This window comes from Acipenser ruthenus, chromosome 4 (assembly GCF_902713425.1).
Source record: "Acipenser ruthenus chromosome 4, fAciRut3.2 maternal haplotype, whole genome shotgun sequence".
In the NCBI taxonomy this organism is placed as follows: domain Eukaryota; kingdom Metazoa; phylum Chordata; class Actinopteri; order Acipenseriformes; family Acipenseridae; genus Acipenser; species Acipenser ruthenus.
Genome location: NC_081192.1, coordinates 42,235,682 through 42,523,167, shown reverse-complemented (window position 1 = coordinate 42,523,167; position 287,486 = coordinate 42,235,682). Strand labels below are relative to the sequence as shown.

Sequence of the window (287,486 nt, the reverse complement as noted above, 5' to 3'; positions counted from 1 at the left end):
TCCTGTCAACGCTGTCAGGATCTCTCTGATACGGACAACATGCCCCACATGTCGACCCGTTCCTATCCAGTTTTAAATAACTTTAGCATAACAGAGGCAGAAGTTTTAAAGGGACTAGGAGCTCTTAAAATAAACAAATCCCCTATACCGGATGAGATCCTCCCAATAGTACTCAAAGAAATGAAAGAAGTTATTTACAAACCGCAAACCAAGATCATGCAAGTGTCTCTTGACACAGGGGTTTTACCGACAGACTGGAGAATTGCAAATGTAATACAAATCCACAAAAAGGGAGACAGAAGTGAACAGGTAACTACAGACCAAGCCTGACTTCTATTATATGTAAACTTATGGAAACTATAATAAGATCCAAAATGGAAAATTACCTATATGGTAACAGTATCCTGGGAGACAGTCAGCATGGTTTTAGGAAAGGGAGATCGTGTCTAACTAACCTGCTTGATTTTTTCTTTTGAGGATGCAACATCGACAATGGATAATTGCAAAACATATGACATGGTTTATTTAGATTTCCAGAAAGCTTTTGACAAAGTCCCGCATAAAAGATTAATTCTCAAACTGATTCAGTAGGGATTCAAGGAAATGCATGCACATGGATTAGGGAGTGGTTAACATGTAGAAAACAGAAAGTACTGATTGCAGGAGAAACCTCAAAATAGAGCGAGGTAACCAGTGGTGTACCACAGGGATCAGTATTAGGTCCTTTCCTATTCCTAATCTACATTAATGATTTAGATTCTGGTATAGTAAGCAAACTTGTTAAATTTGCAGACAACACAAAAATAGGAGGAATGGCAAACACTGTTGCAGCAGCAAATGTCATTCAAAATGATCTAGACAGCATTCAGAACTCGGCAGACACATGGCAAATGACAGTTAATAAAGAAAAGTGTAAGATACTGCACGCAGGCAATACAAATCTGCATTATAAATATCATATGGGAGATGCTGAAATTGAAGAAGGAATCTATGAAAAAGACCTAGGAGTTTATGTTGACTCTGTTGAAATGTCTTCATCTAGACAATGTGGGGAAGCTATAAAAAAGGCCAACAAGACGGATATACTGTGAAATGTGTTGAATTTAAATCAAGGGAAGTAATGTTAAAACTTTACAATGCATTAGTAAGACCTCACCTAGAATGTTGTGTTCAGTTATGGTCACCTTGTTACAAAAAGGATATTGCTGCTCTAGAACGAGTGCAAAGAGTTACCAGAATTATCCCGGGTTTAAAAGGCATGTCGTATGCAGACAGGCTAAAATAATTGAATCTATTCAGTCTTGAACAAAGAAGACTACGCAGTGATCTAATTCAAGCATTCAAAATTCTAAAAGGTATTGACAAAGTCGACCCAGGGGACTTTTTTAACCTGAAAAAAGAAACAAGGATCAGGGGTCACAAATGGAGATTAGATAAATGGGCATTCAGAACAGAAAATAGGAGGCACTTTTTTACACAGAGAATTGTGAGGGTCTGGAACCAACTCCCCAGTAATGTTGTTGAAGCTGCTTGATGAGATTCTGGGATCAATAAGCTACTAACAACCAAACGAGCAAGATGGACCGAATGGTCTCCTCTAGTTTGTAAACTTTCTTATGTTCTTATGATTACCTACTAACCACACCTCTATGCAAGGATTGGCATTCTGGGCAGCCTGTAATTTTTGCTGATTAAGATTAGGCAACTGGTTTGTATCCAGGGCAGTAAGTTGACAGTGTTCTCTGGGTATTGCAGACATAGGAGCTCCTAATTGTTCAAGCACACGAGCAGATAGTATTTTGCTGGTTCTTCTATCTGTAGATGCTGTCTGACAAAGAGCTTGGACCCCGGGTGCTGAGATCTCTTGCCATTCATCATCAGGTGTTGGTCTAGAATGAGGACGCCGTGACAGAGCAGCTTCATCTATATTTCTCTTCCTAGGTCTGTACTTCAAGCTGAAATTGTAAAGCAGCTAGCCATCTATACCCTGTGGCATCTAGCTTGGTGAGGTCAAAATATGTAAGGGGGTTGTTGTCTGTTCTAACCTCAAACCGTGCCCCGTACAGGTAATCATGCAATTTGTCAACAATGGCCTGGGTAATTCTTCTCAGATGGTGACAGACTCCAGCCAATAAATGCAACAGGGCACAGTCCCTCCAACTGTTCTTGATACAAGACACCACCCAACCCATCTAGGCTGGCATCTACATGCAGTACATAGGGTTTTTGAGGATACGCAAAGGCTAAGACTGGCGCCTCTGTTAAGCAGATCTTGAGTTTTTGAAAACCCTCCTCACACTTCACATCTCATCTGGGCCCAAAAGGTTCAGAGGGTTTATAGTAGGTCTGATTAGACAGAGACACGGTAGGTTTTGTCCCATTCTTCCTAAGGTGAGGTGGTTAACCTTGCAGTAGTTGGTTCAAAGGTCGGCTTAAGCGAGCATAATCCTTCATAAACTGGCGATAGCAACCGCTGAAACCTAGAAAGGATCGAAGAGCAGATAGTGTCTGAGGTCGAGGCCAGGTGGCCACAGCTTCGATTTTGGAGGGATCAGTAGCTACACCATGCTGTGATACAATATGGCCGACAAGTGACTGATGCTCTACAAAACTGGCATTTGTCCAGAGACAATTTCAAACCTTCCTCCTGTAGTCGATCCAGAACCTTGAGCAACCTCTCTTTGTGCTCTTCTAGAGTTTTGCCAAAAATGATAAAGTCATCCAAGTACACCAAAACTTCATGTCCCCAACCGTTCTCTTCATTACTCTTTGAAACGTGGCAGGGGCTCCACATATGCCCTGCGGCATACGCTGAAATTGGTAGAACCCCAGGGGGCTTATGAATGAGGTTTTCTCTAAGTCTGCTGGACTCATGGGTATTTGGTAGTAACCACTTCTGAGATCTAGGACATTAAACCAGTTACTACCACTGAAGCAGTTGAGAGCATCCTCAATCCGAGCCATGATATACTGATCCGGAATTGTGCACCTGCTAAGGGTTCTGTAATCTATACACATCCTCACCACTCCAGACTTTTTTCGTACTACCAGTATTGGAGAGGAGTAGAGACTTCTAGATTCAGAAATGATGCCAGCAGTTTTGAGATCTTGTAAATGTTGCCGTACATCCTGTACGTCTGCAGGAGCCAGTCGACAGGACCTTTCTTGGAATGGCCTGGAGTCATTGAGCCTTATTTCATGCTGAGTGCTTTCAGAGCAGCCCATGTCCCACTCATGAAAATACTTCTCTCCTTTCCATCAATTTCTCACACAGACGTTGTTTCCATTGCTCTGGCACAGGGGAATCTCCAAAGTTGGAGGATGAGGGAGTGAACTTTGCACATGACTCTTCAGTGGTAGACACTGGAAATAGGTGGGCTATTGAAGTCCCAGATTTTAAGGTCACTTCTTTAGTAGAGATATTCCTAACAGTAATAATGATTCATCTGGCAGACACTACAGTGACAGATTGAACTTCAGGCCTCACGATCAAGCCTTCAGGAAAACATGTCTCTTCAGGCTAGTCTACCAACAATATCTGATCTGTAGGCTTCCCAGGGAACTTAGGTGTGCCAGTGATATAGCAGACCCTGATGTAAGGTGAGGGTCTTTCGCTGTGTGAACCATACGGTTCCCTGGCGATCATACTCTTCTCTGGCAGCTTTTTGAATGGTCTCATAAGCTTGTTTGATCACTGGATGTATGGTCAAAGTGCTCAGAAAATGTTCACTGGCCTCTTCTTGAAAGGATTCGAAGCGCCGCTTCACCATGCTGGTGTTAGTTCCGACTAAGATAGAGGCATTACTCTTTTACACAGGGTCTGGGCACACCAACGTTAAATTTCGATTTAAACGTCGATTTTCCTGGGTACTCCCACTATGTACAGGTACCACAGATGAGGGTCCCACTAAACCTGGGGGTAGTTGAGTCTTCTGTTTATAATTCTGGGTGTTACACTTGAGCACCAGTATGCTCCTTCACCGGGCTCCGGAGGCATTTCCCGACAGCCGCCGAGACTGGATAAGCTTCCGATTAACCTTCCTCTAACCTTCCACCTTGGCATACTCTCTTGATATGGCCATCCTCCCCAAATTTGTATAAGAAAATCCATCTGTGGGTTGCAGTAGCTGAAGGAATTTCAGGTGTGGAAGGTGCAATGTTAGCAAGGGTGTCAAACACATGGACGGCAGACACTCTATTCCTAGTAGACGAAGGCGTTTCTGGTTTTGGAGTCACAGTAGCCACAGTCAAAAGGCAGGCGACATCACTAGCCAAATTCTTCACTTCTCTCTTAAGGTTTTCAAGCTCAGAGGCAGCAGCAGCTGGTTGAATCACTGTAGTAGCTACTGAGGCCTTGTGACAGAGAGTGAATAAATCCAAGTCAACAATCTCCCTCCGGATCTGTGAGGGCACTGTATAACCGGTGCAGAGTGCCCTGTAATGGATGGTTTGGCAGTACATTCCAGGGTCAGTCGGAAGCCAGCCATTCAGGAAGGGGCGGGGCCACAATACCAGAAGTCATCGCCTAGGCGATGTGTCAGTCACGGATTGGAGGAGACGTGATTGGCCACGCCACAGAAAGAGGGTGTGACGGAGGGTATTTAGGAGAAGTGGCCCAGCAATCTGTTCCTTTTGATGTGGTTACTCTAGGGCCAAAAAAGGAATTAGTACTCATGAGTGAAGTGTTTTTTTTGTTTGTAACTGTCTGTATTTGTCTTTGCCAGATGGCTAATACGAACCCGGGAGCTGCCGCTTCAAGCCAGCGCTAAAGCTGGACTGCACTGCACCTGTATTTAATACCACTACTGTTAAATCACCGCACCTGCACCTGACTGCTCATTGTCTGGAGACGTGTCTGTATCTGTTTTGTGTGTCTGTGTTTTGTAGTATTATTTCGGGACTGAAACCCCTTGGTTTACACGCTGGCAATACCCATTGTTGGGCAGAGCCAGCATTATTATTTCAGCGGTCAAGCTGACCAAAATGAAAATAAAAAGAATAGTTTGAACCGTGAACTTTGTGTTTGACGTTGTTTGGAGCCTCAGGGCAACTGTAGTGAAAAAATTAAGCTGACAAATGGTTTTTGATTCAAAAACACTTCATAAACTAGAAAGGTATACCTCCAATACAATCATATGAGCACAATTTTCAAACTGACTTCGGACAAGGCCTCAGTGCACCACAGTGCATATGTTTGTAACAAAAAGCACGGATATCCATGGAGTCAATTCGAAAGAGATGAAAAGACTAACAAACTTTTACAAGATGTGATATTTATACCTTTGTAAACAATTGTTGACTCCTCTTCAACAACAGGTGTTATCCAACCATTCTTTTGGTGGCTGGCATTATCCCTCCTCATATGTTCCTTCATACTGTTCTGACCATACTGTACTGTACCTCTAACACCAAACATTGTCATGTATACTGTTTAGTGTCATTGTTTACAACTGTGGAGGCACAGTCTCCGTGATCAGAGTTCATGCTTGATTCATTTAGCGTAAGGTGGCTCTTCTTATTCTCTTGTTCTCCATTGAAAGATGTGCTCAGGTTTTCATGTGGGTCTCCACGACTCCAGCCGCAGGATGTTAGTTCAAAGCCTTTTGGCCATGCCTGTGGTCCCAGTGCACGTTTGAACTGCAATTGTACATATTGTCCTTGTTTAACGCACTGTGTCTTCTTCACCATGGTCGTAGGAGGGTCCCATCTGGCTTCTGTTATTCTGTGGAGAGAGAGAGAGAGAGAGAGAGAGAGAGATAGAGAGAGAGAGAGAGAGAGAGAGAGAGAGAGAGAGATCGAGTGTAGTGACTCCCACACACACATTGACCTTGTCGGTTACCGTGTATGTACCGTGCCATTTTGGGGTGACGGGTCTCTTCGGTATAAATACCCTAACCATTATGCTATTTCCTACATTAACCCTTTGCGGTCCATTGTCGGACTGGGTCCGACATTGCAATTATTCCTCACAGGTCCTTTGTCGGACTGGGTCCGACATCATTATAGCAACGCAATAAACGGGTGTCTAGTCGTTTTTTCTCCGGAAAAAGCTGAGAAAACCATTCAATTGCCGAGTGGGAGCGACAGGAGCCGAGACAAGTCGAAAAAAAAAAAAAAAAAAGGCGTATCTCATGAATAGTCATACATGGTATCAGGTATCAGATAACGGGGGCGGTCGTAAGTAAACAAGTTGGCTGACTGAATCAGCGCACAGAAAACACGGACATTTGCAGAGCTTTTTTGAGATGTTATAGTAATAAAATAATGACTTGGATCGCATTATTGAGGAGTTTGGTGATAAAACGAGTTATCCGGAGATGATCGATCAGTATGTACGACTATTATTATTATTATTATTTATTTCTTACATAGGTGAACGCTATAGCAAACGAAAGGGTGGGGCGGGGCTGGAGATGCCTAGTGAGTGCTTTGTTGATATGCAGGGCCATTTAAACCCGTTTGACTGTGAAAAAAAATACTTTTAAACAGCGCGTCTAAAATTAACTGCGCGTGTGAAAATTAATTAGACCTGGCGTGCCTGACGCACAATTAATAAATGGACCGCAAAGGGTTAATTTCAGATTCCTTAATTGTAGCATATTTGCAGTCATTTTCAGCTTGTATCATTTTTTGTTGAATACCAGCTTCAATTTTGAGCTGTGCTAACCTGTTCTGCACCTGTGTCAAGTATTTATTAAATTTGATTTTTTTTTTTATTTGAGCGCCTACCAGGTCAATTGGATTAGGATCTATTGGTAGCCTCATTATTCTCCCTGCCATCATTTCATGTGGGCTGGTCCCTGTTGATCTGGAGGGTGTGGCCCGTATTTTGGCCAAAATTAGTGGAAAGGTTTTTTAATGCAATCTTAAAAGTCCATGCAGCTTGTTCTGTCACTCCTAAGTGATAGTCTTATTTGAAGTTGATGTTGGATTTACAGTAGTTAATTTCTGATATATTCTTATAAAAATGACAACCAGAAAAAAAAACACAACATCCAGTATGATCAACACACACCCATCACTTTCTTTGAGCATACTGGCAAGAACCTTGCATAATTAATCTATATTAATGCAGAGGCAGTCTGCAAAACACACCACTCACAATTTAGCTTTGTTTCACAGGATAGGGGTTAATTTAAGTACATATTCATTATTACAGTAATTACCCTATCACTGCCCATTTGAATCAATTTCATTTTTATTTACAATATGTATATTACCCTTTAATTGTGAACCTGATATAAAACATCATTCCGCAGCCCGCCTCTCTCTCCATGTTAAAACTTATCTGCCTATAGCAAATATAATGTTCTCCTTTTTAAATCAAGTTCTAAAACCTTTTTAAAAATGTGTTAGTATGATTAATACTACCCCATGCATTTTCAAAGGTTTACCAGTTAATTTTTTTAAAAATAGAAAGTTTCTAAAACTTTCCAAAATTAGTACTGCTTCATTTATTTCATTCACATAAAAGAAAAATAGTTTGGGGTTTAAATTTAAATTGAACCATGATGGAATTTAACCATCAAAATAATAAAATTCATAAAATACGAGCTTTAATTAATGTTAATAATGTCCCGAATGCAATGCAAACTCATTTAAACTTTTTCCTTTTGTTTTATATAGCACTTAGTATAACTTGTTGGGGCCAATACTTTCATTGTATTATTTATTTTCCGTTGGTGCACATTTAAATTTCTTATTAATTAGACAGTTGCTTTCACCCGCCTCGTTGTTTTTTTTTTCAGTCTGGAGGGGGACTTTTTAAACTTCTAAAGTTGAATATAAATACACAAAATAAACTCTTGCTCTTTCTTTTTGGCCTACTACTCACGACTTTCCATTGGAGATGTTGTGGACAGGAGCAGACAACGACAGGCCATTCTGTCAGAAAGGATTCACAGGCCGGTTACAGAAAAACGTAAATCCGACGTCTTGCAGCACACCACGCTTCTTCGGAGTATACGTATGCACACTCTGGAATTATCCTAGTCAGGCCTTCACGCAAGCTCATGGACTTGAACTCGCTTCAGTCTCAGCTGGTAATTGATTCTAGTTAAACGAGAAACAATTTTAGCTGAAATATAATTGACTGGTGTTTGCAGTTCTAACTGGTAATGCTATACTATGCTGAAGTGCAAACGTCCTTTTTTTCTTTCAACTCACTGTGTCATCTTCATAAAACCAGGGGCCAGCTGCGATGAATCTCCCTTGTTTTTCTCCTTAACAGCAAGCACCAACCAAGCACTGAGCAAAGCAAAAAGAAAAAGCCGAGCTCTGGACGGAGACAAGAAGAGAAGAGAGCCTTCTGGGCGGAGATTATCCGTATAACGCCATCAGCCAGGCGATTCTTATCCCTGATTGGTGCTCTGCATTGATTGACACACCACAGTGCAAAGTTCAATCCACTGTGGGCACGAAATTGCATTGTGGGGCTTGTAGTTTTGTTAATGCAGTCAATGATAATGATAACAATGTCCAAAGCACCCCATTTTTAAAAAGGGTATACAATTGTAAGAAAAGAAAAAAAATACAGGCATTGACTTTGCTTTAGAATGTACTGTATGTTTACTTATATTGCATGCTTGTTTTACCCTGCTGTCACTATTCCTTTCTGGAATTTGGTGTGACTTTACCATGGTCTCCTGTTGTCTCTGCAGCCTGTAATGCCTGGCATGGGTTATTGTGTGTTTCTGCACTTTGGAGAATTGGAACATGCATCAAATATTTTATGACCCCAAATTGAAGGAAACGTTAAGTAAGAAACTTTTTTTTAATATATGATTAACCCTTTGTGGTGCATTTATTCAGCGCGTCTCAGGCACGTCAGTTCCAATTTATTTTCACACGCGCAGTTTATTTTAGACGTGCTGTTTAAAAGCATTTTTTTCACAGTAAAACAGGTTTAAAAGGCACTGCATATCAACAGGACACTCAGTACTGCATCTCCAGCCCCACCCCACCCCTTATTCGCTATATTTTTCACATACCTCTTCATAGTCGTGCATACGGATAAATCATCTGATCACTCGTTTTATCACCAAACTCCTCAATAATGCGATCCAAGTCATTATTTTATTACTATATCATCTAAAAAAAGCTCTGCAAATGTCTGTGATATTCTTTGAGCGCTGGATGTAGAAGCAGCTATCTTATTTGTTTATGTATGTATTATCTATGTGGTGCCAGGGGCTATCTGTATTCATGAGATTCACCACTTTTTTCAGCTTTTCTCGGCTCCTATCGGCCATTGAATGGTTTTCTCTGCTTTTTCCGGAGAAAAAACGACTAGAGACCTGTTTTTTACGTCTTTTTGATGATGTCGGACAGGGTCCGACATAGGACCGCAAAAGGTTAATAAGTGCTATGTGTAAATAAGCTTTTACAATAACTTTTTTAGAGCTAATGTATACTGTTTATTTTGGCCGTGTAACAGGACCTTGACTTTGATCCAGATCCAACTACTTATTTTTTCACCAACAGGTTAAAGCAGAATAATTAAAACCATTTTTCTATATACAGTATGTCAACTTCCTGGAATCATAATTACAATAAAAATTAAAAAAACATAGTTTTAAAGGGGGCAATACTTAGATTGACATATGTAGTTTATTAAGAAGTAGTTTATTTTGAATTTCTCATGGGTTCTGGTTTGTGGTACTAAAGAGAAACAATATGTGTTGTAACATATTCCTGGGTTACTGGAACAAATGCTAAATGACAATAAGCCCCAAGCTACACACTTTCTGGTCCAATAAAAGTTTGCAATTCTAGACAGCCTATATGTATCCTTTCCTCCACAAAATTTAAAATCCTTCCAGTATATTAGATCAAGCAAAAAAGGACAGAGGTCAATTGATCTTATTTCATAGCCAGGTAAAGGCAGATTTAGAGCAAAATTATAAATCAATTTATACAAAATAGGACCTGGGACTAATGCCACCACTACCTGGAATAAAACTCATTAACTATCTATCTGTCGATCTATCTATCTATCAGAGACCAGAGAAACGCTCACAGTGAGAGGAAACCTCTGAAAAACCAAAGGCCACAAGTTGCTCTTCCTCAATGCCAATGTATACAGATACAGAATCCAAATAGAGTATCTATTTTTTCCTGACAATACCATTTTCTTCATAGAAATGGTCTTGAATGTATGCTTTGAGTTTGAACCTCCGTGGATAATTTATTACACATTAGTTCAAAGTAGTGACTTTGTATCGTTTTAGTTTGAGGTGTACACTTTTTAAAACACAGGACTCGTCGTAGACCTTCATATTTATAGGGTGCTGGTCATTTTACCTTCTTGCTGGTTGATCATCTACTATAGGCTTAATTACAGTTTGTGTTACGTTTTTTTTGTAGAGTACTTTTAGGAACATTTTTATACAGCCTCTTATTTAGTACATAAAAAAAATTCAGTACCCTCAGCCAATCAGCTTCTAGCTGTAGCCAGCTTCGATCAGATAGTAGCATCAACTGTGAATCAAATTTAAAATCAATCTGCACAAGTACCGGCTTTTTCATTTTGACTTGCTGTATTGAAAGCTCAGTTTACATCTATTGGACAGCAAATACTAAACACATATACAATTGGTGCAAATCAAGCCAATCAATACTTTGCACTAGCAAAATCAACCAGTCCTGTACCTGCAAACTACCAAGTCAGCCAATCACAGCCTGTCAGCTTGACATGAGCTCTGCATCTTTCAACAACAACAAACCAAGACATGGACACTTAAGTAATATTTCTCCATTCCAATATGGCACTGTGCAGATAAACTATAAGTAACTTTAAAGTTATTTGTTTAATAGCACCGTGTAACAAATTATTATTATTTTTTTTTGTTCCTGGGTAGTAAGTGTTATTTCGTAATTGCTTATGCCTCAAAAGTATAGAAAATGGCTATTATTCCCCACAAAACTTTGCTTTTGTGACCAGGACAGTGATATTTTGAAATGTACCTATTTTCCAGAACATTCCAGATAGATTCAGTGCTGAGTAAACTTGGAGTAACTTCTAGAACTTTCTAGAACTTTCCAGTAATATAAATAGTAGTATAAATACAGGGGCCTTAAGCCCACCAGTTCAGTTTAGTTCCAGCTGCCTAAGTGGATACATATCTGCATTTTTCTGAGATGGCATCAAGAGGCTGCAAGCATCCGGCAGACGCATTTTGCTATGTCTGCGGCCAATTTATCAAGACAAGAGCGAAAAAGTACTCCGTGGAAGCATCTGCTAAGATGTGTGAGGCCTACAAGGCATATTTCGGCATGCCTGTCGGGGATCAAGACAAACCCTGGGCACCTCATTTCACCTGCGAGCACTGCAAAAAAACTCTGGAAATTAAGATGGACAATTGTTGCTCAGAATTTTATGTTATAAAATGTGTTAAAATTTTTAAAATTGTAAAAGTTTTTAATTTTAAAATGTTTTACAATTTTCAAAGTTATTGAAAAAATATATCATATATGAAAAATGTTGCGAGAATCTCTTACACATTAGTCATGGGTGAAATAAATGTATTTTTGTAGGATGGTACAGAGGGGAAAAGAGAGCCATGAAGTTCGCTATCCCAAGAATTTGGCGGGAACCCACTGACCACTCAAGCAACTGCTACTTCTGCATGGTGGACCCTTCCAAACGTCGGACTGGCAAGAATGCACCTGCTATCACGTATCCGGACCTTCCTTCATCCATCGCCCCGGTGCCACACTGCCATGAGCTCCCCGTACCCACTCCTCTGGAGAGAGAGCAGCAGTCTTTAGAAGAGAGCAGCAAGTCAGAGAGCGAGGAAGACGTTGTAGATCCAGATGACAATTTAAGAGGTGGAGCTGAGGAGAGAAACCCATACTACCCCAACCAAAAAGACTACTCACTTCTAAATCTTTTGTAGTCATTTTTGTATTACTTTAGTATAAATACATGTTAATATGGATTCATATGTTGTTTTTTTCTGACTTTATGTGAACGAAAAGACACAAATTCGCCCGTTTTCTCATTGGAAATAGGTAAATTTCAAAATATCACTGTCCTGGTCACAAAAGCAAAGTTTGTGGGGAATAATAGCCATTTTCTATACTTTTGAGGCATAAGCAATTAGGAAATAACACTTACTACCCAGGAACAAAAATTGTGTTACATAGTGTAGTTATTGTGTGATGCTTTATGACTATTTTCCTGAAATTTCTCAGTGGAACGGTACCCGATGAATGATTACACATTGAAGGTAAATATAGGGTTTAAAGCATTGTTTAAAGAAAATAATGAGGAAAATAATTATCTAATAGCTTTAGTGCCCTCTCGATGAAGGTTCTACCATGTGGCAGTTGACCTTAACTTTCATTAGCGCAATCGTCTTTGGGACACAGAACTCCAGTCACGGACAGCAACCACAGAGCAGAGCCTTCATCGAGAGGCCAATATCGCTGAAATAACAGTAACTCATCCCGTTTCTATGAGTATGAAGAATCGATTGACATCAGAGCAGAACTCCAAACCATGCGCAGCTCAGCTACACACCAACAAACTGTGCAATAGTGTTTCATAAAGAGAACATCTAGCAATGTCCATATATGATTGCTAATTGACCCGTTATCAATTACTGATATCTGTTACACTGCCAAGAAGGACAACTTTGCCATTAAAAAAAAAAGAGACTGTGTCTTTGTTTCTGTCTAAATAGCTTTGTTTTACTTTACATGGACTGCTGTTCTCTTTCAGGGCTTCCTAAAACTTAATGTACTGCACTTGGTTAGTACTCTAAATTAAGTTCTGTATCCATCTCACCCTAAAATCTAATTTGAAACTATGGGCACTTATTTAAACATCTTTCTTACATTTCTGTCAGACTTCCAGACTAAGGCTTGTCTAATTGTCTACCTCAGAACCTCACATTTCTAAGATACTGTATTACTCTTATCTGGGAGATTTGTGATAGGGTTATTGGGCTATTTTTGGTTCTGTGGTAATATAATACTAGAAAGCTTGCTGAAAAAACACCAAGAGGCCAAAGCAAATCCTGATGCATGCTGTTTACACAATCCTACTTTTTTAAAATTATTAGTACAACACAAAATAATAGACAAACATCTCTACATTTTTTGCAAGGCAAATCTGTGACACCACATCATTATTATTAAACCTTTATTTTACTAGGAAGTCACACTGAGATTAAAATCTCTTTTACAAGTGAGACCTAGCCAAGAAAGGTAGCAATACAAAAAACATTACAAAACAAAATACAAATAGAGAAATAAAACACTTTCAAAACACAGACAAGTCATACTCAAATACAATAAACAATCAGTTAGTGACACTCAATACAGGTGTAATCAACTACTTAAAACAAGCACAACTCTCAATTAAATAATCATGCAGCTTACTCTTGAATTGTACTAAAGTTATTTCGGACTGCAACTTAAGGTAAGACTGTAACCATGGAGCAAAATAGGCAAATTATCTTTTAACAGCCTCAGTACAAACTTTAGGAACCATAAAATAGAAAAATTAGTGCAATCTAAGACTGTAGTTACTACAAGCGACTGTAAAGTATTCATTTATATATGGAGGTAGCTTACATAGAATAGCCTTGTATAAAAAACATACACCAGTGCTTCAACCTTCGCAATGTCAAAGAGGTACAGCCAACCAAACCATATAACACACAATAATGAGTACTATAACTTGAATTTGTAATACATCCCAAGTCTGCATGATATGTGGGATCCAATTTGCTTAATGTTAAGGGTGATGCAAACCTATAGACTGTCCCCATAATCAATTTGTGGTAGAAATATACAAGCAATTAGCCTTTTTTTGTAACTACAGAAAAACAAGATTTGAGTCTATACAGAAAACCTATTATGAATTGCAATTTTTTTGCAAGATGGTTAATATGGGCCTTGAAATTGAGATTACTATCCAGCCAAATACCCAGATACTTATAGTTGTCAACTAACTCAATGACTTTGTTATCTAACGTAACTAAAGTTAAATCAGCAGTAGCATTTGTACTTGTAGCAGAGAATACCATAGCTTTTGTCTCACTAGAGTTTAAAAGAAGCTTTAAATTTAATTAAAGCTCGTTGAATGGAGTCAAAATCAGATTGCAAATTTTCAATTGCCATAGAGGGGGAGGGATTACATGAATATAAAATGGTATCATCTGCATAGAGATGGTGCTTACAGTATTTAATGTTGTCCCCGATATTATTTATATAGAATAAATAATAGCGGACCAATAATTGATCCTTGAGGAACACCCTTAAACAAAACAGGATTTGACATCAGATTTGCATGTTTAACAATCTGTGATCCATTAGTAAGGTCATTTTGAAACCATCCAGACGCTTGCAATCCAATACCAGCGCTTAATAATCTTTTGTTGAGTAGTGCATGATCAACCGTCTGATTTGACATCAGACCCATTAACAAAAAGAAAAAAAAACATGTAACATCAGGATGAAGATAGTATAGTGTTAACCATCATAATGCAATTAAGTGCCATGATACACCAGTTGTATTTTGCTGCGATTACCCTTACTTCCTGAGAAAGGCCTACAAAAGCTGGTTGAAAGAAAAACATTTGAGAATCCATGCGAGAGAAAACAACGGACTGCTGTGTTGAACCAGCAGGCTTGTAACTAATGGTGCATGCAGAAAAGCAAGAATGACATGTCATTTATCAGGGAAGAGGTTTTCTTCAGTTGTATTGATGGAAATGCTGAACAACTGCGGTCCATTAGACCCCCCCCATCAGCCTACATCGCTTGCCGATTGTAGGCTGATTTCTAACCTGCAGCATCTGCTGTTGTTTTTTCCTCTGCTCTTGCAGCTGGGCATACCATTGCCCTCCCACTCGGTGTGTGCGGCCTAAAAAATAAAAAAAAAATGTTTACCCTAGCTCTGCTGTGTGTGTGTGTCATTTTTTGTTAAAAAAGGCGTACCTCTCTTTTTTCTTTCTTTCTCCTTGTGTATAGGCTGGTAGCCGTGGTCCACCGCCGCTATAAGTTTCGTGAAGCCCCATTGTGTGGCTATTCACGGGGTACATTCGGTGCTTTAGTGCTTCAGAGCCTCAGTGCATCAGTGCTTCGGCACTTCAGTGCTCCAGAGCCTCGGCGCTTATATTTTGGCGACCCGTTTTCTAAAGGGTGCAATGCTGGTTACATCCTCCTAGAAACGACGCAATTCCCCGAGTGGTATGGGCATTGAGAAGCTATGTGGACAGGACGAGAGCACTGCGTCAGTTTGATCAGCGCTTCGTCTGTCATGGTGAAAGTACCCTGGGTTACTCTCTTGAAGCAGCGGCTGTCCCACTGGATTGTGGACACAGTTTCGACTGCATATACTGCTGCCGGCCTACCCCCACCTGGGAGAGTGGCTGTGCATTCGAAGTGCCTCATTGACAGATATTTGTACTGCGGCTAGCTAGGCTACTCCGCATACATTCACCAGGTTCTACTGACTTAATGTGGTAGATCCCTCTATGCCTTTATTAGGCCCAAGGGTCCTTGAGGTTGCACACTCATATCCCTCATATGCTGTCCGTTCACACTCCCTCACGACGGCTTTAGTATACTTTTCTGAAAGTATTGGTTGGTGGTCGTCTTCGAATTGGAAGGGAATGATAGGTTGTGGATGTAGCCCCGGTTCCCTGAAAGAGAAGATGACCACCAAAACTTGTGAGGTCACATCACTCGTCTTCGTGGGTTCTATGCAAAAGAGAATGAGTTGTCCGTGTAATGACTATTTATTACCTCGGTGAGTTGGGACCAAGGACGTCACTCCACACGGGGCCTATCGGCAGCTTTGATATAAAATTTTCAGTGAATACCTAACCTGTGGCAGGCATATCCCAAAAGTATTGGTTGGTGGTCGTCTTCTCTTTCATGGAATGGGGGTTACAACCGTTGAATGACTATAGGCCCGATTCACAGAGTGTTTTTGTGGCATTAGTACCAATTCTGTCTTACTAGCAGCACTAACACCCTTCTTCAGCAAATTATCTTACCCACAAAGGTCAGTCTGTGTACTTGAATTTGTCCTATTAATTTTCTTTCTTATAGCGCTTTGTGAACTAATTTGGGGGCATTCCCATGTTAATTATATAATCTGTGCAATCCACGAAGGTGTAGGACACTTGTTTGTACTAAATGTAACATTATTAAAACCAGAAAAAGCCTGTTCTAAAAAATAAAATGTATTAACTCCGTTCTTATACATGGGAGTAGTAGTCGTGGTTATATAGAAGACATCAAAGAGCAAGAATTAGGCAAGGGAAATCCTGTCTGCCCCATATCTGATCCCGAACAAATTTAGACAGATTTACAAATTACACATTTGTTAAAATGTTTCGCCTCACACAGCAGGCAATATCAGAATTATGCAAGGAGCTTAAACCCGAATTGAAATCTACTATCCGCCGAGCAGATGCAGTATCTGCTGAGGCTAAAGTTTAAGTAGCAGTTACAGTGCTGCATTTTTTGTCATTTTTATGGCATTTTAACAATGTATGTTATTTCCTATTTTAATTATTAAAAGTATTAAGAGTCATACACCAACATACTACACATTCCTACGTAAGAATATCCTATAGGAATCTTGCAGAAGGTTCATAAGCCTGTAGGCACCAGAATAAAAATAGTTTCAATTTGTATAACAGGAAGGGTTGCTTGACATCACAACATAGGGTTACTGTATTATAATCCTATTACATTCCCATATTGCAAATATGCACCCACTCAATATATAAATATGAATTTAGGTTATACACAATGAATAAATAAAAGCAAAAGTGTGTTTCTTTTACGAAGCGTATTAGTGATTCTTCAAGGAGTGAATGCCATATTGGCTCCCCCAATTCCTTCAGTGCTTTCCATGTTCATAGTTGATTGGACTTTTATTTCCAGAGGGGTTAATTATCCAGAGGACCACTTATGCAGGTTTTTTGCCAATGATGTATATTTAAGTCCATAATTTTTTGTTTGTTTGTCTGATAGCACATATTGTTTTAATACTGATTTACAAATGCTGCTTCTCCTCGACTGGCCGTGTTTTGTTCCTTGCCTATCATTTTATATGTCTTAATAATCTCTTCAACTAAAATCAAGTCAGCTGTAACAGCACATACGTTTTCATGTGAGTGCCTGAAAGCCGGACCAATATAAAAATGCGCATGTCATGAGAAACGTTTTGAAAACTATAGCACATGATTACTCTAGTCTATGTATTAAAAATAATTATTATATGAGTTTTTATAGAGCCCCATCCAGGCAGTTTTGTCTTGGCTAGGAAGCATTTTAATTTGTTTTAAAAATATGAAAACTCATAATTATAATTATTTTTAATATGTCCACTATAGAGACGGAGTAATCGTGTGGTATAGTTTTCAAAACCCATCCAGGCAGTTGTCTTGGTTCGCCTTTCACCCACTCCGTTTTAATATATAGATAGTACGACCAAAATATATATATATTGTGAGATAGTGTAGTCCAGAGGGAAAAACCTTTAGTTTGGTTAATTGTTTTATTTAATTGGTTTATTGTTAATGATCCCCTGCACCTGGTAGTGATTGTAAATTAGGACCAGGTGCAGGGTATATAAGAGGTGCAGTCAGTCTGCACAGGGCTGCTGTCTAGAAGGAGACAGGTAGAGTGTTCTGTGTCCAAGCAGCCACTGGAAAAAGTAAGGGTTTTGTAAAAATACTGTGTGTTTTTGCTTTGTGTTGTGGGGAAACGGCTTAGCCGTCCCACTGTATAGTCAGGGTGTTCCTGAGGTTTAGTTAGCGCTCCGAAGGAGCTAGGTGTTGTTTTGTGTTTGTTTATTTTTGTTGTGTGAATTAAAAATAGCGCGTCAGCGCATAAAAACCCCATTTCTTGTGTGCTGGGTCAATTTGTAAAGGGGCTAGAACCGAGTGAGTTGCAGCTTTATTACAATATATATTAATTGTAGTGTGAAATTGTAATCACTAACTAAATCAGGGATGTTTTGAATGCTTTTATCTCAGACCTACATTTTCTAAAGATTATTGTAATCTCTAATTTGTAATCTTCCTAAACAAATGATTAGTTACAGAAAATCATATGAGTTTCAAGTGGGATCTCAGCTGACTCACAACACGAAGAGAATGTATAGTGTGGTGGATACATTTACTTCACTTAGTCAAGCTGAAAATAGTATAGAACACATCATCAGGACCTATGTTTACTGTTGCTAGTGAGAAGTAAAAACAATTATTTGTATTATACTGTACCAGGGACAAACAGAAACAATTGTATCTTGAACCTGATTGAAATACAAACAGAGCTTTATACATGTTGGGTAAATGGGTTAAGAAGTCATAATAAGAACCCTATGATCAAATGGGGAAGCGGATCAGGTTTCCAGAGGCAAATGAGATCACATCCTGAGCAATGACAAATGTTGCACTTTGAACTTTAACATAAATATTGAGATCTAAAGCTTGGGAAATGGATTACCTTGAACAGAACACCCACCAGACAAGAAAATGAATCCTTTATTTGCCATGCTGCAAACATCTCAGCCAAGCATGTCATAGCATTTCCATCTTGTACCTGAGTCCATGTGTTTTTATTTCTTATGTCACATCACAATATGTCCTATTAATCATTTTAAGGCACATCATACTTTTGCAGAATATAAGTATAACTTGCATTACAATACAAAATATAACATAGTATTAAAACACATTGTTATACCAAACTGTAATGCAGCAAACATTAATTTAATACTTATTAGTACTGATATTTTGTAAAATGAAAAACATCTTACCATCCATAGTAAAAGCATAAAAAGTCTAAATATAGCCTCAATAAAGCATAGTTAAAGCATATAAGCATTGTAAAGAATAGCAAGGTATGGTGAAGCATATTAATACACATGGCTAACCAGGATAAACAGTATAACCACGGGAAAAGCTTGGTAAAACTGCAAAAATTCTGTACACAAATACTGTGGTCAACTTTTATAAGGGATGTGGTGCAAATGTTACCAATTTTCAAAGAAGGATGCAATAAAGCTCTTATATTGAAATCAGATGTAGAAGGAGGATTAAATGGTTGCATGCATAGTTTAATTTCTTTGTGCTAATATGCACAATATACGAGATTCAAATAGTGGAATTCTTATGAACTTGTCAGCAATAAAATGTTTATGGTTGTCATTACCTAAATCTAACATACATTTACCAGTTATCTATTTAATGTTACCATCAAAAACATATTACCCAGAAATATGTCTGTAATGCTGGCATTAGGTTACATTATTAAATACTAGCTTTTACCAAAGAATAATTTTCATTTCCATAAAATACTTGTTTGTATATAATTTGATAAAATGGAATGGAATTGACACAAAAAATGTATTATGTCTGTTATCAGAGGCATATAACTAGGCTTGCTCCATTTCAGGGTCTCACAAAATACCATAATAAACGCCTTACCTTTTAGAGTACATATTTGACTGGGATTTTTCATTTGAACACGATGAAACCTAATTACATAAGTTTCTGACCAGCTGAGCTGACGACACACCATGATTGAGTGGGGTGGAGATGCCAGTACCCAAGTCAAGAATAGGAAAGCGCCAGGTATGAGGAGACCCGTTTCATTTGCTGTGACTTTCCTTAGCTTGGATAATCAATTTTAGAGAACATAACAGACATCAGAGTATATTTTAAACAGTAGCAGATCTTAGGCTTTTCACCCCGAAGGCTGATTTATTGACACACTTACTAACATTATACATTAAAATAATTTAAATAGACTTCACAGAATTATATTATTTAGGTGTTTGTTTGATTCAAGTTTTGTAAAATAATGTACAGGTGTTTTTTTTTCTTGACAAATAGGAGTTTATTAAATGCTTGAGTAAATGCCGTGAAATGTCCTTTTTTAAATCTTATTATTGTAAAACTCCAGAAAGGGGCAGAATAAACTTTGGAATTACCCACAGGGAACAAAAAACAATGAACCAGAAGACGATTCATTCCATCGAAATGGCATTCTGTGTGCTTAATTTGGTCTTCATTTAAATCAAAGAGGGTAATGTGAGTTCGAAATACCTTTTCTCTTCTCATCCTACAAATCACTCGTTCTTGCTGAAGACAATGTCTCCTTCTTGCTGCAATCACAGTGGCCATGGTTAGGGGATAGTGTTTGCTAATTGCGACTGTTTAAAACATGCTTTCAAAAGTTCTTAAGAAATTGATGCAATTGTAAGTGTCGCAATTGCTGGCAGCTTTAGTATATCTCATTATAATATTTAAGAACACTGATTTACAATCCCCACCCCCTTTTTGCGAATGTATGCAGGAATGCCCATATTGACATATTCATCTAAGGTTGAACTGCAAAGAAAAACTGCAAATCCCTAAAAAGTCGCTAATAACATTGTGCTTGTTTAGTACATTTCACCCTAGACTTCTGACTTGTTTGCAACTGGTTTTGCGACTATTGCAACAGACGCAACACTTTAGTTCATCTACCCCTTAGTGAGGTTCAATAGCATATCTTACTTAATGAGCGGTAAGATTTGATTTTATAACTTCATGGTCGCTTGAATCAACAGCTGTTTGTCTGTGTGGTTTCTGTGCATGAAAAATGAGGATGAGAAGTTGTGTCAAGTTAATGGAAAAACTTTTTTAAAAACGCCTTTCAAATTCCACTATCCTCCATTGCTATCCCTGCACTGTGGATAATAAAATAAACATTGACAAAAAAAAATGATGTATAATTGCAGTCCACTGTGGTTTATGTGTTGTATGAACAGTGCACATGTAAGTATCATTTAAATTGATGCTCTGTGCAGCAATATAAATGTACAGTACATGTAGTTCATGTATACTGTGGCAGAGACAACAGAGGAAGTAGAAAAGTTGTAGTCCAAGAGGGGCTACAGGACTACATTTCCCAGAAAGCCATGGGACTACAGGACAAGTGGAAGCACCTGAGGCTGATTAAGGCCATGGATAAAAGCAGGGGAAATCCTGTAGTCAGGGCTGCTGTAAGAGGCTGATGAAGGACAAGCCCTGGGCAGCCAGGCTGACGGAGGAACTGGCTGTTGAAGAAGCGTTACTGTGTAAAAAAGTGTTTGTTTTTGGCTGGTAAACAGCTTAGCAGTCCAGCCATAGTTAGGGACGGAAAATTTTTTAGTTAGCTCCAAAGTGGAGTTAGGTTAGCTAAAGAAAGAGAAACCTGTGGAAAAGTTTCCTAGAAGAAAGGAAACTATTGATTTGGACCTTGCAGAAGGGATATTAGGGTTTTTTTGTTAATATAATTGTTTTGTCTGCTTTATCCACAATTATTTTTCTAAAGGACTTTATTATTATTATTTGTGTTTATTCCACAAGCAGTATAATAAACATCACCCTTTATTTTATAAACATGGTCCAGGTAAAGTAGTGTGTGATAAATCTACGTTTACTGCCCCATTTACTAACAGAGAACGCATTAAAATATGTGCACAGTGTTTGGCTAATTTACATACCATACCATGCACACCACATGTATTGAGTGTGATAATTTAATATGCATGATAATGTCAGAGACTTACCCGTGACTACCGTGATATCAAAAGCACCAGCAGTCCTGGCGTATCTTTTGGTCAGTAGCTTATTGTGAAGGTGGAGGTAGCTTACATTGACCGAAAATGAGCGATGGTGTACTGTGTTTTGAAAATTTTCTTTAAAATAACCCGCCTCTAATATAACACTCGTATTCAACATGTGCAGTCTGCATTGTATGAGTGACAGTCCCATTAAGCCAATCACAGCTCACAGAGGTAGTAAAAATAGCCAATCAAACAGCACACAGGATCCGTTTCCTCGCACATAGGTGTAACAGCACAGAACACAGAACAAGCAAAGGCTTGTTTAAACTTTTTATTTTACTTTCTGTCAAATTTAAAATCAGTAGCCAAAAAGTAGCTGGAGATGTCATGGAAGCGAAAGGAGGAGGCGGGACACAGAAGATTCCAAAATCGTTAGCCAGATGATTATTTGTTCAATGAATAATTTTGACAGCAAGGCAATATGTCTAATTTGTAGTGCAACGGTTCCAGTTATGAAAGATTATAACATACAACGTCACAATGACACGCTGCACAAAGCAACATATTTTTTGTTTATTGGAAATGAAAGAAGCTATGGAGTCTCAACTAAAGGTTTTTCTGAAAAAAAAAAACACAAACACAGGAAAGGACTTTTTTAAACTTCAAGAAGCCATGAAAAGTGCAGAAATACCTTGGAAGAAACGAACTGGGATTACAACAGAGGGTGCACTATATATGACTGGACAAGAGAGGACTGGCCAGGAGAGTGCTGGAAAAAATTAAAGTGAGAATTGCAGAAATACCAATTTTCTTATAATGAGTAAGGCCCTATGAAAATTGCAGAAATGTGCTTTAAAATTCACGGCATAAAGTATCGTATTTCGCAGAATGTGCACGGAAATATGAAATCAATTACGTATACAGATTATTATATTTTTTTAAAAACAGCAAATATACAGATAAATGCACTGACATCAAAATTAACATAAAAGTTACTCAAGCACTTTACAATAGCTTCTGAAACGGTGTTGTAATTCACAGCCTGTAGGTAAAGTGTATCTGCAGGACAGCTTTCAGTTCTAGTATGTCAGGTGCATGTTCACCATTTAGATCTTGCAAAACAAATAAAATGTGTAACCTACTGATCTTGTGCATCAGTCGACTCGTCAGTGTGACCACTGACAAGCCAGACTGTTTTACCTATTCTATAATCTCCTGCTTGTGATACTCGGCAACTTTAGGTAAGTATTCATGTCTCAGCTGGGCTGATGAAGGAATCGCTCCACCATTTGCTACACTCTGTCTGAAGAATTTCCGTAACTTTCGGTTGTCCAATTTTTCAGAAGGGATATTTGCGCAAACAAACGCCTCTGTCAGGTCAACATTTAATAAGTGAACTTTTGGAATATGGAAGTCACCGTTTTTTGTTTCTTTGCAAGTAAAGCAGTTGCAGTACTGCTGTGGATCTCTTTTCGTGAATCAAAATGCCTGTCAACAGATGAGTTTCGGTAGTGATCTAAAGTAATGTTGCAGGACATACAGAGAGCTTACCTCCATCACTGTGTAAAACTCCTGCTGAATACTGCTTTACGTGATCTGCTGCAGACACATTTTTAGCCTTTTTAGAGACATCCATTTTCTTCTTTACAGTGTGTAGTATTTTAATTTCCCGCTTAGACTGCATATAGTGACATGACTGCTAAGAAATAAATAAATGACATAATCACTGCACAGCACTGTGTGCATGGCAAAATAGTACACGCAGGCACATAGCAGAGCGGTACAGTTTCATTAGTGTGATTTTTTTATTTTTTTGTATGAAATACATATAATTATGAAATTATTTTTATTTCTTAAGAATATTGTAAAAATCGCAGGATAATTTCATAATTTCTGCGCAGCCTGTGAAATCGCGATTTTCACAAGGCCTTAGTAATGAGCATTATTATCACGTGTGTCAGAAAAGAAGTGCCAGGTGTCCGGACAGAAGTCATAAAAAGTTACATTACATAGTGTTACTGTTTACCAATTCGCATTTTCACAGCTTGTCAGTATCTTTTTTTCAGTGCTGTTAAAAATGTTAGATTTTGGAATGCAAGTTAAATATTGAGACTTAGCGTGATATACTCAGACACTTTTTTTTTTACTGTTTGAGATTTCCATTGAAATAAAATACTCTTATATTTCCTCCATTATTACATTTGTGATATTGAGTTTTTGTCAGTGTTGTAGGAAAGCTGCTTCTATATCTATATATTCTTTATGGTGCGGCCCATTAAGTGAACAGTCTTAACTAAATGGCCCTTGCTGCCAGAATTTTCTGCTCAAACACATTTTCATAACCATGTCATTTCAGCAAGATGTATTTATTTCGCATTAGTGAATCAAACAAACAAATCTGTTGAATTGATTCACTAAACTGAATGACTTCAACTAATCATCATAAGGAAGTTTACAAACGAGAGGAGGCCATTAGGCCCATCTTGCTCGTTTGGTTGTTAGTAGCTTATTGATCCCAGAATCTCATCAAGCAGCTGTTTGGAGGATCCCAGGGTGTCAGCTTCAACAACATTACAACATTACTTCAACAACATCACAATTCTCTGTGTAAAAAAAGTGCCTCCTATTTTCTATCACCCCATAATATGTCAAGTATCGCACGCGATAATTAATAAAATTGTAGTAGTAAATATGGAAATCATGAACGTGCACACTAATTGCAATTATCGCGCACCATGTAGTTTAGCGCCCGTTCGTAAATGAGGACCATAGCGTACTATGGTGTTACTTTGTAGTTACATCCATTTGAGGTCTGTTTCTTTGGGGCAGCAGTGTGGCGTAGTGGTTAGGGCTCTGGACTCTTGACCACTGAAACCTCATGAGGTTTCAGCAGTCAAGATCCAGTTCTTCTGACTTAATATCACGTAACCACCAGCAGAAAGGCCGTACAAAACATAGACCCCCCCCCCAACACACACACACACACACACACACACACACACACACACACACACACACACACACACACACACACACACACACAGTACATTTATGGACTACTTCAACACTAGAACCGCTGGCGGTTAATGGCTGCCAGGTCAATTAGAGATAACAGGCTTGTATATAGATATAATGAATATTGTAGGTTATATTCAAAATAAAAACATGCATTGTAAAAGGCGGTTCACATGAAGCTCTCCTTACGATATTCAGAGTCATTCTTTTCCTACTTAGGAGTTAGAGTGATGACATTCTGTACCGGTGGGCTCAGATAATTATTATTATTATTATTTATTTCTTAGCAGACCCCCTTATCCATGGCGACTTACAATTGTTACAAGATATCACATTATTTTTACATATAATTACCCATTTATACAGTTGGGTTTTTACTGGAGCAATCTAGGTAAAGTACCTTGCTCAAGGGTACAGTAGCAGTATCCCCCACCGGGGACTGAACCAACAACCCTCCGGACAAGAGTCCAGAGCCCTAACCACTACTCCACACTGCTGCCCTACTACTCCACACTGCTGCTTTGTAATGTATGGAAAGTCTTAAATCCTGTATGACCAAAAGATACATGGTTATGTCATGTTTTGACCTTTCACCCTAATTTACTGTGGTTACACATTATGAAAGGATTAAGTTCTTAACCACTTCTCGAAGATTGTATACTGTTTATAACATGTACGTCTCAATTATACAATGGAGTCTGTAGTATCTACTTGGCTGATATCCTCTGACCTACTGTACAGAGTTATCTTGCCACTGCAGACATTATAAATTATGGAGGTTCTTCACATGCACTTCTAACAGTGAAACTGCATGTTAAGCATTGCAAACATTATTTAAATTGTTCTGTGTTTTTTCAGGGATTAGGGAAACTGAACTAAAAGTAATGGCATTTAATAACTAAAAAGCAAGGGATTTATCAAGCTAGTTGTCTCTAGCTAACACGAACCAGTTGGGACTGTACCCTGTTCAGGTTATTTGTGTGGAGTACTGATTATACCACAGTGGTACCATACTTAATCTGTCTTTGTAGTATTTGCTTCATGTTTTCAATACTCTCCTGAAATTAGTAATCAAAAATCAGCAGTAAACTTTTGGCAAACAATTACAGAGGCAGTTGTGAAGTACAGTAATATATAAATGCACTGGAGTGGAAATTCAGTTTCTACAGTGGCTAGCAGCATGCATTTTATTATTGTAGTATACTTTTGAGAATGTCATTTCAGACCACAGGATTTAGCAAGAGTCTGCTGCAGGTTTTCTCAACCTTTCAAAACAAGCACCCTAAGGATCAGCTGAACTTTCATGTCTTACGACTCTGAACACCCACCTCACTCAACCAGAGCTGCTTGCTTTTATATTGTGGCCGAGGGATTAGCTGGCTATCAATTACCTAGTTTATCCCTCGACCACATTCGGCACGGGGTTTCTCATGTGTGGTCAACAGCCAGTTTGTCAATAATCACTCACTGTTGACCATGCATTCTTACGATTTTATCTGGATGGGGCATTTTAACCCCATCCAGGCTGTAAACAATAATAACAAAACAGTGTGTTTTTAACTAAACACAACACAGTACATTTAAATAATAATAATAATAATAATAATAATAATAATAATAATAATAATAATAATAATAATACAACAACAAATACAAGTACAAAATAACACAAAACATGAAATATGCACAGGGGTAGGGGGTACCCTGTCACAGTAGTTAATCAACATTTTGAAATAAAAGTTTCCTTAAAATTTAAAATAAACACAACACCCACCCCAACACACACTTTTTTAAAAAAAATTTTTACCTAAAACATTCCCCTCCTGCCCTCCCTCATTTGGCTTCAGAATACCCCTTGGGGGGTGGCATCACCCCCATTGAGAAACACTGGTCTACGTACAATGTCTTGCTTATGAGTCTGTTCCTAAATTTTATTTTGTTTTAATGATGAGTAGTGGACAGTATTTGTAAGGTTTTTATACAACAAGTGTGGGGAGTTTCAGCACTGAATACAACTATTCTACAATACAGAGTGAATCTGTTTAATTAAATAAGTACCTTGCATTCATTCAAATCCAGTGACAGAATGACCAGCGAATCGCACTGTTCAAAATGATGCTGCGTTGCTAAACAGATACAAAGCTTCATCTAACCAAAGTAATTCTCCAAAGTCAGCTGTTTAATTTAGGATTACAAACACTTAACAGCATACACCATAAATAATCAGGGAGAGCTTACAATGTTGTGATATTTTATTTTACATTGTCACTGCACTTCATTTTATTTTTATTGTTTTGTAATCATTTTTAAATGTTCTTTATAAAATGTTACTAGCAATACCATATAATCATATTCCATTGTATAATATCTGTCTTTTGGCAAATTTTAGTTTTTTTTACAAAATACTACATGTCACACTCTTGCTTATGTGGAATCCACCTCCTGATTCAGAACAATAAAGTAGATTAAAAAACAATCACAAATATGTATATTTTTAAAAAGAGTTTAGCTGTGATGTTCTTAAGCTCTACACCAATGAAGCAGAAATCTGTTCGGAAATATCTATAGTATGTGGTAGAAAATTCACAAAACAAGGTATTCTAGACAATGTTAAGAGCACATATTTAATGTAATAACTTGTATTGTTCTACTTTGTAACTGTTTGTACTTTTCTACTCTGTATCTTATGTTTGCAACAAATATAAGAAAGCCTTTCTAAAAAAGAAAGTTTTAAGACTTGATTTAAAAACACTCAAAGTAGCAGAGTCTCTAATCTCTATAGGAAGGGAGTTCCACAATTTTGGGGCATAGCAACTAAATGCCCTGTCGCCCCCTAGTGCGTGGTGAGCACGAGGGACACTAAACAATCTAAGATCCTGTGAGCGGAGGTTGCGGGTAGGAGTATAAAAAGATAAAAGATCAGATAAATAAAGTGGGGCCAGCCCATGAAGAGCCTTATAGGTAAGCAGTAGAATTTTAAAATCGACTCGGAACCTAACAGGCAGCCAATGCAAGGCCTCTAAAACAGGAGTAATATGTTTTAGAGGCTACTACTAATAAAGCATTGTATACAGCTCCTCCCATTGAAGAGTAATGTATTACTATGCTTTCCAGTGGCACAGTCTCAAAAATGCTTTTTTCCAAAAATAAGCTGCCGATTAAAGTCAGCATTGCTTATAGTCTAAGTCTATGAAATCCTGTGCAGCACGTCCATCATTTCTGCCTGCTCTGCAACACAGCTGTAAACACCTGTGGTCTGATGGATCAATACCAACAGCCTTAAAATGTGTTAACTTGATTTTTGCTTGGACCTCATTCCACTGTATTTTTTATAGTATGCAGTAATGTTAATATGTGTAGCAATGAGTCACTTGTGGTGGAACCGCCAGCAGGATTAATATATTGTTAAAGAGTGGTGGAATTTAAATCAGCTGCTATTTAGTTCATTCAGATTCTGTCTTTGTTCACACCATTAATCCAAGGTCCTTATCCAGTTATCAATAGCCTTGTATAAAAATAGCCTCATATGAAAGTGTTGCCGACTTACTATCAACTTATTTATATTTTAATAGTATTTTCTTTACCCCTCCTTTCCCATTTGATTTAAATTACATTTGAAGGTTAATTGAATTGTGGTCATGCAAGTTAATACACAGGTCATTTCTTGTGTCATCTTTGTTCAGCCCTGCCCTGTGTGAACTACAGCCCACCATTGACACACTCCTGTACACACGAGGGGTCCAGTGCAATTTCTGTAATATAAATAGAAAAGGCTCAGCATCGAGCCGGGACACTCCCATTAATTATTGTGGATAATGGATCTCAGAAGGCTTTCTTGGATTTATTCATACCTCATCTGAATGACCAGGTGATCTGTTCCTTAGTAATGGTTAACGCTAACCGGAAGGAGTACTGTGTTGTGAAACATGAGTGTTTTGTTTGTCGTGTCTAAATTGTACTTGTTTGTTATTTAGACAGATACCACGATCTGGAGCTGTCGATAAAGGCCAGCACTAAACCCGGACAACATTGCTCTATTTCACGGAGAACTGTAATTACACCACAAGCACTTTAGCACTCACTGTGGCCTTGTGTTTGTGTTTTGTGTTTCGTGTGGGTGTTTAAAGAACAGGACTGTTTATTATTTTGGGACCAAACCCATGGATTACAATGAAGCAATACACAACGCTGTATTGCTTATCATTTTCATTGTTTATTCTTTACTGCTGTTTGTTATCAGTCAATTGGATTTAAAAATAAACCACCATTGCACCTTTATTGGTCACCTGCACATGCACACTGTTAACCACTTTGTCACAAGTAGAAACAGAACCACATGTTAAAGCTGTCAGTAGTCTATTTGCACAGAAGTAAGAATAACACACAAAAAATAACATGTTGCTTTGGGCCTCACAACACACCTGAGGCGTGGGCTATATCACTACAATGTTGGAATGTCAGCACTTACTGTAGCCCACTACTAATACTGCGAAGTGGCTGACTGGCTTTGCAACAACCCTGTATTTGTAATCATGTTCATAAGTACTTGAGGAAGGTTGAGGAATGGGGTTCATCCTTTTGAAGGTGTTACTGTCCTGATTAATTTATATACAAATTCAGAAGGCTTAGGCCTGCTAGCGTTATCAGCCTGATGTAAATATTAGAGAGGAAAGTCTTTACCAGGGTTTTCATAGCAGTTCCTGATTGCATTCATGTGTAACAAATCTGTTCATTCTCATTAAACTGAGCACTAGAGATTGGGTAAAGCCAACAGAATTGCAGACTGTAAATTTACAAAGACTACAGTTACAAAAATGTAACATCTGTGTCCAAGATTTTGGAAAGTTGTAAATCAAAAACATCTCCGCTTGGAATAATGCCAACATGGTCTATATTAAATGTATTTTTCTTAACTACTCTAGATGGTATAACAAAAGGAAATGTGACTAGAGCAAAATACATGTCTCCCTGGATTAGAATTTGAAATGTGATTTCCATATTGATATTATCCATGGTGGAAACATTACGTTGGATTTCCTGCAAAAGAAAGAAAATAAGATTTTCGTACATTGACAGAATTTGTGTGCAGTATCTTCTCAAATAATTTAACAAAGTTTAATCTATAGTTTAATAGGATATAGTTTTTATAATGGATACACTATCATTTTAGCAGTTTTTAAATAGTACATAACAAAACAACTGCGATAATGATAACTGGTGTTTTTGGCATTTAATACAGCATTATTACTAAATAATGGATTTTTTGTTTACTTGGTTCTTTTTGAAAGAAGTGCCAAAAATACAATTGTATCTTAGGGTAAGTTTCAAATGGAAGATTTTAAAAATACATTTTGAAAATGCCAAAATGTGATTCCAGTGTTTTCCAGTGTGTGGTTTATGTAAACCTTTTTCATAATATTTTCATTCATCAAACTGAGTCATCTACATAACCCCTTCTCATTACCATGATGGGAAATTCTCATCATAAATTTTAAAATACTTTTCAAATGATTTTATCATGTAATGGGTAAACCAAAACCTAGCACTACAAAACGTCATGACTGTAGTATGAGAAATTCTCACTCTACATGCTGTGACCTGTTAGGTCTGATTGTTTGGATCTCTGACCTTACTCGTGCAAATGAGAGACCAGAAGACAGTAGTTCAAATGAAGAAAACAGGGCAGGTTTATTTACAGGGATTAAATAAACAGAAATGTTGAAGGAAATCAAAAACCAAACCCCGTTTTTGGGGACTAGCTCACTTCTTGAACCCTCTCGAAATAGTATTGCTTGGCTACTACAATAAAACAAAACAAAATATGGATGGACTTTTCCTCTCCAGGACTCTTCACTTTGTCAGGCAGGTTAGTACAGGATCTCTCTCGAAGGTACGTGTAAGAGATAAAAGTCCATCTTTTTATTTCTCTTCCTTAATGCAACATATAATTAATTTATTCTTGGGTTTTCCACAGGTCCTTTTCTGTCCCTCTGGCGGCTCCTAGTTCCACCCTCCGAGGACCTCTGCTGGCAAAGCCTGGAATGGCACTTGTTGGTTGGCAGAATTAAAAAAAAACCTTCCCAACTAGTCTACAATGTTGCAGTCATTATTGTTTTATTTTAATATTCTTTGTTTATTAACAGTAAGATCACCTTTTTAATTACATTTTTCTTTGTTTTTCAATGCAAAAAAGAAGCAATACAATGAGAGAGGGAAAAAAAAGACAAATACAAAACAAAAACCCCTTCCTACCCGACACCCCCTTGGCGTTCCCCTCCTCCCCCCTCCCTTTTGGGTCTCAAGATTAACTATATGTGTTGTGTTAGCAAGACATTCATTTTTTTGATATTCACAGCTGTTTCCCTCCAGAGCTCCATAGTGGACATTTTTTATTTGTTTACCCTGGCAGTCGAAGTTCCCAGGAGAACTATATCAAGAACTTATCTAAACCATTTATTCCAGAGGAGTGTATGAGGAGGGAGCCAGCACTGAACAATCAATTTTTTGGCTGCCGTTAAGCCAGTGAGCCAAATTCTACATTGCTTTACAGATTTTCAAATGCCAGAGTCATCATTGAGCAAACACAATATTGGGTCTAAAGGAAGCTCTACCCCGATCAGAGAAGATAGTGTCCAGAAAGCATATACTTCAGGACATTTCCATACCATGTGGAGCAGGGTGCCTGGGACACACAGTGTGTTGAGTTCACAATATCGATCGGGGGCTAGCTTCATCAGGAATATTATACGTGAGGAGTATTATACGTGAGGTCATGTATAATCTATGGCATAATTTGTAATGTATTAATTGATGGTTGGGGTTCTTTGATGCAATGAATTTATCATTCCATACAGTCTCCCTATCAACAGGTCCCCAAGAGACCGATCTTTTTCCCACAATTTAGTAATAGTCAGAGGTTTATAAGACTTATTAAGTCATGTTGAGTAAATAGATGCAACCATGCCCCCTGTATTAGCACCCAAGACCCAGTCAATGATCAATCAATCTTTACTTTATATAGAGCCTTTCATAGTGGACCACCATCACAGAGCACTTTACAAGATGCAGTAACAACAAGAAAATCCATAATACTTTAAATACAGAGAAATGCATAATACGTGTTATACAGTAAAAAAAAAAAAAAAAAAAAAAAACCATAATACATTAAATACAGTAGAAAGTGCATAATACATGCTAGTAACATAATACATGAAATAGTAGCAGCAACATAGCAGCTATGGCAGATATCAGGCTCAAAGAGCATGGAAAGCAAGAGAGAACAGGTGGGTCTTGAGAGTTGATTTAAAGCGAGCGATGGTGGGAGCATCACACACCAAAGCTGGGAGAGAGTTCCAAAGAGTCAGAGCCATGAAGCTAAACGAGCATTCTCCAAGTGTGGTGCACTTTTGCTTGGGGATAACAAGCAGGCCAGAGTCGGAGGACCTTAGCTTGCGGGCAGGGACATAGGAGGTCAGCAGGTTGAGGAGGTACTCGGGACCTGTGTGATGGGCATTGTAGGTGAGCAGGAGAGTTTTTTCAGGTACCATGATTACCGAGTTCACGGTATCGGCGTGTTTTTGTATTTACTGTTTGTCTAGCGGTGAGCCGCACTGGAATTTTGGAGTTTTGTTTGTTTATTTCCTGATAATTTTAGTTTATGAATGAGCAAGTGTTCAGCCAATGGTGCTGGCATTTAGGAGTTCAACCAATTGGCACAAAGCAATACTATGCAAGGGCGGGCGTTCATGGTTTCAACCTATTGCTGATCGTATCAGCACCTGCTGCGAGAGAAGACATTTACTGTATTATGCTTTCGCTAACTGTGATGTCTGATCAAACCTTAAAAATAAATCTGTAACTTATAGAACGCCACATTTAAAACAATCGAGAATAAAAAATATTGTACCATGTTGTCGTAGCAGTAGTAGCTGAGAGACTCTGGGGCATCGGCAGTATTTGCATAAACTCGAGGATTACAGTACAGCATAAACTCTGGGTGACATGTTGTGCAAACAGAAGATCCCTCCAAGAAAATAGTTTGAACACTAATTTGAAGAAAGTATAGTAATGCATGTTTTTATTCATTCCGCACCTCATTAATGCAGTGGTTTCATTTGCATGGTAGTTTCTATAATGTCATTTATAAATTCTGTGACGAGAATACGTTTTAATTCATGCTGCGTAATTTGTCCGAGTGCTAAACAAAACAATTGTGTTGCATGTTCGGTTTTGCCAAGATCGTAATATTGCTACTGCATCATAAAGGATGTACAGCTGCATAAGGATTATACCTTTCTACCACAGAATATATTCTTTAAAAATCGCGTGAGAGAAGTGGCTTATGAACAGTAAGTACACAACTTTATTATTATGTATATTATTTAAGTAAGCTGCCAAATGTCCTGGGAAAATATTAATCAAATTCTGTTTTTATGTAGCATGTACTGTATTACCGTAGATACTCTACTCCCCTTTGCAACCTAGTTTTTATATGTTAGTGTGATAAAGAGAGAAAGGATCAATGCTGTAAATCTCCCTCCCAACTAGAAAGGGTGCTGTGTAAAGGTGAGGGTGTGCTGCCTCCTAGATTTGCCACCTCGGTGGTAGGTGGAAACCAGAAGGTGACCATATTAGGAGGGGCGCGTAGCTGCAAGTACTCCAGACGATTCCATTGCAGTCAGCTGCGGGGCAGCCCTCTAGTGGAGAAACCATGGCGACGCGTTGACTGCAGGGAGGAGTTTGCTGGGTACAAAGGGGAAGCAGCTACGTCAGTACCAGGGCTTTTTGTGCTGAGAGAGATGAGCCACCAGCCGGAGCTGTTCTCGTTTTGTTTTGTGTTACGTGCTGTCTGTGTTGGTCTTTACAGCGGAGGAGTAGGAGTGAGGGGCTGCAGCCACTGAGCCAGCACAATCCCTGGAGCACTTCCCTAACAGCACGGCACCAACCACTCACCACAATCCCTGGAATTACAGAGCACAGTTTTCGTGCACGGAGGATCGTGGGATAAGAGTGTTTTTCTTTTTGTTATTTTATTTCATAAACTTTATTAAATAAATCACGGACATTTTGGGAGAATCTGGTTTGGACATTGTATTTATTGCACCACGTCACTCGCATCCTGTCACAGTTAACTTGTGTGGTTCAGGGGGCGTGGAACTGGGGGGACTTCTAATTTTCTAATTTCCTGTTAATTAGTATCTATTTTCTATTTAAGCCCTGATCACCTGCACATTTTCTGTCTAGTGTTTCGTTTTTGTAGCAAACGATCAGACGCCGTCGTTTCGTGCTCCACCGACTTCGTTATCTCGCTCACTGCAGGTCATTTATCTGCACAGCGCTGCCAAGATATTATTAATCATTTTCCTACCTGCTCAGGTGATCCTTCTTTCATTCAGCTTCTCTTTTCGGCTTCAAGAGCTCCAACGTTAGTCTTTCCTGTTCCATCCAGTCTCCACCTCAGCAACAGCGCCGTCCAAAGCGCAGCTTCATTACTCAACTTGTCTGCAACTTTATCAGAAAGACTGGTCCTCCGCTAAACTTCCAAGCTCCTTCGACAAGACATCGACATTCCTGTTGTCAGTGATTGCCTTACCTCAGCTCTATTTAAATCCACCACAAAACTTTGTCTGCGGAATCTCTCTTTACTCCTCGCCCGCAATCAGACGCCCCTCCCCCGCTCCCACAGAGCCAGCACTCCCGATCCCACAGAGCCAGCACTCCCGATCCCACAGAGCCAGCACTCCCGATCCCACAGAGCCAGCACAATTCCGTTCCATCAGAAGATTCTGCTCTGGACCTCCATCAGCTACGTTCAACCTTTTAAAGTATCCAGCCCATTACAAACTCAATTTCAACCAGTGGCGGCTTGTGATTTGTCTGGTTACAACATGCTCCAACGACAGTGCTGTACTGCAACTTTTCCACCGGTGCCTTACAGACCATGGTTACCATGGCCACGCCCTCACTGAATGACTGCAGGGAGTGGTAAGTTGCCATGGTGACCAGGCAGCTTCATCAGGCTCTGTGTGCTCTGTGCCTCAGTACTGCTATCTTCTAGCTTGCTGTTGCTGCGCTTTCACAACTGCTGGAGACAAATTCAACGCGCCGAATCATGACATCTAAATACTGCGTTAACTTATTTATATACATGACTAACTGTCCTAACATGTCTAGAATATTTATTATTCAAATCTAAGGGAATAAGCAAATGTTGTTCTACATAGACAAGGATCTTAATTGTAATAACCTATCCTGCTTCACTCAAGTCAATGGTTAATTCCAATCGTAACCTCTGGATGGCAGTATAATACCACAAGTTCTGTCTCTATTTTAAGCCGGTTTGCTATCGCTGCCAAGCTCGGACACTACAGCTTTTCTATCCATTCTTGCAGTTTGTTCTCACTCTGATGGATTCTCGGGAGTTCCCCTCCTGCCTCGACCTTTTTGTCTACCTATATCAACTTATATTCTTCAATTTCTACTCACTATTATAGCATGCAAAAGTTGCTTTAGTTTACAGTCTGAATCTGTAACTGCACTACTCCAGAGCTTCCAATGCTCCCGCTTTCCTCCAATATGCAGATCGTGGCAGCATTCCACAATCAAGGCTAATGCTAATCCCCATCTAATCAAAATATGAGGTGCTTGACTTTCTCAGCAATCTATTCATATGTCCCCACATCCTCTCAAATATTACAGCATTAATACATGGTGAGGGACGCGGTATGAGACTGGAAATCTGTCTTGATTATGAGTTAAGGAGTTCCACTACTAGGAGAATGACTGGAGTTGTGAAACCCAGTCTCTGAATGTGAGTTCACCTTTTCCATTTCAAGCAGACATGATAGTAGCAAACCGCTGATCGATCCCGTATGAACTAACACATAGGATGGTCGACATCTCATCTCTGCCCTCGTTTCCAGAAAATGGAGCACAAAGGGTGCTGAGCTTCCCCAGCAGTCGATTTACACATGTTCGTTCAGTATCAGCTGCTACCTCAACTGTCAGTTCCAGCTCCCCTTCTGCCTCTACTTTCAGTATTCAAGTTCCGTCAGCTGGTCCCATCTGCTGCCCCCCCCCCCCCCCTCCAGACTCCCCAGCTTCACCAGCTGCTATTTGACTGAATCCTACTCTCAGTAACCTCCTTCAATCTACTCAGCATTTCATGTCTGCAGCCCTCGCCCTTCTTCGAGAGCTTCATATTCTACAGCTTGGTCAGTGTTTTCAACGTTCTGTGCCAGAATCAGATTCATCCTATTCCTTCAATCAAACCAGATCCTGGCTTTCATCGTCCATGCTAGGGATTCTCTCTCTTCCCCCATTTTCTCCATACCAGCAGTTCACCTGACCCTCCGTGGGATTCTTAAGAGCTTTCCGTTCTGCCTCACCTTCCTGCCCGTCTACATCAATGAACATTCTCAGTTTGCTCATTCTACTCTTCGGAAATGCCACTTCTCCCCATACAAGGATCTACTTATGGAGATCATCTACATCTTAGCCTTCTTCGGTCTACTCAGAAGCTCAGAATCCACAGTTTCTTCTGTTGCTAATTTACTTCATCATTCGGTTGTGTACCTCCAAGACGGATCAATTTCAGCGTGGTCAGTTCATTCAGCTGTCAAGCAGAGTCCCCTATCTGCCCCTTCTTTTCAACGTCAAGGTACCTCCCCAGCAAGAACCCCCCCCCCCCCCGGACCCTCAGTTCATTGATTCCTCGCTCCTATAATCACTCGTCACTGGTTCTCAACCCACCTCTCTACCCTCCATAGCAAGCCTCCCTCCTTGACACTCTACCCCCCCCCCCCTGACCTCTCCAACCTCCAGAGCAAGCCTCCCTCCTATACCCCCCCGGCCCCTCTGTTCATTGATTTCTCTCACTCCTAGGATCACTCGTCACTGGTTCTCAACCCACCTCTTCACCCTCCAAAGCAGGCCTCCCTCCACGACTCCCCCCACCCCCCCCCCACCCCCTGTACCCTCAGTTCATTCATTCCTCTTGCTCCTATTATCACTCATCACTGGATCTCAACCCATCTCCCCACCCTCGTCTCCGGAGCATGGCCTCCCTTCTCGAGCGCCCCTTACAGAAGTCTCAGATGCTGGGTACCTCTCTCTCTCCTCTCTTCTCGTGTCCTGGCCCCCGGGACTGACTTCCTCTCAGCAGAAATTTAACTACAACAATTTAACATTAAGATTTGTTTTAAAACTTTAAAGTTATTTTTTTGTTAAAAAATGACTTGACCACAGTGTATTTCTTTAACCCTTTGCAGTCAATTTATTAAGTGCACGTCAGGCGTGTCAGGTCCAATTTATTTTCACACACGCAGTTAATTTTAGACACGCTGTTTAAAAGTATTTTTTTTCCACAGTTAAACGGGTTTAAAAGGCCCTGCATATCAACAAAGCACTCACTAGGCATCTCCAGCCCCGCCCACCCTTTCGTTCGCTATAGCTTTCACATATGCTAAGAAATAAATAATAATAATAATAATAATAGTCGTACATACCGATCAATCATCTCCTGATCACTCGTTTTATCACCAAACACCTCAATAATGCCAGCTTGTTTCCTTATGGCCTCCATTATCAGATGCCAGGGGCAAGTATGACTATTCATGAGATACACTTTTTTTTCGGCTTGTCTCGGCTCCTGTCGCTCCCACTCGGCCATTGAATGGTTTTCTCGGCTTTTTCCGGAGAAAAAACGACTAGAAACCCGTTTTTTGTGTCTTTTTGATGATGTCGGACAGGGTCCGACATTGGACCGGATAGGAATAATTGCAATGTCGGACCTGGTCCGACATAGGACCGCAAAGGGTTAAAAAGCCATTTAAAAACGGATTACAAAAAAATGACATTATACCGCAGTACAACGATAACCGTGGTATATTTTTTGACGGTTACCATACTGTCAATTTTACACTGTGACATCCCTAGTCCAGATCTCTCTGTGAACTGTTAGTCCAGATGACCTCCACTTGCGCTCAATCTTGCGGCAGGCAGAACTTCGAGGGTGAACCATGGGCAGGTTCGATCTTGTAAGAGGTTCTGGATGTAAGAGGGGCAACAGTGTCAATGATATGAGTAAGGGTGGCGTTGTTATAGGGGATGCAGAGACACATTCTGAGAGTTTCAGAGGATTCATTGGGACGGAAGGAGACAACAGTATCAGTAGCGGATGATGGAGCAGGGAGATTAATATTAGCTTAAGATTAAGAAATGGTCAGAGAGAGACATCTGAGATGGAGAGATTGGAGACATCAAGGCCCCTAGTGATGAGCAGATCCAGAGTGTGTCCTCGGGTGCGAGTGGGGACTTTGACAGATTGAGAAAGTCCAAGACAGTCCAGGAGCGTGTTGAAGTCGGTCACTAGGGGGGAGGAAGGCAAGTCAGCATGAATGTTGAAGTCACCTAGGAGTAGGATTTTGTCAGTTGAAGTGCAGACGAGGGAGAGGAATTCTGAAAACTCAGCAATAAAAGCAGAGTTGTTCATAGGTGGACGGTAGATAACAGCAACATTAAGGAACATGGGAGAAGGGAGCTTGATGGCGAATGAAGAAAAGGCAGGCAAAGAAAGAACTGAGGAAGGGAGCACAGAATTTGCAATAACAGCAGTGCCCCCGCCTCGGCCAGTGAGGCAAGGTTTGTCAAAGAGGAAATAGCCCTTTGGGGTGGCTAGATGTAGCGAGTGCATGTCGTTTACAGAGTGTCAGGTTTCAGCTAGACAGAATATCAAGATTGGTATCAGTTATAAGTTCGCTGAGAAGCAGAGATTTGTTAGTCAGAGAGTGACAATTGAAAAAGGAGACTTTCAAGTTTGTAGCAGGCAGCGTAGGGGGAGAAGGAGTTAGTAAGGGTATGTGCAGCAGGTACTTACCAGTTCATTCTGGGAGTGGAGGAGAATGAGTGAGCCGGCTTTGTCCAGGGGATCCAGACGCTAGGTGTCAAGGTAAGAATGAGGCCTCTAGTAGCCATTGGGAGGGATTTGGGAAAGATCCTCACTCCACCTGCCCTCGCTGTGACTGCCACAGCTCAGACTGCCCTTGGACTTCTGGCCCTTAGACTGGCTGGCGCTTAGAACGGCTGGTGTTCTAAGACACTGATTGCCAATTTATACTATCCTGTCGGCCTGGTGCCGTATACTTAACACTAAATGTGCATCAACCTCACAATTCAACACACCCCAACACAGTTTGGATAACTTAATTCCATTTTCTTAATTTTTAAATTTAAAATTTAAAAGCAGTCCCAGGCAAATTAAATTGTGCAACTAAGTCTTGAAAAGTGAGAAAGTTACCATTGTCAGACATGTCAGAAAGAGTTGAGGTTGACCACCAGATAAGAGCTTTGTTATGCCAAAGGGCAACATGTTTTTCTACCATACAGAAATTTGTAATTGTGTTTGTTACAATAGGTCCAAAATGAAAAGTGGATTTTTTGTTAGTAACTCCAGCAAAAATAACGTCTTGTAGCCTATTAGGAAATTAGGATCTTCTTCAGCTGCACTCCAGTGTATTCATCCAGAGTCTTAGTGCTCGGAGTTGAAAGGCTAAATGATAAAGTTTGAAGTTGGGGAAGAGTTAAGCCACCTTCTGCTTTGCTACGTTGTAATGTAAGTAACTTAATTTTGGGGTGTTTAGCCCCCACCCCCCCAATATGTATTTCTGCACCATAGAGAGTCAATTTGCACCCCAAAACCAGAAGGTGGAGGCAATGGTATATTGGAACTGAGAAACTTAATTCTAGAAGCAGGGAGCACAGTCCATGTAATGAGATCATCTGCTATCTTTTATTGAATTTTGTATTTCAATGCTCAAATATGCTCATATAGTTTTTTAATTGGAATAACAGCAGGGAGAGTGACTCTACCCGCCACAGGGACATCAGAGCAGATTTTGCCCAATTTATTTTGTATCCTGATATATTGCACTAAAGTCATCAAAAGCAGTCAAAAGTTTTTGGAGAGTATTTTGCAAGTCAGAAATGTATAAAAGCATATCACCTGCGTAGAGAGAAACTGCCTGTTTGGAGTTAGTAATTTAAATGGGAGTTATTTTATCTTGTCAGAGTAATTGGGCTAAAGGTTCCAGTGAGAGAGCAAACAGCAGCGGAGAGAGTGGGCAGCCCTGGCATGGGCCCCGGAGAATTTGAAATAAATCAGATTGCATGTTGCCCGCTGTCACTCGTCACTGCTGTGGGATTAGCAGAAAGAACTCAGATCATGTTTATGAATTTAGACCTGTAACCGGGGTGTACCGTTACTAGGTGGGTATCCACTGAGAAACATGAGACACAAAGCGTTTGACTTTGAAACGTTGCTCAGGCGTCCAGGTTTTATTTATGTTACAAGCAGTTGCAGTGCTGGTGGCCTCCACTATGGTACCAGCAATGACAGCTCTAGTGTGGGAGGACATTCACAATGCAGTACATAAATAACAAAAAGGCAAAACACTGTGCAAAAACAACTAGGAAATAAAAGGTGGCCAAGCTTGGGCCAAGCACTACTCCCACTATAAGGTAGGTACTGCTTCAGGAACCTTCTCCCAACATGAACGAAAATAAACTTGGGTAGGATTAATAAATCCCCTAAATTAATCCCTACCTCTGGTCCTAAGGATCACAGTTAAACCTGCAGTCATGAGGGTTCATCCCCTCCACCTCCAGGTTTGCAAAGCACAAACCCCAACATCAAACAAACACAAAACAAAAGAGGAACCAAGAAACTGGCTTTTCAGCCTTTTTTTAAAGGCAGGTGACCAGGGTTAATTGATTGTCAATTGTTCAATTCACCCCTGGTCACCTGCCTCCCAGCCATGCCATCCAATTAAACAAATTAAACATATTATCATTTACAAACCAAACTATATTTTATTTACAAACCCAAATCAATGCATACTATTTACAGGGGCAGGCCTCTGTCCTGCCACAAGACCCAAAGGCACATTTTTCAAGGATGCACCACAGATACTCCCAGTCTAAATGGTCGAAAGCCTTTTCAGCATCTAAAGATAAAATTGTGCAAAATTGTATTGGCTTGTTCAATTACATGCAATAGTCTGTGGATATTATCTGCTGCCAGGCGTCCTTTCATGAAACCGGTTTGATCTGGGTGTATCAATTTATCTGTATAATTTTCCAGATGGAGTGCAAGAACACGAACAGTTTCTTACCAGCATTGATTCATAAAACTGGATGATAATTAGCACATTTGTTGGTATCCTTCCCCTTTTTTGGAATTAGAGCGATCAAGGCAGTGTTCAAAATCACAGTGAAAGCACCCTTTTCAATTGCCGAGTTCACAGTATCTAGCCACAGTGGGCCGAGTACGTCCCTTTGTGATAACAGCAGCTCAGTTGGAATGCCACCTAAACCTGGAGTTTGCCCTTTTTTGAGTCTAGCAGTGAAGATTTTAATTCCTCTAGAGTAATAGGGGAGTCCAAAGCAGCAGCTTCAGTTTGTGTCAGACTTGGAAGGTCCAACTTTTATAGAAAAGCCTTACATTTTGCTGGGTTCGTGGCAATGTCAGGAGTATACAATTGAGAGAAAAAAGAGCAGAATGCAGTGTTCATTGGTGTATACCAATCCCTTAGAGGGGGAATCTATGCATAACACATGCGAACGGGCTTCTTGACGTTTGAGCTGTAGTGCCAGAAGGTGGCTGGGCTTACTACCTTGTGAGTAGTATTTACATTTAGTTCTGTGCATGATAAATTCAGCTCTGTGCCTCAGTAGAGTTCCAATTTCACAAGATGGAGTCTGTTCCATTTCTAAATATTTGAGTTCTAAATCTTTAATTTGTTTGAGTCTGGATTTGTTAAGATCACCTTCTTTAAACTGTATCAAGTTCTTGTTTGGTTGATTTGCAACTGCGTCCAAATCGCTATCGTTTGTCTCTTCTTTAAAACAGACCTATACACTGTACCAGAAATAAATAATAATAATAAAATAAATGGTAAGATTGTTTGATCAGTGTAAAAATTTCCACATGAAATAAACACAAGTAGTGTGTACTCACAGTCCCGTTCTGTAGACCTCAGTTTTCTCTTCTTGTCACCTGCCAGTTTTCAGGCTATCCGATTCTTTGTTTAACTTTCTCTGTTTACCAGTCACAATGACCGTTTTCCTATTACCAGCCACCAGGGCTACACTGCTCTCTCTGTGGTTTCATTTCCTGGTTTATATATTCTAGAATTCCCGTTGTTTCTGTCAGGTAACTCTGGGAGTTCTGGGTCTTATAGTTTTCTTTATTATACTACAAAAAAGGATCTCACACTCTACATACAGGCATTTAAAAACAACTGTGACTATTATTATTCTGTAGCAAAACAGGAATAAACCATTAAAACCCCACTGTTTTAATGACTTAATTCCTGAATACCTACATCATCTGTCACTGTAAACCTTGCCAATGTTAACACTACTATAGCTACTTTTTATCTGATTTCGACTGGTGGCCTGCTTAAGTGAAACTGGTTTCCAGCCAAGTTGTCCACTCCACAGGAGCACACTCTTGTGAGATTTCTGAACCATAACATATCAGTCAAAAATGCTTTACACCCAGAAGTATATATGAGCTGCTGAGGTGTGGGCTTTGATTCAAACCATACTTTACCAAACGACGACTACTTGAGAAGCGTGGATGCTTGATTAGAGTTTTATGATATATTGCTACTTTAGTTTTTTAATTCAAGATAAAATGGTTGATGGATTATGTAAGGTCTGTCTGGTTAATATTTTCAAGTCTGGGCTTGAATTAACTACTAATATATAACAAAAAGACACATGTCTCTTAAGAAAGCACCTCTGTTACTAAAAATAATTCAGATAAACACATGTTGTACCAATGATTTAAAACTCTTTTTCTTCACTATATTATATTATTATGTCAGCATATCACAAACAGTCATTTACAGAACATCTTTTGTTTACCAGAATGTACTGTATTTTTTTTGTTTTGTTTTGTTTTGATTTTTATCTTTCCCGAACTTCTCACCTATGCTCTATGCCTCACCCATGAACTGACACAAATTTCTCTGCACGTTGTGGCTTATCAAGCTATAGTATAAAACACCTGTAGAAATGTGTGAAAAGCACAGACCGTGAGTTTTAAGAGCCCTGTATTACATTAGCTGAAATGCAGGGAGACGGTGGTTCTACTGGATAATACATTCCTCCATTACCCAAAAAGTATAATAAACAGGATAATCTCTAAATGACAAGTGGACTTGAGACTGTTAATGATATGTTAATGAATGGCAAGACAACAAGTTTTAAACTGTTAAATACCTAAAAATTAATTGACTACAGTGCATTACAGTTGTTTCTTATACAGGTAATGGACAAAAAAATGGAAACACTAATGTAAAGTCACTTAATAGGGTGTTGGGCCACTATGGTATCCCGCTCTGTGGAGTTCTCTGAGGACCGTTTTTGATGAAACTGGCTGCTCGCGCCCCAGGTTGAAATTTGCAGTTAATTGATCTGCAGTTGCTCGCCTGTTTTGCCTTGCACTTCAAATTAATGCACAGATACCATGATCCTGGAATATGCGCTTCTGCCCACTGTTGCCCTTTGCTGATGATGTCTTTCCCTCGGAGTTCCATGCCGACATCACCTTAAACACTGTTGCTCGTGAAACATCAGCAAGTTGAGCTGTCTTGGTCACTGAAGCTCCTGTCTCCTCTTGCAGCTATGCTAGCCATAATTATAGGCAACCAGGCCTGTTCAGCATTTTTATACATGACCCTAAGCATGCTGGGATTTTATATGCTTAATTAACACATGAGCCACACCTGTGTGGAAGACCTTGCTTTCAATATACTTGGTGTCCCTCATTCACCCAGGTGTTTCCATTTTTTTTGTCCACTACCTGTACATTTAAGTAGAACAAATAGTTCAAATTTAGGTAGAACAAATAGTACAAAATTATTTTTGGGGTCTGATATTGATGCTGCAAAATACACTTGAAGCATAACTAGAAGCATGTTTAGTAGATAACATATTGCTATGAACTACTTTGTGTTCAAATGTTATAAAAATGATTTCCAAGCACGCAGTGAAGTCTTGGTTAATGGCTCTTCTCTGTAGAGGGCCAGAAAGTCACAGATGATACATATTAATTGAAGGACTATTACTGAAAAGTTCCATTTAAGAGTTTTTTTTCTTCCTTAATCATTTTTACAATGAATGAGTAAAATTGGATGTAAAAGAGTGTCCTTGTTATATGTCCGATTACAGTTTGTATTGAGGGCAAGACCCATGAATATACAACCAATAAATGATTGTGTTTTCTAGTCTATATTTACATATTATAATACTAGTACTTGTGCTCTGCATCAGAAAGGCTGTTGCCATCAAACGACACTGCATATATCTCACACATTCATTCTCCTACACAGTGTATGTCAAAACATTATATCAACGCTCCTTGTTTTTTTTTTATGTCTGAAGAGCGTGAGACAGTTTCAGCCACCTAATTCTACTTAATACCTCATTTTAATGTGATATACTACTTATTTGAGCTATGCACTCTTGTATTATATGATAAAACATTACATGTGCTATGATATGACTGTAACGTTCTTGAAGTTACAATACTAGTCCATGCAGATATCAAGGTTACAAAGGTTACAATCCTAATTACATATTAAACTCACATTTTACAGTAAGTGAGCGTCTTTAACAGTTTATGGTAGGGCTTTGTTCCTGCTGCTAGTTGTTGTCTAAAATCCTCTTCTTTTCACAATGATTAATGAATAAAAATGAATACAGAATGCATATGTTTTGATTGGTTGATATGGACAAGTTAGGTAGCCAGATGACACATCCTTCCTCTTTGGGAACTGCCTGAAAAAGTGTTATTGAGGCATTAAATAGGTAAGGTACCAAATGCAGAATTTGTGATATAGGTTAAATAAGCAAAATATTGTGATCCCTACTCATTGATTGAATGTTTTTAATGTACCACTCCAAGACACGCCTTCATTTATTATCATGACCCATTGTGCCGGAGTGTCCCGCCCCTATTATTATTATTTGTATTACTGTTTGCGGCGCGGATAACAGCGCTGCGTATTTCTTATTATTTATATTTAAAAACCCAGTGAGGATGCATGACTGATCAGCTACTGATTATGTAACTAGCTGACAGTCATGCATCCTTACCAAACGCGTGCAGACTCTGGCCGAGGGGTAATAAGATAAGTAACAACTAGTTAACCCCTCAGCCAGAGTATAAGAACCTGCAGCTGTCCGTTCTGGAGGGTTGGAGTGTACAGAGGAGAGTACGGGGAGCGGAGAGAGCGAGCAAGAAATAACGACATTTAAAAACAATTGCTAAAACGTGCTGGATTAGCCAGCACGACACTTACTTGTTTGTCTGTCTGATTCGTTTGGCCCTTGTGCCTTTTTGTTTGTGTTTTGTTATTGTTTAAATCTTTTGTTTTTGTTTTGTTTGTTAATAAATCAGCTGAGTGCCGTAGCATTCAGCTTCACCCGCCCATCCATTGTTTGGTTTCAGTTACTTCCTGGTCCGTGACGTCACCACTGCGAGCCAGCCTGCCACACCCACGTACAAGTTATTTAAGTTTCTTCGGTCAAAGTTGAAGCACAATTTTTTTCCCATTATACATTTTATTACAGTATTTAAAGCTCATCAATGCCAGATCATAATATCTTGGTATCAGACACCGATACTGGAGAATTGGCCAACATCTTGAACTAATTTGTTTATTTTATTAACTCTGTATCAGTAGGCACATGAAAAATGTAAAATAGAAATAAAATGCATGCTTGGCATAAGGTTGTGCTCAGTGAAAAATGTTACCCTTATCAGAATATCCCTTTACTTGTGTTTTAACTTGGCAAAGTGTAGTTTTTTCAGTGCATGTTATTACTCTGTACATTATGTTTTCTAAACCAGTTACCACAATGTGGTATCTCAAGTCTTTTTGAAGCATGGAAGATGTTCTGATTTCAAAGATTAGTTCACATAGTTTTAGGAGTTTCCAGAGGGTTACACTTGGTTCTGCCTACACTCAATGTAGTTTTCTGGGGATTTCACATTTTTAAGCATTTTGTTGGGATAGCATCTTCATCACCCATTGTTTTCTCTTGCACAGAGTAACAATTGACTTCTCATGGCATTTCATATCATCTTTTAGCGACCTCTCATATTGATTAATAGCTCTATTGTTACGTATGTATTTATTTAACCATGACAGTAATCCAATTAGCCTCAGTTACAATTGGGTTCTGGGGGAATAAAGACTGATGACTTATGTTGGATCACTGGAAAACTGATAATTGTTCTCTGGTAAATGACGGCTGAAATTACCTGAATATTGTCTATATTGCCAGGGTGTTATAATCCAGATCCAGGAGATGCCACCGGTGTACATTGCATTTCCAGGCTACTGGGTTGGCAGAACCCAAGTAGATTTTTGCTACCAGCTATCAGAAGTTATTTGTTTTACTGCTGATAAGGCACAGGAATGTAAATTATGGCAAGGGTGGAGGCCTGGCATCATTATTTGACACCCAAGCAATCTGTCAGTACAGATAATTCAGCATTACATTGGGAGTAACTTGTTCTGGTGTTAACCTTGTTCCCCTTTGTACTGTAAACTGAACCCCTACTGCTCTACGAGTAACCATCTGCATGCTTTGTTTTTAAATATGAGACTGCTATGGGCCATGGCCTTGTGCTTTATCAACAAAGCAGTTGCATGACTGTTTGTTTTCATTCACAAGTCTGGTGAAAGGAACTGCAGAAGTCTTTCTAACAGTAAGTGTTGGTGATTAGAGATACAAATGAAGTTCATCAAGGTGATGATGATGATGAAAACTGTGCTTTTGTTACTTCATTTAGAACTGAAATAATCAGACAATTGAAAGTTGGTTTATCACTTGTGAGAAAGGTCCCTTTAATTGTGTTTAATTAGAGTATTATGGTCCTTAAACACTTTAGCTGCCAATAAAGAAACACAACTCAAAGTAAACATATTCTTGGTTTCATTAGTGCTGGGTTAAATTATTATTTATTTACTGATCTGATGCACTAGGTTCCTGAGCTACATCTGATCATTTAACCTTCTATTCATAATCACAACGGGCCTCACTGCATTAAAGTTGGTATCAATGTGAAAAACACCTTATTAATTGATAAAATGGTGTCTTAAAATGGAAGCATAATTCGCTGTTATGGAAACTACTAGCATACAGAGAGACAGCACTCCCACCAGGGAGCAGCAGCCAAATGGAAATAAAAAATAATGTGAATATCTAGTTTGTGTATAATTTGTATTTAAAATAGTGCATTTTGTCATGCACAATTTATTTAGAACACTTCACATATAAAATGCTGATTTATGATTATCTGGAGTGTGGGTAAAAATCAGACGGCATTTACCCTCATTCGGGTGGATATTTTGCCACAGCTTACTATATACATCTCTTTTAATGTGCATTTTGCAATCTTTTTTGGTTAAAAAGAAAAACTTTTGTATGTATTTTAGTATGTACGATTGTAGGCTATAAATACGTTTGAAGTGCTATATGTGTTTGTAATTCTTAGTTATTATACATGTATACCATGTATGTAACACTTCATTATATATTTATCAAGCTTTTAAAATCTCGATAGAACTCCCTAACCCAATACACAATTTGTTTATAATTAATAGTTTGGTAAATCACTCTAATCATGCATTTTCTCTGGTACTCTTTGCTCGCCTCCGTGACAAATAAACTCAACATGTAAAAGTAGCCACTGTTCTCTTACAGTATTATAAGAACATTTTATATGCATATAAATGTGTGAAGGTGAAAGTACATTGTACTTCAAGTGTGGGGGGAGTTTGACAATATTACAAATACGTTTAGGCAAAATCCATGTCAGTTATCTGTTGCCTGACATCCCTGGCCCTGGCGGCTTCTTCGGGAGAATTTTCCAATGGTTCAAGACAAAGAACTTCTTCCTCCTGGATAGAACACGTTAGAAGATCCACGGTTTGAGGGTCGCATTGAACCACACCACCTGATTTGTCGAGGCACCAAAACCTCATTTTTAGTAAACCAAATGTCTGATCAATCACATTCCTAGTGGTCTGTGCGTCCTTATACGCCTGTTCTTCATTCTTGTGTGGATTAGACACAGGTGTTAAAAGAAAAGGATGCATTGCAAATCTGCAGTCACCTAAGGAAACTTTATTGTAATATCTAATATTCCGTTTTCTATACCAAGATTTCATTATTCACTCTTAGGTTTTTATTTGTATAATTCAAATAAAATCTACAGTAGAGGTCAGATGTCATATAATGTAAGTATCCACAGTTCAGATAGGCTAGTAGTTGCATTGATAATTTATTGGTAGTTGGGTGCTGTAGTGTGCAAGGTATATTTGTATTAGTTTAAATTGTAATAATAAAATACCTTGTTTTGAATTCAAGTCATGTAGAACCCACCTTGATCGAAATAATCAGAGTAGACAATGTTTCTAGCGAATACAAAGGAACAGTTTTATTAGAAATAAAACTAAATAAAGGAAAAATTAAAGGTGCAACAACTAAACTAAGATAATACAGAAAGGAAGAATGAACTAAACTAAACAGTACAGAAAAGGAAACATAAACAACGACACCCCACTCCCGCTGGTTGATCAGCAATCCAACGCAATCTATGGGCGATTCCCTTAAAGGTTACAACTGCATTCCTGACAGCTATTTAAGACTTAGTCTTAACAGGGGTATCGTTAGTAACACAAATATTTCCGTTTGTTAATATATGATATCAAAGCATCGTTAAATCAGTTTCGTATATATAGTTTTGGTTCAGAAAGCAATTCTCACTCTTGCGAGATAAAGACGCTCTTTGCGTCCAGACAACCTATTGAGAATTACCTATTATCAAGACAGCTAAATTTGGATTCTAGCCTTAAACACAGAATGATAATTGCCTTATGAATCCCACATGAATTTGTATAAATCACATACAAACTAATACAATAGTGTTCATTAACTCAAAGCATGAATTGAAAGCAATAATATATTCTTACATTCCACTTAAAACAAAACATTAATTTTAGTTTAAGGTCTGCTTATTCTCGAGTTTATAAGAGGATTAAAACACTACTCATTGAATACTTAACAGATGTTCACTGCCTACTCCAACGGATTTGTGTCTTCAACAATACAGGCGCTCGAAGGCTCTCCTGCTGGCAAGGACAGGTCCAGGTTCCGGGGTCTGCCTTCCTCATGTTTCGTCTCCACTTCAGGGTACGAAAGAAATGTCTTTGCAAAGAACCAGTCATTAACTAACCAACTATTCCACTGAAACAGCAATTCCTCCACCAATATGTGCACTCTTTGTCCGGTTATGTCTGGGATATTTCAATGCAAACTCAGGCACTGCTAGCTCAATAAATTGAAATATTTATATATTTCAATTTATGTTGACTTCAAATGTTCATCCAACTCTTTCTCCAGTGATCAATTGGGGTTAAGTTAGAGATTTGATTACAACTACTTTTAGGATTTTAGTGCTGTTTGAATGTCGCACTCAAGCATTTGTAAGATTACCCCTGTGATTGGATAGTTTGGAGTATTTCTCAATGGTTGTTCTTGTTCCGATGCAACCCCTTGTTCTCCATTGGTCCGCTATTCTGTCCCCTGTCGGCTGGATTTATGAGATGGACTGTTTTCTGTCCTATATGCCAAAGTACCCGAAACTGTCTGGCTTGCAGCGCCGAAAGAGTCATTCAGTGATCGTGAAGATAAGCCATTTGTTCAGCAGTTAGTTTATGACTCTTTCTAAAAGCATTAATTTGTCAGTGGGAGAGTTTGTGACCAGAAACCAAGAAGACACAGAGAATGGTTTAAGATTCCCCCTCTGTATATTTCAATTCTGTTACTTTCACACACAGAATGATATTATGATCCACTCTGACGCTACAGTGCAAATAATAACGGTATATCATTTTAGCAATACAACAAACGTTCTGTAAGGTTACAAATGGTTAAAACAAGTGAATACACCTCATTCACACCCACAAGTATATAAAAGGCTAAAATATGTTCATAACTACATATATTGAATTATCTAGGTAGTCTTACAATATTGCCCTATTAATATGCCATCTGGTGTATTAGGTCTCTGAAATGATTAAACACAGCGGATTGTGTCAAAATGTAAGTAAGGACAGGAGCCAGGGAAATCTGCACATATGTTCCAGATGTATGGGATGCAAGGTGCTGCGGTGATTTGAGTGCAACGTGTGTGCAATCGATGGCTCCTATTACTCTGGGAAATCCAGCAATGTCATACAACTTTCTTTTAATATTTTGTAGCTGCTCCTGATTAAGTGGGATACTGATATAATCATTAACCCTCTTTATCAAGTCACCCTTGGCCCTTTGAAATGACCCAGAATCATAGAAGGACAATGCTGCTGACACCTTCATATGTGGGGGTACAGCACTGCCCCTTCTCGTAGGCAATTCAGGGTCCTCCTGCAGAGTCTGACAGAGGTCGACAATAGCTGCCCTATCCAGACGAAATCCAGTTTTTAGATCGTCATCTGGTAAATCTAAGGAATTAACCCTAGTCCTGTACACCCCCTCTCTCTATTGTCGGCGTCGCACCCAGGGTCTGTCAATCTCAGGCTCGCACTCAAGCTCTAAAATTACATTTACTGCTACTGCTGCCCCTCCCAGTAAAGTCATACTGTAGTTTGTATATTCTATTTTTTTTTAACACCAAAGAACTTAAATACTGTTTCGAGGTGAGTTATATACTTTTTTGTTAATTAAAACCCTCCTTTTCCAAGTGCAAATTAATTCCTGATAAATTATGACATGGATTTGCTTTTAAATTCCCACGCAAACAAAAGAAATAGTCGCAAGAAGCACTGCTTGTTAAGATATAAACATTATTTCGTAAATCAACATAATTTCATAAATCACGTTAGCATGATTATTTAACAACGAAATTGACATAACGACCGCTTGAAAATACCAAAATCAATGCTACATAACGATTTGTTGATTAGCACTACAGTTATCATTCAGGACCTTTTGAAAATCCCCTCCATTGTGTTTAAAAAGCAAGTCGCTTCAAATGACATATTCAGTTTTTTGTTGTTGTTTTTTTTTACTTTCTACTTTTTTTAAAAATATGATATTTGCAATTGGTCTGAGTAGTTCTTGCTCAAATATTTCTCATGACTTTGGAAAGTGCTTTGAACTTTGAATTGCTTTGAAAATCCCAGTGACTCAGTGAAGTTGACAGCACTTCTAAGTTGTCTTGCGCATCCGATTATTTTAGATTTTTAGAGAGACGTCACTGTGGCTTTGCTTGACCACTGAGTCACATCACTCCAAACATCCAAAACAAATCAGATCAGCTCAGCTATTATGTGATCGGAGAAGTATAATGCGGACCAGGACAGTAAATTAGATTGTATAAATACAGTGTTATGATAACACTTATTACATTAACATGTCTAAGTATTACTCTAATAAACTCACAGGGGCTCCGTTTCTGGAAAGCAAAGTGATAGTCGTGGAAATGTACTAACCAGAATGAAGCAGTGAAACAGCATTAACATGTTATGAATTGCGAAATTAGGATTGGCAAATAAAAACAAAACAATATTCTGGTACCTGTTTATCTCGGGTGGTTTATTACAAAGAGCTGAAAACTATTTTCTCAACTCAAACCCAGATAAATAAGTCGGCAGTAAATACTGTAACATGCTTTTGTTCAGCTGCATCACTTGAAAAATGGATCACAAATATGTAATAGAAATGACACAATATATTTTGACTATAAAAAAAAGAGACCTTTGAACATTAAGTAGTAAGCCAAGGTAAAAAGCAGTGCCATTAATGCAGAATTTTGTTTGGCGAAAATTACCTTAAGTTCCCTAGCCAACTCAATTTAAATATACACATACTAACATTTTGGTGAACATGCTATAAACAAATAATTGTCACTGTTTTTGAAATTACAAATGCCTTTTCCTAATACAAAATCAATTATATGTTCACAAAATATTCATTTACTTTTTTTATTATGTATAGTTTGAGACTATACATATGTATAGTTTTTTTTTTTAGCCATGTTATATTTTAGTTATATCTCTGCCAGTCATGTGGGACAGGACACAGCGATTTTGACAATATTCACCTTGTAACGTCTGATTGACAGTATCTCATTTTCACCCACAAGTTTATAACCATGACCACACCAGTCAACAGTTTCACAGCCAAATTCAGCTGAAGTGTACAGCCCAAAAATTTGCTGACTCAGTCCTACAGTGCCATCAATCTGCTAGCACCATTACAGTACAAGGAAGTATCAGTTTCAGACTCCTTGGTCATTACAGTGAAGATTTCTTACAAAGTCCTTTCTTCAGATGCCAGTTGTGTCAACAGCGTTAATGTCAAGTTTTATTTAGAAGTCCAAAGGTCGAATCATCATGGCTGTAGCACGCAGGGAATAGCTGGGGCCTTTGAAGTAATGCCATTTTATACCATTTAGTTTTCCAAGGTTCTGTCCTGATTTGTAATACATCCCGTTTAGGTTAGAAGGTCCACAGGCATCAAACCACCAACCTGGAACAGGGAAAGTTTAAATTAAATATATTTGACGCTACGTATGATGTTAGAAAAATGAACATCAATTTAATAAAGGATAATGTGGAAGACACAGATGTGACTGAAAGACAGTATGGGAATGTAGCTGGTTCAAACAGTAGCTGGAGTTGCTGTATAGCACTGCACAGTGTATTACACTTAATTAGCAGAGTACTGCAGCAATTTGCTCTACTAAAGACCAATGTATTTTTACAGAATATTCACTGGTAGTTACTGGGTTTTTTTGACATTATCAAACTATTTCCTTGGGCTTAATGTTAGGGGACAAAAACTGTAATGATGCACTTAAAACCAATAAGTCAAGGCAGTTTTAATATACCATGGTTGATCTTAAAAGAAACAAAAGCACAGTATTTCTTTAGATTTCCAAGATTTAGGATTCTTCATTGCCAAAGTGATTTTGCTTCTGGGTATTACCGTTAGAACCATATGCTGATGTTCTCAACTGAAGGAAAATCACTTATTGATATGAAAAGTAAATTTGAGATTTAGGCCATACGCATAAAAGATGGCGGTAATTTCTGGCCAAAACCACTGGCCAGTATTTAAAGAGTAAGTAGCAGGGTACTGAAAATATAGCTCTATGCATCCCCACGTGTTGCTACAACTGTTTAATGTACCTGTAATTTAAAGCAGTGGGGGCCCACTGTGTCTGCTGGTTTTCATTCCAACTGCGCTCTCAATGACTTAACTAGACCCTTAATTGAAATGATAATTTGCTTAATTAGACCTTTGTAATTGTTTTCAGCTCTTAAACCATAGCAGAGCTAGCTTGAAATCTGCAACTGTTTATGAGCTGAAAAGAAACATAACATGTGCTCTTGCTTTTCATTTTCATACCACATCATGGATCGTTATTGCTATGTTACTTGTTTGACAATGTGGGCAGTAATCCTTACACTATCAGTGCGCTAGAGCAGCCATTTTGAAAAGAGCTTTGAAACAGACTTCAAAGGTGTAAGTGTAAAAAGTTGTCAGGATCTTAACAATGAAAATAAAAATTACAGGTACATTATTTATACAGTTGTACCTGTAAAAACTCGCTAACATTAAATCCAAATCATGCAGTGAGTTTGTAACTTTCATTAGACTGGAACAGCCTTGTTTCTTGCAGTTCAATTCTTCAGTTGATGTTCTTGTTCTCCCCAAAGGTAAGTAATTGTGCCCCTGCTAAATTGATACCTGCTCACATCATCAGAGTAATCCAGAGGGTCAAGTCACAGCTCAATTCTGTGGGGTCTTTCTGGGAGGATTGCCTTCCAATATATCTTGATGTACACACAAGCCCACTGAAGCCTGCCATTTCCTCCACTTAGGCAATGAATAGGCTACAAACCTGATTTTTATGTTTTCCAACAAGTAAGTAGCCTATCCTGTTAACAATGCAGTTTATGTATGCGTTACAAACAACAAAATACTTAAATTACCTACTTATTGTATTATTAAAACATAAACGTTTTTTTATTATTATTATTATTGCTACAGACTTAAATACACGTACCTAAACACAGAAATTGTGCTAGGAAATGACATTAAGACGCATCTCATTCTCTGCCTAGTCTGAGGCATGTGTTAATTATGATGTCGGTAAGGGTCAGTTAATGGCACAATACAGATTTAAGAATCAGACGAATATGTTAATGAGAGAATTGGTCTCTACAGACATGTTATTCTAAAGTTGCAATGAGTGATGTTTTTTGACAGTAAATACTGTTGTGCTGAACACTATTATTGGTACAATAAAGGAGACTAAGTTTAATGCATATGGGCCTTAATTTCCACTGTGACTATTCTTCATTTTTATGAATCTGACATGAAGGGAGTATTTTACAATGCCTTTGCTGCAATTCAGTTAGATTTTGAATAATTTTAATATTAAACAGATTCTCAAAAAGTTTTATTCTAAATTGTTATTATCACATTAATTTCACATCTTAAATAAATAAAAACACCAATTACACATTTACATCACTACTTTCATTAACCTAAATGAAATGTTGTTTATTTCTGTTGGTTGACCTCATTAAATGCCTCTTAATGTTCCCTCCAGGGCAGTACCCTATGGATCTGTGTGTTTATGGGAAGCGCTAATGAAAGGGTTAATTAGAAACCAAAATATATGTCTGGCAGTGTTATGGAGAGCAAGATTTTGGGCTCCATTGGCTTCCTGTAAAGTAGGCATTCCATTCTCTATGTTAAGGCTGTTAGTTGTTTAATGAGCCCTATCACTGTGTGAACCATTGCCCTCCCAGCTGATTGGTTATACTTTATTTTCTTACCTCCAGTTAGCATCAGAGCACACTTGCAGATACAGTTGTCATTGTCAGCATCTCTAGTGCTGAAATCTGCACCATGTATAGCCAGACTACTCTGTTTCCCTGCAGTTCCACTGTGACTTTTTAGAAACAACCTGTGAAGAAAATAATATTTTTTACACTGAACCATCTACTGCACAATTACTCGATATTTTAATGAAACAAATACTGTACTTAAGGTGTTTGTCGGCCGCTTAACACTTGGATATGTCCATGAATTATTTGAAAAAATTATAATATGTGTGGTTTATAAAGCAAATAAACAACATTTACTGCAAAACAGCATTAAACCCCCTAAAAATACCATAATAAATGTACAGTACATATAAAACAACCTGCATGTCACTGGATTTCAATGTAGTTCTCAGAAAGTGAGTGACTCAAAAAATACCAAAACTCCCATGAGATTTAAAACTGAAAGTAATATTTAAAGAACCACTTACTGTGCTCTGAACCTTCTTGTGGTGGAAATATAGCCAAATAAAATTACACTATATTAACTTTTGCGTAAACACGAATTCCTATGAAATATTGTGTCAGGGAGATTGAACAAATAGTAGTCACAAATGTTTGGGCTGCCGTTTACAAAGAAAGCAGTCTCTCATGTTTTTGTAAAATGTATCTTTAGAATGGTTAAAGAAGAATAAATTAATAAATGATAATACCCGAAAATAATCTTAATATCGCTGGCTTATTTTGATCTCCTGCATTCACTGACACTATTTTTGCTTTGAAAATAATTGGTTATTTTTTTTTTTTTAGCAGTCATTTTTAATGTTTTACACAGAAAACCCATCCTCCTTCAACTCTCTGATTGGTTAAATGTTGTGTCAAGACGTAACACAGCTGTCATGTGGTTCCAAGATTTGTTTTTCACCCAGTAACACGCAACTGATCTAGTCTGCTAGAATTGCAATCAATTCTTATTGTTAAAGGCACAGTAGCATCTGCAAGATGGGCGGATCAGTTTTTTTCAGCCGGGCGGCAACAGCCACTTTTCCGGGCGGCCCGCCCGGCTGAAAAGACCTGGGGAGAACCTTGTATGAATATGTAGCCAGGGTAGCAGAGACCTTACAGTCAGTACATGAGGCAGTACAAAGGCACCAGGATTCAGCAACTTAAAAATAGTTTTATGATTTAAAAGCCAGTCCCCAGATCCTATATGGAGGGAGAGAAGGTGTGGGTTCGAGATACATCAAAAAAGAGGGGAAGCACTTCTAAAAATGTTTTAAAGATCTCTGACATGTTATATAAACTTCAGACTAGGGAAGACAAAAATTGCATTGTTCACTACAACAGACTAAAGCCCTGTACGAGTGACTGTGTTGCAGGACTGACCCAGAGAGAAATGAACACCTCGGAGCCCATGCTGAGGTCTCCAACCCTACCAGGACACTAAGGACTGCAAGGCAGAGGAGGACACCAACATTCTGAGACAAGGTTGCCTGCTGATTGGTGGGCCAACATATGGAGGACAGGAGGTGGACCCATTGATCAGACCACAACTTGTTTTACAGGAAGCAGTATTGCCAGAACCTGGTGGGGATATTGTAGTGCCCCCTGAAAATATTGGAGGAGCACCTCCACGACCAATAAGGGCGAGGCTTCCACCACGATGACTTTAGGACTACGCTCGCTAATGAGTTAGGACACAGGGTCTCATCCTTCTTCCAAGGAGGGGAGTAGTGTGATGTACTTATTTTTAATGTTAAGGCCTTACCTTCAACAGTGCTTAAAACAAAGTACTGTTGATTGATTGATGTAGACTATAAAGGGGTGGTTGGGGAGTGTTAAAAACAAAGGGTTGTGCTGGAGTTGAACTGTGAGCGGGTAACTGTGAGCTGTAACTTGGGAACTGTGAACTGTGAGCTGGGAACTGGAACTGGGGGATATCATTGTGTGCCACCCAGATGCTAAAGGGTTAATTGTACCCTGGCAGTTTTTTCTTTCCTTTGTTTATCAAGGTACAAAGAGTATACCTTGTAAATGACAAACCATTCATGCCTTTAGTTTTTTTGGAAGGAGCGGTTGAAGCTGGCACTATAATTGTAGTATTATACGCTGTACTGCGAATGTCCAATATCAAAACAACTTCAGCTTGGTCGCCTTGTTTTGTTTAGTCAAGCTATTTATACATGCTGTCTAACACCCACAGGTTATACGAAATTAAACTATCATTGCAGAATGTTGTGTTACATAAAAATACCATGCATAATTGTATTTTGTTTTTGTAGAAAGCTTAAAATAAATTAACCTGTTACAAACATTTATATTTTGGTCTCCTGTGTTATACAACAAAATTATCTTTGACTGATTCTGAATACAGTTGTTCTGAAAGAAAAAAAAAAAGTATTACTGTATTAGAGGCCCTCAGAAGTTAGTTAAGTTTTCAATCTGACCCGGCCAGCAAAAAGTTGTACACCACTGATTTAGGGAGTGTTATCACAGTGAACCAAAGTGAGATAAGGAGAAGCATACAGGAGGTACGTGTCAGGGTGTTTAATGTCTTTCATAAGGGATGTATGTGTGTCAGGGTGTTTAATGTCTTTCTTAAGAGAGGTACGTATCAGGGTGTTTAATGTCTTTCATAAGGGATGTATGTGTGTCAGGGTGTTTAATGTCTTTCATAAGGGATGTATGTGTGTCAGGGTGTTTAATGTCTTTCATAAGGGATGTATGTGTGTCAGGGTGTTTAATGTCTTTCATAAGGGATGTATGTGTGTCAGGGTGTTTAATGTCTTTCATAAGGGATGTATGTGTGTCAGGGTGTTTAATGTCTTTCATAAGGGATGTATGTGTGTCAGGGTGTTTAATGTCTCATATGGGAGGTATGTGTGTCAGGGTGTTTAATGTCTCATACGGGAGGTATGTGTGTCAGGGTGTTTAATGTCTTTCATAAGGAATGTATGTGTGTCATGGTGTTTAATGTCTTTCATACGGGAGGTACTGTATGTGTGTTAGGGTGTTTGATGTCTTTCCTGCAGCAAAGTAATTTTGTCAAAGTTACTGTAGATAAACAAACTGAAAATTGTGTATTTATGTAATATACATTATTCCACCTTTTCTGTTTTATAAAAAGAGAAAGTATTGTAGAAATCACAGTAAAACTAGTAAATCTACTTGTGCATACTGTAAGTCGCTAATGAGATACTTATTTTAAAATACTGTACACTGCAATCTAACAAGTATGGAGACAATTATTTCTTTAAGTAATGCATTCATATTTTAATTGTAGTAGCAAACCATCAAACTGAATAACAGCCAGCCTTTGATGCTGAAAAATTCCAGGTCGTTACTGACTGCCATTATTGCACCAGTGAATAGCTTGCATGGTTGATCACACTGGAAAGCCACAGCCATTGAGCAGTATATTCTTGTAAGCCCCCCTTTTCAAAAACAATGAACTCTGAATTTTACAGTTATCATTAATAATTAGTCTCCAGCCAGCAGGCCTCTCTTACACGGGTGCTACATTGTTAAAGTGGGAAAACAGCTTGAAGGTCAAGAATTCCTTTTCCTTTGATTTAGTCTCCTGTTATGTTTTTTTCTATACAGTCCATCATAGTTTCATTTATCATAAGACCAGTTATGAATGAAGCTATTATTTGATAAATACATACTGTACAAGTGAACTAGGTCAGTCCACTAGCAAGCCCACTATATATCCACTTACATTTACTGTTGCTTTAATTGTCAGTCTTTCTAAATGCTTAATTAAAAGCGTCACTACATATTTCAAGTGTCACTTCAACCCAGTTAAAGTTATTTCCCACCAAAAACAAGCATGCCAGGAACACATTAGTTCAAAGGGCCAGCTATTTCAAAATCTTGTAAATGTATGCAACTATTACTATTTGCAATGCCTGTGCTTAGTGTACTGAGCCTGTTATATCTGGTTAATTATGCATTCAATGTTTTAGAACTATATTTTGGAAGGTTCCAATTGCTTTCCTATCCCAAAATTTCCAAAATGCTTCAATAAAAGTAAATACCAGCAAGATGGAATTTCATAATCAACTTAGGTCATTTTAGTAAAAGGTTGTAAACATACTGTATAAGGAGTGTCATGCACGCAACCCTTAACCTATTCCCAAATCTGATTAAATTTTACTTTTATTTAGTTTATAAACTGTCTAAGATCCCTCAAGTAAAATTAAATTGCATTTCTTTGGATTTTAAAGTATGAACCCTAAGGGAAAGTTTCTTAGCACCAAACATGTATATTTCCAAATTGTTACATTGAAATGATCTCAGAATATCCCAAACATATTTTACACAAATCCAGAGCATGCAAATGTGCTAAGCTATGTTGAGTTTTCTACAGTTCTAAACCAGCCCTTAAGAGCTTTGTTAATTTTTGAGATATCAGTAAAGACAAGTGGGTTTGCAAAATACACAAACACATGTCTTTACAGATATCTGCTTTGGCAGGGGTTCATATCTGCCAAGTTAAACATTGCTTTCACGTTGCAAATGCTAGAAAGTTAAGTAATTATCAGTAAATCATGCATTCAGTAGGAATCGTAATAAAATGTAATACCAGTTCTCGCATTGGTCAAGTTTCCTGGTGTCTGTTGCCTATATATCATATAGACGTAGCTTTCTGTGGAAGCATCAGCCATTTGTAACTCTTAAAAAAGCATCACAAGGTTAACTTTGCTCTCCAATTTTTATGAACTGGTGCTACTCCACGACTGCTTGTAGCTCCTCCCACAAGGCATTGAAAAGGCACATCTAACACAAAAATATACAACCTATGCAGTGCCATCCCTATTGCATTTGGCTAATTTGCTGTTATGCTAGGTTAACAGTAGATTACAGTTCTGTTAAAATGCAGGACACAATACAGAAAGTAAGCGGCCACATAAAGGCCTGGATTGTCCTATTTTCACACATTGTAACACCCAACCACAACCTAATCATAAATGCCAAAATGTTTAATATTTGTAACACATTTGATCAAAATTGGATTAAACTGGCACACAATGTCCTTTTAACAGCTTTTCTATTTCACATTTGTCTTTTTTTCACTTCAGTTAAAATTATTATAAAACAATCCACTGGACTTTATATTATTCAGTAATTTGTGATATCACTGAATGTGACAAGATTACAAAGTCTCTTTATTATGAGTGTGAAACAGGGCTTCACTCCCACACACATAGAAAAGCTAACACCCCACCCTTGGCTTTGCCTCTAGACAAGCAAAACAAGGAACAGCTGAGTGGAGAAAGAAAATGTCTAACAGTGTCTGTGTGACAAATGATATATTACGAACAGAATACAAAGCCCAACATCCCTTAAATTAAAAAATAAAAGTAAAATGGACTAAAGGCACACAAAGAAAATGGAGCAGTAAAAAATAAAACAATATTAGCAACATATTTAATAACCGTGGGAGCTGTTGGCATAGGCATCCAAGCTTTTTGTATATGCTGGTGTTTCAAAGTGTATTTTAGGCTTACTGTATATGTGAAATACTTGCAGGGGCGTAGATCTGTCTGAAAACCTGGGGGGGGCATAACATTTTTTACCTAAAAAATGTTCCGCTTGCTTTGTTTACGGTCTCTTACATTGAGCTGATTATGATCGCAAAAATCAATATGTATGTATGTATTTCTGACCAATTTAGTACATGTTTAAGCTAATGATAGTCAATGAACTTGATCTTTATTTGAACACTCCAGGTGAATTCTATACCACACTTTTACAATGTTTTACAATGTAATAAAGACAATAAACAATACAAGTAAAAGAGAGAGAATATAAATGTTAAATATATTGTCAGATATAAAATGTAATTAATAACTGATTTGAAAAACAGAAAATAAATCTTATGAATATTTCAGGGTTCATAAAGCCCATGGTAAAACAAATTCAAGGACTTAAGTACTTTTTCAAGGGCCAACATCTAAAAGGACATCATATTCCGATTTTAATGAAACAAATTCCATCGATGTAAAAGTATTATGTTAAATAGGATAGGACAAGCTTAAAAAAAACACACCTTTAAAAATATCCATAAATAATAAGCATCATGTTTGAAAGCACATGTTTGAACACCCACCACTAGGTCAATCCAACTGATCAGCCCATAGGTCCTTCATCAACATCTTACAACAAAAACAAACAAACAAACAAAAGATCCACTCCCTGCGACTCTACAATAGAAAGGATATGCAAAACATGGAACACTGTACTGACGCATACTAGATTATGACATCATGAAACATCACTGTGGAACCCCTTTTACAAGCTAGAATTTTCAGTGGATGGAAAAAGAATGTCCACTTAATATTACTGCTATTTTATTACATATTACAAGCCAATAAATGAATGGAATAGGTACATATCTAATCTTATTAGAACTGATACCTGAAACCCTGGAATATTTCCATGCATGCCCTCAAATAATTACCTACAGCTCACTTTCCTCAGAAATCACCCACAGCTTTGATTTATTATTATTATTATTATTTTTTTAGAAATGCCATTCTTTACTGCTTTTCAACCCAATTTGAAATGACATATCTGGAATGTTGCCTCACTACTATCAAGCTACTAATTCTGATGAAAAATAGGATTTGATGTGTTCCTGATTAGCTGAATACTGTATGAACAAAAACAAAAATACTTGTGTATCTGCAGCAATTACACAGACAACATTGTCACAGCATCTGGCAAAAATAAATAAATAAATTCAGCCAATTAAAATGGGTCTGAGGATTTAATTCTGAAAGTATTTACTCCAAATCGCTGTTAGATTATTTTATTCTGAAAGTACAGTAAAAAAAAAAAAAAAAAAATCTAAACCTAGAATATTGATTCTAAAGAAATCTTTGTTTTACTGACTGCACTGGGTTTTTCATTTCAATTCTTCACTCACATCTCAGTGTTGGCAGGTTGCAAGGTCAGCTGGTTCTTCTAATTCTACTTCGACTGCCTTTCAAAATTAGTTTCTGCTATCATTTGCTTTTGAAACAGCAGAACCAGGCCTTAAAATCGATTGAAAGTGATCCACTTTCCAGATACCTGTTCATTATTTACACAGCAATGACAAGGATTTATGAATGGACTCAAAGGATATTAAATAAAGATGCTTAGTCCAACTTGTTTCATTATAAAATGGATATTGTTTTATTTATTGCATTTATATAGCTCTTTTTATACAAACGTATTGCAAAGCACTGTACAGTACATAGCAGAAAAAAACAAACAAACCACAATACATTTGTATAGCATGTCATACAACTGCCAGTCAGACAATTTAAATAACAGTATACACATATAATACAAAAGCAGAAATTTTAACGTTACATTAAAACTCACTAAGATAAGAAACTATTTTATAAAAGTGCGTTTTTAGTCTTGACTTGAAAACTGTAATGGTCCCAGCTTCCCTGACAATTGAAGGCAGAGCATTCCATAATTTAGGAGCTCTACAAGAAAAAGCCCTACCTCCTGTGTTGCTTTTGCTGACCCTAGGAATAACCTGTAGCCCCGCATCTTGTGATCTCAGAATGTGGTTTGGAAGATACAGGGTCAGTAAATCCTGCAAATAACTAGGTGCTAATCCATTCAGGGCCTTGTAAATTAACAGCAAAATCTTTAACTCAATTCTATACTGCACAGGGAGCCAGTGTAAAGAGGCCAAAACAGGGGTAATATGCTCACTTTTCCTGGTTTTAGTCAGAATTCTAGCAGTGGTGTTCTGAACACTGCAAGTGGGATACCACACGTTTTAGGACAACAGAAAAAAAGTGTATTATAATAATCAATTCTAGATTAAACAAAGGCATGCATTAGTTTCTCGGCATCAGACATGGAAATAATTGGTCTAAGTTTAGGTATATTTCTCAAATGGTAAAAATATTCTTTAGTAACTTCCCTAATATGAGTCTCAGATGATGACTCAGGATCAAAGATGACCCCCAAACACTTAATTTCTAGTTTAAGTTTTGATGAGAGACTTGTTGGTTCTGTGATCCCACTAGCATAACCTGTTTTATCTGAATTCAACATTAGAAAATTATGTGACGTCAAATGCTTGATGTCTGTAAGGCAAGTAGCTAATAACACCCGGCAGAAGAAATTCCTGGCTTTAGGGACAAATATAGCTGGGTATCATCAGCATAGCAATGGAAGTTCACTCCGTGTCTGCGGATAATGTCACCTAACGGTAGCATATATAACGAAAACAGCAAGGGACCTAGAATAGAGCCCTGTGGAACACCACCGACAACTTCCTAAATGCCGATGTTACCTCCCCACTAGAGACGAACTGAAACCTATCAGAAAGATAAGATTTGAACCAGGATAGGACAAGGCCAGGGTGCTTTTAAGTCAATTCAGTAGGATGGAATGGTCTACAGTATCAAAGGCAGCACTTAGATCTAGAAGAATTAAAACTGATGGAAAGCCAGAGTTGCATGAGCTCAAGACATCAGAAAGCTTAACAGCAGTTGAAGAATTAATTACCCAGGATTTAAATGTATGGTCCACTGTCTTTGTAGATACTGGCAGATTCACCTCAAAAAGAATGGCAAGATGATCAGAAATTGTAAGATATAGGGTTATGACGTTCTTAACAGTCAAACCATGAGAAATTACCAGATCTAAAGTATGGCCACGATTATGCGTAGGACCTTTGACATGCAGGATATAATGTAAGGAATCCAGTAGCCTCAAAAATTCCAAGGAGTTAGAATCAGAATCAATGTCAACATGAAGGTTAAAATCAACCAATAAATGAATCCTATCATATTTGACTGTCAATATAGATAGCAGATCCCCAAATTCAGTCAGATATCCCTATGCTACTACTGACACTGTTTACAGCAATTTATATTAACAGTTGTTCTCTCCAGTTAACCCTGACGAAGAGACTACTTTAAAACACAAAAATGGTTACCATATTATGCACCTTTTGAATAAACATAAAAAGGAAATGTTGGTTTGCCTAGGTTTTAAAACCAATAAATACCTATTGGCCTACTCATCTGGTTTCTTTGTCCCCAATTCATGAAACCGTGTGCCAAGATGAGTTATGTGGCAGTAAGACTCCTGGTAAAATATACAAAAGGACTGTCCAAACATATCTCAACTCCCCTAGCGTCACTTGTGGCTGATAAACAGTCACATGAGGGAATGGTTCACTGCCTGTCTCTACTTTCTGGTCCAAACCTGACACCGTGACCCAGCCAATGGGCTTTTACTTTGACCTTTGAATTTGTTAAAATGAGGATATATTTTGGAATTGGGGAATCTAGGACATATTTGATTTTACTTCAGAGTCTTTATTTACTCCTGTCCTCAACCCTATAAAAGTGCCAAACCCTTATGATGTTCATGACAAAGTAGGATATTTATCTAATTAATTAATACTGTATAAAACTATTTTGATGGACCTATAGATGACAAGTAGATGTATATTACTGTTGTATTAAAAGTGTTTATGTGCTTTACTTTCATATCAATATGTTTGTTAACATACAGATACACCACCTCATTCTCTTCACCAAGCATTTGAAATATTTTCATAGATAAACTCTATGTAACTATAAACAGTATTGCTAGAAAAAAAAAAGATAAATACTGGTAGATAACATAGTTGCTCAAAGGTGTTGGGATGTTAATTCAAAAGGGTCTGTCAGTGATTAGTTGTTAATTTTAGTTCCTATTTCTCTCACAGACAGATAACAAATCTACTTGTGTTAGCTTCTGAGGGTGTGCATCCTGCCTCATTAACAGCCTCTTCTCACAACAGCTCTCTGGAGAGTAATGTGCTACCACCCAGGCTAGGTTTTTTGACACAGAGCTACGTGGTTTCCCAGACTGTTGTGTGGATGTGGCAAGCTTCCTCTGACTAGTGCAGCTTTCAGACTTAGAAGATACACAAGTCTTTCACTAGCACAGTCACTGAAAAAAAACAACTAAATTCTGGTTAGCTAATCTGTGGCTACTAATGAAGCATTAATACATGGTTCTGTGGACATTGGCAGTACTGTATTGTTTCTATTATGGAAGTGCAAAGCTGGCTCCCTGGTAACAATACGGTTACTAAGAGTAAACATTTAGCTAATTCTATGAACTTGGCCTACATTTTATTTATTTATTTAATTATTGCATTTATATAACACTTTTTATACAAAAGTATTGCAAAGCACTGTACAGCACATAACAGAAAAAAAGAATAAACCACAATACATTTGTATAGCATGTCACACATACAACTGCTACAGTCAGGCCATTTAAATAACAGTATATACATAATACAAAAGCACCAGTTTTAAAGTTACATTAAAACCCAGTAAGATAAGAAAGCCATTTTATAAAAGTGCATTTTTAGTTTTGACTTGAAAACTGTAACGGTCCCAGCTTCCCTGACAAACGAAGGCAGAGCATTCCATAATTTAGGAGCTCTACAAGAAAAAGCCCTACCTCCTGTGTTGCTCTTGTTGACCCTAGAATAACCAGCAGCGCTGCATCATGTGATCTCAGAGTGCAGTTTGGAAGACACAGGGTCAGTAACTCCTGCAAATAACCAGGTGCTAATCCATTCAGGGCCTTGTAAGTTAACAGGAAATCTTAATAATCTATACTGCACAGGAGCCAGTGTAAAGAGGCCAAAACAGGGGTAATATGTTCACTTTTCCTGGTTTTAGTCAGAATTCTAGCAACGGTATTCTGAACAAGCTGCAAGCGGGATACCACATGTTTTGGGACACCAGAAAAAAGTGCATTACAATAATCAATTCTAGATGAAACAAAGGCATGCATTAGTTTCTTGGCATCAGACACGGAAATAATTGGTCTAAGTTTGGCTATATTTCTCAAATGGTAAAAAGATACTTTAGTAACATGTGGTCTGTGATCCCACTAGCATAACCTTGGTTTTATCTGAATTCAACATTAGAAGATTCTGTGACATCCCATGCTTGATATCTGTAAGGCAAGTAGCTAATAACACCTGGCAGCAGAAATTCCTGGCTTTAGGGACAAATATAGCTGGATATCATCAGCATAGCAATGGAAGTTCACTCTGTGTCTGCGGATAATGTCACCCAACTGTAGCATGTATAATGAAAACAACAAGGAACCTAGAATGGAGCCCTGTGGAACACCACCGACAACTTCTGATAATGCTGATAATTTTACCTCCCCAATAGAGACAAACTGAAAGCTATCAAAAAGATAAGATTTGAACCAGGATAGGACAAGGCCAGACAGTCCCATTATACTTTCAAGATGATTCAGTAGGATGGAATGGTCTACAGTATCAAGGCAGCACTTAGATCTAGAAGAATTAAAACTGATGGAAAGCCTGAGTCAGAGCTTATCAGCAGATCATTCACAACTCTGACATGGGCCGTCTCAGTGCTATGTGCAGCACGGAAACCAGAACGAATCTTCTCAAATATACCATTAAGAGTTAGAAATGTTTGTAATTGAATTGCAACAACTCTCTCTAGAACCTTATCTAAGAATGGTAGGTTGGAGATTGGCCTATAGTTATTGAGGACATTAGGGTCCAAATTGTGCTTTTTAAGTATAGGCTTTACCACAGTTACCTTAAGTGCTGATGAAACTATACAAAGGAAAGTGAACCATTTATAATTTTTAAAATGTGGTTATTAATAACACCAAGAACATCTTTTACTAGTTTTGTAGGAATAGGATCAAGAGAGCATGTAGTAGCTCTCATATGTTGAACTAGCTCAGTCTTTGTAGATACTGGCAGATTCACCTAAAAAAAATGGCAAAATGATCAGAAATAGTAAGATCTAGGGTAATGACGTTCTTAACAGCTAAACCATGAGAAATTATCAGATCTAAAGTATGGCCATGATTATGCGTAGAACCTTTGATATGCAGGATATAATCTAAGGAATCCAGTAGCCTCAGAAATTCCAAAGAGTTAGGATCAGAATCAATGTCAACATGAAGGTTAAAATCACCCAATAAAAGAATCCTATCATATTTGACTGTCAATATAGATAGCAGATCCCCAAATTCAGTCAGATATCCCTATGCTGCTGCTGACACTGTTTACAGCAATTTATATTAATAGTTGTTCTCTCCAGTTAACCCTGACGAAGAGACTACTTTAAAACACAAAAATGGTTACCATATTATGCACCTTTTGAATAAACATAAAAAGGAAATGTTGGTTTGCCTAGGTTTTAAAACCAATAAATACCTATTGGCCTACTCATCTGGTTTCTTTGTCCCCAATTCATGAAACCACGTGCCAAGATGAGTTATGTGGCAGTAAGACTCCTGGTAAAATTTGACTGTTACTATAGATAGCAAATCCCCAAATTCAGTCAGAAATAGCAGGTTTGACTTAGGTCGTCGATAAATAATTACAATATGAACAGGTTATGGGCTGTTTAACGTGAAACTTCAAAAGATGAATAACCTTCAACAATTTCCTGTTTGATTCTAAGTTCACTACGGATAACAGAAGACTCTTTATGTGTGCTTCTATTTCCAATCTTTTAAACAGATGCAGTATTCTGAAGCTCAATCATCCTTGCTGTACATATCGTGATTTTGACCAGTTGAATCTAAACTGGTGACTCACCACAAGACTCAAAATGCTGCCACATGCTGAACATCACACAGGGCTTGCTGTAATTAGAACCTTTTTTATGAAAAAGGTTCATCCCACATCTTTTTTTCATTATTCTTTGGACCAATTCCTTCTTCCAAAACTTTTGCACTATTGTTCAGATGGTAATTACCCTAAGGTGGCGCATAAATATTTTAAACCCAAAATTGCACATTCTTCAAAGCTCCTGCTGTCCTTATGGCATGTGTGCCTGGAAGCAAAGAGTATATTTCCTGTTGTCTCAATCTTTTTTCTTTAGACAATAGCATTATTATTTATTGCAGAAAAAAATACAGTGTTCTCATAATTTTATTCAGGTCCTCCCACCGACACAACCAGAAGAGTGCAGTCCTCATAACTAGGACCTTGTGAAATACACGGGAGAATTAGAACGACACGACTAACCTGTAATTCAGTCCTAAACCGTAAGATGTCCGTGTAGCCACTCCAGCTAAACTGATCAAAAGAATTTAGTAATTTAGTAATCAACCCATTAAATTCTGGCTAATTAGAAAACATGAGAGACAATTATGGCCATTTTATAAATTGAGTGATGCATTTAAAGAAAATGCTTATCTCGAGACTTTCTTTGAGAGATCGCATACAGCAATATCCACCTGGGGTGCTGCTGCACACTGATATAACTTATTTTGCAAAATCTGCCATTTATCTGTGGAACACACTTGAAAGGGAATAGAGCGACATGTAATATCTCAAAAACACAGAACATGAAATGCTTAGACTGACAGCAGTGTGACATCGTCTTTTATTAAAAAACGGAGGGGACAGAAAATCAAGGACACTGAAATACTGTAATTTTCGATTTGACAGAAGCATTTGCCTGTGCTTATATCCCCCTGGAAAAAGTAGATAACCCCAAGCTAGGTAATTATTCAATAAAACATGCAGTAAATGGGGTGGGGTGGGGGCAGAATGTTTATATGCATTTAATAGTGTCACTGGATTTGTATCTGATAATGCGAGTAATATCTGGGCAAATCATTTCCTGGAGGCAGACAAGTTGATCGCAACCATAAAAAAAGTTTAAACATTGTCCAAGCAGAAAACTATGTTTTAAAGATCATCAGAAAGATGCAATCAGACAGGAAGCTTGTAATCTACCCATAAAGCTGCCACCTGAACCGTGTAAAACACGATGGGGCAGTTGGTATTCTTCTGCTGAATTTCATTCCAAATAAAATTACTTTTTACCCAGTTTTTGTGGAAAAGAAAATAGAAATTTCACCAAATACTGCAGTGTTAAAGCAGCTCCATAATTTGATGAAGGGTATACAAAGTTTAAAATCTCTCCCTGATTGCAATGAGATGGTTTGAAAGCCATAACCTCAGATTTCATGAAACTTATAAAGTTGCAGAATTAATAAATACATATCGTGCACCGGCACAAGAGTTGCACAGCACAGATGCCAGAATAAAAAATGTGTTACAAGTTTCCACAATGTTTTTGAAAAACGAATGCATTAATACGACATTATAAAACCACATTTTATTCAACCAGCTCACAAGTTTCTGAAGGCAGTAAGGATTTTTGACCCACAACAAGTTTGTAGTTTTGATAAAGAAACCCTCCTGTTAGATTGTATTACAGGGTTTGATGCTTATTGTAAATCAGAAATGGAGGGATATCAACTATATGCAAAAGAAAATGGTAGAGGAATTTCTTTGACTGAATTTTGGAGAAATGCAGAATAACTATTTCCCAATTTAGCAAAAAAGGCTAAAGATATTTGTTTTTGCAAAAACAAAACAAAGAAAAAAAATAAAACACAGCTTACATGTGTTACAAAATCTATCAAATGCGTAGATTCCAATAAATGGTTATAATATCTATAGTGTTCAGGGATCGGTGCCAGAATTGGGAAATCCAGTAAAAAACAATATCTACCCTTCTGTTGACAAAATACCGATTTGTGCCTGTTGAGACCCACATATCAAGGAAATTAATTTCTTTTTTTTACTAAATTATTTGTTTAAAAGCACACTGGTAAATTAAAACCTATAAATAATGTATTTACACTTATGAGTTCTCTGAAATAATATTGAAAATAAAAAATAATTTTAAAATCCTGTTATAGGTATTGTAAAGGGTTAAATAAATGTCAGTAGTCATATACATAGTTCTGTTTATTAATCTGCTAATACGTACTTTGTAGTAATGGGATGAGCAATTCACATAGTTAAAGTAATGTAATGGGATGATTGTTTAATGATTTCTCATTTAATGGTTTACTGTAGGACTAAATTACAGGTTAAAAAACAAGTCATGTAAAACGCAGGGCTCTACCCATAAAGCAAATCAACCGGGGGTACTTATAAGGGGCATAGGGTGTATGCAGGACGACTCAGAAATGCAAAAATAAATATGGAAGTAAAAGAAAATAATGATCTTGAATTGATTTTTTTTAACAGTATCTCTAAACCACTGTGCATAAATTACCGCCTGACTATAGTTTCAAAATTATCATCCACCTATACACATGCATGATTTAGATTACACAGATTTCCATGATGATATTAGGCGTAGCTGCATTTCAGTGACAGAAGTAGCGGCTGGTTGAACTTGGTTTCGTTGTTTGATAAAGCACATCCAGATCAAAAAGTGATACATTTCTTAAATGCAAAAGTAAAACAAAGGAAGAAAACACAAAAGAGTCTACATAAAGTGCAAAGCAACAGAAAGTTATACCAAGTCCCTTTGGATAATTTTTATATTATCTTTATGTAGCACCCGGGAGGGGCACTCGTTCCTTTCGATCGGGATGGGATCAGTCAGGCAGAATCCCAGAAGAAAATAAACTAAGATCACAACAATATGCAGGGCAGTGAACATCGTTATATTAAATACAGGTGGTTAACTATATTTAACAAATAGAACAAGTCTATAATACACAGTCACTGCATGGGGTTTGCACTGTTCAAAAAAATTATAATTAAAAACAAAGTGCAGTGCTGCTCGAGACAATTGCGGAGACGGGGCTTACTAAAAACAACAATAAAACCAATACTTTAAAAACTCCCTGTCTCCAGCACTCCTCCAAAATCCCCAATGCCTTTTAAAAAATACTATAATCTAATAGTAATAATAATAGTCCTGATCTTAAACACCCGCACGTAACACAAAACACAAGTCTACAGTTAATCGTGAACAATGATGCAGTGATATCTGGGTAATTGCTGGCCTTTGGCGACAGCTCCGGATCGTGTTAGCCGTCTAATAACAAGAAACAAGCAATTTTTAGACATGACAAACAAACAAAACATGATAACAATACGGGTTTTCCTTCTGTTTCAGCATTAACCATTCAAAGGAACAGATCACTTCACTACGTCGCCTTTTGTACCGTCTAACATGACCCCTTGGTTAATGAGTGCAACCACTCCTCCAATCCGCGGCTGCCACATCGTTTCCTTTCCGGTCGATGATTTAGTGTACCGTAGCTCCGCCCCCTTTCTAGATGGCCGACTTCCGTCTAACCCTGGGAATGAATTGTCTGGCCATCCAGTCCAGGGCACTATGTTCCCTTTACACAGCGCCCTCACAGGTCGGGAGGTAGATTTGTCACCAAGAATCTTTATGTCTCTGTCACACATAGACAGATGGAGGGAGACAGGAAGCACAGCAGGAGCCTGTTTTCAGTCATTTTTCTCCCCAACCCACTGCTGAACACAAACAAGTCCAATTCCTTCTCTGCTCCTGCTGGCTGTTTGTCCAACCTCCACTAAAGACAAACCCAGGTTCACGTCACACTGTACCAAAAACAGTCTCTCGAATGGATGAAATCAGGAACTTTTATACCAGGTGCTCAGCTTCTTCAAATTATTCAATTAGCACCTATGGGGGCTGAGATCAGGATAGCATCAAAGTGCCAGTGAGATCTGTGCAAATCTACAACAAAGTAATGTGCCAAAATAAACGTGTTAAAATAAAACAAACTAACTAACATTAAATCAAATGTGACAAATCAAAATGTGAATATACTACAATAACAAATGTGAATATACTACAATAACAAAATCAAAGTGCCTAAATAAAGTAATGTGGGACACCAGTTACAATTAATAACACGTTTGTGTTAGTTATTATGTTAAGGTAAATGTTTTTTTATAATGGCTCACATAATTATGCTGAGATGGGAAGTAAATGGTAACGTGATAAACATTTACAGTGCAGAATATTTTTGATTATTTATATTAACTTTGACGAATAGAAAGCGAATACGTGTGTTTCCGACTTGTTATTAAAAGTTTTTTACATCAATAACAGAATTCAGACCAAATATACAGACAATAAAGGTGTGGGGAATACTGCTTTTTTGCATTTATTAGCCCATCAAATTTGAATATCATTATCTAATGATATTCAATTTTTTTTTGTTTTTGTTTTTTGTTTTTTATAGATGTTGATTTGGGATATGCATATTTATACAATGCTACTGCATATGAATAGTGTCTGCTGGTTCCTGGTACAGTACCTAATCACTATATGTGCTTTAGTTCAAAATCTCTCCATGTATCTACCTGCAATTAGACCCTTTAACTATAAACATAGGTACAATGAAGCAGAATACACAGATTTGTTTGTATCTTTAGCATAACATTTGTTGTGTTTTACTCCTCATTACAAACTTAGGAATGTTTTAATTACTGTTTGATGCTATATTAAAATAACAAAAAGCAGCGTTTCCATTTGTTCCATCATAAATACATTGTGGTAGGGCAGAAGAAAAGCCCTACATGTAAATTAAACGTTGTGTTTATTGTATTATGAATTAAAAAGTTATGTTTGTTTATTTTAGAATGGGTAAATTTGTGTTTGTGTATTTAAAAGATTGGTTTGTGGGTTGTTTTGGTATGATTTGAATGTATTTTGTTTATTTAAAAAAACAAGTTATGTTTGTTTATTATTGGTTGAAATGTGGTCTGGCAGAGGCGGTGTTAGCAGCTCGTCTCTGACAGACAGCTCGTGTGAATGCATGGTCGGCAGTCCGTGATTATTGACTGTCAGCCATGCAAACTAAAACTCTCGTGCACAATGTGTCCGTCTCCAGATTAATTAATTGGGTGTTGATTCGGAGATAGCCACGAGTATATAAACCGGTCTGTTTCTGTGTTCGGTGTGGGTGTTTGAGAGGAGGAATGCATGCATGCGTGCGTACGTGCCTGAGTGAGTGAGTGCGGGATGAAGAAAAAATTGTGTCTGAGTAAAAGCTCTGTATCTGAGCTCTGAGAAAACAGCAATGTCAAAGAAAAATAAAGTTTCCCAGGCATGTATAGTGGTGTCAAAGATGGAAATAAACCTTCAACTCGGGAGGTCTGCATTGCAGATTTACATAACTATAATTCTGTGCCTGCAAATTCTATTGATGTGGCCTCACATATTACAGTTGATACGTCTGATATGGAGTGTGCTGGATGGTCACTGCCTGTAACCCCTTCTAAATCACCGGCTCATAAAAAAATGAAAACAGCAGTGGAAGACAGGGAGGTGTTTTAGTCAAACAATATGTCAAATGCTGACATTTTGAGGGCAGTTAACAGCCTTGCATCCCAATTTGCCAGCGATGAAAATCAAATAAAACAAAACTTCTTGTCGATCGCAAATAGGGTCGGCCTTAGTCTGTGTGGGGCCCTAGGCGGTGACAACCCCACCCCCCCAAAAAAATATATCCCAAATTAAAATAAAAAAACAAACCCACACTAGAGAATGACATGAAGACGGGACTCCTGCGGGACCCACGGGATTCTTGTGGTACAGGAAAAAAATTGTGTTAAATTTTGCGGAATGGGATGGTACAGGAGTGAAGCTCATGGGAACGGGCGGGTCCGGGAAATAAAAAAAAATAAACATCTGAGGACGGGCAAGAACGGGATTTAAACTTCCGGGAATAGGAAGGAACTGCTCTTTAAAGTCATAAGAGCCTATGACATGGAACTTGACTGTTACCATAAACATACAAAATAATATTAACAGGTCTCACTTGAACATATAATCACATTAATTTTACCAAATTATGTTTAATTGCGCTACAATTAAACAAATAATACCCAGAAAAACACAGAGTGCAATCTCTATTTCCGGGTTTGGGGCCAGGAGACTGTGACCTCACAGATACCCGCAGGCTACTTGCATCTGTCAGTATGGCTGACAGCGACAGTGAAAGTGAGAGTAGACTAATTTTATCAGTTTGAGACACCTCTTATGAATGTGAATCATGTAGTGATGGATCTGATGTAGAGAGAGAAAACAGGGATTGTCTCCTGTATCAATTCGAGTCGTATGCCTCAGAATCAGAAGGGTCAAACTCGGAGAGAGACTCTGACAACACCAACGCGGAGGGACAGCAGGTGTCTGCGGAGAATCAGCGTCTTGGCAACACGTAATGGTTAATAAAAACCCTTACGTATAACATAGATTGATACTTAAAATATTTCAAATTACCCATAATTGTATAGTTATGTCAGTCCTTTAGTTAACGATATTGATACATGAATTATTGATACGAGCAGAATAACCAAACATTGTGGATTGCTACTGGCATGTATTTAACATATCTCTCTCTATATATACATGTGTACAGTATATTAAGGATGTGCATATTTTCGTTTTTTATGATTATTACCCCTAATCATAATGCAGAGATGCCAACGTCTACGATTTGGCCATAGCAGCTACTATTTTTTGGAGGTTCTGCTACGGCGCTACCTTGAAGGGGTACATATAATACTACGATTTTTAATAAATAAATACATGATGGATACTCCCTGAACATTTATAAAATATTATTTCAATACCATGTTTTTTTTTGTTGTTTATTTTTTAATGAATTAATGGTTCGTAATACAGTACTGTATTTCACTTACAGTATATTGTGGCATTGACATACTAATATCTCTGAGCCGGGTTGCTTAGTAACCGATTTAGAAACTGAAACTGCCGCACAAAACTCTAAACAGTTGTTTTTATATTACCGAATTTATATATTACATCATTATATTGCACATTGTGCTTTTAAAGAACCTGTGCTTGCACTGCTTTAGTGGAGTGCACAGTTGATATCAGCAATCTGAATGTACCTTCTGAGGTGAAGAAGGATACAGAGGACATTCATTGGAAGCTGTTTACTTTAAAAGGAGCTCTTGCTTTTCCTTCTCCAAAGCCTCCCAGCAATTTTGCTGATAGTTTAAATGCTTTTCTAGCTTCTAAAGAGCGTACAGTAGGAAATGTACAGCTGTGGAGACAGCGCCCTCTCAGCCAACTCCCATGCCAGAAGCTCTTATTGAAGCCATCGGCAACACAGATGCTACCTGAGTGACAGTGTTTAGATCAAGAAAAGAGGAAACGACTGGTTCAGAGCTTGAAACCTCCTGCTGCTGAACTGGCTAGCGCCTTACGAGCCAGTTGTCCCGATGCCTCAGTCACTGCTTATTTAGAAATCCTTGAAAATAAGTATAGTACTGCAGACACTGGAGAAGACCTCTATTTTAAATTCAAGAGTTTAAAGCAGAAGTCCGATGACAGGTCTGATGTCCGATGTCCGATTTCCTTCGTTGTTTGGAGAAGCTTCCCCAAAAAGTAGCTAACTGTGTAGCAGTAGAGAAAAGTAGACTTTCCCGGTTGAGAGTGGAACAGTTAATTAGAGGAGTCATTTATGATGTCCTGATAATTGTTAATTTGTGCCTCAGGGAGCAAAAAGAAATCCCACCTTCTTTCCCTGATCTTCTCAAAGAAGTGAGAGAGGAAGAAGAGGGGGAGGCAGAACGGAATGCGTCAAAAGCGCCAGTGAATGTAATTCGTCCAGTGGAAGCTACTGTATCAGGCGAAGGTCACACCATTGAAGCAACAGTTAATGAAGCAATTGTGTGATATGCAAATGCAAATGGACAGGATGCAAGCATCCCTGAATGTTTTTCAAGATACCACAGTGGTGGAGAGCTCTCCCCAAGAGGCAACGGCCCGAAGGCCCATTGGGAGGCCACCACCATTTAGAAATTATATTATCTGCTACAGGTGTGGGGAGGCTGGAAACAAAGCCCATGCCTGTCAGAATCCTAACTACTAGTAAAACCAGAGAAACTGATAATTTTGCAGTGGTATCTTAATTTTTTCCAGAGCTGTATATATTTAAAATATGTAATTATTTTTTTATCCCAAAGACAGACTGCAGTAACCGCCTAACTGTTTATATGACATTTAAAACAACAGGGTAGTAAGCCCTGCTGTTTAAATGTATTTGTTTATTTTTAGAACGGGGTTTCCCCCTCCGCCCCTATGTTATTTTGTATTTGTTTGTTTTATGATTTATGTATTTATTATATAGGACGAGCGAGATGCTGTCCTTCAGTGTTTTGTATTTGTTTTGTTGTATTGTATGATTTATTTATAAAGGACGTCGAAGCGCAGTGTATTTTGTTTTTGTTATTAAAATACCTCGTGGGAATGCGTGACTGTCAGCTGGTGATTATTGAATTAGTTGGCAGTCACACATAATAATGCTACCTGTGCAGACTATGGCCGAGGGGCAATTAGAGAATTAATAGCCAGTTAACCCCTCGGCCAGGATATAAAATACCTGCTGTTTTAGCTGAAGGGTGGGTGTGTTAGGAGCGAGAGCGGAGAGAGCGAGAGGAGCGAGTGAGAAAAACGAAACTTAAAAAATAGTAACACAGGAACAGTGACAGCAATTGCAATTGCCTAGCCTGAGTTGTGTTGTTTTGCTTTATTTTTGTTTAACATTTTTATTTTGCTCTGCGAGCACAGTCTTTTTCTGTTTGAACTTTCTATTTATTTTTGTTATTTAAGAATAAAACGGCACGCCGCGTCTTTTTGTTTTGAATCTGCAATACTTGGTGTCAGTTTTTTTCCCTTCCTGCTTCTGACCTGACGTCCTCGCACAGCCACCCTGTCACACGCCCACATACATTTTCGCTCCATTCCTCTTCCCCAGACGTGATTATTTTAATATCATTGCAGTTATGGAAAAGCTTCTACACAGCAACTGAATGCGAGGGGTAATTATGCCTTGGTAGAATCAGGAGAAGAAAAAAAACAACAACAAAAAAAAATCAACAACATTCGCAACAAACCTAAAGCAAGTTTAAAATGCTACAGGGGTGTTGTATGTTGAGTCTTTCTAAAATAAACGTCGATATTAATCATCGATTTGGCAAAAAAAATGATAATCGAATAGTAGCAAGCCTAATCATAATATACAGCTTTATGACTGAAATTCCAAATGCTTTGTTGAGGCCATCTTAATGGTGTTAAAAATCTAAATAAAACCGTAATTGGAAACAGAATGCACATTTTGTTGTGTTGACATGGTTTAGATAGATGGATTAATCAGTTGTGTTTCTTAGATGAACAAATATCTCTAGTAATTTCTTCCCAAGCTTGTTCATTCTTTTAACCTTTGGATGGACTTGGCCAAAATTGAGGTGCTGGCAACAGTAACAAAATAGTTTAGTTAACTGGCAGTTAGCCATGTTTTTCTGACTGATGGATACTCTACATTATAATGCTTTGACCTTTTACACCAGTGTACATGTACGTGTGTTACATTTCAGTAGTCAAATCACTGCCAAAATATCTGTTTCAGCTTGATCTAAATAAGGTAGCACACTGAATAACATGCAATGTCTAAGTAATTAAACTTGAAAACACATTTGCCAAAGCATTTCAGCAGAAATGCCTCGTATTCTCTGTTTCATTTAGCCACTAGTTTTGTGGTTTATCTTGACTGGTTTCCATTCAAAACAAGACAGAAACGGTCATACCTCAAGAATTTGAAAGAACAAATCTATTCCTAGAGAGAACTGTGTAACAATTATTGACATTACAAAACTTTATATATTGATATACTTTTTAATGCATTATGCATTGTTCCTCACTATCTTGTAAAGCGCTTTGTGATGGTGGTCCACTATGAAAGGCACTATATAAAATAAATATTGATTGATTGATCAATTTTATTTTTTCCTGTGGATTTTCATGGATGTTTTACTATATCGCAAAACAAAAGCAGTGTGGAGTAGTGGTTAGGGCTCTGGACTCTTGACCGGAGGGTCGTGGGTTCAATCCCTGGTAGGGGACACTGCTGCTGTACCCTTGAGCAACGTACTTTACCGAGATTGCTCCAGTAAAAAAAATGTTGTAACAATTGTAAGTCGCCCTGGATAAGGGCGTCTGCTAAGAAATAAATAATAATAATAATAATAATAAAATGGTTTAGAACTGTACCCCAATAATCTGTTTCAGAATACTCTATATCATTTAATTACAAAGTAAAAGATATTTATACATTTTGGAATTTATTAATTAATTTAATTAATTAATTAAAAAATCTAAAAGTTGAATGTCTTCAGTCTTTTGGTCTGAATGCTTCTCCACCTAATCTTAAATGAAGATCTAGTGATATTTTGCGTTATGGGTGATTATTTTATGATACCTTGTAATATGGGTTAAGTTGATGTTCATTACAGTCAAGATCTGCGATACTTTGCTGGATACTAAAACGGTTTAATGTTTGAAAATGTGTAGGTTTTTACATGTTGGCTCCATGCTGTCCCCTTGAGAGTACCGTAAAAAGAAACTTTACTTTTCAAAGTTTACGAAAGAGACATTTAATGCAAATAATACATCCAGGGCTGTATTCTTGAAAAAAATCTTAAGAAATCTTCTTAAATCCAAAATATTTCTGAAGTTTGCACTTACGTATACTATTAAATAATCTGGATGCAAGTTAATACATTTCACAATATCCTTTACATTCAGTTACATTCAAACTAGGGACATTCTTTAATTCCATTTTTTCTTCCCTGGGGGTCTCCAAATAGTTTGCACAAACAGGACATTCGTGTTAAGTGAATAATACATTTTCACGTTGTATTATTTGTATCATGATATGCATCGTATCACAACCCATTTATCGAGGTAGGTATCATATCATTGTGAAACCGAAGATACACACCCCTACTAAATACACAATGTCATTTGATAATGCACATTTATAAGCACATACAATATAGTGCAATGGTTATACACATTTGACTCATTCTCCAGAGAGGTTTTCCTTACTGTAATTTTCAGAATAGTATACATGGCTATTATAAAGTTGCTCCATTTATTTTTTGTGTTTACCATGTGATATGTACGTATTGGCTTCAACATTGTGTTACCCATGGCTTGTTATGTGCAAGAGCAACGCTACATCAGGACCTGTGTATACTCCCCAAGCAACTTTATGCCAGCTCTGTACAATTCATTTACAGTACGTAACAGAACTGTAATGAAAATGTAAAACAACACTGATGAAAATAAGAGTCAAATGTGCACAACTAACATACAGCCCTGGTCTAATCTGGATGTAACACTCGGCACGTACAGTATAAGGCTGTATTTGTTTAAAAGGGTATGCTACTTGAGCTTGGAACAGAAAGCGCCTAATAATGCTGGATAATGGAAATGGTTTGTTTTTATAGGCCAAGTGATGCAAGGTGGGGAAAGGCTTATGTTCTACACCATTCTCAAATTGCCAAATTATTTCACACATTTCTTCCCAACTCAAATTAGCAGTCAGTTCATAGGCATAAATGCTATAAAATCATATTAGACAAGTATATGTGAAATTGCAAAACAATTTACCAAGTTCCAAAAAATGTTGTTATTACATGTAATTAAAAAGTAACTACAAGGTTGTACTACACACATGTGAATGGGGGTCAATTCTAAATAAAGATGTGAAATTAAACTCATCAACCTAAAACTTAAGGTGCTACAGTTGCTCTACAAATTCAATGAAACTTAACAAAATATGGACTTTTCAGAATCAAATGTATCATCCTCCCACCCAATATGCTCACCTTGTATAGGGTTTCCAAATGTAATGCAAATCATTGTTTGTTTTTTATGAAATGATCCTTACCTGTAATTGTGCTTCTCATTCCCAATATGAAACCGGTCGTATTGAGAGAATGCTTGAGTTCCATCCCAGTCAGTCAGTTCGATTCTCAATGAATACTGACGCTGACTGGTAAGCAGGAAGACAAATTCATTTCCAAGCCAATGCTCACTAGATGGGCTCCCAAAACCCTACAGGAAAGTTGAAGCAATACATTTAGCATTATTCTGTTTGGGTGTTACATCAATCATTGGTACTGTTAGATCAGCGGTAGCATCATTTTGAACTGCATGTTAATATAGTTTGCATTGGAACATATTCAGGAAAACTTTGCACTCTGTAACAAATACACTATTGATTAGCATTTTATTTTTAACATTAAAGGAACAATATTCTGTTGGTTTGAGCTGTTTTTATTTTAAATAGCACAATAATAGTTAACATATGAATACATTGGGTGCTAAACAGTCCTATCCTTACCTATTTATGAGGCCAAATGAAAACACAAACTGAAAACACATGTTAAGGCAATGTCATGTAGGTGCTTGCTGTCTATTGTTTTCTCATTCAAACTGTAATGTATCTTCTGTAATACAATGTACTGTGTGTATTGTATGCAGCATATTAATGCATATGTTATTAAAAATACAATTTTATAGGTTTTTAATTACTGCCGCAAGTCATAGAATGTAGGCCAGTTTTCTAATAAACGTCATTCACAGAACATGTTTTTTGTTGTTTGTTTGTTTGTTTGCTTTCATTATAAGATTTTTGGCAAAGTGGTTAGCAGTGTGCAGGTGCAGGAGTGATGCGGCGATCAATAACAGACAGACAACGATAGGAGCAAGGGTATTTTATTTATAATCCAAAGTCTTATGACAAATGGTAAATAATAATGAATGGTAGTACACAAGGCTGTGTACTACGCAGTTTAACCCAGAGGTTCAGTCCCGAAACAATAAACACAGTCTTTAATATACCCACAATATACAAACACGGTCACCAGTCCAAAGTGAGTGCTGTAGTGCTCGTGGTGCAAATACAATTTAGCGTGAAACAAAGTGCAGTGTTGTCCGGGTTTTGTGCTGGTTTTGTGACAGCTCCGGATCGTGTTAGCTGTCTAAATAACAAACAAGTATAATTAGACACAACAAAAACAAACAAAACACTCACGATTCACAATACAGTACTCCTTCCGGTTAGCGTTAACCATAACAAAGGAACAGATCACTCTGCTATGTCCCCTTTTATACCATCAACCCCTTGGTTAACAATTGCAACCGCTCCTCCAATCCACGGCTACCACATCGTATCCCTGCCTGGTCAATGATTTAGTGTACCGTAGCTCCGCCCCTTTCTAGATGGTCGACTTCCGCCTAACCCTGGGAATGAATTGTCTGGCCATCCAGTCCAGGGCACTCTGTTCCCTTTACACAGCGCCCTCACAAGTCGGGAGGGAGATTTATCACCAAGAATCATTCTGTGGCAGTGTGCCCCACCCAGAGGGAGACTATCTGCAGCTCCCATCACCACCAGAGGGAGACCACCTGCAGCTCCCACCATCACCACACAAGGGAGACTGCCTGCTGCTCCCACCTCCACCACACGAGAAAGGACCAGGATGTGATGCTGGTATTTCTCAGCAGGCTGCTGAGGGGAGCACAGGGGAAAACAGCCTGGCTTAAGCTGCCGCAAAAAGGGCCAGTACTGCCGCAGCCACTACCAGAGTGGCCAACCCCAGCACCACGACTGGTCCTGACTCCATCACCAGGGGGAGAAGTGGAGCTCCCGCTGCCGCCTTTTGGGCCAGGGGCTCCCCTCCTGGCTTCATCGCCCTGGGATGCCTGCGTGTCACCGCCCTCACGCATTGTTCCTCACTATCTTGTAAAGCGCTTTGTGATGGTGGTCCACTATGAAAGGCACTATATAAAATAAATATTGATTGATTGATCAATTTTATCCCTAGTACTCCAATCAATCTTTGACTAGTTAAATCTGACAGATATCGCTAGTCATTCATGATAATATAGTATACTCATAACAAGCTAGTCATAACTGTTCCGTATTTCTTTAAAGTGTTTGAATATACATTATTAAATAACTATGAATAAGCTGAAGGCTTGGACAATATAAATATGATTATATTATCACAATATAAATACGTACGATTTGTATATGTGATTTTCTTATTAAGTTTTGACCTATGCATTGTTAGTAAGTAAAGGCCATTTTTGACATTTTATAAAAAGTCAATTTAGAATTGTATTATAGCAGCAGTTCAATACAAATTATTAAGGCTTGTGTAATTTTTTTTTCATTATTATTATTATTATCCACATTAGGTAAATGCAGATCATTGACCAAGGCTATTGACATCACTGTTACTACACAACGGTTCATACTTTCAATCATACTTTTGTAAGTCCTGAATAGATTGTGTAATAAAATGGTATATGTTTATGATGCCAGACCTCACATGGTAAAGTCTACATATTTTTGCTGCCTGGTGAAGACAGACAACAGATGTCAATATTTTCAACTCTCACAGTTGGCTGTGGGAGGACATACCACTCAGTTTTCCACATAGCTGGGTTATATTAGCATCAGCAATGGCATTCAACAACAATGTCAACTCCAGATAGCATTATACCTGGAAATACATCCTAAAACAAAAAAGCATAGTGATGAAAAACATAATAAGGCTAAAACAGCAATTTTAGATACAACATTGTGACAAGATGGCTGGTGGATGATGTCACATACCCGGAAAGAACGCAGACTGGCAGTACTGGGGTTGAAACTGAGAGGCAAACAAAAGATTGAAACAAAAACAGCACACCGCACTTTAGGCAAAAATAAATAGACAAACAAAACAGTGGACAAACAAACAAACAAACAAGTACCATGCTGGTCCTCCAGCACAACGTAGCAATTGTTTCTAAACCACAAACAAAACAATAACAAATAATGGTGGCACGCACAGTAACAATAACAATAATCAATGCACACACATTTATACAGAACGGGGCAGGCACTTTGCCACAGACGTTGATAAATTTATTTCTGAAATTGTTCTATTCACTGTTTTTTTTTAGGCTCTGGTTTATGTATTTGTCTTGCAGCAGTGCAGTAAATTTACATTTCACTCCCCTCCAGTACCCTGCTTTACATTTTTTTCTGAGGCGAAACACACTTTAGCCCTGGCTAAAGCCAAAGAACAAATAGAGAATTAATTGCAACTTTCATGAACTGCCCAACTGTATTCCATATTGTAGCACACACCTGTTGTGGTCAATACACTATCCAGTTCAACGTACCGAGATTTCATTTTCTGCATTATTTTTCCACCATGCATGAACAGTGTTCTTATGTTTTTATGTTCCGAGTACTGACTAGCGTGTCATTTTAGTTTGAGGTGTAGACTTTTTAAAATATGGTACCGTTTATAGAACTATATATTTATATTAATGAAGTCACCTACCATAGGCTTAATTACAGGGTGAGTGTTACAGTTCATTTGTGGATAATTTATACTTTAGATAACTTTTTTAATATAACTTTCTATTTAGTACAACAACATTAACACCCCCCTTTTCAACTAACATGGATAATCGATTTTTTATATACATCATCTCCATACTGTAGTTACAAAATTCACAACTAACTTATAACCTTGTCCGAAACAGCTGAAAAGGGTTTGAAAAGGCTGCAAATTTAAATGAATTAATTAAAATGGCCTTTCCTGAAAACAGTCCTTAATGCGAGCGGGGGAGGTGCAATATTGCCATGTGCATACTAGAAACTGGGCAATGATGATCTGGAGCATTGTTTATGAATTAGATGAAAAGTCCCATATAAATAGAGGCAATAATATCTTGGTGATTAATAGCGTTAACACTAAAATAGAACTGCATTCCAATTCTCATCCAGAAGAAATTGCTATATTCTCCCTGATGAATCCCTGCAACTACAGCTGGCTATACTTTTTTTTTGTTATCTATATTTAGCATCTTAGCAAATGTTCAACATTTACCAGTGATGTTCTGCTAGATTTATTATTACCCAAGCTAAAAAACAGATCAGGGCATAAACTACTGATGGCAAATGCTAAAATAAAGCATAAATTTCACACACTGTAATTTATGATATGTATATGAACTTGACTGAAAGAATAAATAAGAAACATAATACAAGAAGACTTTCAGTTCATTCATTCTTGTCCAGTTCCTAATAGCTACTTGAACCCAGAACCATGATAGATGGTATTTAAAGAGTAGGGCTTCTGTGGCCATCCGGTAAAGGCACTCCGCCCAGAGTGCAGGATGCGCCCTATAGCTTGGAGATCGCTAGTTCGAATCACTACCGACCGTGGACGGGAGTTCCTAGTGGGCGGCGCACAATTGGCAAAGCACTGTCCGGGCGGGGTAGGGGTTAGGTCAGCTCGGGAGTCCTTGGCTCACCGCACACCAGCGACCCCTGTGGCTGGCAGGGCACCTGCAGGCCGGCATGTACGCAATTTGGAACCTACGCTGTAAGTTATGAATATGGCTGCACAGCAGGCTTGCAGAGTGAAAAAAGTGGACAGCTGATGGCACTGCTTTCGGAGGGTGCGAGTGCTAGTGCTAGTGCTCGTCCTCGTCTCTCCCGAGTTAGTTTAGGGCTGGCAGTGGTGAACCAGGTTGAATAATAATTGAACATTCCGAAACTGGGAGAAAAATTTGAAAATGAATAAAAATAATTACTTAAAGCTCTTTTCAAAATGGACACTCTAGTTCACTGGGGTATGAGATCTGTCCTCTAAATCACTGCAGGAGGAGCGATAAAAAAAAAAAAAAACATAACAAGACGTGCTCCGGCTTTTCTGTTCCGTATCATGGATCGTTATTGCTGGGTTATCTGTGGGCAATAATCCTTACACTATCAGTGCACTAGAGCGGCCAGTTTTAGTCAAATTGCGTGGCTTTTTAGTGTGAAAAGGCGATTATCAACCGTTTTAGCAATACCATGTTTTGGCCACTAACGTGTTTTACAGTGAGAAATGTGTGTCATATTCTCACGACTATGGATCGAGAATTTTGAGTTTCTAAATAGCCAAGTCACTGTGTGGTCCTTTGAAATCTGTATCTTTATACAGCTTTAGCCAGTGCAACTATACCATTTAGATTCATATGGATTGATATTGTAGTTTACTCAAATGTGATGAAAAAAAACCCTTTGCTGTGTGAGAACTTTATTTCTAAAATTGTTGTATTCACTGTTTTTTTAGGCTATAGTTTATTTATTTGTCTAGTAGCAGTGCAGTAAATTTACATTTCACTCTCCTCCAGTACCGTGCTTTACATTTTTTTCCCCCAAGGAGAAACACACTAGCCCTGGCTAAAGCCAAAAACAAATACAGAATTCATTGCAACTTTTGTGAACTGCCCAACTGTATTCTAGTATTGTAGCACACACCTGTTATATTCAATATCCATTCAGTATCCAACTAGCTTAAAAATATATTTGAATCTGTATTACACATTCATAAATGCATAGAATGTGGAAAGATTGAGTATTAAGAGGATTTTTTCCATTTATTTTCATGACCATGAGTGAGCTGTGTTGCCGATTGAGAATGGTATCCCTGAAACATGTTTTTATGTTTATTCTTACAGAATAAATCACCCTTCTTTTCACCAACCTACAAGTGTATTAAAGTCAGAGCAGCAATGCAGAGCAGCCACCCCCCCTCCCCCTCCAGTTGAGAGACAGGACACACCTGGTTACATTGGTTCCGTGACCCGGATCACATAGACTGGCTGTAGCTGATCACGGAGGGGAAGAGTGTAACAGGCAGTGTTGTGTGCTACAGCTCAGCTCTTTTGAGCTGTGGTTTAGACGTTCGCTTGCAGTGTGCTGGGTCACCAGTTTGCGTCCAGCCTCCACATATATATATATATATATATATATATATATATATACACTACCGGTCAAAAGTTTTAGAACACCTCCATTTTTCCAGTTTTTATTGAAATGTACGCAGTTTAATGTCTCAATGTACTCTGAAATTAAAGCATAGAACAAATAAACAATTGGAGATAAAAAAGAAATCATGGAATCGTTTTGTTTAACAAAATTTAATCTAAATTTTTGACTCATCAAAGTAGCCACCTTTTGCAGATATAACAGACGAACACACTCATGGCATTCTTTCTACAATGGAAATCAAATATTGTTCGGAAAGTTCTTCCCAACACTGTTGCAGAAGTTCCCACAAATGTGTTGCACTTGTAGGTTGCTTTGCTTTCACCCTTCTGTCCAGTTCATCCCAAGCCAGCTCAATGGGGTTTAAGTCTGGAGACTGTGCTGGCCATTCCATGATTTGAAGCCTACCGTCTTGTTCTTTTCTTCTAAGGTAGTTCTGACATAGCCTGGAGGTATGTTTTGGGTCATTATCTTGCTGTAGGATGAACCCCTGACCAACTAGGTGTATACCAGAGGGTATTGCATGGCGCTGCAAAATGCTGTGGTAGCAGTTTTGGTTCAGGGTGCAACGCACTCTGTGCAAGTCGCCGACTCTGGATCCAGCAAAAGAGCCCCAGACCATCACGCTTCCTCCTCCATGTTTGACAGTTGGTGTCACACACCGAGGAACCATCCTTTCGCCTACTCGACGGCGTACAAAAACCCTGCGTGATGAACCGAAGATTTCAAATTTTGATTCATCGGTCTATAAGACCTACTTCCAGTCTTCAGTCGTCCACTGGCGGTGCTTCATGGCCCAGGCAAGCCTCTTTTTCTTATTTTGCCATCTTAGCAATGGCTTTCTTACTGCCACTCGACCTGTCAAACCTGCAGCTCGAAGTCTTCTCTTCACAGTTGAAACTGAGACTTGCTTACTTCAACCAGTGTTAAGCTGTGCTTGAAGCTTTTGTCCTGTGAGCCGCCTATCACGCAAGCTGTTGACTCTCAGAAACTTGTTTTCTGATTCTGTTGTGGCTTTGGGTCTGCCAGACCTCTTCCTGTCAGAGTTTCCTCCAGTTTTCAAGTGCCTTTTTATGGTGTAGGAAACTGTACTCACTGACACCTTGGCTTTCTTTGCAATTTCTCTAAAGGAAAGACCTACACTTTTAAGGGTTATAATGATCTGTCTGTCTTCCTTTGTTAATTGCCTTTTTTTCGCCATTATGAGAGCAATATACTACTTCCTGCAGTACAATACTGTCCAAATAATGCTTAAGAGGGTGTAGTAACACAGTCTGTTCCAACACTGCTTTTATACAGACAGAGGGTTTGTAAGTAATCAACAAAAGTTAGGACACCTGTAGGAATTGTTAGCATCAACTTTCAAGGCTTAATTTACTTCCATTGCTGCAGAACAGCTGTAAGTTGTTAACCCATTACTTGTTCCCTGAAAAAGGCCTTTTTGTATAACTCTGAAATGTACATTATTTTTCAGTTTTTGGTAACCTAAACTTTTTTTTTTAACCTCTGGCAGTTTACCGCTTACCTTTGTACCATTTCAGGTTATTCACTGGACTTGAACTGCTTAAATTTCAATAAAAACTGGAAAAATGGGGGTGTTCTAAAACTTTTGACTGGTAGTGTATATATACTGAATAGTATTATAATTCGGATATTTAAATATTTTGTAATTGATGGCAGTCATCAAGTCATGACTAATATGTATTCATATTAACAACTTATACTACACCTTGTCCATATATTTAATTTATTGTGGAGAGTAGAAATAAAAGGTTCAGCTTTCCTCACCATTTTATACTCTTTCCATGTCCTTTGGAAGTCCACACTTCCATCTTCTCGGTGTTGTATGACTGTCCATCCACCTCCAACAGCCTCCATATTACAATATACCTGGGAAAACAAAGAAGACAGTCAGAATGGAAGAGAAAAATTGTGGTTTTAAAAAACCAAATTATTTAACAAACATGACAGGTGTCTTTCAGTAAAAACTGTAAAAAAAGGAATGTATTTGCTAAATAAACCAACATCAGAAATGTTGTAATTAATTAATCAAATATGTTGTGGGCACCTTTTCTTGCTTATTATTAATGTCAATGTTTCATAGCTGGATACTATCAAAAACAAGAATTGAGGTGAAGTCATTTCAAGACCAAACCCTGCAGAGAACAGTGTGAGTACTATCATAATGGGTGAACTCTGACAGAATTATTAGTAATGCCTGCCAACATTGCGCAGTTCCTTGTCTATGTGAACACCTGTTGCACATGCAGTGTTGCCAAAAATATTTTAAGTCCAGTTAGGGCGAGAGAGAGAGAGATAGAGAGAACGAGCGAGCGAGCGAGTGCGCTCTATGGTCGGAACTGAGAAAATGTATTATGTTGCAATACTTGTGTTCAAGTGTTTATTTTGGTTACCGGTAAACGGCTTAGCCGTCCGGTTGTAGTTAAAACATGGGAAACGTTTAGTTAGCACTGGAAGGAGTTAGACTTTTGTTTTGTTTGTTTTGAGTTTGTTAAATACATAAATATACAGGCACTGTCCTGTTTTCATTTAATCTGTTGTGAGAGTTCTTCTTGTAACATAATAAGACAGTGTGAAAGGTCCTGAAAGTGGCAAGTTTTACCCCGGTTTGCCATCACATATAATTCCTTTTTTTTTGCATGTCATTATTTTTTTTGCCATTTAGGCTAAAACTTTTGATTTATTCCACACTCAAAATGTTTTTAAATGTTATGGCCAGAATGACATGAGGAATGTGACTCTGGAAAAGTTTGATAAGTCCTAATCTGTTTCTCCTCTGCACGGACAGAAAACATAGACTTCAGAAATGACAGAATTAAATATTCTTTCACAAATGCTTACATGTTGTACTGTTTATTGTATTGCAAATACAAGAAACACAGCAGTTATTTTAAAACAAATTACCTTTTTAGTCTCTGACATGTTGTTGATATTGATATTATATACCCCACTTTTGTTAAAACCAGCATGGTATACATCTGCACAGTCTCTAAACTTATTTTCTTCTTCGCCTCTTTTCGTACTGTTTGGTACAACTGTTTCAAATGACAAAAAAAATAAAAAAAACAGAATTGGTCAATAGAAATCATTAGCCAAACACAAAACATGAACATTCACAAGTTTAACATTAGTTTTATTAACCTGTATAGATATTTACCCAGAAAGCAGAAAAAAACCCTGCTTATCTTCAAAATGAGTGTTCTATTAAATTGATCCAAACACTGGTGGATCTAAATCCTGTCAGTAATTTAATAATTAAGAAAAGGATACATTGATAAAACCACCAACAAAAGAGTGGTGGGTCTCTTAGGGGAATTTTGTCTTTACAATATAGTAAAATTACACATTTGGCCTTGATATTAATATTAAAATGGTTGTTATATTTAGCTCTGTCACTGTTTTTATCAGTTGAATAGACCCTGATGTCTAAAAAGTAGACAGGGCCTTGGTTTAAAACTCCTATCAATGCCGTCAAACTCCAGGTGTTGGGAAGAGCCCAGACCCTGACAAAAGAGTATGCTGACAGAGCCACTAACACCACTTCCAGTCCCCCAATCCAAATGCTGACCAGGCTCAAACTTGTTTAGCTTCTGAGAGCACATGAGACCAATCTATTCATAGGATATGGTGCATGTATTTCAAGTCCAGACTAAGGTATTCCCTTATTAAGGTTTACCATGATAAAAGCATAGTAAAAGCATGTTAAACATTGTAAAATCCAGCATATTGAGAAAACCCTGGTAAACTATGGTAAATGCAAAGTATAACTGTGGGAAAACCATGGGAAAATCAGTAAATTACTTAACGTAAATTTCTATTAGGTTTATTTAACTATGACAGAACTTGGTCTGAAAAGAAATATTAGCTTCTGCCACGCATTCATTGTACATGTTCAGTGGATTAAACTGGAAATTGGTAACTCTAGCAGACCAACATGGAGGATAAGAGTTCATGAGACACAGAGAAAATGTATTTGATATTAAAAGTAGAAGCAGTGCAAATGGGACTGAAGCTAAATTAATTTTCCTTAGGGACTAAACCTTTAGTAGTTTGTCAAATTATAAAAACCCCATCCCTCTATTTGTAGATGTGATTCAGAAGCCAATTCAACTAATTATGCATGATTAGATAATTAAAGACATGAACACAATTACAAGAAGTACAGGGTTAACCTGTTTAGCAATGGGCAAAGGGAGCTACTGTCATTGTCAAATGTCAGCTGTGAGTCTATTGCCATCTGCGGATAATTATTGCTGCAATATTTAAACACTATAAACACTACAAGTTATATATTTCAAGTTCCTGTTATAACAAGTGGTTTATATTTACCCTCGGAGTCGCCATTCTTTCTAGTGAAATTCTTTCTGATTTTACAAGCTGTTGTTTTTATTGCTGCAATAGTTTATACACACATGGATATATTTCGAAACAGTGTCCTCAAGTAATGTTATGGTCCCTAAATGATTAAAATAGGTTTAGCAGTGTGGTGTCGAGGGGGGGGGGGGGGGGGTACTTTAAATATTAGTTCTAGTCCCACTATTAAGCAACTTAAAAGATGGCTTTAATTATTGTCATTTTTTCAGTATCAAACATTTGGATACTTGTCAGCTAAGGGATTGATTTGATCACACCTGGGGTAAGCCACAGCTGTATTTTTACATTATTTAGTACCAGGGAATTCACAAGGATTTGGATCAGCCACTTTAGGGTTAATCCTATGAAAACCATGGATAGGAGGTTGATGCATTCCAGGGTGTAAAATCCAGCTGTGGCCTATCCCAACAGGGTGTAGTTTGATCAAATTGACCCCTTTGAGAATTCAGCTGTTAATATACATAATTAATGGTTTATTTAGGAATGATTTATGTGTGTTTTATAGCACATGGCATTTATTGGAGTGATGGATAAACATAAATCTGGGTGGTGGCAGTATTAATTTTAGTACTTACAGCAAAAGTAAAAATATGTTTATCTGGGGTGCTGTTAAAGCATCTGTGTTCCTTCATGACAGTTTCATGACCGATTTCTCAGTAAGTGCATCGTAGGATTGTGTCCATATAGACAAACATTAATCTTTCTGCAGTTTAGTTTAACACTTAAGCTCTGTACAGACTTTCCAAGGTTATACATATTTCTATTTCTATTTTTTTTTTTATAAATTTAGTCGTTACCAATTATTTTTTATTATTTTCTCCCCAATTTGGAATGGCCAATTATTTTTATTTAGGCTCAGCTCACCGCTACCACCCCTGCGCTGACTCGGGAGGCCGAAGACGAACACACGCTGTCCTCCGAAGCGTGTGCCGTCAGCCGAACGCTTTTTTTCACACTGCGGACTCACCATGTAGCCACCCAAGAGCTACAGTGTCAGAGGACAACGCAGCTCTTGGGCAGCTTACAGGCAAGCCCGCAGGCGCCCAGCCAGACTACAGGGGTCGCTGGTGTGCGATGAGCCGAGGACACCCTGGCCGACCTAGCCCTCCCTCCCCCCGGGCGGTGCTCGGCCAATTGAGCGCCGCCCCCTGGAAGCTCCCGTCCTCGGTCGGCAAAGGAATAGCCTAGACTCAAACTCGCGACGTCCACACTATAGGACACATACTGCATTCCATGTGGAGTGCCTTTACTGGATGCGCCACTCGGGAGCCCCAAGGTAATTAAATACTGTAATTAAACACGTACACCTTAAACACCTGTTTTAGCTTAGCTTTTGAGCACTGGGAACCTGAAAGTTTTATATATATATATACAGACGTGCTCAAATTTGTTGGTACCCTTACAGCTCATTGAAATAATGCTTCATTCCTCCTGAAAAGTGATGAAATTAAAAGCTATTTTATCATGTATGCTTGCATGCCTTTGGTATGTCATAGAATAAAGCAAAGAAGCTGTGAAAAGAGATGAATTATTGCTTATTCTACAAAGATATTCTAAAATGGCCTGGACACATTTGTTGGTACCCCTTAGAAAACATAATAAATAATTAGATTATAGTGATATTTCAAACTAATTAGTTTCTTTAATTAGTATCACACATGTCTCCAATCTTGTAATCAGTCATTCAGCCTATTTAAATGGAGAAAAGTAGTCACTGTGCTGTTTGGTATCATTGTGTGCACCATACTGAACATGGACCAGAGAAAGCAAAGGAGAGAGTTGTCTGAGGAGATCAGAAAGAAAATAATAGACAAGCATGGTAAAGGAAAAGGCTACAAGACCATCTCCAAGCAGCTTGATGTTCCTGTGACAACAGTTGCAAATATTATTAAGAAGTTTAAGGTCCATGGAACTGTAGCCAACCTCCCTGGGCGCGGCTGCAAGAGGAAAATCGACCCCAGACTGAACAGAAGGATAGTGCGAATGGTAGAAAAAGAACCAAGGATAACTGCCAAAGAGATACAAGCTGAACTCCAAGGTGAAGGTACGTCAGTTTCTGATCGCACCATCCATCATTTTTTGAGCGAAAGTGGGCTCCATGGATGAAGACCCAGGAGGACTCTACTTTTGAAAGAAAAACATAAAAAAGCCAGACTGGAATTTGCTAAAATGCATATTGACAAGCCACAATCCTTCTGGGAGAATGTCCTTTGGACAGATGAGTCAAAACTGGAGCTTTTTGGCAAGTCACATCAGCTCTATGTTCACAGACGAAAGCTTTCAAAGAAAAGAACACCATACCTACAGTGAAACATGGAGGAGGCTCGGTTATGTCTTGGGGCTGCTTTGCTGCGCCTGGCACAGGGTGCCTTGAATCTGTGCAGGGCACAATGAAATCTCAAGACTATCAAGGCATTCTGGAGCGAAATGTACTGCCCAGTGTCAGAAAGCTCTGTCTCAGTCGCAGGTCATGGGTCCTCCAACAGGATGATGACCCAAAACACACAGCTAAAAGCAACCAAGAATGGATAAGAACAAAACATCGGACTATTCTGAACTGGCCTTCTATGAGTCCTGATCTGAATCCTATCGAACATCTATGGAAAGAGATGAAACTTGCAGTCTGGAGAAGGCACCCATCAAACCTGAGACAGCTGGAGCAGTTTGCTCAGGAAGAGTGGGCCAAACTATCTGTTAACAGGTGCAGAAGTCTCATTGAGAGCTACAGAAAACGTTTGATTGCAGTGATTGCCTCTAAAGGTTGTGCAACAAAAAATTAGGTTAGCGGTCCCATCATTTTTGTCCATGCCATTTTCATTTGTTTTATTATTTACAATATTATGTTGAATAAAAAATCAAAAGCAAAGTATGGAATAAACAATGGTGGATGCCAATTACTTTTGTCAGTTAAGTTATTTCAGAGAAAATTGTGCATTCTTCGTTTTTTGTGGAGGGGTACCAACAAATTTGAGCACGTCTGTATATACTGTATATATATATATATATATATATATATATATATATATATATATATATATATATATATATATATATGGACAAGTTATAACGAGTAATATAACATGCTACTTTTTTATTAAGTAATAAGTAAGACAATATATTACTTTTTCCTAAAGAAAAGAGTAATGAGTAATAAGTTACTTTTTTCAGTAACGTGCCCAAATCTGATTATAGTGAATACATGTAATTTCCAGAATCAGTGCTGTCTAATTGTTTAAATAACCTACATTTGACATTAGCTGATTGTACATTATTATTTAATAGTGTCTGAGAACTGCATACCACTATTTTGCCTTGATTAATGATTTACACTCACTATTAATTCACACATTAATGTAATTCCTAAGTGGCTAAATTATCTAATTCCCAGGATAGTACTGATTATAGGCTAAAATGAAAATAAAGCTAAATGACAAAAAATAACACAAAAGTTTTAAGTGCAGAAAAATAATTATTATTAATGTAGCATATTGTCAGTATTCTTTTTGTGTTTAAAGCATACTATGAGAAGAGTTCCTTACAGAATGTACATTTCACCATATAATAACATTTGGAAAATCTGAGGTCGTGGCTCCCCTAGAAAGACATCCCAAGAATACATACAGTAGTGGGGTACAACCATGAAACAAAGCATGCTGCTAGATCAGCACAGTTGCTACAAATAAATCTAAAGCTACTGTTAAATAAATGCACCCTTAAACAACAAAATCAGTAAATGCATCCATAGAAGTAGTGACCCTTATTCTCAAAGCTTTAACTCTAGTTATTTAAAAAAAAAATGTAAGTCTGTTTTTATGGTTGTTTTTAAAGTGATAACTACAGATGCGACAACTGCATCAAGTGTACAAGGAGATAACCGTGGATACAAAAGTAGAACTCGAAGATAAGATGTTACATTGATTCGAAGTATTTACAATGTTTAGCCAGTTTAACTCCTGATTACCTGGTGGGAATTCGAGCATTATATCACCTTGGAACTGTGCTGCAACTTAATATATATATTAAGCTCCCTACATTGCAAGGCAAGTTGTCTATCCTGTTGACCATGGTCAGGAACATGAAAAGCCAAAAGCTCAGTCATTTAGGTTAAGCTGTTCCTTCAATAAGAATATGAAATGTGGAGAAGGTCATGAGAAATGTAAACCTCACATAGAAAAACTCAAATTAATTGAATCCTCTATTGTCTGTTTAACCCCAATCAGACCCCTTGTTCACTAAATATCTTGGTATCCCTGAATAGGTGGAATAGATTTTAAGTAAAACAGAGCAGCTGTTTATCTAATGTTTTCCATTTACTATCAGTGATGAATGTTTGTGTGAGCTATTTGATCTTCATTTCCCCCCAAAATGGATTTCTGACTCTGTTTTTTTTGTCGTAGAAATCTTGGCATTGACCGTTATTGAAAATTACGTGAGGATCACAAGTCAGCATGCTACTCCCTCTGTACAGCAACAAACCAATACTTAAAATGAACACCAACCTTATTTCCATATGATTGTGATTACTAATGTAGAACCAGTAGTAATAAAATTGATATTAAAATGAAATACTGTCAACTGCAAATAAATCATGAAATTAAATAAAATCACTACAGACATTATTTTATGTTAACAAAGATTCTCTTGAGACATTAATTTAGGCGTAATGCAATTTTAATAATTCTGATGTGCCTCCTAGTAATAAATCTGCTTTATAGTTACAAGGTTTAAAGACAGTAATGCTCAATTCATAGCATGCTAGAAACATACTTATTTGGTATTGCATACAATGCTTCTCATTAATGATTTGAAATAATACTTTTGTGACCCAGTAAAATCACCAAATTATCCAGGTGTGTGTAGTTAATAATGCGATTGCAAATCTTGAGCGTATTTTATTAATTATTTTAAATAAATCAAACTGTATGACATAGTTAAGAATAACGAGTACTTACTGCAGTAAAGCTAATTTGAAAAGTTATCAACATTTACATATTTATTTTATCATTCTTTGAATTAATTGCTTCTTTAAGAAATCTACTGACACAGGCCCAGCCAACAGCAGAGCTTATAAATATGCATACATATGTGAATAAACTAGATTTTAGTGAATGTGAACCTGGCAGATCAAATGCTAGGAGACAAACCAATGGTAAATCACTGGCATGAAATACAACATTCTGACACCCCACCATTCAGTTCTGGGCTCTCTCAAGCAAATTATGCAAAAATGTGTAATAATGCAGACTAGGCTGAGAACTCCAAACTCATTTGTCTTGTGACTTAAACTGGATTTAAACCTAGGCCTTTGGAGACCTGTGACTTGCAAGTGAATGCAATAACGTAAACAATGCACAAACATTTTCCAAATTAGTATAAACATTTGCCAGGCCATTCATTGCTGAAATGCCAATATGATATTAAAAAAAAAAATGTCTTTGGTAAATTGGGTGTTAATGTGATTTATGTTATTGTAATGTTTCTCTGCTGACATTCTTTCCTGCTAATTACAGATACACTTTTATGTTTTGGAAGAATCTCAAATTACGAAAGTAGAGTCACAAATTATTTGTATAATTTACTAAAATGTCATATTTTCAAAGCGTTTAATTAGCAGATGAATTAAATCACTTTTATTAACTTCTATTGTTTGAAAGAAGTCAAACAACTAGTGATATATGTCAAGTTCTCTTCAGCACTCCCAATGTGTTTTGTATCTCATTTTGTGACGTGTACATGATTTTTTATGCTTTCAAAAAAATGGGAGTTAATTAAAGGATGGATGCTTTGAAACTAGGACATTGGATTTTATTTTTTTATATTAATTAATTAAACATGTACAAATATCCTTATAAAACCAATACAGCACACAACTACCACAATGCCTCAGGAGGAAGTAGACCAAAAAAATATATGTTTTCTAAAACTAAATTAGGTGTGCTTGTTGAATAGGGATAAAATATGCAATAACATTGGAAATTTAAACAAAGTACTATTTTTTATTTCCACATTCGGTATTATTAGCATTACAGAAATGGGGATTTTGACGGGCTCCCGAGTGGCGCATCCAGTAAAAGCACTCGCTAGAGTGCAGGATGCTCTGTATAGCCTGGACGTTGCGAGTTCGAATCCAGGCTATTCCACAGCCGACCGCGGACGGGAGCTCCCAGGGGGCGGCGCTCAATTGGCCGAGCGTCGCCCGGGGGTGCGTTGTCCTCCGACGCTGTAGCTCTGACGCGGCTGCAGGGTGAGTCTGCAAAGTGTAAAGAAGCGGGTGGCTGACGGCACACGCTTCGGAGGACAGCGTGTGTTCATCTTCGCCCCTCCCAAGTCAGCGCATGGGTGGTAGCGGTGAGCTCAGCCTAAAAATAATAATTGGGCATTTCAAATTGGGGAGAAAATAATAAAAACTAATTGGCAAAGACTAAATTATTTTAAAAAAAGAAATGGGGATTTTGAATGTGATTTCTAACATGATTTTCAGCTTTATCATCACAAATTAACATTAACAGTTAGGGCCTTATGAAATTCGTCTTATTATTTTCTAATTAGAGGTTTTACAGTTTTAAAAAAAATGTAATTAGGTTGATTTAATTGAACTTATGTACACAGCAGGCGCAGCGAACAACACAAAACCGTAGATCTACAGGCTTGTATATATTTTATTTTTCTATTCGGTGTGTGCATTGGAGTAAGAGTCGTGTAATAGTGTTGTTAACTTTAAAAACAGGTTGTATAAGTAAAAAGTTATTGCATTCACTTGCAAGTCACAGGTCTCCAAAGGCCTAGGTTTAAATCCAGTTTAAGTCACAAGACAAATGAGTCTGGGGTTCTCAGCCTAGTCCACATTATTACACATTTTTGCATAATTTGCTTGAGAGAGCCCATGCAGTTAACAGATTACCACATCAAACCACTATTACAAAGATGCAATAAATAAATCAAAAATAAACGTTGGTGATTGTCGTAAAATACTGGACTATTGTATTAATATAAAGTATGGACATTTAACACAAACTGCAATACGGCCATATCATCTGACATTCACACAAACAGGGAGTAGGTAATTAGTATGTTATTATTTTGGATATAAATAACTTATATTTAATGCGAGCGCAACAGTATACATTTACACATCTTAATTGAAGGTACATGTCACAAATACGTTTTTTTCATGACTTGCACCATTTTTGCCAAGATTTTTAAATATATTTAAAGTAAAAATAATGCTTTTATGTTTGTGTGTATAATGTTTCAAATATTTTTTAAAAACATGTACCTCAATAAAATAACTTTTCATAACAAAGATGAACTTGAACAAATGTTACAGTGCCTATTTGTACCAAGTATTACAGTCTGATCCAGATTTATTTTCCTCAGATTTCCGCCATTCTTCTTTGCTGTCAGCTGACAAGGGTTCTGCTGATATCCCAGTATGCCTTTCTTCTTAAAGAAGATTGCCTCTATAACTCCCCAATATCTCATAACAAAAGGAATGTGTTTTTTTCATTTTTTGAAAAAAGCCATGGACGGAAGCCTAATAATAATAATCCTAACAAAAACAATAGGCTTCCCCAGCCTTCGGCTAGGAAGCCTAATAATAATAATAATATTTAAAAGTCATCTGTTTTTTTCTGAGCTTGTCTGAGACACAATGTATACAGCAATTTCACCTCTACAGACAAACAATCACTGACATCTACCAACTGCTTCAGGCTGACCTGGAAGGAGACGTGCGGAGAGCACACTGTTTGCCTGTAGCATAAAGTACACGCACCAACACAGAATAGGCACTTCTATGTAAATCATAAGGGGACCTATTCTGTCAACTGCAAGCAGGGTGTGATCTGTGATGCAAACAACTACTTCAGAAATGTGTATGCAAACTGTCATTGCTGCGCTCATGACTTGTTTATCCTCACAAATTTGCAGGTGACAGCTGTGTTTCAACAGGATGACAGTCTGATAGGCTGGTTGATGGGGGACAACGGGTATCCACTGGTGGTGGCTACTGACACTGCTGCTCAACCCCACGACCCCTGCCGAACAGAGGTACAACCGTACCTTTAAATGTGCTCGTACTGTAATTGAGCAAACATATGTAATCCTCAAAATGTGATTCCGATGTTTGGATGTCTCTGGGGAACTTTACAGTACACTCATCAGAAGGTTAGCAATATTATCCTGGCTTGTTGTGTTTTACACATCATAGCTCTCCGTAATGGATGTTGAACTTACAGAGAAAAGATTACAGGGTTTGAGGGAAGCAGATGCTGAACTTGAAGCCCCAGTGTTGGAGGTTGCAGATGCTACAAGTGCCAGGCAGGTCAGACAAAGCCTTTTAGACAGAGGTTCACAGGTACGCATGCAGACCAATAAAAAAATGCAGACGTTGTTATTGTTGTATAAGACGCAAATGCGTACCATCAGTATATTTTTTAACAGGAAAGCATTTATAATAAAGGCAGCAACGGTGCTCACGGTTCAAAGTTGAGCTATACCGGCTGCACACATATTTGCTAAATAGGGCCCAATGTGTCCTATTTAGCAAATATATGCACAGCCACTTTCGCTAAGGCAAAAATTACAGCGTTAGCGAACCACCGCGATAGCGCATGAAAAAATGATTTAGAAGTCAGATCTCATGCATGTGCTAACGCACATCAAATAGCGAATCATGCACCCAGCCAATCAAGGCATAGTGGGGGAGTAAGGTTACAACCAATATGGATTCAGCATTCCCTTTAAGAGTACTTGTGCATCTGCGATAGCGAATGGCATTTTGAATGAAGAAATTGAAGAAAGGAGACAAAAGTGCAAAAAATGTAAAATGTCCAGCAGCCCAAGTGAGGAGGATGACCAAGCCAATCAAGCAAGGCTACATTTTTTTTTTTTTTTTTCGCAGAGTGAATACTTACGAAATAAAAAAAAGTCATCTGTAAGGCTTTGTATGACCTGCCTGGCAACCTCCACCGCTGGGGCTTTAAGCTCAGCAACTGCTTCCCTCAAACCCTGTAATCTTTCCTCTGTTCAAGATCACATCCAGTTCAAGATCACATCCATTACGGAGAGATATGTTATGTAAAACACAACCATCCAGGAGGATATTGCTAACCTTCTGAGGAGTGTACTGTAGTGTTCCCCCAGAGACATCCAAACATCAGAATCGAGAATTGAGATTCCAAATGTTCGCTCAATTACAGTACGAGCACATTTAAAGGTACGGTTATACCGCTGTTCGGCAAGGGTTGTGGGGTTCAGCACCAGCGTAGCTGCACATGTGTGCAATCGATGGCTCCCAGGACACCAGGAAACACATACCTCCCAAGAAAACTGCTTTATATTTTGTTGAAGCTTGTGGGATCAGGGACATGGATGAATTCTCCTGCCCGCTTTACTAAAGCGGGTTGGCGAACGTTGCTAAATAGGGCCCAATGACTTTTTCTGAGTGCATTATATATATATATATATATATATATATATATATATGAAAAAAGACACATTCTGAATGTTTGCCATTTTTGACATTAGCTCACATTTAAGTACCAATCACAGCTTTTCCTATGAGTGATGTTTTTTCAATGTTGATTTGCTATCTCTAGATGACAAACTACACCTACAACTATTGACTTTTGCAATGATCCTTCTATTGCTCTGTCACAGCGCTTTCCCTTTTTTCACCCTGCTCAAATCGTTGTCAAGACACTGATGAATTGGAAGGCTACTGTACCAGTCTTGACCCCTAATTCTGTAGTACAAACCCTCCAACATGATGTGCCTGCCCAGCTCAACCCCAAATAAAGACCAAAAGTGGAAATGTGTGGTTGTGTACAGTATAAGAATGTTTTATTGTGGCAGCCCCTTGTCAACTGACCCGATGTCAGGCCCTTGCCAGGACAAATGACTTACTGCCTCACCAAAATATTCTCAGTTGGCACAATACCACTTTCGCCTAGCCATGAGCCCAGTTAGGGTACCCCAGACACAGGGACCTTTGATAAGAGGTCTAAATTGCAGTGGGGATTATTTATCAAGTAAATAAAGTCTTGTTTCTTTCTTATTGACACTGTATTTATATTCTGTACCCTTTAGGGAACTGCAGTAGGAATATAGACTAAGTTGCTTATTTCTGTATAAAAAAAACCCAAAGGTGTGTAAATGTAAAAACTTTTCAGATATGGTCAGGATTTTCAAAGGATGCGCTGTGAGGCAGCTAATGCCTCATTTACATCTGTCCAGTGGGGTGCCTATAGATTGAATATGACTGATTGTACAAATTATGCACTAACTCAAATAGCCACATTTTTTATTGCACTGTACATATTTCAAATACCACTTTTAGGATAATGGGCGAAGAGGACCTGTGGCCTCTGGTCATCAGATCTTTCTTCTGGATTACAACCTGTGCAAAAATCAAAAGCTATTGATCTACTTAAACCACTTAGATCTTCGCAATCTCTCTGCAAACAAGGGGTGCAGAGTCAGACAGCAGAGCAGACACGGAAACTTACAGATGTCGAATTCTGACTTTTAAATAACACACTGCAAACACTGCTTGAGGGTATAGGTTCATGAAGAATAGATGTAAAGCACATTCAGATAAAATGTATTATCAAATAATTATTTTCCTTATTCTAATATTTGTTGTAATTCGATGGATATTCAGTTACATGTATGTGCTCTACATCATTTGGTAAACAAATGATGTAGCGTACAAACATTAGAAAACACCATTGTAATGTTTAAACGCATGAATTCCAACAGGCTACTTCTTCCCCAGAGTGGCACACTCAGATTGAAAATTTCAAGAGGTGTAGAACTTATGACCTTTGCACTTTCAGCATTGCTGTGTTTAAAATAATGAGTGACTTCATAGGGACAGTCACCATGTCTCATTTCACTCTCTATAGATTAAACGAATAATTAATCTTACAAAAATCATTTCAATACACTAAACAGAAACTCCAAGTCTTGTTTGAACCTGCTGAAGTGTGTTACTAGACACGTTCTTACCTTACCCACACAGGGCCTGCTGATTGTTCTGCCTATGGGACATGCAGGACCTTTACCACAGTCCTAATTCAGAGGCCTAAATGATTTACTTCATCTGCTAAGCAGCCCATGTGGAGATGTAATGCTGAGCATGTGTGTGGATGTATGTTTTTGTTAATGTGCCCATTCATGTTACCTGGTTTAAATGATGTGTGACCGATACTGTGAAAGAAAAACAATTAATAACTAAAACTGACAACCCCTTTTGTTCCTTTTCTGTCACCATGTATCATACAGGAAATCCCCATTCCCTTGCAGTATAAGCAGTTCATAGAGGGATGTAAGCTAGCATATCACTGTTGGAAAAGATACAACTAAAAACCTTGTATGTAACCTACTGGTTTACAAAAATCATAAGCCTAAAGTTATTAATATATATTTTTTTGAATGGTAATGCTGTATTTTGGATTTACATGTATAACTGTGAAAACAAAAAGTTGTAAAGGTTTATTTAAAACTAATATATCCATTTAAATTGGTATTTCAATAAAATCTCAAACAATGGCTTTTGATTTAAAAGGTAAACAAACAAGGGAATATACTTTTGTTCTAAAAGGTTTGTGAAATGGCGTGACCGTTTTTTAAGTGAATATGCGTTTTAATAAAAATCCAATATTCTATATTTGGATTGCATACAGTAAAGTAACACTACTGCAAAATCAAAAGCTAAGCAGACGTGGTTCTTGGTTGGGCTTTACAAAACCAGCTGCTGTCACTGCAATGATGTAACCCACTGCACAATAGGACTCCTTAATGTGGTCCTGACAAGTTTTAAATTGCTTTTGGCCCTTTCAGGTCAGATGTCATTGAAAGAGTTCAAGTAATTCTCAATAATGCCTGGAAATTTGAGAAAAAAGGGACCTTTGTTGACCCAGAAGTAATTTTGTATAAAGCAAACGAAACACCAAAGTCAGGCAGCAAACCCTCTGCTAGGGGTCTGGTTCCTGCAAGGAAACAAGGGAGTTAGGCCTTACCTCCGTCTTTGGAGCAGAGGGTAACGAGGCTGTGGACCATCTCCATGAGGTCTAGCTGTTGCTTCTGCAGAATGCTGTTGTTGCTAGTGGCCTTGTTCAACTGCTTTTCAAGCTCCTGGATAATGTTACTTTGTCGTCCCACCAGGTTATGGAGACTCTCTTTCTCATCCCTCAAAGTCTCCAGCTCCTCCTTGTGCCTATCCTCCATCCCAATGATTTTATTCTCCATGAAGCTGAGAAAACAACCATTTTCATCTATTTTAACCCATAACTTGAACTTGCATCTTAATTGAATGCCCTTTCATAGCTATTGTATTTCTGTTGATATTTTGCTCATACTTTAACATGTTGCAAATTGAAAGAGGAAGGTTTTATCATGTTTTGTGGTTTATGTGTTCTGCTATCTTGTTGGTGAGAAGCCAACATACAGATGTTTTAATGTTTTGGAAAGAACATCTCTGGGTTTTATAAGCAATCTGTCAACAGTTTGTACTTTCTTACTTCTGAAAAAAAGCACCCTAAACTACCTTTATTACAAAGGTATCATTGTATTTTTATAGCATATCTTTATTCCTTGCCCCGTTGCATTTTATCTTGTCAAAAGACCCTTTATTTTAAAATGTATGACATAAAAGAATGCTTGGTTTCCAAAACAGTGTTTTGAGTTAAGCACCAGTAGATTCAATATATTTACAGAAAGCTTTCTACAAACACAAGAATTGTAAAAACACAATCTACTGAATTATACAGTATTTTTTTCCTACACTGTGGGAATTTTATTATCAACCCTAATGGGACTTTCTCTTATTTTAAACTGAATTTGTAGAACAAGCATAGCAGTTTGCAAAGAGATCATGTTTCTTTTCCAAACAAAATAAAATAAAGGGTAGACAAAGCATCATGCCATCTTTCATGTAACTTTCATTTCCTTAAAAAAATATGGATGTTAGCCAATAACATTTGTAGCGTCTACTAGGTTAAAGGGCAGAATAGCTCTACCTGTTTTTTGACCTGGAGTAATTCAGTTCTCCGGTTTTTGGACCCCAACTTGTTTGCATCGTGCTGCTTAGAAGAGTAGGCAGGATTTCGGCAACAGTGTGCTTATCTCATCGATTCAAATGTATCGTTTGTGGGTGGGACAATTTTCAAGATACAGTAATTTGCTAGAAATGTATTTAACAAATGGTCGTGAATGAAACAAGACTGTATTAAACTGTTTAATATTAAATATGAATAAAGGGCTGTTCACACTATAGCGTTTATTTGCTGCGTTTTCTAGGGTAAAAAATCGAACCTATGGAACTGAATAGCAAAAAAGCGAATAAATGCTGTAGTGTGATTAGCCCTTAAGCCTGCAGTATTTTTTAATCACACACATATCATAACAGTTGGTTTTTTTAAATTGATCTCTTATTTATCAGAGGTGAAAAATTAAGTCCTGGTGCTTAACATGCAGACCAACTGAAAAGCAATCTAATTTGAATGAAAGCTGTGGCAGTTGGAATTTTTTTGAAAAAATGAATGAAAAATCAGGATTTACATGAAACATACAGATAGAAAAACGAATAGCCGTATGTTCAAACAAAGCATTCGGTCATCAGGTGTACAAGCATGTTTTTTGTACACGTGTAATATTTATCGGGCAGTAGGTTTTTGGTATTGCTTTATGCAGTGTATGGGATCAGTTTTCATTTTCTGAATGACATTTGCCACTGAAAAATTGCAAGCTATGGGGCAAAAGCTTTACTGTTTTTAGACGATGTCAGAAACAGTGTTAATATCAACTGTAAAACCAATCCTTATTTACTCCTAAAACATGTAATCAAGCACCTGCAGTTTCTGATTGTTGGAGTCAATATTTGGAAGTCATTTTTCAAATTAAGTCACAGAGGCCTATGAGTGAAGAATAAACATGATTTATTGTTGGTATGAATACACATTCCAGCATTTCTCTTCAATGATTCCATCTTTTTAAAATATTATCAAACAATGGTGTCTCGGAAAATTGCTCCAGCTGCGTTTTCATCATAGGTATTTTTAACTCATACATGTACATTGAGTCCTGAGGTTACGTCTCACATTTGTATTTCTTTTACAGAGGTTTTAGTTGAAAAACTGCTCTCGGCACTGTGCAAATATACCCCTCAGGAGGCAGATGTTTCAAGTGAGAATATAAAGTGAGTGGCAGGTACCAGTGATTCGTGCTTACCTGTTTTTCTCATGAAGTTTGGTAATTTCATTGGTCTGTACCAGCAGCTGCTTCTCCAGTTTGTTTGTAGACAATGAATTCTCCAGCAGCTGGATTTCAAGTCTAGATGTTTGGTTTAAAACCTGTCAGATGAAGTAAAAGAAAATGACTATTCTGTTCATTATTTATTTATCAGATACAAGACAGATTAATTTTGAATTGTTTGTAACTGTTTTTAATAAAATGTTGACACAGCTTTTCTCTACTGAAATGTTGTATGCTTATATGTGCACTGTTGATTCAGTGTATTTTAGATAAAGTTAAACATTTTAAAAATGCAACCTCATAAGCTTCACTAGACATTAAATCAGGCTAAATATTTTAGGGAATTGTGATGAAACTTTAGACATGGATATATGAATTGTAAACATCACCTTTAATCAAGTGATGTGTGTTTATGTACATCTCTAATTTTGTAAGTTTTTGTAGAATTATTATTTTTTGCAACATACTTACAATTACTTATTCTACAAGATCGTCTTTTTATTATGAATATCATTTTTTTAGCATTAATTAATAAAATAAAATAAATATTAGCCAAAACTGAATGGCATTTCCAGCTGAACCATTTCAATTTTTTAGTTCAGTTATGTCCCAAATATTCCTGATTCCCTTTGAAAGCCATATTTCACCTACAACAAACAAATGCTTGAATAAGAACAGGAACGATGTATAGATCCATGTTTTTTTATGCAAGTTTGCATTTGAACAAATATTGCAGTTGGGGCCGTACAGGCGTAATACCTGGTGTTTTTCGGTCATTTAATATGTAATTCGTCCTCAAGGACATACCTGAGTTTCAACATCTGTAAGTTTCCGTGTCTGCTCTGCTGTCTGACTCAGCAAACTGGTGCCTATCTCCAGCATGGTGGCCGTGTGGTTTTGGACAGCGTTCTGCTGAATCTGAGCCATCTCAGTCTTCATGTTCTCCTGAATGTAGTTTTCAATCTGGAAGAAATGTACAGATTAAGAATTGGATCAGCATTGGAAATGTAGGACCTTATATGAATGGTTATTGCTAGTTCTGCAAAATCAATAGACTGTACCATCAAAAATGCTTACACTTTACAGACTGTTTAATCAATATTGCCATGCTTTTTTCATTAAATCCGTGCCACCTTATACCAGCCAGATATTGCAGTGGTTGGCTTTGAAATTTCCAATTGAAAAGTCATGGGAATGATCCAAAAATAGGGAAGGCTTGAAAATGTATATAATGACTACTTTGAGGCAAGTAATTCTGACTTGATTATGATCGACTATTTCATATACTCTGGTTGAGAAGACATTTGAGAGTTAAGGACAAAAATATATTTCATTAAAAACAACTCTGGCAGATCATGCTGAGCCCAAACATTGACAACACACAAAAATGATACTTGGCAGAAAATTACAACACATCTTATTTACAGTACAGCATGTTATTCGCACATTATTTACAGTAGTTTCATTGCATGTTATCAATACCAGGTAATAATTTCTTTGAAAATCTGGTTTATACAAATATTCCCCCAGCACCCTTAACATTGTAATGTTTTTTTTTTTTTGCAGCATATTATTGACAAAAGTAAATAACATCAATATAACCAAGATATGTGTTGGCATTGTAGTTGAGGCCCAGTATTTGTCTAGACAAGAATTCAAAGAACGACTGATTAGTAAAACGTTGAAACTTCAACCATATGTGTGTATCTTACATATGGTAAAGAATATCTTAATGATAACATTGGCAGCTTTAACACAAATACAGCACTGTATGCAATCAATGTGTTCATATAAACTGTATATATATATATATATATATATATATATATATATATATATATATATATATATATATATATATACAATAGATGTGTATTTGGATATGCAGGCAAAGTTTGTTTTTCATAAGTTTCATAACAAGTTAATATTAAAACATAAAGCCAAATGTTTTAACCACACTGTAAATAGACCATTCTGTATTTCAGCATAGACAAATTATTCTGTAGATTATGTGAGAATTATCTAGATTTGAAGTATTTGCTCCAATGCAAAGTTGGCATAATTTATCTGCATATTCATCTTAATAACGATGTATGTAAATATTCTCAAAAATCCCTCTTTTTTGCAGTGGGCCCTATATACTTATCATACATTGACCATAAGGTGGGCATTTTGCCTACAATTTGACCATATGTCACAAATGTACGTAACTTGCCCAAAGAAATCCAGTTGCTATTAACATCATGGATGGTTTTGGCATACTGCCTTTTACATGTATCATTGTGCAATTATTATTATTATTATTATTATTATTATTAGTTTATTTAGCAGACGCCTTTATCCAAGGCGACTTACAGAGACTAGGGTGTGTGAACTATGCATCAGTTGCAGAGTCACTTACAACTACGTCTCACCCAAAAGACGGAGCACAAGGAGGTTAAGTGACTTGCTCAGGGTCACACAATGAGTCAGTGGCTGAAGTGGGATTTGAACCGGGGGACCGCCTGGTTACAAGCCCTTTTCTTTAACCACTGGACCACACAGTCTATATATAAAAAATTAACAAACAGGCACATCATTATGAAATCAAGTCCTGCTTGTTTTTCTTAAATATGTCTCAATGTAATAATACTGAACCTCCTATTTCAGGATTGTTTAATTTTTAAACGGAGCAGCTTGTCTATTCCCTGGCAAAATTAAACATTTTTTTTTTACAAAGGGTTAATTATAAATCATTCATTTCTCAGGAGCATTTTTATATCATCACCAGCTACCAGTTTAATGACAGCATTTAGCGATTACCACCCATGCTAAAAATGAGCAATGATATTGCTGAAAACAGATGTCAGACAGTTAGTCTTTCATCTTATCTTTTAGCATTTTGTTTGAGAGTCACAAAGATGTGAGGCATTAAGTGCCAAAAAGCAACTAGGGAAAAATTTAAATTTGGTCTACAGTTTATGAATTATCAAACAATTTTAAGGGTTATTACATTATTTATATGCACTGCTTCCTCATTATATTATTTTGATTTACAACTTTGACAAATTTACATTTTATATCCCAATATTAAATATACTGTATTACTTCAATTTGGCGCTGCGGCGTCTATTTTAAATTGATCAAAATGACTGCGGCCCTTAAACGAGGGTGGTGATTATACGAGGGTGGCCTTTATTAATAATACTATGCTTTACAAATGCAAAAATATTTTATTACATGATTTAAGGCATTTTAGAAACTGCACCATGAGAGGCTCCGATCTGCAGCACTATACTCTTGTGTTATTATTATTTGTTTATTTAGCAGGCGCCTTTATCCAAGGCGACTTACAGAGACTAGGGTGTGTGAACTATGCATCAGCTGCAGAGTCACTTACAATTACGTCTCACCCGAAAGACGGAGCAGGGTCACACAATGAGTCAGTGGCTGAGGTGGGATTTGAACCGGGGACCTCCTGGTTACAAGCCCTTTTCTTTAACCACTGGACCACACAGCCTCCTATATTGTGTGTTTTTGGAGCTTGAATACAGTACATTTACTGACCGTTAATGAGAGCCTATTAGGTGGGAGTTGGGAGGTCGGGAGTACTGTACCAGCAAATTAGGAGTGTGTATTGGTTGTTATGGGGCGGGACAAGAAGAGGAGAGAGAACGGTATTTGAGTGTGATGCAGTTGTTTTTCTTAAGGAAAAATATTACCTCTGAATATCGGTTTGATTTCTGTTAAAACTAAAATATATCCTACTCGTTTTTTTTTTTTTATTGTAATTTACCTGCTTGTTTGTAATTTCTCTGTAAGAGAAACCGAAACAAAATCTTCTCATAGATAGTAAGCAATTTTTTCAAAAATATAATTGTACAGGACTGAGTAAAATTCCATTTGAATAAAAAACTAAATAACTAAACCCCCTCCAAGAAGATATTTTCAGCCAGCTATCGGATAGTGCTTAGAGTGACCGGCAAAGCTCTAAGTTCCTCTGAGTTTAAGTTTTCACCATCCAATCTGACGACAAGGTAAACAGGCAGCCCTTGTTTAATCCCCTGATGTGTTGACACTGAACTCTGCTGAAAAAAAGGGACGTGAAGGACTGCTGTGCTGTAAGTAGTTCATCTTGGGTTGTCTGTCGAGACTGTACCATAAAATAACATTTGCTTACTAATTACTAGGTACTATTACATGCTGGATTGAGGTTGCAGTCTCTTCGGGGGTGTCATGTACATAGGCAGAGTTGCACGTTTCTTTATTTTTTGAGCAGGGGTAGAAAAAAAATACCTTTACGTTTACATTATGAACACATCTATCTTTACACATCTTTACAAACGCACCCTCTTGGGTGCGTATATCAGCTGATAATTGTCCCCAACGATAAACATGTAGATAGAATAGTACTCAATAATTGTGTAGAAGTGGGCAAATGAAGGGAAAGCTTTGTTTTGCGTTGTTTAAATAACACACTTTTAACAGGTTTCATTCACTTTCAATTTATACTTAATGACCTAAAAACCTAAAAAAAATCGTACTTGGAATCCAATAATACACAGGCTCATAATATCACATATGTATATCACAACTATTTGGAAACATAATCATATTATTATTATTATTATTATTATTATTATTATTATTATTATTACTATTATTATTATTATTATTATTATTATTATTATTATTATTATTATTATTAATACAAGTACGACGACTACAAATACTACAAATAATAACCATATTATTATTATTATTATTATTATTAATAATAATAATAATAATAATAATAATAATAATAATAATAATAATAATAATAATAATAATAGTGCCTTATTTGCTGTCCTATATGACTTTCCTTTTCCTGTTTTTTTGTGTTTAAACAGACTCCCCAGTAGCTGCCAAGTACTGCATAGTAGGCCTACTGAATCTACAAAGAGGCGAGATATTTATGTATTTTAAACATCTATTAGATCAAGCATTTTCTTTCATCATTTATATTATACTACAGTGACTTCAAGCTTTCATAGACATAACAATGTCGGCATGTGTGAGAAACATTCCACAGGCCTTGTGAATCAATTAACATCATGTTTTATTGCATTTTGTGAGAGTAATCCAAAACCTGCATTTTTTAGTAATGCCTTTTTTTTTTGCACTCTATAGTGTATTTATTTATTTATTTCCAAACTAAAAATATGATTTCACAACAACCATTCATTTTTCAAAATCACTTGATTATTTATTATGTATTCCGAGTATAATTTTTGTATCAGTAAAATACTGATATAGATATAAAGTAGAAACGGGTTTAATCCAGAACCTACGGACCGGGTTAATCAAAAGTAAACAACATAATTCCATGTCAATGTCTGCCAAAGGTTTGTTTTAATTACTGCACATGAACTGTCACCTTAATTGCAAATTGGAGACAAACTTGGGAAAGACACACTTTTTTGCACAGACTGCTGTGTATGGAATGGGTTAGAATCCACTTTGTTGATTTTGAGTCACTGGAAATCTTTAAGGGCTGCTGAGATGATGTTCTATGACCAATCAGCTTCTAGGAATGAGCATTGGTGAGCCAAGTGGCCTCTTCTTCTGTGTTCTCTGAACTGATGGAGATACTAAGGAATGCCGTACAGCTTTTTCTTACAGGAATTATTTCTCACATTTGAACATTTGTGGGTGATCTGAGTGGGAAGTACAAGGAGAGCAAACATATCTTGTTATTTTAAACAGGACGCTATCAGTCATTCAGTGGGGGTGTTAGGTGATTTGCCAATCGAAACCATTATTTTTCTTCTGCAAAATAGATTTCTCTATTCTGTATTTGCTTTAGAAATAATGACTGAAAAGGAAAGAAAAATAAGTGGAGAATGATTTGGATTGTTGTGCTGGGGCAGGTATATTTGTTTCCTTTTTCAATTAAAAAAACTGAACTTTATACTATATAAGGACATTTGTGTGAATTCTGTATATGTATGTATTTTGGTATTTTGTTAATCTATTTGCTCAGCACAGTCCAGCATGGATGCCAGTGTTGTGATAACCCACTGGCAGTATGTAAAAGTAAAGGTACGATTTTCCAATCAAATTTCTATTAACATGATCAAAATTGATCAGCCTGATCGAAACTGGCGATGCACAGCACACAGGCAAATCAGCACCTTTATTGCAGAGCTTCAATGTCTAGTTTCAAGGCATATTGTAGAAATGTGACACAATATAGAGATGTGAAATAATATATATATATATATATATATATATATATATATATATATATATATATATATATATATATATATATATATATATGTGAAGTCATTTATTTAATTGTTCTTGGGTAACACACATCCTTTTTCATGGTTGTTATTGTAATACAATACAAGTCATTTCAGAGCAGTATGTTAATGTAATACAGTCAAGTTAGAACAAATCGACTTGATATTACCTTTAACTAAATACTAATATAGTATGTCCTTTTTCAAATATTACAAGTTGCATTCTGTTTGAAGGCCACTGTAATTACAACGCCATCTAACAGAGGAATGGGGTGCAGGTGGGTATGGTTTTGTTTTGTTCTTGTCACTGGGGAGTTTGTATTAATCAATTTACCAACCACCAGCTGGGGGCCAGCCAAAATTACTAAGGTCACTAATCTTGAGGGATTGATCTGTATCATTTAAAGCCTAAAGGTCAGATTCATTTCAATACTTGTGTTAAAGTGACAGGTACTATTTTGAGATTTATAACAGTCATTCGTAAACAAGTTAAAATTTGTCCAGAATCAGTTAATCTGTGTACATTTAATATATGATACTCAAACGTTTCCTTTCTGTTAATAAAGATGGTGTTTCAGATTTCATTTAAAAGGAATTATCTAACACATTTTCCAAGATTGTATCTAGCCAAATGCAAGCATGTGCAAATGAAGGTATACAAACATATTGTAGTAAAGTCTTAATTATGTTTGTAAAATATCATAAAATACCAGACTACAATAAATGAGTATTTGGAAGCCCCTCTATTCATATCCAGGGTCCTACTACCTTATCACAATAAAAACATGTTAGCAGACAATCTGTATACAGAGTTGTATTTATTTATTTATTTATTTATTTATTTATTAAAAACTAGTTAAAATAGCCAACAATTTCATAAAGGATAATATTTTCCCTTCTTTCCCTATCGTGATATTTTTAAATGTATCTCAGCAAGCCCACACCCACAAGAGATTGCATGACTGATACCTCACCACTACGTGTGATTTGCAATGAGCACCTATGCTTTTTATAATATATAGATTGTTTTTAAATCGGCAATTAAAAAAAGTTTCTTTGACCGGAATCTTTATTCATTAGTGTGCATGTCCATTCAGGCTCTATTTCTATATTTCAATAAGAAAGCAACAGTCCTAGAAGTATATTACTAGGTTGTTTAGTTCATGTAAAATGAACAGATGTTAAGGAATGGGTAAATGTTCTAACACTGGCTTCTTGGACACATATGTGCAGAAAAAGAGCCAGTCGCTCCGGCTATGAAGTGCTTCCAGTTTGTGTTTTGTGTATAAGGAATTGTAACTGTGGTGACAGGCTGGTGGGCGTGTCCGGGCAGAGTGTCTCTCTATAAAAGGGAGCCACTGACAAACCCCTGTGCTGTTGCGACAGGGAATAAGAACATCTACCCTAAGGAGACCAAACAAAGCATTTTCCTTTGTTTACTGTGAGTAAAACATAACATGGCAAGAAACGACCCCTCTGTGGAAATGCGATCCAAGGTTTTCTAATCCCAGAAAATATATACCTGTGTTTAAATGTGTTGCGGTTCAAAGGTGAAAAAGGTTTATACTAACAGTCTTGAGGGAGCAATGGTCAAGTCGAGTCATGGGGGTAAGATTGAGTCGAGTCACAGAGTTTGCTTGAGTCAAGTCATCTATCTGACTCGAGTCAATTCGAGTCATTAGTTCTGACAGTTTGAGACAGTTTGATTTAATCAGATTTTTACAGGAGATTAGCAATCTACAAGTAAAAAGTTTCTATTAAAGAATACAAAATTGAGATGCACAATAATGTGGTCATACTTGCCCCATTTATGTTCATCATTAAAGGTCCACGGTTTCTGCCTTGTGTTTTGTCTCTCCATTTCAGTGATTTCACAATTCCTTGGCCTATTTATAAGCATATTTTGTTATTGACCATACAGAGACCCTTTCACCTATGCTCAATTGGATTGGATGTACAGTAATGAATCCCTCAAAACAAAAGAATGCATTCAACCATTTATTTACAGTTTTACTGATGGCAGTGTTTTTCACTTTTTCTCAACAGTGGCGGTGTTTACATGCAAGTTTTAATCGCGCTACTATAGTGCATTCATGACGTGTCACGCGCAAATGACGCATGATTGTGCTCATTCCAAAAGTGCACGGCAAAAAAAGTATGTGACTTAAGTGTCATTACACCTTGGTAAAGCATGGTAGAGTGCACGCTAATTGGCCTGATTAGTCCCATAGCAACAAACTCCACAGTCGTGCAAAATACTTAACGATAGACTTTCATGAAATAACACGATACCTCCTCCACTTCCCCTAAGTAAAAGAACGCTTTTCTCTGGGATACGGTCTTTCTGTCCTCCTCTGTAGCGTAAGTAAGATTTTCCTTATCCCAGTCTTACTAATACAAATCAGTTAAATATCCATCCATCCATTATTATCAATCCGCTTCTCCTGATGAGGGTCGCGGCTAAATTATATATAAACTGCATATATAGATGTTGATATATACCATTATTTATTAATTTCAGTGTATTATGAACGATGCATGAGAACTACTAGATCGTTATGACCAGCATTATTATCATAATAATAATAATACTATGAATAATGTAGCTTTTTTTCCCGCAGGATGTTTCAAGCTTCCACCCCTTCTGACAGCACGCAACACCAGGTCCGCTGGACGGATGAGGAAACCCCCCTCCAAATTATTGTGGACCTGGGGGTTATGGATGAACTGGATCGACCTCGCCAAATAAATGCCACTATTTTCACCAGTATTACCGGTGCTCTAGTTGAACTTGGTATAAATAGAACGCTCCTGCAGGTACGAGATAAATTCAAGAAACTGAAATATCTGTACCTGCAGGAGAGAAAACGTCTGCAGTCCTGCGGTCAAAGCTCGAGGTCCTAATTTCGGAAATGCACCGGTTAATGGGTGACCGGCCAGTGGCAGTGGCATCGGACCATTTGCTGGAATCCTCATCATTCCAGATGTCCTGTGAAATACCAGCCCCATCAATACAATATGGTAACTGCCAGCCATCACTTACTTTTCTAAACTAAAATATGCTACCTCAGTAAAGTTAGCTTGACTTGATATTCGTTTGATATTCGACTCAAGCTAACCCGACATGAATGAAAATGGCTGTATCTCACCAACCACAGAAGCTAGAGTGCTCAAACCAACTTTAATTTAAAGGAGACCAATTGTGAATTGTTTCACAGTCTCTGTTTTACATGTGAATCCTAAGAATAATTTATGGAAAATAATAACATACCGTTACGCACACTAAGCCTCAGCCACGCGTAAAATGGCTTTATCTCCTCAACCACAGTAGCTAGAGCGTCCAAACCAACTGTAATGTGAAGAAGACCAATTGTGAATTGTTTCACAAGCTCTCCTTTACATGTGAATCAAACAAATAAATTGTGAAAAACAATAACATACTGCATATACGCACTTCCTATCTGACATGCGTAAAATGGGTTTATCTCCTCAACCACAGCAGCTACAGCGCTCAAACCAACCTTAATGTAAAGGATGCCAAATGTGAATTGTTTCAGGTGAAGCCTAAGAATAATTTGTGAAAAAACAAATAGTTGGTGATATCAAGCCATTTTACACATGTCGGGCTAAGTGTGTGCGCATATGCGATATGTTTTGTTTTTCACATATTATTCTTAGGATTCACATGTAAAACAAAAGCTGTGAAGCAATTCACAACTGTTCTTCTTTAAATTAAAGTTGGTTTGAACACTGTAGCTGCTGTAGCTGCTGATCCAGGAGCATCGTCTGATCAACAGCACCAAGAGGTGGTTGGTTTCTGCGCACAATACGATTCCTTTCCTGCAAACCCATTGCATGGGACTGAAGGAGTTCAAGCCAGTGTTTGTCTGCGTCTTCTCCATCCATCCATTTTTGTCGCAACTACGTTGTAAGTAGGCCTATGATTTTTAATACCCTTAATAATTAGCAAATACACACGCATTATGTAGCCTATTTATTATATTAACAGTGTTTGTGTAAGTTTCCACATTTTCTGCATAATTAATTTTAATATTTCAACAAAGTACCTGTGTTTGAAACCAACACATCATGAGTTGCTTTTAATATAGTTGTTCCACATTAACGCATATTTGTGATTATTGAACGCATAATCCTTTTGTTTAGCACATTAACAGTTACGCAGTTGGCTAAGACTAATATATATATATATGGGTGTGTGAAAGGACATCAGTAGCCTAAGAAGCATAAGAAAAGCAGTAATGGGAATTGGCGAGTGCTGTCGGTTTTTGTACACATGCTACTTCTACCATTTCTAGAACAACTAATTCTAAACAATAATAGTAATAACTATTATTATTTTCTTCTTCTTGGCAGCATGAACCGTTTTAACTGCAAGCCCTTTGCATTCTAGACAGATGGGGGTAACCTTCTCTTCATCTCTGCCTAGCGCGTAAAGCCTCATGTAAACCCCTATGCATTATTTGACGATATTCTTTATCGCGCAGCATCTCTTTTCAGGGCGTTTGGTGATTTTTAAATAAACCCTCCCATTATTTTATTATTAATGAGGTCGTTTGTATTTGGACGAATAAATTCTCTCTCTAAAATAAACTCTCATGTAAACGTGGAAGCAGAACTGTCATGACCATAAAAGCGTGAGAGATCTGTTGTCACACTTTTCCGTTTTTGCTTGTAAACTGCCCCAGTGAAACTCCCTGATAATTTTTTTTCAGAGACCTTAACCATATAAAAGGAAATTTTGTGGCATTTAATTTTATATTTGATATAGAGATATTGCTTCTAAGTTTAAAACATAGCAGCTACAAAGGAAAACAGTCCAAGTAATGCAACTGAGGCGAAAATCAGAGTTTTAAAACCACTGCATACTCACACATATGTGCTCCAGTTCAAAATCAATAAACTCAACTTAATTTCCTTAATATTACAGAAATAAATGTATCTTGAAAGGCTAAGAGTTTAGCATAATAATGTGTGTTACAAAATAAATAATTTTCATTATTTTCAGATAAAAAAAGTGTTGTTCACTAATCTGTTTAAAAGAAATAGTGAAAATATTTCACACAGAACACATCACACCATAAGACCTTTAACTACCCATACTTGGCACAATAAAATCCCAGTTGTTTGTCTAAATAAAATCATCAATGCAGTTAAAATGTGCAAACGTACAGTAATACTAAGAGGTCAATTGTATTTTGAATAACCCTACTAATGTAAAAGACTGGTATTGCAGCTGCTGATTTATAAACACATGCAAAATACCCCAGCAGCGCAAACAAATTATTTTTTTTTACTGGTGTAATAATTGATCTGTTAACCCACTATGACAAAGTCCACGGACCACTTTTTAAAAATTCATTGAAAACAATGCTGTTCCCTCCTCTACCTCCTTTCGCCTGGCAATGTTGATTGTGCCTATTCCCAAAATCATGCTGCTGTGGTCTAGTATGCCCATTTTTGTTTTTATGAATTTATTCTTTAAAAAAGCAAAATGTTTTTAACCAAAGTAACTCTAAAGCATCTATACAGCATCCGAATCCTGATGTATTAAATTAATCAAACACGTCTAGTGCTCATTAACTCAATTCGGGAATTCTGGAAAACAAAGATGACCATGCAACAGCTTCATTGATCATCTGTACCGTGTGCTAGTGCCAGTGGCTGTAGAAGGCTACGGGAATGTAAAAAATAAATACAATTATTAAAGCTCCAGAGGATTGTTTGTGTGTCCATTTCTTATACAGTGCATTATTACGTGCAGTGCATTATAAGTTTGTACATGAGTTTGGATTCGCAAGTGGTAGTTTGGATTTTAAAAACAACTCACAATTTTAGCAAAATACGGCTTTTTTGTGAGTTCTTTTTTGTTTTCTAAAACAATTATTTTTTTAAAACATAGTATAACTTTAGATCAATATACATTAAACCAGACAACAAAAACTAAATCCATATTTTTTCTACCGCATTTAAGTTTTAAGCTTACTTAAATAACAATCTATCGATTGACCCACCAAATAAGTAATTTCTTATTGATTGGTAAGAAATAAGCAAGAAGACCAAAAACCATTTCAGTTATTTTTCAGTGCTGGCAGGATGCAGACTGCTTATTTCTCTCCCTGTCTACTCCATAGTTCTTAAACGCATACTAGACGACCACACTGTTGATTTACCTTCCATGCTGCTGCTATATATATACAGTGCCGTGAAAAAGTATTTGCCCCCTGTCTGATTTTCTGCATTTTTGTATATTTTTGACACTGAATGTTATCAGATCTTCAACCAAAACCTATTATTATTAGATAAAAGGGACCCTGAGTGAACAAATAACACAAAAATGTTATACATATTTCATTTATTTATTAAAGAAAGTTATGCAACACCCAATGCCCCCATGTGAAAAAGTAATCACCCCCTTAGACTCAATAACTGGTTACGCCACCTTTAGCAGCAATAACTGCAACCAAACGCTTCCTGTAGTTATTGATTAGTCTCTCACAGCGCCGTGGAGGAATTTTGGCCCGCTCCTCCATGCAGAACTGCTTCAACTCAGTGACATTTGTGGGTTTTCGAGCATGAACTGCTCGTTTCAGGTCCTGCCACAACATCTCAGTGGGGTTTAGGTCTGGACTTTGACTAGGCAAAACTTTAAATTTCTTGTTCTTCAGCCATCATTGTCTTGCTGCATGACCCAGCTGCGCTTCAGCTTCAGCTCACGGACAGATGGCCTGACATTCTCCGGTAGAATTCTCTGATACAGAGCAGAATTAATGGTTCCTTCAATGATGGCAAGGCGTCCAGGTCCTGATGCAGCAAAGCAACCCCAAACCATGACACTACCACTGTCCATTGAAAACTGGAGTTTGCAAAACAATACGGTACCGGTATTATGAACCGTAATTTACAAACTGACTTGATCAGAAGGGTTAAAAAATGAGCTCTTTGCAAAATGTTATTAAATGTTTCTTTGTCCTTGAAAACGGTGTCTCCTTCTTGCTGCAGACAACTCTCCCACATCACCTTGCCTTTTATATAGCCTGCTGTCTGACTGCGGCAAATTAACGTCTGCTTTTAAAATAAATCACGCAAATACGAGGCCTGCAATTACCGGCAGCTTTAATAAATTAGACGGAATATTTAATAGACCTCATTTGCAAAATCCCCTCCCAATTTTAGCAGTTCAGTTCAGAAACACCCCAGAATTACATATGCATATACAGAATTACATATGCATCAAGGGCTAAAGCGCACAGAGATATTGCCCCCGCAAATCACGTATAATTGCGTGTTTATGCCATTGCGTGTGTTTTATAAATCCCATCCAAGAATTCAGAACCCTCAGCACCTGTTTTACGGTCGTAAAACATGCGCAATCCTTTTATAAATCTGGACCTCAGTTTCACACAATACCTTTTTGCAATATTAACGGCAAAACAGTCAGCAGCAGCCTTTAGCAGACTGACTGCTCATCTTTTATACTTGGCAGTTGGCCTCAATTTGCAATAATGAGGCCAATTGCCAAAACAATAAAACAATTAACAAATAAAAACACAATTAAACAATTTAACAATTAAACTTGGCAGGGAGGCTTTTCACCCTGTCCCTGCCAAATGCTTTTTTGAATGCACACCAAAGGTTTACATGATGTAAAAAATCTTTACTTCAGGATGTATCGGACCAAAATCATTCAAAATCCTTGTCCTTTTACTTAATTGCTATAAGTCAAGTGGGATTCATGTAAACAGGATTTTATGTTTCCCAAACTGCTAATAAAACATTTTTAAGTGTATCTCCTTGAGGCAACTAAAGAACACAAAGGCCACCTATTACTTTACGATGTGGACTATTGTAGAGTTGTACTGTAGACACTGTGGCCTAAACACGGATAACCAAAAAAGTCTGTTTCACATATGAAGCAATGACAAAACAGCTTGAACCTCAAAATATTTTTATTTTATGAAAAATATTTTGGTTAGCTAGTGTAAACCTAATAAAACTGGCAAGAGCTCTCTACTGAAGGGACACATTTTTTTAATAGAGCGGTTTTATAGGCAACTTTTTTTTTATCCTGCAGTCTTTTATAATAATTAATTTATTTAAGTATTGAACATAAAGTTGAATCAATTTCATAATTAAGGGAACTAGAGCCTTTTTTGTTACTGCTGCTTTCCCTGTAAAATGTTTATTAACCAATGTTACCTTATTTAAATAATTGTACAATTGAATAATAATAATAATAATAATAATAATAATAATAATAATAATAATAATAATAATAAAAATAAATTCAGAACAAATCCACATTTTTCTCCAAAAATGTGTGTATAAATGTTTGCCACATATTACTTTACAATGGTGTGATTTTTCCCATTTTTATTTTTCTCTATTGTAACTGCATGAACTTCTCAAAAACTAGTCAAGTAGATTTCAAGCCTTTTTGGTATAAGAAAAAAATGCCAATCAACCTCTATAATGGAGATGTGACATTTGCAACAGTCTTATCACAAGGGGTTAGTCAATGGCAATACTGGGAATACAAAAAACAGAAATTGACTAGCTACAGCCGAATTCCTTATAAGCGACAGTTAATAATTCTGTCTTTCTTTCCTGGTTGTTCTTGGAAATAAGTTGAGTTGTTGTTCAGAATGGCTGTGTTTTATGTGTCATTTTATGTTTTTCTTAAGATTACATCCTAGATAACATTGTTTGGAAAGATCTAATTGCTTTAGGTTAACTCTGCAGAACAAGTATTCTTCTTTTATGGTTATCTTTCACAAATGTTTTCTTAATGATTATTTATTGGGGAAAATGTGACAATGTGTCTACTGTTAGTTAAAGTAGATGAATGTGATATTTATAATGTTAAGTACATCAAAGCAAAGCCTGCCTTCCTGTTATGTAAATTATGAGTATGGTTCTCGGTTTTTATTTTCGAAACATAAGTGGCATTAGTGCAATTCCTACTGTGCAGGAAAAGTTAGCAAGGCCTGGAGTATATAACACTTATAAGATTAATGATGTCACACTGCTGTGTTATCAAATAGCCACAATGTGGTCTGGTTGTCTTCTCCTAAAACATTAAGAGTTATCAAGGAGCTAATGGATCATGTTGGAGAGCAAAAAGACCATCATCAAACTGGGTACTCGAAAATGTTGGTGATAGGCCCACGTCTAACATTACTGAACCTTAAATTTCTCATTAGTTGCTGTTTATGCTGTGTAAACATTTGTTTTTAAACACTCAAAAATGTTACATATTTGTATTCATGTGTAATGGGTCATTAATCAGCTGGAGATTGGTACCACAGTCATTTTAAATCCCACCACACCTATGTTTCTGGTGAAAACCGCTATTGTGTTTCCTAAGCATACTGAAGCATGCTTCATTGTAAAAATAAGTCCTTCTTCTCAACCAGTTTGTTGTTCATTATGTCTAATTGTATTCATTATATTTTCAAAAATAACAAAGACATTACAGTATTGCAATTATAGATAATACTAATGCATTGATAAATAGCCATAGAGGACAATAATGACCCATATGATTTCATCCTGTATGTCATTTTATGCTGTCATGTTGGTCTAAATAATAATGTTTACTAAACAGTTCATCAGTATTTGCATGATGTAAATAATGATTACATTACAAAATCTGTATTAAGAGATTATTTTATTATTATTTATTTCTTAGCAGACGCCCTTATCCAGGGCGACTTACAATTGTTACAAGATCACATTATTTTTACATACAATTACCCATTTACAGTTGGGTTTTTACGGGAGCAATCTAGGTAAAGTACCTTGCTCAAGGGTACAGCAGCAGTGTCCCCCACCTGGGATTGAACCAACAACCCTCCGGTCGAGTCCAGAGCCCTAACCACTACTCCACACTGCTGCCTCAATGGTGTCTCTTCATATAACCTAATGGTGAAATTGCTAATGACCTGATACAAAGATGCTAACAGTGAACAACAAGTGAAAAAGTATGGATTCACGACAGCTTTCCATTAGCCTGAATTTCTTAGAAACACTTGAGGTGTACTGTATACTGTAAACATCTTCTGATGATCAACATGTTGCTATGATTGCAATAATCTTGTGGCAAATGCCTTCAACCATGTGCTGGATGAAAAGCCTTCCAGTTCCCCTGAGATTCTCAGGTCAGGAGTGTGTGTGGTCTTCACCTGGCACTCAACACATCAATACTAGTTCAGTGGGTTTCAAAGAAGGGATATTTGGTGGCCAGAAACAAATAACATTTTGGCTTAAACTAAGTTTTGAACAATGTGGATGTGTAACAAGAAGCATTTTCATATTGGAAGTTATTGAGAAGCCTGGCAAAAATCCATCAGTCTAAGATTGACTTGTTCTGGAAGATGTCACAATAGAATTTCACATTCCTGGTGAAAATAATTTAAACAAATTATACCAAGAAAACCATGTCCAAATCCTTTTGGATTAACCCAGCCCCTTTAAACAATGAGAACAACATAATAGTTTTAAATAAACTCTTAACTCAAATGTGTCTGTCTGACTCTAAATGGGCATTTCAGGATTTTACAGCAATTGTTGAGATCATTTTTTATTCTATTTTGCATTCAAATCCAACAACAGGATTAGTGGGAAAATCATACTGTTCCAAATTACTCTGCATTGCTAATCAAGTGCAGATCATAATCTAAGGAAAGCCATTCTTTGAATGCAGCTCTAAATTTAGATTTAAATGTTCACGGAGTGCTGTGTTTTTTTTACTCATGATGTTGGCCATAAACAACCCATTTGCCTATTTGGTCATCCTCATTTGTGGAACAACTACATTATTTCATGTTCATGGAGTGTCCTCTGTTTATCTATTTTGAGAACAGTTTTCTGGATTCAAAGGCCTCAATGCTGCAACTCAATATGCCACATAGACGCAACATGTTTTTTTTTTTTCTACAAGGCTTGTGCTGCTTGGAATCCTACCAAATGAAGTGCCTCTGCTGTTGAAATGCTTTCCTGAATGTTGAACTGTAGTTGAAGTCCTGGGTAATGTTTAGACTGAAATGGTGGCTGCGTGTTCTTAGAGCATGGGACCTCATCTACACCGTGTCTCTAAATTACTTCACAACATTACAAAGTAGATTAGTGGACACAGAAATCTATCAAGTATAAATTGAAGCAGTAAAGCATGCATACAGTGTCAACTCCCCTCAAAATCTTTGATGTACAGCATGTCAACTCTCCCTCAAACTCTTTGCTGTGCAGCAGTGCAACCGCTGTAACCACATGCACATTTTGTAATGAATGAGGACAATTAACAGTTAAGGAGGTAATCAAAAACTATACTATGCACCACACAAACAAAAATAAAACTAATCTCACCTTCAAACTGTCAAGTGACAGCTGGTTAAAAAAAAAAAAAAAATTAGCACCCTGAAAAAGAGCATTAGAGCCCACTGGTCGATAAAGGCCATGATATCACCATTGGACTCTACATGGGCATGCTCTAAAAGAACCTAGGATTGGACTAGGGCTCTGAACATGGCTCTGCAGTCAAACACACCCTCCCCAGGAGACCAGGCAATCTATTGCCTGGGTGGAATCATGAACAGGGTGCCCAAATACAAACAGTGTATGTGTGCATGGGGGTGTGCAACCAGAACTACAGCTGGAAGTTCTTTAGGAGGAAAAAGAAGGGCTGCAGTCTTGGGCACGATAGGTAAATGTGAGACCATGACTGATGACGTCCAAGTTGATTAAATGACTTGGGAACTCCCCTGACAATGTGGAGCACTCTCCATCCTAGATCCCCAATTCCCCTTGGGACTAATGGGGAGTATAGGGCTTCCCACTGGGGACTGTAGCCTTTCGAGGGTTGGAGGGGCTCCCACCAGGCAGTCTCGTGGGACATGAGGACGAGGAAATGGAGAGCATTACCGAGTACAGGGATCCCCTCGACATGGAATGGAAAGGGGTTGAGGATAATTCAGATTCTTCACCAGGGGAGGCTGAGTAAGTTCCTGTTGGTCCTCCAGGACACTCTGGCTGCAGTGGTCTCGGGAGTTAACCATTCCGAGTGCTTGTGAACCATAGTTTTTGTAACTACGCATACTAGGTTTCTGTGACCCAAGTCTAGTCACCCACTAGGATGTCTCGGACACTTTCAAAACAAAATACAAGAAAAAAAAAAAAAATTCACAATGTTTTAAAAATAAATAAATAATAATATAATGACATTACTTTTGAAAGTTCCACTGGGTTTCTCAAATAACATTTCATTTGAATTAGTCTACTTTCACCTGCAGAAGAGACCTTTGAGGTATTGAAGGCTTGTGATTATTGTTTAGTTATATCAAATAGTAAAATGTTATTTTTTACATTATTGCTATGATCATTCATGGAACAAAAATTGCAATGGTGGACACGCACAAGCACCCCTGTTGCATACTGACTGTTATTAATATGTAACTGACCTTGAATAAATAGTAATTGAATTTTATTTACATACTTATTAATGCCATGCAAAATAAAGTGTTATCAAGATGTACCTGGACATCAACAGTTAATTAATCAGTATTCTTGTCAAGTATTTAATGAATTTCAAAATTCCTTTCTTAAACACAGTAAGTTAGAATTTTTAGTACTTGTTTCAAGGATATCACCCGTCTTACAGAAATGTACACTTAAACATTTGGACCGGAAAATTCAGGACCTACTCTATTCTTTTTCATAAAATCTGACCTTCTGAGAGTTGCACCAATGTCCTGAACCTCAAGAAGACTAGAATGGATATTTCCTAATTACAGCGCTGGGTTATATTTCTTGACTGGGTTACATACACATACAGATGTAAAGCCTTTGCCAGTCAAAATAAACATATTTTAGCACTTTTTAGTATGACTGTTTTTATATCAGATTGTTTCAACATTATCAGTGTCCCCTCATATATCAAACTGGCGAGGTACAACAATCATATGTGCTATTTATAAAATAAGTTCTATTTAAAACAAGTTACTTATTTAACTCTTAATTAATACCCTAAGAACCAAGAGTTTTTCAGAGGGATGCTCCCCTAGGACCAGGTTTATTTTTTGTCTGTATTTGACTCTTTGTATAAAATTAACAAAAAATCTATTTTTTATACAATCATGTTGGAATTGGTGTCCTTTTTTTCAGAACATTGGGGAAAATTATAAAGTACTTCAGAAACCATAAATATGTTTAGCTCTTTTTCCCCAACACAATTTTTTTTTTTTGTGTGTGTGTGTGTTTTTAACGTTAACTGTTTTCTTATGTATTCTGCTGAGAGATGCATGTATAAAAATGTGTTATTCTATGGACTGAGGGACCTTACAATACTTCCTGAAAGTTTTGTTGAAAAATATTGATGTTTGGGCAAATTACAAGACATTGTTTGACCTGTGTGATTGCAGTGCCTAAACGTTTACTCTCAGGGCCTTTATAGGCAACAATGGACACTACTCTCAATTATTTTCTCAAAATAACTATTTATAAATAAAATAATAGTTGTTCATTCTATTATTATTAGTAATAAGGGAAAAAAGCATAACTGAGCATACATTATCTGCTTATATACTTGTTTTCTTGATATGTATAAATATTGTAAAAACATTTTTATTAAAACAGGAGAGAATAAATGTTCTAATATGATTATGTCAAATACAGTACATCGGATTTACAGTGTTTTCCCATGTTTTGTGTGCTGCTGTAACCTGTCTCCGCCCTTTAAAAATGAAATGTGCATTTCAGATACGTCACACGGAAATAAAAACAATCATGCAGTGAAATGTAATCCCTCCTCTATCCAATGATATGCGTTAACAAGCTGTACTGCAAAGTATGGTGGCCTAGTAAGTCAAAGAAATGATGAAGTACATTTTTTATTGTGTTTAACCGATCACAGGCCCAGAATGACATTTGAGTATTTGATCGTGTTTACATGATCACGGTCCTTAAAGGGTTAAATTAACAAAGCCTAACTGCTTTCTTTCATTTGTACATTTTTCATATAGTATATTGACTACTGTATTTCTCATTTAAAAAATATATCTCTAGATTTAGGTAAGAGCACAGTAATTACAAATTGTAGTCCACCTGTCAGTGTTGTGCAACTGTTATATACCAACGGTTGATTCATGTGTTCCTGAATGTACTGTACCAGTCTCGAAAAAAAAACATGTCATGAAAGCTTGTTACAATGGACAAGTTTATTAAATTCTTAACCTACACTGATTCACATCGTCCTAAAAAGCATTTAATTTGGCAGTTCCTTGATCTTATCTTTCTGATGTGCCTTCAACAGCCACATCAGAAACGTGGTACTGTACTTCATATTGTGTTAGCATTTATTACAACTACGGTTTTAGATGAAAACTTTAATCAATCATGACGAGATCAACTGTCTTTGGACATTTTTGCTTATAAATATTGAACCAGTTAAAAAAAAAATCAAGATATTGTTTTCAGTCAGGGAATTGCCATCAGAAACATTTATCTTTATTTGATAACTTTTGAGCGACATTAAATAGTAATATTATTGTAAAACAGGTTTAAATTACAGTCAACAATTTGATTTTGGATACATCCAATATAATACCCATCAGAATAACAACAAATTAAACTGTCAGCCTCAATTTAAAATTCAAATGGGATGTTCACAGTTTCAGACTGAGGAACAGTGTTATAACAGCTGGTACACTGTCAGGAACAAATTAAAATAAAAGGGCCTGGCTAAACATAGAAGTCTAAAAATAAACCACCTTCACTATAATCTATAAAATGAAGCAATAACTTTAGGAATGGTTGAGTGTAGGAGAAAATAACCAATCCCTGAGTGGATAAACACATAAGACCTCAGTTGAGGCCTGTTTAGACTACTGTGTTAGATGTTGCTATACACTCAACCAGCCCTAAAGTTATAGCATTTCCATTACAAGTGTTTTCAAACAAGCAGAGATAAGTATAACAGTTTAGTAGGCTACAGAATTCAGATATGATCAGGTAAAAAAAAAGTAACCTTTTTCATTTTGCCATAAACTAGGTTACAAATGAAAAATATTGTTAATGTGGCCCCCTTGAAGCGCTGTAATAAGTAAAACTGAAAGCAGGTAATGCTGTTCAGTAAATGGATTTCACTCACACACTTGCCACTATAATCTGCTAGCATAACATGTAATGTGAACAAGACCACCGTGTGCTGATAGTCTGCAAAAAGAGAAAGGTTTATCAGTTAATTTGTCATTTCGGCTTTACAACCAAATTGTTCAGGAATGTATCCACTGTGAAACTGTGTACAAACTGGGACCTGCAGCAAACATTTACAAAAACTATTTAGCACCACCAACCTACAGTTCTAGCTCCAGTGGATTTCCATGTGATCATAGGAGCTTGCTGAAATGAAAATGCACAAAAGCAACTAAATATCACAGATTAACTGTTTTACATTACAGTAACTGGTCTCGTTCATTTTGTTGTTGCTGCATTTTTGTCAGGTGAAACTGGAGGAAGCACTGTGTAACTGTACAATGATTTGAGCATGCAAGAAAAAAAAAAACACAGGCTGTGATGGATAATCAAATAAATTGTGATGGGCTTTGTATCAGAAAACTGGTGATGGAGTCGGAAATCGTGTGTGACAGGTAAGTGCATAAATTTATTACATATATATATATATAATGGGGATTGATTTTATTCTTAATACAAGGACAGTAAAACAGACTGCTGACTATAGTAAGGAACTCTTTCCTTAATTATGCAAGTAGAGAGAAAAGAAAAATCATATTTCTTTAAAATGTATTGGTTTTATAACCAAGCCATCAGAATGGAAGTTCATGTTTCATTAAAATATGCTGTTTGGTCCAAAACTAAGTAAATCATGGCTAGTGTTTTGCAGCACATTTTATTCAAGCAGTTATGTGTTATCATTGGTACATGGAACAGTGTTTAGAAACATTAGCTTGAGCAGAGTTGCGGAAGGACTTTGAGGGAATAATTGACCTGATTTGTAAAACATATTGTATGAGAATTGCTTGGTATAGATGCCTTGGAAAAAGAAAGGCCTCTGGAAATTGAACGTGCCCTTTGCTCTTTGGCACCAAGGCCTCCGGTAGGAGAGCGTCCATGACCACTTGTTGTCCACTTACTTAGATTTCAAGACAGGCAGAAAATACTGGATTTGGCTCGTTGAACACCCTCTATGAAGTTTTTGTGAAAACACATGTCCATATACCCCGACTTCTCAACACAGCTGCAGGCTAAAAGAAGAAAATGTACACCTAAGGACATTTCTGAGAGAGAACATTGTGACATACAGCTCCAGCAACACTGAAAGTAACTTATCACAATGGTACTGTACTTAAAACAGTGGAAGAAGCCAAGACATTTATATTCGAAAAGTTCAACACCTCACTGGAAGAAAGCAACAAAATGTAACATACTATAATGTAGCTTTAAAAACTGAAATAAAAGCAACCAACCATACTGAGAATTTCACTGAGAAGGCATCATTAAGAAACCATAAAGATGCCAGCATTACTTGAAGTTGATACATAACTGCGTTGGGAGAAATTAATGCACGGAACTCCCACATCATAATTCTAATAAGGGATGTAATAATTTAATCAGAATATTGTAAACGTTTTTATGGTATTTTCATAAAACTACGGCAATGTTCCTATAAATTCCTTATTGAAAATTGTATTATTTTATGTTTTATTACAAAACACCACAGTATTGCAGCACACAAAAACAGAACTTTCTCCATATTTTTCTTCATGGCTGTAGAACTTCCCAGCATTCACTTCAAGGAGATCATGTGATTTTCTTGTGTTCTCAGCACTATTGAAGATGTGTAGTGTGAAAGGGAAATGTTCTCGGCACGTTTGACAAGATGTTAGTGTACTCAATACATTTCCATGTGTACTCAGTACACGTCCAGTGTGAAAGAGAAACAATCTGAGGATGTTTCCCCTGAAAAGCGCTGAGTACACTTGGTAAGTGTACTGTAGTCGGTGCACTTCCAAGTGTACCCAGTGTGAAAAGGGGGTTAGTTATCATCTGCTTTGATTAATTATAAAAGATGGTACATCCAGTTAAGAAAATATAGGTAACACAGTACTAATGCTTATATGTTATTTCGGATATTTATTAATGTGCCATTATGTTCATCCCAATTATGTGTAGTTTCATGGAATGCTAAAAGGTTTAAGAATTCTGTCAAAAGGGATAAAATATTAACTTCATTATCTAGGTACCACTGTGATACAGTCCTTATTCAAGAGTCACATCTTACAGAAAATTAGATTCTCAAACTCACGAGGTGAGTGGGTCATGTTTATCGTTCATCGTATAGATCTAAAGCTAGAGGGGTTCTAATATTAATTAATACAAGATTATGCTTTGATTTATTGGATACCATTCAAGATACAGAGGGAAGATTCTTGGCCATTAAAATTCAAATTGGAGGAAGTAAGTTTGTCTTGGACAATGTGTATGCCCCAAATTCCAGTCAGTCAGATTTTTTTAGTTACTTAATTAATGAATTATTGCAATGGAACATTTTCCCACTAGTCATTGGTGGAGTGTAATGATGTTATGGATAATTATCATGACATAAAAAACAAAGTTTCACTAAATCCACCCTGGCACTGAATAATCTGTCTGAAGAGCTAGGCATGGAGATATGTGGAGAATAAAAAAATCCAACAGGCAGGGATTTTACATATTTATATGCTGTACATAAACCTTTTCAAGAATTGATTATTTTAAAATTTCTCAATCATTAAAGATATTTCTAAGCTACTATTGAGACCATACATATTTGAGATCATGCCACTATTACTGTTACACTTTTTATTTCATCTGCTCATATAAAAAAAAAAAATCTTGCTAGATGGCAGTATAATAATTCACTCACCAAAGATAATAACTTTAATTCCTGTATGATGAAAGAAATAGAAGAATATATTAAAATAAATAATGGTGAGGTTAATCCAAATATTCTATGGGATGCTTTTAATGCATATGCTCGGGGTAAAATTATACCATATACTTCTACAAAGAAAAAAGAGCAAATGGCTAAAAACTTTAGAAGATCAAATAAAAATAGAGGAAAAACAAATAAGACAGAATTCTTCTGCCAAAACATATATTGAACTTATTAAACTCAAATATAAACTAAATAAACTTTTATCTGACAAAGTATTCAAAATAAATAGAATCAGAAGGAAATACCACGAGCATGGTGAAAAGTCAGGTAAAGTCTTGGCATATAAGAAAATGAAAGAATCCCATATAATTCCTGCAATTAGAACAGAAGCAGGAGAAATGACCACCAACCCTGAAATTATTAACCATACCTTTGCCTCTCATTACAAAAAAATGATATTCCTCCAATGAATCTATTGAGGATGAAAAAATAAACAGGTTTCTTGGAAGGATAACTTTCTGGAAGTATAATGAACCCCCAGTTTTAGCACGTTGGAAGAACTCTGTACTGGACATTATTAACTTGGAAAGAGTGGGCTCTGCTTTTTTAGAGAAGAACTCACAATTTACTGAAATATGGAATAGAGCATCCTCTTATTTTATGGATATGCATTTTAACTAAATTATATAAATATACTATACCTAGACGTATTTATATATGAGCTACCCAAAGCTATTGTATCCTTTTACTGCAACCACTTTTCCCTTGTTCCAACTTATTTAATACCAGGAGCATATCAGTTAAATATGTATTTATTGACTAACATTTGTGAAACAATGTGATATACCTGAATGTGTATTGATTGCATGTAGGCAGATGAACTGAAAAAATGATTGTTATGAGATTGTATATTAAAAAGCAATACAATATGAATATATATTCAGACGTGCTCAAATTTGTTGGTACCCTTACAGCTCATTGAAATAATGCTTCATTCCTCCTGAAAAGTGATGAAACTAAAAGCTATTTTATCATGTATACTTGCATGCCTTTGGTATGTCATAGAATAAAGCAAAGAAGCTGTGAAAAGAGATGAATTATTGCTTATTCTACAAAGATATTCTAACATGGTCTGGACACATTTGTTGGTACCCCTTAGAAAAGATAATAAATAATTGGATTATAGTGATATTTCAAACTAATTAGTTTCTTTAATTAGTATCACACATGTCTCCAATCTTGTAATCAGTCATTCAGCCTATTTTTAAATGGAGAAAAGTAGTCACTGTGCTGTTTGGTATCATTGTGTGCACCACACTGAACATGGACCAGAGAAAGCAAAGGAGAGAGTTGTCTGAGGAGATCAGAAAGAAAATAATAGACAAGCATGGTAAAGGTAAAGTGGCCTTCTATGAGTCCTGATCTGAATCCTATCGAACATCTAAGGAAAGAGCTGAAACTTGCAGTCTGGAGAAGGCACCCATCAAACCTGAGACAGCTGGAGCAGTTTGCTCAGGAAGAGTGGGCCAAACTACCTGTTAACAGGTGCAGAAGTCTCATTGAGAGCTACAGAAAATGTTTGATTGCAGTGATTGCCTCTAAAGGTTGTACAACAAAATATTAGGTTAGCGGTCCCATCATTTTTGTCCATGCCATTTTCATTTGTTTTCTTATTTACAATTTTATGTTGAATAAAAAATCAAAAGCAAAGTCTGATTTCTATTAAATATGGAATAAACAATGGTGGATGCCAATTACTTTTGTCAGTTTCAAGTTATTTCAAAGAAAATTGTGCATTCTTCATTTTTTGTGGAGGGGTACCAACAAATTTGAGCACGTCTGTATATATAACATTCTGAGCTAAATTTTGCATTTGTGAAATAATTATTTGTCTGTCTCAATGCAATGTAAATTAACACTTCATTAATCCAAGTGGCACAAAACAGTACTGCTAATCTTTTTTCAGTGGATGAGTTGTAGCCTCGGGCATCACTGAAATTACAGTAGATCCCTTCAGTTGAAAGTAAAAAACACTCTGCACAGGACAGGACAGACCCAACTAAATATGTTTGCCCTCAGCTAACTCGCCTTTGAATAAACTGTAAGCTTGTCACTTCTTTCTTTACCTTACACTTGTTTTCAAATGCTGATCTTGCATTGGAAGACCATGGGCTACAGTGTTTGCAACAGTCACTTCAGTGTGTATATGAGTTTCAGGTCTGCCCTGCCTGTCTGCAGCTTAGCACCTTGATTTTTAAGTACAGTAGTGAGTCAATTATCCAAACTAATTGAGACCGATAGAAGTTTGCATAATCAATTTGTATGGATAATCAAACAGATATTAATAACAATTACTGTACCTTTAATAATGTATAGAATAAAGTTAACATACACAAGTATTTAGTACATAAGTACCTACTGATGATATATAGCTAGTAACCTATTCTATCACATTAGGCATACAAAATTACAAAGCTTTACAAATCATTAATGAATGCAATTCAGTAACACCTATAGTTAAGGTAATGAAATACTGTAATTAAACATACTATATACCAAACTTTGAAAATCATCAAAGAATACACTTCAATACAACTTTGACACATTACAGAACTTTAGGAATCATTAAACTTCAAAAATTCAGTTAAATGTTTCTATACTTTGATACTTGCTGTTAAGGCATTGTAATAATGTGCAATTGAAATGAATAAAATAAAAGTTCTTAGCTGCTCAATAACATAGACAGGATCTCCAGCCCTTACTGACGAAACAGAAGAAAAATCAAGAACAAGGTTTTAATTTGCTTAACTGCAAGCATTTAAAGCACACGATGCTCCATCTAAGGTTTTGGTGGTCTGAATAATTCTGTAACTTTAATTTGCCTCAGTCTGTTGGTCCTTGTTTTTGGCAGCTAGCCGTAGCCGTTTAGCAGCAGAAGCTGTGAGGTGTGTGTGTAATACACCACACGTAATTCATCACGTGATTACTGGTGCATTCGGTTGATTAGACAGCATGGTTGATCAAAGATCGGATAATTGACTCTACTGTAACTAATTTTAGAGATTTTTTTTTTTCAACTGCAGTTCAAAGGTTTTGCGGTTTGGTAAATTAATCAAACCAAAAGTCTGTGCACGGAGGCTAAAGTCTGCAATGTTTGTAAATGTTCTCTTACCGCATTCATCCAAACTTGCAGCTCTAGAAATAAACAATCCAGTAATTTAATATAAGAGCTTTTAGGTACTCTTAAGTTGTTGTTGTTGTTGTTGTTGTTTGTGATTTTTGGTTTGTGGCAGTGACAGATGGTGAATATACATACATATATTTGTATTTGTATAACACAACAGTGAATGGGAACATGTTTTTAGTGACCATATTCCCATTTTTTAATTTCCACTTGCATAAAAGGACTAAAACCAATTTGTTCTGTATTGTTTGGCACACGCATATTTATCTTTGCAATCTCCAGGGAAACACAGAAGGAATATATATATATATATATATATATATATATATATATATATATATACACACACATTCCTTCCTTTATATATATATTGTTTCCATATATATATATATATATATATATATATATATATACTCATCCCACTTGTATCCATTTATATCTACTTTTCTCTTTTTGTGCAACATGTTTAATGGAATTATTGTTTGCGTTTGAAAATCCAGATTTTAATAGCCCATGACTCAACATTACATAAAAAATTCCTGGCAGCTTACTAAATCAGAGCGACTTTTCTTGCTGAGATATTCAACAAACCGTATTAAAATGGTGCTATTTTCATATGTCTCATACAGAGAGTAGACATTTTTGTATAGTCTTATTAGTGTTCTTCTCCACTTGTTATGAGATTTATTGTTGTTTTTAATGGAATAGAGATTGGCATATTATCTTAAGTATCCGGTTTTGGTGCAAAACAAGAATCAAATATTATTTCGTCATTTGGCATGTCAACCAATTTTTTTTGCCAAATAGCAAAGGTTTTGTTTAATGAATCTATAAAACAGAAAAATTGACATTTAAAGTTTTTCCCAAAGGATTGAGAAAACTTCTGACAAAAAAAATTCTGCTTTGTACCGTCTTTGTTTTGTTTCCCATGTATTGTCATAATGGCAAATGGTAGCCAAAACCACTAGAACACCTGCAGAAAATCAATAACTTTTTTAAAGCCCAAACATGTTTAGTCTGTGAACTGGCGGGAGGTTTGGGAAGTACATTTTAAATAATCCTTGACTGCTTGAATTTTTCCTCTTTAACAAAACATGTTTACAAAAGCGAGAAGGCTGGATGTGTTACCGTGGAAACAGACTGGAGGGACATTGAAGCATTATCAAAACAGGAATGTAGTATTCAATATAATACAGAGGCAGCGGGTGACTATAATGTCTCTATGCACAATAGGATTACAATTTTCAAATATCCCTGCGACTAACCCTCACTTTTTTTAAACAATACAACTGTACTAGTGGTGATTTTAAGAATTAAGTGTTTTATGACGGATGGCAAGTATGTAGCAATGAATCGCCCTTTCAGCTTACAATTGTAGGTAAACCACAGAAATGTAATATCCTTCCACTGAAAAACCACAATTTGTTAGCTTTGAAAGTGTCATACAATAGCAGGCCCCCTCGATAAATTGAAGCATATTTCCTGTCTCAAACACTTCCTTCATTTTTGTAAACCACAAGATTTCAAGAAACCAGGACTAATTCTGTAAAATATTGATCAAAATGTGCAAAATAACAATATTGTCAAAAACAAAACAAACAAAAAAAATTGTAATATTCAATACAATATTTTTATATTAATAACAGTTCTAAACCATTTAAATCATAGAACAAGACATTTATAATTATTATTATTATTATTAGTTTATTTAGCAGACGCCTTTATCCAAGGCGACTTACAGAGACTAGGGTGTGTGAACTATGCATCAGCTGCAGAGTCACTTACAACTATGTCTCACCCAAAAGACGGAGCACAAGGAGGTTAAGTGACTTGCTCAGGATCACACAATGAATCAGTGGCTGAGGTGGGATTTGAACCGGGAACTTCCTGGTTACAAGCCCTTTACTTTAACCACTGGACCACACAGTCTCCTATATGCTCCTATATAAGCAGCAATAAAACCTATAGGAATGCACATGTCAAACGTGTGGCAGCCTGCCCATTAGCTACAGATATTTTCCCTTTTCAGTTCCATGTTATTAAAAAAAATGCCATATTAAATAATTATTGATTCTTAAAACTCATCATCTAATTCTTCCTGAATAATTCACTGCCCAGTGGTACATGTTTATCTTTTTTTCTTTTATAAGATTTATTTCAGTCAATAGATCATCTGCTCTATGAAGTAAAACAAAGCATGCATTTCTTTCCCAATTTTGTTTTTAATGGAAAAAGGATGTCCGATTGGTGCTTCTCCCATTTTATATGGCTCTCCGAGCACTGAAGATCACTTTAAAGTATTCGCTCAATAGGGTAACTTTATGGTAAAGGAATACTGCAGCTACCAGTCTCTGCTCTAACCGAGGAGTTTAAGTGCGCCAAGGTCAGATTGGAAATGACATTAGTAGAGTCACGCGATAAATGCGTAAGGGAGGCAGCACCTGTGTTGAAAACTGGAAGAAAGTGGGCGGCAAAGAAAGCTGTGGAAGATGCAAAGGCTGCCCTTCGAATTGGTGATATCATGGGGCAAGTTCAGCATGGAAGAGGGGGTCTTGGTTTCAGTTCAACTCCTCCTACATGGCACAAGGCGGCCCCAGCTCAAAGAAGGAAGCTGGTAGTCAACGAGGTGCAAAAGCAGGAGGAGAGGATGAGGTGTATAAAGGCCATTTCCCAGGCCAAACAGGGAGAATGGATGAGATGGGAGAGTGTGGAACAACGCAAGATTGGCTGGCAAGACCTATGGTCAATGGAACAGAGCAGGATCAGTTTCCTCATCAGGTCAACATATGATGTTCTCCCATCACCACAGAACCTAAACCTCTGGGTAGGAGAGGATCCCTCATGTCCTTTGTGTTCATCACCTGCAACATTAAGGCACATTTTGACAGGATGTAAGGTGGCTCTTAGCCAAGGACGGTTTACTTGGCGCCATGACCAGGTGCTGCGATGTTTGGCCTTAGCATTGGAAGACAAGCGTAACATGACCAATAAGTTGCCACCTGTTCCATCAAAACATTACACACAAAAGACAACATTCCTCCGCCCAGGAGAGCAACCACCAAGAAAAGGTGTTAAAACCAATCCTCGCCCAGGACAACTGGAAGCTGCTAGAGACTGGAAAATGCTGGCAGATGTTGGTCAACGGCTTATTTTTCCACCTGAGATTGCCACCACTAACCTTCGACCAGATATTGTCTTGTGGTCTGGATCAGCACGCCTTGTTCACCTGGTAGAGTTAACAGTGCCATGGGAGGATGCTGTAGATGAGGCGTATGAGAGGAAGAAACTGCGGTATGCTCAACTAGCCACTGAAGCGGAACAGCGAGGATGGAGAGTTCGGGTTTACCCAGTGGAAGTGGGTTGTCGAGGATTTGTGGCACACTCTACAACCCGGTTTCTCAGAGACGTCGGATTCAGTGGCCAAGAGTTGCGTCGCACAGTGAAGAACTTATCTGAAGCAGCAGAGAGGAGCAGCAACTGGCTGTGGTTGAGACGGAAAGATTCTGGCTGGGGACAGGTAAGTAAGCTGGGCTGAGTTGAGTGGGGGACGGAGGGGGGTGATGCTGGGACGCCAGAATCACCGTCGAGCCCTCTTGAGGTGTCGTGGGCTAGTCGACGAAACACTGAGGATGGAAGGTGCCCACTTGAAAACCCCAGAGATGTACCCTACTTGGCTCAATCCAGACGGTTGTCATGCTGATGCGCTGGGGAGGCCGCACTTTGGTTGATCCCCGGAGCCAGCATCGCAGCCGTTGTGTGTGCTGATGCGCCAGGGAGGCAAAATAAGCTGATCCCTGGAGCCAGCATTACACTTCAGCCATTAACACCAGTCAGAAGGATATCTACATCATCATATGGAAGGAAACGTAAATGGATGGAGACGCATATGGATCACATTAGTTTACTGTAAAGCTACGTCTTAGTTGGTGCTTATCTTGGCGAGAGCCGAGTTCAAATCAGCATGAAGTTTTAACATCTACTCTCGTGTAATGGAAATCGGGAGTTTCCATGTGTGTTCTAATTTTTCTCGAGACATTGTGCTCGAGCCAAATCAAAAATGACCATATACATTTTGGGTTTCCATTGGCTCAGTTTATTTTACTCGACAAGACCCTCTTTTCACCTGATGTCATGCAAGTGAAGGGGAAAGGAGGAGGTTGATATGCAAATTAGCCACGCATACCGTTCTCGTGCTATTTTCGCAGAAAGCTCGGGAAAATGTGGTTTCCTTGCACAGAGAACAGGTACACGAGAGAATATCACCTAGAAATCCATAGTTGTCAGGTGACATCTTTTTTGAGTCTAAAGCACAGTGTTAAGTTCATTTAATAAATCTGATTTGTAAATACAAATGTATTGTGGTATGTTCTTTTTTTCTGCTGTGTACTGTACAGTGCTTTGCGATACTTTTGTATACAAAGCACTATATAAATGCAATAAATACATACCTAAATAAATAAATAAATAAATAAATAAATAAATAAACAAATGCCTTGTGCCTGGTTGTTTAATAATATGTTTTACTGCTCTTGCCCAAATTGTTTTTCAAATGTCCATTGGTGGGGTGGCATATCGTTAGTAGTGAATGACTTATTAATTAAAAAAAAAGAAAATAATTAACCTGGAGGTATATAATGAAACCGTTCAGCCCAGCTATTGCAGATCACCATGGCTGAAAACCGGTGGAGTTGTAGTTTTATAGAGATCTGTGCCAGACACCTTCCACGTATACTCCCAAGGCTGTCTGGATTGGGAGCAGTGGACGTTTTCATGTGAAATGTAGGTTTCCATATGAAAATGGGCGTGGCTTTCTCGTGTTTTACGTCATGCTCACGAGTAAATGAGATTTACCCTATCCCTCTCTGTGGCCGTTGTTTTCAGATACAAACCTGATCCTCTCGAGCTGTTCTCCTAAACGTGCACGCGCATCGCAACGTCACATGTGGATAACCACACATGGAAACTCCCCCAATGAAATTTGTGAGCTTATCTAATTTCAAAACCAAATATTGTGCCTTTCAATGTTGTTGTTTTTTTTTGCTTGTTTTATATTCCAATTTATCAAGTTAGAAAAACGAAATACACTGTTTACTATATTTACTACTATGTTTTTCAAACCCCTTATTTTAAACATATCAGTGAGAAATTATGTCACCAGTACAACACCTTTTCCAAGCGATATAAAATGTTTGGGCCCGTCTAAATGTTCCTTAAGTTTGTTCTTATCCCAGCCATTTGCTAAATCTTGCATTATGCACTTCAATTTAATTGAAGTTACAAGAGAAACTGGCATACTGACACTAACCACTAAAATACCACTCAGAATGAATTACTGCTCAAACTCACACAGAATAAGATTATCACAGTACATCTCCATTAGTGTTTAATCTGACCAAGCAATGGGGTGAAATGGTTTTAGTAAAAAACAGAACAAGACAGGACAGAAGTGTGTCTGAGTGTGTGAGCATTAAAGATCATTCTTAAATGACATGGTCAAGGTTTCTTCAGTGTCTTCTTTGTTTTTTATTACATGAAACCTTTCTCCCTTAAAAAACTGTTTAGTCTGTGTCAACGGCCCATCATACAGAAATTTGAAGAGATGAGAATACGAGACATGATGCCTCCAGCAAGGGCGAGGTGAGTATGTTTACATTAGGCCTCACATCATTTACGCAACTAATAAAGATCAATAGACCAAGCATGAATGCAAGGGTCTTCTTACTTATAAAACTTCACAGCACATGTGGCTTTGTTTTGTCAATAGCAAGAGCAATTTCAGTATTTCAATACATTGCCACCACTGACTAATTTTAGGGGTGATCAGTCACACTGGTCCCTGTATTTCATGCACTTGCCTGGTCCATGGAGAAATCAACAGCCATTTTGGGAGTTTAAGACTGAAAGTCATTGTTTGTTAGGCCGTGTCGTTGGTCAGTAAGGGGCGGATATAGAACATTATTTGAGGAGCCAAGTGGTAGTTAGGGAGACAGGAATGCAGGCCATGCAGAGACTTGACGGTGGCGTACAAAGACTGATTTACTTCTTCTTTGGATTCCGTTCTGCGGCCCACTCAAGTTTTAGAGTAGGGAGCTAGGCATGTCTCCGGTTTGTAACCTCTTTCCTGCCAGTGGATTTCAATACAAGCATCTGTGGCTGTGTTCTCTGCGGTGTATGTTTTTCAACTTCAAGTTTTGGCCTCCACCTGATTGTCCTACTGTATTTTGTTTCATTAGTATTTTTGCATGTATGAGGTTTTATTTGTTTTAACACAAAATGTGTTACTATAGTTTAGCAATGTATAACAAAACTTCCCACTAATGCACTGCCATGCCTGCAAAATGGGAGATGTTGTGACAACAGTGGAGGGATTTTTCACTTTCTTCTGTTGATTTTAGACATAATACCTTTTGTCGCTAAAATCTTCAGTACAGAGACATAGTACTGTAAATCTTTCAGCACTGGTTTACAAAGCATGTATTTTTACAATTGCCTATGCTTCACTAAGGTGAATTTATTACTTGCAAAAACACTGGAGATGGGAACATTCTAGTTGTATATACAAGCCAAACACAATAGGCACAGTGCAGGGGCGTAGATCTGTCTGAAAACCTGGGGGGGATAAAATTTTAACTTAAAAATGTTCCACTTGCTTTGTTTGCGGTCTCTTACATTGAGCTGATTATGATTGCAAAAATCAATATGTATGTATGTATTTCTGACCAATTTAATACATGTTTAAGCTAATGATAGTCATGAACTTGACCTTTATTTGAACACTCTAGGTGAATTCTGTACCACACTTAAGTTTTACAATGTAATAAAGACAATAAACAATACAAGTAAAAGAGAGAGAGAATATAAATGTTAAATATATTGGCAGATATAAAATGTAATTAATAATTGATTTGAAAGACAGAAAATAAATCTTTCAGGGTTCATAAAGGCCATGGTAAAACAAATTCAAGGACTGAAGGACTTTTTCAAGGACCAAAATTTAAAGGACATCATATGCAGATTTTAATTAAACAAATTCCATCGATGTACAAATGCATTGAAAACAATGCAGTCTTAGTTAGTATATTACAGTTAAATGCTCAAATGCTTTTAATGATCAGAAGTATTTTCTTTGCTCCTTTATCATAAATCATGTTATTTGTTTTAAATTTGCAATATGTTAAATGTTAAAAGAAAATGCTTAAACATAAACAGATAAACTGAAGAAAGTCCAAAGACACCAAACATGACTTAGGCAAATATACAAATAATCATTGTAGTTTATTAGTGAGCCTCATTTTAAAAAAATAATACCGGTATACAATAAATAAATAAATAATTGCAAGTTAAAGTAGAAAGCTAAAACGCAGAAAACACAAGCTTACTAATTTAATGTGTCATGTCTCAGCTCAGTTTTTGAGACGTATGCATTATTCACTGTTTCAGTTTATTTATTGACCAAATAAATTAGTCAGGTTGACCTATGAAAATTTTACTTTGTTTTATTAAAGGTATTTTTTATTTTGATATGGTATTTTCCAAATACAATTGTATTTTGTAGTTAAAATACAGTTTATCCAAAGTAGTTTGTATTCGGTATTTTGATACATATTTTCTCTGAGTATTTTGTATTAATAAATGTACCCAATAATATTTTGGCCAAGCCTACAACAACATACAGAACCGTTTTCTAAGTGCAGTGATTAAAGTGGTTTGAAAAAGATGTAGGTAAGCAACAACAAACAAAAAAAATCCTGGGGAGGTGGGGGTGGTTGCATGATTTTACCACATATAACTTACAATAGTTATTAAGATTTTTTTTTTTTTTTTTTTTTTTTAAAAGGACTAGTGTTTTAATTTTATACAATGAAACATATACAGTACATTGTTTTAAAGTCTATATATATTCATTATAAATTCAAGTACATGTTATTCATGTATGTCAAAAAGGGAGACAAAACCGAACCAGGTAACTACAGACCAATAAGCCTGACTTCTATTATATGTAAACTTATGGAAACTATAATAAGATACAAAATGGAAAATTACCTATATAGTAACAGTATCCTGGGAGACAGTCAGCATGGTTTTAGGAAAGGGAGATCGTGTCTAACTAACCTGCTTGATTTTTTTGAGGATGCAACATCGACAATGCATAATTGCAAAGCATATGAAATGGTTTATTTAGATTTCCAGAAAGCTTTTGACAAAGTCCCGCATAAAAGATTAATTCTCAAACTGAACACAGTAGGGATTCAAGGAAACGCATGCACATGGATTAGGGAGTGGTTAACATGTAGAAAACAGAAAGTACTGATTAGAGGAGAAACCTCAAAATGGAGTGAGGTAACCAGTGGTGTACCACAGGGATCAGTATTAGGTCCTCTGCTATTCCTAATCTACATTAATGATTTAGATTCTGGTATAGTAAGCAAACTTGTTAAATTTAAGACGACACAAAAATAGGAGGAGTGGCAAACACTGTTGCAGCAGCAAAGGTCATTCAAAATTATCTAGACAGCATTCAGAAATGGGCAGACACATGGCAAATGACATTTAATAGAGAAAAGTGTAAGGTACTGCACGCAGGCAATAAAAGTGTGCATTATAAATATCATATGGGAGATACTGAAATTGAAGAAGGAATCTATGAAAAAGACCTAGGAGTTTATGTTGACTCGAAATGTCTTCATCTACACAATGTGGGGAAGCTATAAAAAAGGTCAACAAGATGCTTGGATGTATTGTGAGAAGTGTTGAATTTAAATCAAGGGAAGTAATGTTAAAACTTTACAATGCATTAGTAAGACCTCATCTAGAATATTGTGTTCAGTTCTGGTCACCTCGTTACAAAAAGGATATTGCTGCTCTAGAAAGAGTTCAAAGAAGAGCAACCAGAATTATCCCAGTTTTAAAAGGAATGTCGTATGCAGACAGGCTAAAATAATCAAATCTGTTCAGTCTTGAACAAAGAAGACTACGCGGTGATCTGATTCAAGCATTCAAAATTCTAAAAGGTATTGACAATGTCGACCCAGGGGACGTTTTCGACCTGTAAAAAGGAACAAGGACCAGAGGTCACAAATGGAGATTAGATAAAGGGGCATTCAGAACAGAAAATAGGAGGCACTTTTTTTACACAGAGAATTGTGAGGGTCTGGAACCAACTCCCCAGTAATGTTGTTGAAGCCGACACCCTGGGATCCTTCAAGAAGCTGCTTGATGAGATTCTGGGATCGATAAGCTACTAACAACCAAACGAGCAAGGTGGGCCGAATGGCCTCCTCTCGTTTGTAAACTTTCTTATGTTCTTATATCTGTGTGTCAAATGGGAAGGCACTTAACTTTCAACAGTGGAGACGTACAGTAAAAAAAGACTGCTTTACACACTCGAAACGGCAGGCTAAGGCTAACCAAATGTATGTACACTAAATATTAATAACATATTCACATATATTTTTCACTTTGACGTCATAAAACCAGTACACAAAAATAAAACATGCAACGTATTAGTAGGATTTGACTGGTACAATTTCCAACACACACAAGGAATTCATCAATTTTGCGGGTACAGTGACCTACAGGGGAAGTGCTTCTGGAGAATAAAGACATGACCTGAGGTGAAGTTTTTTTGTTCGAAACTATGGGGGTCCGTGTAGCAGCGGAAAGGAATATCCCCTAGAAAGTGTCCCGAGGGCATCAGATGATTCTAGGGCATTTGCCACGCACTTTCACCTTTCACTCCCAGAGCTTGGCAACTCTACGAAATCAAGTCACCCTGACCCTAACCCAACCCCAACCCCACCCCTAACCTTAAGCCACCCCAGTGCTAAAACCTAGCCCTAACCCAATACCGAACCATTAAGAATGAAATGATGCCCTCAGGACAGTTTCTAGCGGATATTACTTTGTGCTGCGTCCGGGTAGGGTTTTTTGCTGCAGTATAACATTATACATAATTTTTTCCCCCCTTGATTTTTTCTTTTCTTTTGCCGATATGCTATACTGTCCGTTTTTTATTAAATTAAATCAAGCACTTTTCAGGAGTTCATGGACCTGTACGGACCCTGATATTTACTACATGAGATGTGAAAGCATGTAAACATTTAAAAAAAAGAAATAACGAAAAGAAAACATCAGTAAATCATAAATAAATAAACAAATAAAGGAAACAGAATCCGACCTGAATCATCACAAGTATCCGTCACGGTGGATGTGGAGGATGGTGAAAAGAATGACGGGATCATCTTACATTTCATTCGTTTTTTCTTCAGATAAGACATGATGAAGCCTGTTTGCTGATTCATCTGTTCAAGCGCAAGATTATTAGATCATGTAGTGCATTGTGGGATGTTGTTTGCTTGTTCCATTCTACAAAATTAGCGGATCACTTTTTTTTTTTTTTACTGGTACAAGGTGAGATGCAAAAAGAAGAAATATTTTTAATTACAGTAAAATTAAGCTTGAAAACTGGGGGTGGGGTGATTGCATATGTTATCCCCCTGCGCCACCCCCCCGCCCCCGGGATCTACTCCCATGGCACAGTGCCAGATTTATGAATATACAAAGTGCCCTAACTCAGACTATTCTCATCTTCATACTTCAGTCTAATGTCTCTGTAAGCTAAATACAAAACACCAAATTACAATGTTAAATTGTGTGGTTTGGTAGGTATAGCACAGTATGATAATGGCTGAAATGATACATACAACCTTGTTTCAATTGTAACCAATTTGTATTTTTAATTTAATTGCTGATTTATAATGGGGAAAACACAGCTACAGAAAAGTTTTTGTCATGACTTTACTTTATTTGTTTAAGGTAGGTAAATGAGCAAATGTTTCATTTCCACCACAGACAATTATGTAAAGAAATCACTATTCATTAAGGGCATTAGGATTGTCAATTATCTTAATGACTGTCATTTATTAAGCAGCTCGGACCTGGTGGAAAATAAAGTCACTAGCGGTTGTTCCAAAGCAAAATATTTTTTTTATAAATCAATGTCCAAACTCTGGCGTCACAAAAACTAGCCACCTGTTTCAATGACACTATCCTTTCACGTTTGGTGACAGAGTGGGATAGAGACAGAACACGACTGCCTGAACAAACAAACAAGCACTGTGTCCAAAATAAAATGTGTTCAATAGGCTGGGCATTCGTCTTCAATATTAGTGCAAACGCACATCCAAAACACTCACCTACTCCCTCTCCCAGAGGAAGCATTTCTCCTCCCTTAAATACATGTGGCCACTCCCCAATTAGCATGAATTACTTAATTGGGGAATGGCCAACCTTACATTCACACACACTATTTACATTAGGGGCTTTCACCCTGCCAAAGTTTCATATTGATTTGTCCCTATGAAAGTAATAATAGGTGGGGTCTAGTTCTGCATTTGATTTTTTCAGTGTACCGATGACAATAACAAATTTAGTGAAAGCCTACTTTGGAGATTTGCAATTTAGTTTTTCAACTTCAGAATTCAGCACTACATGGCAATGCCTAGAAGATGGAATAATGGAAGGATGCACCATTTCTCCACTGGCTTTTACCATGGCAATGGAAGTAATCATTAGTAATCAAATGGGTAGTGGGAGGAGAGTGCTTGGCTTCTTGAATGCGACAACCACCAATTCGAGCATACATGGATGACATGACAACCATGACTACAACAGTAGCCTGCACTAATCGGTTATTGGGCAAATTAACCAATAACATTGAACGGGCACGAATGCAATTCAAGCCCACTAAATCAAGGAGCATCTCTATAATTAAAGGTAAAGTAGTAGATAAAACGTTCTTCATTAATGGTGAGGCAATACCAACAGTGTCTGAGAAGCCAGTGAAGAGTCTTGGGAGATGGTACGACGGGGATCTAAAGGACACAGTTCATGTGGGAGAAGTTAGACAACAAGCAGTGGAAGGGTTGAAGAGCATAGAAAGCAGCGCTTTACCAGGCAAACTAAAACTCTGGTGCTTTCAGTTTGGTCTACTGCCGAGGATGCTGTGGCCACTGACTGTGTATGAGGTTTCTTTGACAACAGTAGAGAAGCTGGAAGCCTTAATCAGTTCATACATCAGGAAATGGTTGGGAGTTCCACGCTGCCTCAGTAGAATGGGACTTTATGGTAAAGGAATACTGCAGCTACCAGCATCCGCTCTAACCAAGGAGTTTAAGTGCGCCAAGGTCAGACTGGAAATTACATTAGTAGAGTCACGCGACAAATGCATAAGGGAGGCAGCACCTGTGCTGAAAACTGGAAGAAAGTGGGTGGCAAAGAAAGCTGTGGAGGATGCAAAGGCTGCCCTTCGAATTGGTGATATCATCAGGCAAGTTCAGCATGCCCTTCGAATTGGTGATATCATTGGGCAAGTTCAGCATGGTCTTGGTCTCAGTTCCGCTCCTCCTAGATGGCACAAGGCAGCCCCAGCTCAACGGAGGAAGATGGTAGTCAACGAGGTGCAAAAGCAGGAGCAGAGGATGAGGTGTATAAAGGCCATTTCCCAGGCCAAGCAGGGAGAATGGATGAGATGGGAGAGTGTGGAACAACGCAATATTGGCTGGCAAGACCTGTGGTCAATGGAACAGAGTAGGATCAGTTTCCTCATCAGGTTAACATATGATGTTCTCCCATCACCACAGAACCTAAACCTCTGGGTAGGAGAGGATCCCTCATGTCCTTTGTGTTCATCACCTGCAACATTAAGGCACATTTTGACAGGATGTAAGGTGGCTCTTAGCCAAGGACGGTTTACTTGGCACCATGACCAGATGCTGCGATGTTTGGCCTTAGCATTGGAAGACAAGCGTAACATGACCAATAAGTTGCCACCTGTTCCATCAAAACATTACACATAAAAGACAACATTCCTCCGCCCAGGAGAGCAACCACCAAGAAAAGGTGTTAAAACCAATCCTCACCCAGGACAACTGGAAGCTGCTAGAGACTGGAAAATGCTGGCAGATGTTGGTCAACGGCTTATTTTTCCACCGGAGATTGCCACCACTAACCTTCGACCAGATATTATCTTGTGGTCTGGATCAGCATGCCTTGTTCACCTGGTAGAGTTAGCAGTGCCATGGGAGGATGCTATAGATGAGGCGTATGAGGGGAAGAAACTACGGTATGCTCAACTAGCCACTGAAGCGGAACAGCGAGGATGGAGAGTCCGGGTTTACCCAGTGGAGGTGGGTTGTCGAGGATTTGTGGCACACTCTACAACCCGGTTTCTCAGAGACGTCGGATTCAGTGGCCAAGAGTTGCGTCGCACAGTGAAGAACTTATCTGAAGCAGCAGAGAGGAGCAGCAACTGGCTGTGGTTGAGACGGAAAGATTCTGGCTGGGGATCTCAAGCACAATAGAAAGAAAGAAACGCTGATGTACAGGTAATTAAGCTGGGCTGAGTTGAGTGGGGGACGGAGGGGGGTGATTCTGGGATGCCAGAATCACCGTCGAGCCCTCTTGAGGTGTCGTGGGATAGTTGACGAAACACCGAGGATGGAAGGTGCCCACTTGAAGACCCCAGAGAGGTACCCTACGTAGCTCAATCCAGACGCTTGTCATGCTGATGCGCTGGGGAGACCGCACTGTGGTTGATCCCCGGAGCCAGCATCGCAGCCGTTGTGTGTGCTGATGTGCTAGGGAAGCAAAATAAGCTGATCCCTGGAGCCAGCATTACACTTCAGCCATCAACACCAGACAGAAGGATATCTACATCATCATATGGAAGGAAGCGCAAATGGATGGAGACACCTATGGATCACATTAGTTTACCGCAAAGCTACGTCTTAGTTGATGCTTATCTTGGTGAGAGCCGAGTTCAAATCAGCATGAAGTTTTAACATCTACTCTCGTGTAATGGAAATCATAATCTGAAGGATACTTAAGTGGGATATGGCGCCTCCACGGGTGCAGGCCAGGAATAGTACTGCAGGTGAACATTTTTTTGTGAAGAGGATTTTTTATTTTTTGTTCTTGTTTTTTTTTTTTTTTTTTAAACAAGGAGAAAATGAGATGGGAGGAAGAAATGGAGTGGTGACATGACCACCAGCGGCAGCTGTAAGCCGAAGGGGCTCTGTGGGCTCAGTATGAAATTATTATTTTCGGCTACTTTCCAAAATTCTTGAGCATCTTTTCTGTCACAATATGTATTAGCTCGACAGTACTTGCACACTTCATGTAATTTCTAATTATATTTTAAGTATTGTTTTAAAGCTTCACTTAGTTAGGTATTTCTGCTACATTGTAAGCCATGACTCTTCACTCATCATGCTACTGTATATTTTTGTATATATTTATTTGATAGAACTGCAAAATAAAATCCCTTTGAGACTTCTATCTTAAAGCAGTGATAACCAAGGTGTTAAAATTCATCCTTTGTGAAAAACGCATCTATATTGAGCACAATGACAGGTGTGGACAGTGATTAATGTTGCTAATTCTAATAAGAATTAGAATTAGTTATCAGTCCTTTACACTTGAGTCCTTTGAACTGCATTTACTGAAGACCTTTTATCTTGCATTTATATTATTATTTATTATTATTATTATTTATTTATTAGCAGATGCCCTTATCCAGGGCGACTTACAATCGTAAGCAAATACATTTCAAGTGTTACAATACAAGTAATACAATAAGAGCAAGAAATACAATAACTTTTGTTCAAGTGTGACAAACCACAATTCAATAATACAGCAGCTAATAGTGATAGTTACATCAGGATATGATTAAATAGTGATAGTTACATCAGGATATGATTAAATACAAAATACTACAGGTTAAACGCTTGGCAGATTACAGTATTCCCTATTATAGCCTTGCAATTTCCAGAAATGTTCCTGTAGAAAAAATAATCAGACAGTGATTCATTATCTTAAAGCAGCAGCTCATGTATTTTTGGGTGTATTATTTGAACCTTATTTTGCTGTATTATAAGGGCAATTTCTCAACAGTATTCATAAACAGACAGATGTATTGCATTGTGGCACCTGGTAAAGGAAGTTGATACAAAACAACACTATTTACTGTTTAGCAAGATTCACCTTGCGGTGTAAATGAGGTAATACATGAAAAGGGAAATATAGCAGGTCTGTGTTAGCTTTCTCATGAGAGCCAGGCCCTTTTGTAAGATCTGATGCTGAGGAATGTAAGGTACTATGATGGACTAAAGATTAAATGAATACACAAGTAGTTTTCTTAGTATGCAGAACAATTCAATGCACCTTTTTCTAGAGAAAACTAACTGCTAAACAATAAAACAGCAGTAGTGTTAGTTTATAATATGTACTGCATATGCACAAATTATAACATAAATACTCAGATTTTCTGTAAGCATTATCAAAAATGGAAAACTATTAATCCACATTTGAATTGACTGTAGAGGTACACAGTACTTTTGCAGTTAACCATGTTTTTCTCAGGCGTATACAAAGCATTTTCTGTGCTTCACCATAGTTCCCGGTGATTCACCATACTTTCAATACACTTTCACAATAATGTAATTGCTACTCTTTAATATGCCTTTTACTATTGCCTATTAATCACAGTCAAACCGACAATTAGTCTACTCAATAAACATACTCAGTTGGAAGTCAAAAGCTAAACGAGTGGAGGGTGATTGCATCTACTATACATTCAAGTGGTTAGGAGGGATGTTTTTCCTCACAGAATTAGTCATGTATGATCTAAGGTTAGGATTATGGCATTCCCTGAATTATCATTGGAAACGAAAGGATCATATTTCATGTACTTAAGTAACACTTACAGCCAGCTAGCTCTTATAATGTATAATTATAGCCTTGGTAACATTTAGGAGGGCTCCATCATACCAAATCATTTGTTGCCTTTATTTAAACCTTTCCGAATTTATAATGAATTGGCATCTCAGCCCATTGAATTAAATGGAAAGACCAGGGCTGGCTGTGAATCGCAAACCATAGGGTTCAAAGACGAACGTCTTATCATTCAACTAAATAGCAAACTCAAGAGGTAAATATGTGTCTTTTGCTGATGTCAGTATTATTAACTCATCAGCCTCTAAAAGGATATCCATTTCACCTTCCTTGCTCCTCCATCTTTCCCTCTGCTACCTCTTCAACGCGGTTCCGCTTGGGGGCACGGTGAAGCATGCAACCCAATCTATGGGGTCATGCCTCTCCTCCTCAAGGGCGCTACTGTTGGGAGAGATTAAAATATACAGCTATGGCCAAAAGTTTTGCATCACCCTATAGAACTAACTAATTTTGGTTCATAAAGTCGAATTAAACCTGTTGATAATACTATGTTAACATATTGAATTACATACCGCTTTGTAGTTTTCCATATAATTTGAAAAATGTGACATGAAATACTGTACTACTATTATGGTTTCCAGTAGACTTTTGTAATAACATGTTGTAGTTTCTTTGAATACATGATATTAAATAAAATATCTAAATTATGTTCATATAGTTTTTTTTTTTAATGATGTCTCAATCCTAAAATTCTAGGTGATGCAAAACTTTTGGTCAGAGCTGTAATTGGTGCCTGTTAACTACAGGTACATTTTTGTATTGTATAGCCTTCTGTGCACTGTGTGTTACTATTTATCATATGTGGTTTTACTGTAGCAGTAAGGATGTAAGCATCCTCAATTCTTCTGATTGCCCGATTGTCAATATGCCACTCTATAAGCCAAATACTGTAGGTTAAGGTTGCTCATGCTAATAAGAGTTTCATTGATGTAAAGCCTTGGCTATTATTCCAGGATAACAACTTTCTTAAAAACTTTTAAAAACTATTTAAAAATGTTCTTCTTGCTTATGTCAGCTTGTTACAAAAGTAATAGGCACGAGTAAAGCAATTGGCCCTTTGAGCAACATCGCTTTTTGTTTCCAATTCGATGGTATAAATGGAGAAAATAACAATACCACTAAATATCTGAACTCAGCAAGGTGAAATATGAATTCACCATAAAACACAACAAATACACGTTTGGAACAGTCCATCCCTGTCAGTTGGGCTTTAAATTGGGAAAATACAAGTATGAAATATTGTATAGGAGGCAGTGTGGTTTAGTGGTTAAAGTCCAGGACATGTAACCAGAAGGTCACCGGTTCAAATCTCACTTCTGCCACTGACTGACTCACTGTGTGACCCTGAGCAAGTCACTTAACCTCCTTGTGCTCCATCCTGTGGATGAGATGTTAAATCAATGTCCTATTGTAAATGACTTTGCATATAATGCACAGTTCACAGCCTACCTCTGTAAAGCACTTTGTGATGGTGGTCCACTATGAATGGCGCTACATAAAGAGAGAAAGAAAGAAAGGACAAGGGGTACATTTTTGGGTGAAGTAGTATGATTTTTGGTAAAAAATGCACTCTGCAAAATCTTTGGAGAATGTAAACTAATATTAAAAGGTAATTACTAACAGATTACTAATATAAAGATTACTGGTCTGCTATTCGTAACAGAAGACATTAGACTTAGTATGAAATGGCCCCCTTAGACACACACTACAATATTTTAAAATATGAAAATTAATTTATCAAAAATAAAGTGTAAAGCTTCCACAAGCATTTTTTGAAATAGATGCAGAGTGTTTTTTTTTTTTTGGTGGGTATGGACTTGGCACAGTAGGGGGTCACACTCTCAGCATTCTTTATAGTTCACACAGTCAACTGAGGCTTTAAGAAGTGTGGGAAATAATGTTTACTACATAGTAACCTGGAAACTCACTTCCTCAAGGTTTTCAAAAACTACATCAACACAGAAGCTACAACATTTTATTTGACTCCAAGCAGTTTAGAGCAACACTATTATGTAAAACAACTAACCTCCAAGAAGGAATGTGGCTGTTACTGACTGATAATCTCCTTGGCACTGATGTTTGGCCCTTACCCCAAAAAGAAAATAACTACTTCAATCTGAGCCCCTTTCAGTACTGAAGAGTTTAATTTAGTTTCATGCTAAAAACTGTAAACCGTAGACCATACGAGTTTATTACACTATGTAACACAATTTTTGTTCCTGGGTAGTAAGTGTTATTTCCTAATTGCTTATGCCTCAAAAGTATAGAAAATGGCTATTATTCCCCACAAACTTTGCTTTTGTGACCAGGACAGTGATATTTTGAAATTTACCTATTTCCAATGAGAAAACAGGCGAATTTGTGTCTTTTCGTTCACATAAAGTCAGAAAAAAACAACATATGAATCCAAATTAACATGTATTTATACTAAAGTAATACAAAAATGACTACAAAAGATTTAGAAGTGAGTAGTTTTTCGAGATTTACGATTATACTGTAAATCACTTTAACGAATCAGCCCCCAAAATTAGTCTCCCATCATGTTCTCGTTATACTGTCCTTGGTAGCGGCGTTCAAAGTCCAGTATATCCTGGTGGAAGCGCTCGCCTTGCTCCTCCGAGTACGCTCCCATGTTCTCCTTGAATTTATCAAGATGAGCATCAAGGATATGGACTTTGAGGGACATCCTACAGCCCATTGTGCCGTAGTTCTTCACCAGAGTCTCAACCAGCTCCACATAGTTTTCGGCCTTGTGATTGCCCAGGAAGCCCCGAACCACTGCGACAAAGCTGTTCCAAGCCGCTTTCTCCTTACTAGTGTGCTTCTTGGGGAATTCATTGCACTCCAGGATCATCTTTATCTGTGGTCCGACGAAGACACCGGCTTTGACCTTTGCCTCAGACAGCTTAGGGAAGAAGTCTTGAAGGTACTTGAAGGCTGCTGACTCCTTATCTAGAGCTCTGACAAATTGTTTCATAAGGCCCAATTTGATGTGCAGTGGTGGCATCAGCACCTTCCGGGGGTCCACCAGTGGCTCCCACTTGACGTTGTTCCTCCCCACAGAGAACTCGGTCCGCTGTGGCCAGTCCCGCCTGTGGTAGTGCGCCTTGGTGTCCCTGCTGTCCCAAAGGCAAAGATAGCAGGGAAACTTGGTAAAACCGCCTTGGAGACCCATCAGGAATACCACCATTTTGAAGTCTTCTATGACCTCCCAGCCGTACTCATCATACTTCAAGGCGTCCAGCAAGGTCTTGATGCTGTTGTAATCCTCTTTGAGGTGCACTGAGTGAGCCAGGGGAAGAGACGGGTACTTGTTACCATTATGGAGCAGCACGGCTTTGAGGCTCCTGGATGAGCTGTCAATGAAGAGGCGTCACTCATTCTGGTTACAGGCGATTCCGATTGCCTCGAACAGACTGGTCACATTGTGGCAGAAGCAGAGCCCATCTTGACGGGTGAAGAAGCTGGAAAAAGGTTGGTGACGCTTCCTCTGATCTGCGACTTGCACACTTTCATCCAACAAGTTCCACTGCTTGAGCCTAGACGTCAAAAGCTCGGCATTGGACTTGGTGAGACCAAGATCTCTAATCAAGTCGTTGAGGTCTTTTTGGTTGGGGTAGTATGGGTTTCTCCCCTCAGCTCCACCTCTGAAATTGTCATCTGGATCTACTTTGTCTTCCTCGCTCTCTGACTTGCTGCTCTCTTCTAAAGACGGCTGCTCTCTCTCCAGAGGAGTGGGTACGGGGAGCTCATGGCAGTGTGGCACCGGGACGATGGATGAAGTAAGGTCCGGATACGTGATAGCAGGTGCATTCTTGCCAGTCCGACGTTTGGAAGGGTCCACCATGTAGAAGTAGCAGTTGCTTGAGTGGTCAGTGGGTTCCCGCCAAATTCTTGGGATAGCAAACTTCATGGCTCTCTTTTCCCCTCTGTACCATCCTACAAAAATACATTTATTTCACCCATGACTAATGTGTAAAAGATTCTCGCAACATTTTTCATATATGATATATTTTTTCAATAACATTGAAAATTGTAAAACATTTTAAAATTAAAAACTTTTACAATTTTAAAAATGTTAACAAATTTTATAACATAAAATTCCGAGCAACAATTGTCCATCTTACCTTCCAGAGTTTTTTTTGCAGTGCTTGCAGGTGAAATGAGGTGCCCAGGGTTTGTCTTGATCCCCGACAGGCATGCCGAAATATGCCTTGTAGGCCTCACACATCTTAGCAGATGCTTCCACGGAGTACTTTTTCGCTCTTGTCTTGATAAATTGGCAGCAGACATAGCAAAATGCGTCTGCCGGATGCTTGCAGCCTCTTGATGCCATCTCAGAAAAATGCAGATATGTATCCACTTAGGCAGCTGGAACTAAACTGAACTGGTGGGCTTAAGGCCCCTGTATTTATACTACTATTTATATTACTGGAAAGTTCTAGAAAGTTCTAGAAGTTACTCCAAGTTTACTCAGCACTGAAGCTATCTGGAATGTTCTGGAAAATAGGTACATTTCAAAATATCACTGTCCTGGTCACAAAAGCAAAGTTTGTGGGGAATAATAGCCATTTTCTATACTTTTGAGGCATAAGCAATTAGGAAATAACACTTACTACCCATGAAGAAAAAAAAAAAAAAATTGTTACACGGTGTTATCATTACAATTACAATTTCTTTTTTGTTTTTCAGCGTTTTGAAACATCATATAAATATTTGTGTTTGAAGAGGTTAGTATGACATTTTAGTGGTTACGAACCATCAAAGCAGGGAACATTTTTTTGATAAAATCAGCGTATATCAAATTAGAGCATGTAAAACATGTAGGGCAGGATTTTCAAAAGTTCGTAAATGATAACTCCAGTGTTAATCAAGAAATCAGTATCTAGCATTGATTTTGGCATTTTCCAGCGGTCGTTGTGCCTATTTTGTTATTAAGTAATTGTCCTGATGCGATTTCCGAATTTTATGTTGATTTCCGAAATAATGTTTATATCTTAACAAGCAGTGCTTCTTGCGACTATTTCTTTTGTTTGCGTGGGAATTTAAAAGCAAATCCGTGTTAATTGTCATAATTTATCAGGAGTTCATTTGCACTTGGAAAAAGAGGGTTTTAATTAACGAAAGAGTATATAACTCAACTTGAGACAAACATTTAACAGACCATGTCTGTGGCACCGATGATACATAGAGAGAGTGTACAGGACCAGAGTTACTTTCTTACAGACTACCTTGATAATTCAATATTTGTAGTTATGGAAATATTTTAGCCTTTTCTATACTTGTGGTTATGAATGAGATTTATTCACTTATTTTAACCATTTGTAACCTTACGGAATGTTTGTTGTATTGCTAAAATGATATACCGTTATTTACACCCAGTATAATGTTACTACCAATAAACTATCAACGCAACTGTAGCCTATTTGAATTCTGCATATGTACATTATATGACAGCTGACATCTACTGTAGATTTTATTTGAATTATACAACTGAAATCTTGGTATAGAAAATGGCATATTAAATATTACAGTAAAGTTTCCTTAGGTGATTGCGTATTTGCAATGCAACCTTGGCTTTTAACACCTGTGTCTTATCCACACAAGAACAAAGAACAGGCGTCAAGGACACACAGCGATGCACTAGGAATGTGATCAAGATCATTGACATGGATTTTGCCGAGACGTATTTGTAATGTTGTCAGACTCCCGCCACACTTTATGTACAATGTACACTTTCACCTTCACACGTTTGTATGCATATAAAATGTTCTTATAATACTATGTGTTTGGTGGCCACTTCTAATCATGTTGAGTTTATTTATCGCAGAGGTAAGCAAAGAGTACCAGAGAAAATGCACGATTAGAGGAATTCACCAAACAATTAATTATAAACTAATTCGTATTGGGTTAGGGAGTTCTATCAGAATTTTAAAAGCTTAATAAATATATAATGAAGTGTTACATACATGGTATACATGTATAATAATTAACAACTACAAACACCAATGGCACTTGAAATGTATGTATTTATAGCCTACAATCGTACATACAAAAGTAGATTCTGGAATCTACCAATATACATAGATGGCTTACGGTTTCAAAATGCACATTAAAAGAGCTGTATAGTAAGCTGTGGCAAAATACCTCCCCAAATGAGGGTTTCATTTCTTTTTTTTTGCATGCTGTCTGATTTTTACCTGCACGCCAGATAATCAGCATTTTATATGTGAGGTGTTTTAAATAAATGTACATTCTGCATGACAAAATGCAAAATTTTAAATGAAGTTTACAAATTATACACAACATAGACATTCCCATTTGACTGCTGCTCGCTGGTGGGAGAGCCGCTTCCCTGTATGCTAGTAGTTTCCATAACAGCCAATTATGCTTCCATTCATTTTTCTTGATCTCGTTAACATGCATTTTGATTAACGAGTTCCCCTTATCTAGTCGTTGAGACAGAAATTGATGTAGGTGCGACAATTAAGCCTTTTAATGAGAAATGCGTTCATTAACGACCTTATCGACTCAATTTCAAAGCATTAACAGATTGATTTAATGAACACGTTTCGTTTGAAAATCACTTGCTACTAAAGCTCAAGTTACTATACCACGAGTTCGATACAATAACACTGTTGCCCTTAGTCTCTTCATCCCTTGGCACAAAACATATCTTGGACTTCTTATGTCGCGCTGTAATAAAGCATTTGTGTCATCACCTCAGAAATTAAAGTAAACTAGATGCCTGTGATTAGCTGGCAAGTAAAATATAGCTAGGGCTTCTGTTTTTCGGGTTTTACTAATTGTATTTTTCGGTGCTTATTTTGAACTATTTTCGAGTTTTATGTAAATCATTTTTTTCGGGGTTTTCATTTTTGATACACTGTATGAAATTTGTGTTTTCGGTTACTTTCCAAAATGCTTGAGCGTTTTTTTTTGTGTGTGTGTATAAAAATATGTATAGTAACTCGACAGTACTTGCACACTTAAATTGTACCTTCTTTCCTTTGCTGTCTTCTACAACGAAATCCCTATGGTCACGGCACATTCTTCTGGGTTTTTTGAGTGTGCGCATTTTTGTACATTTCACCAGAATTCTGTTTTAAATCCTCCGTGTCTTAACTGTAATACAGCTTTAAATCCTGCTAACAAGCCTCCATCCTGATCGTAATCTCGTTTTAAATCTCGCAAGTAGTTGGGGCGGTTTTAAAGTATTCAGAACTATTCATTATTTTTGTAGTAGTATTCATTATTTTTGTAGTAGATTTTATTTTTTGAAATATGAAAAGGGTAAAGTCAACGTGAATAGATTAACCATTTCCACAGTTTTTACGGTGTTTATTAGCTATGCACCGATTTCATTTTTTTTGTATCGGGGGTGTTTTATCAGGTTTTATCGGTTAAAACCGAAAATCAGAAGCCCTAAATATAGCCTTGATCTCCCTACTTTGCGGGGCATTTAACAAATTCTTGCGGGTGGGCCTAAGCAATTTAGCATTTTCATCTCTAATTAAATGATTATTTACAGTTAGAAGCTTCAAGGGCCCTGGCAGCAATAATGGTTGTCAATAATTAAACATTGCAGTGAGTTAGGGTTCCAAAGGATCTACTTTCTACTAAAATGTACACTCAGTAGCTACTGTCTGATGTAAAAGCTATTTTACTGTTTATCAAGGTTACATTATTACTGCTTTTTTATGAGACTGAACGGTAAAGACGGCCAGTTCCTAATGGCACAGAAATGGTTGCTGTGGTATGTCCCAACATGTTGACCTTCCCTTTGATGTTCTATATTATGGTGACAGCAAAGTTCATCGAACTAGGCAAGGGGGTTGTCATTGTTTTCAATACCCCAATGCAGCTGCTTATAAAGCGATATTATTTTAGCTGTAGGTTGTCAGAAACATTTCAATTCTGTTACATTCGAGTTCTATTACAATGCACTGGTCTGTTATTTCTACCATTAAAATTGATGCTACAGAGAGATGCAACAGGTATTGGCAAAACCTTCTACTGTATAATCTTCGGAGAAAAAATAGTATTATAGTCATTGAATTAAAAGTGTCACTTGTTTTGTGAAACTAAAAGAATACCAGATGTGTGCTGTCTATTTTCAAAATAAGGGTTAGGTGTACTAAAGTGTAGCGCTAGTCGCAAACCAGTTGCAAACAAGTCGGAAGTCTTGGGTGAAATGTATGAAACAAGCACAATGCTATTTGTGACTTTTTAGGGAATGCTTTGCGGCAGCAGTTTCTGTTTGCGGTTCAAGCGTAGATGAATATTTAATCATTGGCATACATTTGCAAAAAGGTGGTGGAGATATAAGGGAAATAAGGGTTCTCAACTATTATAATGAGATATATGAAAGCTGCAGGAAATTGCTGGCATTTTCCAGTCTGCTTTTTCTCATGCGTTGCCAGCTGTGTTCAATTCATTTTTGAGGCAAACAGCCAAATACATATTTTTCCCTAAAAGCAGAGTGCACGTACAAGCCTTGAAAACAAATTCCTATGGCATTTCTGGTTTCCCCAACGTGTTGGGGGCAATAGAGTGCACACATGCGCCGCTAACCCCTCCAGCTCATTCTGAGCATCTGTATAGGAATAGGAAACACACATATTATAATAACTTGCAGGTGGTTTGTAATTATGCACAATTTAGCACTGCACCACTGACTAACTTAAGTAAAAACGGACAGTATACATTTGGCTTATAGGCTACTCATGATAATACGAATTAGTGGTATAATGCAACATTTGTTGCTGGTGCTTTGAAATTAATATTAACGAGAATTGACTGTCCTGTAAATATCATAACTTGTCAATGCGACACCATGATCTATTTTGTGTTACTTGTCTAGGCTGCCAAGTTAATAATAATAATAATAATAATATTTTATTTGCATTGTACGCCAATGTGTACAATGCCGCAGCAGGATTTATTTTGTGTTACCATACCGGCAGCCTACAGGCTAAAGTAAAAAGAAAGTATGCTAGGTGTTCATTTGATTTTACTGCTGTAATGTATACTGTATAGGCGTACTGTACAGATTTATATTTTTGGTCATAATGTAATGTGCACTCACATTAGTGTTATTTCAGCACAATGATTTATAAATGTATGTGTGTGCGATTTTATTGTGTTTTTTTAAACCCTATTGTCAGAAAAACATATCCGGTTTCGGAGGGGTGGCTGTATGATTATGAAAAGCTTTCTGATAGAAACACATTTTTTATTTGGGGGTGAAGGTGGGGGCCCCACTATAGAATTTGATGGGATTAAACTGCCTTAAATATATATATATATATATATATATATATATATATATATATATATATATATATATATATATAGAAAAAAGAAAAGGATATTTCAGGTACTTAAAAAGGTAAAATAATTGATTACAAATCAATTATCAGGACGTTTCGGACTACAAGTCCTTCATCGGCTGAATACAAAAAAACAGTGCTTTAAGAAGCTGATAAAAAACAAATATATATATAACAAGTTACCATATATATTGTGGCGAACCTGGTTCCCGCAGGCCGCAGTTTCTCATAGGCAGAGGTGGGACGCGAACCCGGGACCTCCCGCTCTGAAGCACAGCACCGATACCGCTGTACAAAAGAGCCGGCTCCCTTGCAGGAGCTGGTATCTGCCCTGACCCCTACCCCCATATAGTACAATACAATATATACTATATAACAGTATTAATACAGGCAAAATGAAGACGGAACAGAATGCATTGTACAGATGACGTTTATATTTAACAAAAACAATGTTGTTTTTAGACCCATGCATGTATAGATGTTATCCTTCGGGCACCCTCTGCTGCAGCAAACCACAACTCAGCTCTCACAATTTATTTGAACAATACAAATTGCTTGCGCTGCGACTGGCCCATCTTAGTACACCTACCCTTAAGCATTCCCAGATTCCTTCATTCTTTAAAATTTGACGTTTGTAAATATTATGTAGCCATAACAAAATAAAACTGCTGTGTGACTTATTGCTGGGGAGAGTGCTTGACTTATTGTATAATTAAAAAAGTCAGAGATTTAGAGTTTCTGTTTCATTAGTATACCATTACATAAAACATATAGAGGGAGTATCCAAAAGTAGCTTATTTCTTACAATATATACATGTAGATTGCAACTCTTGTTCATACTTTTCTGTACACAATTTGTAAATTATAATACACTGTAGCGCTCACAACAGAACAGAAACTACTGTACACATATTACAAGTGCAAGACCCAGTGGCACCAAAGTTATGTTATGCTATGTTAAATCTGTTTTTGAGAGTTGAAATAAAGGCATTGACTTCACATTATAAAAATGTTCTTGTATTATTCAGCTGGTCAAAAGGTGTGCTATGCTTTACAATCCTAGCTGCTCTCAGAAAAGAGTAGTCTGTCTGTCATTCTGTAAGTCTGTAAAATTGTAACTATCATTACATTCAGAAACACAAGCCTGACCCGCTTTATATTTATATTTATTTATTTACGACCATAATAACCCCACTCTCACACATGTATTTAATCAGGAAATACATACAGGTCCAATAACATACACCACTTCACTCACTAAACACTTTCACGAAAGAACAACATAACACATGGCTTTAGGAAAATGTAAATATAGTAATAATAATATCAAGTTGCAATTTCATGACAGTCAAACAAGGGAAATACATCTGCTGTTATGGTCTTGTTCAGGACATGAAAGAAGTGCAAATGTGCTTGTAATTATGACAGAACAGTAGTGCTGTTTATTTAAAGTTGTCTCTTTTCCTGGTTAGGCTGAAGATGTTTACTTAGCTAGGCTGTGAAAAAATACCACACATTTAAACGTTAACAAGATTCTGAAGAGATAAAACAAGGCATATATCATTTATCCGGAGGATACAATAAAGGTATGTATTTCACATATTTGTAGGTTGTGTTTATGAAAATCGCTCAAGAATAGTACCACTTCTTCTCAATGACTGTAACATTTTACAGGTGTGTGCCTTATCAGAGACTGCTGGCAAAGGTGTCACAGATACATACTGCATGCCACGTAAGCCTGCTTTTAATTTAACAATGTGCCATGAGGCTAATGACAACCTTACCTTCATATTTTTCCATGTAAGTGATTGTAGCTAATTCCATCAATCTTACCTGTTGTGTAGTGGGATTCATTATATAGGTTTGAAATATGTCGTTTCGAAAGAAACACATCTTAGTGATCAAGTAATTTTAATGTAAACATGATACCTGGTGCTACATAAGGTTAAGGAAATCTCAGTTTTCATCCATGCTTTAAGATAGTGTTGCATATTTCTCCCCACCCCTTTAACAACTTCTTTCCTGTCATTAATTAACAAGCTGCTTCCCCTATTGACTGAAATGCTTTCAGCCTGCAACATGTTTTGACCCAGAAAACAGTGCTGAAGTGAAAAGGCCTATGAGGTGTAAGTGTAACAGATTTTCTCAGAGTAAGGAATATAAACTGAGATCATTCTTTAACTTAATTTAGTAAAATATGGTGTATCATTTTCAAAATCAAAAAACACATTTGCTATAGTTTTTTCAGAACTGTACATCTGTGATCTATGTAGCTAATGGCAATACTTTATTATCTACAATTGCTTTAGAACCCAAACCTTTGCAATTACATAAACACATAAAATGCTAATAAAACATAGCACAATTAAAACAGCAGTTATCACCACAATAGTACCAGTGCCAGCAATCTGAGTCGTCCATTTTGTTCCGCCTTTGAACTGACAGAAAACAGAATACAAACTGTAAATACTGCATGGAGGTTCTCAGCCAAATCTCCCCAAATCCCCATTTGAAAATGCATGCCTAAAAAGTAGCTGCATGCCAAATTGATTAAAGGACAGAATACAAAGAATCTGCAAATGGACTGGCCAAAATTATTTTTTGTCATCTGGGAATTAAATGTTGTCTTCAGTTAATCATGATTTACAACTATAGTCTAAAAATAGTCTCGGAAAAAGATGTATCTACTTATTTATTTCACACAATTAAAACGATAATGAATGTTTGGACGATCTTGCAACAATTAAGGACTGCTGCATTGGCGATGTCCTCTCATGGGAGGAGGGCATTGTTATTTTCAGAATTTAGTTGTTGTTATTCATGAGAATAAATAAATAAATAAATAAATTCACAAATGCAAAATCTGCAAAAATAATCCTGCTTGATAATAGGTTATTCTGTGTATGTGCGTACTGTTTATGTACAGAAATCAATATGCTCACAACAATATAAACATTTCTACTCCACAGAAATTCATTCTAGATGGCAAGACGATTAGAGGATTTTTTTTCCTCTCCTTGAAGCTTGTGCTGGATTCATGATAATCTATCTACCGTGACAATAATTAACGGCTCCAACTGTCAGTACAGAACGAGCCTCCTGAGTGTGGCACTGCGAGCCTTCCAGCATGAGACTCTACAGGATTCATGCCCTGTTCAAGACATCAAGTACAAATTCAACCTAACGGTAAATTAGGTTCCCAAATCACCCAAGGATCCTGTAATGCAGACTGGCAATTGTTATCAGATTCTATACTCAATCATTATTATTATTATTATTTATTTCTTAGCAGACACCCTTATCCAGGGCGACTTACAATTGTTACAAGATATCACATTCTTTTTACATACAATTACCCGTTTATACAGTTGGGTTTTTACTGGAGCAATCTAGGTAAAGTACCTTGCTCAAGGGTACAGCAGCAGTGTCCCCACTGGGGGATTGAACCCATGACCCTCCGGTCAAGAGTCCAGAGCCCTAACCACTACTCCACACTGCTGCCCCGATCATACTTTGTAAGGTCTACTTTTTCTTTACTTTTAATGCAATTAGTGTCTCTTTTCACATATGTCATTACTCATCAGGTTACAATATCACTTGTTAATCGATGGCATTCGCTTCCTTAATGCAATTCATGTCTCCCTACGATATGCGTTACTAATCAGGTTGACAAATCAACTTCGCTACTCGCAATTAATGTTTCCTTTAACTCAGTACCTCAGACACAAATGTCGCTGCATGACATTCAAAGATCTGCCCCAATCTTCATCTTCCAAACCACCCATCACAAAGGACTCCTGGAGTCTGTCAAGACTCTGTGCTCCGGATGCTTCTCCCCATTCAAGGATGTCCTTCTAAGAAATTATGTTAGTCTCTGCTAACGTGGGTTCCTCCGGCATGGCAAAATCACCACCGAAACCAGTTCCTTGATCCATCATCGGTTCCCCGCATCGGAGACCTTAATCTTCAATCTCAGGACACGTATTCCGTACATTTAAAGCACATAAAATATTGTACTAATTTTATTTGCCCTTTTCTGCTCCTTCGAGCTACCTATCGAGGGTTTTTTTAAGGGTCTTTTTTAAACAAAAAAATCTGTTTGCTGTCCCCACTCTTCCATGCTGAGATATCTGACCCCCAGACCCCAATCCGCGCCTCCGGACCTGCTGTTTCTAACTGCACAGAACCTGAATGTCTCCAGATCCTGGCAGCCTTTCTTCCTCAAACTATTTGTGCCATTCTTTCAGATTGGAGCATGTGTGGTAGGGTGCCCCATCCCTGTGTGTATTTTACATTTATATGTATGTGTGTAGTGGTGCACGAAGTGTGGGTTATGTAGCACGGGTGATTTAAAATGTATATTTGTATTTAGGCACAGGGATTGCACAATCACTTTACGTGCAGATTAAAAATGGTATGCTGGTATGTGAGCATGGGGATGTGTGTGTGTCTGTGTGTGTGTGTGTGGAATAATGGGTGACATGGAGAAAGTTAGAATCCTCCTTGCAAAAACACGTGGGAATGTGGCTTTTTTTTAGGCCTGGAGGGGAGGTGTCCGTAGGTTTAGGACCCCCGGAGATTTTTTCTTTTTATTCTTTTTTTTTCTTTATTCCTCCCCCTTCTCTCTAGCCCGTAGCTCCTCCCTTTTTGGATCTGAAGCCAACAGCAGCGGCTCCTCCTTCTTTGGCTCTCGTTGGCCTGTTTTAAAGCTCTTACTATTTCTTCCTATTCCATTTTTTTTAAAGTGCACTGCTCACCCTTGGTCACTAGGTGGCGCTACCCCACCACTGCCACCATATGTGGTAACATGGCTGATGGTCAAAGCAGACAACGGCAGGAATAGCACTCACCCAGATACAGAACTGCAAGTTTAGCACTTTCGTGCACTTTTATTTACACAGATAATTAAAATGTTTAAACAAAACATTGTAACAGAACAAACAAATAACCAAACACAAAAACCTCATTGGAGTACTAACTAAACTTTTCACTAGTCCTTAAACTATAAGCTGGACGGCTAAGCCGTTTACCAGTTCAACAAAAATACTTGTTATAAAAACAACTTAACACAGCACACAGATTACCTTTGAAGTTGTCCCACACAGCTTTAAACAAAGTTTACACCCAGGCTCACACAGACAGCTCACAAATACTTCTGACCGGCTCTTATACTTGCCTGCTTAATTACAGGCAGGTGTTCCCATCCTGGTTCCAATTACAAACCCCAAGGCATTCTGGGTGATGTAGTCCTCTATCACATCCCAATGGACTACATTTTTCCTCTTCTCCCCCTACTCTGCCACAATATGTATTTACATATATTTTTGTTTTTGACAAATTGTTTTTTGTTCACCGGGATGAACACAGTGCACCAATTTTTAGCAACTAGGGATTCTCTGAATCTCTTAGCCTCTCCTTTTATATATGCTTATAATTTTTTTTTTCTTTTTTTTTCTTTTTTTTTTAATTTAGTCGTTGCCAATTTTTTTTTATTATTTTCTCCCCAATTTGAAATGGCCAATTATTTTTAGGTTCAGCTCACCGCTACCACTCCTGCGCTGACTCGGGAGGGCGAAGACGAACACAGGCTGTCCTCCGAAGCATGTGCTGTCAGCCGACCGCTTTTTTTCACACTGCGGACTCACCATGCGCCACCCAATAGCTACAGCATCGGAGGACAACGCAGCTCTCGGGCAGCTTACAGGCAAGCCCACAGGCGCCCGGCCAGACTACAGGGGTCGCTGGTGCGCGGTGACCTGAGGACACCCTGGCCGACCTAACCCTCCCTCCCCCCAGGTGGCGCTTGGCCAATTGAGCGCTGCCCCCTGGAAGCTCCCGTCCTCGGTCGGCAAAGGAATAGCCTGGACTCGAACTCGCGACATCCAGACTATAGGGCACATCCTGCACTCCACGTGGAGCGCCTTTACTGGATGCGCCACTAAGGAGCCCCATGATTTATTTTCCTAACTGTGTTATTAAAAGAAATCTCTGCTGCTAATAATTATTTAACTAAATATTTCTGTCAATATCTGTGCAGATTTAGCAGCTAAGATTTACATCAGTGTCACAATGTCAAAGCTATCAACAGTTGCAAAGGCTCTTAACATCTAACTGTGGGTTTGAAGAAAGAAAGTTTCCAAACTTCCTTGTAGTTATGGTACAGTAGTTATGGTCTATATAAATAATGTCAGACTGCTTACCATTTGCTTTGGATTGATAACCATTTCCTTAGCCCTGTACAGTACATCTCAACACACAACTGGATCAGCATGTTTAGTTAAAAGAAAAATTGGGAAAGACTGCCAAAAAAAAGGCATTTTCACCCTGAAACTGTTTTTCCCACACACCAGGACTATACTAATTCCCATTAAATGGTGGATCAGGTCTCACAAAAGACCACAACACGGTGCCATACAAAAGACTTGCACTTAAAAACAGCAGCAGTCTGTGCTACTCCAAAAAAAAAGCAGAACAGCTTTAACAACTTGGCTTTCAAACAGCCATCACATTCCAAACAATGTCTTACCAGACACTGTCAATGAATATTCTCAAAGATATCCAGGCTTAGGGCCACAGTCCAATCAGGGCATCTTATAAAACCATGAGGTTGAACAAAGTCTGTCCACAAGGCTTGATTCCAGTAGACAGTAGGCTTTAATGCAGCACTTTCCCCCCAAATACTTGGATTCAGTACTCACCTACAGCATAGCATTAAATAAGAATACTGTACTACTGGCAGCCCAAAACAGATGTCAGGCTTCTTCATTAAAAAAATTACAAAGGAGGTACACACACTAATAAAGTAGTGAGGTGCCGGTTTACAAGGCAGTGCCAAAACTAAATAAACCACACACTCAAAAAGCAATCCCTTTAAAATAAAATAATTTTGTTTTATTACCACAGCATGTTTTTGTGTGTGCTATCTCTCCATAAGTTAGTAATAATTATATTAAAATACATGGTTGCAGTTTTATTAAAGTTTATTTAGAGAATCACGGTTGCTTGGCATTACAAGGAAAAAGGCTTACAGGTAACAACAAGTAAATACCATTTCAAAGCCAGATATTAAGGTTGACATCAATAGTTTTCTCAATATGTATATAATTTAACACAGGCAGTGCAAGCTTGGCTCTTATATTTCATAATTATCCAAAAAGCATTTTTTTCTGTTTAGACATAGCAGTTTAAACATTTTTTCTGTTGTAAACATAGCCACTGCTGATAAAGATTGTTTATTTTTCTTGCTTTAGACTAACAAACAGTGCTGTGTTTTTTAAGAAGGCAGACTTAGCATGGTCTGCTACTAGGCCTTTTCTACAACTCCTTTGATGACTTATACAAATATATTTGATGCTTTATTGGTTTCAATTGTGTATTTATTTTGATTGATATGGTTCTAAAGATGTAAATTCATACTTTCTCCAGTTGTACTTTACTCAGTGAACCTAAATTAAGCAATTTAGCAAGACAGCTTCAGGAGGGGCAAACCTAATGTCAGAATGCCAATGCAATTTTCTAACTGAATTCAAGTTGTATTTTGTCTGAGAAAAGTTTTTAACATAATAAATACTGCATTTACAAATACTTGTGGTCATGGTTGTTCACCAGATATTTTAAATAGCATATCTTGTCATCCAAATATAATTTATTATTTTTTTAAGAAAATGTATTGTAAATTATAAAACTAGGGGTATTCAATATTTTAGTTGAAAGTCTATATAATTGTTGGATGACTAATCGTGAAAACCTAATGTTACAGGGGGTATAATATTGTTTGGTGAAGTTGATCTCTTGAACAGTACATTTCTCCCTCAGGTTAAATACATTTATAAACTGCTTTGAATTTTTTTTTGTAGGATTACACTTTAGGTGATTTTACAAAATTAACTGGTACTAATTTGAGAAAGTCCACTGTGTATATGTTATACAGTTTATTTGATGTTTTGAAAACAATACTATACAATACATTTAAAATCTGGTGAGTCATTCTACCAATATATAGTGTTTTCTGGATAACAAGAATGGAATGTCATACAGTATTTGTCTTGCGTTTTTTCTCCCAGTGACAAACTCAATACCCCAAACTACGTATATTATGAACTGTGCAATGCACAGATAAGGAAGAAAACGCATTAAAAAAACAACACATTCAATTAAATTCTACATATTTTTACCTGCACAACCGAGTTTATATATGAATAATTGCACTAAATCTTTCATGGCATCAGTACACTGTAGTTTTGGTTTGTTGAGCCCCTATCATTTTGTTGGACTTGCCGTACAGTCTCTGGCCTGCATTGCCCACAGAGTGAGAATGATGGCCATGGTCCCAGCAATGGTATACATAACATTGCTCTACATTTAGTTAATTCAGGACCTGCAGTGAAAACAGAAGAGCAGCTTATATGTTTTCTTTAGGACACGATGTCCAAAAGTAACACTCATCTACACATCTACATTTTACCACATTAGATGACCATTTAAATACTGTATTATATGAAATGCTAGACCAGAACCAACATCAATGAGATAAATATAACAGTATAATACAGTTCAGGGCAAAAACATATTGTAATGTTCTAAAATATAATTTAGGATAACCGAATTGAGGGATATTTTAAACCTATTTTCTTTTTTTTTTTTTTATCACCAATACGTTTTAAAAAATGTATAATCTGAAGACCAACAAGGTTTATATGTGCATCTAATAAAGTGTCCCTTTTCACTACTGTAAGTACATAAAGAGTTCTGATTATTATGCTTCAGGATTGCTTGATCCTTAACAAACATGTTTTATGTTTATTGTGGCTTTGGCTTCCAAGTCTTGCAAAATACAATAACTCCAAGTGACCCTGTCTTCATATGGGGAGGAGCTACTAAACTATTCCAAGCTGTGTGGGAGTGAAGTAATCGGATATTCGTCATGAAGATTCTAATATCATTCCCTCAATTTTTACAGTAACGTTTATTTTATTGTAGCTTATTTATGCGCTTTCCCTCACTGAACTCTTCTCTATTTGTGTTAAAGCTGTTTTTTTTGTTTCTGGCATTTTTTTTTCTTCTTTTCAAAATGTGATGTTCTGATTTGTATTGAGCAAAGTGTAGGAAGCATTTCTCGAATACTGTCAAAAATAACCTAGACAATGTCTGCACAACGTCCCTGTGGGGTTAAAGAGACAGATTGATGTCCTCAAAATAGAGATACTATGGTTATGCAAACAAATAAACTGATTAATTGTGTTTTGTTCTTTATAATACAATATAGAAGGTTAACTATGACTCGCATGAAGTTAGGTGTATAGGGAGGGGGCAACCTACTATACATACATATAATATGTATTGTAGTATATACTGTCCAACAATGTATAAACTAGGTAATAAATAAACATGTACCCCTTCTGTTTATGTCATTTTAGCAAAGAAGAGCAACCAGAATTATCCCAGGTTTAAAAGGCATGTCGTATGCAGTCAGGCTAAAAGAATTGAATCTATTCAGTCTTGAACAAAGAAGACTACGCGGCGATCTGATTCAAACATTCAAAATCCTAAAAGGTATAGACAATGTTGACCCAGGGGACTTCTTTGACCTGAAAAAAGAAACAAGGACCAGGGGTCACAAATGGAGATTAGATAAAGGGGCATTCAGAACAGAAAATAGGAGGCACTTTTTTACACAGAGAATTGTGAGGGTCTGGAACCAACTCCCCAGTAATGTTGTTGAAGCTGACACCCTGGGATCCTTCAAGAAGCTGCTTGATGAGATTCTGGGATCAATAAGCTACTAACAACCAAACGAGCAAACGAGTAAACTTTCTTATGTTCTTATGTTCTTTTGTTCAATACTGTAAGTGACCACTCTGGCTGTTTATCTGGGAAGTTGTAAGTGCCTATATTTCAAAAGTGCTGGAACATGATGTGGCAGATGGCAGACTGGTATGGTCGTTTAATGGAGTAAAATAGAAAGCAGGAATTCTGTTTTCTGGTAAAAAAAAATCTGGTGGATTTCAGGGGTCATGGTTTATACAGGGGAAGGGGTCTTGTTTTAAAACCCGGTAAAATATGAGTAAAACAAGCAGTTATAACCCTTTCATTGAACTTCTCAAACAACATCTATTCAAAACACTCACATGGAAAGCTGGGACAAGAGCACTTTCCCCCATAGTTGCATGACATGGTTAATCTTGTTTCTGTACTGTTATCTCTTAGAAATACGTGGCTTAAGGGAAATGGTCTAGGGTTTCTGATAACTTCCAGAGATGGATGTCTTATCTTTTGTGTTTACCTGATGCAAACATATTTTAACAGAAAATAATTATCTACGTTTCTGTTACATGGAGATAAAAAAGACACCACAATATATCACTGGCCATTCTTAATTTAGTGGACACATTTAAGTACAAACATGTATTGTAAAACTAAAAGTCATACAACTGATAAATTAAATAAATAATACATCTAAAAAGATTAAAACAGCAGTATAATTACAAATAAATTAATCTTATACAGAGTGCATATATGTGGTCACTAAATAGATCCACAAAGGGTATTTAATTGAATAATGACAGAATACTTATTTTTTGAGAAAATTGGCCCCAGGAGTGAGGTTAATTAATGTAAAGTTAACTTTCCAGTCGTATTGTTTTGGCACACATGCTATTTTTTAAAGTAACCAGGTACAGTGTGCTAATTTCTACCAAATCTCATATAGACTTTAATAGACAACATGTGACAGATTTGACACACACAAATATGATTTCTTATCAATAGTGTCTGTGCTGTAAAATGTATGTGTTATAATGTTAAAATACAAACTGTGTTGTTTTATTTTTTTTATTCCCGACCCCTAAAGGGAACATGTTTGTAGAACTGTGGAATGTAATCTCACAATCTAATTGTGGTTCGGCAGGGAACTCACTTTTGAGCTAGATTAAAATCGTAAACATCAAAGCATATTATGCGCCCTGATTACCAGAACATACGTCAGTCAAATGGCTAGTATCTCATTCATCATTCGATAAACAACACGTCCAATGATCAGCTAGAAAGGGCTTTACATCTTCCGTCAATCCATTCGTCCCCGCTGTACATCAGAGTTCGACTTTTCCTCCCCAGCTGCGGCCTATTTTTCGACTTCGTCTAAGAGGAGGGCAGCTAACCTGCCCCCCGGCCCATGGCTTCCCTACAGTCAGCCTCTCCACTATCAGCAAACTAAATTATGGACAGGGGTACCTTGAAGGGCAAGACCAAAGGCCAAAGATGAAATGAACAAATGTGTGAGTTTTCATGACTGAAATAAACTTTTAGGGCTGTTTTGAAAAAAGTGCAAGAGAAAGACACATTTTCAGAAAGGAATAACACAATTGACAGTATAAACTAGCAAGATGCAATGCACCAGTTAAACTAATATTCTGAGTATAGTTTTATAACTATGAAATGTTTTTAGTCTCTTTGAAATGTGCATTTGCCTTCAAAATAGGACCCTTACTGTTTGAGAATTTAAAATGCAGACAGTATTAAGTGTGAGATGGATATGCTTATATATTTAAAGCTAATCAGTTGAGGTGATGTACAGTACTCAAATGCACATCACAAATATTGGTCTAATTTGAAAGTTAATGCTATGTTGATTTTCTAAGTCCTTACTCCCATGTGTTCCTTGAACTAACAATTTAAGAACCCTTTTATATTTTAAGGTAACGGATGAAGCATAGATAAACTCTCTGCATAGATAATAACTCTGTACAATGCGTTTTACTTTTTAAAAAAGGAAGGAAGACAGGAAGGAAGATCTTTCTAGTCTATTGAGCATCCACTAGTACTACATAGTCAATTTGTTAGTGTTGGCCCATATCAACAGATAAAGCAAACCTTTATACAAAGGAAGTTGCCCTTGACATGGTTATCTTCTCTCTGTGCTCAGGCATGCTCTGTGCCCTTTGACACAGAATAATGTCATATGTTTCCTTGCAGTAAAATACAAAATGCATGTAAAACTAAAACAAAGGGTTACACATACTTCTATATGTCACAATACATCATGCATCATTTTGAATGTATTTAGATCATATATTGATGACCAACATCAATAATTTGGTCAAACACAGAAAAAAAAAAACAGAAAAGGGATTTCAGATGCAAGTTACTTGTATCTAGTCACGTGATTTAAACAGCAGCAGAACAACAGTTTTCGGTAGAACATCTTTTTCTTTTTAAGTCTGCAAAGCCTTTTTTTGGTTTCTGCTGAATATACACAGGTGTAGCTTTCAATTGCATTATGTTACCTGTTTTTTTGTGTCAAGCACAATAAAATAATTGTAATGTCATGGTAAATATGTATAAAAGCATGTATCATAAGAATCATTAACATGAAGTTAGCATAAACGGCCCACCTTGAACATTTATTACATGAATCGATATGCAGAGTAGCTACATACCTATTTGCACTAAGCCTTCTGCCTCAGTTTATTAAAACTAGTCTTTATCTTAGAATTACATTCCAGACTATTCTGTCAGACAATAGTTTTCAATGACCCCCCCCCCCCCCCCCCCCCCCCCCCCCCCCCCATAAAAAGCAGCTTAAATGATTCCACTGATGTGCAGCTATATTAATCTTGAGCCTTAGTTTCCTAGCTAAATATTTCCAGATTGGTGGCAAGCACATCTAATTGCCCTTTTCTCATGCCTGGTGACAAAGTAATCTTTCAGCAAACAGAAGCCACCTTTGACTGCATTGGAATGTTATCAGCGCTTCTTCTTTACAGTTAGCCTTCCACCTACTGATCAGGAGGGTTAATACCTTAAAGCAGCTGCTCGCTAAATTTACTTTGGACAAGACTATGTTTAATGATGAGGCATTACCTCCTTCAGTAGATATAAGTTCAATATAAACAGTATATGACAATTTTAGGCAGGCCTATATCAATCACATGCAGAAGTATATAATTCAAGGCCAGGAGATTCAGATTCTAGGACTGGGGTTTAAACTGGCTACACACATGAATCACCCAATACTGTATATGTTCCTAGTAACCTTAGATACAAGAGAATAAAAATAGTAACCTTAGATACAGGGGAAAAAACAAAAGATTATGGAATAATAAATGCCATAAGGCAGTAATTCCCACCCCCAGTCCTCTGAGACAGTTACTGTAACAGTCCATTAATTTTAAATCAAAACAGCTTTCAAGTCCCCGGCCAATGATACTCTGATCATTGGTCAGTTTTCTGGATGATTCACTAGGATAACTGGGGAAACACATTCATAAGGAAAGTTTATAAATAAGTGCATATAAGTGCATATTTTCTTTGTATTTATCACATAGCAAAATAAAATTAAAAAAAGCTGTTTGAAAATTGTTAAGATTGATTTTATTTTTTTTATCCGTTTAAAATCGGAGGTTCTTATCCAGTCACCTCTGGCAATTGACTACTATAGATGTGTATTAGACCATAACCAATATTACGTACATGCCAATAGTCCCTATATGGTTGGGACAGTCCCGATTTCCTAGTAAATGTCCCGCGTCCCGATGCATTGGAAGAAAGTCCCGATATTTACCCATAGGAAAAAAATCACACAGTAGAGTTAGTGAAAACCACACGTTGTGCTCTTCGTGCGGCTGACACATACGCTGATCACTAACTTATACAAAGGTAAGAACACTTCATTATGTCTATTTTTACTGCGATGATGGTCGTGTGGTGTTGAGTTGGGGGGATACGTCTATTATATGAACAGTTGAACAGTTCACAAATGTTGGCAAGTATGATATTACTGTATGACACACCCAAACAAAACACTGTATACTGTATTTATATACTGTGCCAGGTGTACCAAATGATGAGTAGCACAAATAAACAACTGGAAGGCACAAACCTTCCTCAATGGAAAAAGAGCTGCCATGTACGTCAATCCACCAGCTGTCTTTGACGAACTACCTACTAGCATTGTCAAACCTAAAATTTGATCTCCTGAAAAAAATTGATTCTTCACACTAAAAATGTACTTACCCAACATATTTGTGTCATTATCAATGAGATAGAAACAAGATAGAAAAGTGAGTTTTACAATGCACAGTTTTACCAAGGCCGAAACCCCACACGTGCAACTTAACAAGAAGCTTTCTTTATTGGACCATTAAAAATAACATTTTATTTCTGACTACTGGATTAACAGTGTTTATGCAACCTACTTTTAAGTGCCTGGGGACCTCCATGGGGGAAAACAATTATTGTGGATTTGTAATTCCCAGACAACTCAAGTGGAACAAACAGGGCATCATTTAAGACACATTTCTTAGCAGTTTGAACCATGCCAATTGTTATTGTGAACTATAACTATTGTGTACAGAAGGTCAGTGATGTGTCTATTTAAGCTCAAGTGTATCCAATTATGAAATCATACCCTGTTAATATGAACTATTGCATTATTTCCTATTAATGTCCAATGACAAATTATTACCTTAACATATTTTATAGTACTGGTATGGCACAACAAATCAATAATTGTATTATTTAATATAAGGATAAAGTATTTCCCATAAAACATTAATTGAGGGATGTCTGAGATATAGTGTGTAGGTCAAATTATATGCTAAACAAATTCATTCAAAAATGTTTGATATATATATTTATTATTTGGCTGATAACCCACCACTTGCACCACACCTCTCTTTGCTTCTTTAAAAGTGTAGGCATTAAGACAAATTTCAGATACTATACCACCGATTTTAAAATAATGTGATGTAAATACCTCGTTTTAACTTCCAGTACTTAGATGTCTTATATCAGGAGTAAGTAAGAACATGTAATAAGGGCAGCAGCAATTTCCATATATTTGCATAAGAACTAACATATAATTTTATATGGAATTCATATGACAGAAACATCAGTTGATATGCAACAAATACCATATTCATGTTAAAACTAAAACCTAAATCGTACTTAATTATTTGCAATCGAGTGCTCAAAGAAATGTGTGCTATAACCGTAAATTATGGTATTTTTTAAAAGGATTCATATTGCTTGGAGCCAACCTAAGTGAAAGATATTTTTCTTTTCCTGGCAGAAATTTATCTTGAAATCACTTTGTGAAAGATACATCACATTCTTTTTCAGCATCACTTAACTACAGTTGATGATAATCTAACAGATTGTGTAAATGTCTGGTTTTGTTTTGCAGATACTGCAGTTATAAATAAAACCATGAAATGTTTTAAACCAATTGTTGGGCATCTTTCTTTAAACATCCGTGGAATATCTGGTTCATTAGCGTGATATGTTAATGGAAATAGACATCCATAATTGAAAAAATGTATTCTAGTATTCAATTTTGGCAAGAGTGGTTTATAAACCCTGTGACTAGCTGGAAATTAAGACCTAAAAATGTTTCAACTTTCAGGCTTCGTCAAAAAAAAATTGGCTCTCATGAATCCTTTACCAGGGAAGAAAAGCACATGCAAACAGTTTCTTTTAACCTAGATCTTACTATATTTAGAAGTTTGTCTTCCTGGTCATGCTTAGAAAGTCATTGTCACAAAACAGCTCGGGTCTGGAATAGAAAAACCTACCATCTATGCTATTATAATATCAATATCAATATATGTTATTTAATATAGTTTAAAGGTAGCTTTGGCCATTTGCATCTATTCATTTGGAACTGCTGATAATATATCAAGGAAATAATTGTCTATGTGATATCTATAATAAACATACAATTTTAAATATATACAGTTTACGCTTTAATTATATTGACAAAATAATCCCAAAGTACAAATAAAAAATATGTATTGTATCGAAGACCTTTAAAATTATACATGTCTCTGTCATTCCCTTGTTCTTCATGTACAAAAAAAACAGCAAAAAAATTACAAAAGGATGTACAATATTTCTGCCGTTCTTTGAAGTCCTTTCAAATCTCTACACCAAGGAAGGTAGCATGAACCCAAATCAGTAAACCTATAAGAAGTGTTTTATCCTTCTACTTCCAGGACAGACTGGTCAGTCTTTGTAAAGCAATTTGCCAGTCAACTTAGACACACAAGAAATAAAAGTATGCATATTTAAACAATTAGCTCTCAAAATACTCTACTTACCTTTTGAAGCCACTGCGTGTAATTCTCCATGATATGTTCCAGGTGTTGTATTTTCTGTGTAGAAAACTCCTGGTCCACCAGTGGAGCATCCCTCTGAAGGGCATTGGTGTTGTATTGGTCTGTTGTTCCCTCTTTGCAGTTGCCTTCATTTTCAGGCAAGATAAAGGTATAAGAGCATTGTCCATGCTGGATGCGGTTATATCGCCTGCCATTACTATCTGTACCATGCCGCTGAGCACTGACACCTGCCATCAGAGCCCCCAGGAAGACAGTTGAAAGTAAATGGATAGTTAGCATATTCCAGAACATTTTTTGAAAGACTTTTTTTTATGAATGAAAATTTTCTTTTTTCCCCCCTTTCTTCCTTTAATTTCAGGGATAATAAATCCTGGCCAACAACAATAACAAAAACAAAAAACTTAAGCTTTTAGTGTCTTTTCATCCTTAATGCTTTGAATAAAAAGCCAAATACCAAACATTGAGAATTAAAACTAGATAGAAAATGGTATCAATAGGCTTGATATTCAATCTTCTAATTCCTTGCAAAGCATAAAGTACTTCTCAGCCAGCTGTGTGAATCAGAGCTCTTCTCCAAAATCCTCTCTGTACTGCAGTTCTCTGTGTGTCCTCAGTGAGTTTTATTAGGGCTCTGTGCTTAAACCAAGCTTGTGGCAGACTGCCTTCCCCACACGATGACTTGAGTGGAATGTGTGTAGTGTGCCCCTATGCTAAGGATGTCTGATGAACCGGTGCTGGGGGGATCGTCTTACAAGCTGAGTGGTTGCATGACCTCAAGCATGTATGATAGTCAGCACCCCGTGCCATATTGTTGTTAAGAGTCTGAGATTGAACCACTAATACCTAGCATCTATATCAAATTGTTTATCTGATCAAATAACTGTTTTACGTCCAGCATTCAATGTTATAAAAAGGAAATACTGCATGAGGAAATGTATCTTCAAGCTGCACTGTTTAAAAACTAATGCTTAAAGACTAAACAAGCTAAATCTAAAGGATCTTAAAAGACAGGTGATATGCATGCAGGTACAACATAAACAGATTAAATTTCAAGCTCATTATTTATATAATATCTTTGATGACTTATGTAATCCTTTTTCATTGTACTTTCCATTTGTGAGTAAATCAGTTGTTTATATGTGGTGTTCATTACCATTCCTTTTTTTGAAGGGTTAGTTTGAATAAAACAAAAACACAAAATTAGACATGTAACCATTTCTAGATGCAGTAATACAGTGTTATAGCATGTACAGTATTTGGACTGGTTACAGTTATTTTGGAAAGTGTGAAATGAATACCCAGGACAAGATGTGCCACAACGTGCTACAGGGCAAACAAATATAGCGCATTGACATGAACAGAGAGTACCAATACTATGTAAACATCACTCAGTTAATTTTTCTTTGTAAACAGAAACTTTCAAATTAGGGCATGCTGAATAAACAGTATTCTGCAGAGGCTTGAAGCTGTTCTGTCAGAATGTCCAATGGCGTTCAAAATTTCCCACAATACCATGCACAAACCAAATTAAAATATATTACCTTGACCACGTAAAAACAGCTAATGACAACCAAACAACAACTCTGTGGGAAAAAAAAACTCTTTAGTAAACAATAATCCATTCAAGTGAAGTGATGTGTAAAAGCCACACAGAGATACTCAAGCTATAGTAAAAACTAAAAAAAAATGCTAATTTAAAGGCAATCTAGCTCAAACTGAATACAGTGTATTGATGTATAGTTCTAACAGGAATAAATCCATTAATTCACTGGCTGTTTCACTGAATAAAATTGCAATTCAAGCCCACCAGGGATTTATGTACTAGCTGTAGTTACAGTATTATAATTGAGAAGTGTAATTTTATACTGTTTTCTTTCACAGGAATGTAAACAGGTAATTATTCAAAACCATCTCTACAGTTCAAGTTTCTGACCCACTGCAGTGTTTAACCCTAAGAATCCTGCACAGCCTTGGAAAATACAACTGCAGCCAATAAACTGTCACCTTCAGTGTAAAAATGTTTAGCAACACTGATTCTGTTGCGGAATTTCTTTGGATAACAATGGCTTCTCCTTTAAAATACAAATCCCAAATAATGAGAACATTTACAGATTAAACTATATTGTGCTTGTTGGGCCCAACATTGTATACCGTGTGTGAGATTATTGACTTACTGTGGAATTGTGAAGGGTAATAAAGTGCTGGTATATCCTTTTCTGTGGCTGAACAAAGATCCATCCATCCCAGATCTCTATTCCAACCATCAATTCAATTGCTTAATTGACCAGTTCAACCTCCATCCATTTTGCGTTTTTTTTTTTAACCTTATGACGTGTGCAATCATTCTGAGTGGTTTCTATTGCTATGACTAAAATACTGTGTGTAAGGTGTTTTGATTTGAGGCGAAGACTTGCTCTTCTGTTGTAGTTGTCTATTGTAGACATATGTTACATAGACTAGATCAGCTAAAGCACCAGCACCCTCTTGTGCATGGGAGTGTATTGCCAGAAGTAGTAAAGGCAGCTTCATCCAAAATGACACAGCACTAGATGGCACTGGCTCTTCACTCTATAAAAACACTTTGGCTGATGTTGCCTATGTTATGTACATGGAAGACAACTGGAAGTGAAGAACTCAAGTGAAAGCACCTTAGAATTTGAGAAAACAGCTAAATAAAATGTAAAGCTACTTGCTCTGTAATTATTCCATTATACATATTTAAACTGAAGTGCAATAGTCTTCCAGGACTGGAATTGCCAACCCATACAGTATCAGAACTGTCCATTGATAGATTATGATTTGCATGCAAGAACACTTGGCTTTATGAATACTCTCTTAACCTCTTTGTAATCACTGCTGGGGTTAATTTTGGTATTTATTTGCCATTGTCACTGTGAGGGTAAGACCCTCACTGTAATATTGAATTCTGTTATTGTGATTATTATTGTGATTGTTATTCTACTGGCGATAGAGCCGTGGTTTATTATGTATTGTGCATGCTGTTGATCAAGTGTGTTTGATATGTGATGGTCCATTGCAGTAATTAGATTAGGGCGCTTCCATTAATGAAGTTGCCGTAGCTATACATGTGGAACAAGGGTTTTGTTATTGACATATGTTAGGGACAAAAGAATAATAATGACAATGATAATAATAACGAGTAAGCAATATAACAGTTTAACAATCGGGTTTGGTAAACAAGGACGGTATTCATGCAGGTTAAACACATGCGTATAAATGAGAAGAAACATGTTTAACGTAAGATATATGAATGTTTTATTGTAAAAGTATGAATGTTAAATAAGAGTTTATTTTTGTATAAAATCATTCAAGGTGTAAGTGTGGATTATAAAATACAGTGTCTTTCTTTAGGACGGAGAATTATTAGGTCAGTCGTGAACTTGTCTGGGGGAATGTCAGTCAGTGTATGTAACCTGCTAGTCTGTGAGCATCAGTTGTCATTTGCAATTTGTGTGCAGTGTCCAGTGCATAAATAAACATTTATACCTGTGAACGCTATCAAGTGACTGTTTCATGCGTGCTAAACAACTCTGTGTTCCAACGAGGATAATGTGATTGTGAGTGGGGGTAAGTGCGGACCATCACCCCGTTACAGTCACAGAACACAAGCATGTAGAAACCCATCCCATAAAAAGACACATGAATTAAAGACCCAGACATACAGTATAAAAAATGTTCTTAAAAAAATCAATTTAAATAGCAATCTCGTCTATCTTTGGAATCACAATAATACAATTTCCCCATTGATTGGAGGTATGGATGCTTAAGGGCTAATACATATGGTAGTGGTTAAACCGGCCTATTTCCTCTCTAGCTCATGGCAGTTTAGATTCACCCATCTTGAGAATAGTAGACCAACAATGAACACATGATCCATGATAATCCTCTAATTTAAAAATGTGTGTCATTGGCATTGTTCAATTATTTCCATGCAGTGCAATAAGTGTCCATGAAATTGGATATTTATTAGAAAAAAATGCATGTTATCTGCATTTTGTTTTTTACTTATTTAAATGCAATAGTGTTAAATGTAGATTATTTAATAGGGAACTATCTTATTATAATAAAGTGCATATTTTTTTTGTGTAAATTACTCTTTACTGTTTAATAGTCCTTACATATCATTACAGCACCTTACATTACATTACAGCAATCATTATTAACATTGCTTAATAAATTGATTGATAACTTTTTTATTTATTTCATTCTGAGCCTCTTGAGCAAATGGCCAATCTGTTGACTGGCATCAGCTCTGATGAGGAAGCTATACAACATTGTAAACAAAGTAGTTTACAGTAAGTATCATTCCCTGATATATGTTATTACATTCCTCCATAGACTTCTTTGCAATGCTGTATCATAAAGCACTATTCCTCAAATGTATGTGTATGATACTTGCCCCAATGTTCTTCTATGAGACAACACATATACTCTTTTTACTGTACAACTTGCAGTCGTAAATGTATAAATGACATTTTCAAGTTCTGTTACAGGTCAGGAACCAAATGGTGTTTCTCTTATACCAATAACATTAAGCTAACACCTATAGTCTAGATATTTTCAACATGGGTTTACAACAAAACTTTAAATGTTTAAAACATATTTTTAAAATTAAGTTTGATGACTGGTGTTTAGGTGGACTTTTCAAAATAAAATAAAACTATGCCAGTATTAATCAGTCACTGGGGCACACATCATGTGGTTATGTGTCACATAAGACTATAATATTAGGGATTACAGTAGGGCAGTTTTTCAACTATAGTTTACAAAGGAATCTAAAAATTCTATCCACTAATGTTTTCTTTTGTTATGTTCTCTGGAGATTCAAACCAACAACTGCCAGTCGGTAACAAAATACTGAAAAAGAACAAAATCTTTGGTAAATATTGGTTATTGTAGTGGATAACTGCTCCTAAGATAATGAATGGTTCAGATTATAACCAAAACAAGTTTCCCACCTTAACTCATTCATGCTGAGAGGGCTGAAGTACATAAACACAATTCGTCATACAGTTGAAGTCTTTAATGGCTGATCCACCATCCAGCAAATTGTACTCTATGTAATCGTTAAGTTACTGAACAAAATTAGAATAAATTACACATAAATTTATATCCCATCTGTTTTAATACCAGCAGAGCACAGTTGGAGTTTGTACTGAATTATTTAATTTGTCAGTGTAATGCTGAATCCCTGCCAGAAACTACCAAAACTGTCCGATTCCACACTTTCTTTTTTTCAGGATATTGTGCATGTCTATCAAGCTCTTAGCATTTATCTACATCTAGAATTGAATGAAGAATGATCCGAATGTTTCTGTATAACACATGCTAGGTGTGAAAATAATCAAAAAACATCCCACTGTGTTCTTTCTATTGTTAAAGTATACAACAGGTTGAAATAATATTTATTTTTATAAGTGTACTCTATAGTAATATGCCTGAGTTTTTTATATTCATTAATATTTTGAAAGCCTATATGTGATGCCACCCTGAACTAAAAAGCACCATTTGATTAGGGAAAATCCGGTATTTCTTATGTGAAATTGAATTTTCTCCTTTGGCTTTTATTTATTTATACTTTCGGCATGTGCAATGGTTTTCTTAATAATGGACCCTGTTGAAAAGATGGGATCCTCAAGAAGGGAAGTAAGTCAAGACTTTTTGGTATGCAGTTTTTCAGGTTTTATAAGAACTGAATAGCTTCTTAGCAAAACTTACTTGACTTGTCTTTTGGGGATCTCATAGTTTGAATAGGGTCCTTAGTTAATTAAAAAGCATCTTAACAAAAAGTGCTTAACTAATTAATTTTTTTCAGAGGCTCTCATCTCTTGAACAGGCCCCTTATTATTTACAAAGAATTTAGTAATATGTCAATACTTTACTAAAGATCCTGTTATATGCACTACCCTGTGTAATATTCACAGCTTGTTATTTCAGAACAAACGTTTCCTTTTTTTTATTTGTATGGCTCTTGGCAATTTAACTGTCATGAAAGCAGGGGACAATGGCATTGCTTACAGTCAGACACAGTGTCTGCAGGCACCATAAGTACTTGCCCTCGCAGACCCTGCCATTTAGGCCTTCAAGCAGTGACAGACAATTGTGCCAAATTTTGAGGTTAATATCTACAATCTTCTTTTTTCTATGTGATACAAAGTCAATTGAAACAACAAAAACTCTGGTATTTTACACCCAGAGCAAGCTGTTCTTTAATTATTCATGACGCAAATCCATTTAAAGTGTCTCCAAGTAATATATTAAAAGTAATTCACTTTCTATTCCATCATAGTCACTTAAGCTACTAAGAACCAAAACAACAAAACAAAATAATTTTAAAGTTGCCTCTGGCACATAAACATATAGCCTGATGATCCAAAGTTAAGTGTTCAAAATTATTAACAGGAAGTGAACTATGTTATCACAAGAAAGGAAGGATACAGTTGAAGAAAACAGTTAGTTACAAGAAAGACTGATGACCATATTCCACCATTTATAAATTCAAGGGGAGGAGCAAGGCCACCTGATGTAATGTTTAGGACATGGAGTTAGTAACATGTAAAACATGTAAAGAGAGAGGCTCCGCCTCGTCGAAGGCCCAACACATAGAAGGGGGGTTCCATCATTGAGGAGACCCAACAAACAAGAGGGGGGTCACCGTCTGTGAGATGACCTGACATACAAAGAGGCTCGCGAACCAGAAAGAAAAACATTGATTAGTAATATTAAACACATGAGAGAGGTTCTGGCTCTTCAATGGCCCAACATATGCAGTAGGTGGGTTCTGTTGTTGAGGAGACCCGACAAACAGGAGGGGGTCACCGTCTTTGAGGTGACCCAACATACAAAGAGGGGACAAAGTCTCTGAGGTGACCCCACATATGAAGAGGCTCACGAACCAGAAAGAAAAACATGGAGTTAGTAGTTATTAGAACATATAGAGCAGGGTGTTCTGCCTCTTCAAAAGACCAAGATAACAGAAGGAGGGTTCCGTTGCTGAGGAGAACCGATTGGGGGGTCTTCACATAAATAGAGACATCAGAACCTGGAAGAAAAGAAGACAAATGTTTATGCATGCTAAAGGAGGGGTTAAGCCCCCTCTGACTCACGGAGAACCCTCCTCTAAGAGGTAAATGAAGCGACGCTTAACAAAGGGTTGGAGAAAGTGGAATCACTAACCCCCCAAAGAATGGACCCCCAGATCCCCGCTGAAGACACTTATGAGAAGAAAAATAAGGAGAACCACCAATACATATAGTAAACAAGAAAAAGAGAGAAACCATTTTATATGAGAAGGAAAGAAAACTGTACCCTACCGACTATGTGAAGACCCTCTGTGCAGTGGAAAGGAAAAAAAAACCTTTTTAGGGGGGGAAACCTTTGGTGGCCCAGGCGGAAAGGTCGTCCCCACTCCGGACATACTAGCAATGGATTGGTGAGCAGAGGATGTTTCGCATGGGGAAGAACGAATGTAAGCTTCGACTGCTGATGTGGTCCAGTGTCCCATATTTTTTATTAGATGCTCGTTAATCTTTGCTCTTGTTGCTGATGTGGCTGCTCCAATTCTGAATGAATGAGGAGAGTAGAATTGCAGGGGAACTCCTGCTCTGGAAACCAGTGGAGAGATGAGAAGAAAACCAATGCCTTCAGACAACAGACCAGCTTGCATTGATGAACAGGGGGTCGGAAGGAGATTTGGGTTTACGTTCTGTGATATATTTCAGCATGGAAGCATATGGGCTGGAGATTTTTGAAAGCTGAATACATTGTCCTTGCCGAAGCTGATCTGTTTTTGAAATGCATAGGAAGAGAATAAAATGGGAATCTACAAGATGCATGAGATCACTGCAGCGAATACCCAGAGTAGGAAAACTGGCAATAGAAGGAACTGTATATTCAGAGCATCTCAAAAATCCAAAAAATGCAGATAGGCACATGGCTTCCATTGTTAAATCATCAATTGGAGAAAAGCAGCCTTGACGGAGAATTGAAATCAAATTGCCAAGAATGTCAACAGAGATAGGCAGGCGAGCAGGAGATGCAGCCCAGAGCTTTTGGAAATTCCTCGCAGGAGAAGACAGACAGCTGGGATTGATAGTATAGTTGGAGAAGAGATGAACATCAAGTAAAATTGATGTTGAATTCCAGACAAATAGGATTTGATTGTAGCTGGTGCCAGATGTAAAGAATCCTTTGCATGAACTATGAAAGCAATGATCCAGTCCTGGTTAAATGGAGTAAGATTAATCCTGCTTTGGGAGCAGAAAGTTACATAACAAGCCCAACCTGTAGAGTATGAGGATCTGGTAGAAGGGGCAAGTGCTGAAGTCTGTAATCTTGCGCTGAATTAAGTATCTTACTGATAGTTGAATTCAGTTGAAAATCAGCTGATTGAACTGTGCAGTTGCTGCTGGAGATGGCAGAGCTGTAGGAACCAGACTGTGGAATTTGGAAATCTATAAACGAGAAAGAGCATCAGCTGCATTATTATAAATGCCCAGTAGATGGCAAGCTTGTATTAGGACATTGTTGGATACTGAAATCAATACTCACCGCCGCAGTAATTACCTGATAAGAACTGGAACAGCCTTTATTTATAATGTGCACTGTAGCTATATTATCGCAGTATAATAATAACGATTTCTTAGACCAGAGATGACCCCATAGTTGGGCTGCTGCAATTATTGGGTAAATTTTGAGGATAGCTGTGGATTTTAGATGTGGAGATAGATTTTCAATTTCCTGAGCCCATATACTGGAAAACCATGTGATGGTGCTGAAATGAAATCGTAATAAAACATAGACAGGCCATTCCAGTGCTGAATAAGAACAGACCACATTTGAATGTCTTTCCTAGCTTCTGAGGAAATATTAATGTAGGAGTCCACGTTTTTTGCTGTCGATGGAAGCGAAAGTTGTAAAGACATAAAAGCTGCTTGGGTGTGAGATTGTTTAAAAGCATGCTTGAAACAACAGAAGGAGAGCAACGACCTAGACAGAACTGAGCAGCGGTGGCAGCAGCAGCAGCAACAACAATGAAAGCGAAAGAGGTTTTACTGTGAGGCGATCCACACCGGTTTTAACCTACAGATTCTTAACTGGACAGGCGGGCACACAGGACAGCGGAGCAGCCGCAGCACCACAGTGGACGGATTGGTAGACGAGGCGTCGGAGACCCGTGTGCTGTAGCAGGGCTCTATGGAGCTATCAGAGAGAGTCGTATTTACAACTCCCTCGCAGAAGTTAAGTGTGCCTTTTTAATTATTTTGTATCAGTTAGGAATTAAAACTGGATTTTAAATTGTTGCTTGCATGTGTTTTTAAACTCTTGGAGGCCACAACTCTGCGTTTTATTGTTGTTGTTTGTCTTATAGTTTTAATGTAACGCATCATTCACTGTCTCTGCTGAGACGGGAAGCGGCCTATGTGGATCGAAACAAAGAGTGAAGACAAGCATAGCTCAGCAGAGGGACTTGGCCGGGACTTTAATAGGGTATTTTAATAAGTTATAGTTAGTTGTCTTATTGTCTACTTTAGGGTTTAGTTTTAGGTATTTTATGTTCTTAGTCATTTTATGGCAGCTGTCTTAATTTGTTTTACTGGCATCTGAAATAAATAATTTCTATTTCTGTCTTTGTGGTTGTACACTTGTGCTGCTTCCCAAATATAAAGAACCTGAATATAAACTATATCTGGAGATGAAATTCCTCCAGTGGCATAGCAGCTACAAAAATAAAACCTCACATAGAGATAAAGTATCCTGGTTGGGAGGCACCTGTTCAGATTTTACAGAGACGACGGATGGAGAGAAGAATGGTGGGCTGATCAGACCCTGGTTTGAAGCTGCAGGAGAATGCTCTGCTACAGACAAGAAATCCTGAAAATCCTCCGAGTCCGTGGAAGAGAATTCTTTTGCTGATGAGTAATCAGATGTGCATCTTGCAATTCACTTAGGTTTACGCCAGAACGAAAAAACAGAAAGACTGACTGATGGTTAAATAGAGTAGATTTAATTGATGAAAGGAGATGGTAGGATACAGGGGGGCTAGCTCCCTCCCCCAAACCTCACCTTGTAGGTTAACATAACAAAGAAATAAAAAGGCCCTGGAAAAAAAAAATGACAATGCAACTGGGCCTAGAAAACAAATGGAAATGATGTCATGCTCTTGTAAAAAATAACCTGTTATAAGAATAATACATTATAATACAATTTTTTTATAATAGACAAAAAGCATACATTGTGTATCAAAAGAAAAACTGCAAGTGTACCCTGGAAGCTAATTAATTAATTCAACCTTCCTTTCATGGTTAAATTGCTGTCCATGTAAATAATAAAAAATATATTCATAAAAATATAAAATATTTGAATGATAATGGGTCAGTAGAGTGTCTTCTTTGCAAATTGAAAGGGTCTGCCACTCTGGACACTGTGCCTCACCCTTCTCAGCAGTAAATATGACCAATGACAACTCCTATACTGATGCAAAGATGGTGCAAAACTGACACTATAAACCTATAGTTCAAGATTAAGAGGTGCTGGGCACCACAGTGAATTTGCAGTGGCTTATCCAGTATTTCAGCACAGGGTTTCTGGTTTCATTCCAGTTTAGAATGGCTGTGTGGTCCACTCACAAAATGTCTATCAGAATTGGCACTAATCACTTCTTATGAGGCTCATGACTGCAGGAGCAATTAGACTGAACTGCCTTCAGATGCCTGTTGGTCTCTCCAGGTCAGGATAGCAGGGAAGTAATTAGAAGGTCATCCCTATGTCATGCCTTATGGTAACTTTTGGTTTCATAACTATTAAATGTTGATTACAAAACAAGAGAACACAGGGCTCTAAAATTGTTCCATACTTGACAGATGACCCTATACGATGTGTAAATGAATTAAGGTCTTCAGTCTATATTAAACAAATAAAAATGGTTTTTAAACAAGTCTATGTGAAACATGATTGACTCCATAAGTGTGGATTTTGAAAACACATTTAAAACCTTGACCTAGCAACTGTTTTAAGTAAAAAAAAACAAAAAAACAAAAACTAAAAAAAACACAGCAACAGGATACAATTAAAGTGCAAGACTTAAACAAAAAAAATAAATACTTGAATCAATGCTAGGAAAAATGACAAGAGGCCTAGACTTTGAGTCAGCTTTTGATAATGTGTTTGCCATTTGTTTTGAAAAGTAATGGCAATAGATCTCTGCACTCAGAGTGATTCTCCTGATTACTGTACCTTACCTTCTAAGGGCAGCCAGTGCTTTGCTGAAGTGGCAGCATGTTTAGGGGTTTAAGATTAATCTATAAATAAAAAGCAGGCCTCCGTGTCGTTTACCTTAACTGGTTATTCTCTGCCACACTTCAGCATTTTTTTGTTGTGGTATACAGCAGTACATGTTTTTAAATGACATGTGGTTATTTTTTTTACAGATAAAGTCTCAAATGGTCTTATCTCAAATTCCCTGTTCAGGCCACAGTCACAGCATTGGTATTCTGCATTGCCATTCATCTGTTGATGTTTTGTAATGCAATGTATCTGTTTCTAAATTGTCCATTATAAATACTTTTAGACACACATTCTTTCTTTCTGGATGCCAGTGCTTAACTACTCAAATACGTGACGCTGCACACATCTAAAATCATCATATGTTGACAATAGCTGAATGAGTTTCTTCAGATTATTCCATACCTAATCAACTACTTATATTCCCTTTCAAATGGCAATAAGGCTCACATTCTGTTCTTTCTACAGTCTGTGGTACTAGCTCAGAGTTACTTGCTTGAATGTCCTGACTCTCTGTGACAGAGATCGAATGATTCTTGGTGTTAGATCTCCTTCCCAACCTGTAAGGTCGCAGAGTAAAGGGAACAGAGTACCCTGGACTGGATGGCCCGACAGTTCGGCCATCTAGAAAGGTGATGGAGCTATGGTACACTAAATCATTGACCCAGAAGGGTCCACTTGGCTTGTTAACCAAGTGGTCATGGTTGATGGTATATAAAGGGGACGTAGTGAGGTGATCTGTTCCTTGTGATGGTAATGCTAAGAACCGAAAGGACCGATACTGTGATTATTACCGCATGTGTTTTGTTTGTTTTGTCTCTGTCTGTCTAAAATACTGTTTGTTTATTAAGACACGATGGCTAACACGATCCAGAACTGTCGCCCACGGCCAGCACTAAACCCGGACAACCCTGCACATTGTATCACAGATAAATTGTACTTCACAGCGAGCACTACAGCACACACTTTGGACTGGTGATGGTGTTTGTATCTTGTGTGTGTGTTTGTACTGGACTATTGTTTATTATTGTTTACGGAACTGCAACCCATAATTATTCCCTGTGCGTAACACATCGCTGTGTGTTGGCAGTCCTCCTATTATTTACTGTTGGGTCATTAGGCCATTTGGATTACAAATAAAACAGAAACCATTTCACCTGTACTTTGTTGTCTGTCTTTCCTTGTTGGATTACTGCACCTGCACTTCACCTGCTTTGCTTATTACCACACTCTCTCAGAAAGGGAAAGGGAAATTCAATAATTTGTTACCATTCATACTGTAGCACCTAGCCTATTGATCATACTACGCCACCCCCTAATTATCCCAGGAGTAAGGGGAACTACGAATTAACAGGTCTAATGTAATGGGCTCCCGAGTGGCGCATCCAGTAAAGGCGCTCCTCGCAGGATGTGACCTATAGCCTGGAGATCGCAGGTTCGAGTCCAGGCTATGTCACAGCTGACCGTGACCGAGAGTTCCTAGGGGGCGGCGCACAATTGGCTGAGCGCTGCCCGGGTAGGGAGGGCTTAGGTCGGCAGGGGAATCCACGGCTCACCGCGCATCAGCGACCCCTGTGGCCGATAGGGCGCCTGTGGCTCTGCAGCAGAGCCGCCAGATCTGTGTTGTCCTCCGGCACTATAGGTCTGGTGGCATGTGGATCTGCAGTGCGAAAAATGACGGCTTGGAAGGAGCACGTTTCGGAGGACGCGTGTTCCAGCCTCCGTTTCCTGAGTCGGCGGGGGGGGTTGCGAGCGGTGAGCCGGGGATACAGATACTAATTGGGCATGCTAAACTGGGGTGAAAACTGGGGTAAAAATAATTGGCGACGACTAAATTAAAAAAAAAAACAGGTCTAATGTTATCACACCCCCCGCATAAGTCCCTTCCATATGAATGAAAGAATAAAAAGGAATGGCAATGCACATGTAGTTTAAAACCCTGCCCCACATAGGCAGGGCAAGCACATTTATTAAAGAAGCGAATTAAAAGAAATAAAATATTTGCTTGATAATACAAGTGTCTTTTCTAACTAACAACAATTTCTATGCTACAAGGTAAGTCTCATAAAAGGCGAGAATAAAATGGACAAGCCACGACAACAGCCCCTCTCAAATGGCACTGCGCCTTGGAAGAAAAAGGTGCTCAAAAAAAGAACAAATACCAAATAAGTGCTTAAAATAAATAACCAAACAAATGAATTACAATCTAAAAAATATAACAAAGGGCCAACAAATCTTAAGTGTGCCCAAATCGTAACTCAGCAAAAACACTAGGAGGCAGTGTAACCTAGGGAGGAAGGGCTGAATACCGGCACTCACTCAGATTTCTACCCTTAGTACTTAATACTATATGTAACGTTTGTGTCTTTATCACAATAGATTGCACTTAGATTTGTTGGTAAACAACAGATACATTTAAACACTAGCAAAGTATAGTCGTCTTTCCGTTTCTTTTAATAAACACACCAGATCAAGCTAAATTAATTTAAACAAGCAAAATATAACAAAAGAGCAAAAAGCAAGAAAAAAAACCAAATTATATTTAATAGAAACAAAACAGTGGCCAACGCGTCTCCTATAAAAAGAGAAACAAAAAGTATGTGTGACCACTAAAAACATATCTGACAGTTTACTTAATTACTGAATTTAACACATTAAAACAAGTAAACTGCCTAAAATAGAAAAACAAAAACAATACATTACTTCGGGTGAACCAAAACAATCAAACAATCTTCTTCCCACTTGTTCACCCTACTAAATACCCATAAAACAAATAAAAGCATTTTAGACGATAGGAAAGCAGCACACAAAGAAACAAAAGAGCGATAGAGAGAGCACGTTCTTAACAGCAACAGCAGTCTTACTTCACTGATTGAAACCACCAGGTGTTATATGGGGTGTGGCAGATTGCCAGGAATGTTACGGCAATTCAATTATTAGTAGGAATTAAGTGACCTCACCTACTACATTCCCAATTATAAGTCGGTAGAAAAAGGAGCATTGCGTAGCCCTTGCGGGTGTGCAAAGTCAGCTTTGCACACATCGTTCCATAAAAATAAAAAAAAAGCAGTTCGCCACATTTTAGGCCTGCTTTTCAGTCACATATGTGAACGCGCAAAGGCGCCTTAAAACTGCAAATTTGAACGGGGTTGCAGACCTAAATATGGGGCAGCCCAGGGCCGGCCCAGTAGTGTGAAAGGGGTCTTTGACTCTTCTTACTTTGCTAGATGTACTTACCCTCATGGTGTAACTTGACACACATTCATAATGGAAGTGTTTCACATACATGTTTTCACAAACATTCTGTTTGTGAATATATTTTTAAAATGGGTGCTTTTTACAACATATCAATCTAAAATTTAAGTTCTGCATTCATTTTAAAAAAAATCTAATTAATCAAAAAACCTAATTAAACTAAACTTTTTTTAATTATCAGTGTCTTGTAGTTGAATGTATTTCAGTCTGGTAACAGAACAAAAATAATTGGTTTTGAAGCTGCTTACAATGGGCCAGTAATGTAAATACAGCTATTACTTCACCTATCAATGCCACGCAGCTACCTGAAACTAAATTGAGGCAGGTGGGAAGCTTATGATTAAAGAAACCCCTCAGGAGTCAAAAGCCAGCTGGCAGGTGGAGGAACAAAACAAGATGACAAATAAGAGAATCTGACTAATAACATGTGTTCTGCTCAGATTAGGTGGGTGTTATGTAGAATTTCATTCTAGATACTAGCATACATCACTGTGGGAAATTACTGCTTGTCCAGAAGGAAATTACAGCTGTGTTGCTGGTTCAAATAGACATTTAGCACTATGTTGTTTGCACAACATGTGGACAGTTTGGTTCAGGCACAATCTGGCACTGCCCCTTCCTGCTTTTACCATTAGGCAGCCATCCATACAAATTAATTATTTATTACAAAACAGCTAACAAATTAGGACTTGGTGGATTTCCAGGGCAGTCCAGAATTATATTTCTGGTGTTTTTTTTTGTTTTTGTTTTGCTGCTACGCACTTTTAAACAGTTGCTATTGTGACTTGCGTATACAAGCAATAAACATATTTTATATAACCAGTGAAAGAGAGAGTACAGTCGGCGCCGCCTAATTGGGATACTGATAATCGGGATTGCTGTTTAAATGGGATCCAACTCTGGGAGACTGTTCTTTCCAATGCCATGTCGTTTAATTGAGACGTCACTTTGTTTAATTGGGATACAGTATTTTCTAATTCTCAGGCTGCTGTTGCAAAGAAAGTTGGCGTGTATAGGAATAAAAAAAAATGGACTTGTATTTTAAATTATGTATTTAACATATAATCATAAATATAAACAAAAAAGTGTGACTATGGTCATCTCAGAAACACCGTATTTACATTGAAAATTAAACTTTTTTCTTTTTTTTCAAAAAGAGCACATACATAAACATAAAAAAACTGTAATAAAATAGACTTTACGCAAATAGGTGTAGAAAGCTGTACGCACATATACAATTATAAAACACAAATAACTAGTTATAAAAATAGCATAAAACTAAAATATATCATAACTTACGCAACGTGAAAGCGCTTTGAGTGAAAGAGAGTTCAAAGGCTCTGTCTGTCTGTTCAGAGTTCTGTTACAGCTTTCTAAGTACAATCTACGCAGAAAACACGCTTTTCAACTGTACCAGTGCATTTGCCACAGACTTGCCTTTTCACAACGGACGCAGACATCAAAAGTTCTGTTTTTATTGCATTTAGCAACCTGGCATTGTCTTTTATTCCGTGTGCCAGTGGGGGCAGCGCTGGCTGAAGGCTGAGGGGCATATGCCAGCCGGCTTTTGTGTCTCTTATCAAAATGTTTCTGCCATAGCTCCAGGGCTAGCTGCAAAATGAAGTCCCCCCGAGTGATTGTGTTGCCGGTGCACTCCTTGTACAAAACCATAGCATTGATGGCTGCCAGATCCAAAACATTATAAAAAAAACAGACACAGGCCACCTGCGAGTACCACCTTTGACAGAATACAGCCATGCCATTTGATCCAGTATATCCACACCGTACTACATTGCGTTATAAAATGCAACGGTTTCTGGCTTTCGTTTAGCATCAATCCCGATGGTCACTGATCTGTGCAGAGAGCTTAGAATACGCAATTTTTCTTTGTCTTTCTGCCTGAGAAATGTAGTGTAAATAATAATAATATATGATGTGTAGAATGACTTTCATCAGTGTTTCAAGCACTCAACAGGATTATAATATGTTATTTCACAATGACGTTGATTTTATTAAAAAGCCCAGACTAAATTGTCGGCTATATTTCTATTGATTTCTATATATCCCGCATAAACTGCGGGTCTGGTGGTTGGGTATGGGTATTTAGTAACACTTGGGTTACACTGGGTATTTAATAAAAATATTTAGTAACACTTAAGAACGGACATGCACGAGATATTCACATACGCAGAGATATTTAAATTTGAATGGCAAAAGCCATCCAAAAAGCGGCTATGGCGGTTTTAGTGTTAATTGGGACATCCGCTTAGTCGGGATGTTTTTACTTCTCCCAAGCCATCCAGATAAAGTGGCACCGACTGTAATATGGAGCCAATGGTACCAAAAACTATAAAATACTGTTATTATATATATATGCAGATTGTTAATAGAATAATAAGGTTTTATTTTTACTCATTTTAATTACTTTTATACATTTGGTTTTTAGAAATATTTTTTAAACTTTAAACTTGTTTTACAAAAAGCTAGTACTCATCAAGTACTTGGGCAAATCTAAGCTGTTATAGAATCATCTAATGCTGTTCTCTTTGTAATTTGTCATGTTTGAGTTTACAAATTGCCTTGGTGGTGCCATATTTTTCACAGTATAACGTGCACCATTTTAGAGATTTTAACATTTTATATACAGGTTAAGTGTATATACAGGGTGTATTGTGGTTATAGTATTCTATATATTATATCACTTTTTTCATAGGGTGTTATACAAGAGGCATACCTTTTACAAGAACTGTTATACTAGATGTAGACCAAGGTAGCTCAGGCATGTTCATTATACACATGGTGTGTCTTATAACCTGAACAGTATGGCAATTAAGAACATAGAAAAATAACACATCTGGTTTCAAAGATACTGATTAGCACTAACCCTGGACTCCTTTACCTAAGGTAACATTCAGTAGTCCAATACTAGTTCTAATTGTGATCAGTGAAAATAGCTGTATTTCATAGTATAGTACTTCACAGTTCAAACAAATTCCCATTGCTTATTCATACCAATTCCCTTCAGAATGTGAACATTCAAGGTGAACAAACAAATTGAGAAGATAGATACTGTAGATAGCACTCCATGAACGTTCACAGAGCACTGTAGTAATTACACAAAGGGCATGAATAAGTAGTTGACTGCTATGGAAAAGAAAATAAGTTTAAACATAAATTAATTCCATTTTGAAAATTGCTTTCCTTAGATCAAGCTCCACATCTGCTTAGCAATGAGGTGAAATCTGGGAGAGTGTGATTCACCCTGTCATTCTGTAGTTGGATTGAATGAATGTGAGACAGATTCCAAAATGAGGTCCGGTAAGAAAAATATGAACTTAGTATGAAAATCATATTCAATGCTAGATTGTGTTTCTGACTGGTAAGTATAATCAAGTAGAAGGCTGGGTGGTCCAGTGGTTAAAGAAAAGGGCTTGTAACCAGGAGGTGTCCAGTTCAAATCCTGGCTCACTCACTGACTCACTGTGTGCCCTTGAGCAAGTCACTTAACCTCCTTGTGCTCCCTCTTTCGGGTGAGACGTTGTTGTAAATGACTATGTTGCTGATGCATAGTTCACACGCCCTAGTCTCTTTAAGACTAAATAAACAAATACTGGTAATAATAATATGTACAAGACTGAAAAATCCTTTACATCACTCATTATAAAAATAATTTAGAAAAAATATTGAACAAAATGTTTGTCTAATGTTTCTTTGGTGGTACTGAACAGTATAACAAACCTGTTACATTATTTAACCTTACAATTCAAACAATTCAAAAAGCAGAACCCTTGTGTTTTGTGTTTTTTTTTGTGTTTTTTTTGGTGTGTGTAAAGGACCTAAATGCAAAAAGGCAGGTAATAATCTTATTAACATGGATTGTGTAGGGTTGACAGAGTCATCTTTGTGGTATCGTGCAGAAAGGCAGATAAACAGACGGACACGGTAAATTGGGTTGCAATCCGTTTTTCAAGAAAAACATTTTCTTTCCCCAATGTTATATATACATAAATAACATATACTTAACAACAACAACAAAAAAAACTTTAAAACAAAGAAAAAAACTTCCTTTTTGCAGGATGAAATTTATATTAATACATCCAGCATTATAAGGTGTACCTGGCACCACCTATCCCCTCCTCCTCTGTTCCCAGATTGAACCCCTTTATAGAGCCACCCATTAGCAAAACTCCCCTGGGACTCAACGAACATTACTAAACCCATTAGTGGTTTATCATACAAAATATACTTTATTTTTCTTATCAATAAATAGTATAACCATTAACCCTTTGAGTAGTACAAACGTACCGGTACGTTCACTGCTCTCTAGTCCCCAGGGAGTACGAATGTACCGGTATGTTCTGCAACTTTAAACTTGAATTATTGAGCCTACAAAACTTCTGATAACAAGATATTGTAACACTAGGTTTCTGTAACACCTTTTATTTGTCTCTTGCGCCCTCTGCCAGATATTGACTGAATTACATATAATAAACCCAGTCACAAAATGTCAAGTGTTTGTAAAAAAAAGAAGTATTAGTAATAATACTGAATTCAGATTCTGATTTAAATTCAAATACATACAATTCTTCCACTGAATCAGATGTCAGCGAGTGTGTCAGTGAAGACATAAGCGAAGAATATGTACCATCAACATCAAGTGACAGCGAAGAGGCGACGCCAAGCTCTGTGCTTTGCTCCATGCTTCAAGGAGTATCATACACTGAAGCATTAGACACTCTCACTCCCTCTGCCCCCACAACCTGTTTATCCGGATATGATTTATTCATTTATTCATCATTATTCATTACATACATACATACATATAGCTTTCAGCTTGTTTGTACGCTGTACTCATAATAATCAAGCGCATGCGTAGGACTGGCAGTGCATTTTAGAACTCACTACTCAAAGGGTTAAACATTCAGGTCATATGAAAATTATTGCATCAAACCATAACTAGAATTACATTTTAATGTATTTAATGTACACCTACCCTACCACTGTTGGATGCATCCAAGGATCCCGCTATTTGAAACTATACGATAGGTAGAAATTCATCAGTGCTCTCATTTAATCATTTGGGGGTTATATTAGTCTCCGCCCACAAAATGGCGCCGACCATACCGAACACTGCACCGAATGGTAAGTATTTACAAAGTTATTTATTTATTTTGCTTTTACTTATAAACACTCAAGGTGAATTTTACAACCCACAATAATCCCCAAAGCAACTAAAGGCAAATGAAGTTGTGCAAAATATCAATTTATTTATAGTGTGCTAATGCCAATCACATATCAAACTGAAAAATGTGCACCTCCTTCAGTTTGCTATGTGATTAACCGCATTCAGCACGCACCCTTTTAAGATTAAAATTTCTTTTTCTTGAACCGAGTCGGTACCGAGTGTCTTGACTTCTCAGAAACATCTTGTCTTTTGCTGATTGGTGGAGGAAAACTTTTCACTATCTTGAATTTTCTCTGCCACCATTTCCTTGTTAAGTTTACAACAATTTAAGATGGTTTTCAAGAACTTTTACTTCTTGTGATATTCGGCACCGCCACAAGCAGAGACAAGTGTTGCTAGTTCCATTGCAGTTGGATACACTAATTTGAGTCATTGGAATTCAGACTTTTGCCATCAGTGTGTGTAGAAATGAGGGAGACATTTACTTTTTCTGTGTGGACTTCATGGTTTCCTGTTTGAAAATCCACATCATATTTTAACCATCTTGGATGCATCAGAGATGTATCACAAATAGGAGCACATTTGTACTTCCTACAGTACAAAATATGGGTACAAGGGAGACCGTAATTTACAGCAAAAGTGCAAGTGCAGGTCTTTATCTGTTTACCAAGAGAATATTTAGTACATCTTCCCTTACAATTACAGTAAATGCTGACGTTATCCCCATCTTCAACAATACTCAAATCAGAAGTAACAGACTTGTCAAGTTCCATAGCTGTATCGGAGGGCCTTTATGTGTCCACAAAGAGTGATCTGGTCTGTTCTACATGATGGAAATCATTTTCACTTTCCTGCACTTTAACAAATGTAATCAACTCACTGAAGGTTTCAGATATTCCCATGTTGGAATGGACACATTTCTTTAGCTTCTGATTATGGCGTTCCAATTTATTGTTTGTATTGTTACCCGTTGTAGCCAGTCCCTTTCTGTACAAGCGAGCCCACTTCTCGGATTGGGCAGCCCAGTTTGTCAGAAAATACTGCACAAACTCTTGTGAAGGACACTCATCTTTTAGTTTTTGTAGCTGAACATTGTAATCCTGCAAAGTTGGGCTGTAGAGTATTGACTTCAATAGTGCAAGGCGATGTTGTTTTTGTTCTTTGCTCACAGTAAGCCCTGCAATTTCTGTTTTCCAGTGCTTGACAACGTGAAATGTACACAACAGTAACTTTGCATCAGGAAACTCCTCTTTTAACAATTGAATTTCCACAAAATCTTTGTCCAGTACAACAAACTTAATATACTTCCAGCTGTGAATGTGCTTTTTAAACAAAGCAATTAGCTGGCTCAAGTTTCTGTCTGTCTCATTATGAATAAAAGAATAAGCAACAATCTCACCCCTGCCAAAACCATTATCTACACTGTAAGGAAAACCTTGTCTGTTTGTTTTATATGTTGCATCGACAAAAACTATGTCAGGATTTTACTGAAATTCCTTTGTCATTTTAATTGTGTGGACATACAATATTTGAATATTACAATCTTCTTCTGCCACGATTTCTGCAATATGACCCTCATCTTTCAATTTTTTGCCAATGTCATGCACAGTTCCTGGCTCATTATGACCATCTTTCCCATTGTTTGCTCCACAAAGTCCTTCATACATGTAGATTTAAAAAAAATGAATTCCACTTAGCCTAAATAAGATAATGTACAATGCTGACATGTAGACAGGTACAGAAATGGCAGAAAGAACATACTTGAATAAGTCTTTCTAGGTTTAATAGCTACATATGTTAATGGGATTTATAAATTGACATTTAAGAATATCTCAGATACATATATGACTAGCATTTGTAGTCATGTTGGAATATGTTAACTACGCTTTTATAAAATCTGCATAGGCTTCAAATACAAAAACCAAAATAATTAGATGACTAAAGCCTGGAAAATTTTACAAATTTACCTTTAGTTTAAAATGTCTCTCAATGTCTTTCAATTGTTTGTCAGTTGGTTGTCGGTTTCGAGGATACTTCTTATACAGCTCAGCAGAAACAGGGTGGCTGTGCGTCTCACACATCTCTGAGACAAAAAGGCGTTTCTTTGCATAATCAAAAAAACAGTCTGACCAACACTGGACACCCTTGTCTGAGATGGGGCTGAAAAGGTCTTTGGTGTGTACCTAAAAAAAAAGGAAAACCATCAATATCAAACTTTAAAAAGCCATTCTAAAGTAGTGCATTACATACATTTATTTCATTGCCATTGCAATCAATAGTGATGTTTACTTCTCATGATAAGGTTTTAGTGCTGAATTCAGTTTTACAGGTCATAAAAGATAAGCTTGCAACATTGCGCAGAGCTGAGCGCCTACGGAAACGCTACAAAAAGAAGGAGCGTGCGAGAGCTAACTTTTATAAAGACCCATTCAAATTTGTAAAGAAGTTATTCACCAGTGAGAAGAATGGCACACTAAAAGCATCTAAGGTTGAGCTGGAGAGATATTTGGAGGAAACACATACAGATTCAAAAAGGCAGGAGCCTATGTCAGTTCCGTCAGACATCCCACCTATCAATCCACCAGAATACCAAATGGAGGACTGTGCACCTAAGTGGAAAGAAATAGAGCAAGCTGTGAAAAAAGCAAGGGCTTCATCATCTCCAGGGCCTAATGGAGTTCCATACAGAGTGTACAAGAGTGCTTCAGGAGTTCTACGAATTCTGTGGAAATTGATGAAAGTGGCATGGGAAAAACAGGTTGTACCAAGAGCATGGCGCCGAGCAGGTGGAGTCTTTATACCTAAAGAAAAAGATTCTACAAGCATCAGTCAGTTTCGTCCCATTTCCCTATTAAACGTAGAAGGCAAGATTTTCTTCAGCATTATTGCTCAGAGATTGTCAGCTTACCTATTAAAGAACTGCTTCATTGACACTTCAATACAAAAAGCGGGCATTCCAGGTTTCCCAGGTTGCTTAGAACACAACAATGTGATCTGGCAACAAATTCAATCAGCTAAAAAGGAGAGGAAGGAGCTCCATGTGACATTCCTGGATTTGGCTAATGCATATGGTTCAGTGCCACATGAACTACTTTGGGCAGCATTTGATTTTTTCAGTGTACCGATGACAATAACAAATTTAGTGAAAGCCTATTTTGGAGATTTGCAATTCAGTTTTTCAACTTCAGAATTCAGCACTACATGGCAATGCCTAGAGGTTGGAATAATGGCAGGATGCACCATTTCTCCACTGGCTTTTACCATGGCAATGGAAGTAATCATTAGGGCATCAAAATGGGTAGTAGGAGGAGAGCGCTTGGCTACTGGAATGCGACTACCACCAATTCGAGCATATATGGATGACATGACAACCATGACTACAACAGTAGCCTGCACTAATCGATTATTGGGCAAATTAACCAATAACATTGAATGGGCACGAATGCAATTCAAGCCCACTAAATCAAGGAGCATCTCTATAATTAAAGGCAAAGTAGTAGATAAAACATTCTTCATTAATGGTGAGGCAATACCAACAGTGTCTGAGAAGCCAGTGAAGAGTCTTGGGAGATGGTACGACGGGGATCTAAAGGACACAGTTCGTGTGGGAGAAGTTAGACAACAAGCAGTGGAAGGGTTGAAGAGCATAGACAGCTGCGCTCTACCAGGTAAACTAAAACTCTGGTGCTTTCAGTTTGGTCTACTGCCGAGGTTGCTGTGGCCACTGACTGTGTACGAGGTTTCTTTGACAACAGTAGAGAAGCTGGAAGCTTTAATCAGTTCATACATCAGGAAATGGTTGGGAGTTCCACGCTGCCTCAGCAGAGTGGGACTTTATGGTAAAGGAATACTGCAGCTACCAGTCTCTGCTCTAACCGAGGAGTTTAAGTGCGCCAAGGTCAGACTGGAAATGACATTAGTAGAGTCACGCGATAAATGCGTAAGGGAGGCAGCACCTGTGTTGAAAACTGGAAGAAAGTGGGCGGCAAAGAAAGCTGTGGAAGATGCAAAGGCTGCCCTTCGAATTGGTGATATCATGGGGCAAGTTCAGCATGGAAGAGGGGGTCTTGGTTTCAGTTCAACTCCTCCTACATGGCACAAGGCGGCCCCAGCTCAAAGGAGGAAGCTGGTAGTCAACGAGGTGCAAAAGCAGGAGGAGAGGATGAGGTGTATAAAGGCCATTTCCCAGGCCAAACAGGGAGAATGGATGAGATGGGAGAGTGTGGAACAACGCAAGATTGGCTGGCAAGACCTATGGTCAATGGAACAGAGCAGGATTAGTTTCCTCATCAGGTCAACATATGATGTTCTCCCATCACCACAGAACCTAAACCTCTGGGTAGGAGAGGATCCCTCATGTCCTTTGTGTTCATCACCTGCAACATTAAGGCACATTTTGACAGGATGTAAGGTGGCTCTTAGCCAAGGACGGTTTACTTGGCGCCATGACCAGGTGCTGCGATGTTTGGCCTTAGCATTGGAAGACAAGCGTAACAAGACCAATAAGTTGCCACCTGTTCCATCAAAACATTACACACAAAAGACAACATTCCTCCGCCCAGGAGAGCAACCACCAAGAAAAGGTGTTAAAACCAATCCTCGCCCAGGACAACTGGAAGCTGCTAGAGACTGGAATATGCTGGCAGATGTTGGTCAACGGCTTATTTTTCCACCTGAGATTGCCACCACTAACCTTCGACCAGATATTGTCTTGTGGTCTGGATCAGCACGCCTTGTTCACCTGGTAGAGTTAACAGTGCCATGGGAGGATGCTGTAGATGAGGCGTATGAGAGGAAGAAACTGCGGTATGCTCAACTAGCCACTGAAGCGGAACAGCGAGGATGGAGAGTTCGGGTTTACCCAGTGGAAGTGGGTTGTCGAGGATTTGTGGCACACTCTACAACCCGGTTTCTCAGAGACGTCGGATTCAGTGGCCAAGAGTTGCGTCGCACAGTGAAGAACTTATCTGAAGCAGCAGAGAGGAGCAGCAACTGGCTGTGGTTGAGACGGAAAGATTCTGGCTGGGGACAGGTAAGTAAGCTGGGCTGAGTTGAGTGGGGGACGGAGGGGGGTGATGCTGGGACGCCAGAATCACCGTCGAGCCCTCTTGAGGTGTCGTGGGCTAGTCGACGAAACACTGAGGATGGAAGGTGCCCACTTGAAAACCCCAGAGATGTACCCTACTTAGCTCAATCCAGACGGTTGTCATGCTGATGCGCTGGGGAGGCCGCACTTTGGTTGATCCCCGGAGCCAGCATCGCAGCCGTTGTGTGTGCTGATGCGCCAGGGAGGCAAAATAAGCTGATCCCTGGAGCCAGCATTACACTTCAGCCATTAACACCAGACAGAAGGATATCTACATCATCATATGGAAGGAAACGTAATTGGATGGAGACACATATGGATCACATTAGTTTACTGCAAAGCTACGTCTTAGTTGGTGCTTATCTTGGCGAGAGCCGAGTTCAAATCAGCATGAAGTTTTAACATCTACTCTCGTGTAATGGAAATCATTACCAATGTATTTGGCACATTTTATTTCAAGTTTAATAAATTATTATGTGTCAGAGGTGTGACCTAAAAGTTGCTTGTCAAAAAAAAAAGGTTTGCATGTGCATTTTGAGATTTCAGCACAAGAATGTTAAATAAGACATGTTGCTGCATACGGTTAGTGTTGCCATACTGTTATGTCCTCTTTAACTCGTGTGGGATGGATCAACTTGAATTAATAACTAATCTAGCTACAGTTTTACAAGAGTGCAGTTAGCTATCTTTCAGATACAACAGAATGCCAAAATACATTTTTAATTGGTTCTAAATGAATTCATAGTACTGAACAAGTGAAAGTAACATACTTGTACACCACATTCTTCACTAACTACTCATTGCTGTCTTTCAACTTCTGTGATCTCTCTATATGTAAGGTATGGAACCCTTTTTCACTCCAGGCATTAATTGCTAAGTTGGCTTTCTTGAATGATGTGAAGTTTAGTCCTTTTTGTAGTCCTGGTGACACATTGTGGACTAATATTTCAGTGTCAGGTTCACTATCTTGAGTTGAGTTTTCCTGGATTTTGGTTTTGACACAGAATAACACAATTATTTGATTATTTTTACAACAATAGTTCCTTTATTGTTTACTTAACAGGTTTAAAAGTAATATTTTTTGGGGGGGACAATAACAGTAAAATAATCCAAATGTTATACCTTTATACAGCCAGGCTAGGTTAGGCTAGATAGCTCTTTGTTTACCAGCACTATGCACCCCAAGGCCAGTAAATATGTATTTAGGACCTACCATTTGTCTCTGTCCATAGGCTGTTGCCTGCTCCATGTTCCATGGCGAGTTACATCTGAGACAAACAAATAAAAGTTGCATTATTTTATTTGATCAAGTGACACTACTTAAAAAAACAAAACCAAAAAAAAAAAAAATCAGCTTCTTCATGACTGCACATATTCCAGCCATAGGAATGAGCAAATGTGACCAACCTTGACAGAGATATGTAACACACCAAAGAACAACAACCCCACACAAAACAGATGACAAAAACACATCAGTATCTGGTAGCCTGGCCTGACGAATAGTCATGCACAATGCCTACCTTACTGATATTGGGTTTTAATTTCTGATGTAAGGTTGCCAAATTACAAGTGCTAAAAACAAAGTGGTCATACTTATTTTATATGAATAAGACAGTTCTGAAAATAGGGCAGTTTTGGGGAATTTTGGCATACAGACCATGGCTTGGACAAAATCTTGTAGCTCTTCAACAGTAGAAGATATTTGAAATCTGTTTTTTTATTTGAAATCCTCACAAAATTTCACATCTGTCATATGCTCATAATTTTTTTTATACCTAACTTGGAAAGGGGTTGAAATTGGCGGTTTTTAAAAATATTTATTATATATTTTTCAATAATTTTTTGGGCGTTGCAGTTTATATAAAAAACTACATTTCACAATAAAATACACCATATCATTGTAAAACAGCTATTACAGACCTTTCTATAGATATATTAGGTTTTAATTTATGATGTAAGGTTGCCAAACTACAAGCACTAAACACAAAGTGGTCATATTCAAGCCCAAATATGATCATTCTACCTAGGCGTCAAAGGGTTAAACCATGTTCTAAGTTTAAGCACTGTAGAAATACATTTCTAAAACTGCATTCTTGAAAAAATACATAATTTGATTTTGCTGAGCTCCCTGAATCTCTGGAATATAATTTATTTGTTTGTACTGAAAACAGTAAAACTTTGGTCACCTTAATAATTTTGAGTTTACTGAAAACAAAAATGAATGAAAAAAGAATAATCATATCAATTATAATCATACTTTTAGAGCTTCTTGTTTGATATCAGAAAGTCGCTGTGTGATTAAATATTCTGTGCTTTGTTTCTAATCTCCACTCGTTCCCAGCACACACCATCATTGTTTGCAAGCAATGTCAATGAATTCACCTGGCAAATTCAGTGTAAAACTAGGCACTAAAGTCTCAAATCGAAAACTGACCATCAAACAGTCAGATATATCAGACTGATATGACAGAAGGGCTCATTGATAGCAAAAAAAGAACAGAATAACTTAATACCACTTAATTTACCAAAATGAAAATAATTTCTTATGGATGCGGGAAAAACACATTAACAATACGCTGTGCAGCGTCAACCTAGAAATCTGTCTGTGTGAACTTCATGTTTTTATTCCATTATGAACCTACACAAAGGGGAAATGCATAAATATAATATATTTTTGTGTAAAAGAGAAAATATAAGAAACACATTATCTGAAATCAAATTAACTGAAGCACAATGTCGTAAACATACCGTGTTACCGTGTCGTATTACAGACTTAATAAAAGTGCAAATGCAATGAAAGTGAAACATAATGTTACTGTTTTGCAAAACAAATAATAAAAAGAATACTAAATGTACTATTTAAGAACACAGTATGTATACAGTTCCTGCAATGTCTAAATCTGATTGGCAGATTTTACCCGAATTGAAGTCAAATTAGATGCTATAGTCAGAGGTGAAAGTAACTTTAATTTCTTACTGCTGTAGTGTTATCTTCAGGTACGCGTAGGGTGGCCACTGACGGAACTGAAGAATAGCGGACACTTGCAGTTTCAGGTACCTCTCCTCACTGGTCTGGCAATTCTTCATCTCAGGGGAGGATATAACGCTTTCCACAATGCCGAATTCTTCGTACAGCGCACCCATGTCAATCTCTTTAAGACTGCACGCCTGAACACCATTGCAAATTCTTCAAAACGCACAGCATTTGCAAAGGCTGATTTGGACACTGTTGTGAAAGCTGTTTTCAGACAAGTCATATCTGTCACTCAAGCACTTCTTGGCTCTTTTGATAAAAATTAAAAAGTCACTCTCACTTTTTCCTGCCACATCTGGTGTTAATTGCTTCAGTCTGCCATTCACTGCAAACCCAAAAAACTTGTCCCAAATCCTTCTCTACAGTTTCCTATTCATGTCACTCATCAGCTCATACACCAAGAGGATGCTGAACGACTTGGCCTCTAAAGCTTTGATACAGTCCATGAATAGTTTCAGAGTGTGGCTGAGAAAGAGAAAACAAAGCTCAGCTACTTCATTGGCAATCCATTTCCATTTCCATAGTATTTTGGGGCACTCTTTCTCACCTAAACTCTGAAAGTAGCTTGTCAGAGGTTTCCAGCATTTCAAGAATCTGTCCAGTTGGCAGCACAGAAAGCCACTTGGTCACAACATGCCTCAATAGACTGCACTCCTCCACTTCAATGAAGTCACAAAACTCCCTCAACTACTCTGTTCTATACCTTTAGAATGATGTTTTCTGTATCAACATCAAGGTTTCTGACAGCGTATCTTGTTGGGTTGTGCAAAATATGTGCCAGACAGTTGGATGCAACAATGTCCTTTTGAGCACCTTTCAGTTTTTGGTAAACACTGTTGTGCTTTCCGTAATTAACACTTGCGTTGTCAGCTGAATACGCGGAAAGTTTCTCCAGGCTGAGATCAAGGCACTGAGTTTGGATAACATTTCTGTTGCGATTACTTCTGAGGTTTCCTGGAAAAATTCAAAAGTAAATAAGAACATAAGAACATAAAAAAGTTTACAAACGAGAGGAGGCCATTCAGCCCATCTTGCTCGTTTGGTTGTTAGTAGCTTATTGATCCCAGAATCTCATCAAGCAGCTTCTTGAAGGATCCCAGGGTGTCGGCTTCAACAACATTACTGGGGAGTTGGTTCCAGACCCTCACAATTCTCTGTGTAAAAAAGTGCCTCCTATTTTCTGTTCTGAATGCCCCTTTATCTAATCTCCATTTGTGACCCCTGGTCCTTGTTTCTTTTTTCAGGTCAAAAAAGTCCCCTGGGTCGACATTGTCTATACCTTTTAGGATTTTGAATGCTTGAATGAGATCACCGTGTAGTCTTCTTTGTTCAAGACTGAATAGATTCAGTTCTTTTAGCCTGTCTGCATACGACATGCCTTTTAAACCCAGGATAATTCTGGTCGCTCTTCTTTGCACTCTTTCTAGAGCAGCAATGTCTTTTTTGTAACAAGGTGACCAGAACTGAACACAATATTCTAGGTGAGGTCTTACTAATGCATTGTAAAGTTTTAACATTACTTCCCTTGATTCAAATTCAGCACTTCTCACAATATATCCAAGCATCTTGTTGGCCTTTTTTATAGCTTCCCCACATTGTCTAGATGAAGACATTTCTGAGTCAACATAAACTCCTAGGTCTTTTTCATAGATTCCTTCTTCAATTTCAGTATCTTCCATATTATATTTATAATGCACATTTTTATTGCCTGCGTGCAATAATATACACTTTTCTCTATTAAATGTCATTTGCCATGTGTCTGCCCATTTCTGAATGCTGTCTAGATAATTTTGAATGACCTTTGCTGCTGCAACAGTGTTTGCCACTCCTCCTATTTTTGTGTCGTCTGCAAATTTAACAAGTTTGCTTACTATACCCGAATCTAAATCATTAATGTAGATTAGGAATAGCAGAGGACCTAATACTGATCCCTTTGGTACACCACTGGTTACCTCGCTCCATTTTGAGCTTTCTCCTCTAATCAGTACTTTCTGTTTTCTACATGTTAACCACTCCCTAATCCACGTGCATGCATTTCCTTGAATCCCTACTGCATTCAGTTTGAGAATTAATCTTTTATGCAGGACTTTGTCAAAAGCTTTCTGGAAATCTAAATAAACCATTTCATATGCTTTGCAATTATCCATTGTTGATGTTGCATCCTCAAAAGAATCAAGCAGGTTAGTTAGACACGATCTCCCTTTCCTAAAACCACGCTGACTGTCTCCCAGGATATTGTTACCATATAGGTAATTTTCCATTTTAGATCTTATTATAGTTTCCATAAGTTTACATATAACAGAAGTCAGGCTTATTGGTCTGTAGTTACCTGGTTCGGTTTTGTCTCCCTTTTTGTGGAATGGTATTACGTTTGCTGTTTTCCATTTCTGTCGGTACAACCCCTGTGTCAGGAGACTGTTGCATGATCTTGGTTAGCGGTTTGTAAATAACTTCTTTCATTTCTTTGAGTACTATTGGGAGGATCTCATCCGGCCCAGGGGATTTGTTTATTTTAAGAGCTCTTAGTCCCTTTAACACTTCTCTGTTATGCTAAAGTTATTTAAAACTGGATAGAAACAAGTCGACATGTGGGGCATGTTGTCCGTGTCCTCCTTTGCTGGATCCCCTTCTCAAAATTAAAATATCTCAAAACTAAAGGGAAATACTTTGTTGCACTCTTGTTAAGGCATCATTTGCCAAACAAAAAATTTAAAATATTATTGGTTTTAATGTAATCTAAGTGCTTCTGTACGGAATATGGCGCGAGAACATTCTCGCTTTGTGCTTTTGCCTTTGTTTTCCCACAAGTCAGGTTTTTCGCCATGGAGGAGTCATTGTAGTCTCCTTTATTGACTTTTACGCTGTAGACGATACTTCTGTAAGACTTTACAAAGTTCAGCAGCAGTCACTCTGTCGTTTTGAGGCGACGGCGACGATTTAAAAAAGGAGCTCAATGATGATGTACCTGCACTTCGAGTGTTCAATTTGTGCTTTTCCGACAAAACATGCTGATTCAGATCTCCCTTTCCTTGGTGGCTGACATCGATATCACATCGGCACAAGCCTATGTGATATTTGCTATGAAATCATATTCTTTTGACCATTGTGAATTGAACAATGCCTTCGCTTGGGCATTTTGAATTGAGTGTGTGAATTTGAAACTGATGAAGAAGACAACGGCTCTACGTTACGCTGCGCAAGCAACATACGTAACGTAAGGGCGTCATAAGGACTCACACACGGGTAGGATTTTGCGGGTATTTGCAGGACCAATGTAATTGCGAGATTAAATAAATGACACATTGTGGCAAAGTGCCCCGCCCCTGTGTGCATTTGTGTGTTCTGTGTTGTATATATGCGTGCGTATGTTAATGTTGGTGTATAGATTGGTACACGGGATATAAACGGGTCTGTGTTTCACGTGTGTTTAAATTGTATATTTGTATTTAGGCACGGGATTGCACATCACGCACGTGCATTTAAAATATAATATGTGAACACGGGGTTTCACGTAATGAATTCACGTGCTGGGATTCAAGTGAGTAATTAATTAGTAATTGAATCCCAGCACAATAGTATATATAGACGCACATTTCATTCAGTCAGGGTTGGTGTTCGGTGAGTGGAGAACGGGAGAGAGAGAAGGAGAAAATAAAACAAAGTAAGAACGTAAATTAGTTGTATCTGCTCACCGTGTTTTGTTCGTCTGTCTGTGCACTGTTTAGTTCGTTTCGTTTGTCTATTTATTTTGGCGCAAGTGCCGTGTCCCGTGTTTTCTGTTTAAACCTTTTATTTTGTCATTAAACGCTGAGTGCAGCCATTGCACTCAGCATTTCTCATCACCATCACCGTCTCTGTGTATTCCTTTTCTGGTCTGACGCCACCCACTCTGGCCGTCTTTGTGACACGTGGTGTCATCGTGGGATAGCCGCGCCTCCAAGCGTCAGACCAGGAGGGGTCTGGATTAAAAAAAAAAAAAAGTCAATGGCAGAAGACGCCATCAAACTGCGGGGCTGGTTCCTAGAGAATGCTGGGCTGGAGGCCCAGTCTCTGCCCATAGTCGTCCGGGTCCTGTGGATGATGGACAGTGAGAGATGGGAGGCATATCAGCAGGAACACACCCCAAACACCTTGGAGGAGGGTGTGGAGTTTGTCCTCAACTACCTGGAGGCAACCATAAACGAAACAGCAGCCCAGGTAGCAGGACCACCAGCAGAGGAGTACCTGCTGTCCCCATCTCCACCAGCAGAGGGTGAGTACCTGCTGTCCCCATCTCCACCAGCAGAGGGTGAATGCCTGCTGGTTGAGCGTCCACAGCCCAAGCGGAAGGAGCCTGAACGTCCTACGCCTGAGTGGAAGGAGCCCGAACATCCTACGCCTGAGTGGAAGGAGCCCGAACATCCTACGCCTGAGTGGGAGGAGCCCGAACGTCCTACGCCTGAGTGGGAGGAGCCCGAACGTCCTACGCCTGAGTGGGAGGAGCCCGAACGTCCTACGCCTGAGTGGGAGGAGCCCGAACGTCCTACGCCTGAGTGGGGGGAGCCCGAACGTCCACAGCCCAAGAGGGGGGAGTCGGTGCGTCCACAGCCCAAAAGGGAGGAGTCGGTGCGTCCACAGCCCAAAAGGGAGGAGTCGGTGCGTCCACAGCCCAAAAGGGAGGAGTCGGTGCATCCACAGCCCAAAGGGAGGCAAGTCGGGGCTTCCACAGCCCTGGGACCCAAGCCACCAGCAGAGGGAAAATGCCTGCTGGTTCAGCCCCAAGAGCCGGAAGGGGAGGGGTTACAGGCTCAACCCCCTGAAAATTTTTGGGGGGGAGAAGGGCAGGATGCTGGTGTCCCCCAGCAGCCTCTCGCTATGCTGCTGAAGGCAGCACGGCGCGCACATGCCCAGCCGCCACAGCAGAGGGAGCCAGCACCGCCAGGAGCAGAGGAGCTGGAGCTGCCTCTGCCTCCACCACCTCCAGGAGCAGAGGAGCAGGAGCTGCCTCTGCCTCCACCACCTCCAGGAGCAGAGGAGCAGGAGCTGCCTCTGCCTCCACCACCTCCAGGAGCAGAGGAGCAGGAGCTGCCTCTGCCTCCGCCACCACCACCGCAAGGAGCAGAGGAGCAGGAGCTGCCTCTGCCTCCGCCACCACCACTGCAAGGAGCAGAGGAGCAGGAGCGAAACTGTGCAAAACTGATAGAGACATACCCCAAGCGACTTACAGCTGTAATCGCAGCAAAAGGTGGCGCTACAAAGTATTAACTTAAGGGGGCTGAATAATTTTGCACGCCCAATTTTTCAGTTTTTTATTTGTTAAAAAAGTTTGAAATATCCAATAAATTTCGTTCCACTTCATGATTGTGTCCCACTTGTTGTTGATTCTTCACAAAAAATTACAGTTTCATATCTTTATGTTTGAAGCCTGAAATGTGGCAAAAGGTCGCAAAGTTCAAGGGGGCCGAATACTTTCGCAAGGCACTGTATTAACCAATGAAGACAAACAATATAACGTTCAATTGTGGTTCTTAGAGGCTGGGCGTTTCAAAATAAAAATCCTGGACATAAAGGCATCCAGTGCCATATCAGTACTGGACAGGGGAAAAACTGGACTGTCCGGTATAAAACCGGACGAATGGCCACCCTAGGCACGCGTTAAAAAGTGGTACTCAGCGCACAGCACTTGCTCGCGCACGTCTCAACAACTTCCGCTAAAGAAAGCAGGAAACACCCATTCAAATCTGGCATCTTATTATCTTTTTCTAATTGAATTTATCATATTTTACGTACTTTTTAATGTCATTTTTCATATTTTTCCACCATTAAGAAAATAGAATGCAAATATTTATCATATGCAATACATTGGGTCTTTTACATTTTTTTTTTACTTTTTAGAAAAATTGATTGTCTGTTTCCAGTTTAAATTTGCTAAAAGATGATGTGTAATTAATGGTAAATGTACCTCTTTTTGACAATAGGAAAACACACATCAAATCGCAATTGATTGCGTCTGTACTAAAATCTGACAGCACACCACTTGCAACCTGACAGTGTATCACTTTCTGACCCTACACAAGTCAAGTTTTGGTACACATACTACATTCTGACGATGTGCCACTTTCTAACACTACGCTGGCTCTATAGTCCAGATCTTCTGCCAGTTCTGTTGTCAATTCAACGCTTGTCTTCTTTTTATATTTTAAGGATATTACCTTCAAGTGTTGCTCATCCTTGTTAGACAGCTAGCTTTTTGAGTCTTCCAGGCCTGGGTTTGTCAATTACAGATGTTACTCTGTACTTGTTGATTATGCTTCGAATACCACACCTTGAAAATCGAGTGATGTGAGCTATTTCACTCAATGTTTTTCCTTCTTTATGCAAGTTAAGGTTGTTATAATAGTAGAAAACACTAGTGGAGGCTTTGAGTAAATTGTTGATGCATCAGAGTAGAAAAATGCAACATGTCTAAGACTTTTGCATTTCATTTTATATATATATATATATATATATATATATATATATATATATATATATATATATAAAATGAAGGTAATGTCCACTGTTTTGTACTTAAACCTGCTAAATGAGGCTGTGTGGTCCAGTGGTTAAAGAAAAGGGCTTGTAACCAGGAGGTCCCCGGTTCAAATCCCACCTCAGCCACTGACTCACTGTGTGCCCTTGAGCAAGTCACTTAACCTCCTTGTGCTCCGTCTTTCGGGTGAGACGTAGTTGTGTGACTCTGCAGCTGATGCATAGTTCAAACACCCTAGTCTCTGTAAGTCGCGTTGGATAAAGGCGTCTGCTAAATAAACAAATAATAATAAATGGCTGGTCCCACATAACACAAAAGATAGATCTCAAAGGTACTTCTTTTGGATTTCCAAGAAAGTTGCATTCTGAAATGTATACAATTAGAATTATTATTATCAAGGGTATATAAATTGGAAGGATTTCTCTTTATGTTTAGTCGAGGTGTCAAGTTTTGTTTGATGTAACAATATTATGTTATTAGCTATGGGAATGTAATGAAGAACAGTGGTAAAAAAAACTATGTCATATATCATCATTATTGATTGATGTTGTGTTATCCGTATTCAAAACTGCAGTGCTGGGGAACAGTTTTCTGAATTGTTCTCCAACAACCATATCTCCTTTGTGTACGGTTACCTTCCAATCTGTCAATATTGATTAATTTTCTTTCTGGGAATAATGTGATATATGGTGAACTATTATACACAAGTTCTCTTGGATTCAGACCTACCCCAAAACACATAAAAGCAATGTTTGGATGTGTTATATGTACTAGAATTAAAGGAGACAAGTTATATCGAAAAACAATCTTCAGGCAACTTGACTCCAATTCATTTTTCAGTTACAACAGACTTTTTTTTATTGGTAAAATTATGCATTTGGCTCTTTTGTCATTACATATTCACTGCCTTTAAAGGAGAGAGCTGAGAGTGGATGGAATGCATGGGCGTCGGACGAAAATCAGATAAAATAAGTTCCAATACCCAGTACTGGCATTAACATAAGTCCCAGTGCTGAGTACCAGCAGAATTTCACCTCTGACTGGCAGACAACATGTTTCAATGTCATTCTTAAAAAGCCATGGAAGCTATCCTTAATCTTTAGAAAATCTCCAGGTATGAAGTGTCCCTTTACATGTTTACAGTCATATATGCTAACACACTACTCTTCAATTTACTGGAAACTATGTTATGTTTCTGAAAGGAGGATCCGCCTCTAATCACATATGCAATCAAAATGTTCCTATAAAGAGCCCTCTGCCTATGCCTCCTTGTTGTTTCTTTGTTTGGTCCTCCTCCTCCCCTGCCTCCACTTTGCAGCATGCATTGTCCAGGGTGCCTCTTGCTGCCTGTTGGCTATAGTTGCCACTTGCCCTGCCGCTGGCAATAACTGTCACAATCAGTACATCATAGTCAGCCACCACATGAGGGGTGGGGGAAGGAGGCCCACCCAGAGTGCCACTGATCCTGCTGCTGGCTAACTGTCATCAATCAATAACCATTACATCACAGTCAGCCAGTACATGGGGCGGGGAAACGTGGCCCAGAGTGCCACTGGTCCTGCCAGCTGGCAATAGCTGTGATCAAGCAATAATTATTTATCTCAGTCAGCCAGCACAGGGCAGCTTTAGAGCTCCAATGGACAAGGCCACGGTTCCAAGCAAGGAGATTTGAAAGATGTTACCAAAATGCATTTAAATAATAGCGAAAGATTACACAGAGATAATTTGACCAGCTTCCTAAATGCAGATATACATTACAAGATTAAAGGCTGCTACCAACCTGACGCGATGCAGCAAGCCGAACTGTGCAGCGATGCGTCAAAATGAACAGAACCCATACTTTTGATAAGTATCTTTTATACCACAGGCGACGCAACAGGCGACACAGGAGCGACACCTGGGCGGCACTGGAGCGATGCGAAATAAATAGGATTGAATCCTATTTTTTGTGATTTGACACGCGTCAATTAGAGCATTGAGCAACCAGAGAACAGCTTCAATGCATGTGGTCCAGCAGGGTGAAGCAGTATCCAAAATGATGGAGGAAACAATAATACTTGTCGTTGAAATACCCAGAGCTTTATGACAAAGGGCATCACAATTATAAAGATACAGATTTGAAATATAATATATGGGTCAATTTCGAAGGACCTGGAAAGCCTGGTGTGTATGATTTACTGCCATATATGTTGAAATACCGTCAGACAAGACACTCAATTGAAAAAAAAAAACATTTTTAACAGTTGTATGGATCTGGCAGTTTTCAAACCTGTCGCATCGCCTCTGTGTCGCTTCTGGTGTGTGTGGTCACGTCGCTGTGAAAGTGTCTCGTTGCCAATTAAAAAATCGCATCGCATGTGGTGTGTAGAAACATTATCTTCAATACATAATTTAAACTATACAATTCTAAACTATAAAAAATAATATAGTTGTTACTGTGGTTATAATTGTACTAATGCTACCTGCCATAAATGATGGAGAGCAAAACTGCAAATAATACATGAGGATCAACATACTGAAAGTTGCAGGGATGGTGTAAATGTGTTCCAGTGTTTTCACTGCTATACTTGCACTATACAACAGAGATCCCTGCAGTACATGTTAAAAATGTACATGGTGGCATGAATGGGTACAATGGAGAGAAGAGCGTGAATACGAGAGGGGATGATTGAAAGAAAACATTTCTGTAAGTATGACAGTAAGGATAGGCGAGAAGGTACAGTACAAAAACTTCTTAAATATTTTTAGTCAGCAATCAAGGATAAAGTGTACAAGCACATGTACCAAATTCATCATCAGTATTCAGAGCTGAGAAAACTACCTGCTACACTACAGCCTGATGAAATCATTCTACACATTGATTACGCAGAGAACTGGCAATGCAAGGATACCACCAAAGTGCAAGCAGCACACTGGTGCTTCACATCTGCAAGCTACATTGCATGATGGGGTTTTGTATACTACTCATGGTGTTCAGGCTTTCTGTACCATATCATCATCAATAACACATGATCCAGCTGCCATATGGGCACAACTTGAACCTGTTCTTAAATTCCTACAGGAAAATCATCCAGTCATCTCCAAACTCTACTTTATAAGTGATGGCCCAACAATGAAATACCATGAGAGAAAAACCTTTTTCTTCCTCTGCACTTTACCCTTTCAAAAAGGATACAGGGCTGTGAACTGGAATTTCCTAGAGACCGGCCATGGAAAAGAACAGCAGATTCCCTGGTATCCAAAGGATTAGATATCCCCAATGCTCTTTATGATGCTTTGCTTCCTCTTACTTCTGTTATGCTGTTTTATGTCACAGAAGAAGACATTAATAAAGTTCAGGCTATCCTGCCAGGAGATCCCTGCAGTACATGGTACTTACTCCATCAAGTTTTAAGCACCTGTTATGGAAAAATGCAGTGTAGAGCTCTGAGCTGCTTCTGTGACAGACCAGGTATGTGCTCCTGCTATAGTCCATGTACATTCCAGATGCCAGTGGCAGAGAAGAATGACAGTACATCTTCAGCTAAAGGAGGGGATCAGTCAGAGAAAAGATCTACTAAAGGTCCAAAACAAAACACTCTACTATGTCCAGTTGATGATGTTAATGATGTTAATGATGAGCTCCTAGGAAGATGGTGCATTGTTTCCAATGATAAGGAACCTTACCCAGGAGTTATTGAAGGAGTGGAGGATGAAGCTATTGAGGTTAAGGTGATGCACAGGTTTGGCAGGAACCATTTCTTTCGGCCACAAATCGGCAAATTTGGAATACTTTAGAAAATATCATCACTTTGATTTCCCCTCCTAAGCACGTGACACAATGCAGTGTCCAAATAGATCCATTGAAAGCTGTCATTGACAGTTTTCCCAATTAATGTATCCCCAAATCAAAGGGGAAATATGTGTCGATTATATCAGCCTTAATTGCAGAGTGCAACAAACACTTTAAAGATGTTTCAGTGATTGACAGGACATTCAGATTTTGTCTTGCTTCGTCACAGTAAATATCGATCAAACACCTGAGAACTTGCAGTTGGAATTCATTGAACTGTAGTGTGATGACATGCTTTACAGCCACCATCAAGAGCTGCCTTTGACAGAATTTTACAAGTGTCTGAACAAGACTTGTTTCCTCCAATTATGAGTTTCTTTGGTACAACATGGACGTGGTTATTGGTCCAGTTGGTTTACATCAGCATTTTTGTTTTGGTGGCTTTGTTTTGTTTGAAATCTTGTTTGAACTGTTTACTTTCTTTATGGACACGTCTCGATAACGCAGCTGACATTGCAGTATAAGAGCAAGCCTTATAGAATACTGGAATAAAAACTTGCTTTGTTTTGGAAACTACTGTCTGTTTTCTCTGTGTGCACCCACCCGCCCACAATATATATATATATATTATGTGTGAACAGATGTTTTCTATAATGAACATAAATGAGAATCGCCTGAGATCAAGTCTAACCGACGACCATCTCCGGGACGTACTGCGACTTGCAGCCACAAATTTCACACCAGACATCACCCAGATACTCAAATCAAAGACTCAGTTGCACAGCTCACATTAAAACATCTTAAGCAACTGCTTAATGGTGAGTAATACTTCTGTAACGTTAGCATCGTTTAATAAGTTTGTTAACAATGTATACATAACATGTGCACACTGTGTAATATAGGTTATATCTGTGGCCTGCTGCTCATTACATGTTAGTCAATCTGGCCTTCAATGCAAAAAGTTTATACACCCCTGGCCTAGATGGATTTTATGAGACAACCCGTAACAGCTTCGGACTGGTGGTGTGGTATGTTACGTTAGTTCCAGCATCACCTTTAATAAAATAGCAATCTTGCTTGTGTTGGCTGCAATAGTCCGTTCTTTATTAAAGACAGACGATATTTTGGTAAATCATTGAAGCATTTTGCTATGAATTACTGGATGTAGAAGTGAAACTTCTTCTTTAAATGTATTGCAACATTAAACTATCTTATTATTTACTGTTTCTTTCTATTTTATGGGAACAGATTAATTTTATAATGTTTTATGATCTATGAATTATATAAATAACCCAATGACATTTTCAAGTTATGCTCAATTACCAACTGCTATTACTCATTTTCTGTGACCTCACAATGTTCAATTATCAGTATATAAAATATACAGATCCTGTACAGATTCTGGAAATTTGGCAACCACCTTGTAAATAATGTTTTTTAAAAAAACATATTCCATATTTAAATCATTAAAAAGAGGTTTGTAATTTCATGTCTGGGAACACTCTGTGACACACCTAGACTATTCAGGTTTTCTTACTTTCTCTGAAGATCTGTACATGTCTGACACACTTCAACATCTGCCTCTCAAATTTCCTACTGAGTTAATTCAAAGTTCTGTTAAAGTAAACATTCATTCACGAATAGTACATATTTTCTTCTTTTGGTGACCAGCAGTGTTTCAGGGGGTAAGGGTTTGATATAAATTAAGTATTACTTAATAACAGCCCTCTTCAAACTTGCATTTTTATACCAGTATCGTTGCAGAACAGTATCACAACGTCATTGCAGTTGGTGTCAGTGTAATACTGGTATAACTGTATCTATAAGAAACCCAGACAAGAGCAAGTTTCATACCGGTAGAGTTGGATATGACTCTAAAGTCAGTTAAAGTGTGGACAGGTGGATCGGTAGGACAATGGAATGGATGAGTCTGAGGCATGCACACACTTACACTCTCCACACACCGGACGCGATGCGATTTGTCCGGCGATAAAATTGTATTTTCGTTGCGACACTACCTTTCATACCAGTAGCGACAGGCGCGAGCGATGTGATAGGCGGCGCTCCTCTGATTGTGTTCTTAAAAAGCAAAATGTTTTCTAGGGAAGAGGAAGAACTTTTGTCGTGACTTATTCTGAAACATAGACACCAGAGAAGGCCGTGGGTACACCCAGTCTTACAAAAGAGAAAGAGTTTGGGTGAATTCCACCTTCTTGTACGAGGGGCAAGGTTTTATCAGTATTTCCGGATGTCCAGACTATATATATGCAAACGTGACACCAACTATAGACAAGCTGTCAGTACAGAACAGTGGTTGGCTATATGTATAAGGTAACACATTATATCACTATCATACAGAATGTTATGTATTTTAGTACACTTGTATCTGAAAAACAGGAAACACTTTATAATAGGAGCTCATCCTGTGTAAATAAGAGTTCTATATGAATTGCTGGCTGCATTTTAAAAAATATTTATTGTAGGATAGCGCTCCTAAATACACTGTGACTGGATTAATGCGGGCTCACAGAGCCCTTTGATTTCATGTCAGACAGCAGCCACCATAATTATTAACTTGTGCAGAGGAGTATTTTTTGGTGATTTGCAAATGTGGGTATATATTTAAAACTACTAACAATTTATCTGTGTATTTTTTTTGTAAACATACTTTCCTGTCCTGTCCACTGGAGACCTGTATACATTGATTGCTTTTAGCTACCATGTGGGCATCTCTACTGTCTCTAACATAGTGGCAGAAACTTGCTGTGGAGGTGCCTTGCAGCCACAAATATGAAGATGCCAACATAGGAGGAATGGAGGGAAAAAGCTAACAATTTTAAGCATAAATGGAATTTCCCTAACTGCATAGGAACTATAGATGGTAAGCATGTTGTCATCCAAGCTCCCCCCAAGCCTGGATCGCTGTTTTATAATTATAAAGGAACATTGTCAGTTGTTCTTATGGCGCTAGTAGATGCTGACTACTGCTTCACAGCAATTGAAGTTGGAAACTATGGGTCCAACAGCTCATGTGATAATGGGGGATAAGACATTTCCATTGAAGTGTTATCTTCTAAGGCCATACCCTGGGAAACATATGCCAAAAGATAAGCACATATTTAATTACTGTTTGTCCAGGGCCCGGCGCATATCAAAGAATGCCTTTGTACTTTTGGTCCAGCGTTGGAGGCTTTTTCAGAGGCGGATTCCTCTGCAGCCAGACAGAGCCGAAAGGCAGTAAAAGCTACATGCGCTGTCTACAATTTTCTCCAAAAGTCGCTGGAGGAAAATCTGCTGAAGATTTGATGAAGATCTGGACCATCGTGATAACCAAGAAGGTCCATTTATTGGGAAATCGTCACTCTGCAGATGCAGGACATCAGGGATGCATACAAGGATTTCTTCTCATCCGAAGCTGGAGAAGTGCCCTGTCAGTACGCTATAGTTATCCAGGGGACATATTGATGACAAAACTGAAACATTAGACCTGTTGCATGTTTACTTATTTCTTTTGATGAAGCATTTTTATTTTGTTTTATTTGTAGCAATTTATATATTTGATAAGGCAATAAGACAAAAGACCTACTGTGGCAGGATAACGTATTCTCCCTTGTTCAGGGGTGAAGTGTGGCCTCTCGACCAGGGGCGCCGCGATGCGTGCAAACTCCACCCTGGCGCGGACCTTAAGTCTACTGTCCGGTTGGGGCGGCCATCTTGGGAGAGGTAAAACCGCACCAAGGTGAGGAATCATTGTTTTATTAGCTACACCTCTTCCTTCGGGATAGATGCAGGACTGATTCCACAGGTGGGGTTTGATGGCATATAAGGGGAATGTGTGGTTCAGGAGGGGAGTCGTGCTGGGGAGGTCAGGATAGGAGAGAGGCCTGGAGTCTATATATGATGTAATTCTGTTAGGAAATACTAATCTGTGCTGATTACACAATAGTGCCAAACTGACAGCTGTGGAAGGGGGAGCTGCTTCTGGACTGTTCCGGAACCTGCCGTGATCTCAGAGAACATAACGAGAGGGAGGCTGCCTTTGCAAAGAAGACTCGCAACGAGAGCAGAAGGATTACGAGAGCAGCAGTATAAAATAGAAAGAAAGAAGTAAACTTGTGTTGTTTTATTTTTATTTTGGGCCCTCTTCTGTCAAGACCTTTGTTTAAGTGGTCACAGGCCAAGAATTAATAAACACTGCTTAAACTTGTAAGTTTCCCGTTTGGACGTCCAGTTTGTGTACGTTGTCCTCATCACCCACAACGCTATCTCCCACACCTACCATAAACCTCTGTACCATTAAAATAACACAAGGAGTAGTCTTGTTAAATATTCATTACACAGCATGCGCTCCCATTATAAAGTGTTTCCTGTTTTCCATATAGGTGTACTAAAATGTGTTGTTCCCAGAAATGTATCGCGTTTGTAAAATACCTAACATTCTGTATGACTCTGATATAATGTTTAACCATATACATATACCATGTATTAACGGCTTGTCTCCACACTGTAAAAATATTAGAACACTTTATTAAATGCTTATTTGCAACACCTTTTAAACATTTTAAGTGTTTATTAGTTAAACATTACAAGTTCCACGTGTAAAAAACTGCTTTTGCATGTTCTGTTAAAGAACACACACTTAAAAGTACAAAACAGTGTGTGGACTATCAAAATGTTCAGATGCAAAATGTATTTTAGTAATAAACAGTTTAATATCTCCTCTTTTTTATAATTTACAGGTACAATCTAAACCTCTCATGTAATGTTCCATAATGAAATTAAATATCCAGATTAATAAATTAAGGTGTATTATAAGGCTACATGTTATAAAGTCCAATCCCTCTTACATAGCGGTTATGTAAATCACTGATAACATGGTGGATTCTTAAAAAGAGATGTGTATTCAATCAAAAATATTTTATTGATACAAAATTCAGATGTTTGTATTCGCTACAAATGACAAAAATAGCTTGCACTTATTTACCATTTCAACCAGTCCAGGTTCAAAACGTCGCTCTGATAGGGTAGAAACAAGCGCAGGACCCACACTCAGTATTTGGACACGCCCCCCTTGTCAGTCACCGCACCCGCTGCCGTAGCCCTGCCTCGATCTTTGTGTTGCCGCACTCCCCAGAGAGAGAGAGAAACAGAAAACAGACAGCCCAATTAACACCGCACAACCAAATTCCTCATTCACCCAAACTCTGGACAGTAATACTGCATACTCAATCACGACCACTTTGAATTTTATCACACAGCCTTAATGTGCTCCCGCACCACTAGACTGGCAGAAACGGCAATACTTCTCAGTCCAGAGCAGGGTCAGCCTCGGGAATAATCGCAAGTGCAGCTGGCTCCCGTCTCCTGGGCAATGCGTCCTCTCCGTCACTCTCTCCCAAATCTTCTGGGCGGGTCCCTGTAGAGTACTTAGCCATCCAAAGGGCAATGCAATCAGCAATGTTAGATTAATAAACTTTTGTCTTTATTTTACATTCCTGGTCATGGATTTAAATTGTTCAGTTATCATTTGCCCATATCCATCTTCCCAATTATTTTTTGTTGAATTTTGCTGAACAATTCAAGCCTAGTAGCATTTAACAGCAAGCACATCAAATACTATACTGGAGTTGGCAGCGTTTATATATCCTCGATAATGTCACTACATTCCTTAGACTTCTGGTAATATCAATTAAACACAATATCATTCCAGGTCATAAACACAGCATATTCTCCTGATAGTTTCCAATATGTTCTCTTTTCGCTCTCGGTGCTGTACTTCACCCAGCTTTCTTTAGTTTTTTTTTTTTTCCGACTGGCGTACTGCATGTCCAAGGAATCAGTCACTTCTGCTCGGTTCCAGATAACAAATTATATATATATATATTTAGCTCAAAGAGCCAGCTGCCCAACATTTCAATATGTTGTACATATCTTTCTCAAGGGAGCCTGTGTTTGAATCAAAACATTGGAGGTATTTATAGGTTTTTGACGGCATGACAACTACTTGTTATTGTTTACATTCAAATCCATGATTTATTCTTACATGATGTAATGGTGTTCTATATATTGTGACATCATTTTTACTTCTATCTTTGAATCTGTATTAATTCTAATTAACACTACTTTATATAAACTTATATTTTTATTATATCATGCAATGCTGGCTCTGAGGATCAGTCTAGATTTGGCCTCCTCAGCGCATCAGTATGCACAACTTTTGAATGAATTTTGTTTATTTATTTAAATGTTATATATTTATTGAAGTTAATTAGTTCATTCTTTTCTGCTGAGTCCCGCTGGCATAATCGTGTTCAGCCTATTTATCCATTTACTTTCTTTTATTCTTCTATATGTCGCATTGTCTAATTTGAGCTGTTCTAATACTACAAACTTTACATCATTTATGTCATGTCCCTGACTGGTGAAGTCCTGTACTATTGGTTCATTCATTTTTTTATTTCTAATTAATGAAAGGTGGTTCTGAATTCTTTTATATAAAGTAGTTCCAGTCTCTCCAACATATTTGATTTCATCACATTTTTCACAGGCTATTCCATAAACAACATTGCTATTTTTACAGTAGGTATTAGTTTTTAGTGGATATGTGGTGTTCTTATGTTTAATTATATTTTTACTTTTGTCTATGTATTTACACACTTTACATCTACTAGTGCACATGTTCGTAGAACCTATTTTGTCAATTATTCTTTTATGTTTACTGTGAACTAAAATATCACCTAAATTAGCTTCTCTTTTGAATGCTACAACTTGGGCCTTAAGAAATATTTTTTTTAATTTATCTGAATTATGTAGAATCCGCAAGTGTTTCCAAACTATTTTAGAAATATTGGGCAAAAGTTTAGAGTAAGTCATTATTAATGGGATTCTTTTGACCTTTTTATCTCTATTTTTATAATCTAGTAGATCATCTCTTTTTAGTTTATCCACTTTTCTAACTCCGTCTCTATAATTCTTTCTTTGTATCCTCTTTTTTTAAGATTTGTTTTTAATACATTTCTTTGTTTTACATAGTCACTTTCTTTTGAGCATATTCTTCGTATTCTTATTCCTAGACCCTTTGGGATTGCCCTTTTAGTGTGTATCGGATGTGCAGAGGACATGTGTAAATACTGGTGCATGTCAGTAGGTTTACAGAAGAGGTCAGTCTCAATTGAACCTTCTTCAAGTTTTACTATGGTATCTAAAAATTCTATTTCTTTCCTTGTCCATCGAAGGTCCACCTTAATATTACTGTGTATTTCATTTGCCATTTTATGAAACTGGAAAAGAGATTCTTCTCCATGTGTCCAAACCCCAAAAATATCATCTACAAACCGAATGTATTCTAAAGGTTCTCTTTCCGATTTTCTAAGTAATTGTTTTTCCCATTTCCCCATGTATGTACTGGCAAAATGCATTCCTAATTTAGATCCTATTGCTGTACCATCGTTTTAATAATATTAAGTAATATTAAGGTGGACCTTCGATGGACAAGGAAAGAAATAGAATTTTATATATACTGTATATTAAGAGCGGGTCTCATATAATTGATCTCCTTCAGGTGCGCTCAATTGCTACACCCAAGGGGAAAGCTGACAATCAGCACCTCCAACACTTTCAGCTGTAAACACTTATCCCATTAATCTCGTGTCCAAACGCAATCCAAACAAGTATCACACAGCACAAAATAATAAACGTGAACAGTCACAATGTGAAAAAAAGAAAATCAATTAGGTGCAAAAATCAACAAACGACTTGACTAATACAAAACAATAATAAAAAAATAAAAAGAAATATTAAAATATTAATGTGGCATAGTGAACATCTGCTTAACACTAGAACTGCCACGGCAGTCATTTTGATGGTTTGAGGTTTTCAAATTTAAATTACTCTCTGTGTCTCAAAGTTATGCGGTTGTCCATGACTTTTCCTAAATACATGTATTAAATACCCTGACGGCGTTTGAAAGGCAGGATCACGAAAAAAAGGAAGTTATAATCCCATCCACCTAGAATCGCCAAAGCAGTCATTTTGACTGCCTTTTACAATGCATGTTATTATTTTGAATATAACCTACAACATTATGTTGTTGTCTCTACTGGACCTGGCAGTCATCAATTCCTTCATTTTGTACAAGAAATGCACTGGGGAAAATCTTTCATTTTGAAGCCAGCCACAGCGCTTCAGCAGAGACATCAGAAAACTGCAAAGCAGCAGGCTGCTGCAGCTCAACCTGGATTCAGTGCTGCACCGAGAGACAAATCATTTAGTTTTTACAGTTTTGTATGTATATATACCTGTTTACACCAGTTTACACACTAGTTTATTTTGAAATGTTTATTTTATTATAGTTTTTTCATTTTTTGAAGTAGTGCTTTATATGTGGGAAGTTAGAAAATAAACCCGTTTATGTTTAATTGTTCATTTAAATACAGTGTTTCGGCTGTGCAGATGTTTGATATGACGTGCTTGAATAAAACTTTTGAGTTGTATCTGATAGTTTGTCTTTCATTTTAATATTGATGTTGTTTAAAATGTAACCATCATAATGACTGCTGGCGGCAGTTTTATTATTATTATTATTATTTATTTCTTAGCAGACGCCCTTATCCAGGGCGACTTACAATCGCAAGCAAATACAAATTTTAGGTATGAGTATATGAGCTGCGGTTCTAGTGTTAATGCAGATCCTAAACTGTCCTTAAAAAAGTTTGGAGAAAATGCATTACAATCCCATTTCTTATCTCTTGTTAGCTTTAATGTTAACATTATTAAAGGTCCTCCTTGCCAAGGATATTTAAGACACAGCACAACACTATGGATAAACTTCTGCATCCTGGTACCTTTGCTATAGGTCACATGGTATAATTACTGCTAGACAATCAGAGTCAGTTTGAACATCAACACAGGAAGTGATTAGGTACCAGTTTTAGGTAAATACATTAAAAGAACCAAAATATGCACAACAGAAGTGAGAATATTGCTTGTTGTCATTTCGTGCCAGATAATTCACTGCAGCGTCAGCTACTATAAATGTCTCAAGACAAAGGCAAGGACACTAAATGAAAGATAAGATAATTACCAAGTAGAGGATATTATTTTTTAAGCTATATTTTGAACTGGATCGCTTGAAATTTATGTCACTGTTTTAAAGCAAGCTTCATAATTCCAAAAGAGCCAGTATTACATACATATGTTATAACAATACATTTACGATGTATTGGACCTTGCTATGCTGTTTCCTATCTTCCCAGATCACTTGAAATAACTTTCAGTACTTTTTCAGAATCATGAACTGTTTCGGGGAACTCCTATCTAACCAAAAGCTTGGTGGCGCTGTTTACATCGTTGGAAGCAGCAAGATCTATCCTGATAAAAGTAAATGGATGTACCTATTCATTATTCTCACACAAGATGTCCGCCACACAAACTTTTACAGGCAGTCTGCCTAGCGTCACATTTCTAAGTCTAAAAGAATTAAGCCATTTGCAAAGCACAGAACGACTTTTTTTATTATCTGTTATAGTTCTGTTATTTTCATGTTTGGTGATTGGATAGCTGATTGCTTTGAGCTTAGACTTTTCAGTCCCTTTCAGAGTAAGATAAGATGTAATTGCACTAGTCTTATGTAGTATTTATCTTGGGTACCGACCCAGAATAAAGAGAGTTATGTTTTTACCCCAAAATGTCTTCAATTAGAATAGCTGAGAAATCATGCCCTTTTTCTTCTATTGTTGCATGCTACCTACCTCAACACCAGGCTTGAGCGACCATGTGTACAGTTGAAGTAAAATCTCTTAAACCTAATTCATAGGGTTTGGCAGGGCTCAGGTCCTGCACGTGTAAATAGTGTGTTTTTGTTTGGTTTGCAAATAAAAATTTGTTTTATTTTAAAAAATCAAGTTTGTGTTAAATATGGCAGGGCTGGGAGGTTAGAATTCCCTCTCTGCCTAAATAAAATCCATGTGGCCAAATGTCGATGGATTCATTGATTGTCAATTAACCCTGGCCAAGGAAGGATCTGAAAAGCCAGTGTTGTTGTTCCTGTTTTTTGTGTACCAGCGTTAAGACTGGTACACAAAGAATATAACTGTGTGAATATCCAGGGAGAGCGAACCAGAAGCGCAACCACCGTGTCTTTAACTGGGGTCGTGAGCGTGACCGAGGACCACTGTGTGTTTAACAAGGGTTCCAGTGGTTAGAGAAATTGATTAATTTAGGGGATTTTAATCCCACAAAAGTGCATTGAGTTTGTGTTAGGGAGAAGGTTCCTGGCGTGGGACCTAAGTTATAGTGGGAGCAGCATTCGGCCGGTGTTTAGCCAGCTTTTGTTTTACTAGCTGTGTTTTCCCACAGTGCTTTGTTTTGTACTTTTGCAACTATAATTGTTTACACCTGTGTTTGTGTAGGAACTTCCACCTTAAGACTACCATTACTGGTATCATAGTGGCGGCCACCTACCACTGCACCAGCTTGTACAACTTGTACAATGAAACCTGGACGCCTGAGCTGCATTTCAACTTCAACCTCTATGTCTCTCCTGTCAATCACCATATATACCCACACTTGTAACGCAACACCCCTGTTACATAGGGCAGGATTTTTTTCACAAGAATGAAAACATGAAAAAAACAACAGTTAGTTCCATGAATTTGTTAAAAAGACAAATATGGGGTTTAATATCAGCTTTCTGCAAAACTTACAGAATGTAAGTAAGGTAATTTGTTGAACTTGTATGGGCTACCGGTATACTGGATCCCAATAACAAAAAATAAAACAACATTCTGGTGGCAAGAGCCTTGTGCTGCCCCTGTGGAATTTGGATTCAGATATTTTATTATTATTATTATTATTATTATTATTATTATTATTATTATAATATTATGTAGTGGGAAATGTGGGAGAGTAAGGCAGGGGCACGACTCTGATTGTTTGTTTGTTTTCTTGTGGATTTGTTAGTAAAATAATAACCAGCAGCGCTCACAGATTTTGCAAGGTTATGCATCAAGATGTTTCTTAAATGTATGATTGTTTTCTGGTTTGTGGGTTTTGTTTTGGACCTTGTTCAAGCGATCTTTGTAACGCCGGATAACCTGCACAACAGCGGTCCTGCCATTTTGTCCATCTACACCCGTGAGTACCTGTTTCAACACGCTGATATACCTGCCCTAGACATTCATACTGAATAGTCTTGTATTACAAGGAAATACCTTAAAAACAAAAGAAAAAAAATGGGGGTCAAGAGGGGGAATTCGGAACAGATTGAAAAGAAGAGGAAGCCAACTTCCATTACAGACAATACACTGGATATAAATTTGGAAGGCTATATAACAATTCGCTTTGATCGATAAACACAGAAATGAGTTGGGGGCAGTCTGTGTATGCTTGTCAATAAAAACTGGGAGACTAACTTTACTGTGCGAGAGACAGCCAGCTCTAAGCACTATGAAATTCTAACTGTGTCATTCAGACCTTACTACCTCCCTCAGGAATTTGGACCGATTACAATTATTCTTGCATATGTCCCGGGCCCTGACAACATTCCTGCAGCTGAAAGCATTGCAGAGAGTTACAATAAACTTGAATCAATATGTGACGTGCCCGACCAGACTGAACCGAACTCTCGGTCTGTGTTTCAGTAATGTGACTGATGCGTATGTTCCCTCACTCATAATGTGACCATAATGTGGTTAATTTTCTCCCTAGATATCGTCAGATGCTGAAAAAGGAAAGTCCACAAACTAAATCAATTCGGACCTGGACAAATGACACTATAGAAGAACTTAGCGGCTGCTTATATAACGGATTGGAATGTGTTTTTTAATAATTTTGCCTCTGATCAGGACATGTTAACAGATACCATAACCTCTTATATTGAATTCTGTGTAGACTCTGTTATATCAACAAAACAAGTAACTATTTACCAAAATAATAAACCATGGATCAGTAAAGAACTAAAATACAGTTTGAATCAGAAAAAAATAGCGTTTGTACAAAGAAATAAACAAAAAGTTAATGATTTAGAGAAGGAATTGAGGAACAAGATGAAACTTGCCAAACTGAATTACAAGCACAAAGCAGAGGAGAAGTTCACAGGAGGCAATGCAAGGGAGGCTTGGAGGGGACTAAATACCATGATGGGAACAGCTCCGCAACAACAAACTATACTGTGTGAAGATCCTTTTAAATTTGCAAATTAAATAAACTCTTTTATGCAAGATTTGATGGGAAAGACTTTGGGAGAGAGTGTGATGACTTGTGTCAAAACCTAGTCCCATCGTCAATGACAGTGAAGGAAAGGGATGTAGTGACTGTTCTCTCAGGAATCAGTCCCTGTAAGGCCCCTGGGCCAGATGGCCTAAAGGGAAGGGTCCTGAAAGAATGTGCTGCACAATTAAGACATGTATTTGCCCAACTTTTTAAACTGTTTTTAAATACGTGTTTTGTTCCTTTTACGTGGAGATCGTCTACCATAATACCAGTGCCATAGAAACCAAATGCTAAATGTTTGAATGATTTCAGATCTGTAGCCTTAACTTCTATACTATGTAAATGCATGGAAATGGTTGTTTTATAGCCAGCTGACCGCAATTGTGGCTGATCAGATGGATCCACTACAATTTGCCTATAAAGCAAAACGTGGAGTGGAGGATGCTACCGTGACACTTTTAGAGTTAACTTCCCGTCATTTATATATCTCAGGCACTTACATATGTATTTTGTTCATGGATTTCTCCTCTGCTTTTAAAAATGTAGCTGCATTCAGCTACATTTACTACTAAAACGTCTATGTGTTTTACAAACAAATACAACTCTGGTGCTGTGGATTATGGCATTTCTGTGTGATCGGCCACAGTATGTCAATGTGAAAGGCTTTTTATCTGATGAATTGGTTTTAAATATGGGGGTTCCCTAGGGATGTGTCCTGTCCCCTGTCCTCTTCTCAATTTATATACATGAGATGATGTGTAATAATAGTGATTGCACTTTGATCAAATATGCGGATGATATGGCATTAGTGGCATGTCTCAAAGATGAATCTTCACTATCTCAGTATTTTAACACTTTGACTTCTTGAATTGCTGAAAGCTTTCTAGAACTAAATGTTCAGAAAACAAAAGAAATGTGCTCTTTAGGGAAGCAAGCATTAGGCTCAACGCCTTTCCCTTCTTTACGCCACTTAGGATAAAGGGACAAGAGGTGAAACACGTTTCAAGCTTTAAGTATCTTGGTACTGTGCTAGACCAAAACCTTATTTTTTCTGGAAATTTAGATCACATATATAAGAAGGCACAGCAGCGACTTTTTCTTCTGAGAAAACTAAGAAGTTTTCATGTTGGCAGGGACATTTTAGTGTCTGGTTATAGATCTCTCATTGAGAGCATTCTTACTTTTAATATAGTATCATGGTACGGCAATCTCTCAGTAAAAAATAAAACAATACTGGCAAGAGTTGTCAACCAGGCAAGTAAAATAATCAGACCTGGCCAGATGTTGATTGATTCATTGATTGTCAATTAACCCTGGCCAAATGCCTTTATCAGACCTGTACCATCAAGCAGTTTAAAGGAAATTCATACAAATTTTTAATGCTAATACACATCCTCTCAATTCTTCATTTCAATTACTGCCATCAGGTCGACGATTCAAAGTTTTTCTTGTGTGTGCATGTGTGTAGGTGTGTACACTTTGTGTGAGCATGTGTGTAGGTGTGTACACTTTGTGTGTGCATGTGTGTAGGTGTGTGCTTGTATGTGAGTATGGTATGTTGCTGGTCAACAATGAGCTGCTGCTGTGCTATTTATGCTAACATGGATTATTGTTTTATTATTGATTGATATTTATTGATGCTGTGTGTAAATTATTGTATGTTTCTTTTGTAATGAGCCATGGTGTAAGCGGAAGACATATTTTCATTTTATGCTCTATTTAATGGACAATAAAGCTTTTTTGATTCTTTTTTTTTTAAATTTGAATCATTAACCTAAAATGCTTGATTTTAGATCTGTTCATAGAACACCATAATGATCACAATTGCTGAAGCTATCCTTCTGTAAGAAACTTTGTATATATTATATATGCGTGTGTTTAATATGTATAGAAATATATAACCAGTCAAAACATTTTTTGCAAATAATGCATGGATAGTAAAAAGTCATTCAGCTAACAATATATAGTATTACTCATTGCCTTACTTAACTAGCTGCCAAGAAAGCTTTCAACACATGGATCGAAACCCAAAGGAATGTGTTTCCGAACTGTGGTCATAGTAGCTGTGTCTTTCACACTTTAAATTACACTAAGACCTGTAAATCCCAACCTAATACTGGAAAAACAGATAATGGTTGCAGTAGCATGGGCACCAGACACTACATGTAGAAACTTCCAGATAAGATTATTTATATTCCTCTTCAAAGCATGTAAGAAACCACTATATCTTATTGGTAGATAATGCTATGCTATGGTATGTTATAGGAGATTATAAAATACATGTTTCTCAATTGTAAGTGTTTATCTTCCAAGATATGTTTCTAATTACCATTATTAAAATCTCTTTTGGGTGGATTACAACACTGAAAACCTCATTAAACCTTGTATGAGCACACAGTCAGAGAAAACTCAACAGGCTTATTCCTAAATAGTCTCTCGGTTCTTAGAGTCAAAGTTCCTCATAAATTACCTGAAAGTATGCAGTATACATATAAAAATGAACGTTGTAGTTCATTGGCTATATTTACCTTTTTGTCCTCTTCTGCAAAGCTCTATATTGAACCTGCCATCATACAAAAGGCCAATGAGAAAGCAATAAGTGGTGGTAGGAGGGGGAAATATATTTAATTTGAAAGAGCCTTCCATAATATTAAGTAAAAAGACAACCAATTGCAGCCCTCCACCTAGTTATGGATCTGAGACCAGCTTTATCCTGAAATAAACAGTGGAAATCCCTTTGATAATTTACCCTTGCATAAGCATTCCTTTCAGGTTGCCACTTATTAGTTAATAGTCTGCTAATGTTGTGCTTTGAACAAAGATAGACATGAAGTTTACCAAATAAGGTAAATCCCACACATAACAACACACATCTGACTAAAATACAAAATAAAATAACTCCCTCTCTATAATGCACATTTAGTGAAGGAAAAATGTAACTTTGTGAATTACTCATGCATAAAGCACCATGTAGTCAACGCTATATTTTTTACAAAAAAAATAAAAAAAAGGTAACATTCCCACTCGTGGATCATTTTAACTAGCAGTTTTTAAACTATAAATAGCCTGGCTAAACAGCGGTCGGGAGTTCAGTTCAAAGCGACAGGCAAGCAAACCAAGTGCGAGAAGGAGAGTGGGTCGGGCGAGGGGAAGAGGGAATGGGCTCGCTCCAGGTTCGCCTGTCGGAGCCAGTCTGAAGCGAAGCTGAAGCGTGTCGTCTCCAGGAGAAAGCTGCAGCTCCTCTCACTGCAAAAAGTAAATACATTAGGAAAGATAACCACGTAATAGGCCTAATATTTATTTAGTTATAAAACAAATGCTGAATAAGATGTCTGTGTTATAATGTGCCAGCGCAGCTTTTCTTCAGTTCAGATACTGTATCAAAAGCGAGAGACAGAAACTGAAGTTAGACTGAGAAGTTGTTTACAGTTTGAACAAAACCGGTACTGTATTTACTGTAGAAACATTGCATGAATCACTATTAAAGGGAATTGGGGGACATGTTGTAGGAGCATGATATCCGAAGCGCGTTATAATCGAGAGCCTTATAGCGAGGGAGCCCTGTATATATTATTGGTATGTTCCGTAACTGTGAATGTTATATAAGATGCACATCAAGTTTAAAGAAGACTGTGACGGGGGACTGCCCCGTCTTTATGAACATGGTTGGGACTGGCAGGGAGGGGGTTAAAATTCCTCCCTGCCAGGAAAACATGTGAGAATGTGGCTGGAGCCCTAATTGAATAAGCAGCAATTATTGATTAATTGGGCTCCAGCCACAGGGGATAAAAGCCAGGGGAGAGGTCCTGGCTAGGAAGAGAGTTCCAGAAGAGAAAGAGTGTTTTGTTTGTGCTGTGTTTTTCTGTTTTAATCCAGTGAAGGCAACGCCCAGCCTGGAAGCTTTATTTGTAAGTTTTGTTGTGTTTATTTTGTGTTTGAAACCTTTTTGTTTGGCCCTCGTGCCGGTTTATTTTGTATTTTTGTTTATTAAAAACTTTATTTTTGAACTTAAAACTGTCTCTGAGTCTCAAACCTCGGTCAATCCTGTCACAAAGACATTCAAAATAAAAACTCAAATGTCCTTTACAACTAAACTATGCTAGTGGTACACCATAAAACTGTAAATGTATTTTCAAACAAAATTGTTTCATTATATTTTTTTTGGGGAAAACAAAGGTTTTTAGATATACACTAATCACTAATGAACAATAATTTATAAAGTAAGTTTCAACATTAAAGTTGCCTTTTTACTATTTCTACATTCAGAAATAGGTGGTACATTTTCAAAGAAATTGTTTTGAATGCCCTACTATAATTTGTTACCTTAGAAATAATGTGTGCTTGTTCTAAACTGACTTCTTCCTCACAAGGCATAGCCTTAAATGTATCAAGAATACATTCGAACTACATAAGATTTTGGAAACTAATAATAAGACAGGGTATTGGATATCTGAGTTTAATCATAGTTCCAAGAGCTTCATTCTGTTCGCTTCCTGTTCTAACAGATAATGAAAAAAAGCAAAGTAGTCTTCCCGTAGTCAAAGCAGGAGCATATTCTTCCCAAAAGAGATTTTAAATCCTTCTAACTCTATACACTTTTTATAAACTTTGACCTTGAATTTCCTAAATGAGAACAAAAAAAGTTAGCAAGCCACCCAAGGTCATAGCTTTCAAATATACGTGGTCAAAAGACTTTTATATTGACACATTATACAAAAATAAATCTAAACCATTAATGGCTAAATGCCCTTTTGTAAGGGAAATTGATGATGTGTTTTGACTCAAGCGTTTAAGCTTGAAGTAATTGGTAATGTAAAACATATGTGGTTAACCTGGCTGAGTATAAAACAAAACTGCAGGTGGAATGAGATTTGCTGTATTGTATATGGAGAATATCATACACAGATTATTGAACCCAGAACTCAAAAAAAAATAATAGATGTGACTTAATTCATAAGTGAAAATAATTAACAATGTCACGTGAAAAGTTGCTTGTTCAGAAAATGTTTGATATTTGAGTTCAGATTCATACTGTACCCTTGCTCAACATGACATGGAATAGTACAAATGGTGCATACAATTGGAATAATATGATGCTTTGGGCAATAAATGTAGAGGTTACTTGAAGGTCACCAGTTCAATTCAGAAGGCAGTATTACTGAACTCAGGTCTATGAGCCCTTTCAAAATATTTTTTTATTTTATTTTTTTTATTTTTCAATTGTTTTACTTTTTTTTTTTACTAAAGTGCCTTAAATCTAATACCCTTCAGCAAGTTGGATAAATTGTTCTGAAGAGATATGTGACTATTCCTCCGTAATGAATTACCACCTCTAATTCCTTCAAATCAGCACAGAAATCCTTGCGTAACATGAACAATTTATGTAGTTTTGGATACAGAAGCAAACAAGTGCCTTCTTTTACACTTCTGTCAAAGTCTGTCTGCTCTGCAGTGATTAAAATACATGCCAGAAAGGAACAGCAAATTACATACTATTGACTACTGCAGAGGTTTCTGTATTTATGCAACCATACTCTGTATCGTATAACCTATAAAAAACATGTGTTAGTCTAGCTTTCGGGATGCAGTTTGATACTGTACTTTGGAAAATATTTTTTCAGATTTTTAATAAACCTGTCACGGTTTTGCAATAAAGCTCAGTAAAGAGACCCTATCTGGGATATTTTACAGAAGTTGTTGCCTCTGTTCTTTACAATAAGTAAATAACAATTTCTTTAGTAAACAGATTAACTGGTAAACCATATGCTGTATAAATTGAAATGCTTTTTTTTCATCAGCTGTGGTAACTCCGTGTCTGCTGAGCGATCTGTGCCCTCTAGCAAATATACATTAGTATTACAGGTATTTTCCTATTTATGTTTTAGGTAGAATGGAGGATGTGTTTTGATATGTTGACATGCAAATGTGTACCATAATTTAATTACATATTTTTGTTTTACTTTGACTGCACTTAAATTATGTTTAATTTGGAATACTTGGGAGCATCTGCAGCTGTGTTCCATTAGCTAATGCTGTGGTTGGCTGGAATTGACCACCATAAATTGCTGCTTTATAGATTACAGAAGTGGTACCCCCGTCAAGAACACCTCAGGATGGTTTCATGGGCACCAATAAACTCATCTCAACACACGTTCTCAGTCATCCTAAAAAAGCATTTTGGAAAAACACATATTTTGTCATGTATAGTGTTGTGTAGTGTTGGCTGAACCTTGTTATGAAAAGACAAAACTGACAAAGCAAGCTGGTTGATGTGGAAGAAAATGCTATAAACTATGCAGGTAATGGACATGTCTGGCTGACAGCTGGTCACTGGACTGCCAGGATAGTGTGCTGTGGATGTGGGTGGCCTTGGAATAAAGACAGTTAGCACAGTCCCAAAACGATAAAAAGCAGATAGTCTTTATTAATTTAAAGATTGGGGAAGACCCTATTTTTAAGTCTGACCAGCTTCCAATAGTTTATGCACTCTAATAAAAAAAGACAAACATACAAGCTTTTTTCCTAACATTAACACTTGTTCAGTTTTCTTAGTTCAAATCCTTGTAACCTGTTCATTATTTGCTGTAATATTATTTATGCTAGTTTTATATTCTTTAAAACACAGTACAATTATTACAATATTCTGACAGTGTCAGTTAATACTGAACTTCTCTCATTTATAACTGTAATATGTTCTTTCAACAATAATTACTGTATTTGTATAACAGTTTAAATGATTTTATAACATGTATTTCTAATTCAGATACTTCAATATACAGTCGACACCTCTTATTTGCATATTGGATAATTGCATACATTGTTTAATTGCATAGCATTCAACTGGTCCCGTTTTTTAATGCATTGTTTTCAGTGATGATATGATTCAGTTAAATGCATATCGTCTAAATGCATAATTCGCTTTATTGCATGAAACTGTGTGCTCCCGAAGTCGGTTGTACAATGCATTTTACTTCGGCTAATTGCATAATGCAGCCCACGTGTTCTGTCAACGTGCTGTTGTTATGCGCATATGTATTTACAACGGTGGAAAAAATAAGAAAATGGCGAAGCGAACCTGTAAAACTCAGGCCAGATACTGTGCAAACTTCTATCAAAGACTTTTTTCCTATGTTGTAGTCACAATATCTATAGTAAGGTACTGTATGTGGGATATGTAGTCCTTTAAGAGTTGAACATTACTAATGACATTAGTTCCATATTAGGAATAAATGGCGCAAATTGTTCTGAAAGGTGATTGGTTGGCCAGGACACTAGATAAGGTGACACTGCAATAGAAGCAGGCAGAGTGGATTGGGAGCGGAGCAAGTGATGTTATGCTGAATTATTTTGCTAATAAAAGTGTGATCCTTTTTGAATTATGATTGGTTTTCCTGCCGTTATTATTCTAAAGCAATCAGTTTCCGAACAGCCTTAGAAGTTTTTCTTAAATCTGTGCACCTCAACTCAGAGACACAACACTGTACAAATCTTTTTTTTTCATTTTCTGCGTTACCAGAGAATACAGTAGTGCGTGCATGAGCCTACAGTAGCACTGTATAACGTACCGGTTTTTCGTTGGTTTGTCTTTCTTTTTTCTGATTAAGTTACTTTAAATTAAATATACTGTACTGTATACAAACCTTCATAAAGGCAAATGGTCTTCAGTCTTGTGACAGTTTTTTTTCTATACTACGGTATATAAAGATAATATATAGGCTAGCCTATACTGTAGTTTGCAATCACTTTTTGTCAGCTCAATTGTTGGAGTTTGTTCTAAGTTGTAGGCTATGTAGAGTTCTTTAAGTTTAATGCTTAACATGAACTTGGTGCCGGCTATATTGTACTTTTATTATTATTATTTTACTTTTCATATGCGTTGCCACGCAGAAGTGAAGTTTGAATGTTTTACAGGTATACTGTACCATATATCAAGTTTGCTTATTGTTTTGAAGTTGTATTTTAAGTTATGTGCAATAAAATAAAGAAACGGAAAATAATGTTATGGATCTGATTAAAACCAGTCATATATACATGTACATGCACGCATAGACCTATTGTCATCATATCCCATTGTATTCCCTTACTCCTGTTATCTGCATAGCGTCACACCGGTCCCGAGCCTATGCAATTATGCGGAGTCGACTGTAGCAGTCTCTTATAAATTGTAATTTTATTTTACTCCATTGATATACTGTGGTAGTGTGTATACCCCTGTGTCTGTTATATGTTACGTGTGCTGTGTTAATGTTGGTGTATAGGCATTGGTACACAGGATATAAACGGGTCTGTGTTTCACGTGTGTTTAAAAATGTAGATTTGTATTTAGGCACGAGGATGGCACAAATCACTTCGCGTGCTGGTTAAAATGTAAAGTGTGGTCATGGGAGTACACATAATTAATTCACGTACAGATGTACCGAGACTCCAATTGAATGTCTGATTAGCAATGGAGTCTCGGTACAGATGTATAAAAAGCGCACCTTTTCACGCACTTGGGGGGTTAGGTGTACGGCGAGGAGGTACTGGAGAGAGAGGTGGAGTAGAGATAGATATTGAATTTAAAAATAAGCAATTGGCCAGCACGATACTTGTTAGTGTTTAGTCTTGTGTCTTGTTTTGTTTATCTGTTTATTTTGGCATCAGTGCCGTGTCCTGTTTTTGTGTCTGTTTCAACCTTTTTATTTGCTGTCTGTCATTAAACTGCTCAGCAGCGCAATCACCATACCACTCCGTCCAGTCTGTGTTATTTCCCTCACCACTCTAGGCTGCTTGTCACATATACACAGAAGGCAAGAGCTTAATTTGAATTAGGAACCTGCTTAGCAACAAATGCAACCTTGAATATTAAAACTTAGGACTGCTATACTTTGATACAGGCTAACATCTTCCTGCATTTACTTAAGGTTATTATATTAGGTTTCTTATTCTTAAAATCTCACAGTTTTCTTATTTATTTCATTTTTTCTTACTATAGTAGAACCACAAACCTATTTTAGTTAAATTATTTCTCAGAGTTTGCCATTCTGTTCTCGCTGGATCAGAATATTTTGAGGATCTGAGTCTAATTAAAAAAGATGCTTTTGCCTGATAAGGGAGGTTTGGAACATTCAGCAGGTCGGCCTGACCTTACACATTCACTAATAATATTTTTCTACTGTTATACTAGAATAAACAGAAATATGAAATCCTACAATATTCTCATAGACTAACACAGAGTACATTATAACATATTTCTTCTGAATAGTGTGTTTTAACAGTTTGTTTAATATTTCTGTTGACTTTATATTCTTTTAAAATACATTACAGTCATTACAATATTTGCTGCAGTTTCAAAAATGTTCAATTTGTATCCCAAAGATCAGCCTGCTTCCAGTAGCGGTGACAGTCTTGGGTCGAAACCACCACAGATACCTGCAAAAACTTAAATCTTGTTAGCTGGGCTCCCATCTCTACATTCTCATTCCCATCATCAGTGGGAAGACTAATACATTAAACTGTTTCTATCAAAGAGCCATCCATCTTTGCCGCATACACCTTTCACTCAAAAAAGGTGCTCGCACCTAGTACAAGGGAAGACAGGTTTTAGATTCAGCCGAGTGTTCCTTAGGCTCCACTCTGAGCGGTGGGATATGTGACAGAAATATAATGAATCTTGTAAGGGTGCTAAGCAGTGAATGTAGAGTTCTTTGGACGGGCTGGCCTGAGTTCTTTCCCAGGGTCGGGAAGTTGGTCAGTCTGGAAGAAGGCGAGACTCCATTGCAAGAACGTATTGACCCGGAAGGGAAACGACGTAGCAGCTGCAGATTGTAGAGACAGCTGCACTCGTTTGCCAAGGGGTCATGTGTGACAGCATAAAAGGGGATGGAGAATCGCAATCTACTCCCTTCGCTTGGTTTTTGATATAGAGAACTAGAAGGACCAAAGCTGAAAATAAATATTCATGAGTGTTTTGTTTGTTTGTAGCTGTTAGTAATTGTCTTTGTTTGTGAACCACCAGACGGCTAACACGTATCCGGAGCTGTCGCCTTGGGCCAGCGCAAAGCCGGAACAAGACTACACCACAGTCACTTATTAAATTGTTATCACCCACCATGAGCACTACTGCATGCACCCGGACTGGTGACCATGTCCATTATTATTGTGGGGCAGATAACGTGTATTTATTGTTTGGGCTGCAACCCATTATTATTGTTACCTCCGTGCATTACACATTGGTGTGTATTGCCGGAGGTTATTGTTTGGTCGCCAGACCGGGATTTAAAAATAGAAAGACCCCTTTTCCAAACGGATTACAGTTTTCTCTCTGTGATTATTCCTGCACTGCATCACCTCTGCACCTGTTCTCACTCAAAAGCCAATTTGCCACAGGGTCTCAGCTGATAGCGACCCCACCGGAAGGAGAGCACGCTGGGCTTTAGAACTGGATGTGTATATACACTGAAAAGGCGCACAGCATGCCAATGCAGATGCTTTATCAAGAAGACCAGACATGCAACAAAGGAGTACAGTGTCTGCTGATCACCAACAAACGGAAGAAGTGTCACCATGTGCATCTATTTTCACAAGCTCTTCCAATAGAACCCAGGATAGTGAGTCTGCATCTCTGTCTAGCTCCTGTGAAGCTGCATCTCTGGACGAAAATGAGCTCCGACGGGTCCAGCAAGCTGACCCTGTCTTAGGCACTGTCATGAGATGGAAAAAGGTTGAACGTCTTCGAACGGCAGCAAGGCAAATCAAGTAGTCACCCTCCACACTGAGGAAGCTTTGGTATGAGTACCCTCGTCTCACCATACAGAATGGAATCTTCTGCAAAAAAGTCAAAAAACTTACCTGCGAAAGACATTCAGAGATTTTGCACAGAATGTTTGCCCTGTCAGATAAGAAGCTCTCCAACACCAAAAGCTCAAGCACCCATGCAGTCCATCTCAGTGAACCATCCATTTCAGAAAATTACAGCAGACCTCACAGAGCTACCCGAGACATCTCAAGGTAATAGATATGTTCTTGTGGTAATGGATTATTTTACTGGCTTTTTGAATCTTTATGCTTTGAAAGACCAGTGTTCCACAACTGTTGCAAAATGTATATTTGAGGACTACATTCGCCAGAATGGCATACCTGAGTCGGTTCATACCGATCAGGGTAGACAGTTTGAGTCTGATCTGATTAAACGGCTGTGCACCATGCTTGGCATAGAAAAGACACGCACATCGCCATACCATACACAATCGGATGGAATGGTGGAAAGATTGAACAGAACCTTGAAGGTTCAGTTTTCTAAATATATATACCAAAATGCTTGCGAATGGGACAGTTACCTTCCTCAAGTGGAGATAGCTTACAATTCTAGTGTCCTTTCAAGCACTGCCTTTACTCCATTTTTCTTGCCCATGGACGTGAACCCCATCTACCTGTAGATGTCTTGTTGAATTGCAGTTCATTTGTCACCCATGCAGGCATGCCAGCTGCTTATGCCCATTATGTAAGCAAACACCTGAACAATGCTTTCAACATCGCTGACCAGCAGTCCAAGGAAGACAGACTTCAACAGAAAAGTAATTACAACCAAAGACAGTCTTTTCATCCATATGCTGAAGGTGATCTTGTTTTCCTTGATAATCCTGCTAACCAGCGGAACAAATTGGCTCCCAGGTGGAAAGGACCATTCAAAGTGCTTCGGAGGTTTGATAAAGATGGCGAACCAGGTGTGATCTAAGAGATTAAAGACTCGACAGATCCAAGATCCAAACCTTAAGTTGTTCATTACAATCGAATGAAAGCTTACAAAGGTCCTCAGTCCAACGTCACAGAAAGAACAGATGCACTTCCGCAACAGTCAAGTCATCCTGTAGTCCCACCTGTGAGTGCTGCTTCTCCACTCAATGCATTGCCCTGCAGGCCCTCCATATCTATGGACTCCAGTCAACTCCAGTCCAGAGTGCTTTGGAACCTGTTCCAGATCCTGTACCGCCACCATGTGACAGCCCTCATGAGGTCCGGGTCACCACACGCTGCAGTGAATGCAGTGCCAGTTCCCTTGTCTGGGCATCTACAGTCCCCTGCAGTTGTGCCTGACCATGATGTATCGGAGGAAGCCATGGCACACACCCGCAGTGGCGTCAAGTTAAGAAACCCCAGTGGTTACAGGACTTTGTTCTATCTTTATAAAGCACAGAAAAAGAAAAAAAAATGTACAGGGTTCTGCATTTTGCCTATATGACTAAAGTCACTAGTTGCCCTGTTAATATTTGCACTAGTGAACAAAAATAAATAAAAATAAAAATAAAAAATAATAATAATTTTACTTTGACTTGTTCATGTTGATTTGTTTACTTTAAATTTGAGAAACAAGGACGTTTCTACCAGAGCAGGGGAAGACTGTAATGCTGGAGTGTGTTTTCTATTGTTTTGGCCTGGTTGCAGTTTTTTTGCTGTATTAAATCTAACAACTATAACACCAATAAAACAATCTGAACAGCACAAACACTGCAACCTGGCCAAAACAATAGAAAACACACTCCAACATTACAATAGCATCGAATCCCACTGTTGAAAATACAAAATATGTAACTTATAATAATTACACAATTTTTTAGCATTTTTAAAAAAATGTATTGATTTGAAGTTAAGAATCCTACATATTTTACCAGACACATTTTTTATGAAGGTTGTGTTAAGTGGGAGATACACAAGCAATTTTTTCTTGGCAACTCTAAATTGACAATACAAATTGACCGTGTATAAATAATTGACAACTCGAGTTGTCAACAAATTTCCAATTTGCAATCGAGTTGCTAAAATAGACCAATGCTCTATTTTCAACAATTCAGTTGACAATGTTTCCATGTGCTGTGTATTTTCTAATCACCTTATTCCACTCTCAATTTTGGTAAATAGGAATTGTGGCTACAGATAAGTGGACGCATGAGGAAACTTTGCAATTGATCGATGATTTTTTTAATTATAGAAAATGTTTATGAGATGTTAGATCTGTGGAATATAAAGGCCGCAAAAAAAAAAATAAGACGAATATAAGGAATTGGCAAAATCACCAGCGGAGGTAAAAGATGAACTGAAGAACCTCCAAATTCAGTATTTTGCTGGGAGAAGAAAAATATTTGTCTACTGGGCTAATAAAATCTTTGGTCTTTTCAAAATTATTCAAATTAATATAGTATAGAAGCTGCTGAAACATGTTAACTCAAGCAGACAGCATCTTAAAGTAGTTTTTCAGTGTGCATGTGATACAATTAGCAACAGCAATTCAGTTGTCAATTATTTGTTGTCAACTGGAATTGACAATAAGAATAGGTTGTGTATCTCCGGCCTTACAGTGTAGTGATACTGATAGTAACAATGCTGAGTAACCAAAAAAGCAAAGAACATATTAATGTATGTAGTTAAAAATAATAACAATTAGTAGTAGCTGTAGTATTTTTTTCAGGAATAATAGCGCGACGATCATAGCCCACTACCTCTAACTTCCACAGATTATTTAGAAAATGTATTAATGAAGAACATCCCAATATAGGAGCATTTAAAAAGGTAAGACAACTTTTAAGAGGGAATAAATAAATAACAATCCTTTTACAACTAAGTTGTTTCATTTTTAAAATTAAAACTTTACTTCTTTGCACTTGCTACAGAGTGTTTGATGTGAGGCTGCTTTTTTCCTGGCAATATGCCTGCTGTTTACTGTGGAAATAATATTGACTCAAAACCTCAATTTATAGTTATGGAACCAGTCTTCTTATGGAGTAGATGACTGCTTCTGACACCAGTCAAGCTAAGTGATGGTAATATGATTCCCCGGAATCCAATTACTATTGAAAATGAATTCTACATGTATGGCTTTCATTTCACATGATGTTGCGTTGTCTAGTAAATTATTTTTTTAAATTTATTTATTTTATTTCTTTGTAAGTTAAGGACTGAAATAAACCAGACCTCATGGCTCTAAAAAAAATGGCAAATTTATAAATTAAATACATTGAGTACATTATGACAGAAGTCCAATTCTGACAAACAAAAAAACAAGAACAAAAAACAATTAATATTTGAATAAAGCTATCCTCTTGATACCTGTTCCTTTTCAGACTTCTGCAATTTTTTTCAGTGCCTAATAGCCAGATGTCAGTATTCAAGTACGAGTCATTGTGTCAACACATCGCCTGAGGCTATGGAGGAATGCAAGTTCAGTCAATGTTAGAAAGAAACATCACTGGCAAAAGATCAAAGCCTAGCTGATGTGTGAATGTTTTAATAGCATTGAAGTATTGGCAAGAGAATTGCACACGACAGAGTGATGGGAAAACAGGGCTCTTCCCTGTGGACGAGTGTTGTCATCTTGCTTCCCTGTGATGATGAGGATGATGTTGATGATCAGAAGATTATAGTGACGCTGCCTTTTGAGCACTCTTCATGTATTTAATTTATGTCAACTTTAATTATGTAAGCAGATTGTAACAATGATCAAATCTGCATAACTCAAGGCATTAGGATTTAAGAAAAACGGTTTAAAATAACAACTTGTATTTACATGTTAAAGTATCTCAAGGCACTACTGTTTCTCATCTATTTTCTAACAGCATCCTAACCAACCTTCCTTTACGAACAGTGTGCTGGTAACTAACATGGGTCTGTGTCCTAAAAAGTGGTAAAATTGGACACAAAGGGGTGTCTCCTATTCTCCTATAAAGCACATGATTACACATCTTTTCCATAATTGTAGAAAAAGCTGAAAGCAACTTCTGGAGGGTGACAACAGGTTCTCAAGTACAGTGGGGTCCCCTGACTGGAAGGTTCAACCATGCTGTGAAAGCTTGAGTAACATACTTGGCCAAAGTGGAAGGGGCACTCACCAACTCGCCTGGCCAGCATGGTGAGTTATGGCCAACCCCCCCCCCCCCCCCCCCCCATGATGAAAGCACAGACAAAAACATGGCCCTCATTCCCTGGAGGCTTGATTGCTGCCAACCAAGGCAGTGGCCGGTTAGGCATGAAGGCAGAGAGTGCTAAGAATCACTGGGTTATGATTTTAGGCTGCCACAGAACACTGACCCTGGCCACGTACAACTGCAGATCTCTTTCAGGTGAAGCAAGACTTCACGAGTTGGAAAAAGAACTTGGAAAAATCAAGTCGGACATTGTAGGACTAAGCGAAGTACAGCAAAGAGACGAAGGACTACTAGAACTCAAAAGTGGACATCTTCTCTTCTACCGAGGCACTACAGATGGACGAACAGGAGGCATTGGATTCATTGTCCACAAGAGAATCTGGAAGAAGGTGTTCACTTCCTCATAGATTTTGACACGGGGCTAGCATCAAAGCAGGTTCAATAAATGTTCAATAAATATACCACTCCACAGGCAATTGAAGTCAATGGGATCAAGCCTGCAAACGTCAATAACTATGTATACTTAGGACAGTTAGTTTCAGCAACAGAGAACCAAATGCGTGAAATCAACAGAGGAGCAAAAAATGGGCTGGAGTGCCTTTGGAAGATTAAGCATGGTTTCGAAAGGGAAACCACCCTTATGCCTCAAAAGGGAAAGTCTTCGACCAATGCATGCTGCCAGTGCTAACTTACGAATGTGAGACCTGGACCCTCAATGCAAAAATGACTCAAAAATTACAAACTACTCAACGGAGTATGGAAAGATGCATGCTGGGAATAACAAGAAGAGACATGAAAAGGAAGGAATGGATAAGAGTGCAAACAAAAGTATGTGATGTTATTATAAGAGTGAAAAAACTGAAATGGCAGTGGGCCAGACATGTATCAAGAAGAAAAGACCATCGCTGGACCAAGGAGATACTAGACTGGATCCCAAGAGATATAAAGCGACCAAGAAGAAGACCTCCAGGAAGATGGCAAGATAAAATTAGGAAACACACTGGAACAACGTGGATGAGGGACGCAGCAGGCCTTCATCCAGCAGTGGATTGAATAAGCTGAAGATGATTATGATATATATATATATATATATATATATATATATATATATATATATATATATATATATATATATATATATAATCATCAAAAAGACGTAAAACACAGGTCTCTAGTCGTTTTTTTCTCTGGAAAAAGCCAAGAAAACCATTCAATGGCGAAGTAAGACCAATAGGAGCCGAGAGAAGCCGAAAAAAAAGGGGGGCGGATCTGAGCAATACACATAGACCCGGCACCACAGAGATAACACGGACATAAACAAACAAGAAAGCTGCTTCTGCATCCAGGGCTCAAAGAATATCACAGACATTTGCAGAGCTTTTTGAGATGCTATAGTAATAAAATAATGACTTGGATCGCATTATTGAGGATTTATCGGTATGCACGACTATGAAGAGGTATGTGAAAAATACAGCGAACAAGGGGTGGGGCGGAGCTGGAGATGCAGTACTGAGTCTCCTGTTGATATGCAGTGCCTTTTAAACCTGTTTTACTGTGAAAAAAAATACTTTTAAACTGCGCGTGTGAAAATTAATTGGACCTGACGCGCTGAATAAATGGACCGCAAAGGGTTAATCTTCTCTGCGTATAAATGCACGACACATCTAAAAGTATTAAGTACGGTGTCATGCTGAATGTTGCATTATTTTGAAATGTGTTTTGATGTTTTTAAAGTACATTTAATTTATAATACCGAAAGTTCACATTTTAAAAATACATCAATAACAGTGTAAGTAATTGCATGGAAAAAAATGCAATGAACCACACCGACGCATGCGCATATCTCAAAATAATCCCAATAGTGCTTAATGCAGCATGCAAATAGCATTCGGTACCTTGCGAGCATGTTCTGAATGGAAGAGAAAAAGATATATACATATATCAAATTATTTAAGCTGATGTTTTTATGGGTTGTTTTTTTTTGTGTTGTTTGTTTTTAGGTGTGTATCCCTTTAAAAATGATGGTCCTGTTTCTTAATTAGTTGATGCCCGCACTTTATGAAAACAGGATATAGTTTCCTGTAAGGGATTGGCTGGTGAGAGGAAACAGGTGAAGAAAGGGGAGTAGAGCACACGAGAGAGGGGCTGCGTTCACGATACACAGACTTTGTTAAGTCTGCGCAGAATCTGCGGAAAACCTGTCCAAATTCATCGTCTGCGTGAACTCAGCCGGAAAAAACGTCACCAAGTCACACATCCACGGGCTTAAAAGTCTGCACAGCCGCGCAGCTTCTCAAGAGGTACTGCGCTGGAGCAGCCGCGGCTCAAAACAATGGACAAGCGTTGGCTGACAAAGAAGTGTGTAGGCAACCAGATACAATCCTCACTCCACGTGCTACTGCCACCTAGTCAGGGGGTGTGAATCGCCTTCGAGTCATGTCATTAATTATCTTATGAATGATTTGTAATACAAATTAAATGATTTGACTCTTTTTCCACACAGTTATTATACTTTTCAAATATTTACATATTTATTCTAAATGTTTAAACATGTAAAATAATAATAATAATGCTAAACGGTTGAAATGAACCTAAAACCGCTGTTATTGATGAAAGGCTACAGGGACAGGGAATAACCTACTTTGAATTAAGGAGAATAAATCAGCTTTAATAACAGGTAGTTGAAGTGAGATATGTGACCATATGTGCAAGTATGTGAACTATTTTTGTCCCAGATCAAAATACAGTACTGTCTAACAACTGTCTAATATAAACATACGTTTATATTATCTCTTTATAGCAGGGACTGTTTCTACTATACATTTTCTGATCATGCTGTAAATTATGAAGCTGGTGGAGCACAAAGGGAACTTCGATTGCATCCACTTCTTCTGCGATTAGAATTTCTCTTAACACCACCTCCATTTTGATTCTGCTCAGAACTGTTGTTCATCTACCAAAGCTGTCCACACTCCGTCTGCACAGACCTTGACGTTACGCGCAGACTCCCGTCTGCAATCTAGCCGGCAGAAAGGTGTCGTGAACGCACCCAGGGTATACAGGTTGTGGATTTGTTGTTTTTCTTGATTTATAGCTATTGAATGTTTGAAATACATTTGTTAGTCGGGTTATTAGAAAAAGAAAAACGCCAATCAATGGAATAAAATGGTTAAATAATACTTTAATGTGTGGTGTTTGCCAACGAGACTAACAATGATTGGGTCTGTATAGGGTTTGTTGTATCTTAATATAAAATACACTTGATTATACTGCGTTTGTTGTCCAGGTTGGCAAAAAAAGTCTAAACTGGTGTCCTTTCTAGCTGGGGCCACGTCGCTTGGAGGGATCGACAGGGGCCCCGAGGTGGACCTCCGTACCGATTTTCAAGTCATGGGGACCCCCGGAACCCGAGATACAGCACCCTGAAAAATGTCTATGGGAAATCCCATTATAAAACCCCTTTGGGGCAACGCCCACCATCTGGTGGTGGGGTGGCGTTTGAACCCGTGGCTGATGTCTTTCTTTAGCTAAGACTCTTGTGCACGCAAAGAGTGCCCTTCTGAGTTCGTTGGCCCAGGGGTCGTGGAGATACTTGCATGATAAGAGACCACCCCCTTCCCTATGGCAAATCCCATTATAAAAACACCATCGGGGTAAGGCTCGGCCAATGATGGTCGTGGGTCGTACGAACTCGAAGGAGCCCATTTTCTTTAGCTAAGACTGTTGTGCATCTAAAGAGAGTACTAGCGAGTTTGTTGGCCCAGGATTTGTGGACTCATTGGGTACGACAGGAGGACCCCCCCCCCCCCCGACCGTGATTTCCTATAGCAAAATACATACAAAAAATGTCCATTATATATAAGACCTGAAATGTGCACATTTTGTTGTGTATTTATGCAACAGAAGCACCAATTTAAGTCCATTCCAAGTGTTTTGTGATCACAGTATCAGCTTGAGTGTATCGGAGCATAGTTTTGCACCAAAAGCGAGCAGAGGCGAAAAAAAGCACTATATACCCTATTCTTTAAAATATCACTTTGCAGTGCAAATTTGAGGAACGCAACCACAGCAACTTGCAAATTGGTACTGCAATTTAAAGGCCTGTAGTGTCAGACTGGTAGTCCCTAACTGATTCAAGTGTTTTTGGAATGATTCTTGCAAAGACTGATTTATAAGAAAAAAGAGAGATTGACAAACAGCATTTTGCTTTATATGCAGAAACGGGCAACTACAAGAGGGTGTCAAACAAGCTGTGAATGTCCTAGGAGGCTACAGAGTACCTCTGGGTATGAATCCAGATGCTCGCAGTACCTGTTCTTAGATGTCCGAAACCACTGTATCGCTGTATAACTGTATACCCTATAAATATCACTTTTTATTGTGTATTTGAGGAACACAACCAATTACAAACTTCATTTGAATTGCTGTGCTATCAGAATATCAGTGTATAACTTTGATGGGTATTGCAGTGTATGCTGGGTATCAAAAGGCTTTCACTTTTACAAAAGGCTGTCAATTTAAAAAAGGCTATCAAAGTTACAAAAAAATAGGTGTGCTCCTAATCCAATACTTGTCTTTTTAATTCTGTGCATCCAAATACTTGTAGTTAAAAGTTTTAAGAATTAAGCCTACTGTTTGTTGTTCTATCCTAAACCAGCAGTTTGTCACCCAAATTTATTAAATAAACGGGGGGGGGGGGTCATCAGATTATTCTTTAGTATTAAAAGGATATATTTTCTAACACTTTAGTATTATTTGTTTATTTAGCAGACGCCTTTATGCAAGGTGACTTACAGAGACTAGGGTGTGTGAACAGTGCAACAGCTGCAGAGTCACTTACAATTACATCTCACCCGAAAGACAGAGCACAAGGAGGTTAAGTGACTTGCTCAGGGTCACACAATGAGTCAGTGGCTGAGGTGGGATTTGAACCGCGGACCTCCTGGTTACAAGCCCATTTCTTTAACCACTGGACCACACAGCCTCCTAAATTCTCAATTTTATTGTAACTGAGGTACTATTCAGTTGAGCGAAAATTGTAAAGGGGTACTCGAGCTGAAACCTCCAGATAGAAGGGGTACAGTTTCAAAAAAAGGTTGAAAACCCCTGACCTACAGTATAAACTATCAGGAATAGATAAAGGAAATGTTGACTAATACAATACAATAGGATTTAGTGTGGAGTAATGGTTAGGGCTCTGGACTCTTGACTGGAGGGTTGTGGGTTCAATCCCCAGTGGGGGACACTGCTGCTGTACCCTTGAGCAAGGTACTTTACCTAGATTGCTCCAGTAAAGACCCAACTGTATAAATGGGTAATTGTCTGTAAAAATAATGTGATATCTGTATAATGTGAAATAGTGTATAATGTGATATCTTGTAACAATTGTAAGTCGCCCTGGATAAGGGCGTCTGCTAAGAAATAAATAATAATAATAAAAATAATAATAATATTTGAAGTTGTTGAAGGGCACTGGTCTCTTAAACCCAGAAGTTCTGATAAACCCCTACGCCTCACTATATATTGATGGACATTTCATAAGCAAATGAGATGTCCTTTTTTTTTGGTATACCATGTTCCTAAATGTTTTCTGGGAGAGTAAAAAATACATTAACTTTGATTCATGTACTAAGGGTTACTCTTAAATGAATTAACAGTCCAGTTTATGGTAAACTGTGCATCCATGACTTAGAAACTCGGCTGTCAGCTAAGCAGAATATTTCAAAAACTGGCCTGAATTCGAAAATGCAGAATTTGGGACGTTATCTAAAAACCAGAGCAGCCCAGAAATTGGGATGTTATCAGAGCGGCCCAGAATTTGGGACGTTATCTAAAAACCAAAGCGGCCCAGAATTTGGGACGTTATCTGCAAACCAAATCGGCCCAGAATTTGGGACGTTATCTAAAAACCAAAGCGGCCCAGAATTTGGGACGTTATCTGAAAAGCAAAGCGGGCCAGAATTTGGGACGTGAATGAAAACATGGGCAGTCTATATGTACAACTGTGATTACATTAGATCTAAACTAATACATCCTCTAACAAAACAGTAATAGTGTGGAAGACATATATTTGATATTAAAATATATCACGTAAACGATTATAGATATATGCTAAAAAGTACGCCATTACAGAAAGCCAATTCTTACATTCATGCATAACATGATAATTCATATAAAGTAATTACCCATAGTTTGTTATATCAGTACAGCGTAATACCACATTATATTTTAATGAAAAGGTTGTGGAAAGCAGATCACTCTCTCTTTCTCTGATCACAGCGTTAAAAATGCCTGCAAGCTTTTCCACTCGTGTGACGACATATTCATGTGACAGACATGGACCAATCAAAACGCGAGACTGTTATGCGGTTCCATCCCAAAAACGGGGCCTGTGTCATACCTCTATTTTTAGCAGTATTAGCTATTTTTTTTCATGAAGTATGGTACTTCATAACCACTAATTTATTGGAAGTGTGTTTAGCAATGACTCGTTAGAATCAATTAAAAAAAAATGATACACTGATATTATAAACAAATTAAATATAACTATGCTACAGGGGATGTCTTCTGAAGTGTGTGGTACAGTTCTCATATTTTTTTTTCTATTGAATTTGTTTATCATCTCAGTATAGTATGTGTCTCGAAACCAAATAATTCACAAAAGTTTTAAGTTAGCCAAGTTAAACATTGCAGAAACCCAAGCCTCACTTATTCCTCGGCTGACTTCTTCGGGCATTGTCAAACTTGCTTTTCCAATGATAACAGGTAAACAAATTCAGATTTTTAATTAAAACTGAAAAGGCCAAATATTTCTGTTGCAAAACAGGATTTTAAAGACTTAGTCAAAGGCTACATGCTATGTTTCGCAACTGCATTAGTACATTTCCTACATAATTATATCAGCTTCAGAGGAACTGAACTGACTCTTAACTTTCCGTTTCAGTTTAGGTCTCAGTCTTTTCATTTCATATTTAATTAATCCAGGCATTTGCAGTTAATTTGTGTTTTCTTCAGGAAAAATTTAAGCCAGAACTCACATGTTGTGTCCTCTAAACATGACTTCGATTAGAACAAAAGTTCAATTGCATTTGCAATATATTGCCAGGACAATGGTAAGCTGTTTGTAGATCCATAGTTGGAACTTCTTCCAAATCCATTTTGTATTATCCCTGTGACTGGTAATTGTTGTAATGGGCACATTTTCTAGAACACTGGTGACTATATACCAATGCTGAAAAAAGTAAGAAAATAAATTCAGCTTATAATGAATTTGTGTTATGTGTTGATCAAATATAACAATAATTTAGCACTTACAGCAATATAACTGTGCTTGTTAGCTTGCAAGAGTTAATGACACTGCATTGATGTTACTTAGAACCAGTGCCTTCTCGCAAATGGTCTATATATGTTAGCTCGGTCAGCCTTTCTTGTCACATCTGACATGACTCATGTGGTTTTAGAGGACAGAACTGGAGGTGCTCTCTATTCCGTAAACAAAAATGTTTTTGTAGAGGGCTCCTGCTTCCAAAATCTTTTTCATTTTTGTCAGTGGTTGGAAAATGTTGCATCTCGAATGATGTTTTACTGCCATCTACTGTATTTTCTGTACAATGCAACTTCATATGTTTAAAATACAAACCTTCCAGATTTTTGTTTGTAAAAGTGGAATGAAATATAGTTAACATTTAAAGTTAATGATGTTTATAGTTTGACCTTAATTACTTTGATACAAATACATGTATTAGTGTTCAGCAGAGAGCTTTTTTTTTATTATTTTTTAAATAGTACACCTAAACCTTGTTGAAATCAATGGTACCCAACTTGGAAGAAACTGACCTCAGTTCTTTGTTCAAATTCAACAAACATTTGCTGCAGTTTCTTAAGATTTAAACTAATCTATTTAGACATTTTTTTTATTTTTATATCAAGTACCAAACCTTTAAAAAAATCTTACTCCTTTAGCATAAGAACATTGACACAAGTCTCTATTTAGCTGGCTTTATTTTCACTTTGATTCGGATGAAGTGGCTTTTTCTGCGGTTCTATTATCTGTAATGCAGCATGTTAACAGGGATAGGAAACCAAGTGCATCAATTAAAATTACTGCAGGATAAATCACCCTCACCTAATCTAGAGAAAACGTCTAGAAACCAAATAGATAAAAAGCAAAGCCTTGATTATTAGACTTGTTTTGTCACGTGGGTCGATTCGGTGACAATGGAGGGTGACGAATGGGTGGTATGGTGGTAACTCTGTGTTGTGTTTTTAGAAGAATGTGACAAGACGAATACTTGATGAAGACATGCTTTATTTAATCCTGTATAAAACAGACACAGCACAGGCTCAGACTCGCCTTCCAGGATCTGCACTTGTTATGAAGGTTGGGAGACTGAGCAAATTCGCATAACAATAAATATAATAACAACTAAATCAATCAATAAATAAATAACAATTAAATTAACTATTGTACCAAGGTGGCTATATACTATATTTACATTATAACAATAAATTTAAAAATAGAGAGAAATAAAAGAAAAATGCACAAAGAATCACAATAAATAATATTTGTACATTCAACTTGCATTAGAAAATACTATACACATACTGTACAAACTGCCTGTGTATAAAACAAAAAAATAACAATAAAAATAAGTCTAATAATTATATATATCGGTATATGTAATCGGTATACTCACTTTCAATAATAATAATAATAATAATAATAATAAAAACATACTATATACATGGTATGTACAATATAAAAATAATAACCAATACCTGTAGAAAACAGATACAGCACAGGCTCAGTCTTGACTTCCAGGACCTGCACTATCCTGCACTGCAATACAGACTTTCTTTAATATACATATATACAAAAACAGGACGACATACTTTCTCATAATATAAAATATACTCATAATAGTACACACTCATTTGCTTTTAACATTAAATGAATTTCCGATCGCATCATATTTACAAATAGGGGGTTATTTACATTCATACTTCTCAATAGCTTCAGTCGATTCACTATTGAGAGAAAAAAAAAATACAAAAGACACAGTACATCTATATTCTCTAATTAAGTCGCTTTGTATTTTTAACAGTTTTAAATTCATCTAGTATGATCTAGACTTAGAAATAGATAAAAAGATTTGAAAGCTACCAGTATATATACAGTAAATATTTTACAATAGATTAAAATATTAACGTTCATCCGAAACGATAGCGATCGCTTCAGTAAAGTTGTAATTAATAATAATACATTCAATACAAATTCAAAAAACATGTTATAGTATTAGCCTACAGTCACATTCACACAGGTTTTGAGGTATTGTGAACTGAAAACTATTTTTCTTTACACAAATTTACATTTTATATTTTCTTATTGCCAAACAGCTGGAAACTGTACCATCAACATTTAGCATACCAATAAAAGAAATCTACAGCACCTCAGATTATCCCATACTTCTAAATTCTGATCCATAAGAGAACAACAACAAAATACATAAATAAAATAGAAATAATCATATTTTACTGTCTCTCTGACTATCCTAACATACAGTTGCATTTTCATAGCTTTTTAAAAACACCACAACTAAAGTGTTCATTTTAGACAGAAACTAATAGAGGTCCTTCACACCATGCATATGCACACAATCTAAAACACTAATTACAGAGAATGTAAAGAACATTCCCACAGATAGGGAAAGTGGAAGCCAAGTACACTCAACATGGTTATAAAAGGCTACAGGTCTGATAACGGTCTATTGTCGATTTCATGTAGGCTTTAACACCCATGCCATTAAAAGTGTTTGTCAGTAAATGATGTGACATCTGGATACGTAGGAGTGCAAGTGAGTTGGGCATGACAGGACAAGGTGGCTTATTTGCAAAGCCAGCATTATTATTTTTTCAGAGGCAGCCTCACTGACACTTTTTCAAAGATGTTTAGGCTGTTTATTGATGTATTAGCAACCTTCAGTGAGAGCATGGTGGCAGAGATCAAAGTAGATGAACATTTTGCCTAATATCTTCATTAGTGACACTAAATCATTGCTACAGCCTTGTGTTGGCTTTCAGGGTAGAATCTCTTTTGGATTTTGTAAAATGATTCACTGCTTCCTCTGCTGGTGGAAATACCATACTTAGCTTTATTTTTTAATTGTATTTTTTTGCCTATACACAAGTTCCTTGACTTTCCAATACCAGGAGGTCCCCGGTTCAAATCCCACCTCAGCCACTGACTCATTGTGTGACCCTGAGCAAGTCACTTAACCTCCTTATGCTCCGTCTTTCGGGTGAGACGTAATTGTAAGTGACTCTGCAGCTGATGCATAGTTCACACACCTTAGTCTCTGTAAGTCGCCTTGGATAAAGGCGTCTGCTAAATAAATAAATAATAATAATTTTAATATTCAAAGTAATAATAAAAATAATTTAGTCTTACAAAAAGCATTAAATAATATGCAGTTCATAGTAATTAGGTTAATTATCACTTGTCGTTATTTATCCCGTACTTAGCATACAATCTAGTCTCTAAAAAATGTAAGTAATATTTTTTCAAAGCAAGTTGTATTTATTATGTGCACAAGCTTAAAGGGCACCGTACTGTTTTATATATTTTTATTTTTTGGATGCAAGTCCTATTATTTTGTGAGGCTCATTACTTCTGAGTGCCTTCTTGCATTAGCATGGAAATTGTAATATAATATATTACAATAAGGTTCAATTGTGCAAAAAAAAAATAGATAGATTATATAGATCTATGGATAATGAAATGAATGAGGACTGCCTGAATAATTGTCACTATAGAAAAACAGAATATTACAATTATAGTGAGTTAATGTATGCAAGTTAACATGTATCTTCTCAAGTTCACATGTACAGTACTCAAAATAATGGTTGATTATTGTGGTTAAGAAACTTCTAAAACAGGACAATTTAAGAATTTAAGGACCATTTGTATTCATATAACACCTTAAGTGTTTACATTATGTTGCATAGACAAAACATTCTGGTATAGTTAAACACTGCCTAAAATACTGGCAGAATTGGTTCGTGGCATTTGATGTTAAGTTCAGAAATTGGGTGGACAATCAAAAGGAAGTTTAGGCAGTCCATAAACCATTTTTCTATCAATTTAAAATTCCCAATGTGAATGTCTCCTCACCTCTGGAATTCACTTACCAATGATGAGGACTGAAGATCCATGAATGACACAATGGATGTTACCAAGCTGTCCACCCAGGGAAGTCTCTGTCAGGACTATTTGGCGTCTGATCAGTAGGGATCATTGAAGCACTTTGAGGCGATCTATCCTTGGTCAATTTTCCTCCTTAAACATACAGGGACTCAAAGGTCAATGCAGCAATCCTTGTGGGAACCCAGCTAAGACCATGTGCCTGCATTGTCTAAAATACTATGTCATTTGCTGTATGGTGAATCTGTCGGCACATTCTTAATATAAAAGATAATTTCAATGTGTACAATATATTTAATGATCCATTTAAAATACCTTCCAGTTCCCTTGTTGGCAGAAATAAAGTGTATTGTATAACTGTTTTTAAATATTCATTATGAGTGAATTATTAGAAAATAATGACCAATTTGGGGGTTTCATTGCTCACTTGTGGTTAAGAGGGGATTATTAATGTCTGACCTTATTACAGCATTACCTTTTGGTTGTTATTTAAATGTTGTTTTTGCAGTGGAAATGTAATGATTATGAATAATGGGACGTACACTTTGGATAAACTAGTAAGAATCTGTGTGTGGTATTGGCAGAGGCTGAATAAAAATGTTCCTGTACATGCCAATACACACCTCATTTGCAGGATCATGGTCCAAAATAAGGAAATGCAGTAATTTGATTGTTGGATAATTGTATTGTTACAGCTGTTTTTTTTTTAAATATTGGTGTTTATATATATATATATATATATATATATATATATATATATATATATATATATATATATATATATATATTCTTACTGTTGTGAGGTTTCACTGCTATGGCCAATAATAATAATAATAATAATAATAATAATAATAATAATAATAATTTATATATATATATATATATATATATATATATATATATATATATATATATATATATATATATATATATACAGTACTGTGCAAAAGTTTTAGGCAGGTGTGAAAAAATGCTGTAAAGAATGCTTTCAAAAATAGACATGTTAATAGTTTATATTTATCAATTAACAAAATGCAAAGTGAGTGAACAGAAGAAAAATCTACATCAAATCAGTATTTGGTGTGATCACCCTTTGCCTTCAAAACAGCATCAATTCTTCTAGGTACACTTGCACACAGTTTTTGAAGGAACTCGGCAGGTAGGTTGGCCCAAACATCTTGGAGAACTAACCACAGTTCTTCTGTGGATTTAGGCAGCCTCAGTTGCTTCTCTCTCTTCATGTAATCCCAGACAGACTCGATGATGTTGAGATCAGGGCTCTGTGGGGGCCATACCATCACTTCCAGGACTCCTTGTTCTTCTTTGCGCTGAAGATAGTTCTTAATGACTTTCGCTGTATGTTTGGGGTCGTTGTCATGCTGCAGAATAAATTTGGGGCAAATCAGAGGCCTCCCTGATGGTATTGCATGATGGATAAGTATCTGCCTGTACTTCTCAGCATTGAGGAGACCATTAATTCTGACCAAATCCCCAACTCCATTTGCAGAAATGCAGCCCCAAACTTGCAAGGAACCTCCACCGTGCTTCACTGTTGCCTGCAGACACTCATTCGTGTACCGCTCTCCAGCCCTTCGGCGAACAAACTGCCTTCTGCTACAGCCAAATATTTCAAATTTTGACTCATCAGTCCAGAGCACCTGCTGCCATTTTTCTGCACCCCAGTTCCTGTGTTTTCGTGCATAGTTGTCGCTTGGCCTTGTTTCCACGTTGGAGGTATGGCTTTTTGGCTGCAAGTCTTCCATGAAGGTGACTTCTGACCAGACTTCTCCGGACAGTAGATGGGTATACCAGGGTCCCACTGTTTTCTGCCAATTCTGAGCTGAAGGCACTGCTGGACATCTTCCGATTGCGAAGGGAACTAAGCATGATGTGTCTTTCATTTTCTGCAGTAAGTTTCCTTGGCCGACCACTGCGTCTACAGTCCTCAACGTTGCCCGTTTCTTTGTGCTTCTTCAATAGAGCTTGGACAGCACATCTGGAAACCCCAGTCTGCCTTGAAAGTTCTGCCTGGGAGAGACCTTGCTGATGCAGTATAACTACCTTGTGTCTTGTTGCTGTGCTCAGTCTTGCCATGGTGTATGACTTTTGACAGTAAACTGTCTTCAGCAACCTCACCTTGTTAGCTGAGTTTGGCTGTTCCTCACCCAGTTTTATTCCTCCTACACAGCTGTTTCTGTTTCAGTTAAAGATTGTGTTTCAACCTACATATTGAATTGATGATCATTAGCACCTGTTTGGTATAATTGTTTAATCATACACCTGACTGTATGCCTACAAAATCCATGACTTTGTGCAAGTGTACCAAGAAGAATTGATGCTGTTTTGAAGGCAAAGGGTGGTCACACCAAATATGGATTTGATTTAGATTTTTCTTCTGTTCACTCACTTTGCATTTAGTTAATTGATAAATATAATCTATTAACATGTCTATTTTCGAAAGCATTCTTACTTTACAGCATTTTTTCACACCTGCCCAAAACTTTTGCACAGTACTGTATATATATATATATATATATATATATATATATATATATATATATATATATATATATATATATATATATGAACAGAATTTAAATATTTTTATTTAACATCATTTAATCAAATAAACTTCAAAATGATAAAAGTCAACTGGAAGCAATAATAGTAGAACAGTATTTCATGTTAGATTTTCTTTAATAATCACGGCCATTAAGCTTAAAATCTAAAAAATGAAAGGGACATTATCTTTAAAGTGAAAACCAATGAGTTCAGTCTGGGTTTAAATTCAGCACACCCCACTTCAATGACATAACAAGACTGTTAAAGTGTCTCAACTGTGCTTATCATTTAAATACCTGACCTGGATCGTCTCACCCACCGCATAGCAATGACAAAATTAATTTCAAAACTGTCTGACTCAGGAAAGATACTCTGTCAGATTTGAAAACGTAACCTGCATTTTCTGACAAGGTTCTCACACAAAGTCATAGCACACTGATTTGGTTTACTGTAGTCCACATAATCAGATTAGATAAAGTTAAAAAAAATAAAATAAATAGGGTGCGATGGCAATAGTACAAAAAGAACAAAAAGAGAGAAATTATTTGTTTCAGTAAAAGTTCTTGATTGATATATTCCTGTTTAAACAATCATGTCCTACTTACCACAAAGCTTACTTGGCACTTTGTACCCAATGACTTCCTGGGTTGTGTGATGCTTACAGACTTCTTGGATTGTGGGCTGCATAGATACTTCCTCAAGAGTGGATTCAAAAAAGATTTCCTTTCGGGTGAAAACACAGAGCTGTAAGTATTGTAGGCTTGTGATTAAATACTGTTAAGATTAGAGTATCTTATTGGTCAGAAGTGGGTTACATTCTTTGTATAATATCCTTAGAAATGGAAAACATATGAAAAGCAAGGTACATAAATAAAAAAAAGACTGATATTTTTCTTCCAAAGGTTACTCTTTCCTGTAAGTGCTACAGTGTTGATATTGGTAAACTTCAGCTGAGACTCACAGGCTTGCACTTTTGCTTTACAAACAGCAGATAGTTAAATCCATTAAACTGCCGTGTTAATTGCCAAAAAGTAAGTGTTTGTAATAAAGGCTTAACTACAAAATCAAGTCCAAGTAACTAAAACTCCTTGGCATGGTCATTATACTAACTAGAGTAATACTTGAGAAAGGACACAGTAACCAGCCAGTACTTCTACTTGCAGTGCCAAGTGTCTTTTCATAAGCCATGATACTTTCCAGTCAGAATTGCAGGAAATGTGTAGAGATACAACCTCAGATAAAGCATTGTTATAATATGCTTTTATTTAAAACTTTGAAAAGTCGGATGCTGGATTTAGAACCACTAAAAGCATTTACTTTTCAGAAGTGCTGTACATTCTAAGAGCTTCAGCACTTGAGTTTGAAATAGCAAAAGTAAAATCATTAACATAATATTTAATTTATACCGTACATAAGATCAAAGTCCAAAAACCAGATCAAGAAAAAAACAGGCAACACTGTAAAAATCATGAGACATACTATACTGTCTACTGTAGACAATCAGTATTTTAGCCTATCACAACTGGGTAAGTTACTGCAGGTTTTTATTTTATTTTTATTTTCTTGTGGGAGATTTGTGTATACTTCTAGGGCAGCATACAGTAAAACATTGTTTTACAGTGACCCAGCAAACAAGGATATACTGTAGAGTTGCAGGCAAAAGTATTAGCACCCTACACTTAATATAAGATAATTCAAGAATATATGTTAAATACAAGCATTTCATGAATATGAGAAAGACCAAAATGCACATTGTCTGGTAGTTTAACAAACAATCTTTATAAAAAAAAAAGCACTTAAGCAATTTCAAATATGTGTTCATGACAAAAGTATTGGCACTTTTACATTACAAATCTGTGAAAATGTAATTTGAGAAAAATTCACATTTGAGAAAAGCACTCGTAGCAAACTACAACAAAGAAAATAGCTACAGAACAGTATCAAAGAAATATGAAATACCAAAATCCACAATCATATCAATAACAAAGAAGTATCATAGAACAAATTCAGCTGAAATGCTTGAAAGAAGTGGACAGTGAAAGAAATTTACGGGTACAGCAGATAGGAGAATCGTCCAAGCAGCTAAATAAAACTTCAAGATTAAAATCCAAGCACATGATCTCATATTAAGTGCAGGGTGCCAATACTTTTGTCTGCGACTGTATTTTCACAATTACTGTAGGTCAACCCCTGTTTTATGTTTATTGCCAGAACATGACCTCTCATTTCTAAACCATGCTTGTAACATGTTTTGACCATGGACGGTGTGAAAATAAACATACTATAAAGACTGTATCTTACTATAAATTGTACTGGTGCCATATACCAGCCATAGTCCAAACATGATAGATAGTATCGTGTTTATTTTCTCATTGAACGTGGACAAAGTAAACATTATTCAATCATGATTTAGAAATATGAACACAAAACAGGGGCTGACCCATTTCAAAAGCGAGGCCACTTTTTCTGATTGTAGCTACTGTTATTGGCCGTGGCATCTCCCTAAAAACAATATTACTTGCTGTAAGAGTATTTTATTGTTCTAATCTGACTTATTATCATTTACAAGTTGTCCAAGATTAAACCGTTTTATTAAAATTTGCTGGAGCAGTGTGTGTCTCCTGTGACAGAGTTGCCTATCTATGTCCTGGCTAAATTCAGACAGTCAGTGTATTCCCTTTTAGGTATATCTAGACTTGCAGATAATTAAGTTTTGTTTTTGAATGTTCAAAATCTTTTAACCCCCCACCCAAAAAAATCTGGTTTTGTTTATTGCTATGGGTAGAATCCAGTTTTTAGTTAATCATGACATTGACCTTCCAAACATATAGCAAACTTGAGAACCTCTATTTTACAGAAAGCATTAAGAAATTGGGTGGTGCAATGGTCCAGTGCCCTGGCTTTCACTACCGGAGATCTGGTTTCAATGATAAGTGATATGGGTTTGACGGCCTTAGCTCAGTCCCTAGTGATTTATAGTCTGTACATCAAACTCACCACACAATTTAGCATAACTGTCGCAATGGGCAGCAGGGGGAATAAGAGGCCAAAATATCCCTTTCCTAAGAAGGGGATGTGGCGTACAGGGGTGAGACACAGGGCTGAAAGCCAACCCATTTGTGGAGAAATGTTGCATTTTCTCATTCTAACAAGACCTTTCTTTCACAAGCTATTCCCACACATACTGTACTGAACAACTGAAGGAGAAATAAAATCTAACTGAGAACATATTTAATAAATAATATAATTTATATTGTCCATAAATACATTTTATTATGTGGCACAATTCATTGTTATAATGTCTGTACCCATAATGCCACATAAAATAATATCTAATCCACAATTAGTGATATCATTTTTGTCATGGCCCATGACCCATAATTATTTTTAAGTACCATTGTTTTTTTAACTTAAATGAGCTATAATAAAATATTTCTTTCCACTCAAACATTTGTGCCAGTAACACATACTCACTTAATGATCCAAGGAGGTACTGCACATACAGCACTAGAGGAAATACTAAATTGATCAGATGAGGCAATGCTGTGATTATTAATAATACAAAGAGCTAACGTACCCAAGTTTCTTTAATATACCCCATCCTTTTAAGATATATCTTGGTCATAACTGTTGTACAGAGATATGAAGAATGCAATCCAAAAACTACAATAATAAACTAAAAAAAATAAACATGTTTTTATTGTTTTTCTAATATTGACAGTTTGACTTCTTGAGCTAGATTCTTAAAGTTCTTTACTCCAAATTGAATGAATTATGTATGTATTTGCATACTGGAGAAATACAGTATAACAAATAAAAACACCAGTTTTCGCCTGTAACAGGGCAATGTTACATACGTGGGTCGTCACTGAATAATACTGAATCAGACACAGAGTAGTAGGAGTTGACACTGCCTTGGAACAATGAATAGTATTTTCATTTCATGGTAAGTGGGGCTGTATAACATTTGCCATTCAAATTATCGCCCATGATATACACTATTTGGTTTTAATGATTAACACATTTCATTAGAAAGGCCCAAGAAATGTTTTAAACATATACACTGAGAAAAATAACCGGGCCTTATTGACTCTTCATTGCCTGTTAAACTTGAGTGTCGTTCTCCTCCACTGATAAGGTGTCAGTATTTGAATGACAGGTTATTTTTATTACGATGAGCAAGTACATTTTGATTCCTGCAGTCTTTTGAAAACAAGTCAGCGTTATTTCAAGTTGCACGTTGGCTGGACTTGCACACAGGATTCGCTCAGGTAGCCCAACAAGATGGCATGTTTCTTAGGGTTCTTTTATTTTGTGTTAGGATGAAAGCATGGACAAAAAATGATGTCACAAGTACGCCAATAAATCAAAAATACTAACTGCTACAGCCACAACCTGTAGCCCACAGCAGGCAGCATGCAGATTGGATTTTTCTTTGTGGAACTATGAGCTTTACACACATGTTTCGCCTCCGAACAGCTATTCCATTTCATATAGGGGTCAACTACCTCATTAATTGATTATGTATCTGGGAATCCAACATTATTGGTGGAGGCTCCTTACTGGCTAAACGAAAGCCTACATTTTTTGAGCAGTCACTTAATCAGAGATCAGGGACTGTCTTCACTTTGTTACGTAACCTTAGTGCAATGCTTAACTACTGTTATTAAACATGTATGGGTATAATGGTTTACAGGTCACAGTTTTGTATAATATGCTCTAATGCCCAACATAACCTCACGTTGCTAAAAGTAACAGAGCCACTACAGCTCCATCACTTTTTTCCACAAGGTGGCTCTCTTGACTTTATGAACAGTGTCTACCTCAGTTTGTGAATAAAGTTTCAAATACAGAATCCACTTTATAATTGTTCTGTTTATCAGTGGCATACTTCAAATTATGATTCAGTATTATAATTCTTTATGTGGTTGAGATTATTGGTGGTATATAAAACCTGGGTTAATCAACTTTAAATTTAAATATCAAAGCATAGTGATATTTATTTTTTCAACAAAAACAGATGCAGAAAGAGAATACTATTTTACAGTATGTTGTCCACTAGCCAATCTGCAGGGCAGGAAATGAGCAGCCCCAGTATACTGATATCCTTTGTGCCCATTTTTATCGCAATAGAAAGTCTATGGGAATGAGTTGTTTGCTCTTTATAGTGTAGGTAATATTGTCCAGACAAGCAGGGTCATTGCCACAGCCTTCCAGCCCAGAGTTGCCAGTGCTAACCACGATACCACTTCCTTTTCACCCTTGCATTAGATAAGGCAGTGTGGCCTTATGGTAAGAGCTGAACAGTAGAATCCAGGAGATCTTGGTTTTACGACTTTCCCATGCTAGTACAGTAATCAATGGAAAAGGTTAAGACACACAAGAGGATATAAGGTTGCGTGCCATGTGAGTGAGTAATTGGTGTCATCAGAAAACAGTGATTGTTTTAAATATAGTTATAAAGAAAGATGGTGTTAAGGAAACAATCCTTGGGTCAGTGTTATGGCTAAATGTTGTTTTGAGATTATGGCCGGACAGTTTTTTTTTTAGCTAAGATGTGTTTATGTCTCATGAGAAGACTATCTGTGTAGTAAGATTGGGTGACTTTCTGATGGTCTTGTAATTTACAAAAGATATAAGTAAGGTGCATAAGTAGACTAGTCCTGCCTCGTGTGATGCTGTATCTACATCAAGGGGGTCAAAAGTAGCAAATGCTGTCATTTATTTTATATACCAATTAAAACAAACACAATAATAAATGTTCTTCTGCAGCTAGGTGACGTATGTGTAAATTCAGTTTTCAGGATTATTTTCAAAACACTCCTGCTCACCTACAATGCCCTTCATCACACAGGTCCTGAGTACCTCCTCAACCTGCTGACCCGCTATGTCCTCCGACTCTGGCCTGCTTGTTATCCCCAAGCAAAAGTGCACCTCACTTGGAGAACGCTCATTTAGCTTCATGGCTCCAACTCTCTGATATCTGCTATTAGCTGCCGTGTTGCTGCTACTATTTCATGTATTATGCACTTTCTACTGTACTTAATGTATTATGCATTTTTCACTGTATTGGCTTATGCATTGTTTTTTTACTGTATATCATTACTAGTATTATGGATTTTCTTGTTGTTACTGCATCTTGTAAAGCCCTTTGTGATGGTGGTCCACTATGAAAGGCACTATATAAAATAAATATTGATTGAAATATTACAATGATGTATATAGTGTTTGTTTGTAATAGTATCAGGCAGATATATGCTTAATTTGCCCTGTATCAACAATTGTCCATAGTGTCAGTGCCAGGTAAGAATGTGAACAATCAACAGGGTGACTAGGCACTGAATGGACAGTCCAGCCTAGCTGGTAGGAAACATGGTATGCAATAATCAAGTGCTTAATTACCTCATTGAACTACCTAAGCTGTATCTAAGGGTGAGGCAAGCTCCCATGCGAGGGTGGGAGAGCATGGTGCTGCACTCAGCCCTGTGAATGAGGGTTTTTGGTTTAGGGAGCCACAAAACAAAAATATGGCCAACTGGGTCACTGAATGATACACATCTTAGCAGGATGCCTGGATACATTTACCTAAACCACTACTGTGTCACAGTGACTTGATAAACTGTTTTGTTGCTATGAAAAATATAGACTTGTGTGAAACTGTGATTCTTGAAATGTATTTTTGTTTATGACTGTAAGTCGCCCTGGATAATGGCGTATGCTAAGAAATAAATAAATAAATAAATAAATAAATAATAATAATAATAATAATAATAATAATAATAATAATAATAATAATGGCACCTTTGCCTTTGAGCCAGTGTGCTGGCGGAAAGGGGAGCCTGAACACGTATTCATCTCTTTGCATTCTATTCGATAAAATTATATTTCTATATACGGGATGTTTTATTATTGCACACATTTAGTAGCAAAAAAATATATAGTAAATGACAGTTATACCTGTCACCCATTATAGGATAACAGTACAGTAAAATACTCAGCAGATTAATAATAATACAATAAAAAATATTTTTTTATTACTATTACTTATTTCTTAGCAGACACCCTTACCCAGGGTGACTTACAGTTGTATACAAAAAATATATATCAAGAATTACAGTCCTAATAAGAACAAATACAAAACACAGTATGATTTGATATTGAGGCAGTTCAAGACCAGATAACAGTGTTGATAGTTACATCAGGGTTAGATACAAGTGCAGGTGAAATACAAAATACTACAGATTGGGTTAAGTGCAGGATTAAATACAGTAAAATAGGGAGCAGATAAGTGCAAATTAAAGTGCACTAAAAGGCAGAGTGTTATATTGTCCAGAAGGGAAGAGTTGAGTTTTACAGGTGTTGTCTGAAGAGGTGTGTCTTAAGGAGGTGCCGGTAGGTGGTCAGGGACTGGGCAGTCCTGACATCCGTAGGAAGGTCGTTCCACCACTGGGGGGTGAGGGTGAAGAAGGAGCGGGCTCTGAACGGAGGGGAACGTAGTAGAGGTACAGCCAGTCTTCTAGTGCAGGCGGAGCAGAGAGGTCGGGTGGAAGTGTAGGGATAGATAAGGGTCTGGAGGTAGCTGGGTGCAGTCTGGTCAAGGCATCAGCAGGCGAGTACAAGAGTCTTGAACTGGATGTGAGCGGTGATCGGGAGCCAGTGGAGTGGACGGGTGGCGGACGCAGGGAGGCCGACCAGGAGGGAGTTGCAGTAGTCTAGGCGGGAGAGTACCAGGGCCTGGACGAGGAGTTGCGTGGAGTAGTTGGCGAGGAAGGGTCGGATTCTTTGTATGTTGCTCAGGAAGAAACAGTAGGTGCATGCTAGAGTGGAGATGTGCTGGTAGTAGGAGAGGCAGGGGTCCAGGGTTACTCAGAGGTTCTTGGCTGATGAGGAGGGAGAGAGCTTGGTAGATTCCAGAGGAATGTAGATAGAGAGATCAGAGGAGAAGGAAGATGAGGAGGGGAAGATGAGGAGGGGAAGAAAAGGAGGTCAGATTTAGAGTGGTTGAGTTTGGAGTGATGCGAGTGCATCCAAGAGGAGATAGCAGACAGACAGGTAGGTAGAGATACGGGAGGGGATGGTGGGGTCAGGGGGGGGGGGGTGGGGAGAGGAAGATCTGAGCATCATCAGCATAGAAACAGTATGAGAAACCATAGGATGCAATGAGGGGCCCAGGGAGCTGGTGTAGAGAGAGAACAGGAGAGGACCCAAGACTGATCCTTGGGGGACTCCTGTTGAGAGAGGGTGAGGTGTGGAGGTTGAGCCACGCCAGGTTACCTGGTAGGTGCGGTGGGAAAGGTAGGAGGAGAACCAGGCCAGAGCAGTGTCAGCGAGAGAGGATAGGAGAATAGAGTGATCAACGGTGTCAAAGGCTGCAGAGAGGTCAAGGAGAATTAGGACAGAGGAGAGAGAGGCAGCACGGGCAGAGTTTAGCAAGTTAGTGACAGACAGGAGAGCAGTTTCAGTGGAGTGAGCAGAGCGGAAACCAGATTGGAGAGGGTCGAGCAGAGAGTGGTTAGACAAGAAAGCAGAGAGCTGGCGGTGTACTGCCCGCGCAACGGCTTTAGAGAGGAAGGGTAAGAGGGAGACAGGACGGTAGTTCAAGAGGGAGTTGGGGTCGAGGGTAGGTTTTTTGAGGAGGTGATGGAAGCTTGTTTGATGGCAGAAGGAAAGAGGCCAGAGAGGAGAGAGGTGTTGAGAAGGGAGGAGATGAAGGGGAGTAGAGCAGGAGCAGCAGCTTGAAAGTGGTGAGTGGGGAGGGGGTCCAGGGTGCACGTGGTGGGTTTGTGGCCCTGGAGGAGGGAGGAGAGGTCAGAGTCTGAGAGGAAAGATGGAGGACGAGGAGAGTGAGTTAGTAGGGGAGACAGAGGGTGTTGGGGTTGGAGCAGGAGGGAGTGGGGGGGAAGGAGAGGTGTTAAAGAGTTTGCGGATATCAGAGATTTTAGAGGAGAAGAGGCAGGCCAAGTCGTCAGAGGAGATAGAGGAGGGAGGGAGGTTTGAGGAGGGAGGAGAAGGTAGAGAATAGTTTCCAGGGGTTGTTAGTGGAGGATTGGATAATAGATTGGAAATAGGAGCGTTTAGCAGAGGAGAGAGTAGAGGAGAGGAGGGAGTGGTAGAGGTCTAGGTCAGCTGGGAGTTTGGTTCTCTTCCATTTCTTTTCAGCAGAGCGCAGTTTTGTTCTTGCTGAGCGGAGCACAGAGGAGAGCCAGGGTTGGGGAGGGGACTCAATCAGATTTACATGTATAAGGTCAAACCATAAGAAGCTAGTGTAAATTTGTTTACAATTAATGACATCTTGATCACAGAGCTAACAAACCAGAGCGGAACAAGTGTTTCTAGTTCATTTTGTAAAATAGGCCTCATATTTATGCACCCACAATGACTGTATGTTAACGTTATTAAAAGGTATAATGTTGTTTGTTTTAGTTAAAATTCACAGGTTTAAGGTAAAGATGGACAAACGCTACCACGCCAAATTGGTGCATTATTTTATTTAAAAGTGAATTGGTCTTTTAAGGGTTACTTTTCCATCTATTAGGGATCTGTCCATATAATTACTCTAGTTTGAATCAAACAAGAATACAAAAAAAAAAAAATAGGAAATGAGATCTACCAGTTTCATGCCCATATAGAACTACATTTACATAGGAAAGTATCTAGTATAATATGCATTGTTAAAAGTAGAACAGCTCTTTGGAATACATCAGTCAAACAAAACATGCTTCTGTTTCAAAGGGATGCATTTTATTGAGCTCTTTAAACACCACATGACAAAAAAAGTCTAAGAGCTAAGCTGTTATCCAACTTATAGACAAAAAATGGATTGTAAATATAATAAAACATTTTTTTAAACTAATAGTATAGACTTAATTCTCATTAGATAATTTTTTAATATTGTTTTTCTCATAACCCCAACACTATGTATAAACAAACTTCAGGACTTTAAAGTAGCCTAAGTTTTTTCATAACGTCGTAACCATCTGCAGTGGAATTACTTTGCCAAGCAAAACCACCGCCCATCCCATTTCAATATGCACTGAACATGTTGAAGAGAACAGTAGCATTGATTCAGGTTGTCTTTTTTAAGGGACTCATTCATTAAATGTTTGTTTTTCTAATATACAGTATTTCATGTGCAGGCAAACTTCCTGCAAGTAATCCGACTGAAGGTAAGATCATGAATATTTCTATGATTATTTCTCCTCATTCATCAATGCCAGTTTTGAACACTACTGGAAATTGTTTTATTGCAATTTAAATTCAATAAATGTTATTTTAATATGATTTAATATGTCTTAATGTGTTTTTCTTCAACATGCATTTCAAATACAAACTTAAAAATGTGTTACAAATACATCACTCAAGCAATGCCACAACCTCATATGAAAAACATATTTGGAATGCATTTAAACAAGTGAAAAATGTGTTAAGAATATGTAAAGTTCAAACACAGTATGTTTAATGAAATCCACTCTGTTCCTTACATGAAGACTTTTTCTTATGTATAAAATTGCATTGCAGAGGAAACTTTGCCTCTTAGATTTGATTAAAATAGCACCAGTAGTTTCACCTAAAAGCCCTTGTTATCCTGCCTTATTCAGCTGGTGAAAATCAATGTGATTTTTTTGTTTGTTTGTTTTGCTCATAAGTACAGAGTTGTGCAAGATTAAATTTCATTGATATTGTTTTTATAACTAAAGTGCTCCAGTATGAAATTAAACATTTGCTCAATCTACAACAATTAAAAAATAAATGCAAAAAACCAAAACATCACAATGGCTGCGTTTATAACACAAAATGTGTTTATTTATTGCATTTATATAGCACTTCTTATACAAAAGTATTGCAAAGCACTGTAGAGTACATAGCACAAAAAAAGGAACAGACCACAATACATTTGTATAGCATGTCACACATACAACTGCTATAATCAGACCATTTAAATAACATATTTAAATAAAAGTATACACATAATACAAAAGCAGCAATTTTAAAATTACATTAAAACCCAGTAAGATAAGAAAGCCATTTTATAAAAGTGTGTTTTTAATCTTGAATTGAAAACTGTAAAGGCCCCAGCTTCCCTGACAAACGAAGGCAGAGCATTCCATAATTTTGGAGCGCTACAAGAAAAAGCCCTACCTCCCGTGTTGCTTTTGTTGACCTTAGGAATAACCAGCATCTTGTGATCTCAGAGTCTGGTTTGGAAGATACGGGGGCAGTAACTCCTGCAAATAACTGGGTGCTAATCCATTCAGGGCCTTGTAAGTTAACAGCAAAATCTTTAAATCAATTCTATACTGCACAGGGAGCCAGTGTAAAGAGGCCAAAACAGGGGCAATATGTTCACTTTTCCTGGTTTAAATTAGAATTCTAGTGGTGGTATACTGAACAAGCTGCAGGCAGGATACCACACATTTTGGGACACCAGAGAAAAGTGCATTACAATGCTGTTGTCCTTAATGTAATAAACTATTTTGATAATAATCATAAATGCATCTTGGCCCTGATTTACTTGTTTTGCAAAGTGTGAACCATTGTGTTTTCTGAAGGAAAAAAAAATGTTAATGTAACAAAGTTAGCAAGAAACAACCCAACCATATTTTTAGACATATTGTTTGGAGTTCTAAAGCTACACAACACTTAAAACAGGTTGTGTGGGACTTTCACATTAAAATAAACTATCAGAACTGTGTGTACCAATAATGCTCTTTTAACTAAACAATTTAAATCAGATCATATTTACCTACAACATAAAATACAGCACCTCTTTTAATTTAATACTGGTAACTGATTATACACTCAGTTACTCATCCTTTTACTTGTAAACTGTGCCTTTCTTTAAAAGGCCAGTATACAATTAAAGTGTAGAATTCCATGAAACATCCTGGTACTCGTGTACTTTTACTTATGAGATGTTTTAAACACGGTTTCTTGAATAAAATACTTTAAAATTCACCCAGATGCTATTGAGCATTAGAAGATGATACAACACTGGTACATGAATAGAGTGAACTCAGCTAAACTGAGACATTTAATATAAACTGTTTATATAATGCAAGAAAGTAAAAATGCAAGAAATAAAAGTCAAGCAGACAGATATTTCATATATAGTAGGTATAAAATGAAACTGACCAACACAGGTATTGCAGATCACCATAGCTGAAAACCGGCAGAGATGTAGAATTCTAAAGCTGTGTGCCAGACATCTTCCATGTATGCTCCCACGGCTGTCTGGATTGATAACAGTGGATGCTTTCCCTTTGTTTCGGGAGCTTGAACCTCCAAACATCCTCTACCAGCAAGTCCTTATGCCTTGTTATCTAATGCCAATGGCTAGCGAAAGGGCGGTTTGGATACATACTCGTCCATCTTGCTGGTGGGAAGAGGTTGTGCTGCATCACTCTTTCAGATCTGCAGTGGATAGAGTCCTTTCACGTCACCAGGGCAACATTCAGCATTATAGTGGAACTGGTAAAGGAAGATATACAGCCAGCAAGGAATTACGTACAGCCCCCTGTGCCAGTGGTGATTGCTCTGTATAGGCATCCTCAGCTGAGTACAGGGTTAGGGTTACTCAGTTGAGTACAGGGTAGTTGGCAATGTGTTTGGGGTGCATAAAACCACAGTTCATCGATGTATTTACAAGTTTGTCAACTCCCTTGTTAAGAGGCACTGCAACACATACATAGCTATGCCAGTTGTAACTGAAGCAAAAAGCATTGCTCTGCGGGACCGTCCCTCTTCTCCCGAACGGCACCTCCTTGCTCGTTCCTGAGGTAGGACTGTTTCAATTTTTTTAATTTGTCCCTAGCTTGTGGAACTGTGTGCTCTATTCATCTTTCTGTTATTCAAAATGCATCCAACACATTTTGAATAACAGAATCATGAGTTTAAATGACATTAGGAAATTCAGCAGGGTAAACACGAGCAAAACTGCACCCCTTGGAAATCATTTCACCAGTTTGCCCACACCAGCTACATCCATATTCACCATTAAACTGAACAGCATTCTGCAAGGCAGGCCGTGCAACAGAGTCACATGTACAGATCACTGGACACACTCTGCTCACCAAATTATTCTGAGTAAAAGGGTTTTTTCACATAAACCCTTCATTGCCTAATTTTACAGTTTCATCAACAAATGGTCTTAAGAACGTATCTATGCATGGCTTAGAACTGCCAAACCACAAAGAGGCTAAAAAGGTGCGTTTTCATATGCAAATCTGTGGAGATTTCATTTTTATGAAATTGAATTGGCCAAACAGAATAAAGCGAGGATTTAAAAACTGGTACGCCATTGAAGTTCCAAGTCAGTGAGAAGTCATTCTTGTTAAATCCAAATTTTTGTACCAGATTTTGAAAATATAATCCATTGTAAACATCACTTACTGCATCAGTACGAGAAGATTCTTGCCAATTTATGATGTGTTTGGCTGCATCAGTGAATTGTAAAAAATCCTGAAGCTGTCTTTCCATAAAGTTGCAAGTCTGAATTACAACCTGGAGAGCTGACAGATGGATCTGTTCTAAAGTACGCAAGACATACTTGGTTATTAATTTTCTTATTGATTTTTTATTGCTTTTCCAACAAATTATACATTGCGAGTACATTTTTATACAGAAAAGTAATTAAAATAAGTCTGTAGGGCTTTACATTGTATACAATACAAGACCTTGTGAGTACAGTGTTAGAGGTTAATTGACAATTAGGGTTACAAGTTCAACTCAAGACTTGGCACAGGATCCCAGATTTTAGTAAAATCATGACTTTTATTGGACAGCCTAGCTAGCATCTGTTCATAGGAAGCTGTTTGAATCATGGAGTCTATCCACTCTTTAAATTTCGGAGTAGAGGAGCTCTTCCAATTACAGAGGACCAGCCTGGCAGCAGAAATAATGCCCACTGTGATCAGACCGAAATCCTTATTTGTCATCTCTGGGATCTCAGATCTGTCTCCTGGAAGGCACAATCTAGGTGAGGTCGGCAGAGACCTTCCCAACCATGTCCCCAAGCCTTGTAGGCTTTTATGTCAGAATGGCATCACCAATGGACACTCCCACATAGCATGTAAGAATGTGCCAACCTCCCCCCTGCATCTCCAACACAAGTTATTATACAGTATACCTGTGGAGCTTCACAGGAGTCCAATAGTACCTGTAATTTTTTGTATTGTATAAACTTTCCTCTGGCCTCCCTGATATTAGCTCCAGAATTAGACAAAATGCTTAACCATGTCTCGTCATCAATTTGACAGTTTAAATCTCTCTGCCAGATAGTTTTGAGGTTTTCACAGTTACCACTGCAGTGCACAAAGTATTAAATGTATTATAACATATAGATGCAGCTCGAGTTTCTCCAGTGAGCTCATCACAATACTGCTCAATTACTGATTTATTTTCATGTAGGAGATGCCGGCCCAAGATAGCAGTAACACAATTCCTGATTTGCAAATATCTCCAGAATTGTCTATTTCCAGTCAGATTATACTTTGTTAGCAATTCCTGATATGACATAAACACCCAATTTTTGTATAATTCCCAATTTATGTATTCCTTTATTAAGCCACTGTTCCCAAAAAAAATAACTTTTTCCTTTGCGGATTACAGGGTTATGCCATATAAATGAGTTAGACTGTTTAAACTGAGAGAATTTGGATAGTTTATGTACTTTTGCTTTATGTACTTTTGGGTTAGCTTTATTAGTCCCCTTGTTTTTTTGGGATCACTGTGATAAAACATCAATATTATTTATTTATTATTATTTATTTTATTAGCAGACGCCCTTATCCTGGGCAATTTACAGTCGTAAATAAAAATACATTTCAACAATCACAGTACAAGTATTAATACAATTAAGAGCAAGATAAAATACAATGACTTTGGTTCTAGCAAGTACAAGTATATGACAAAATACGATTCAATAACGGAGCAGATAACAGTGTCAGTGATATTTACATCAGGATATAATTAAATATAAAATACTACAGATTAAAATGACGCTTGATAGATTACAGTACTCTAAAGTACAGGATTAAATGCAGTAAAATAGGGAGCAAATAAGAGCAAGTAAAGCGCATTAAGGAAGAGTGATAAGTGTCCAGGGAAAAGAGGAGTTCTACAGGTGCTGTCTGAAGAGGTGAGTCTTGAGGAGGTGCCCAAAGATGGTCAGGGACTGGGCAGTCCTGACATCTGTAGGAAGGTCATTCCACCACTGCGGGGCCAGAGTGGAGAAGGGCTCTGGAGGCAGGGGAGCGTAGAGGAGGTAGAGCAATCTTTTAGTGCAGGAGGAGCGGAGAGGTCAAGTGGGGGTGTAGGGAGAGATGAGGGTCTGGAGGTAGCTGGGTGCAGTCTGGTTAAGGCAAGTAAGTGATTTTTCTATTTGAATCCAATCCAAATGTGTCTGTATCACGCCAATGTGTAGCTAGCATGGCCATTTTAAAAGCTGTATTATATAGCTCTACGTTAGGGAGAGCCAGACCTCCCCTACATTTTGGCGCAAATAATTTTGCCATAGTGATTCTAGGTTTCTTTCCTTCCCAGAGAAAATCTTTTGTCAATTGGTTAAAATGCTTAAATGTTGAGCGGGGTATAGTTATTGGTAACATCATAGAAATATAGTTAAATTGTGGGGCAACAACCATTTTAATAATATTTATTTTTCCCCATAGGATAAGTTTAATTACTGTCTATTTATCCAAATTATTTTAATTTTTTTTGTAGTAATGGAGCATTATTAATATTCATGATTCCATTAAGATCTGGGGAAAGTAAGATACCCAGATATTTCATACCCTTGGAATCCATTTAAAATGGAGTGGCATTACTGTATTTGACAGGCATAGTTTAGAAATTGGCATGGCTTCTGATTTATGCCAGTTGATTCTATCTCTAGATAATCTTGTTGCGAGGTGCCCAGAACTGAACACAATATTCTAGATGAGGTCTTACTAATACATTGTTAAGTTTTAACATTACTTCCCTTGATTCAAATTCAGCAATTTTCACTATATACCCGAGCATTTTGCTGACCTTTTTTTACAGCTTCCCCACATTGTCTAGATGAAGACATTTCTGAGTCAACATAAATTTATCTCCTAGATCTTTTCATAGATTCCTTCTTCAATTTCAGTATCTCCCATATGGTATTTATAATCGACATTTTTATTGCCTGCATGCTGTACCTTACACTTTTCTATATTAAATGTCATTTTCCATGTGTCTGCCCAGTTCTGAATGCTGTCTAGATCATTTTGAATTACCTTTGCTGCTGTAATGGTGTTTGCTACTCCTCCTATTTTTGTGTCGTCTGCAAATTTAACGAGTTTGCTTACTATACCAGAATCTAAATCATTAATGTAGATCAGGAATAGCAGAGGACCTAATACTGATCCCTGTGGTACTCCACTGGTTACCTCGCTCCATTTTGAGGTTTCTCCTCTAATCAGTACCTTCTGTTTTCTACATGTTAACCACTCCTTAATCCATGTGCAAGCATTTCATTGAATCCCTATTGCGTTCACAGACTTAGTTAAGTTTGGAATCATTAAAAAAAAAAAAATTAAAATAAATTGTAAAAAATGAAGTGTATAAAGTCATGATCCACAAAACATAAGTAACCTAAGGAATTCAAATTAAATTACCCACAGAGAATTATTAAACTGACGAATACCCACTAACTTACTTTTGGTGGTGGAGCCCGACTGCGCATGCATAACTTTTGAGTTAGCAAAAAATAAACCATGCATGTGTGAAGAAAAATTAAAATAACTCACTTAATACTTTATCAATTTTTTCGGTTGCAAAAAAAGCTCCTAGGCAATGAGCACTATCTGCCTGCTGGATATGGTGTTTAAACACGCAGCTGTTTTTGAGTTATTTTAGCGCAAATAAAAACCTCTAATAATTTGTCAAAACTAAGTTTTTGGCGATTCTGTAACCTAAAAACTACTGCACAGATTTTCATGAAACTTGCACACGGACACGAAGCATATGAAATGACATCCTGATCCGTTTTGAAACGGCCGAGAAAACATACCCCTTAAAATCGAGTTTAAACAAGGCTCTGCCAGACGCTTTTGCTATAACGGTGCTATTGCGCCGTTATGATTCTCTGTAATTCCTGTAATTCAATGATTTATCAGTTGCTACTGTATTACATTGCAGCGAGGCAGGGGTATCTCCCCTGTTTGCAGGGTGGTTTGGTCCTGCACAGGGAGGTGCTTTTCAGTTCATGCAATCTGGGCTGGGTCCTTTCTAAATTGAACTCCCTGTGTTTTGCTTTCTTATTGGGGTTGCTTTGGGTTAAATCATTAAAACAGACCAGCATGTCTTTGTGATTCTCTCTTTTTTTAGCTGTTGAGTTATAAATAGGGGCTTTTTCAGCAATGATACTGTATATGTTTTTAGAACACTGACCAGTGGTTGTTGCAGTACTACTTTTCCCACTGTATTACAATAGCCATACTGTCCAGCATCTGTACATGACCTTGTAATTGACCTTTTCTCAAATTCAATTGAGATAACTAAAACCAATTTACAGGTACAGTATCACATTTGTATCTCAAAACCACTTGCAAATACCTTAATTTACTATTGACTAATGCACTTAAGAAACTGTGTGTATAGATTTCTTTAAGTGTTACTGCATATAACATCCTAATATGCAATTTTGCTTTTGAAGTACATTCCAGACGAAGTCTACTTGCCCACAACTTTTCTGTATTCTTCTAGAAATACATTTTACGGGACATGTTGGACATCAGAAATGAAAGTATAATTCAGGTTGTCAGGTAAAAGTGTAAAAGCTGAAACCAAGGCAATAGTAATCAGTAACACTAGGCATGACTTCAATAAAATACCTATGGGCTGCTTTTAAAAGCATTAGTCGAAAGCAAATTAAAAAGCAGAATGCAATTAAAGAAATCGCTGTGTAAATGTTTGCATGTGGATCTTTTCTTCATGCCCGCTAAAACAAAGTGCTCTGGAGGTGCAGTTATGCAGCTGCTCAGTGTTACTACATGTGTTTGAAATAAGATATCATGAAAAATGAATGATGATTTTACAATATAATCCATATTAACTGCACATTTACTACACAATTCATGGTTTTACAGTACAAATATGCAAAGAGATTATCAAGTGACATCAAGCATGTATTATACTGCAAATATGGTCTTAAGTCCCGCTAAATGTGTAAAGCTGTATAGCTTAACAGTATTTCAGTAATTAGATATGATGAGCCTTGCTAAGAACAAGTATGATCTTGGGGCTTTTTTGTCTGTACAGTATGTCACACTTACTCTAGAGAATCACTTTTTCAGTTGTGGTGAATCTTGGCCTGCACATGCTTAAGCTCTCAATATTATATCATGATCTGGGGGTATATGAAGGCATCTGTCTGTAAAACCTTTTTCCATGTACATAGAGTGGGTGTACTATAGATTCTGGCGATATAAATTTTTTTGTGAGGCTCTGACTTTGAATTTATAGCTGTGGCACGGGATGCATTCAGTGCCGGCGCTAGGATTTACTGGGCCCTGGTGCAAGACTGTGAAGTGGACCCCCCTTAAAAAAAAAAAAAAAAGAAAAGAAAAACACGCAGCACAACCAAAGACAACCTTTTGAAAATAAATATATCAGCAGCAAAATCTGAATCAGTCAAAAACGTATTCTTTTTTTATTTTCCAACAAAACATATTCTAACATTATTTTAAGATGACTGTGTACAAGACAGTAATCAAATAAGTAACAGTATATCCACGCATTTTACTAAATCAATTATGTAACAATATTAATCAATTTGATTAATGACTCAATTTAGTTAATATTCAAACATATTAATAGCTTCAAATTAGTCACAAAACGTATTAATCCTAGGCAGCAATTGGATTTTTCTGTACACAACAAAAGTTAATATGAAAACGTTTCTATGAAAAAAACACGTCTGCATCTCAAAACTTAGCTCATACTACAAATGCAAATACAACTCATGAGCGAAAACATCATTCTATGAACACACTTAACAAATTAATATCCCAAAAGCATGTCTTTTTTTTTTAAACTGAATTTTTACCATCCGTTAGTTAAGGTGGAATTTCGTGAGGCAGACACACTCGGACACGTTCAGCTTGTTCGATGTGGAAATGGAACAGGTTTTAGACTTTTCACTAAATCATTTAGTTCCATATCTGTTCTAACATCATGGCTGACAGCGATTTGGGGACGCTGTTTGTGCATTGTGATGTTTTTTTTTCAGAAATAAAGTTCCAAGCAGTGGTTACATATGTAATAAACTATGACATTAATATTATGGTCAACTGTATAAAAAAGAATCTCGCTATACAAACAGTGCAGACCATCGTAAATTGAAGCTACGTTTATTGTATTTTGCCAGTATTGCCTGTACAGTTGTGTAATTTACCTATAGAATACAATGAATTAGCAATAGGGGCCTACAACTATGGCAAAACGTTTTGCATCTCCCTATATAATTAAACCAGGGGCACCTAACTTTGTTTAACATGTTTTTGTAATAGTAAACGCACACAATTGGGCAAGTGTTTCAACATAAAATATAGAATATCTACTAACTGAGCATTTATTAAGTACAAACACAAGTAGCACCAAATGGCAGAACCAGTTCCAGTGGCATATCTGCACAGTGCTGTCCAGTACCTATAATTCCAACATGCAGCTTATTAAAGGGAAGTGCGAAACAAACACAAATAACAACAATAACATGTACAGCATGATAGATATATTGACATATGTATGTCAACAGTTAAAATATTCCTTGCTTGGCTTTGTTTTAAATGTAGTGCTGGAGAATGATTTTTCACATTTTGTCATCAGACATTGACTTTTGGAAAGTAAACACTCTATTGCAGGGCAATGCTTGGTGCTGATAGGTTGAAACAATAAACACCCACCCTCACATTGCAATGCTTAGTGCTAATTGGTTGAAACAATAAACGCCAGCCCTCACACAGCCGATTCATGACAATATTACAGGCAGTGCAGATCAACCATACACTGCTCATGCATTAACAACAGTACAGTTGTGTTCGGCCGCACTGACAACACTTCCAATTCCCTCATCCTTAGGCACCAAAATAAATAAGTAAATAAATAATGAAGAAGTATGTGAAATGTATCTGCACCAGACCAATGGAGTCTATGATATATCTAACAGATTTCAGTATATCATGAGCACTGGCATAGCCAGAACATTTTTGCCACTGGGGCAAAAATACAACTCTCTAGAAACTTTCAATTTTTGTCAAGCGTCCCTGTTCTGATTCAGTTTTAAGTACAATATGGCCAAAGGTTTTGCAGCACCTAGAATTTTAGTATTGAGACTTAATTAAATAAAAAAATAAAACAAAATATCTGAACATAATTTATATATTTTATTTAGCATGTATCAAAATTATATTGCAAAAGTCTACCAGAAGCCATAATAGTAGTACATTATTTCATGTTAGATTTTGAGATGTCACATTTTAACATTTTTGTCTGTATATAGAAAACTACAAAGCGGTATGTAATTCAATATGTTAACGTAACATTATTCAGCAGGTTTCATTCGACTTTTTGAAGTAAAATGTGTTAATTCTATAGCGGGATGCTAAACCTTTGGCCATAGCTGTATGTCAATGCCTATAGGTTTAAACGTTCATAAAATGTAACCAAAATACATGTTCCCATATTAACTTATTAAATACCTAATATTAAAATACGTTTTATCTTACATGAATATAGATTCATATTCATTAACCAAGGTGTATTCTTTTTTTCCTGAAAACATCCAGATTGAAAACTATAATCATTGGTTTAAATAAAGCTTAACAGTTTTATTTATTAGAGCATGGCAATGTTGAATAATGCTTAGAATAGAAAACACTATTTGTTAAAAACATTGATAATGCATACGATTTCCGAAAGAATTAAATATATTTTCAACTGTGTGTATACAAGGCAGTAGTGATTGAAAAAAAATGCACCTTGCCCGATCCTACCCTGTTATTTTCATGTACCATTTTTTTTAAACTATTAACTATTTTGAAAGCACATAATAAACAATACATTCAGTTATATTACAGTCTCAGGCAAATTTATAGGCACTGCGTAACAAGAAGCTAGAATGGCATTTAGTCTTTAATTACAAATATGTTTTTGTCACTAATGATCTAAAAATATGTAGCCCTAAAGACAAGACATGAAAAAGACCACGGTATCATGCATCCAGTAAACAGCACTGCTGGCAAAGCAACACTGATAACAGGACCTTGCAATGTACAGTAGTTCTGAGTTATAGGAACTCTGGAAACCATGCTCACCAGTACTGTGTGGAGTCGGCAGTGAAGCTACTGTATATCCCACGTCCATCCAGCCAATCAGATTAGCAGTCGCTTAATAGGAAAATGGGTGGAACTATTTTTAAGGAACTTTATTTTACAGTGTACGGTTTCCTGGCTGAGACGGGGATATTCAGCCAATGGGATCACTGCTATCCCGACCACCCCCCTCCCCCCCCCCCCCCCCCAAAAAAAATCTCACCAGCCCCTTGCAAAGGTAAATTAATGCATAAATAATTAATAAAATAAAAATACAATTGCATGACTCATCCTGATGAGCCCCAGTCGGCCACAGTGTAGCTGCGCTAGTGGTCATGAGCTACATTAGTAAATATTCAGTCACCCTTTTTATCAATCATCATTTATTTCTATGTTTTGTTACTCATTCAGGGACATAACATACCTAAATGTTTATTATTAAACTAATGTGATTTTAAATTATTAGTAAGCACACATGTTTCGATATGAAAGTTGAACATTAGCTAATTTTTATTTAATTCTAAAACCCAACATTATTTAATAACGGTCTTATACTCTCTCTTCCTGCAGATATTTTTGCGAGTAATAAATAAAAAATATATGCCTATATTTCAGTATTAATGTTCCGTGCAGTCATCTCTCTGACCACCTGCCAAGTTCACATTCACTTAACAACGTTTTTTCTTACTTTGGGTGTAGGGAGAATTTATTGTGATTGTTTATAAATGTGGCCCATCCTCTGAATACTTTTCCATTTTTATATTTTATTTTAAAAGATTTTAAAGCAAACCAATGCCAAACACAACAAGGTATAATACATAAATAATGAACGAAAAAAGTGGTGGTGGTGGGGGGGGGGGGGTTCAAAATATATAGTTTGACCCTCCCCATATTCAAAGTGGGGGGCCACGTGCCCCTTCTGCCCCATGGGTTAGGCGCCTATGAATTAAACAATTTTGCTTCATAGTCGAATGAAGCCTGCTGGTAATGTTATGTTAACATATTGCATTACAATCATACCACTTTGTAGTTTTCCATGCTTAACAAAAAACTGACAAAATTAAAAAATTTGACATTTAGAAATCCAATATCAAATACTATACTACTATTATGCTGCCTTCTGGTATGCTTTTGTAGTTCTGTAGTTTCTTTGATTACATGTTAAATAAAACATCTAAATGTAGTTAATCTATTTATTTATTTATTTTTAATTCTCTCAATCCAACAAAAGAGAAAATGTAGGTGATACAAAACCTTTGACCATAGCTGTACCTGCGGGGCTTCACCATGTGCAGACCGGGCTGTTCGACCAAACAACATGTTCCACAGCAGGAAGATGGAACGGTTTCGCCAAATCAGGTTGTTCAGTTCTGTCCAGTCTCACAAAATTACGCCTTGAGGATCACATCAGCAGAGCAATCACATGACTTTAACACTGACCTGTTGCCAGAGCGCTTGCTGCATCCAGCCTCCAGATAGACAATCTATCAGCTGTGATTTGCGAATTTGAGTTTTGATTGACAGTCCACCAATTCTACCTTGCTATGTTTTTTTTTTCTAATCACAGTATATTAGACAGCACGTTTATATATTTTACGTCTAGTCATTAAAGTGAAAATTAGAAAAATAAAATAATTATTGACTCAGGGCTGGGCCCTGGTGCACCCTGACGCCAGCCCTGGATGCATTTCACTGACATGCTTGTTTGTTTGTGGGGGCGATTGCAAATGTACAATTACTATTGAGGGATTGATAATAATTTGTGTGACAGTCTGTTTTGATGCACAAAGAACTCTGGCAGTGTATGCGATATACCCATTCAAATAATTCTGAATAAAAATAAAATTGAAATCTGCTGGCCACTTAGTTGAAATTAAATGCTGACTGATAACTTTACACACAAATAAAACCCTATTAAAACATTTTGTTTTATTATGCAATGCAAATTAGTTTGGGGATCTAAGGTGTATTTAGTGGGCGTGCATTTTAGTAGTATGGTTGAGGCCGCCAATCTTTTTTTTTTTTTAATATGATCCACATTGAGAGACTGCTGAATATTACAAATAGACCTGTATACAGTATAACATAGCTATTGGTCTTGTTTAATTACATATTAGTATGCAAGTTACATTTTGTCTGAATGCGTTGTCTTTTTAAATATTTGGACCACATTTTAAGCAAAAATATTAATTACTTTTTTTGCAAGACAATTGGCCATTTGTTGTAGGTTACTGTGGTGAATCTGTAAAAGTGTAATTCTCTTGCAGTCATAAAAAGAGCTTTTAAATTGATACATATACCATTTGCTACGAAGTCCATACCTCATATTATTATTTATTTATTAGCAGATGCCCTTATGCAGGGCGACTTACAATTGTTACAAAATATCACATTATTTTTACATACAATTACCCATTTATACAGTTGGGTTTTTACTGGAGCAATCGAGGTAAAGTACCTTGCTCAAGGGTACAGCAGCAGTGACCCCACCTGGAATTGAACAGACGACCTTATGGTTAAGAGTCCAGAGCCCTAACCACTACTCCACACTGCTGCCCGTATATTATATATCCACAACAGTATTTGAATACTCAAGAGGCAGAGTGATCCAGTTTCGTCTGTAATATATTGGTTGAATAGGATGAAACAGTTTGCAATTGTTTAACTATAGGTCCAAAATGGCAATGGTAGATTATGAATAAACGTAAAGAAGTTCTAATGTAATTTAGACACTTTGAAAGGTACACATTTCTTCTTATTTGTTACAGTGTTTTTTTTTCAACACCACTACAGCACATGCTTTGTTTTGGAAACCAAATCCAGCTTTTGCTTCAGCTGTATCTAAAGGTGAATTGTATTTATAAAGGAAACACTCAAATTGCCAAGTAGGACTATCATTTCCAGGATAATTGCCGGTCACCTAATCAATTCTAGACAGGATGTGTATTCCCCACACACCAGTCTTTTTGTCCTGTGTGGGAGTCTGTGGTAAATTCAGTACTGCATTAGTAGTGTTTTCAAATAAAGTTTACTTGCTTAAATCATTATGTATCATTCTTCATAAAATATCATCATACCGCCATTGTACTATATTTTTTCTATATTTTGGAAATGTGTGTTCCAAGCACTGAACGCATCATCTTACTGAGACCAAATACTCTTCCTGATCTTCTGTAATACTCACATAAATTGTATCTCGGTACCTGACCTGTAATCTCTGTCAGCATCAATAAAGAGTGGTATAGCGTGGAGAGAATCCTCTCTGGTCCTCCACTGTTTCATTTGTTTTGTGAGCATCTCTTTCTAAAACATTGCAATGCAACCCAGTATAAATATATGGCACCTGCATCAATAAATCGTGTAGAAATTGTTTTCATTGTTTATTTTCATTTTCTGAGCAGCTATGTGCATGTCTTAAACTGTGAAGAAATCAATGTTAATATATTACAGCAGGCTGTCTACAGTGGGGCAGTCGTAGTAAGGAAAGAAGCTGCCACTGAAGTATTAGAACAATGATGTTGTATTAGAAATTAAAGGGTGATGTATGGCGACGTATTGTTATTTAGTTATATTAACAATGAATGTAGATGCTGTGCCTGTGTTTTACAAAAACACTAGAATGTATTATATTACAACAGGGTGCTACAGCAGTGCTGTGCACAGTTACAAAACAAAGATTGCTGAATAACAGCAGCACTGAAAAAACTATAATGAATGGAGAATCCCTACGCTTCAGTTCCAACCTATCAGCCTGATACACAGGGGTTAGCTCGCTCTCTCTCTCTCTCTCTCTCTCTCTCTCTCTGGAATGAAGCTGAGGCTAGAATTAGGAGGAGGCATCATCCTCCCACTGGTCTGGTATTTTTTTCTGTTTACATATTTGTATTTCCAAACATATTAGTTTTACAAACTACGATTCAATGTTTGAATCCAAAAGTCAGAGCACTGGGGGCACTGTGAGACTCAAACATTGAACCGAACCTGGAACCCTAGTTTTTTTTTCACACTTTTGTTCAAAATGATAAAGTACTGAATTGGTCCTTTAGCCTCATAAGACCTTTATTGTCAGCTTTCCAAATCTGTGTCAGAAACTGCATAAAACACTTTTTTTGTGTGAAAACTTTGTGTCTAATCATACGTCAAAGTACATACAGATATTTCAATACGATTTAAAAAATAGTTGTAAGTTATGATTCCATTTCTGTTTCTGTTTTGGAATCTTTAACAAATAAGTAATAAAACAAAATAACTTTTATTACATTCAGTAATTCACCCAGATGTTTTCAGAAGCAAAAATATCCATCGTCTTGGAAGTAACCACACGAATTGTGTGGTTGTTTTGATACATCCAGATTTAATCCTTTAACTCAGTAAATGTATTAAAGGCTATCATTAGTATTTAACATGATCATAATTATAGATGTGATCTTAAATACACAAGAAATGTAGACTTCAACCATCTTCATTAGTCATGTTTTTAAAGACTGAGTGTTGATACACCACAATGATAAACTGAAATAACCATATAGTGAAAAAAGCACAAACAGATTTAAAAAACTGAAGAGGAAAGGCAAAGAAGCTTGTATGGTTTATAATAATATTTACTAGTATTTAATTGAAATAACCAAGAACCATCAAATACCAGCCCATGTGTCTCTTCCTGTAATGATTTAGTTATTTTCATAAAGTGTAATTTATTTAAATAAGTGAGGCTTATTTTATGTTACAAACGTAAGGCTGCTTACTGTAATGAAAAATTGGCCTTCTCTCTACAAAGCAGTCTGTTTTTTCCAATGAAAACTACAGTTCCAAGTATAGCAATTAGGATCCACTTTGTATTACTTCTTATGACATGAGGAGCAGAATAGTCTGCATGTGTGACTCCTAGAGATGAAACAATTAGGAGCATTGAAGGTGAGTTATGTGTCAATATGGACATTCAGCTCAGTAAAGATGGGTTTTATTGCTGGTTCATTCTGTTCCATATAACTCCATAACATTTCATAGTATGTCTAACACATGATCTCAAGTCAAAGCCCTGACATCCATTAATCAGCTGATTGAAGAGATTCTCATTTGCATGCTCCACTTGAGGTTTTCTAGCAGTGTAGATATTGGGAGGAACTGAAATTGTGCTTATTCACAAAAATGAATCTGATTAGCTAAGACATACCTGGAATAGGACTGTTATAAAACACATAGTGGAGCACTATAGTTCCAACAATCCAACAAATATTGAGACCTTGACATTACTAATGTTGTTGCATATAATTATGCCAAGCTGAATAGCAATGCTGGAAATGTTTCAGACAATACACGGTAGAGTATGTTACATTGGGTTGGGCATCTGTGCAGAAAATGTTAAATTAAATGTTGATTGGTATGCAAGTTTACTATTGTTTTGCTTGACTTTGTTTTGTGTAAGTTTCAACTTTTCTCGGATGTATTGTTTGGTTTGTTATTGCCTGTTTAAGCATTAAAATAATTATATAACTCCCTAGAATCCAACCACCCCAGTATTCTTAATGCAAGCTTTGTTTGTTTTAAAAACTGTGATTTTTACCTTTGATGTAATTTCCAAGTGTCTTCTGAAGAAACTGGGCTTTTATCAAAGAGCGTGTTCTGTGCAGACTAGAATCACGGGCCAAGCTCTGCATTCCCTTATACATTTCAGCTCAGTAACCCATATAACTCTGCAGTCTGCTGTCTGTACATATCTGTTCTTAGTGTTCTCTCTGTATGATAAGTGAATATGTAAAACATATATATTGTATATGATAATGTACTTCAGCAGCATACTGTAGTATGTACAATAATAAATACCAGAATGTGTGTCATTTAACAATGGCAGCTATTTCTGTATGTATTCAAGGTGTATGGACTGTAACATTTTCATCCCGAGTCCCTGCATCTGGAAAAGCTTTATTAAAGCGTTTGGAAGGTAATTTCAGTCATGTCTGTAAATACTGAATTTTAAACATTTTTTTTTTTTTTTTTAAATCATGGACACAAATGGGCATAACATTCATTGTTCTTCTCTCTGCACTGATTTCTGGTTGTTTTGTTTTGTTACTCTATGGTGGGTGTAATGCAGCAGAGGTCAGTTGTGTTGGCCCTGCCCAGTCTTGTAATGTTCTGAAGCTGATAAACTGATACATTGCATCAGCAGGGTGATGCATTATTATTTTCATGTTCAAACTGCAGCCAAAAAGCAATGCAATGTATCAGAGTAAGGGGAAACTTGCACACAATGATGTTAAACCTTTTTGGTTAAACAATAAAACCTATAAATATTCCCTTTAAGGTGGTTAAAGGAAGACATTTTGAGGTGGGCTGAATTAAACTGACTGGAAATCATCAATTCATATAAGTAGGTGGTATAATAATGCCTAAATGTCAAAAGTTAGATTTAGAACAAAGCTATTGGAAAATAAACCTGAGAAAAGCTTTTAAACAATTCTAGGACACTTGACACCCTGACCAACTCTGTAAAGTTCTGGAAATGATTAAAGTGCAAATAAAATAATGTTATCTCTTCTCGCCCTCAGACCCTTGGCCCTCTCCCGGGACCACGACCTTGACTCTACTGGGGGATGGATTGTCCAAGAAGTGCCAACCAGACACAGCAAGGCAGTTACCTAAAATAAAAATCTATTTGTTTGTAAACCAAAAAATGTCTTCAGTGTCAATAATTCTCTGCACCAACCCATTACCACAAAAAAGGTAGCTCGAACACAGTCCAGCAGTGGCAGGTGATAATAAAACAAAATCCCCAAAAAAACACAAACCCAAAGAAAGAAAAATCCATACAAAAATATCCCAACCAAGTCCCGCTGCAACAAAGTCCCAAATAGAAAAAAAACAAAAACTCCAAACCCGTTCCTTTGTTCCTGCAGTCAACATTAGACTGCTCCCAAAAGTGTTCTCCGTGCTGCTGTCTCCTCGCTATTCTTCCAGACGCATTGTGTGCTTCTTCCCCAAAACACTCCTCTCCCTCCCTGGTCCCTGTTCCACCCTTTTTATAGTCAGCCCATGACTATCATTGGCTGGACTGGCAGGTAAGGCGGGACTTCCTATTGACTGTGGGGAAAGTGCTTAACCCAAACGTCAGTCACAGTGCACAGGAGAATTAGCAGCAGTTTAAAAACAACAGATTCACTAATAAAACACACAACAAAAATACAGGCAGTTAAAAACCGTCACTTGTGACATTAACACTACCTGAATGTCAGTGTTTTTGGAAAAGTTTCATCAAATACAAATGTGCAAGTCCTACTCAAAGGCAAATTACTAAAATGGTCAGTCCCTCCTACAAATCCACAAAAGAACCACATAAATATAGTCCAAATGTATGGTATTTCTTACCACTAAAATATGCTGGTGCCAAACCAGGGTGACTTTTGGCTTAGTCTTTTGGTTAACTACAAGACTACAGACAAATGCAGGGATTTTTCTGTATAACTCTGTGTGCATGTACAGGGATCCTGTCATCAATATGAATAGGTACTCAAAAATATAGCCTGAACACAAAATTGGAAAATAAAAGTTTAAGTTTTGAATCTATTTTTCCCCTTGCATTTTCATAACAGATATGGTATTTTACCCAGATTACCTTTCTTATTGGTCGTTTAAATTCCTGAGGGCTACTCTTGCAGGCTCACCCAACCCCGCCCATGAGGAGTTTGCATCTAGCTTCCATAGTAGAGGGTTGGACTGAATAGTCCTAATTTAAGTGTATTGTGTCTGTGTGTAGTTTCCCATGAAAAAGGACTAATTGATTGAAATAAGTAAATTCTCCTCTGCACAAGTCTGGTACATATCTATCTCGCTCACAAACAGCTTGCTACTGCTTCCCGCCACCATGACACACACACTAATCTAATCAATCTCTACCAGCCTAACGTCCTGTATCCTTACGCTGCCTGCAGGTGTCAGTACACTACATCCCTCCTTTCTTTAGGATTTAACACTTTTGTGAACATAACAAAATGTAACATTGCTTTGAAAACCGCTCCTGGTCTACTCCCCTTCATCTCCTCCCTTCTCAACACCTCCCTCCCTCCAGAACTACCACCCTCGAGCGGGCAGTACATCGCCAGCTCTCTGCTTTCCTGTCTAACCACTCTCTGCTCGACCCTCTCCAATCTGGTTTCCGCTCTGCTCACTCCTCTGAAACTGCTCTCCTGTCTGTCACTAACTCGCTAAACTCTGCCCATGCTGTCTCTCTTTCCTCTGTCCTAATTCTCCTCTCTCTGCTGCCTTTGACACTGTCAATCACTCTATTCTCCTATCCTCTCTCGCTGACCTGGGAATCTCTGACACTGCTCTGGTCTGGTTCTCCTCCTACCTCTTGTGGGTACTATTGTAGGCAGTTAATATATTCTTAAGAGAAATAAATTAAAGGACCTCCAAAAACTGTAGGGGATAAAGAGATACCTTCGATAGTCAAGATCTCTACAATAAACAGTGTCCTATTATAATGTACAAACCCGTTTTTAATATCGCTCTCTGAAAACGATGGCGGATTTACACATTACAACAAGCCAAAAACAGACCACATTCCAGACTGTTCAAAGTTTATAAATCGTGTTTGTTCAACATGAGCGAATGACTTAATACTGGGAATCTCTTCTTAGAAAGATGGTATTTATTAAGCATGCAACAATATAAAAGTTTGAAAATCACACAAAACAGTTACACAATTAATGTCACATTAAAAGCATTACAATGAGAAACAACAATTTACCAACGAAATACTAGTACATACTGACACAACAAGGGGTCACACAATACCTGAATAGATATTTAAGGGTATTGTTACCTAGCCTGAAAAGCAGTTCTGTTACCTTGTGTTTCTCCGAGTGTCAGGGCCCCCAACCTTGATGGATAAATACTGAGAGCTGAGGGCTCCAGGTGCAGTCTTGTAGTTTCTTAGAGTCTGAGCAAGCAGGGATCAGCAGCCAGTCTGGGGCTAAAGCAGGTCTGGATAGAGCTGGGGACTCAGATTAGAGGGCAAGCATAGGGGGGTAGAGCTGGGGACTCAGATTAGAGGGCAAGCGTAGGGGGGTAGAGCTGGGGACTCAGATTAGAGGGCAAGCATAGGGGGGTAGAGCTGGGGACTCAGATTAGAGGGCAAGCATAGGGGGGTAGAGCTGGGGACAAGGAGCTGGGGCTAAAGCAGGGGGCTTTATACTTTTCAAACAAAGAGATTATTTGAATTTCCCGCTGCATGCTCCGACTGGCTATTTTGTAGCGAATGGGCTTGCAATCTTGATTGATTGCTCCCCCCTTCCTCTGTCTGATTAGTTCTTTATCATAATCTGGAAAGGGGAAAATTTTGGATTTGGCTAATGCATATGGTTCAGTGCCACATGAACTACTTTGGGCAGCATTTGATTTTTTCAGTGTACCGATGACAATAACAAATTTAGTGAAAGCCTATTTTGGAGATTTGCAATTCAGTTTTTCAACTTCAGAATTCAGCACTACATGGCAATGCCTAGAGGTTGGAATAATGGCAGGATGCACCATTTCTCCACTGGCTTTTACCATGGCAATGGAAGTAATCATTAGGGCATCAAAATGGGTAGTAGGAGGAGAGCGCTTGGCTTCTGGAATGCGACTACCACCAATTCGAGCATACATGGATGACATGACAACCATGACTACAACAGTAGCCTGCACTAATCGATTATTGGGCAAATTAACCAATAACATTGAATGGGCACGAATGCAATTCAAGCCCACTAAATCAAGGAGCATCTCTATAATTAAAGGCAAAGTAGTAGATAAAACATTCTTCATTAATGGTGAGGCAATACCAACAGTGTCTGAGAAGCCAGTGAAGAGTCTTGGGAGATGGTACGACGGGGATCTAAAGGACACAGTTCGTGTGGGAGAAGTTAGACAACAAGCAGTGGAAGGGTTGAAGAGCATAGACAGCTGCGCTCTACCAGGTAAACTAAAACTCTGGTGCTTTCAGTTTGGTCTACTGCCGAGGATGCTGTGGCCACTGACTGTGTACGAGGTTTCTTTGACAACAGTAGAGAAGCTGGAAGCTTTAATCAGTTCATACATCAGGAAATGGTTGGGAGTTCCACGCTGCCTCAGCAGAGTGGGACTTTATGGTAAAGGAATACTGCAGCTACCAGTCTCTGCTCTAACCGAGGAGTTTAAGTGCGCCAAGGTCAGACTGGAAATGACATTAGTAGAGTCACGCGATAAATGCGTAAGGGAGGCAGCACCTGTGTTGAAAACTGGAAGAAAGTGGGCTGCAAAGAAAGCTGTGGAAGATGCAAAGGCTGCCCTTCGAATTGGTGATATCATGGGGCAAGTTCAGCATGGAAGAGGGGGTCTTGGTTTCAGTTCAACTCCTCCTACATGGCACAAGGCGGCCCCAGCTCAAAGAAGGAAGCTGGTAGTCAACGAGGTGCAAAAGCAGGAGGAGAGGATGAGGTGTATAAAGGCCATTTCCCAGGCCAAACAGGGAGAATGGATGAGATGGGAGAGTGTGGAACAACGCAAGATTGGCTGGCAAGACCTATGGTCAATGGAACAGAGCAGGATCAGTTTCCTCATCAGGTCAACATATGATGTTCTCCCATCACCACAGAACCTAAACCTCTGGGTAAGAGAGGATCCCTCATGTCCTTTGTGTTCATCACCTGCAACATTAAGGCACATTTTGACAGGATGTAAGGTGGCTCTTAGCCAAGGACGGTTTACTTGGCGCCATGACCAGGTGCTGCGATGTTTGGCCTTAGCATTGGAAGACAAGCGTAACATGACCAATAAGTTGCCACCTGTTCCATCAAAACATTACACACAAAAGACAACATTCCTCCGCCCAGGAGAGCAACCACCAAGAAAAGGCGTTAAAACCAATCCTCGCCCAGGACAACTGGAAGCTGCTAGAGACTGGAATATGCTGGCAGATGTTGGTCAACGGCTTATTTTTCCACCTGAGATTGCCACCACTAACCTTCGACCAGATATTGTCTTGTGGTCTGGATCAGCACGCCTTGTTCACCTGGTAGAGTTAACAGTGCCATGGGAGGACGCTGTAGATGAGGTGTATGAGAGGAAGAAACTGCGGTATGCTCAACTAGCCACTGAAGCGGAACAGCGAGGATGGAGAGTTCGGGTTTACCCAGTGGAAGTGGGTTGTCGAGGATTTGTGGCACACTCTACAACCCGGTTTCTCAGAGACGTCGGATTCAGTGGCCAAGAGTTGCGTCGCACAGTGAAGAACTTATCTGAAGCAGCAGAGAGGAGCAGCAACTGGCTGTGGTTGAGACGGAAAGATTCTGGCTGGGGACAGGTAAGTAAGCTGGGCTGAGTTGAGTGGGGGACGGAGGGGGGTGATGCTGGGACGCCAGAATCACCGTCGAGCCCTCTTGAGGTGTCGTGGGCTAGTCGACGAAACACTGAGGATGGAAGGTGCCCACTTGAAAACCCCAGAGATGTACCCTACTTAGCTCAATCCAGACGGTTGTCATGCTGATGCGCTGGGGAGGCCGCACTTTGGTTGATCCCCGGAGCCAGCATCGCAGCCGTTGTGTGTGCTGATGCGCCAGGGAGGCAAAATAAGCTGATCCCTGGAGCCAGCATTACACTTCAGCCATTAACACCAGACAGAAGGATATCTACATCATCATATGGAAGGAAACGTAAATGGATGGAGACGCATATGGATCACATTAGTTTACTGTAAAGCTACGTCTTAGTTGGTGCTTATCTTGGCGAGAGCCGAGTTCAAATCAGCATGAAGTTTTAACATCTACTCTCGTGTAATGGAAATCATGAAGATCTGGATACGTCCAGTGACTGCTGTGAATAGTGCAGCTGGCAACAATGGAAATACCTTGTGACAGCCTGGAGAGACAGCTGACAGGAGGAAAGAGACCCCATTGGGGCTGGTAAGGGTTAGCTACCCTTGTCGGCAGTATCCAGCTCTGTGTTTACAGGATGCTGGAGACACCCGCCCAAGGCTTCTAAGAAATTAAAGAGAAAAATACCCCTAGAGTCTGCGAGAGCGGGGGCGGAAGATGACTCAACGTTGGACAACACGGTTAACGACTTAGGAACGGAAACGGATATGAGTATGGAGAGTACTTCACAAAAGACTAGTTCAAGATCTGCAGTTAACAAAGACATGGAACTCCAGGTTTGTGTCTGCGGCTGGAGCAAGGCGACAACGGTCAGGGGTTTGAAGATTCATCAAGGGAGAATGAAATGCTTGAGGGAGAAGGGACAAGGGCCTCGCATTGATCAGTACTTCTTACGAAGTCAGTCAAGTCAGTCGAATGAAATCCAGCGACAGGAAGCAAACCACAGTTCGCAGGATATCAGCACCCCTGTCATAGATGTGAGGAGGACTTGCATGGACACAGTTAGTGATGAACCTAATGATCCTTGTGAACCCGGTCAGACAAACCAGCATAAGAGAGAAAAGAACCTCAACGGGCACAAGCCTGGAGTTAAATGGCCAAGAGCTTGTGAGAAAACTGCATGGGACACAGTAAACACAGATCTCTGCGTTGCATTGGAAAGATTAAGTGGAACAGTTGAAAAGAAGCTGGATAAATTTGGGGACATCATCTACGCATATGGAAGTGAGAGGTTTGGAGTTGAAAAAAGGAAGGAAAAAGTACAAACTATTCCTGGAAAGTCTAGACGGCAGCAGGAGATTGAACGCTTAGTTAGAGAAAGGAGACAGCTGAGGAACCAATGGAGAAGAGCAGAACAAAGTCAGAAGGAGGGACTCAATCTCTTACAAAGGGTCATAAAAGATAAGCTTGCAACATTGCGCAGAGCTGAGCGCCTACGGAAACGCTACAAAAAGAAGGAGCGTGCGAGAGCTAACTTTTATAAAGACCCATGTAAAGAAGTTATTCACCAGTGAGAAGAATGGCACACTAAAAGCATCTAAGGTTGAGCTGGAGAGATATTTGGAGGAAACACATACAGATTCAAAAAGGCAGGAGCCTATGTCAATTCCGTCAGACATCCCACCTATCAATCCACCAGAATACCAAATGGAGGACTGTGCACCTAAGTGGAAAGAAATAGAGCAAGCTGTGAAAAAAGCAAGGGCTTCATCATCTCCAGGGCCTAATGGAGTTCCGTACAGAGTGTACAAGAGTGCTTCAGGAGTTCTACGAATTCTGTGGAAATTGATGAAAGTGGCATGGGAAAAACAGGTTGTACCAAGAGCATGGCGCCGAGCAGGTGGAGTCTTTATACCTAAAGAAAAAGATTCTACAAGTCAGTTTCGTCCCATTTCCCTATTAAACGTAGAAGGCAAGATTTTCTTCAGCATTATTGCTCAGAGATTGTCAGCTTACCTATTAAAGAACTGCTTCATTGACACTTCAATACAAAAAGCGGGCATTCCAGGTTTCCCAGGTTGCTTAGAACACATCAATGTGATCTGGCAACAAATTCAATCAGCTAAAAAGGAGAGGAAGGAGCTCCATGTGACATTCCTGGATTTGGCTAATGCATATGGTTCAGTGCCACATGAACTACTTTGGGCAGCATTTGATTTTTTCAGTGTACCGATGACAATAACAAATTTAGTGAAAGCCTATTTTGGAGATTTGCAATTCAGTTTTTCAACTTCAGAATTCAGCACTACATGGCAATGCCTAGAGGTTGGAATAATGGCAGGATGCACCATTTCTCCACTGGCTTTTACCATGGCAATGGAAGTAATCATTAGGGCATCAAAATGGGTAGTAGGAGGAGAGCGCTTGGCTTCTGGAATGCGACTACCACCAATTCGAGCATACATGGATGACATGACAACCATGACTACAACAGTAGCCTGCACTAATCGATTATTGGGCAAATTAACCAATAACATTGAATGGGCACGAATGCAATTCAAGCCCACTAAATCAAGGAGCATCTCTATAATTAAAGGCAAAGTAGTAGATAAAACATTCTTCATTAATGGTGAGGCAATACCAACAGTGTCTGAGAAGCCAGTGAAGAGTCTTGGGAGATGGTACGACGGGGATCTAAAGGACACAGTTCGTGTGGGAGAAGTTAGACAACAAGCAGTGGAAGGGTTGAAGAGCATAGACAGCTGCGCTCTACCAGGTAAACTAAAACTCTGGTGCTTTCAGTTTGGTCTACTGCCGAGGTTGCTGTGGCCACTGACTGTGTACGAGGTTTCTTTGACAACAGTAGAGAAGCTGGAAGCTTTAATCAGTTCATACATCAGGAAATGGTTGGGAGTTCCACGCTGCCTCAGCAGAGTGGGACTTTATGGTAAAGGAATACTGCAGCTACCAGTCTCTGCTCTAACCGAGGAGTTTAAGTGCGCCAAGGTCAGACTGGAAATGACATTAGTAGAGTCACGCGATAAATGCGTAAGGGAGGCAGCACCTGTGTTGAAAACTGGAAGAAAGTGGGCTGCAAAGAAAGCTGTGGAAGATGCAAAGGCTGCCCTTCGAATTGGTAATATCATGGGGCAAGTTCAGCATGGAAGAGGGGGTCTTGGTTTCAGTTCAACTCCTCCTACATGGCACAAGGCGGCCCCAGCTCAAAGAAGGAAGCTGGTAGTCAACGAGGTGCAAAAGCAGGAGGAGAGGATGAGGTGTATAAAGGCCATTTCCCAGGCCAAACAGGGAGAATGGATGAGATGGGAGAGTGTGGAACAACGCAAGATTGGCTGGCAAGACCTATGGTCAATGGAACAGAGCAGGATCAGTTTCCTCATCAGGTCAACATATGATGTTCTCCCATCACCACAGAACCTAAACCTCTGGGTAGGAGAGGATCCCTCATGT

The 287,486-nt window shown here is 37.7% G+C and overlaps 1 protein-coding gene across 1 annotated transcript; it reads right to left on the bottom strand.

The window, feature by feature from the left end:
- Nucleotides 1-48,078: 48,078 nt before the first annotated feature.
- On the bottom strand, nt 48,079-173,003 carry LOC117399540 (angiopoietin-1-like). The gene is made up of 9 exons (XM_033998801.3): nt 172,320-173,003; nt 104,509-104,664; nt 103,678-103,799; nt 101,469-101,701; nt 87,976-88,106; nt 86,839-86,940; nt 79,111-79,277; nt 54,520-54,650; nt 48,079-52,198 (listed from the first exon to the last, which is right to left on the bottom strand). Exons 1-9 carry the CDS (start codon nt 172,626-172,628, stop codon nt 52,038-52,040), a joined length of 1,512 nt encoding a protein of 503 aa, XP_033854692.3. The 5' UTR covers nt 172,629-173,003; the 3' UTR covers nt 48,079-52,037.
- Nucleotides 173,004-287,486: the final 114,483 nt, after the last annotated feature.

What these genes read in the sequence shown, in the direction of transcription:
- LOC117399540 (XM_033998801.3), bottom strand. Translation starts at nt 172,628, where the DNA reads ATGTTCTGGAATATGCTAACTATCCATTTACTTTCAACTGTCTTCCTG. An exon ending in CATGGAAAGAGTATAAAATG is followed by an intron (nt 79,278 to 86,838) that starts GTGAGGAAAGCT and finishes ACTTTCCTGTAG; the next exon opens with GGTTTTGGGAGCCCATCTAG. An exon ending in TGCTCTGATGCTAACTGGAG is followed by an intron (nt 52,199 to 54,519) that starts GTAAGAAAATAA and finishes TCCCTGTTCCAG; the next exon opens with GTTGGTGGTTTGATGCCTGT.